At 56.8% G+C, this 243,793-nt stretch overlaps 15 protein-coding genes across 37 annotated transcripts; 9 read left to right on the forward strand and 6 right to left on the reverse strand.

The window, feature by feature from the left end:
• Positions 1 to 18,058: 18,058 nt before the first annotated feature.
• C2CD4C (C2 calcium dependent domain containing 4C) lies at positions 18,059 to 19,321 on the reverse strand. The gene has a single exon (XM_068981451.1). The coding sequence runs from the start codon at positions 19,319 to 19,321 to the stop codon at positions 18,059 to 18,061; it is 1,263 nt and encodes a 420-aa protein (XP_068837552.1).
• Positions 19,322 to 25,662: 6,341 nt separating this feature from the next.
• Positions 25,663 to 51,428, reverse strand: SHC2 (SHC adaptor protein 2). 2 transcript variants are annotated; one of them, XM_068980688.1, is made up of 12 exons: positions 50,964 to 51,428; positions 38,968 to 39,038; positions 37,527 to 37,587; positions 37,258 to 37,377; positions 35,382 to 35,435; positions 35,198 to 35,249; positions 34,988 to 35,114; positions 33,600 to 33,762; positions 32,952 to 33,015; positions 30,161 to 30,304; positions 28,346 to 28,656; positions 25,663 to 25,791 (listed from the first exon to the last, which is right to left on the reverse strand). In XM_068980688.1, exons 1-12 carry the CDS (start codon positions 51,426 to 51,428, stop codon positions 25,663 to 25,665), a joined length of 1,761 nt encoding a protein of 586 aa, XP_068836789.1. The 2 variants fall into 2 exon arrangements, with proteins under 2 accessions (XP_068836789.1, XP_068836790.1); XM_068980689.1 differs by lacking the exon at positions 30,161 to 30,304.
• Positions 51,429 to 54,162: 2,734 nt separating this feature from the next.
• CIMAP1D (CIMAP1 family member D) lies at positions 54,163 to 58,792 on the reverse strand. The gene is made up of 4 exons (XM_068981068.1): positions 58,666 to 58,792; positions 57,648 to 57,755; positions 55,794 to 55,907; positions 54,163 to 54,647 (listed from the first exon to the last, which is right to left on the reverse strand). Exons 1-4 carry the CDS (start codon positions 58,790 to 58,792, stop codon positions 54,163 to 54,165), a joined length of 834 nt encoding a protein of 277 aa, XP_068837169.1.
• A 13,587-nt stretch (positions 58,793 to 72,379) lies between these two features.
• Positions 72,380 to 76,887, forward strand: MADCAM1 (mucosal vascular addressin cell adhesion molecule 1). Its single transcript, XM_068981397.1, has 5 exons — positions 72,380 to 72,488; positions 72,603 to 72,875; positions 73,284 to 73,604; positions 75,150 to 75,641; positions 76,778 to 76,887. Exons 1-5 carry the CDS (start codon positions 72,428 to 72,430, stop codon positions 76,885 to 76,887), a joined length of 1,257 nt encoding a protein of 418 aa, XP_068837498.1. The 5' UTR covers positions 72,380 to 72,427.
• Positions 76,888 to 81,750: 4,863 nt separating this feature from the next.
• On the forward strand, positions 81,751 to 88,140 carry TPGS1 (tubulin polyglutamylase complex subunit 1). Its single transcript, XM_068981178.1, has 2 exons — positions 81,751 to 82,124; positions 87,418 to 88,140. Exons 1-2 carry the CDS (start codon positions 81,751 to 81,753, stop codon positions 87,950 to 87,952), a joined length of 909 nt encoding a protein of 302 aa, XP_068837279.1. The 3' UTR covers positions 87,953 to 88,140.
• Positions 88,141 to 93,104: 4,964 nt separating this feature from the next.
• CDC34 (cell division cycle 34, ubiqiutin conjugating enzyme) lies at positions 93,105 to 99,995 on the forward strand. Its single transcript, XM_068979978.1, has 5 exons — positions 93,105 to 93,286; positions 95,883 to 95,969; positions 96,062 to 96,159; positions 96,854 to 96,988; positions 98,590 to 99,995. The coding sequence occupies exons 1-5, from the start codon at positions 93,110 to 93,112 to the stop codon at positions 98,795 to 98,797; spliced, it is 705 nt and encodes a 234-aa protein (XP_068836079.1). The 5' UTR covers positions 93,105 to 93,109; the 3' UTR covers positions 98,798 to 99,995.
• Positions 99,996 to 101,900: 1,905 nt separating this feature from the next.
• On the forward strand, positions 101,901 to 107,505 carry GZMM (granzyme M). The gene is made up of 5 exons (XM_068981069.1): positions 101,901 to 101,943; positions 105,467 to 105,626; positions 106,364 to 106,499; positions 106,660 to 106,923; positions 107,332 to 107,505. The coding sequence occupies exons 1-5, from the start codon at positions 101,904 to 101,906 to the stop codon at positions 107,503 to 107,505; spliced, it is 774 nt and encodes a 257-aa protein (XP_068837170.1). The 5' UTR covers positions 101,901 to 101,903.
• A 14,292-nt stretch (positions 107,506 to 121,797) lies between these two features.
• On the forward strand, positions 121,798 to 128,595 carry BSG (basigin (Ok blood group)). The gene is made up of 7 exons (XM_068980225.1): positions 121,798 to 121,923; positions 126,320 to 126,476; positions 126,751 to 126,833; positions 126,928 to 127,341; positions 127,693 to 127,717; positions 127,840 to 127,906; positions 127,995 to 128,595. Exons 1-6 carry the CDS (start codon positions 121,857 to 121,859, stop codon positions 127,901 to 127,903), a joined length of 810 nt encoding a protein of 269 aa, XP_068836326.1. The 5' UTR covers positions 121,798 to 121,856; the 3' UTR covers positions 127,904 to 127,906; positions 127,995 to 128,595.
• A 5,380-nt stretch (positions 128,596 to 133,975) lies between these two features.
• HCN2 (hyperpolarization activated cyclic nucleotide gated potassium and sodium channel 2) lies at positions 133,976 to 153,732 on the forward strand. The gene is made up of 8 exons (XM_068980888.1): positions 133,976 to 134,628; positions 143,849 to 144,272; positions 145,240 to 145,401; positions 146,616 to 146,834; positions 147,934 to 148,080; positions 151,192 to 151,432; positions 151,595 to 151,759; positions 153,026 to 153,732. The coding sequence occupies exons 1-8, from the start codon at positions 133,976 to 133,978 to the stop codon at positions 153,730 to 153,732; spliced, it is 2,718 nt and encodes a 905-aa protein (XP_068836989.1).
• A 646-nt stretch (positions 153,733 to 154,378) lies between these two features.
• Positions 154,379 to 167,688, reverse strand: POLRMT (RNA polymerase mitochondrial). 16 transcript variants are annotated; one of them, XM_068980648.1, is made up of 21 exons: positions 167,589 to 167,688; positions 167,005 to 167,103; positions 164,145 to 164,740; positions 161,173 to 161,303; positions 160,897 to 161,089; positions 159,791 to 159,928; positions 159,433 to 159,597; positions 159,134 to 159,289; positions 158,666 to 158,890; positions 157,668 to 158,474; positions 157,189 to 157,311; positions 156,775 to 156,897; positions 156,394 to 156,573; positions 156,167 to 156,253; positions 155,968 to 156,090; positions 155,847 to 155,899; positions 155,641 to 155,739; positions 154,975 to 155,047; positions 154,746 to 154,837; positions 154,600 to 154,661; positions 154,379 to 154,515 (listed from the first exon to the last, which is right to left on the reverse strand). In XM_068980648.1, the coding sequence occupies exons 1-21, from the start codon at positions 167,674 to 167,676 to the stop codon at positions 154,466 to 154,468; spliced, it is 3,663 nt and encodes a 1,220-aa protein (XP_068836749.1). In that variant the 5' UTR covers positions 167,677 to 167,688; the 3' UTR covers positions 154,379 to 154,465. The 16 variants fall into 16 exon arrangements, with proteins under 16 accessions (XP_068836749.1, XP_068836748.1, XP_068836747.1 ...); XM_068980647.1 differs by having other exon boundaries at positions 154,975 to 155,066; positions 155,639 to 155,739; XM_068980646.1 differs by having other exon boundaries at positions 159,134 to 159,280; positions 159,779 to 159,928.
• FGF22 (fibroblast growth factor 22) lies at positions 167,165 to 180,552 on the forward strand. Of its 2 annotated transcripts, XM_068980659.1 has the most exons (8): positions 167,165 to 167,257; positions 168,439 to 168,620; positions 174,451 to 174,547; positions 175,024 to 175,168; positions 177,116 to 177,167; positions 177,265 to 177,893; positions 179,910 to 180,013; positions 180,130 to 180,552. In XM_068980659.1, the coding sequence occupies exons 6-8, from the start codon at positions 177,674 to 177,676 to the stop codon at positions 180,346 to 180,348; spliced, it is 543 nt and encodes a 180-aa protein (XP_068836760.1). In that variant the 5' UTR covers positions 167,165 to 167,257; positions 168,439 to 168,620; positions 174,451 to 174,547; positions 175,024 to 175,168; positions 177,116 to 177,167; positions 177,265 to 177,673; the 3' UTR covers positions 180,349 to 180,552. The 2 variants fall into 2 exon arrangements, with proteins under 2 accessions (XP_068836760.1, XP_068836761.1); XM_068980660.1 differs by having other exon boundaries at positions 177,116 to 177,893; positions 180,107 to 180,552.
• A 913-nt stretch (positions 180,553 to 181,465) lies between these two features.
• RNF126 (ring finger protein 126) lies at positions 181,466 to 189,496 on the reverse strand. 5 transcript variants are annotated; one of them, XM_068979864.1, is made up of 9 exons: positions 189,391 to 189,496; positions 184,397 to 184,455; positions 184,185 to 184,251; positions 183,848 to 184,059; positions 183,074 to 183,142; positions 182,933 to 183,002; positions 182,392 to 182,485; positions 182,144 to 182,259; positions 181,466 to 182,056 (listed from the first exon to the last, which is right to left on the reverse strand). In XM_068979864.1, the coding sequence occupies exons 1-9, from the start codon at positions 189,463 to 189,465 to the stop codon at positions 181,910 to 181,912; spliced, it is 909 nt and encodes a 302-aa protein (XP_068835965.1). In that variant the 5' UTR covers positions 189,466 to 189,496; the 3' UTR covers positions 181,466 to 181,909. The 5 variants fall into 5 exon arrangements, with proteins under 5 accessions (XP_068835965.1, XP_068835969.1, XP_068835964.1 ...); XM_068979868.1 differs by having other exon boundaries at positions 183,929 to 184,092; XM_068979863.1 differs by having other exon boundaries at positions 183,848 to 184,092.
• Positions 189,497 to 198,067: 8,571 nt separating this feature from the next.
• On the forward strand, positions 198,068 to 204,301 carry FSTL3 (follistatin like 3). 2 transcript variants are annotated; one of them, XM_068980662.1, is made up of 5 exons: positions 198,068 to 198,216; positions 199,562 to 199,747; positions 202,078 to 202,293; positions 202,850 to 203,077; positions 203,168 to 204,301. In XM_068980662.1, exons 1-5 carry the CDS (start codon positions 198,114 to 198,116, stop codon positions 203,221 to 203,223), a joined length of 789 nt encoding a protein of 262 aa, XP_068836763.1. In that variant the 5' UTR covers positions 198,068 to 198,113; the 3' UTR covers positions 203,224 to 204,301. The 2 variants fall into 2 exon arrangements, with proteins under 2 accessions (XP_068836763.1, XP_068836762.1); XM_068980661.1 differs by having other exon boundaries at positions 202,850 to 204,301.
• A 182-nt stretch (positions 204,302 to 204,483) lies between these two features.
• PRSS57 (serine protease 57) lies at positions 204,484 to 210,254 on the reverse strand. The gene is made up of 6 exons (XM_068981070.1): positions 210,176 to 210,254; positions 209,761 to 209,914; positions 208,761 to 208,905; positions 206,847 to 207,110; positions 205,293 to 205,508; positions 204,484 to 204,537 (listed from the first exon to the last, which is right to left on the reverse strand). The coding sequence occupies exons 1-6, from the start codon at positions 210,252 to 210,254 to the stop codon at positions 204,484 to 204,486; spliced, it is 912 nt and encodes a 303-aa protein (XP_068837171.1).
• A 15,933-nt stretch (positions 210,255 to 226,187) lies between these two features.
• On the forward strand, positions 226,188 to 242,118 carry PALM (paralemmin). The gene is made up of 9 exons (XM_068981071.1): positions 226,188 to 226,324; positions 228,091 to 228,142; positions 228,634 to 228,714; positions 228,920 to 229,050; positions 230,783 to 230,936; positions 232,425 to 232,446; positions 233,957 to 234,016; positions 236,394 to 236,525; positions 240,071 to 242,118. Exons 1-9 carry the CDS (start codon positions 226,188 to 226,190, stop codon positions 240,598 to 240,600), a joined length of 1,299 nt encoding a protein of 432 aa, XP_068837172.1. The 3' UTR covers positions 240,601 to 242,118.
• Positions 242,119 to 243,793: the final 1,675 nt, after the last annotated feature.

Here is a 243,793-nt window from a genome sequence, read left to right on the forward strand (position 1 = left end):
AGGCTTAAATCCAAAGCCTGAAAACATTAGAGAACTCTTGAATTCAGGGAACATTAAGCAATAGGAGCTCATCAAATGCCTCCATACCTACACTGAAACCAAGCTCCACCCAAGGGCCAACAAGTTCCAAAACAAGACATACCACTCAAATTCTCCAGCAACACAGGAACACTCCCCTGAGCTTCAATATACAGGCAGCTCAAAATTATTCCAAAACCTTTGATGTCTCATAACCCATTACTGGTCACTCCACTGCACTCCAGAGAGAAGAAACCCAGCTCCACCCACCAGAACTCCAACACAAGCCTCCCTAACCAGGAAACCTTGACAAGCCACTGATAGAACCCCACCCACAGTGAGGAAGCTCCATAATAAAGAGAACTCCACAAATTACCAGAATATAAAAAGGCCACCCCAAACGCAGAAATATAACCAAGATGAAGAGACAGAGGAATACTCAGCAGGTAAAGGAACAGGAGAGTTGCCCACCAAACCAAACAAAAGAGGAAGAAGTAGGGAATCTACCTGAGAAGGAATTCCGAATATTGATAGTGAAAATGATCCAAAATCTTGAAATCAAAATGGAATCACAGATAAATAGCCTAGAGACAAGGATTGAGAAGATGCAAGAAAGGTTTAACAAGGACCTAGAAGAAATAAAAAAGAGTCAAAATATAATGAATAACGCAATAAATGAGATCAGAAACACTCTGGAGGCAACAAATAGTAGAATAACGGGGGCAGAAGATAGGATTAGTGAAATAGAAGATAGAATGGTAGAAATAAATGAATCAGAGAGGAAACAAGAAAAACGAATTAAAAGAAATGAGGACAATCTCAGAGACCTCCAGGACAATATGAAATGCTCCAACATTCGAATTATAGGAGTCCCAGAAGAAGAAGACAGAAAGAAAGATCATGAGAAAATCCTTGAGGAGATAATAGTTGAAAACTTCCCTAAAATGGGGAAGGAAATAATCACCCAAGTCCAAGAAACACAGAGAGTTCCAAATAGGATAAACCCAAGGCGAAACACCCCAAGACACATATTAATTAAATTAACAAAGATCAAACACAAAGAACAAATATTAAAAGCAGCAAGGGAAAAACAACAAATAACACACAAGGGGATTCCCATAAGGATAACAGCTGATCTTTCGATAGAAACTCTTCAGGCCAGGTGGGAATGGCAAGACATACTTAAAGTGATGAAAGACAATAACCTACAGCCCAGATTACTGTACCCAGCAAGGATCTCATTCAAATATGAAGGAGAAATCAAAAGCTTTACAGACAAGCAAAAGCTGAGAGAATTCAGCACCACCAAACCAGCTCTCCAACAAATTCTAAAGCATCTTTTAATTTCATGGCTGCAGTCATCATCTGCGAAGGGGGGCGCAGATGGTGACCAGTATCTGAGAAAAGCCTGAGGAGGTGGCGTGGGGCCTTGCATCTGCTGTGTGTTTCATTTGTACATAACAGGGTCTCCTGGGCACCATGGACATTGGGTCACCCTCTGTGGGGCTGTCCTGGCTCTGTGGGTCTTGAACACATCCCTGGCCCCACCTCCTCCATGCCAGAAGCTCCCAGTTGTGACAACCACAAATGTCCCCAGACATGACCCTGCATCACCTGGGGCAGGACCGTCCCCAAGAGGAAATGACTGATGACAGTGAGGCCCGGTGAGGGGTGTCCACGTGGCAGGATCCTGCCATCTGCTCATGCCTCAAATAGCAAACGTCCTCCACTTGTGCTTAAGAAACTTAGTCCTTCCTGAAAAGGACTTGCTCTTGGCTTGACTTCTCAGCCCTGAGGAGGAGCATCTGACTTCTTCCCACGGTAAAAAACTCTGGTGGTGTGTGTGGCTGAGAGATCACAGCAGGCCCCCTGCACACCCGCTGGTGATGGGCGCCATGCATGCTTCCTGCCTGACTGGAAAGGGCACTGGTGTGAGCAGAAAGTTGGGCCTCAGCAGACAGCATGTGGAGTTTAGTTCCCAGGAGCAGCCAAGACCCAGAAGGTGCTGGCTTATTAAAATAGCAGCCTGCTTCTTCCCACAGATGTCTGGGAACGAGCAGCCCATGCCCAGCTCGAGCTGTGGCTGTGCCCCGCCCCCTTGGTACTTTTCTACTTTTTAGGATTGAAGATCATCTCTCCTAAGTGTGCAGCACAAAGAACTTTCACAGCAGACCACACCCAGCTCACAGGACCCCCTCAAGCCCTCTCCATCTCCTCCCTCTTTCCTACTTCCCTCCTTGCCCTCCACACACATCTCAATATTGGAACTTAGTCACATGGCCACACCTGGCACACCAAGGTGGTCTGAAGCAATGAGGTTTGGAAGCTCTCTCCTCCAAAAAGATGCTCCTGGACTCCTCCCAGCAGGACTCCCTCCTCAGAGCCTCCTGGCTCTGCTTCTTCCTTGACTCTGCCTCCTTTCACATTTAGTCATCCTCAGATGGTCATCAGGGCTGCAGCTGCTCCAGACATCTCATCATAAAGCTGCAGTGGCCACAGGCAGAAAGGGACTACTTTCCTGCCCCGCCCCCTTAGGAGCAAGGAGACGTTCTGTGGCCAGCAGAATTACAGCCTCCAAAATGTCTACGTCGGAATCCCCAGAGCCTGTGAATATGTCATATTGCTCCACCAAGGGGTGGAGATGGGGGAGGGGTGGATGGAAGGAGACTTCTAATCAACTGCTTTGAGATGGGGAGATTATCCTGGATCATCTGCATGGTTCAGTGTGGTCACAAGGACTCTTGTGAGTGGGCACAGAAAGCAGAGGAGAGAGACCCAGAAACTGCAGCTGGAAGGATCAGTCCATGTCTCAAGATGGTGGGGGTCAAGAACGGAGGAGCCGCCCCCCACTGCCCTCACATCTCGCTGGCCAGAAGGGGGCGCACATCCACCCACAAAACAGTCCCCCACAAAGGGGTAGGACGCCCACAGGGATTCATGCCAGCACCCAGGCAGGGTGGGGAGTGGGTGCCAGACAGTCGCCAGGCTCCTCCACAGGAAGAAAGGCCAGCAGGCACGTCTGCTCCGAGAGCACAAGGGCTGGCGCCAGGAGGGCAACATGGTGTGCAGGGGGCAATAGCGGGGGCTACCAGGCCAGGGACAGCTTGGAGATGCCCAGTGTGGATGCCCACCCATAGCCTTGCCCAGCCATGCCTAACCTCTAAAACCCATGCCCCAGGAACTTAGGCCCCACTTGTGCTATCTCCCCAGAAAGACATGCTCAGGTCCTAGCACCACCCTATAATCTGAGAAGACCAACAGGAGACTTGCTCTATAAAAGCTCAGTATTGGAACTTAGTCACGTGGCCACACCTGGCACACCAAGGTGGGCTGAAGCAATAAGGTTTGGAAGCTCTCTCCCCCCACCACAAAGCTCTATAAACTCTCTCCCAGGACCAGCACCATCTCCAGGCTTGGGGAGGGGTGCTTTCCCTTTCTCCCATCAAGGCTGGCTCCTCAGAGCTGCTGCCTGGTGACCTGGCTGCCAGTATCCACTGCCATAGCAACCTGCTCGGGTACCAAGCCCCCCTTCCCTGTGGAGCATCATTGGAGCAGCTGGTGGCATTTTGAATATGGACATGGGCTGGATATAAGTACTGTATCAATGTGAGATTTCCCCATCTTGAGAACTGCACCAGATTATAAAGGAGAATCCTGGTTTTTAGAAAATACAGAGTGATGTGGTTATGGGTGAAGGCACACCACAGTTCTAACACAGTCGTAAACAGTTCTGGAAACGTATATAAATATCTGTATATACATACAGAGCACAGATGTAGACACAGGTACAGGTAGCAATGGACACAGAATGTGGCAGAGATAACTGGGCAAAATGCAACCACTTGGTGAATCTGGGCAGACTCTATAGGAGTTTCTGGCACTAATCTTGAAATTTTCTCTAAGCTTGAAATTATACCAGAATTAAATGTTATGAAAACAGTATCCACAGTGCAGCATTCTAGACCCCCAGACACGTGACTCTGCAGGTCGAGGTGGGCTCAGAATACAACTTAACCAGCAACCAAGGACCAGGAGAGTTTATGGGTGAATTGTGTCCCCAAACAGACAGGTTCGAGTCCTAGCTCCCAGTTCCTGTGAATGGGACCTTATTTGAGAATAAGGAGTTTGACCATAAACAGAACAAAAAGACAACCTATGAACTGGGAAAAATATTTGCAAATGATATGACCAACAAGAGCTTAATATCTAAAACATACAACAGTCCATACAATTCAATAACAACAACAACAAAAAAAAACAGCCTAATCAAAAATTGGGCAGAAGACCTAAATGAATACTTCTCCAAAAAAGACAGACAGATGCTCAACATCACTAATTACTGGAGAGAGGCAAATCAAAACTACAATGAGGTATCACCTCATGCCCATCAGAATGGCCATCATGAGAAACTCTAAAATAATAAATCCTGGAGAAGATGTGGAGAAAACTTTCCTAAACTGTAGGTGGGAACACAAACTGGTGCAGCTACTATGGAAAATAGTATGGATGTTCCTTAAAAACTCAAAATAGGGACTTCCCTGTGGTCTAATAGTTAAGAAGCCACCTTGCAATGAAGGGGTCACGAGTTTGAGCTCTGGTCTGGGAACTAAGATCCCGTATGCGTGGGGCAACCGAGCCCAGGCACTGCAACTACTGAGCAGGCGTGCTCCTGAGCCTGCACACAACAGGAGAGTCCGTGTGCCAAAACGAAAGGTCCTGCATGCTGCAACTAAGGCCCAGTGCCCCACAATAAATTAACTTTTAAAAACTAAAAATAGAATTGCCATATGATCCAGCAATCCCATTCCTGGGCACATATTCCGACAAAACCATAATTCAAAAAGATACATGCATCCCAATGTTCATAGTAGCACTGTTCACAATAGCCAAGACATGGAAACAGCCTGAATGTCCATTAACAGAAGAAAGGATAAAGAAGAGTGGTGCATACACACAGTGGAACAATACTCGGCATAAAAAGAACGAAATAAAGTCATCCTAGCAACATAGATGTAACTAGATATTATCATACTACGTGAAGTAAGTCAGACAAAAACGAACACCATATGATATCACTTATAGGTGGAATCTAAAATATGACACAAGTGAACATATCTATGAAACAGAATCAGGGACATGGAGAATAGGACGATGGATGCCATGCAGGAGGGGTTGGGAGAGGGTTGGATTGGGAGTTTGGAATCAGCAGAGACAAACAATTGTACAGAGACAGATAAACAACAAAGTCCTACTGTAGAGCCCAGGGAATTACATTAAATATCCTGTGATAAATCATACTGGAAAAGAATATGAAAATATGTGCTTGGTTGCTCAGTCATGTCCGACTGTTTGTGATCCCATGGACTGTAGCCCACCGGGCTCCTCTGTCCATGGGAATTCTCCAGGCAAGAATACTGGAGTTGGTTGCCACGCCGTTCTCCAGGGGATCTTCCCAACCCGGGGATGCAAGCCAGGTCTCCCGCATTGCAGGCGAATTCTTTACCATCTGAGCCACCAGGGAAGCCCATATATGTGTAAAACTGTCACTTTGCCGTATAGCAGCAATGAACACAGCATTGCTATTCAACTATACTTCATTAAAAAATAAATTTTAGAAAGAGGTTTGGTACGCATATACAATGGAATATTACCCCGCCCCAGGCAGTCCGCCCCGCCACAAGCAGCCGCCCCCGCCCCAGGCTCCTGGAGCACGTGTCTGGGAAGGTTTCCCCTGCAGGCCGCGAGCGTGGACACGTGAAGGACCACGAGGGCCGGGCGGCCCCCGCACATGGGCTGCGCGTGCTGATGTAATTTTAGGTTTCCTCGCCCAAGGCCCGCCACTATTATTGTGCAATTATGGCACTGGAGGCAGCGGATCAGGCGGTAGAAAATAGCGCGTCCCCGTCAGCCAGAGCAGGGAGAGGTGGCGGGAGCCGCCTACAGCCGCCTCGCGGGGAGGAGGAGGCCTGCCCGGCCCCTGCTGGCGACTTCCCCACAAAGTCCGAGACCGGGGCCTCTCGGTGGTTGAGCTGGACGGACGGCGGGGGCCCGGCAGCCTGGCCCGCCTGGGGGATAAAATAAAGAGGGGAAAGGGGGGGTGCATCTTTCATGAATGGCTAGCGACGCCCTTTCTGCGGTGAGAGCCGTGAGGAGACCAGTGGGGAGTTGGGGGGGGGGAGGCGGGCTACTGGGACAGCCCTGCGCCCGGCGGGTGGGAGAGGCCGCGGGGAGGCCCGCCCGTGCGGGTCGCAGTGGAATCAGCAGGGGACAGGGGTAGGAGATGAGAGCGAAGAAAGGACGGGACCGAGTAGGGCGTGTAGAGCCCGGGGGCGCGGAGGGCTCGACTCCCACCGGAGAGACACGGAGGCCCCTGGGCCGGGGAAGGGGGCAGAGGAGGGACGCGACCCGCTCGCTGCTCACCGGCGCCCTCTGGCGGCTTCGGGGACTGCGGGGGGGCGAGGGGCAGGGGGGCGGGTGGTTCCGGACGGGTTGGGGTGGGGGGAGAGGGATGATGGAAACCGAGGATGGGAAGGTACGGTGCAGGAATGGTGGGGAATGGGGTGGGAGGTGGGGATAATGGAAGATGATGGGCGTTGGGGCGACGAGGTGGGTGGATGATGGAAAGGGCTGATGGGGTGGATGTGGGGGCAGCGGTTGGGAGTACATCCGCCGTCCGTCAGGGAGGTATAGGGGGTACGATGGTGGCGTGGTGGCTGGATGGTGGGGGGCCTTGGCAGGGAGGGTGGAGGTGGATAATGGGACTTGAGTAGGGGCCAAAGAGGGAGCAAGAAATGGGCAGGTTCTGGGCAATGATTTTTTTCATGTCTTACATATATAATGCAGAAATTGTTAAGTACATCAAGCTCCGTCAACTTCTTTTTATTCGATTTTATTAAAATTCATCTATTTTTGGCTGTGTTGGGTCTTCATTGTTGGGCAGGCTTTCCCTAGTTGCCTCTAGTGGGGGCTACTCTGAGTTGTAGTGCACAGGCTTCTCCCAGCAGTGGCCCCTCTTGTTGCAAAGCACCGGCTCCAGGCAGCCAAGGACTCCAGTAGTTGCAGCACAGCACGTGGGTTCAGTAGTTGTGGCTCACCGACTGTAGAGAACAGGCTCAGTAGTCCTGGCACACTGGACCTAGTTGCTCCACAGCACATGGGATCTTCCTGGACCAGGGACTGAAGTCATATTTCTTGCATTGGAAGATGGATTCTTCACCACTGAGCTGCCAAGAAAGTCCTCAATGAACTTCTTTAAAAATGAAAGTGTAAGTTACATAAAATACAATCATTTGGGGAATTTCCTGGTAGTCCAGTGGTTAAGACTCCATGCTCCCAATGCAAGGAGCCCGGGTTCAATCCCTGTTTGAGGAACTAGATCCCACATGCCGCAACTAAGGCCCAGCAAAGTCAAATAAATGAATATTTAAAAACACAATCATTTTAACATGAATAATTCAGTGTCGTTTAGTACAGACACAATTTGCAACCACCATCTCTAATTCCAGAACATTCCATCACTTCAAAAGAAAGCCTCATCCCCATCAGCAGTTATCCCATCCCCTCCCCAGCTCCTGACAACCAGGAACCACTCTCTGTGTCTGTGGATCTGCCTGTTCTGGACGTTTCCCATCAGTGGGATCACACCCTGTGTGTCCTTCTGTGTCTGCCTCTCTCACTGAGCATCAGGTTCTCAGGATCTGTCCACATGGCAATGAGTGTCAGAGCTTCTCTCTCTTTTATGACTGAAGAATATTCTAGTGTGTGGAGGGACACACTGCGTGTATCCACCATCTGTTGATGGACACACTGGCTGCTTCCACCTTTTGGCTGCTGTGAACAATGCTGTTATGAACATTAATGTCCAAGTTTGGGTTTGAGGAACAGTTCTCAAGTCTTCTGAATATATCTAGACATGGAATTGAGGGTCATATGGTAATTTCATGTGTACATTTTTGAGGAAATGGCAGTCTGTTTTCTGTAGCAGCTGTATAATCTCACATTCTCCAGGCAGCATGGAAGCGTCCAATTTCTCCACATCCTCACCACCCTGTTTTTAGCTTCCATTTTCCTGATTATAGCCATCGTATGAGTGTGAAGTAGTATCACCTGTGTTTTTGATGTTCGTTTCCCTGACGACTAATCATGTCGAGCATCATTGCATGGAGTGTTAGCCATTTGTGTGTTGTTCAGTCACGAAGTTGTGTCCGACTCTTTTCTACCCTATGGACGGCACCACGCCAGGCTTCCCTGTCCCTCACTATCTCCCAGAGTTTGCTCAAACTCATGTCCATTGAGTCGGTGATGCCATCCAACCATCTCATCCTCTGTTGTCCCCTTCTCCTCCTGTCTTCGATCTGTCCCAGCATCAGGGTCTTTTCCAGTGCATCAGCTCTTCGCATCAGGTGGCCAAAGTTTTGGAACTTCAGTTTCAGCTTCAGCATCAGTCCTTGCAATGAATATTCAGGACTGATTTCCTTTAGGATTGACTGGTTTGATCTCCCTGAATTCAGAGTCTTGTATAGCACCACAATTCGAAAGCATCAGTTCTTTGGTGCTCAGCCTTCTTTAGGAAAGCTCTGACAAACCTGCTGCTGCTAGGTCATGTCAGTAGTGTCCGACTCTGTGCAACCCCATAGACGGCTGCCCAATAGGCTCCTCTGTCCCTGGGATTCTCCAGGCAAGAATACTGGAGTGGGTTGCCATTTCCTTCTCCAATGCATGAAAGTGAAAAGTGAAAGTGAAGTCCCTCAGTCGTGTCCGACTCTTCGAGATCCCATGGACTACAGCCCACCAGGATCCTCCATCCATGGGATTTTCCAGGCAAAAGTACTGGAGTGAGTTGCCATTGCCTTCTCCGCTAACAAACCTAGACAGCGTATTAAAAAGCAGAGATATCACTTTGAAAAAAAAGTTCTGTACAGTCAAAGCTATGGTTTTTCCAGTAGTCATGGACCAATGTGAGTTGGACCATTCTCCTCTCTGGAGAAGTGTCTTTGTGGGTGCCCCACAAAGAAGCCTCAGTGGGCTCGCCCATTTTTAGCTGGGACATGTGTCCTTCTGTTGTTGTAAAAATTTTAAATGTCTTCTGGATAGTTGACACTTAAAAGCCCAGTGAATGTGTATAAACTCGCTGAGCAACCGTCACCCAGTGGGAATGTCAGTGGGAGTGACAGCTCCCCAGAAGCCATCATCACCCCTGCTGTTCACTACCCCCCAGGTGGCCATTACCTTGACTTCTGTCTCTGCAGACCCCTATGGCCTGTTCTTGACCTTCTTTCTTACTCACGGAATAGCACAGTGTCCTTCACCTGACGCCATTCCCACCTAGACACCCCTGGCTACCGCATGCAGCGGTCCCCTCTCTGCAGTGAGGTTTCCAGGTGTTAGGAAGGCAGAGCTGTGTTGGCTGGCGGCAGGACTGAGTGGAACTGAGAGAGAGAGATGTTCCAGCAGATCGCCCCCCCCAACACCCCTCACATCCAAGCCCAGCCGAGCCCAGACACTGTACATGTCACATGGGTCCCATCTACCTCTGCCCAGCCCAGTCCCAATGCACCCCCCTCCTCTGGACTCAGCGGCAGCCCCAGCCCAGTCTCCGTGCCCCCCACAGGGCCCCTTCCTCCCAGATGCTGGAGAGATTAAAACACGAACCAGAGCCCCTGTTCCCCGAGGCTCCCCACCCCATCCCAAGATAAAGTCCACCCTCCCTGCAGGGTCCACTTCAACAACCAGCCTCCTGAATGTTCCTGACCTTAGACCCACACAGCTCTTTTCCTCCCCATCCCTTTCCTGGGCCTCCTCCTCCAGGAAGCCCCCCAAGGGCAGAGGTTGCCGTGCCTTAGACCCTTCGGCTTGTGGATTCCACCAGGAACTGGGCAGCTACAGTGGAGCAGAGGTCAGGGGCTGGAGGCTGGCAAGCCAGGCGCTGACTTGAACACTCCACTGTGCCATCAGCCCAGCCTCTAGAGTTGAGCCCAAGTTCAGCACCCCTTCTTACACACAGGGAAACAGAGGCTCTGGAGGGGAAGGGCTTGCCCAAGGGTCTCTGTAAGGCGTGTGGGAGCCAGGGAGCCACCATGATCCCAGGGTGCCTCCCTGACTTCAAGGAGCAAGGAGAGAATTTCTGCTGCTTGGCTGTGGGAGCGGAGGACAGGGAGGGGGCAGAGTGGGCTATGGGGGGCTGGGCACCTCTGGATAGTCTTACTCAGGTCTTGGGGATTAGGGAGGTGAGAAGGAGTGATTGAGAATGACTCAGGTGAAGGGGAGGTGGGGGGGAGGAGGGTTCTGCATCACCATAGCAACCCAGGCAGTGAGCTCCTAGGAAGGGCATGGGGTGGGAGTGGGGAGGTAGCCAAGTTGGAAAGGTCAGAGGGCACAGTCTCCACTTCTGACACCAACAGGAAGTTTGGGGGCCCCCAACCACCTTGGGTTTGCTGATTCTATGGAGAGGATTCACAGAACCCACTGAAGACACCTGAGGGGCCACAGGTTACAGAAGGAGGAGCACATGTAGGGAGAGTGGGGTGAAGTCACAGCAGTGCCTCCATCCTAGCGGTCCACACGTGCCACCCTCTCCACACCCCCCCATCCCCCACCCCCCCCCACACACACACGCACACACACGCACACACATGCACACACACGCGCGCACACACGCGCACACACATGCACACACGCGCGCACACACGCGCGCGCACACACGCGCGCGCACACACACACACGCACACACACACACATGCACACACGCGCACACACACACACACACGCACACACACACGCACGCACATGCACACACGCGCACACACGCGCGCACACACGCGCACACACGCGCGCACACACACACGGCTGGCATCACGGGTCCCACCCGGGGCAGGGAGTGCGGGGTCCAGCGCAGGTGTGTGCAGGCATCCTCGGCCTCAGGTCCACTGACTCCACCCCCAGGCCACCCTAAACCGGGAGGCTGGTCTTCCTGGAGTGGCCGGTCCTGTCAGGCGGGACTGGGGCAAAGCTATATAAGGCAGACCTCACCCTCCCAGGAGCCTCCCAGGAGCCTCCCAGGGCCAGGTCGGGGCACCTTGTCTGGATCGGCACCTCCAGCCCCCACCACCTCGGGGCGGGAGACAGGGTGCTGGAGGGGATTCCGAGTCACAGAGAGGAGGATGACTTGTCAGGATTCAAACCCAGGCGCGCGGCCCAGGAGGAGCCTGGAGTGCTCCCACGGGGAGGAGGAGCCTTCCGGCCTGTGGGAAGGCAGACCAGGCGGGACGGAGGGCTTGGGATCTGCTCCCATCGCTGCTTCGTACTGCATCCTGTCCATCCCCCCTCGCCTCCCCCACCCCCGCCCCAGGGAACTGGGCAGCTTTGGGAAGCCCCCACCTCATTCCCGGGCCTCTGCTCCCCTCTGTGGGGGCGAGGGCGGCAGAGGATTCGGAGGATCCCCTCTCTCACCCAGCACGGGCTTCTTAAAAGGCCCCTCCACGGTGGTTTGTGCTTACCTTAGGGGCCCTGCGTCAAATGCCCCCATTGCACGGGGATGCGGAGTGTTAACTGAGGCCTCAGAGTCAGGCCGGCGGGTGCGCAGGGCAGCCAGGACCGGGGGCGAGGGGCGCGATGCGCGTCTCTTCCTCTCCCCACACCGTGGCTTTTTAATTGAAGACATTTTCCCCCCTCCCCCAACGTCAGAGGAGCCGGCTGCGGGCAGCCCCTCCCTCCGGAGGAGCCGGGAAGAAAACAAAAGCTTAATTGAATCCCTCACTGGGGGAGTGGGGGGCGGGAGAAGAGGGGGTGCGGCTGCAGAGAGAGGCCCGCGGCACCGAGAGGCCAGCGGAGCCCGCACCTCGGAGGGTCTGGCGGGCCTGGAATTACCACTCAGATGTGGTTAGACTCACACAGTCGCCGCGCTGCGCCTGCGGGTCGCGGACGCGCCTGTGCGCTCGGCTCTTTTCACATGCGACCCTGGGTCTCAGCACAGTCGCGCGTGGGGAGCCTGAGAACCAGACAAGCCGCGTGACTTGTAGACAAACACAGGGCGAGTGGAAAACCGGGCCTTGAATTTTGCCGTGGACGCTCCCCGCGAGGGTCAGGGTTCAGAATCCCAGCCCCTCCTCCAGACGTGCGCTGCTCGGAAGGTGCGGGGGTGGCCGGACGGGGCGCCCCGGGGAGGTCTCCAGTGCCAAGGTGTGGGGAACCATGAAAGGTTATTCAGAGCAGGAACAGCAGGTGAAGGCAGAGGGTAGACGAGATGGGCACTGCCCCGGGCTGTGGTGGGGTGGGATGGCAACCGTCAGGTGCTGCATTCCAGAGCCCCTTCCCCACCCCCACCCCCCGAATGCCTCTGCTCCCCGAGTGCTCTTTCCCTGGTTCAGATTCTGCTCCTTCTGCAAAGCCTTCCTTGACAAATGCCCTGATGGAAGCTCATCCCTCCCTCCAGGGCCGCCTTCTCTAGCTCCTTGGGATGTACAAATCCCAGGCCTTCCCATGATGCTTTCCTTCTCTGCTTCTCTTTCCTACATCAGACTGGGGCACCCCACGTCCCGGGGAGCCTCCTTCCTGAGGCTGGACACTATATCAGCATTCTTTGGTTGAAAATGACAAAGAAAAGTGCCTTAAGCAAAGAAGGGACGCTATTGGCCCTCTGACCTGAACTGGTGTGCAGTTATGGACTTCAGGCATGGCTGGATCCAGGGGCCCACCATGTTGCCAGGCATTTGATTCCTCCTCCTTTGCTCCATTCTGAGAAAGGGGCAAGGTTCTGTGATCTGCACCAGATCAGGTGCCTGGTGCCAGTGGTGGCCCTTGATGCCCACCACCCTCCTGAGAGTAGGGAAGTGTTGGACTTTCCAGGATGGAAGGAGAGAGTGTTGATGCCGCCTTCATTTGCATCCTGGTCTGAGTTGGTGATGGACAGGGAAGCCAGGTGTGCTGCAGTCCATGAGGTCACAAAGAGTCAGACATGACTGAGGGACTGAACTGAACTGAGCACTGAGATGCTCCAGGTGCAAACAACAGACCATTCTGATCAAATCGATGTCACAAAGTTGTGTATGACACTAACAAGGAATACTAAAAGGGGGGGGGGGTCTGACTCAAAGGAAGGGATAGCTCAAAATTTAGAAAGGAGTACATCAAGGCTGTATGTTGTCACCCTGCTTAAATTATATGCAGAGTACATCATGGGAAATACCGGGCTGGATGAAGCACAAGCTGGAATCAAGATTGCTGGGAAAAATATCAATAACCTCAGATACGCAGATGACACCACCCTTATGGCAGAAAGTGAAGAGGAACTAAAGAGCCTTTTGATGAAGGTAAAAGAGGAGAGTGAAAAAGCTGACTTAAAACTCAGATAATGGCATCTTATCACTGGTCCCATCATTTCATGGTGAGTAGATGGGGAAACAATGGAAAGAGTGACAGACTTTATTTTCTTGGGCTCCAAAATCACTGCAGATGGTGACTGCATCCATGAAATTAAAAGATGCTTGCTCCTTGGAAGAAAAACTATAACAAACCTAGACAGCATATTAAAAAGCAGAGACATTACTTTGCCTACAAAGTAGGCAATCTTACTTTGATTAGTCCATCTAATCTAAGTTATGGTTTTTCCAGTAGTCATGTATGAATGTGAGAGTTGGACCGTAAAGAAGGCTGAATGCTGAAGAATTGATGCTTTTGAACTATGATGATGAGAAAACTCTTGAGAGTCCCTTGGACTTCAAAGAAATCAAACCAGTCAATCCTAAAGGATATCAACCCTGAATATTTATTGGAAGGAATGATGCTGAAGCTCCAATACTTTAGCCAGCTGATGCGAAGACCAGACTCATTAGAAAAGACCCTGATGCTGAGAAAGATTGAAGGCAGGAGGAGAGGGGGACGACAGAGGATGAGATGGCTGGATGGCATCACTGACTCAATGGACATAAGTTCGAGCAAGCTCTGTGAGATGGTGAAGGACAGGGAAGCCTGGTGTGCTGCAGTCCATGGGGTTGCAAAGAGTTGGAGACGACTGAATGACTGAACGACAATGACCTCATTGTGGTAAAGGCTGCCCTGGGGAAGAGGCAATGGTTCGAGACCTCAAGGAAGATGGAAGGAACATGGCAGAGGGCATTTCCAGTGGGGAACCAGCATGGAGAGAGGTGGGGAAGGAGGGGGTCCTCTTGAATCTTGTTTTATCTTTAGGGGCAGCCTGAGGCACAGTGGCCACAGTGCACACTCATGAACACACATACACATGTGCACAGCCATGTTACACAACAACACTTGTACTCAGTTACACACATGCACAGGGTGTACACATGGAGACAAACACACACAGTTACACACTGATGTGCGAGTACATGCATGCTAACACACGCACTCACATGTTCATGCCCACACTGTGACACGTGTGCACACACAGCTACACTCTCATGTGCACATGGCTACACTAACATTCACACAGTATGCACAGAGGCAACAGCACACAGTTACACCTGTGCCCGGGGCGTCCATAGCTATGTGCATGGACGCATACATGACACACACACTCACACACCAGCTGCCCACCCATGAAGTGGCTGGTGGGGAAGAGGCAAGATGGTGCCCGGTTGCCCTGGCAACACATCCTGGAACGCGACCAGGCCTGGTTAGCGCAGCTCATCTGGTGGGCTGTCAGCAGGTGGGGGTGCTCAGGACCCCAGCCTGCACAAAGCCTCCTGGTGACTGTGAGGCCCTGAGGGTCTGGGCCCCACCAGGATAAGGCAGGAGGAAAGGGCTGGGATCAGAGCAGGAGGCAGCGCCCTGCACTGGAGATCTATGCCAGAGAGCAGTGTGGGGGGAGACATAACTCAGTCCTGGGGGCTGTTGTGTCCCCTCCTCCTGCCCTGTTCTGGTTTCTCCCCCTGTAATGGGGAGGGAGGCATCCTGGCAGGGCTTTTGCAAGGTTTGCATTGTTTGCAGTATAAAACAGGCGGTCAACATATCCCTCTCGGCCGAGGGATTGGAGGCTCCAAGGTGTCTGTTTTCCCTGTAACCCACTCTGCCTGGTAGGGTCACCCAGTCCCAACTGGGTGCCACGACCAGAGCTGGGGGCCAGGCTGGATGCTGGTACAGGCTCTGAAGAGGAAGGGGTGACAAAGACACAGAGCAGCACAGGGCCACCCCAGGGCTGGGCTGGGGCCCCATTCTGGAGCAGCCTCACTAACACTATGTATCCTCTGGTCTGTGGCTCAAATGCCCCGCCCTTCCCAACTCTGTCCCCAGCATGATGAAAGGACTCTGTCCTGGTTCCCTGAGCTCTGGGACCTCATCATAAAAACCCGCTGTGGTCCTTGCTTGGGCACAGCTGCCCACCCCTCACCCCCAGAGCAGTCGCTGCACAGGAAGCACCCAGCCCTGCAAAATGAATCAATGAAAGCACAGCTGGCCTGCTTCCAAGCCCTGGGCCTCAGTTTCCCCATCTGTCAAATGGAGCAAATGCAACCAATGCCAGTCGCAGCTCCAACACTCCTGAAGGCTGAGCAGTCCTGGGCTGCAGACCTGCTCTGGTCCTCAAGCACTGCCTGCTCCCCAGGGCAAGCAGTGGTGGGTCCTCAAACACTGCTGGGTCTCCCAGGTCAAGGACACCACTTCCCAAAGGGATGGGGGAAGGCAAGGTCAACCCAAGTGGGAAAAGCTGGCGGTTCTTCAAGGGCGAGCAGAGGGTAGGGCTGGGACACTCGGGCCTTCACTGTTAGCTCCCTGGTTCCCCAGCAACCTTGGAGGAGTCCAGAGACCAGGTCAGGCCACAGCTTTCCACGTGCTGTCAGTAGGTTCCCTGAGACTGGAGATGGCCTTTCAGGGAGATAAATCTGCGGGCCCCAGAGTTGGGGACAGACAGGACCTCAAATGGCCTGTGAGCTGAGATGGGAAGGGGAACACAGCAGAGAGAGTCAGGAAGGCTTCCTGGAAGAGGTACCATGTCAACTAGAGTCTGAAAGCAGGTGAGTGGGGGTGGGGGCGCAGGAGTAGGAAGCATTCTAGGCAGAGAGAACAAGATGTGGGAAGGCATTGACGTGAACAGCAGACAGAGTACAGAAGGGGCAGCCCTGGCATCTCTTGCCTGTGGTTGCAGGGAGGGTGCGGGTTCACGTCTAGGCTGAGGGTGTGACCAGGCTGTCTCGGATGGGCGACCAGATGGCTGGTCTCTGCACCTGTGAGGGGGACATTCACGGCCTCAGGGGGTGAAAGCGCTGCCTGCACGCAAGTGTCCTTATAACAGGGCATGAGGGTCCCTGGGGACATTGCCCTGCTGCAGTCCTGCTTCTGTGCCGCCCCCACAAGCAGGAGAGCCCCGTTGGGTCTGAAAAGGCAGGGAGGCCTTCATGGATCTTGACAGTTCCCGCCACCCTCTCTGGAATTCAAGGCAAAATTTCTCTCTTGTTATTAAACAGCAAAGCCAGTAGAGTTCCACCCCCACATCCCCAAAACACCTTTATTGCACTAAAAACAGCATTTATAAACAAACACTTGGGGGAGGATGTCTTCAAGATGTACCCACAGTCAACTTCAAACACAGAGATATCAAACAGTGTGGGGGCCAAGAAAATGAGGGTCCCCAGGGATAAAGCAGGGGGTGGGAGCAGTTGGGGTCAGAGAAGGGGGCGGCAAGTCTGAGCATCTAAGTCCATGCGGGGCTGTCTGTCCACCTTCTCTGCCCACAGGCCTGGCCTGGGTAGTCCCCAGGATCAGAAAGCCTGAGGGCAGGCAGAGGCCAGAGGCCAGAGGGTGTGCAGCTAGGGACCGCAGCGCCAGGGGCCTTCAGTCTCAGGTTCAAGGGCATGGGTATGTCTCACCAGGTGTGCAGAAGGGAATGTGTGCTTCCCCTCCAGCCCCGGCTCCTTCACCCCTCCCCCAGGGTAATTTGGAAACCCAGAGCTGTGGTGTTGGGGGGACAACTTCTGAACTGGGAGGGGCACCCCAGGATCCCCACAAACCAGCCTGGTCCATCCTCGCCCAGCAGGCAGCCCAGGAGGCCCTTCTTCAGACTGTGTCGTTTCTGTTTGGCTGAGCCACAAAAATCAGTTGAGGACACACACACTGACAGGACAGTTAAGCCCATGCAGCTGTGTTAGCAGCATGAAAAGCCACAAGCAGGATCTTGTCCCACCCACCCTAGCCAGAACCTATGTACATCTGTGGAGTAAAAGTGGAAGCTGTCTGTCCCTGAACAGCACTTCCTGGGTCCAGCTGCTGAGGACCATGCTCAGGAGGGGTCGAAGACAGGGAGGAGCAGGGACCACCAGCTGGTGCTACTCTCTGGGCATGATCTGAGCTAGCCTTTCAGAGGTTGAAGGCTCTGGATGCCCAGCAGGGCTGCAGCGCCTGACAAGAGAAGGTGATGGAGGGCTGTCACACTTGAGGGGCAGAGCCATCATTCTCCTTCTCTTCTGGGACTTCCTCCTCAGCTGCCTGTCTTTGCCGGGAAGTGGCTCTCAGACGGGGTGGCACCCTCCTCCCTCTGACCGGCTCTCACCTCCGGAGCCTGGGAGGACTGAGGGCTGCCCAGAGACCGCCTAAGGCAGGAGAGGGTCCTCCCACAGCCCCATGGGGCCCCGCACTGCCTGGCACCCCTCTCTAGGGGGCGTCCGTCGGGCCTGGGGCAGGAGGACACTCGTGCCGCAGAGAAGACCTGGCTGGTCCTCAGGACCCGCAGTCTCTGGGTCTGTGGTCAGCCTCTGCTACCTCCCGGCCCAGATTCCAGAATTCCAGAAGCAGTAACCAGCAGCGGTGGGAGCATGAAACCTGGGGTATCGAAGGACTCAGCCCAGCAAGCTGGCCCTTTCTTTTCCCCAGCAGCCCTCTCTCCTCCTGTATTAAAAGTAACCCTTGGAAAAGAGCATGACCCAGGACACCCCCAAAAGAGGCCGCAGCATCAGGGCTCACTTGCAGGGTCCGGGAGGGGGCGGGGCCCCCTGCAGGACCCAGGAGGGGGCGTGGCCGTGGCATCCCCTGCAGGACCCAGGAGGGGGCGGGGTCTCCGCGGCCCGAGGGAGGCGGGGGGTGGGGGGGGGCCCCTCTACAAGAAGGGCAGCAGAGAGGTCAGGGGCAGCTCCTTTTCCCCGAGCAGCGTGTCCCGCTTGAGGCTGCTGCCCTTGTTCACCACCTTGATCCTGAGAGCCAGCTTCCGCACGCTGGCCGGACCCAGGCCGTCGAAGAAGAAGTCCTCGTTGAACACTGGGTGGCGGCTGTTCTTGACGATGGTGCTGCGCTGCTTCTGCAGCTTGCCCGGCACGAGGCACAGGCCCACACAGCAGTTGATGCTGCGGGCGTCGCAGAGCCGGTCGTATAGGCCCTCGGCCGCCAGCAGGCGCACGCGCAGGCGGGCCTGGGCCGCCTCGTACTCGGCCAGCAGGCGCACGCTGCCCCGAGGGCCCATGCGCACGGCGTGCTCCGCGCGGGACGCCGGACCAGACTCCGGGCCGGGCTCCGGGGTGGCCCTGCGGGGCAGGCGGCGCCGGGCCCCGGGGCTAGTGTCCGGGGTGCTGTCGTCAGCCGACAGGGAGCCATGGCGGCCCACAGAGTGCTTGAGCTGGCTCACCTTGGCCTGGCTGTCCTGGGCGAAGCCTTTGAGCAGTGACACGGAGCGCGAGAGCAGGGGGGAGCCGAAGGGTGAGGACTCGGCCGAGGACCCCGTGTCGCTCTCCCCGCCGCTGACGCAGCGGCCGGGGCTCATGAGGGTGCCGCCGGCCTCCCTGGGTGCCCCGTCCCCCCCATTGGCCTTGACACCCCCCCGACGGCGCCGGGTGCCTGGGGAGCCCACCTGGGCCAGAGCCCCGTGTTCGCTGTGGAACAGGGACTCCTTGCGCCGCGTGTGGGGGCTCTCGGCCAGCGTGGCAAAGCCATAGGACGTCTGGGCCTTGGGCACCGAGGGCAGCGACATGGCCCCCTGGGCCTGGGGGTCGGCGTTGGTGGCAGTCTCCTCGGCAGGCCAGTCCTCCGCGCTCTCGATCTGAATCACGTGCCGGGTGGCCGCCTTCAGTAGGCTCTTGCTCTCGGCGGCCAACTTGGCGGACAGCCGGGGGCTCCGGGGGGTGCGGCGGGGCGCGGCGGAGGCCAGGTTCTGCTCCGAGGTCGAGGGCCCCAGCTCGGCCTGCGCTTCGGGCTCAGCGGGGCCGGCGGGCAGCTTGGGGGGTATGAAGAAGTCTGGGATCTTGTCCGGTGTGAGCACGTTGCTGTACAGGGGCCCCTTGGCGGCCTTGTCCCCGCCCTCGCCCCCCGCAGCTCCATTCTCCCCCGATCCCCGAAACCTCTCCAAGAACCACATGTTGGTTTTCTTCATTGGGGCGCAGGCAAGAGCCAGGAGGGATCTGCGAAGCCTGGGAAGAGAAGGAGGGGTCGGGAGCGGCAGGCCCCCCTGCACCCGGGGGCTGGAAGCCAGGCTTGTGGCACTTGCCTGGGGAGCCCTGTGGGGGCCACCGGGGTGAGGAGGCGCTGCGGCCCAGCACGGGGGCGGGATGGGCTCACCCCTCGTCCACCCTCCCCGAAGGAATCACGCTTAACTTCCAAGCACCGAAGCCAGGCCTGGGAGGTGGGGGCGGCGCTGACTCCAGGGAAGCCCCCAGGGGACAGCAGCTCCACTCTTGCCCTGACCCCTGTATTGAAGATCTCAAAAGCGCTTTCTAAAGGGGTCCGCTCTCAGTGCACAGAGAAGACACCCCTGGGCACCCGGCAGACCCCTGGGTGTCCCAGCTCCGCCCCCCTCAAGCTCCCACCCACCTGTGGCTTCTCCCGGGTTGAGGGTCCGGGCATCCGGGGTGGGGGAAGGGAGAGGAGGTGAGTCTGGGGGCTGAAGGCGCGGCAAGCCGACCCCTCCCCTCCTCACCACCCTCCCTCCCGCCCCCGCGGGACTCGGCCGGGGGCGGGGGTTGGGGTGCGGGTAGGGGGTCCTAGCAGCCCCCGTGGAGCGTAGAGACCCGAACTCACCTTCTCGGGGGCGGGGGCCGAAGCTGGCTGGCCGGCGGATACGCCGGGGTCTCGGCGCGAGGGCTGGGGGCGCGGGGACGCGGGGACGCGGGCGCAGCCTCTGTCGGGCGGCGGCGGCAGCGCAGTCGGACTCATTCACCGGCGGGAAACCGCCCAGCCGGCCGCCGCGCCGCCGTATTCCTCCTAGTACGGCGGCCTTCCGCCCCCGCCTCGCCCGCCCAGGGACCTTCTGTGCCGTCTGCGCAGCGCTCCCCGCCCCGCCGCGGCTCCCACACCGGGGAGCCTCGCCGCGACTCCCGGGACTGAGCGGGGAGAGAGGCAGGTGGTCGCTTGGCTGGCGCCCCTGAAAACCCCAGGCTCCTGCCGCAGGTCGTCTGCTGGCCTTTTCTCTAGTGAGCATCTTTCCAGACTTACGATGACGAGTAAAAGAATAGCAGTAATAATAACCGCAGTTGAATTTATTATTGGGCACTTTCTCGGTGCCAGGCTCTTAACATTCTCGCCCCAACTCACTGTCACAAGCACCAGTGGATATGTCCATGACCGTCTCCAGTTTGCAGACGAGGAAGGTGAAGGTTTCCTTCTAGAAATACGGAACTAGCCTCTGACGCTCGGTCCTCTCAGTGCAGCCATCCAAGGAGCCGGCCAGGGTGCTGCTCCTTTATTTCATGGAGAGAGGTTTGTTGAGCACCTACTGGACGCTGGGGACAGTGCTGTGGCTTGGATGCAGCTGTCAACTTTGTGATGTGTCCCAGGGGGAAGGAGGAGGACAGGAGGACACCAGTACAGAAATACACAGGTAAATAGTAACTGTAGGCTTGATGGTTCCCGTGACAAAATGTAACAGGGAAAATGTGATTTGGGATGAGAGGATAGTCCCCCATGCACTTTGCAGGTGGGGAAACTGTCAAGGGCAAGACCAGGAGACCCAGGCATGGCAGCCCCGAATCCACGGGCATCCCTCAGGATCCCACATGCCACCCTGTCATCTGCCAGCCCCAGCCCCCTACTTGCTCACAGCTTCCTCCCTCCCAGCCTCAGTTTCCCCTCTGCAACACAAGGCCAACTGACCAGTCCCCAGTCCAGCAAGATAACCTATTGCCAGGACTGACACACAGCAGGAAATGCCTGGACCTTATTAAATTAGGATATCCCAGGAGCCACCCATGTTCCAGACATGTCCCAATCATCATTGCTGGAGCTGGATAGGGGTTAGTCTGGAGTAGCCACTGGTTCAACAGCATGAGGGGGATAGGGGCAGGCTGAGCTTGAGTTGGATGGAGCCCCTCCAGCTCTTCCATCTGACCTTGGAGTGAGGTGGGGCTCAGAGTACCATTGTCCAGATGGGGTAAGTGAGGCTTCCTCAAGAGTCTTTTCTCAGCTTTACTCACCTAGCAAATATCCAGCCTGCTAACGTTTGTTCTAGGGGCAGTGCTGGTGTGGCAACATAGGCTGACAAAGAAGGCAGGTACCAATGAATGCATCACCTCACTGCCGCCTCCAGGAAGCCCGCCCTGCCTGACCCACATCGCAGCCAGACAGAGCTCACGGAACCCCAGCTTCAGCTTTCATGAGGAGCACGGTTACTCCGAGAAGTTATTCCATTAATGTACATCGCCCCTGCTGGGCCTGGAGCCCAGGAGGAAAGTGGTGGTGGTCTTACTCCTGCAGGCCCCCAGGATGAGTGAGCGCTACAGTAGGAAGAGCAATGCCGAGGACAGTGAGGCACCTTCCTCCACTGTCCGCACCAGCACAGGGGCCCAGGACAGCAAGCTGACTGGCTCAGGTGTCCCGCTGACAGGCTGACCTGGTACTGTGGTTTCACTCTCCACATGCCCTTGCCACGCTGGGATGGGGTCTGTCCTCCCAGCTGGGTTGGGGAGGAGGCAGTGAGTTTATTCAGTAGCCCCCACCCCCCACCCAGTGCCTTCTCCCAGCAGCCTCTTGGCTCCATCTTGTCCCCATAGCACAACTCCTACTTGGGACTCTTACCACCTCTGTGCTTAAAAGGCCCCAGGCAGCTCTCCCTGGCACCAGGCTGCGCCCAGCTGTGTCCCCGACTCCACTGCCATCTGACCTCCCTTCCAACCTCTGGCCATCCTTCTGTCCCTCAAATAAGCTGTATTCTACACACCTGGGGCCTTTGCACATGCCATCCCTTCAGCCCAGATCTCTCTCCTCCTCATTCAGGGCCTCCCTGCTCATCCTCCAGAAACCCCACAAAGAAACCCACTTGGATTTCTAAGGACCCGCAAGTTCCGAGGTGCATTCCTTCCCACAGCTGTCATCATACACTTAGTGGTGACCTGCTGATGAATGGGTTTTGGCAAACTCCACAAGAGTGAGTCTGTCTTGGTGATGTTGCATCTCCATTATCCACCAGGGGATATCCACCAGGGTCTTGGTCAATAAGAGGAGGTCATGAAGGAAGATTAAAGGATATGAGGATGGGGGTGTGGGTGGCACGGACCAATGAGTGAAATGAACGATGTATGGGCGGTTAGAGGGATGGATGTGATGGTTACGTGGATGGACTGATAAACAATGGCTGGAAAAGTGGGTGAGTGAACAGATGGATAGATGGATGAATGAGTACATGGATGGGCATAGAGGTAGGTGAGTGGATGGATGGATAGATGGATGATGGATAGGTGAATGGATGATGGATGGATGGATGAATGGGAAGGTGAATGGATGGATGGATAAATGGATGATGGATGGATGAATGAATGGGAGAGTGAATGATGGATTCTTGCTCTGCCTTATGATCGCTTCCACCCTACTTATAGGCAGATCAGAGTGGCTTTTACTTCCCCACACCCTTACTAGATCCCCCCAGGCCTGGAGCAGGGCCTGCTGACAGCAAAGAAAGCAAAGCCCCTCCCCAGAACCAGAACCTGGGCAGAGATGTGACACCAGCCAGTGGTGAGACTGGTACCCCCTTGGGAGGGAAGGTTCCATGTTTGTGGGAGGGTTGTGAGGAGGGTCCTGGGGAGAGATGGGGGTCTCCCTGGGCAGGAGACATCATGTTTGGAAAGGTCAAGGGCAGTGTCAAAAGTGAGCGCAGGTAGCTGGGCGTGTGGTAAAAGTAGGTGCTTTCAAGTCGATAAAGGGGCTAGAGTGAGAACCAGGTGCTTCTCAAGAAATGAGGATGAGAAACATTGGGAGACTGAGAAGCCAGGCCATCCTTCAGAACAAGTCAGGAACAATTTGGAGAAGAAAACAAGCCGTGTTTTGCCAGATATCTGGAGTATCTTGAGTCCATAGGTTTGTAGCATTTGGGAGATAAATTCAGGTGTTTCCAAAGAGAGGGGTGGATATTTAACAGAGAAGTTGGTGTGTGCTTTTTCTTGCGATAAAATTGAGGGTCTGGGAAACGTCAGGGGACTCTGCCCCCAACTCTCTCCCCATAGCAGGGGCACACCAGGGCCTGGCTCTCTCCTCCCCAGCCCTGGGGTGCCAAATCTGGTGCTACCCTGGCTTCCCTGGACCCCAGACCCCCACCTCTAGAGGACCCCCACCCCAAGAGGACCCCCACCTCAAGAGAGCCCCCACCATGAGATGACACCCACTCAGAGAGGGTCCCCACCCTGAGGAGACCCTGACCCCAAAATGGCCCCCACCCTGAAAGGACCCCAACCCTGAGATGACACTCACACAGAGAGGACCCCCACCCTGAGAGGACCCCAGCCCCAAAAGGACCCCTGCCCCAAGATGACATCTACCCAGAGAGGGTCCCCACCCCGAGAAGCCTCGTAGATCACAGGAGGGCTCACACACCACACGGTCATTCCCAGGTTTAATTACAAACAGATTCCAAGCGTCCAGTCCAGGCTGACAGCTGGGAGGGAGGGGCCTCACAACAACCCCCTCCTGGGTCAGTGGTCATGGAGTTGACAGATGACCCCATCACCCAAGGCTTTCACCCACTTCAACACCCTCATCTGCCCTGGTCTGAGGACCCACAGCGCTTCAATTCTACCCCCAAAAGACAACTATGCACCGATTTTTCAAGTGGAAGATCTGAGCCTGGCGGGTACGGGAGCCCGTCTGCATGCCAGGGAGCTGGGGGCCTTCATTCCCCAGGAGGCGAACTGATGACCCTCCAGGAAGGAAAATGGTGCCCCTCGGCCTCATCGGGGACCTGGGCCAGGCTCCAAGGCGGATGGCTGCTTGTCGATATATTTTCTTTAAAGGCGAGAAAAGGTTCTGTCTTTGGTACGTACATCTTCACTCCAGGTGAAGGTGGCAGCAGGTGGGGGTGAGAGAGAGGGGTCATGCACCCCGTGTCCTGACCAGGTTGACCCATCCCAGCCCCAGGACCAGCTAGAGAAGGAAGACGCCAGAGACCCAGGTGAAGAAGGAGAGACAGCGGCGATTCCGGCCTGACCAGGGTCCAGAGAAAGGCTGAAGGGCCCCTAAGGCCACAACAGGAGCATCTGGGGAGCAGGGACAGAAGCCACAGGCTGAGAACCATCACCTGGGGAAGAAAGTGAAGCAGAGATCAAGGGTCAGCAGAGACAGCAACAGGAGACCTGGGTTCAGTGTCATAGACCTCAGTTACAAGGTAGCAAAGTGACCCAGTGACAAGCCTCAGGTGGGGCCAGGGTTCAAGTCCCAGCTCCTCCATGGTCTTGCCCTGTAACCTCTCTGTGACACTGCTTCTTCCACAAAATGAGAAGATTGTTAACAGTGCCTGTTTGGGAGTTGCGTGGGAGTCAGTACAGATGTGGGGAGGGTCTGAGCATGGGGCCAGGACACAGCAACTTCTGCACTGGCAGCGATTATTACTCCCATTGGTGTTATTTCTCGGGTCACAAACAATTCAGGGTGTAGAAAGCAAACAGGTCGGACCCTGGCACGTGCACATACACAGTCCGTGGCACTGCACATCATTTCAGATGATCCACAGGACTGCCTCCATCCCTGGAGCCCTTCCCCAGGCTGGGAACCCTGTCTCTGCCGACCGCTGGGCCTGGCTGAGGGCAGGGAGCAGGCCAGCGCTGATGGGGGGAGGAAGCAGGAAGAGACTGTTGTCATGGGGACGGGAGAGCAGCCCAACCTGGCCCAGAAGGCCTCTCAGCCTTTGGGGAAATTCCACGGCCGGTTTCCCTCCATGAACTGAGCCCCCAGCTCCCAGCTTCCTGCCCCCTACCCTTGCTCCAGAGCCTGCCTCTGCCTCCTCCCACAGACTGCCCTGGTACCTCGACCGCTCTGCACCCCAGTTCAGCTGCCTCTTCCCAGCTTAGACAGGCCCCCATCTCACCCCAGGCCCCCCACCAGAGGCTCTAGAACCACGGGACCTGTCTGTCCTCCCCCACTCAAGACATCTGAGGCTCCAGAACTGATGACCCAGGTGGACCTTCTGACCCACCTGCCTTGCCTCGAATGCCAGCCCTGCTGGACCCAGCCCTACTGGGCCCACCTCCCAGGGGGCCAAATGCTGCCTCTCTGAGGGATTTTTACCACCAGTTAAGCACAGAGTTACCATAACAACTCAGGGAGTGAGTGCTGATGGGGACAGGGTTTCCTTTGGGGGTGATGGAGTGTTATAGAATTAGATAGGGAAGGGGGCACAGTTCTGTGAAGACACCCACTGAGTTGTGCCCTGTAAATGGGTGAAGTGTGCAGCATGTGCACCCGTGTCAATTTTTAAGAGGCGAAAAATCTGGCACATTGGGGCCAGACGCACCTGGCTCAGGGTTCCCGCTTGACGACGCCTCGCAAGTGCAGCTCACTCTCAGCAGCTACGATGGGCTGCCCGTTCTGCAGGTGGTAGTCAATCAGGTGGCTGATGCTCTCAAAGAGCACGTCCTTCGTCCGCACCTACAGGGCCAGAGGCCATAGCATCAGCACCACTGGGAGAGCCAGTCGGAGAGGCAAACTCTTGGGCCACCCTAGACCTGCTGACGGGGCACTGAGTTTTCACAATGCCTCCTGTAACTCATGTACAAATCTGAAAACCACTGGGTCAAAGACTTCAACCACAGAATACATGTGGACACAGGCTCCAAAGCTCCAGCACCAGGGGGCGTGGCTTTCTATAGTGGATTGCATGGTGCCCCCACCAAAAAAACATTTGTCCACATCTTAATCCCCGAAACCTGTGAAAGGGCCCTTATTTGGGAAAAGCCTCTATGCAGATATGATTAAGGCGAGTTCTTGAAGGTTAAAGAAAATGTGGTACATATATACAAATGGAATACTACTCAATCATGATAAAGAATGAAATAGTGCCAATTGTGGAAACATGGATGGACCCACAGATGATCACACTAAGTGGAGTGAGACAAATACCACATGATATCATTTATATGTGAAATCTAAAATATGACGCAAATGAACTTATTTTCAAAGCAGAAACAGAGTTACAGATGTATAGCACAGACTTGTGGTTGCCAAGGGGGATCAGGCTGGGGGAGGGACAGATTGGGAGTCTGGCATTAGCAGATGCAAACTATCATATACAGGATGGACAAAGTTCTACTGTAGATAGAGCACAGGCAACTGTACTCAATGTCCTAGGGTAAACCATAATGGAAAAGAATATTTTTTTTAATGTATATATGGAAACTTCCCTGGCTAAGAACCTGCCTGCCAATATGCAGGAGACATGAGTTCAATCCCTGGTCCAAGAACTAAGATCCCATATGCCGCAGAACATCTAAGGCTATGTCCCACAACTCTTGAAGCCCAGACACCCTACACTCCATGCTCCACAACAAGAGAAGCCACCACAATGAGAAGCCTACTCGCCACAACTAGAGAGAGAAAGCCTGCACGCCTACAGTGAAGGCCCAGCGCAGTGCAAAAGAAAGAAAAGAAATTCCTTAAAGAAAAAAATGTATATATGTGTATACTGAGTCACTTTTCTGGTCAGCAGAAATTAACAGAACATTGTAAATCCACTATACTTCAGTTAAAATTAATTTTAGAAAAAGAGTAAAAAAAGGATGAGTTCATCTTGAATTACTCAGGTGACCTCAAATCCAGTGACCTGTGTCCTTATAAGAAAAGAAGGACTGGGACAACACAGAGACACAGAGAGAAGCCAAGAGAAGCCCTGAGAAGCCAAAGGCACTGGGGTGATGGGTCCACAAGCCAGAGAACAAGCATTTCCAGCAACAAGGAGAAGCTGATGGGGGACCCTGAACCAGATCCTTCCTCAGAGCCACAGAAGGAACCAGCCCAGCCAGCACCTAGATGTCAGAAGTCCAGCCTCCAGAACTGGGACAGAACACATCTCTGTGGTTTGAAGCTGCCCAGCTGGTGATGGTCACTGGGAGGGCAGCCCTAGGAAACACACACACCTCAGGAATCTTGTGGACACAGATCCAAAACTCAGAACCACCAAATCTAAACACCGCCTGCATCTTAGAATGCTGAGAAAATTTCAGCAGACCCAGATGCAACACAGAGCACCCCCATCCCCACCCCTGGGAGGCTAACACCACTTCAGACAGAGGACACAGCAGTGAGCAGTGTGATTAGGTATGGAGGAGGAGATGGAGAAGGGAAGTGATAGAACAGGGGCCTGGAGCCGTGGTCCCACCTGGGCCAGGCTGCACAGTAGCCACTGGAGTGTGCCCTATTCAGGGCACGGAGCACACACAGCCCCCAGGGTGGTGTGGAGGATTCAGCTAGATGACATAAATTGTTGTTGTTTAGTCTCTAAGTAGTATCAGACTCTTTGTGACCCCATGGACTGCAGCACTCCAGGGTTCCCTGTCCTTCACTATCTCCCAAAGCTTGCTCAAATGTATGTCCATTGAGTCGGTGATGCCATCCAACCATCTCATCCTCTATCGTCCCCTTCTCCTCTTGTCCTCAATCTTTCCCATCATCAGGATCTTTTCCAGTGAGTCAGCTTTGTATTTATCACTCAAAGACATCACTGTTTGTAAGATGCATTAGTGATGATAGAATGTGGGGGGAAAGTACATCTTACAGTTGATGAAATACAGTACTTTGTAAGCCCTGAAAGGCCCTGAGATTGGAAAAGGTTCTCTAACCCCTCCAAATGCTTTATAGACTGGGAAATCCTTTGTGAAAGCTAAAATTCCTCTAAAACTGGAAAATGCTTTGTAATTTTGAAGTATGTGGTAAAGCGAAACAGGATCTGTAAATATAAAGGGCTCTGTAATCTGAAAGATGCTCTATTAAACCTAAAGGGTGCTTAGAATGTGGGTGCCCTGATCTCGGACAGAGGAGAGAGGCCTGGGCCGTTCCCGCAGACCCGACATCCCCGTTAAGTCCCCTCCCCACCCCCACTCGCAGCCTCCGGCCCTGCCCCACACCAGCCCCCTGCGGGTCTATCTCTGCACTCTCTCCACTGCATCCTCAGCACCTGCCCCCGCCCCTCCCCCCACGACCACCTTACCACGCCCTCAGGGTCCACCAGCAGCAGGTGCTTGGGCTGCCCTGCGTGCATGCCGGTGAGCACGTACTGCCCAGGGTTGGTGACGCTGTCCCGCACGAGGAAGTCCCCGTCCGCCCGAAGCAGTTTCTCCGCCGCCCGACGGCTCATCTGGCCATGGTACCAGGGCTCCTGACGCAGCTGCTCCTCCGTAGGGGCGATGGGGGCCCGGCGAGTCGGGGGGCTGGGCCACTGATCCTCCACGGGAAGGGGGGCTGCCACCGTGCCAGCCGCCACAGAGCACTCATGCAGCCTCAGGGCATCCTCGAAGGGTCCTGCGGGCGGGGACAGTGTGGGCGGGAGAGGCCTGGGCTGCGGGGACCTGCTCCTTCACCCCTTACTGGTCCTATTAGTAACTCAATATATTCTCTTGGATTTTCTAAGCATATGCAAAGAATGAGCATTTCTTTTTTTACAATGTGCACACCTATTTCTTTTTTCTTGCTTCCTTCCTAATGTTTATTATGCCTCTTGTTTCATCATCTTGTTCTGACTGCACTGGCCAGGACCTCCACTACACGTGCCACCTCTTTGGTAGGCAACAGGTGTCCCTTTCTTTTCCAAACTCTAATGGAAAAGCTCCTGATGGTTTGTACAAGTTCCCTAGGCTCCCAGCAGGCACCAGTGTCACCCTCCCTGAGACGGTACCGCATAGCTCAGACGCCCTGGAGTGTGCAGTGACAGCCCTGATCCCTGCCCTGGTGTCTCTGCGCTTGCTTTGCAACCCGCCTTTCTTCACTTCTGGTCCCTTGGGAATCCCTGCTCCCTGATTTCTCAAGTGATCCTAGAGAGATTGACCCAGCCTCCAGCTCCTAAGACATGTGACCAGTCCTGGCCAATCAGCATATGCCTCTCACGCTCCTGGCCTAGTGATTGGCTGGGAGAGGTGAGACCGTGACCCAAGGAGGGCAAATCTGAAGCAGGCCCAAGACTTCTAATGGGAGCCTGGCAACAAGCATCCCTTTTCGTACTAGGGTTGCTGGACCACCCGGCTGGGCGCCCAAGCGGACAGCCTGCCTCAGGAGCTCACACCTGGGGCACCTCCTTTCCCATCTGAGGCTTCTCTGAGGAGCCAGTGGGGCCACGGCAGGGGTTCATGTCACTGCCTAGCATGTCATCAGCCGGCGGGGGAGTGGAGCTTTGCAAACTTTGTGGAAGAAAGGATTTCCAGCTGGCTTGGGAGCTCCTCAAAGACCTCACCTGGGAAGGTGTGCTAGGAGTGGGAGACGACCCTGCCTGGGCCAGCGCGGAGCCAACACGCCCAAAGTGCTCATGCAGAAGGATGGAGTTTGATGTTGTGGGAAAGAAGGAGGGTTCTGGACACAAACCTCCTCCATCCGATCGAGCCCTCTCTCAGGCTGGGGGAGGGACTCCACCATCTGCTAGGCCTCCCTTCTCAGGCAGGGGATTTCTGGCAACAAGCCAGAAGGGGCTTGAGCCTCCTCTCTCAGATCACGGATCACATGAAGAGGGAGCTTAAACTCACTCATCAGACTGAGGAGACCCAGAAACAGGGAGCTAGGCACGTCCACCCTGCAGACTGAGTCCCATAGAGAAGAGCCCACTGCATCCCCATCACATTCTTCCAGGACACGAACTAGCCCCTCCTACCAAACTGGGGACCCCCATGGAGAGGAATCTGGGTTACCCTCAGGAGACCGTAGGGTCCCACGGAGGAGGGAGTCCTAAGGGAAGCATACAGCATACAGCCCATCCCCCACCAGACCACAGGTTGCTCGGGCGTGGCCCCACCCCACAGGCCGGCCTGCCCCCACTTACGCATGTCGAACAGATCCTTCTTGGGGCTATCCTCGGGCCGCAGGGGCTCAGGGCCGTCCAGACCCTGCGTGTTGACGTACAGATGGTCCTCGTAGTCTCGGGGGCCCCGGGCATCTGCCTGCACGTAGCCATCCCCGGGCTGGGCTGGGACTGGGAAGTCAGAGGAGCGTGAGTTCAGAGGAGCACAGGGTCACACGGGGAAGCCCTGGGGAGGGGTCCAAGAGGGGCGCCCTGCCCACACCTGTGTCCCTCCAGGAAGCCTGCCCTTTAGCGCAGCAAGGTCGGGAGTGAAAAACCCCATGAGAGCCCAGCTTTGGGGCTGTGAGAGGCACGGAGGTCTACAGGAGCCCCCTACACACACACACCCAGGCCCACTAGTCTATCAGGCAGGAAGGTGGCCCAGGGACCAGAGCTTCCCAGTTTCAAGAGAAGGCAGAAACCCTGATGTTTATGTTAAATCTCCACATTTAAAAAGTAACAACAATAAGACTCTGCTCTCCCTATAATTATGTTATCAAGTGAGGCACAGTCAGGTCATTCATTTGCTTGTGTTCTATTTTAGAGTTTCCTTTCTGTTCTTTTCTAATTTTGTTTTGAATGTGTGAAGCATTTAAATGGTTCAAAAGCTGCAATTTCGTGAAACTGGTATCATTGGGTGAGTCTCTTTAGGGGTCCCTCAGTGTCCTGTGTGGATTCTACTGGGTCCTCCCCAGTTGGCCTCTGCCCAGCTTCAAGGCCTCACCCACCGTATCAGACTGTTGGACTTGTGCTGACCAGATAGGTGAAAAATGGCATCCAGGGGGACTTTAATTTCCATTTCTCTTATTTTGAGCAAGGTTGAGCATCTTTGTTTCAAGGACATTTGTGTATTTTCCCCTAGATCTATCCATCCATTTCTAAACATCTCCATTTTTAATCCTTGGCAGGGAAATGATGATCTTTTAGTACACTGTGGCCAAATCCAACCCAAGGGCCTGAAGCTACAATCTCTGCTTTATATCAGTTAAATCCTTAACCCTCATAGGCAGCTGGGCTCACACACAGCTCTACCCTCTGTGGGCATGACAGGTGAGTAAAATCTCAGTGCTTCAGTCTCCTCCTCTGCTGAATGGGGAGAACAGGAGTAGCTTCTTCACAAGTAGGGGTGAAGACCAAAACCTCTGGCAGAAGTTATGATTTGATAAAATTGCTAACATCATTACAGCCCTGGGTGGTTGATGGGGGCAAAGGGCCCAGTCTGCACAGAGAAGGTGCAGATTCTCCCAGCTTTGTACAGTCACGGTGGGATGAGAAAGAAGAAATCTCAGTTGCAGGGGTCCAGAGAGTGAAAATTCCTGGACATTGGAGTTGGGGCACTGATGTACTGGTAGGAGTTCTTGGTCAGAGACTTGGGGAAACCATGGTATGAAGCAATAACTTCGTGTGCAAAAGCTCAGGGGGTAGGAAATGCTAATGACCTTGGGGGTCAGGTGTGAGCAGCCCGTGTCCCAGAGACATAGCTGACCAGGGCCAGATGATGGCTGGGCATCTACTTGGCACCCAGTGCCACATGTGTTCTTTAGTCACAGGTGCTGGGAGCAGTAGGGTTCTGATGCTCGTCAGTGAAATGCCCAGATTGTTTGGGAAAATCTTTAAAAAAAAAAAAAAAGCCCAACACAGATGTCAGCACTGCTGTAAGGAAACAGGCAGCCACGGCAGGGCTGGTGGGCAAACAAACTGCCAAACCACGTCAGGGAGCCATCTGGCAGCTTCCCCTACTGTGACAGAGGTACGCATGCTGTCTACAGCTCAGCATCTGTGGGAGGGATACATGAGGGGAGCCAAGGGGGCATCTGCCACCAATCAAGAGGGGGCCACGTGGACAAGCAACTGCAGGGACAGGGGACTGGCATTCAGAAGATCCCACTGAAGCAGCCAGAGCCCCTGAGAGACTGTGGGTACTCACAGCCTGTCCTCATTTCTTTGGGGGGTCCATTCACATAGGGCTGAAAGGAGACACACAGGTGCCAGGGGGTAAGCTCAAGACCTCAGAGCTGGGGGCTAAGGGGATTTTAGCCTCCTCTGTCTTTTTTAATGTTGTATAACAGGACAAAATGCTCATGGGCTGAAAACTCAACCATTTTGTTAAAACCTCATAGTACCTGGTGGGCAGCTCTGTGATTTCCATCACATGGATCAGCGGCTGCTGTCCTGGGCACAGACTCTACTGAGACCCTGAACACAGTGAGTGGTGGACAACTGGGGGCACTGCTGTCCTGGCAGAGCCCTAGAAAGTGCCCGGATGTCTGTGAGCGAGGGGAGTCCTTCATGTGGTGGGGACTACACTGTGGTGAAAAAGGAGGGGGGTGGCTGCCTAGCACTGGTGCAGGGGTGAGTCCAAGATGGGCTTTTACCTGGGAAAGCCAGGTGGAGGGATGGAGAGCACACTACTGTCCAAAACTAAGAAAGCGACGTATGTCTGAACTGACTTGAACGTGCATGAAAATTCTAGAAAAACCAGGGAAACTACTACCAGTGGTTACCTGATCAGGGAGGTGGATAAAGCTAATGTGGGCAGGAGACTGACTTTTCGGTGGATGCCTTTTTATATGCTGGTGCTTTGAACCACTACCTGCAGTGTCTCTGTCCAACATGCAAGGAAACTGGTCACACAGACAAAAAGCAGATGCTGTCAAATCTCTAAGAGCCCAGGGAGTGACACAATCTCACTGGCCAGATGGAATGACCCAAAGAGGGGAAGCGATGTGAGGGATGGTGGGGACTCAGGGACACCGGAGCAGAGTGTGCTGGCTGGTACCTGAGGGGCCTACGTCCCACTGCAGGCCGCGGGCATCTCTTCTAGCAGGAGAGGCTCCCTGAAAAAGAGAGCAAGGGTTCCCCTGCAATGTGCAGCCCCAGACCCCCAATCGCCCACCCCAACCCTCCTGTAAGTCAGATTCCAAGCTCAGCTCTGTACCCATCCCTCCCTCTTGGGCCTCAATCTACCCACAAGCCCCCACCTGCCTCTGATGTAGCTGCATCCCCCAGCCCAACTTGGAAGGCCTGCCCCCAGCATATGCTGTTCCTTACACCTGCAGGCCCTTCCCTACACTGCTCTTCGGGGCAACTCCTATTGACCCGTTAGGGCCCAGCCCAAGTTCTGCCCTGGGACATCCTCCTGACAGAGACAGTCAGTCCCCCATGGACATTCTGGTCACCCTCCTTAGAAGCCCTGATTCAGTCACAGCTGTGGTCATTGTGTCAGTGTCTGAGATGGGAACCTTGTCTGGTGTGTCCAGAGAGGGCTCAGCAGACCTGGACAGTTTAGGGAGGAAGGAGCAGGGGGCAGGAGAGACCCTCCTCTAGGATCACGGAGGTGGGGAGCAGAAAGAAGAGCTAGGGGTTGAGCTCCAGGACTTGGCCCTTGGGCCCCCCTCCCCACAGGTGTGCTGAGGCTGACCTGGCCAAGGGCGCCGAGGACCCCCAGGGCACAGGGCTGTGTGAGGGCGAGCCTGGAGTCCACCAGCCCGCCCGGGGGCGGCTCCTTCCCAGGGAGGCTGTTGTAGTAGTTGTGTTCCGCCTCCTCTTCATCCCCCCAGGCCGAGTCCTCCATCCCGGTCAGCCTGCAGACACATAGCCAGCAGGAGCGCGGGCCACAGCACAAGTTGTGGGGCACAGACGGCGCCGAGGTCCCCAGACTGAGTTGTGCACCATGGGGGACAAGCCTGACCCAGGGATCCTGACCTCTCCTCTATCTGCTGGGCAGGTGGTGGCGCCAGGAGCCGTTGCTGATAGAGGAACTGGGCGTCCCTTTCTGTCCACCAACAGGGGCTCTACACACATCCCAACGGTATGGCTAAACTGAGAGGGGCCTCCACCCATCCCAGCCACCTCAGCCCCACAGCGGCCAGGGCATGACACCAGGCTTGCATCCTGAACCCAGAAGCCTTAGGGTGGTGACACCATCAGCGTTTACAATGCCCTCACCCACTGGCCATGGATGGCATCTTCGAAATGTGTGCTACAGATGCTTATCCAGGCAAGTTGGCTCCTAAGAGCAAAACGGGGGAAGCCACAGCCTGCCCCTCAGTCAGGGGCAGACAGCAGGTCTCAGCGGGGCTCCCAGAGGAGGGCTTTGCAGCCAGGAGAGGGGAGGGGGTTGAGGTAGCCCCAGGTAAAAACCAGCGCTCATTCATGTACTAGGGGCACATGATCCTGTGTGAAGGCCAAGGGGCAAGCTCAGCTATACACTGCTGGCTCTCATCTGTGCATATGGGACTCAACATGTCCATTCATTCACTCGCTACTCTAACCAGTTCCCATCTGTTCAGATATTTAAATAGCCGATCACAGGCCACTGCCTTAATTTGCCAGCCAGGAACTCAGGATGGCTTCTACCCTGTTAAGCCACAGAACTGTCAGATGGTTAAGAGAACATCAGAAGAACTGCATCTGACACGTGAAAGTCAGATGGAATTCAGATGTTTGTGTCCATAAATAAAGATTGGCTGGCAGGCGGCCCACCGACTGCTCACACGTCCTTCTTGGCTGCCTTCCCGCTACCACGGCAGAGGCAGGCAGGCAGTCTGGCCCTTTGCAGAAGTGCCGGCCGCCCCCATGCAGACTAAGGATGATAGCATGACGGTCACTGCCTGGTGATCAGCTCCCTGAGTCCTCTACTCTGCTAGGGCTGGAGATGTTGTTATCCTGGCATCCTCATGGTTGAGCAGTGGGCCATGGAGGTGGGGGGCACAGAGCAGGGAGGGGGCAAGGATCCAGCCCCAGGGAAGGGGAGGGGCAGGGCCAGCATGGGTACTGGGGATTGGGGATAGAGGGGCAGGCCAGTACCTTTCCGGGGGGACGACGACCCTGGGGGGGCTGTGCAGGTACTGTTTGAAGCGCAGCTCGAAGGCTTGGCCCACGGTGCTGATGACGCTCTGGGCAAGGCCCTCGCAGCACTCCAGGATGTGACAGGCTGGGGGTCGTCAGGCAGCATCAGCGGGGTCTCGACTGGCTGTGGATCCAGCCCGCGGCCCCACCCGCCCCCACTGGCCTCACCTCTCTGGTTGATGGGGTCCTTGGCCACGTAGGCCACATAATCCGCCATGTCCTGGGGAGAGAGGGCAGCAGACCCAAGAGTCCCAGCAACGTGGGGGTGGGACTGATGGGCACGGACAGGGCATCTCAGGGCTTTTGGGGACAGAGGGGCTGGAAGTCCACTCCCACCTGTCTGGGGCCTTACCGTGTCACCACCGGACGCGAAGGAGATGGACTGCATGTGATGATTGGCGATGATCTGGCCAGAGAGAGACCACCAGTCATGGGGCTGCCGTTTCAGTTGGGGGAGGAGAGAGGGGCTTGGGCCAGTCACTAGAACAGGGCCACAGTGGGGACCAGAAGGACAAGGGCATGGAAGTGGAGACGTCCCCTCGACAGAATGCCAGGATGACCGAAAGCCCTGCTGGATGGGGAGCCCTGAAGCCAGGGCAGGATGCAGAGAACCACAGTCACATGCCCACATACACAGGAAGACAAACCTGCCCCAACTGGTGGACATGTGCACACACGGGCACAGACATCCAATACAGATACACACAAAGGTACATGGGCTAAAAGCCTCACACAAACCACACCCTGCACGCACACACACACAAATTCCCCACTCCAGCTGTTCAGAGACACAACCACTCACACATTCAAACACTCCAGTCCACCTTCACACCTTGATGCATCACACACTGGCCCTCACACCCTCCCACACAGACACCTAGGCACAGCACATGCACACCCAGACACTCACCACTCTCACATTCAGACACATGCCCCATGCCACTGTGGAGGCACTGAGGAAACAAAAGCAGGACCCACTGGAGGCTCCTGACTGCAGTCAACCCAGGCAGCCTCACCTGTGTGCTCACTTGCCTCCATTTGCTCATTTGCAACTTCATCTGCAACATCTGCTAATCAGTGTGCTCATTTGCATGAGTATGCTGATTTGCTTATTTGCATGTTTGTTTGTGTAGATGTGCTCACTTGCGTGCTCAATAGCATCTATTCGCCACCACCCACTGCTGCCCTAAGTGGTCATGTCCCTCCAAGACCCAGTAAGCAGCACAGACGCCCAAGCAGGGCTCTCTCAGGGTCCCCAATGGTTCACTCAGCCTGTCACCCCTCAGGGATACTCAGGGCTCCCCCTAATCAACTCCTGCCCAGGGAGGCCCCCACTGGCGAACTGCTCACGGTTAGCCCAGTGTGCTCCAGATAGAGTCCATGCAGGGGTGGACAGGGAGGTGAACGTGCTGGCAGCTCCCCATCCCACAGCTTCCTCCCTAGGGGCAGTCTGAGCCCCCTCCCTGGGGCCCTGGCTTCAGCTCATCTCCTCCATGCTTCCCATGCTCACACCAGACCACAAATCACAGCACTTCCTGCCCCAAACCTCTGAGGAGGATAGCAGTGCTGTCTGGAAAAATCCCAGGTCCTCACCAGGATCCTTGCTAACCTCTCAGGCTCTATCTTATCAGGTGACCTCTGCTCAATGTCCTCTTACCTCTCCACTCAGCGCCAGCATCACCACCTCCAAGGAGCCCTTCGTGATGCCCCTGCTAGGTCACAGTGCCCTGTGCATGCTCACAACCCATGCCTGGCCTCACAGTCCTCCTCAGAATTCATAGTTATTCCCTCCTTTCTGCACTTTTATTTTGGTTGTTTGTTTCCACCAGAAGATTCCAAGCCTCGGTCTCGCCTCCTCAGCAATGCAGACAATGGGGCCGAGACCTTCTTTGGGAGGCCGTCCTAGGAGCTGTGGAGTGAGGAGCAGCTCCCCTGGCCCCGCCCACTCGTCGCCCCGTGTGACAACCGTGAGGACGTGAGGGCAGCGGCCCCTGGCCCAGGGCGGGGCCTCAGCATGTGTCCAGGTGAGCAGTTTACCCGCACTTGCAAGTGGAGTGGGCCGTTCCCACCTTCCCTCCGGGCTTCACCTGGGTGAATCCACAGACCCTCAGCCAGGCCCTAGTTAGCTGGCTGGGCCTGAGTGCTGGGCTGCAGGAGGCTAAGGGCGGGGCTAGAGAAGACCGAGGGCGGGGCTAGAGAAGGCCGAGGGCGGGGCGGGCAGCGCTCACCTGGCGCGTGGCCGGCACCGAGAGGTTGAGGCCGTCGATGGAGATGCTGACCGCAATGCTCATGCCCGCGAAGCGCAGGTTGCTCTTGCCCAAGATTGAGGCCAGGGCCTTGTTGGGGGCCTAGGGGGGCAGAGGGCACGGGGGTTGAAGGGGGCAGCCTGGGCTTCAAGAAGGTGGGACCACAGTGGAACTCCAGCTCGGGCAAGTCCTGGGATGGCCAGGCGTCTCCCCCCTCACTTCCACCCGGGGATCACAGGCCCCTCACCCACCTTCTTCTTCCAGGAGCCCCGGACGCCAGGCACCGCCTCATGGAGCCGGTTGATGGCTTCCCTGTGTGGGCGGAGAGGGAGGGGGCTTAGAGAGCTTGGAGGAGAAGGGGCAGGAGCCCAGAGGAGGCTAAAGGCTCAGAGAAGGCAATGGGCTAAGGAAGGAGTGCCTTGCATCCTGAGGGGGGAGGGGCCCAGAGGACAGAGGGATGCTGGGGCAACTGGTGGCCTAGACGGGGACTCTCAGGCTCCCAGACGCTCACACCATGTGCCTGGCAGGTGCCCTTGCCCTCAGCTCTCCCCATCCTGCCCTTTCTTTCTCAGACACCAGCAGACCCCTGAGCCACAGCCCACTTGAAGGCACTGAGGTCAGATTTGGTGATGCTGGCACAAACCTTGAGCCTGGACCCCAAGTTCTGTGTGACCACAGGCTGGCCAAGATTCCCACCTGAGGCATGAGAGGATGCCCTCTGTTCTGGGGCCCCCAAGACAAGGGCCGAAACTGACCCCCCAGACCAAATGGGAGAGACTTCGTGAAAGGGCTCATCCCTGGGGAGGGACTGGAACTTTTACAGAATCCTGAAGGTCGGGCAGACACACAAGTTCTTAACAACGTCGGTGCTGCAAGGGGAAACCAAGCCCTCAGCCTGACAGGTGGGAAGGTCAAATGGAGCAGTAGCTCCTCAAAATGGGTAAGGCAGTCACATCCCCAGGTGCACACCCCGGAGAACTGAAAACACAGGTACACACAAAACCTCCACACATGGCCACAGAGCACAGCTCACAAGAGCCCCAAAGGTAGAAACCACCCAAATGCCCATCAGTTGAAGATGGATAAACAGCCCATGGTCCCTCCTATGCATGGGAGCATCATGAAGCCCTGAAAAGGAGAGAAGCCCTAACACTGCCTACCACGTGGATGGATCCTGAAAACAAGATGCTCAGTGAGAGAAGCAGACACAGAAGGACATACAGCATGTGATACCATCAATGGGAAAGATCCAGAACAGGCAAATCCACACACAGAGAGGGTGGTTTCCTGGTTGTCAGGGGTTGGGGGAGGGGGTTGGAGATGGCTGCTCATAGGGGCAGGGTTTCCTTTCGGGGTGATGGAATGTTCTGGAATTAGACCGTGGTCATGGTTGCACAGGGCTCCCAGGGTGGTACCAGTGGTAAAGCAATGGCACTAGTGGCACTACCAATGCAGGAGATGCAAGAGACCTGAGTTCAGTCCTTGGGTCGGGAAGATCCCCTGGAGGAGGGCATGACAACCCATTCCAGTATCCTTTCCTGGAGGATCAGGTAGACAGAGGAGCCTGGCAGTCTACAGTCCATGGGGTCTCAAAGAGTCAGACCTGACTGAACGACTGAGCACATCGTACACAGCACCACCGCCTCCACTCCGGCACTGAGTGGTGCCAGAGCCTGCCCCAGCCAGCCTCACCTGGTGACCTGGGTGCGTGTGCTGAAGTCCAGGGAGCGCATGGAACGGAGCACCTCGATGCAGCCCATGTACTGAGGGGAGAGAGCACAGGTCAGCACCAGCCCGGCAGAGCCCAGCTTGGGGCCACCATGGACCCAAGCCCCCTCCAGCGAGCATCCCCATCGGCCTCCCCTCCTGCCACCTGGGGCTGGGGGCCCACTGTGGACCCAAGACCCCCTCCAGTGAGCCCACAGCCCTCCCCTCCCGCCACTGGCGCTATAGCCCCCACCCCCATCCTTAGGACGATGTCCAACCTGGCCGCCCCCACACCATCCTGTCATTTTTTTTTGTTTTTCCTGTCTGTCATTTGCAGCCTGGCTCCTTCCCCAGCTCCAGGCTCCCGGTTGCCTCCTCAGAGCCACCCTCTTGACTGTGAGTTGTTCTCTGGAAGCTGGTAGATTCCTTCAACTCAGTCTCTCCTGCTCATTCTCTTTCTGCTCCACTAGAATGCCAGCCCAGGAGGACCGTGTCGGGGTAACCCTGCTCACTTCTATATCCCAGGGCCCAGGGCAGGGCCTGAGAGCAGATGGTGGGTGGAAGCCGTCTGGCCCTTTGCAGGAGGGAATGCTGACTCCTGCCTGGACCACCCTTTCCAGGGAAGGGAACTCAGAATCTCCAAAAGATGTTGCTCAGGGGCAGCTGGGGAAGGGGTACCAGAGATGAGGGCCACCAGTGCCCCCAACATGGTGTCTGCGCTGCAGGAGGGACCTGGGCCGGCCACATGCAGCGACCGTCATGTGATCACTGTCATGGATGGGAAACGTCCAGGACAGGCAGGCCCACAGGGACAAAGAGTGGGTTCCTGGTTGTCAGGGGTTGGGGAGGGAAGGAGTAGGATCACTGATAATGGGGACAGACTTCCTGTGGGGTGATGGAATGTTCCAGAACAGATAGAGGTGGTGATTGTACAACGTTGTGAAGGTACAAAGTAGCACTGAACTGTGCTCCAAAATGACTCATGGTTAATTTAGTTACGTGACTGTACCTCAACTTTTAAAAAATGATTCACACACACACATTTTGACCTTGAAACTCCATTTCTAGGACTTTATCTCACAGAAGCACCAGTCCCTAGGCACCAGATGTGGGTACAAGTGGCTGTTTCGGGGCACACACTCCACCCATCTCCGCAGGGCTCCAGTGGGCTGGTATTTACCCCCAGTCACTCTTGACTCTGCAGCCCAGTGCAGGGTGGCTGGAGTGCCCACCGACTCGCTTTGCCCTCCTGGGCTGGTCCGCGGGTGCCAGCCACCTGTCTGGTCCCAACACCTGATGCTGCTCTGAAGTCTCGCCAGCCCCAGCCTGCCCCTCCCTTCCCATGAGAGCTACAGCACTGAAGGAGTGAGTAAGGAGTTGCAGACACCCCAAAACTTGACACATTTAGGGTTGCGAGGTCCAACCCAGGAGGCCAGGTTGGTATTTCCAATAAACGACGAGTATTTTCTTAGTGTAATATGTCCTAAATAATGCATGAGATGTGCTTAGGCCATTATCTGTGCTTATGATAACTTTACATTTAACCGGGCAGCTTGCATTTTTGCTAAACTAAATAAACCATGGTGCTGGGAAGGGAAGAGCTTGCTGTTATAAAAGGAAACAAAATTTTAATAAATTTATATGCAAATATCTCTACAATATGGCATCAAGCGACAGGAGCAATTAGAGCTCAGTGAGTGCCTTTTGTGTGGACAAGGGGGCCAGGAAAGAGCGCACAAGTGTAAAAACAGCCACCAGCTCCTGCCCTCCCCCATCCAGGTCCTGGGCTGGCCTAGACGGAAGCAGAGGCTGGAAAGGCACCTGTCGCTTGCTCCCCGACTGCTTCTGGGGCCTCGTAACCCTGCCAGGCTGGCCTGCCTGATGACAAGACAAGGTGGCCTACCCCATCTCCCCAGCTGACATGGAGCCCGTCACCACGTGAACGAGGAAACCCTCTAACAGAGCACACATCTGAGGGGATGTCAAGGCAGCAGGGCCCCAGGGTGAGGGGTCTAAGCACCACCCCTCAACTAGTGTGCAGCCCACCCTGGCTCTGCAGCTAAAATGTGGCTGAAATCCTCCTGTGCCCCAGTCCCTCCCTGGATGAAGTGGGGGCACAACTCAGCTGTGCAGGAGAGGAGATGGGCTAGGGGGGGTCCCATCCTGGGGGACAGAGAGCAGACCACAAGGGCACAGAAGGTGAGGAGGAGGCCAACGGAGCGCCAGGCAGTGATGACATTGGTAAGTCACTTGTCACATGCAGGCCTGATCCAAGCTCACTTCACCTGAACCCCCGTGATACAGTGACAAACCACCCCCAGGAGACAGAGCCCCAAGGACATGAGGCAACTGCTCAGAGCCACTACTTGTAGGCTGCAAGGGCACAATATGAGCCGACATTCTGGGCTCCAGGATCACCTGCAGTGTCACCCAGAGTGTCACGCACAGTGTCACCAGCCACGCAGGCAGTGTTGTTGTTCAGTCAATAAGTTGTGTCTGACTTCGCAACCCCATGGACTGCAGCATGCCAGGCTTCCTTATCTTTCACCATCTCCCAGAGTTTGCTCAAACTCGTGTCCATCCAGTCAGTGATGCCATCCAACCATCTCATCCTCTGTCATCCCCTTCTCTTCCTGCCTTCAATCTTTCCCAGCATCAGGGTCTTTTGCCATGAGCTGGCTCTTCGCATCAGGAGGCCAAAGTATTGGAGCTTCAGCATCAGTCCTTCCAATGAATACTGAGGGTTGATTTCCTTTAGGATGGACTGGTTTGATCTCTTGCAGTCCAAAGACACAACTGATGCTTTTGAATTACGGTGCTGGGAGGAAGTGGTGAGGCTGCAGCAAACTACACACTTGGGGCCAGACCCCCCTGGAATCCAGGGCTTTTGCCTGAAATGCCCCAATTTGTAAATGATGACAAGAAATTTTTATTCTTAGGACTTCCCCGGTGGTCCAGTGGGTAAGAATCCGCCTGCCAGTGCAGAAGATGCAGGTTCCATCCCTGGTGCAGGAAGATCCCACATGACAGGGAGTAACTAAGCCAGAGAGCCACAACTACTGAGACTGCACTCTAGAGCCCACATTCTGCAACAAGAGAAGCCACTGCAGTGAGAAGCCTGCGGACCAGAACCAGAAAGTAGCCTCCTCTCACCGCAACTAGAGAAAGCCCACGTGCAGCAACAAAGAATCAGCACAGCCATAAATAATTATTTAAGTTTTAAAGAACTTTTTTTTCTTCTTTATCTCTTTTTAAAGACATCCTTATTTTTAAATAGAAGAGAGAAAAAGAAAGCAGAGGTCAAATTCAGCCTTGAGGCTGCCAGGTGGCATGACTTCTCATCCAGAATACCACACTCACAGGAGGCCAGCTATGAAATATGGACAGTGACCCACAGGAGGGCTTGTTCATGTGCCCACCCCCAGAACCTGTGAGCAGAGCGTTAGTGGAACAGGGTCTCTGCAGATACAGCCAGGCTCAGGATGTCAAAATGAGAGTCCTGGATTCAGGACTGGTCCTTAACCCAGTGACCGACGTCCTTACAGGAGGATGGCAGAGGGAGGGGAGCCTGAGACACAGATGCAGGGGATAGGGCTGGGGCCTGCAGCCCCCAGAAACTTGGAGAGAGGTTCTGCTCAGAGCCCCAGAAGGAACCAGCCCGCCAGCACCTTGACTTTGGACCTCCAGAACCAGGAGAGAAAACATTCCTGTGGTTTTCATTGCCTAGTTTGCAGTCATTTGTTACAGTCACCCCAGGACGCCGACAGAGAAACTCTGGAGGGCGACCAACCTTCCCCTCTGCAAATGTAGAAATGGAGGGAACCCAGAGCCCACCCAAGGATGTAAGGGGAGAAATCAAGTTAATGTGGGGAAACTGGGGCCCAGAGAGGGGAAGGGACCTAGGCAAGCTCACACAACAAAGTAGGACAGACACAGTACAAGCACCCAGCTTGCCACTCTGCCCAAAAGACCCCCCATGGCTCACGGTGCCATAGGCCCCACACCATTATTACTCAGTGTCTTCCTTCTAAACTCCATTTGTAAACAGAACTGAGGTTATTTCTAAAGGCCACTGTAGGAAACCACCCCAAAGTCTTTACACCAGTGAAGGGATAAGTAAAATGTCACCTCTCAACATATTGGAATATTACTCAGCCCTGAAAAGGAGAGAAGCCCTTACACTTGTTACCACGTGGATGGACCCTGAGAGCATGTGCTGAGTGAGAGAAGCACACACAGGGTGTGATCCCACTGATGGGAAACGTCCAGAACAGGCAGATCCACAGACACAGAGAGTGGTTCCTGGTTGTCAGGGGAAGGGGTGAGGGTGACTGTTGATGGGGCTTCCTTTGGGGTGCTGGAATGTTCTGGAACTAGATTATAATGAGTGCTTCACAAATCTATGAGTGTACCAAGAACCTCTGAATTGTACAGCTTAAATGAGTGAGTTTTATGATACTAAAATATATCTGCTTTTTTAATATGCATGAGGAAACAGGAGAAAGAAGAAAGAAAAGGAGATGTGCATGAGGTAAAAAGGAAACTGCATATTGTTACCATAAACCTCGGGTTTGATGCCTAGCAGTGCTTCCTAATAACCATTAAAATAAACATATAATTATCAAAATGAAAAGACCCGTTCAGGATGAATTGCTCATTTTTGCTAAGCAAGTTAGTGGAAGTTCGTTGGGCTCCAGGCCATTTGCAGAGTCTCAGAGTCTCCCCGCTCCTAGAGGAGGTTGAAGAACAGAAAACCTGGACTCTGGTGAGAGGGGCTGGAGGGATGCCAGCAAGGGAGCCCCAGGACTGTGCACAGGACCACCTTGCAAACTTGAGCACATCTACGTTATTCTTCCATTTGAAGTCTGTCCCCAGGAAAGTACATCCCTGTGTGTGTGTGTGCGTGCTCAGTAGGTCAGTCATGTCCGACTCTCTGTGACCCCACGGACTGTAGCCCGCCAGGCTCCTCTGTCCATGAAATTTCCCTGGGGAGAATATTGGAGTGGGTTGCCATGCCCTCCTCCGGGGGAATCTTCCCCTCCCAGGGATTAAATGCAAGTCTCCTGCATTTCCTGCATCGGCAAGTGGGTTATTTACCACTTGCACCACCTGGGAAGCCCACAGGTATGTGTTAATTTTAACAGAAACAAATGAGGCCTTTACCAGAGAGAAACGTCCCCTTAACTGAGTGTGCTAGTCTCCGGGGGCAGCCGAGTGAAGCACCGCACCCTGGGTGGCTCAGAACAAGAGGTCTGGCATCTCCCAGTCGGGGGGATCTGGTATCCAATGTCCAGGGGAGGGTCCCTCCTGCCTTCTCTAGCTTCTGGCAGCAGCTAGCCTGGTCTCACAGACACCATCTCTCTGGTCTCATCCTCTGTGGTCACACAGCCCCTCTCTATGTGTCTGTGTCCAGTTGTCCCTCCTCTTATAAGGACCCCTGTCACAGAAGGTCCTGGGCCCCTCCTGACCTAGGATGACCTCATCTTGACCTGATTACATCTGCAAAGACCCCATTTCCCAATGAAGTCACATTCTGGGACCCAGCGGACATGAACCTGGGGACGCCATCCTCGCCCACACACCAAGCGATCCAGCTCCCAGCAACTGCATCAGTGACAAGAGTGCACCTCCAAGTCCCCTGCTGAAAACGCACAAGCTGAGCTGGCCCACAAGCATCGTGAGCCCCATTGAGGGCTGACACAAACTGAGGGGTGGCCTGCAACATAGCTGGGGTGTGCTCCAAAAGCTGGGGAGCCCCTGGCGTTGAGCACTGGGACACCCTGCATTCCCACTCCTTGTGGGTCCCCACAGAGCATCCTCCTGGGTGCTCATGTCTTCTAAAAGCCCTTTCCAGTCACTGCTTCAACCGAATCCTTTTTACACAGAACTCAAAATATTTAGGGTGTTTGTTTACTTTTCTACTGTGGACAAAACATAAGTAACATTAAATTTATCATTTTAATCATTTTTGAGTGCACAGCTTGATGGCATTAAGCACATTCACATTGTCGTGCAACCATCCCATCATCTCTAGAACTTTCTCATCTTCCCAAACTGAAACTCTGACCCCAGGAAACACTGACTACCTGTCCCCTTCCCCAGTCCTTGGCCCCACCATCTACTTGCTGTCTCTGTGGATCTGATGCCTCTAGAACTTCCTGTGAGTGGAACCAGACAGTGTGTGTCCTTCTGTGTGTGGCTTCTCTCACTGAGCATCACGTCCTCAAGGTTCCCCCAGGTTGCAGATGTCAGAACCTCCTTCCTCTTTAAGGCTGAGTAATATTCCACTGTGTGCATGGACCATGTGTATCTATTCATCCATCAATGAACACTTGGGTTGTTTCCATCTTTTGGCTGTTGTGAATCGTGTTGCTATAACTATGGGTGTGCAAATATCTGTTTGAGTTCTTGCTCAAGTCTCATAAGAGGAAAATACTTATTTTCTATCCTAGATGTACACACATACACACACTCAACCTTACTCATATATCCAGCCATATATGTTTAGGCCTCCTGCTTTTTGGGGTATTTACCAACGAATAGAATTTCTAGATCATGTAGTAACTCTCTGCTTAACTTTTTCATATAGTGCTTTGGTTTTTATTTTTTGGCTTCACTGCATGGGTTGTGGGATCTTAGTTCCCTGACCAGAGAGTGAACTTGGGCTCTGCGCAGAGTCCTAACCACTGGACCACCAGGAAATTCCCTTGGTATGGTTTTAATACATGCTGAATTTAATGAAACTATCTCATATGCTGATAGAAGGCTTCACTTTCTGATATTCAGGCTCTACTGGGGTTGTCCACTATTGTGGAAGCTCACATCACCCGCAGTGGCACTGGAGCTGCCGCAGTAATGCCTGGGATCAGTCTGTAGCTGTTGCGTGAGGGCAGCTCTGTGCCCTGTGTGTCAAGGGGAGAGAAGCCCACACCCTATACCCTGAAATATACTCTAAGTTATTGTGAATTGCTGTCCCTGTGTTTCTCCTTTTTATTGTTTTATTACATCGTGGCGGTTTGGGGGGAAATAAATGTGCAGGTAGATGTTACATTTGATGTTCATTTTGGTGTGTTTAATCATTCATTTGTGTCCAACTCTTTGCAACCCCATGGACTATAGCCCACCAGACTCCTCTGTCCATGGGACTTTTCAGGCAAGGATACTGGAGTGGGTTGCCATTTCCTTCTCCAGGGGAATCTTCCCCATCCAGCGATCAAACCCGCATCTCCTGCATTGCAGGCAGGTTCTTTTACCACTTGAGCCATCGGGGAGGACGGAGGGTTAAAACACTGGTAATAAATGAGCTGTGGCTAATGTGACAGGATTGCAAACAGTTGGCGTAAGCTGGTGGTTCTCAAACATGAATGGGTGTCGGAATCACCTGGAAGGCTTGTAAACACTGATCACCAGGCCCACCCCCAGAGTTTCTGACTCTGCCTGAGAATGTGCATTTATAATAATTTCTCAGATGTCTGGGCACCCCACTCTGCTCAGCATTGGTTCAAGCCAGTTTGGTGGCCTGTCTCCCTTGCCATGAATGGAGTTTAACACTCCGGGAGGTAAGGTGTAGAAAGAATGGAAGGAATGCTTTCTCTTCTCCCAGTAGACATGGTTGGATCTGCATATGACACCTGGTGCTGTGGCTGCTCTTTTGTGACCATGAGGACAGCTACACCAGCAAGCTGAAGATGGCAGTGTGAAAAGACAAAAGACCTGGGTCTGCAGGGATATGGTCAAGTCACTGAATTAATCCACCCTGGAGCCATCCTACTCCTTGCCTGCAAGGAATCAGCTGTATTTGCAGCTAAAATACCTGAGACAAGTTAACCTCCCACATTCTCCGTACACACCCACTTACAAAAACCTGCCTTCAGGAAACACTGGGTGGCCCAGAGGCAGCCAGGCCTGGGACCCTGAGGCAGCCCTCTGTCTCTCTGGGCCCCACTGAAAAGTTTCTTTGAAAAGAACTCTGGAGAGGGCATGATGACAGCACCCCGAAGAGCAGAAAGGGCTTGTTGTTGGAATTTTCATGAACGTGTGAGAGTGCCACGTGCCAGGCAACCACATGACCTCAGCTTAAAATGGAGCAAAATTCAAGGTGAGTTCTTCAGCCGCACCTGCCCATTCAAGTGTGCATGGCCACATGTGGCCACCAATGGGACAACATGGAGCCAGAACATTCCATGCCATGGAGACCCTCCAGGCAGCACTGGTCGGGGCCAGTCGCACAGGCAGTTTAGGGAACATCACAAGACATAGTCTGGGGCTTTCCAGGAGAGGCGTCCTACTCACAGAAGGACCCAGCAGTCAGGAGGGGCCTCTCTTCTGCAGGGTGAGGGGGCAGAGGGTCTAATCTGGGACAGAAAAGGCGCAGCAAGGCCAGATGCCTCTTGCCCAGGTGAGACGGGTGGGTCCTCCCTGCCTCCTCCAGCATCTGGTGGAGCTGCCCTCCTGCCTGCCCTGCCCCAGGGCTGCACGGCCAGTGCCTACCGCTCCCTCCTCCACGCGTCTCCACGGGGCCTTCTCTCACGGCCACCAGTCTCTGGATCCAGCGTGACCTCATCCTACCTAACGACACCTGTGAAGACCCAGTTCCCAAACGAGGTCGGGAATGAGAACAACTAGAGTCCATGATGAGGTCACCGAGCTGGGAAACTAATCAGCCCCAGGCCCCCAACCACCGGGGCCTCTGCTCCCACAAGAGGATCCACGTTCTCCTGGTTCTAAGCCTCTCTGAGTCGTGCCTGTGGTGAGGCTGCCGATGGTGCCACAGCGGCCACGACCCTTGCCAGGTTCTTTGACGTGACTGCACCTCGGGTCCTCACCTAGAAACTGAGTAGAAAACCTCGGGATGGAGGAGAATTCAACCGGGGCTTGACTCCACGCTCATGTCTAGACCAGATGCCCTGAGGACATCACTGCTCGCCAAGCCTTCCTATTCTTGTTTTGAAACAGGGACCATTAACAGGGTTTCTTGAGGGTTCTGATATCAGCTAGGTGAGTCAGCTGCTGTTTTAGCTTCCTTTTGCTGCTGTAACAAATTAACACAAATTTAACATAAATGTATCCCCTTATAGTCCTGAAGGTCTGGAGTCCAGCTTGGATCTCAGGAGGCTAAATCCCAACGTGGGCAAGGCTGGGCCCTCCAGAGGCTCCCTGCTTTTCCAGCTGTTCACAGCCCCTCCCTCCATCCTCACAGCCAGCAGAGCAGCATCTCCTGTCTCTCTGCCTCTGACCCTCTCCCCTCCCTCTTCTAGGGACCCTTTGATGACACTGGGCCCCTTGGGAATGCAGGGTCATCCCCACCACAAGGCCTTAACTTAATCCCTCCTGCAAAGTCCCCTCTGCCCTGTGAGGTGACATGTCCACAGGTCCTGGGACCAGGACAGGGGTGTCTCCGAGGCTGCTGGTCTGGTAGTTACTCTGCCACTCAGGTGGCAGCAGGTTCGGGCTGGAGAGCGGCTTCCGTTCTGGGTCTGGTGCTGGATTCTCACCAGGTGACAAATCAGCCTCTCTGGGCCTTGGTGTCCCCACCTTACATAAGTGGGGACAGCACATTCTCTCCGGAGGACCCGGGTCGCCCCTTTCAGCCCCTGAATGATTTGGGACACAGCTGCTCCCGCCTTGATCTCACACGTCTCTGTGAAGCAACCTGGAAGGGACTCATATCTCTCAGAACACCTGGGGGCTGTGGGTGCAGAGACTGAGGCTCCCAGGGGAACAGAGCCGGACACGGGCTGATTCAGACTCCCCACCTGTCCCCCTTTCAGGGCAGCCACACCAGGGCTCATCTCCAGCACAGACGCTGTAGCCCCTCCTCCCCACCCCCACACTGCCCTGCTCCAGGTCATCTCCCAACAGTGCCCCCAACAGTGCCCCAGCACCCCCTGGCTCTCTCTGCTGCCCTGCCAGCCCCACCCCAGCCCACTTCCACAGGAAAGCTCCTTTCAGCACCAACGCTGCTCTGTGACCCTGCCTAGAACCATCCAAAGCCAAGCTTGCCCACACAGCCCCCAGATCTTACTCCTGTGCTCCTCTCTCTGCACCGGCCCCACCACATGGGTCTCCGGCCAGTCCCCAAACCTGCCAGCTGAGCCCCTGCCTCGGATTCCCTTTCCCCAGTTGTTTCATGCCTAGGGCCTCCGTGGCTTTAGCGCTCAGTCTAAATGTCATCTCTGAGGGGCACTCCACCCACCAACCCTGCTAAGAGCAGCCAGCAGTCTCTGACATCACTTGATTGGAATTTCTGCACAGCACCTGCCAATATCTGCCACTTCCCTGTTGTTTGTCTATCTCTTGTTTATTTACCATCAGTCTCTCCCTCTAGAAACCTGAGCCCCATAAGAGCAGGGATCAGATGGGTGGGCCCCATTTCCTAGCATGCCATCAGCACCTGGCAGGCTCTGGCACGCATTATTAATAAATGTCTGCAGCGTCGATGGCAACGTCCAGACCACTGGAACAGTCCAAAAGCCTGCACCCCAACAACATGAGCATCTGAATTCTGAGCACTTCTAATCCCCACAGCCACGGCCTCCGAGGGGATGTAGTGGGAAGCCCAAGGCATTACCTGGGAAACATCTCGCGACAAAATCAGTTTGAATCCAGCGAAGCTGAGATTCAGCAAAAGAAGGGGCCATGACCAAGTCAGAAGACTCCAGGAGAGAAGAGCAGGCTAGAAGGTGAGGCAGCCTGAGGCCTGCTGGCCAGTCCAAAGCTCTTCCTTTCTAACCCACTCCCAGGGAAGCAGCGGGCCTGCCTGGACCACACCTGGACGTGCAGAAAGTCAAGGCCACTGCGACCGGCCACAACACAGCACCACAAACTGGGGACTTAAAACAACAGAAATGTAAGCCTGGCCCTACAGTTCTGGAGGCTGGAAGCCAGGGATCCAGGCGTGGTGGGGGCCCTGCTCCCTGAGGGGAGGGTACTTCCAGCCTCTTCCAGCGTCTGGCGGTGGCGTGCGGCCACCCTGGACGCCCCTTGATTTGTGGGTGCGTCACTCCATTTCTCCCTTTGTTGTCACGGGGCCCCTCCCTGAGCGTTTGTGTCCGAATCTCCCTTTTCTTAGGAGGATAGCAGAGATCGCAGTGGGGCCGCGGTACTCCAGTGTGACGTCATCTTAACTCGATTATATCGACAAAGACTCCATTTCCACATAAAACCATATTCTCAGGCTCAGAAGGTCAGGAATCTGAGGAATACTAGTCAACCTAGTATGGGGTGGGTGGAGGGAGGCTGTAAAGAAGCGAAGACAAAACACCACACGCAAAGACACAGAACTCCAGGATCCTGGTCCCCAGCCCAGACTGAAACGCTGTCAATATACATCGGACTCTGATGTGACAACGAACTGTGGGTGGGCGGAGTGGCCGGTAGCCTGGGGCGTGAGGAAGCATTTCACGGCGAGGCATCCCACGGGCCGCTTCCTGATGGTTCATCAAAACTTCCCACAGAGGCAGAGGTTCATATAAACCCAGGACAAATAAAGACCTGCTTCTCTGCAGCGCCTTCCGAGGCCCCGCGATCTCTCACTTGGAATCAGGGACCTAGCGGGGCTCGGCCCTTCTGCACCCCACGTCGCCCACAGTCTCCGACCCTTCTTGTCTAGAGGGAGTTTTCAGTGGGGATCTGGGTACCCGGCCGCCCCCACCCGCGTCTTCCGTCCCCAGTCTCACCCAAGAAATGGGGGGCTACGCCTAACCTGCGCATGCGTGCCCCCCTCCCACCAGCCGCCCTCTCCCCGCCCCTCCCCACGTGACGCCGTGGGAACCTGGACCCCAGCGCCTCCTGGGTGGGGGTGGCCAGCAGAGCACGGCGTGGCAGTTGGGGTCTAGGGTGAAAGCGAGAGGAGAGATGGACAGACACCTGGCTTCCCGGGTCCAGAGTGTCCAAGAGTGAGAAGTGGGGGATGGGAACCCCCGTGTGCAGACGGAGGCTCGGGGGAGGACGCGGTCCCAGGGTCCCGCCGACGCACTCACCCTAACGACGTAGGAGACCCCGGGCCCCAGAACCCTGGCGTCCGGGTGTAGCCAACCGTGCGCTGGCTTGTGGATGAAGCTGCCTTTGCGGATCCACTCGTCGGCGGAGGCATCCGGGGGCCCGGTCGCCCCCCGCGCGCCCCGCGGTCCCCGCACCCCGGCGGCCCGGCAGCGGCTGAGCGCAGGCAGCGGGCAGGGCGCGGCGCAGCGCGGCTCGCAGGCGCCCAGGACCGCGGCCGCCAGCGCCGGGACGCCGGCCGGGCTGGCCGGCTCGGGGTCCGGGTCGGCGGCCCCCGCGCCCCCCGCCGCCCGCGCCGCCGCGGGGCCGCGGCTCAGGAAACCAGCGGGGGCCGCAAACTTCCACTGCGGCATGCGAGGGAGCAGCGCGCAGAAGGTGGTGGGCGCCTCCGGTTCCGGGGCTGCGGGGGGCGCGGGGGCCGCGCGCCCGCCGGGACCCTGCGTCATGGCCGCGGCCGCCGGACCGAGCCCGACCGGGCGCTGCGCCTGGTGCGGAGGAGGCCCTCCCGCTCCCGCGCGTTCGCTCCCCGCCCCCGGCCCGGTGATGTCATCCGTCCGGCCCAGCGCGCAGCCGCGGGGGGCTGCGCCCCTGGGACCACCGGCCCTCGGCGCCCCGGTGCCCGGCGGGGAGACGAGAAACTGAAGCCCGCCGGAGGCACGGGGCTAATTCGGGGTCTGCAGCCTGGGAGGGAGAGAGGTTTCGAACCCAGAACCCGGGCGGTGACCCCTTACTTAGCCCCCCACACGTCCCCCAAGTTCCTAGAAGGACGGAGGTGGGAGAAACAGAAATCTCCTTTCTTCTCTTTTCGAAAGGAGGAAATTGAGGTCTGGAGAGGAATGGAGGCTCAGTCAAGGCAGGAGAGCGCCCCAGACCCCCAGGTCGTCCCCCTCCCTTCCCACTGCAGCTGACGGAGGAGGTACTTGAAAATCAGGCCCTGCTAGATTTTGTAACTGGGAACCTGAGATCAGCGAGGGGAAGGGGTGTGCTCTGGGGCACACAGCGCACACTTGGACCCAGTCCGGCTGGCTGCGTCCGAGCGAGCCGAGTCCCCGCTACGCGGCCTCGCCCTGGGCCTCAGTTTCCCCGGCTGTAAGCCGGGGGAGCGGACCAGAGGGTCACGGGCTCCTCCTGCTGCGTTTCTGCGGAGCCGCTTCCAGCGTCCACCCAACAGAATCCCAGGACCCAGCCTCCCGGACGAGGGCTGGCCGGTCCCCCCCGGCCTCTCCAGCCCCGCCCCGTGCAGGGCCGGCTGCCGGGAAACAAAGGGAGGGGGCCGGAGCCGGACCCGGTGGGGATGGAAGCAAAGGAGTGGTGAGGCCGCGCGAGACCGGATCGATAAATTAGAGTGGTGAGATCACCGCTCGGCAGCCGCCCGCGGGCCGGGGGAGGAGGCTGGGGATGCGGGCCCGAGGCTCGCGCGCGCGCGGCCGTGATTGGCCGGCGGGCGGGGCGGGGCGGGGGCGGGGGTGCGGCGGGAGGCCTGAGCCTCCAGCCGGGAGAACTATTGTGCTCCTGCGGCCCGGGAGGGGCGTGGCCCTGGGTCAGTGAGGGGGTCGGAGGACGTTTGTTGGGGTCTGCAGCCCCCACCTGGGCTCTGTGCTGTGTCTCTGTTGCGGACTACAGACTTACAGACTTGTGGACTGTGTGAGAGTTGGATTGTGTGTATATTCTGTGCGGATGTGACTGTGTGTGTGAGTGTGTCTGTGTGTGTGAGAGAGGAGGGAGTCTGGGTCCCCGTCCAGGTGTGTGTTGGGAGATCCTGGTATGTTTACCGTTGTGTGTGTAGGGGTCCCGGTGTGTACACAGGTGTGTGTGTCAGGAGTCTTGGGTCCTGATGTGTACACAGGTGTGTGTAGAGGGGTTCCTGTTTTGTATACAGGTGTGTGTAGGGGGTCCTGGTGTGTACACAGGTGTGTGTAGAGGGGCTCCTGGCATGTGTCCACCTAGTCTGGTGAAGGGTGTGTGTTGAGGTTTGGCACCCAGGCTGGGGAAGAGGGGCCAAGTAGGAGAGAGCTGACCCCGAACTCCAAGGTCTAGGCTCTTCCTGCTGCGCTGCCCTGGTGGTCGTCTCCTCCACGAAGTCAAAGTGTGGTCTGTCCCTCCCAAGATCCTGGGTTAGGGTCTTTCTGGGCTGCAGTTAATAAGGTGGCGTGGTCCCAAGGGCTTGGTTACATGCTTCATCCACGTATTTCTTTTCCATCCGTGGAAAAGAGTGGCAGGAACAGAGCCCATGGGGCAGGATTCATATCCAGGCCTCGGAAGGACACCAGCACCCATTATGCCCTCTGACAAATGTCTGTAAACGTGACTTGCCTCCGGAGTTGCTGCAAAACAACCTTATCAATGCCTGGAACACGGTAGGCGCCTACTGTGGCAAATGTTCAACTTCATCAAGTTCCTATACATCCTTCAAAGCCCAGCTTTGGTGTCCCTTCTTTCAAGAAGCCTACCAGGCTGGCTCCCTCCACTCAAAGCCCCTGCCCCACGGCTCATCTCCTCCAGTCCTGGACCCCTTCTTCAGTCCCATCCAGGTGCCCAGGGGGCTGCAGAGTTAGGGGCTGGGCTCTGAGAGCAGTGTTCAGGTTTCCTTCCTGTGGCGTGAACAGATGCAACCATGATGCTGACAGCTGCCGGTGCCCCAGAATTTTATTGGCAGGCAGCTAGAGGGTGGGGCAGGTAGGAGGGCGGCAGGGCTGCCTCCAGCAGGATCTGGGCCCAAACAACCCTTCCATGAGTAGCAGGGATGAGCCCAAGTGAGGCAGAAACCCGAGCCATGATGGGGACCCAGGCCCTTGAGGGCGGACACTGAGTTCTAGGACACAGGAAGCCGTGTGTCTGGCCAGTGGCTGGGGAAGGCCAGAGTGTCCCTTTTTCCACCTGGCCTGGCCTGGCCTGGCCCGGCCCGCTGTGACCTGGACAGAAGAAACTGGGACACTGGAAGGAGACTCACCCTGTGGAGACCACGGGATCACAGCCCCCGGGACTGGAGAAAGCAGTGGCCTAGAAGGACCTTGGACCTTTCAGAAGACAGGAAGGAAGGAGGTGTCTTCCCCTCACCCTGGCTTCTCCTAGGCTCCCCCCTCCAACTGCCTGCCTACCCCCCTCCACTTCACAGCACAGGAGACTGAGACTCAACCCAGGAGTGGGCCAGGCATCCTGTCACCTCCTGTCATGAGGGCATCAGGGTGCAGTGTCTGTGGCCATGGTGGTAGCCCGCTTGGAGTGGCGGATGCCCATGGTGAATGCCGGGGCCCTGGCCTTGGTCACAGTGACCTGCTCAGGGCTGTGGCTGCCAGGGCCGGGTGTCTCATCTGGGGGCCGTGGGGCTCGGGGCCGCCCCAGCATGGTGAAGGCTGGCCGGCGCTGACGGTAGGCATTGGGGTCCGGGCTGTCATACTGGCCAGGGCCGGGTATCTCTGCGGGGTCCTGCGGGGGGCGGGCGCCGGGTGTGCGGCCGGCCACGGTGTAGCTGGGGCTGCTGGGCTTGGTAAAGACCTGCGAGCCCCAGAGGGAGGGCAGGGTGTAGGTGTTGGGGGCAGGGGCTGAGGTGTTCAGGGGCCGTGGGCGGAGGCGGGAGCCCAGGGTGAAAGCTGGAGGCGTCCGCTGGCGCGTGGGGGCCACCTTCTCCGGGCTGTAAGCCCCAGGGCCGGGCGTCACCTCCGGACCTGTAAGAATGGACAGTGGACAGAGTCCTCACCTCCTCCAAGACCCGGCATGGCTCCCCTGCCATATGCATTGTGGAGTTCACAGCAGCCTGGCTGCCCTCTTTCTCTTTCAAGCCTCCAGCCTTTGTCCAAGCTCAGCCCTCTGCTGGGCATACCTCCTGTTTCCCATTCCAACCTCCCAGGAGCTCCTTCTCCATCTCAAGACAGCCCCCAAATCCCCTTCTCCCCATGCCTTGTCCACACGCTCCTACAGAGAGCCCTCACAGCCCTTCCAGGTTCCCCCTGATGTGGGTCTCTCCGCCTCTCCAGACATGGCCACACTGAGGTGAGAGGTCCCCACCTGGATCTAAGCACCAAGGGCTGGGGTCTTACAAAAGTAAGAATGAGGCATATCTACTTCAATGCTCAGCAGCTGGCTTAGTGCATGTTTGAGTGGATGGGTCAACGGAAGGATGGGTAGTGAGTGAAGAGGTGACGAGTGAATGAGCAGATGATGGATTCAGGGAGTTGTAGATGAGTAGACTGTGGATGGATGGGTGAGTGGGTGGACAGATGGATGGATGGATGGATGGGTGGATGGATGGGTGAATGGATGGGTGAATGGATGGATGGATGGATGGGTGGATGGATGGATGGATGGGTGGATGGATGGATGGATGGATGGGTGGATGGATGGATGGATGGATGGGTGGATGGATGGATGGATGGATGGTTAGAGGGATGGATGGGTAGATGGAAGGATGGTTGGATGGGTGAGTAGGTACATGGATGGATGGGTAGGTGAGTGGGTGGGTGGGTGGATGGAAGGGTGGATGAAAGTGTGGATGAATGGATGAACAGATGGATGGGTGAGTGGATGGATGGGTGGGTGAGTGGATGGTTGATGGGTGAGTAGATGGATGGATGGCTGAGTAGTTTGTGCCCACACATGTACTGGGTCACATTAGCCTGGCCCCCTTTACCCGTTCAGGTTCTCTTAGGGTCCCTGACCCCTCTTCTAAGTCTACTGGATTTCATCATTCCAAAGACACTGAGGATCTAAGAAATTGGTGGGGGTAGGGCAGAAAGGAAGGGTGGCACAAGATTCGCTGAGACCCTGAAGGGGCAGGGTCCTGTGGGAGGGATCAGCTCAAATTAGATACTCACTGGGAGACTTGCCCCGGCCCTGCATGGAGTAGGCAGGGGTGCAGCTGCGGCCGAAGCGGGTGACTTTCGAGTCCAGGAAGTAGACTGGCCCAGGGCTGGTCTCCTGCGGAGATGCTTCCGGGGAGAGCCCAGGGTCTCAAGGGCAGCTCCAGTGACCTCGCCCCCAGTCGATGCCCTCATTAACCCTGAGGCCCCTGCCACGTCCTGAAGGGCAGGAAACTCAGCCTATGGAGGAGTGACTGCCCGGACCTGGGGCATGGGATCGTGTTGACCGTCTATGTGCTTGAAATCAGAGCTGTGCCCCACCCCCAACCTCCAGCCTGTCAGCGGCTTGGGGGACCTGCTATGGGACACTTAGAGTTGTGTGTAGAGTTAAAGTAACCAGGCCCTGAGTAAGCATCAGTCAGAGGAGAGCCCTGCAGAGCTGGGGTATGCTAGCATGCGACCAGCCTGGGGCCAGGGCTTGAGTTACGCCTCTGACAGCTGGGCCTGAGGAAGCTCTCCCAACCGGCCAGTCTCCTCCTCACACCAGCAGGATGCGAAGATGGAAGGGGAGATGATCCTTGGGATAGGGTGGTCTGGTGCCTGCACTTAATACTCGTGACCCTTACTGTGATGGCCACTGCCACTGTTTATAAGCCCACTCTGGTACCAAAGCAAGTGCATCTGAGAGTGGTAAGTCTGACACGGATTCATGGGATTAAGTACCGTGTGTACATGTGCATATGTGACATGGTGCACACACGTGAAGCATGGTCTTGACAAACAGGCACAGCCCCGCTCGTGTCATTTCCCACCTCAAGGCCGTTGCCTGTGCTGCAAGATCTGCCTGGAGTCCCTTCTTCTCAAGGGGGACGAAATTCCTATTCATCCTACAAAGCCCAGCTCCCTGCCCCCACCTCCAAGAGTCTGCTCTGGACACTCAACAAAGTCTATACTAACCACCAGTAACCCAACTCCCCATTCCGTCTGTCCCTCTGTCCCGGGATAGGCTCCTATGACTGGGAAGAGAGCCTGGAAGTCCAGGTTGCTCTGGGCCACAGACCCAGGTCTCAGTCCTTCCTAGTGACAGATGCAGCACTGACTCCCTTACGTGCCTCTGGGGCCCCTCAGAGGCTCCTGGGTTTGGGGTGGATGCTGATTCTGAAGGCTGGGAAGAGGTTGTGAGCCCCACCCCTCCAAAGGAGCCTCTGTCCACACGAATCAAAGTCCCCGCAGAGTAAAAACCCTTCCAGCCCCCAGCCCAGCACATTCAGGACCCCGAGTACTCTAGAATGCGGGGTGAAGTCACCTGCAGGCATCGCTGTGAAGGCGCAGGCAGCAGTGACACGGCCTGCGGTCTCGCCAGCCTCTCCTGCCCAAACACGAAAGGCCGCCTCCCACCTCCCTGTGTCCTGTGGGACCACATGGCCCAGGAGCCCCCATCCCACTGACGGAGGCCTGGAGGCCACCCCACACGGGGCCCTTCTTTACTGATAGAGGCCAGGCGCTGCGGTAGCCACTTTGAAACCACCTAATTCTCACTCCATGAACCTCTCCAGGCTTCCGAGGTGTATTTGGTCTTGACTACAACTTGGTAAGGACTGTGCCCTCATTGTTTACAGCATGGGAAACTGAGACACAGCTTTCCCGAGTCAGGCAGCAAGGAGAACACCACCCATGACTCCCCTTCCATACAGAAATGGACCAGAGAGGCACAGCAGCTTCCCTGAGGTCACACAGTAGGGGTGATACCATGCCCCATCCCAGCTTCCTGCCTGATGAGTGAGGGCCTGGATCTAAGGGGGTAGGAAGTGCTCCACTGGGAGATTGGAGGTCCACCCCCCACTCCCCTCCCACCCTCACCGGCCTTACCCTCACTGGGCCTCCGGAAGAGTGAGTAGGCAGGACCGGCTACCCTGGTGCAGTCGTGGTTGATGTAGCCCACGGTGGAAGGCAGGGCATACAAGCCTGGCCCAGAGCCTGTGACCAGAATCCTTGGGTCACGGCCTCGGGTTGCTCACCCTGATTGATGGAGAGGGAACCCAGGGACCAGCCCCAGAGCCCCCACCCACCTCCTAGCCAACCTCCATGACAGGGGTAGGGGAGGAGGGGCTGCCTTCCCCTGCCGGTGGGAGTGGGGAGTGACAGGGGCTTTGTGAGTCATAGGAGGGAGGGGCTTCAGGGCCAGGGCACCTTGGAACGTCTGACCCCAGACTCAGAGACACATGGTCACTGGTTGCGGAGCTGACCCCCAGACACAGAGACACACTGTCACCAGTGGGGAAATTGACCCCAGACTCAGAGACACATGGTCACCTGTAGGGAAACTGACCCCAGGCATGGAGACACACTGTCACAGCTGCAGTGTTTGGTGGCCTCCACAAGAATGTCAGTCCCACAGTCTGACTCCAGCTGCCTTGTTAGGGATGGAGAACTGTGGCTTGAACAGGCCCTAAGATCCCGGAGTCCATGGCAGAGTCAGGAGACTCAGCTGCCCCACAGATCTCTTCGTTTCCTGCCCCTGCACAGGCTCCCAGCCTCTTTGCTGCCTTTTGTCCAAGGTCGCTATCAGCAGCGAACACACTGCGAAGGCTTCTCGGCTGTCATTGCTAACGTCCATCCCCACCACAGGACCTTTGCTGCTCTGTTGCCCACTGTATACTCAGCACTGGGAAAGGTGTCTGACTTTACGATACTGGATTCAGGGGCCCACAAGAATGCCAGGCTCACACCCATCCTGCAGGAAGGAAAATTGAGTTCCTGGAAAATGCAGGGGCTTGCCAGAAGCTCCTGCCTCCAGCTGGGCTCCCACACGTTCCAAACCCCATCTGGGTGGGGCGGATGAGAGCAGGGAAGTGTCCCACCTCCACAGGGCCCCTCACCCACCTACCGTGCTCCAAGGTAGCCACCCCGCAGGTCCTCCTCAGGCTGGTCTCTGGGATCTGATAGTCAGTGGCCCGCCGGCCCAGAGGCGCTGGGGTCAGCCATGGAGCCGGGTCGCAGGTGAGAGTCCCCATGGTGGGCGAATGCCCCTGGCTCCTGGTGTCTGCTCCTTGGCCACACAGCAGCTCTGGGCCACAGGTGCCGGCACTGTCCCTGATGCTGGCAGCTCCTGCGGGGTTGGCAGAGCCCTGGCCAACCACACGGTCCCGAATGGCACAGACGGCCCCTTGTCCCATGGCAGGGAGTCTGGGGCCCTGGCCTGATCAGGCTGGCCGGCGGTCGCTGGCCTGGAAGTGGGGCCAGGATCGAATGTCGGCCAGGCGGCCGGACAGTCCAGGAAAGAGTCCAGTGTCAGCAGAGCCAGTCCCCAGGGAGCCAGCCGAGCTGGGCAGCCCAGGCCAGAGCAGGCTCCCGGGAGCTGGAGCCACAAACAGGACACCCACAGCCTGGTGGCAGGAGGGACGGGCGAGGTCATGGGCAGCGTGGCCCTGTTTCTACAGCTGGGGAGGCCGAGGCATGGTCCAAGACTGCCACTCTGGGCCAAGAAGCATTCCTTCCTCCCCTCCTTCGCTCATCTAGGAAGTTCTCACTGAACACCAACTCTGTACTAGTTTCTGCTTGGGCTGGGGTCCATGACAGGAAGAGACAGACCGGAGCTGATGTCAGGAGGCAAGAGGAAATAAGCAGTAAATGTATGAAGGAGCACGTCATACCATAAAAGGTATTACATGTTCTGCAACAGAGAGCAGGGCAGGACAAGTGGTCACTGCGGTGAGATGATGAGAAGGCAGCATTTCAGGATAGGAGGGGGCCGAGCTGAGTCCGGGACAGGAGTCACATGGGCCAAGCGGTGGCTGTGGTTGTCCAGGAAGCCCCCTCCTCCCAGAAGCCAGCGATACAGAGTGTCTCTATCCCTGACACAGGAAGGCTCCCCAACCCCAACCCCTGTTGGGCTCTGAGACCAGGCTCAGGTAAGCCTGGCCAAGCAGAATTCACATTCCTTGTCTTCAGAGCGTCCTTCTTTGCTGCTGTGTGGTCACGCCCTTTTGCAGTGCAACGTGTTAACAGGTGTTCTGAGTGACCATTCCCATACCATACAATTCATTCCACAAGGTAATTTTTATGCATTCTATAATTTTTGCAACTTTTTATTCGAAATGTTATAGTCTGTGTCAAAGGTCATAAAACAAGTCTTAAATGCTATGTTAGAAAGATCTTGGGGCTTCCTGGTGGTCCAGTGGCTCAGCCTCCCCACTCCTAATGCAGGGGCCCTGGTTTGACCCCGGTCGGGAAACTAGGTTCCACATGCCGCAACTAAGACCCGGCACAGACAAGCAAATAAATAAAAATATAGATAAGAAGATCTTAAAATCAATGACCTAAGATTTCACCTTTAAAAACTAGAAAAATGTAAGAGTACAAGTGGGTAGATGAAGGGAGATTTTAAAAACGAAGTAGAAATGCATGAAACAGAAAACTGCAGAAAGAATTAACAAAGCCCCACCACCACCACCAAACAGCTGACTCTTTAAAAGGATCAACAAGAAACCAGCACGGTGAATCAATGACATTGGGACAGGAGGCCGGCAGCACTGCAGACTTGGAGTCTGTGTGAAGCCAGAGGCATTTACCGTGTTCCAGTCGCTAGGTTACTAGCTTGGGACTCAGGCATCCTGGGCCAGCATCGCAGTGTTTAATTATCCTAGCATCGCATGAGAGGTGTGGATTCTGACCTCCTCTGGTCACAGGATGGGAGACAGAGTGGGGAAGGAGGGAGGGTGAGTCAGGGGAAGGGGGCGGTGGCGGTGTAGGGATTACATGGAACTCTGACTCAGGTTTTAGACCAAAGCTTGGCATCAAGGGCTTCTCCGAGGTTCTAATCCTGCTCAGTTTTCCGGGTATGCTGGAATCTCTGGATTTCCCACATTCTAAGGATAAAACCCAAGTCCTCCCTGTCTCATCCCTGCTCCCCTCTGCCCTGGACTCCTAGCCCTCAGCCCTTGTCCACGACCCTGTGGCCACACCAGCCGGCTTCCTGCCCCTTGGATGGGAACCTCGGGGCCTTCACCTGCTCCCCTCCCCAGAGATGGTCGCTTCTGCCCATCAGCCCACAGCCAGCTCCATCCTCAAGCATCGGCCGCCCCGACACTCAGTGAGCCATGTGCTCCTTAGCAGAGTCATGGACAGAAGTGGGAGATGGGGGATGAATACCCACCTCCTTCTCCTCCTGCCCATGGGCGCCTCTCAGGGACCCACACTGGCTAGATGTGCAAGAGCCCAGAAACTGGTGAGCCTTGGGGCCCAGGACAGGGGGTGGAAGGACCCAGCCCTCCCCGTTTCTGGGCCCCCAGCCCAGGCTCCCTCGGTCAGCCCTGGAGTGAAGAAGGCTCGAGACCCAGGACTTGGCCCTCACCACTTCCACTTCCTCTCCATGACCAGCCCCTCTGGGATGAGACCCTACATTCAGAATCCAGGCAGGGCTCCATTCCCCTTTCTGACTGTGAGATGCCAAGAGCTAACACAGAATTGGGCGGCGGGGGCAGTGAATAGGAAGGACAGGCAGCCTGAGCCTGCGCAGGGTGTTCGGGGGACCCTCAGGCCCAGGCCCCTCCCCACTCGAGTTCATCCCCCTCTAGCCTGCCTGGCCACCACTGCTGGCCAGCTTCTCTCTCTTTAGCCCAGAAATCTTCACTCCAGCAGGCAGGCTGAGATGTGAACAACTCAAAGTCTACATGGGAACCAGCAGCATTTTAATCCAAACTGACATGGGCAGCAGAGGGCAAGTCAGAGAACTTGAAAACGGAAGCCCAGCTGGGCATGAGAGGGGCTCAGGCCCAGCCGCGAGGCCCCGGTGCAGGCAGAATCCAGTGAGGCTGCCCGGCTAAGCCGAGGCCTAAATACGGCCAGGGCCCTCATCACAGCTACTAATTTTACCAGGACAGCGCTGGGCGCCAGGCAGTTTCTGGCGCCGGGAAAACGGGTGAACAGAACACACAACCTCCCCGCCTCTCCTTTCCACTTAGACAGGCAGGCAAGTAGTGCCCTGGAGAAGAACGGGGTGGGAAGGGGGTGGTCAGAAGGGGCCAGAGCCGTGGGTGTGCAGCCTAGGAGGCCTCAGTGGGGAGGAATCACTGGAGCCAAGACCAGAGGGAGGTGGGGAGAGAGCAGCGAGACCTGGTGAGAGGGAGCCCTGTGCAAAGGCCCTGGGAGAGCCCTGCACCTGGCGGGTGTGAGGGGCCGCGGGGAGGATGAGCGAGGGACTAGGGCAGAAGGTGAGGGCCCGGGGACGCGGAACGCTCGATTGCCAAGACAGGGGAAGGTGTAGGGGGCGGGGTGGAGTAGGCAGAGCAGGGACGCGCCTCGCTCTCTGCTCACAGGCGCCCTCTGGCGGTTTTGGAGAGAACAGGCCATGGGCAGCAGGGGAACCCTGGGCCTGGGAGAGGGGAATGAGGGGTGGAGATGGGGGTGTCTTGGAGGGGTGATGGATGATAGGGAGATGATAGAGCGATGGTGGCGGGGAAGGTGGGGAGTGAAGATGGGAGGGGGAATTGGGGGTCGGGGGATGGTGGGGCCAGCTGAGCAGGGATGGAATAGTGGGCGAGAAGCAGGGATTCTGGGTCTACTTTAAAACTGGAAACAAGGTCTGCAAGCAGATTTGAGGGAGGGAGGGAGCTACAGAGCCCCAGGGCTTTGGTTGGCTCATCTCAAAGGATAGAGCTGCGGTTACCTGGGAAGGAGCAGAGTTGGGAGGGGCAGGCTTTACTTATTTTATTCCATTTTGTATAAATATTTATGGGGCATTCCTTTTTTTTGGTCAGTTCCCCAACTAGGGATTGAACCCACTGCCCCCTGCAGTGGAAGCAGCGAGTCTTAACCACTGGACCACTGGGGAGTCCCAGGGCAGCCTTTAAATGATCATGAGTTCAGTCTTGGGGTTGGGGGCTTGGGGCTCCAGCGGGAGATGCACATGGACACACAGTGGACCAGCTATACAGGGTGGGCTGCTGGTCATCCACGGGCTCTGTGGGTGCAGGTACATCTTGCCTGTGAACTTGAGGAGGTGGTAGCCCTGGAGACTTTGGAGCAGAGGAGAGGAGCGGTCAGCATTAGGAGAGAGGCGTCAAGAGTGGAATCTCTGAAGGACCTGAGCTCAGACCAGCTGCTTTCTTCAGCAGTTTGCTGTCCTTTCTCCCCAGTCGTTCCCATCTCTCTCACACACACACACACACAGAAGAGGCGAAGCTGTGGTTTTCCTGTCCTGGGGTCAGCACATTGCTGGCCCAGACCCGGTGCACAGACAGCCACAGAAGAAAGGGGTGGGGGCTGTTGACACAGCTGAGCTGAGGTCCCCCACCGTCTCTAAAGCTGTCTGGGGGCTGAAAGTGAGAAGCTGGATTATAGGCCAGCCTGCTGTTCTGTTCCTGGCATGGTGGGTGGGGCAGGCCAGGGGCAGGTATTCTCAGGATGCTGCCCCACAGAGTGTCAACTCTCCCTCTGCCCTCTGGCCTGTGATCTCTCACCTCCCACCTCCCCGGGGTGCTCACAATTGTCCCTCGGCAGGGCCTGACTCAGGCTCACGCGCCTTGGTGGCTGCCTGCCCCTTTGTTCCAGGGAGGCGGGGATGCTAACAAGGAAGCCTTGTTCTTCTCAGACAGACAAGGATCCAGCAAACCTGCTAGTTCCCCTCCTGCCTCCATTCCGGAAGCACCCAGCAAACCTGCCAGCTCCCTTTCACTCAGACCACCAGGGACCCTGCCAGGTGGGGAGGGAGTGGCTCTCCTCTTCCCTTCCGGGTCCCCGGCTGCATGCCTGCCTAGTCCCCATTATGAAGACAAAGACAAAAGGTTCAGGGGAAAGAAGGGCTCAAACTGGGGGGCTGAGAGGGTCTAGCAGGCTTTCCTGAGGCCCACCAAGTCTGACCTGACCACAACCAAGTCCTATCTCCCCTCGATGGCCTTCCCCGTCCCTAGGGGTGCCCCTCTGGCCTCCTTGCTTTCCGGGAGCTTGCCAGGCAGCTCCCACTGCAAGGCCTTTGCATATACTCTATCTTCCACCTGGTACACCCCTTCCCACACAGATGCTTCCTAATTCTCATCCCTTCCCCCAAGTCTTTCCTCAAACCTCCCCATGTGGCCACCCAATGTCACCCTACATATGCCCGACCTCCACACTGCCAATTCCCCTTTTCTCACTGCCTTTGTGTGTGTGCTCAGTCACTCAGATGTGTCCCAGTCTCCATGGACATAGCCCGTCAGGCTCCTCTGTCCATGCGATTATCCCAGCAAGAATACTGGAGTGGATTGCCATTTCCTCCTCCAGGCTTCCCCACCCAAGGATCGAACCCAGGTCTCCTGCGGCTCCTGCACTGGCAGGTGCATTCTTTTCTGCTGAGCCACCTGGGAAGCCCTTCCCACTGCATTTATCACCCACTAATACAGTAGAGCATTGACCCCCAGCACAGTGCTGGGCTGGGGCTTGTGAGAGCTGGCTTAAATTTGCAGAAGTGTTATGTGCAAGCTGATGTGATGATGGCAGCTTGAAAGCACCCAAGAAGGGAGTATCTACACCCCAGGAATTAGTATGTGCCACGGAGCAGGGCTTTTTGCCTTGAAAGTGCTAGCTGTTCAACATTTATAAGCACACTCTAGTGCTCCCGAGCTAAGTCGCTTCAGTCATGTCTGACTCTTTGTGACCCCATGGACTGTAGCCCCCAAGGCTCCTCTGTCCATGGGATTCTCCAGGCAAGAATACTGGAGTGGGTTGCCATGCCCTTCTCCAAGGGATCTTCCAGACCCAGGGGTCGAACCCGAGTCTCTTACCTGTATTGGCAAGCAGGTTCTTTACCACCAGAGCCCCCTGGGAAGTCTCATGGGCACACTGCTGCCTGTTTATTATACTTAATGTTTACACCTCCTGGTCCCTCCCCACCCCAATTAGAATGGAAGACCCTGCGGGCAGTATCTGCCCACTTTGCTCTCTGCTGTCTCTCAGGCACTTAGAACAATGCTTGGTACTAGTGGCTTCCCAGGTGTTGCAATGGTGAAGAATCCACCTGTCAGTGCAGGTGACACAAGAGACGCCGGTAGCATCCTCGGGTCCAGAAGATACTGGGAGTAGGAGATGGCTACCGACTCCAGTATTCTTGCCTGGAGAATCCTATAGACAGAGGTGTCCCAAAGACGTGGCCACGACTGAGCATGACCACACGGGCGCTCAATAACTACTCGGTGACTTAATGAATGATCTTTATCCGGACCCATGCGACAAATCCAGCCTCAGCATGAACCTGGTCATCCTCCAGCGCTAAAGAACACTCAGGGCCCCAGCACCGTGACCCTGGGCCGGGCGACCGGACCCTGGCCACCTGGCAACAAGGACCCTGACCGCCTAACCCGGACCCCGTCCGATTACACGACCCTTGTCACGACCCTACCCCAGCCCCTGAGACGCCCCCGAAGCCTCGAGGCCGCGGTCCAGACCTAGTGGTGCAGTTTCTCGCGACCCGGACCTTTCGCTTCGGGATACAAGACCCTCGGCCTCGCCGCATATCCCCTGCCTCAAGAGCTCCCGCCGGAGTCCCAAGCGGTGCCACTGCAGCAGAAACCCCGGGGGCGTGGCCTCAAAGACGCACAACGCCGCCGTCATTGGTGCTAAATTACGTGCAGACAGGAGGCCCCTTCGCTCAGAACCGAGGGCTGTGCTACCTCGCTGGCCAGTGCGGGGCTAGAGAGGCGCTGCGCCCCTTTTGGCCTTGTGGGAAACGCGCCCCCGGCCGCCACCCCGGCGCCTGCGGCATTTCGGGAGTTGTAGTCCGGGCAGGGGGACCGTGGTTCTCCGGGGAGACCCGCACGCGCGCCCGGGCGTACCTGAGTTCCTCGCTGTAGGTTGCGGGCGCCTTTTGGTGCGGAACGGCGCTGGACCAACGCGTCCTGCTGGTTGAGAAGCTCGTCACCAAGGACGCGGCGCGGCGAGTACGCGCGACTGGCCCGACCCTGACCCTCAACCCCGCCCGAACCTGACCTTCTGACCACCGACCCTCGGCTCCAGCAGGACCCTGACCTCAGTTGCCCATCCTGACCTTCCCCTGCTGGTCTGCCTTGACGCTAGACGTTGGCCCCATTCCTTACCTAGCACCCCCAAGCCCAACCTGGTCCGTCCCGACGCCCTGACCCAGGTGTCCGGGCACAGCCCTGCGAGCCCAGTTTCCCATCCTCCCTGCAGAACGAACGACCCCAATCGCACCTTGACTGGGCTCTGAAGTTGCAGCCCCCTCCCCCATCACCCAGACCTTGCTGCCAGACTCGCATCCTCCTGGTCCATTCATGTCAGGGGTAGAGAGCCTGGGCTTCAAACAGTCTCCTGGAACAGAGAACTTCCCCGAGGGGTCGGCTCTGGGTGACCCCCAACCCAACCCCTCCTTGTCTATAGGCAAGGCGCCCAGAGGCTCCCAAGTCCTCCACCAACCGCCTCCCACCCAGGATTTCCCAACTTCTGATGTTCCCAGCACTGATTGGCACCCGGCCCCATCCTCTCCATTCCAAGAGTCACCTAGTGCCCCTACCTGGTGAGAGTGAAAGTCACTCAGTCGCGTCCTACTCTGTGACCCCTTGGATTATACAGTCCATGGACTTCTCCAAGCCAGAATACTGGAGTGGGTAGTTGTTTCCTTCTCCAGGGGATCTTCCCAACCCAGGGATCAAACCTAGGTCTCCCACATTGCAGGTGGATTCTTTATCAGCTGAACCACCAGAAAAGTCCACCTGGTGAAAACCACCATCCTAAACCCTTAGCACAGTGGGCATCCCAGGGCTCAGGCAAGGGTCCGATGGAGGACATTTCCATTCTGTGCTCAGGGATCCAGATCCATTGCAAGGCCAGGGAGCCAGTTCACCCACCAGCCCCCAGTGAGGCCAAAAAATAAATAAATAAGGGACTTCCCTGTCGATCCAGTGGTTAATATTCCACACTTCTACCACAAGGGGCACATGTTCAATATCTCATCAGGGAACTAAGATCCTGCATGCTGCATGGAGTGGCCAAAAATAACTAACTAAATAACATTTTTAAATGAGATTGTAGATGAGAAAGTAGATTCATAAACCCAAGTTGCTTCAAGCACACTTAAAAGTTTTCTCATAAGCAGGTCAAACATCTGTTTTTAGGGTAATATTAAAATTAAAAATCACATTTTAAGTGGTGAGTACGGAGGTTTGTGACATTGTACAGTAGACAGGGAACAAGACCGTCCCCAAGAAAAAGAAATGCAAAAAAGCAAAATGGCTGTCCGAGGAGGCCTCACAAATAGCTGTGAAAAAAAGAGAAGCGAAAAGCAAAGGAGAAAAGGAAAGATATACCCATTTGAATGCAGAGAGCCAAAGAATCGCAAGGAGAGCTAAGAAAGCCTTCCTCAGCGATCAATGCAAAGAAATACAGGAAAACAATAGAATGGGAAAGACTAGAGATCTCTTCAAGAAAATTAGAGATACCAAGGGAACATTTCATGCAAAGATGGACTCAATAAAGGACAGAAATGGTAGGGACCTAACAGAAGCAGAAGATATTCAGAAGAGGTGGCAAGAATACACAGAACAACTGTACAAAAAAGATCTTCATCACCCAGATAATCATGAAGGTGTGATCACTCACCCTCACCTAGAGTCAGACATCCTGGAATGTGAAGTCAGATGGGCCTTAAGAAGCATCACTACGAACAAAGCTAGTGGAGGTGATGGAATTCCAGTTGAGCTATTTCAAATCCTAAAAGATGATGCTGTGAAAGTGCTGCACTCAATATACCCGCACATTTGGAAAATTCAGCAGTGGCCACAGGATTGGAAAACGTCAGTTTTCATTCCAATCCCAAAGAAAGGCAATGTCAAAGAATGGGCAAACTACCGCACAATTGCACTCATCTCACACGCTAGCAAAGTAATGCTCAAAATTCTCCAAGCCAGGCTTCAGCAATATGTGAACCGTGAACTTTCAGATGTTCAAGCTGGTTTTAGAAAAGCCAAAGGAATCAGAGATCAAATTGCCAACATCTGCTGGATCATGGAAGAAGCAAGAGAGTTCCAGAAAAACCTCTATTTCTGCTTTATTGACTATGCCAAAGCCTTTGACTGTGTGGATCACAATAAACTGTGGAAAATTCTTCAAGAGATGGAAATACCAGACCACCTGATCTACCTCTTGAGAAAGCTACATGCAGGTCAGGAAGCAACAGTTGGAACTGGACATGGAACAACAGACTGGTTCCAAATAGGAAAAGGAGTACGTCAAGTCTGTGTATTGTCACCCTGCTTATTTAACTTATATGCAGAGTACATCATGAGAAACACTGGGCTGGAAGAAGCACAAGCTGGAATCTAGATTGCAGGGAGAAATATCAATAACCTCAGATATGCAGATGACACCACCCTTATGGCAGAAAGTGAAGAACTAAAGAGCCTCTTGATGAAAGTGAAAGAGGAGAGTGAAAAAGTTGGCTTAAGGCTCAACATTCAGAAAACTAGGATCATGGCATCTGGTCCCATCACTTCATGGCAAACAGTGGAAACAGTGGCTGACTTTATTTTTCTGGGTTCCAAAATCATTGCAGATGGTGACTGCAGCCATGAAATTAAAACACACTTGCTCCTTTGAAGGAAAGTTATTACCAACCTAGACAGCATATTAAAAAGCAGAGACATTACTTTGCCAACAAAGGTCTGTCTAGTCAAGGCTATGGTTTTTCCAGTGGTCATGTATGGATGTGAGAGTTGGACCATAAAGAAAGCTGAGCGCTGAAGAATTGATGCTTTTGAACTGTGGTGTTGGAGAAGACTCTTGAGAGTCCCTTGGACTGCAAGGAGATCCAACCAGTCCATCCTAAAGGAGATCAGTCCTGGGTGTTCATTGGAGGGACTGATATTAAAACTGAAACTCCAATACTTTGGCCACCAGATGCGGAAAGCTGACTCATTTGAAAAGACCCTGATGCTGGGAAAGACTGAGGGCCAGAGGAGAAGGGGACGACAGAGGATGAGATGGTTGGATGGCATCACCAACACAATGGACATGGGTTTGGGTGAACTCTGGGAGTTGGTGATGGACAGGGAGGCCCAGCGTGCTGCAGTTCATGGGGTCACAAAGAGTTGGACACGACTGAGCAACTGAACTGAATTAAGTGACACCTGGCTGGCAGCCCTGCCCACTACAAACTCAGTATTGATCTGAATTTGCCCTGTGCTGCAACCTTGTAACCTCCCCCCTCATCACAGCCTGGAGCAGCAGAGCAGCGCTTCCGCCCTCAAACACAGCCAGTCACCACACCACACTGAGGCTGCCAACGTGGACATGTGGGTTGGTAGATGGGGGAGGATGTTCAGTTGGGGGCAGATGGATGCATGGGTGGATGGACAGCTGGATGCCAAGTGGACAGAAGGCTGGGTAGATAGATGGATAGTGGTGGTTGGAGCCTGGTGGCCTAAGGGACAGAGTGGGTGCATAATTGTGGATGGCTGGATGGGCAGATGCTGAGTGGGCAGACCTGAGTTGATCTCTGCCTGAGTCTGCCCACAACTGCTAAGGTCAGCTGGGGCCTGTCCTTCCCCTGTGCCCTCCTTGCCCTCTCAGCCCAGCTTGGCCAGGGAACTTCAGGGACCAGCAGGGACATTGAAGAACTGATAGAACAGCCCTGTCAGGCTCTAGAACCTTCTGTGGGGCTATGTAACAGGCGATCTTTGACCCTCACAGCCTCCATCTCCCCCCCTAGCCTCCCTGAGACCACCAGGCAGGAAGCCACCCAGGGAGGGGGCTGCAGGTGACATCCAGGGTCCTCCAGCACCAGAGTTGAGTGGGGCATCTGAAGTGGGGGAGGGCCTCCAATGACTCAGCCCTGCCCCAGGGCTCTAGCTCACGCCAAAGAAAATTCATGAGGCCCCCAACTGACCAGTGATGCTAGCAAGGGGAGCTGGCCAGGCAGGGTACAGGGGTCCTGGGGGAATAGGTGTCTCCCGGGGCCAGGGCACTGGCCTCTGGACACGCTGCTTATCCAGGTCCCCTGCAGAGCCGAGGTCATCCTGGGGAGCAAGGAGGGGGCTACAGTGTCTGACCTCCGGTGGTGACAGGACCCTTCATGGAAAGGAGGCTTCCAGCAGAGGCCACTGAGGACTTCCTCTGTGCAGGGGGCAATGCTGGGAAGTGGGGACCAAGAAGAGGAAGCCCAGGGTAGGGGGTACAGCCAGACCATCAGCCCCCCTGGCAGCGGCTCCCATGGGCTCAGTCACCCAGGGGCAGAAGCAGATGTCCCTGGAGCAGCCTAGGAGTAGGGTTCAGTCTTCCATCCCCTCCCCCTGGTGCTGGCTCTGCTCCTCCAGGCACCTGCCCATCCCTTTCCTCCCCAACCCCTACTCTGTCTCAGTGTCTCCACCCTTTCCTGTCCCCCATCTCTGCCCAGAACCTTCTTCCTCTGTTGAGCCCACCTGTCCCTTCCTCATAGTTCCCTCCAATGATGCCCTGGTCATTGTGTCCCCTTTAGCACTGCCCTCTGATCACTGCAGGCATCTTTAACCCAAGGGTTCTTCGTTCACGCAGGCAGAGACTTGGAGCTGGAGGGGCCAAGCTGTGGGGGGGTGGGGGCAGCAGGCCCACGCCTTGCAAGGACCTTGGCTGCCAGGGCAGCAGGAAGCCAGGTCAGGAGCTGGGAAGAGACCCATTTACCAGGCTGGCTGCCCCCCACCCGGGTTAAGTGCCCAGCTTCCCGAGAAGGGCCCAAACCTCCGGCCTGGGGAGGGACCGCACCTCGGAGCCTCCTTCCTGTGAGGCCTTTCCCGGCACCAGGGGTAGGGGGATGGGGCCAAAGAGCCAGACTCTGGGTTCACACACCTGGGCCCTCCAAATCTCAGCTTCCATCCCCTGATGCCAGGCCCCCCCAGCCTGACCCCCAGCCCCAGCCCCCCAGCCTCACCCTCCAACCCTTGGACCACCAAGCCTCAGCCTCCTTCTTCTGTCCCCAGCCCTCTACAGCCACCTCATCAGCTCATCCCAGCAGCCAGTCCCCCCAGCTTCAGCTCCTCCTCTGCCCCTAATCCCCCAGCCTCAGCTCTCCGTAGCCCACAGCCCCTCAGCCCCAGCCCCTCAGCCTCAGCTCCCCCTCTCTGCCTCCAGTCCCTGAACTTGGGCCCCACATTCTGCCTCTGACAATTAAGATGTTGAGAAGAGGGCATTCCCTGGTGGTCCAGTGGCTAAGACTCTGTGCTCCCAATGTAGGGGGCCTGGGTTCATCCCTGGTCAGGGAACTAGATCCATTTGCTGCAACTAAACATCCAGCAGCTGCAAAGAAGACGGAAGATGCTGAGAGCCACAACAAAGACTCCCGCACAGTCAAATAAGTTAACTAAAAAAAAAAAAAAAAAAAGATGCTGAGAACACAGATGGGCAGAGCTGATAGTGCTTAGAAACTGGCATCTCCCAGCAGGTCCTCTCACTCTGAAGTCAGGGAAACTGAGGCATAAGTCACACCTAAAGTCAGGCGGGGTTGGGTGGCAGCCAGGACACTCCACCCTTTTCCTCCTCTGTGCCTGCTGTGCTCAGAGTCTGGGGTCACAGCACAGGCCACAGTAGACAACTGCCCCCCCCCCCGGCCCCCGGCCATTCCCAGTACAGGGGGGATATGACATCAGCCATTTGACCTCTCTAAGGACTTGGAGGAAGTGGGGGAGGAGAAGCTGACTGGGGCGCTTCCCACTCAGGAGGCTGCGCCTGGACACAGCCCAGCAGAGAAGGCACGTGCTAGGTCCGGAGGCTGCCAAGTGCCCAGGCTCCAGCCGCGGCCTGAAGTTGGGGTTTTTCCCTCTGCCGCGGGGCAGCCGTGGAGGGTCTGCATGCTCAGAGGGTGTTTCTAAATCCACTCTGGTGCCCGGTGGTGAATGGCCTTGAGGGAACCCAGGACCAGGCTGAGGGTGGTCTACACAACGGAAAGGGCAGACGGATTCAGGCGTTGGGGACACGAGGCTCTCGGGCCTGGCTGATGATTGCTGTGGGTCCCCTCCCAGGCGTCTCTTCGGAAGACGCTCCGTGGCCCCGGGCTCCCATCCCGCCTGCCCGTTAGGCGCACGGGAGACAAGCTCAGAGGTGGGTAGTGCGGTGTCTTATGCATCGTGGGCCGCAACCCCATCACCCCCAAGAGACCCCACCACCCCCACAACATCCTCACCCCTGGGGACCTCCCCCCGCCCCGCTCCGCCAGGACCCCTCTCCCGGAGGTCCACCGCAGGAGAACCCCAGCACGGCCGCCCCAGCTCCCAGGAGACTGCTCCCCACCGCCCCCGCGCGGCCGTTCCGGGTAGTGAAGACCGAGAGTCGCGCGACGGCGCGAACCTGGCGCCAACCCCAGGCCTGGCTCTTATACCGTCAGCCCTCTCCTGCCTCCATCTTCCGAGGTTGCGTTTCTAAAAGCGAGGCCTGGAACCGGTCCAGGCCTTCTACCCTCCTGTTCCTACTTCGGCCGCTCCCCTACCCCGCCCCCGCACCTCTTGCCCCCAGCCCCTGCCCCTCTGTCGCCTCCAGGGTCGTCTGGGGTCAGAGTGGGAAACCCCCTCGGGAAACCCCCGGGGAGCAGCTGGAGGAGGGGAAGCGGGGTCGCGGGGTCGCGGGGCGGCGGGAAGGAGCCCAGGACGCCACTATTTAAGCCACCGCCCCCACGAGCAAGGGACAGAGCCTGGCCGAGCATGGAGCGGGGCCGCGCCCTCCTGCTTCCCCTACTTCTGGGGCTGCTCCAGCCCGGCCGCGGTGAGCGGGGAGGGGCCGCAAACGCGCGTGCAGAGGTTGGGGAGGTGATGGGGGACCCCACGTAGGGGCCAGGGAGGAGGAGGAGGGCGGGGCTGAGACCTCGGTCGCCCGCAGGTGGGCCGCTGGAAGTGGATCCACCTGAGAGCCAGGTGGCGATGGCCGTGGGAGAGTCGCGAAACTTCACCTGCCGCATGACCTGTGCGGACGGCAGGGCGGCCTCGGTGCTGTGGCGGGGCCTGGACACCAGTCTGGGCGCCGTGCAGTCCAGCGCGGGCCTCAGCGTCCTGTACGTGATCAACGCCTCGCTGTCTGCGGCGGGGACCCGCGTGTGCGTGGGCTCCTGTGGGGACGTGGTCCTCCAGCACCGGGTGCGGCTCCTGGTATTTGGTGAGCCCCCGCCCCTCCCCCCGCCTCTGCGCACTCGAGGCCCCGGCCGGCAGCCCTGCTCTCCCTCCGTCCCTTGGCCACCTCCACCTGGAACGTTTCCCGGATTGCCCACCACGTCCCCGCTCATAGCCCCCTCGCAGGTCCTCCAGAGTCGCTCTGCAGTCCCCGTTCTCCGCGCATCCCTCTCCCCCATCCACCCTCGATCCTCCAGGACCTCACCCCCTGCCGTTTCTGCTCTGGACTCGCTCTGACACCTAATATTCTACCCACACAGGCTGTGGTAGTGGATCTCCCCTGTCCCTGTGGCCCAGCAGTCTCCAGGAACCCCAGGCCCCCTCCACACCCCCTCCTCCGGGCGCAGCCCTAAACCTCCCGGCTCAGCTCACCGTCTCCTCCCCTTCCCCACAGCCTTCCCTGACCAGCTGAGTGTATCCCCTGAGGCCGTAGTGCCAGGGAGGGACCAGGAGGTGGCCTGCACGGCCCACAACGTCACACCTGCTGGCCCTGACACCCTCTCCATGTCCCTGCTCCTGGGGGGTCGGGAACTGGAGGGAGTGGAAGCCCTCCCGGATATGACTGAGGAGCCCCAGGAAGGCGAGGACCCGCTGTTCCAAGTGACCCAGCGCTGGCTGCTGCCGGCCTCAGAGACCTCCAGCCTGCACACCCTCCACTGCCAGGTGACCATGAGGCTGCCCGGCCTGGAGCTGACCCGCCACCGGAGCATTCCAGGTGAGCCTGCGCCCGCGGGGAAGTGAACAAGGTCACACTGCCCGGCACCTGAGTCCCTGGTGAGCCCTGGGTGGCTGCCCAGCCACTCGTTGGGAGTCCTGGCTCCTCCCTGTGCCCGCTGGGTCTGCACCTGGACAGGTCCCGCACCACCAGCTGGAGGGAAAGTCACCTTGCATCCTTCACCTGGGCCCCAGTGGCAGCCAGGGGGCTACTTCTCACTGGTTCATTCATTCAACAGATTTGCAGTGCACCTACCCTGAGCCAAGCCCACCAAGGTGCTGCCCCTCCTCTGCCCACAGCCCTCCGGGGCTCAGGGCTCCCACCTCCCTCTAGGTGAAAGTCCAAGCTGGCTGCACCCACCCACAGGGCCCTGCACACCTGCCCTATCCCCCTCCCTTCTTCCCCTTCACTCACACTGCAGTTCCTCCCACACTTCAGGGGCAGTGCTGCCCCAGGGCCTTTGCATCGCTGTGCCCTCCATGGAAATGCTCTTCCCTATAGCTCCCCAACCCCCCTCAGATCTCCTTCCCATTGAGGTCTCCTGCCCAGTGAGGCTTGCCCTGATCTTCCTGTCCAAGAGGTCCCTCCACCCACACACACACAGGCTTCTTCTCTTCCCCTGTTGAATGTTTCTTGACACCTTTTATCAACATCCGACTCGTGTGCTCGCTTTTTCTATCATCTGTCTCCCGTGCTGTTGGTTTCACTAAGATAGGAATGTGTTCATGGCTGTGTCCCCAGAGGCTAAACCAGTGCCCAGTGCATGTAGGTGCTCAGTAGATACATCCTGAATGAATGAATGACTGAATAACTGTTATCCTGGGGGACTGGCCCATAGTAGGTGCACAATAAATGCTTGCTGAATGCAAAAATGAAAACATTTAATGTGGGTCCTGGCACACAGTAGGTGGTCAGTTCACGTCAGAGGTTACTGTTTAATTTGCTCTCATCTGGGACAACCCCGCCCATATCACCAAGCCTGTGGCAGCCTCTCACCAAGCAAGCACAGACTGGTTCTCTGACAGGGTACCCCAAAACTCACATTAATGACTGGAGTCCTGGGGGCCTGGAAGGTTTGGCTCAGGTGAACTGAGGTAAGGGAAGTGGGGTGGGGTGGGAAGACCCTCAGTCTCTCATCTGCACCACGAGGTGGGGCAGAAAGAAACTGCAGAAAGAAAACTCAGGCATGTCCTTGTTCCTTAGGCGGGCCCTCCCTCCCCTCCTTCCTTCCTCCCCTCCTCCCCCCTTAGCCCCATAATAATAAAATCCAATGCCTGAATCACTCTGCAGCCCAGCCCCTAGATGAGAGTCCCTAGGGGCTCTCATGTCTCTTAACAGATTTAGACACTCACTGGTGTGTGTGGAGGCAGGGGGCATATCAGACCCCGATCCTGCCCCTACCCACTGGGATACCCTGCAATTCATCCAAGTGAAGGACAGGGCTTGGAGCAGATCAGGTCCAACCATGTGTTCCAGGAGGAGAGAGGGAGGTAGGAGAGGGGCCTGGGCAGCAGGTAGAAAACAAACGGCTGCTGCCTTTTCCAGTCCTGCAGGGCCTGACCTCCCCGGAGCCCCCCACCATCACCTTCTCAGAGCCCCCCGCCATGACCCCACCAAAGCACAGCATCACAGCATCTCCAGAGCCCACTGATACAACCACCCCAGAGCCCTTTGTCATGAAGCCCCCGAAGCCCCCCATCAACACCTCCCCTGAGCTGGCCTCCACCTGCAGCCCCACAAGTCCTGGCCCCGCGCCCAGGAACAGCTCCACCAGGCCGTGCCTCCCGGAGATCCACCAGTTGTCAGCATCAGGGGCTTTGGAGCTGCTGTGCGAGGTGCCCTGTGGTCCCAGCATGGCCGTGCACTGGACCCAGGCCCCTGGCGGGCTGGAGGCCTACGAGACGCGGGAGGTGGGGGCCCAAGCTTGGCTGAGCAGCAGGAGCATGCTGTGGTCCGGGTGCCATCCTGAGGGCTGGTTCCAGTGTCGTCTGGACCCTGGGGGCCACACAGCCAACCTGTATGTGGTCCCGGAAATCTGTGAGTTTTGGGGCTGCAGGGGCCTGGGAGGGAGGGGAGCCTTGTGTCCAGGCCTTAGACAAGGAGTGCCCTGCTAGTCAGCCTGTGTCATCAGCTGGCTAGTGGGCTTCCCTGACCCTTTAAGGGTCACAAGTCACAGCTGCCTGCATGGCGATAACTAAGTTTCAGGGACCCTGCAGCTGTCACAGCATTTTGTAAACCCTATAAACTCAATGGACTGAGACAGCCTGTGGAATAGAAACAAGACACATCAGTAACTTCAGTTTTTCTGGAAGCCACATTCAGGACGGAAAAAAAGTAAAAATAAGTTTGATGCTATATCATCAAACCCAATATATCTCAAATCTTATCATTTCAACATGCAGTCTATTAAAAAGCATGACTGAAGTTTGTTTTCCGACTAAGTCTTCAAAATGCAATGTGTGTTTTACATGGACAATGCTGTCCATCCAGACTGGTCACACTTCAAATGCAGCTGCGGTGAGGGGCCCTTCACTGGACTGCCCACTTAAAAAAATATATTTATATGGTGCTTTATTTACTTGGCTGCGTCTGGTTTTAGTTGCAGCTTGCAATATCTTTAGTTGTGGCATGTGGGATCTAGTTCCCTGACCAGGTATGGAACCTGGGTCCCCTACACTGGGAGTGCAGAGGCTTAGCCACTGGACCATCAGGAAGTTCCTGGACTGCTCACTTCTAACTACAAGGTCCTATGTACCTTTCCAAAGAGTTGCTCTAAAGGCCTTTGGGGGCTTTCCTGTTGGCTCAGATGGTAAAGAATCGGCCTGCAATGCAGGAGACCCAGGTTCGATCTCTGGGTCAGAAGATCCCCTGGAGAAGGGAATGGCAACCCACTCCAGCATCCTTGCCCACTCCAGCATTCCATGGACAGAGGAGCCTGGTGGGCTACAGTCCATGGAGTCAGACACAGAGTCAGACACAACTGAGTGACTAAACACACAAAGGCCTTTGGCTAGTCCAGGGATTTTTGTACATTTCACAAAGGTGTTTTAAACTGTTAAGTCCTTTGTACAGTGTCAGGGAACCTGGTCAGTCTGTGAGCCCTTAGCAGGCTTTGCCGGGCTGCTCCCCAAGCCTGAAGAGGGCTGCAGGATTCCAGATGCCTCTCTCTCCAGGCTCCCCGACAATGTCAGCTGCCCTGTGGACCAGCAGCTTGGCGCTGGGGCTCCTTCTCCTGGTGTTCCTCACCTACCGCCTGTGGAAACGCTGCCAGCCCACAAGCTGATGACCTGGGCCTCACACCCCCACCCCACGTAGACCACACGAAGGGAGACTTTCCTTCTACTTGGTTGTGACTAGAAGACGTGGGCAGCATTCTGGACAGCAAGCAGTGACCGAGGGCTCCCTACCCTGATGGCCGGCACGTCCAGACTCCCCAGCTGGCTGGGTGTCCCTTCCGTGGGCCCCTGGGGAGCCGACCCTCCACGGTGCAGAGTTGGAGAATAAAGAGCATCTAGTCTGACCTTAGTGGTTTCTGTCCTGGTCCCACGACATGGGAATCCTCCACACAGCTCCAACCATCCTCTGCTCTAGGTGACTCCCCCAGAGAGGCAAGGAAGGACAGACACCACTGCAGCCCCACGTGGCCAGGGCTGGGAGAAGGAGGCGTGTATTCTGCCTGGGGCCCCTCCCTGCATGTGGGAACGCTGAAGCTTAAAGAGTAACTGCTGCTGCTAAGTCGCTTCAGACGTGTCCCACTCTGTGCGACCCCATAGACGGCAGCCCACCAGGCTCCCCCGTCCCCGGGATTCTCCAGGCAAGAACACTGGAGTGGGTTGCCATTTCCCTTTCCAATGCATGAAAGTGAAAAGTGAAAGTGAAGTCTCTCAGTCCTGTCCAACTCTTCGAGACCCCATGGACTGCAGCCTTCCAGGCTCCTCCGTCCATGGGATTTTCCAGGCAAGAGTAACTAGGAGTCCTCAAAAGAAGCGGAGAAATGTACTTGTTGGAGGACCGCACAGGCAAAGAAACAGAAGGGTGCTTGATCAGGGAAACCGTATACACTCTTTTATGGTGGCTGGGGGTGGCGGCGGGGGTTGAGACAGAGACTGGACATGATGCCGGCAGGTGAAGGGCTGTAGATGCCACGGGTTTCGACCTTCTGGAACTGGGGACCTTTGTAAGAGTTTAGAGGTAAAGGGCTTAGGGCTTCCCTGGTGGCTCAGCCCGTAAAGAATCTGCCTGTAATGCAGGAGACCTGGGTTCAATCCCTGGGTCGGTAAGATCCCCTGGAGAAGGGAATGGCAACCCACTCTAGTATTCTTGCCTGGATAATCATATGGACAGAGGAGCCCGGCGGACTACAAAACAATTCATGGGGTCGCAGAGTCGAACACTGAGTGACTTAACACTTTCAGAGGTACAGAAGATGCGGCATGAGAAAGCGCCCTCTGGTGGTAACGAAAGGTAGCAGGCTGGGACAGGGAACTAGGCACCATAATCTTTCACTCTATGGACGCGTACAGGTGACTCAGTTCAGTTCAGTTCAGTTCAGTCGCTCAGTCGTGTCCGACTCTTTGCGACCCCATGAATCGCAGCACGCCAGGCCTCCCTGTTCATCACCAACTCCCGGAGTTCACTCAGACTCATGTCCATCGAGTCCGTGATGCCATCCAGCCATCTCATCCTCGGTCGTCCCTTTCTCCTCCTGCCCCCCAATCCCTCCCAGCATCAGAGTCTTTTCCAATGAGTCAACTCTTCGCATGAGGTGGCCAAAGTACGGGAGTTTCAGCTTCAGCATCATTCCTTACAAAGAAATCCCAGGGTTGATCTCCTTCAGAATGGACTGGTTGGATCTCCTTGCAGTCCAAGGGACTCTCAAGAGTCTTCTCCAACACCACGGTTCAAAAGCATCAATTCTTCGGCGCTCAGCCTTCTTCACAGTCCAACTCTCACATCCATACATGACCACAGGAAAAACCATAGCCTTGACTAGACGGACCTTAGTCGGCAAAGTAATGTCTCTGCTTTTGAATATGCTATCTAGGTTGGTCATAACTTTTCTTCCAAGGAGTAAGCGTCTTTTAATTTCATGGCTGCAGTCACCATCTGCGGTGATTTTGGAGCCCCCAAAAATAAAGTCTGACACTGTTTCCACTGTTTCCCCGTCTATTTCCCATGAAGTGATGGGACCAGATGCCATGATCTTCATTTTCTGAATGTTGAGTTTAAGCCAACTTTTTCACTCTCCTCTTTCACTTTCATCAAGAGGCTTTTTAGTTCCTCTTCTGCCGGGGTCCAGCCCCGGTGGATCCAGGGTGATTCAAAGGTGGGGACGGAGTCGGTGTCCTGGAAAAAACTTATTTAATTACAGATATAGAGGGAGATTAGAAACAGATAGTGTAGTAGGAGAATTAGTGGAGAAAAGAGGCTGAACAACTGGTTTACATGGAATACCAATCACCACCTACGTAGGCCACAGGCATCTTTCCATTCTCCCAAAGGAGAGGAGGCACTGAGGCCTCCCCAGTCCGATCTCAGAAGCCCAGGCAGAATTAGCAGGCTTGGTGAGTACCCACATTTCAGATGGGAATTCAGCCAGGAAAACGGGGAGCGAGAAAGAAACGACACGGGGGAATCAGTCTTTCCAGAAACTGATCCGATTTCTTTATTTTTCAGGTTTGTTTATATACCTTTTTCTTATACGTAGGGATGAATACAGAGTCACGCAGGGATCAGCAGACCTGACCCTTGTCACAATCAGGTGCTTCATATAAAATTATACAAAGGTCTTATGAGTTTCATCATCTTTTAGCCATGAGGTCTGCTGACATTTTATGGCCCTTCTGATACTGGTCAGTTAACCAGAAAACTTATTTTTCAAGGGTTATTTTTTCTTAAATCAGGCACCAGCCTCCAAATAAAGTTGCATTCCTATAGGGTGAGGGTGTAGTGAGTTACAATCAAGAAAGGAATTTATTTAACCTAAGGTTTAACATGATTAATCTTAAAGGTTAATACTTATTTCTCCTATACGCTAGTTATATTCATTATAAGGACAGGAATATGGAGATTTAGCAGCAAGTATTGGCTCAACAAATGTAAACCCTTCACCAAAGTTCCCCTTAAGATCTATAGTGATAAAGTTACATTTTTGCATAGCAAGGTCACAGTGATTTATAGTGATTTATAACAAAGTACAGTGATCTATAACAAAAGAGAAGATTCATTAACTCAAAAAGTCTAGTATTGCTAACATCAAAAAACTACTGTATTTCCTTTCTATATTCCAAATACATTGATTAATATATTCCCAGGTGCCTAAGGATATGGAGGCCTGATGGCAATCATTGACTCATCAATGAAAAAAGCCTTATGCTAATACTCCAAACTCTCTGTGCTGTTTATGGCTGAGAGGCTGTCACACAAGCTAGTCTGTCAGCAGAGAGGTTTGACCTGAGACATCCTTGTCACACCCAGGGCAGGGAATTAGCAGTAATCATTGGCAGGACAAATGAAAAAACCCTTCACCAATATAATTCCTACTAATGCTATACTAATAATCTTCTAACTTCTCAAAAGAGTCTGTATTTAGAAAGTTTTAAAACATCCCGTGCCTCTCACAGTTGGGAGGCTGTAAACAATCACATGCGGCCGGACGAGCCTGATCAGGCAGGCCAGAGAACCTTCAGAGTTCGTAAGTTGAAACACTCTTATCACGCCCAGGAATTTTTATTAACTGGAGCTGCAAGTTAACTCCTTCTCTGAGAGAAATGGTTATGGGGGAGAGCTCCCCGTAAAGTACTCTGGTTTTGGGGTAGATGCTCGGGAACAGGGGGTTTCCTGAGGCTTGATCACACCTTTGCGTATGCCAAGCTTCCTTCCTCATGGCCTTTGCCATGGGCAGAGGTCCTCACACTGGCTCCCAACACTCTTCACTTTCTGCCATAAGGGTGGTGTCATCTGCATATCTGAGGTTATTGATATTTCTCCCGGCAACCTTGATTCCAGCTTGTGTTTCTTCCAGTCCAGCGTTTCTCATGATGTACTCTGCATATAAGTTAAATAAGCAGGGTGACAATATACAGCCTTGACGTACACCTTTTCCTATTTGGAACCAGTCTGTTGTTCCATGTCCAGTTCTAACTGTTGCTTCCTGACCTGCATACAGATTTCTCAAGAGGCAGGTTAGGTGGTCTGGTATTCCCATCTCTTTCAGAATTTTCCACAGTTTATTGTGATCCCACAGCGAAAGCGCAGAGGAGACCCCTAACCCAGCCTGGTGGGGAGAGGGAGCCTTTCCGCACGAGGTGAGCTACAAACTCACACAGACATTGGGTTAGGCTGAAGGCCAGGCTGAGCACAAAGCCTCCGAGCTTGCCCTCAAAAAAGTGGGCGAGAGCGGCGCTTGGTCCCGGCATAGGGGTGGAGCCACCCGCCCAAGCTTGGCAGGGCTTCCTGGTAACCAAGACCTGTTGCTAGCGGAAAAGGCTAAGAAAGGACCCTCCCATTACCAAGATGGCAAGCAATCGGCTTCATACCTGAAACCAAGCCCTTCCTGGGGTCCATTTTGGAGTCTGGCAAAATTTAAGCTCCGCGTCTAAACCAGGAAAGCCAATCAGCACCTAATCAGAACCTAAGCCACCCCATTTTGTTAAAGAAGACTCCATTTTGTAAAAATTTCCGAGAAAGAGCTTCTCGGAAATCCCTTAACCTCACCCACCACCCGCGGACCAATCAGAAGCCGTGGTCAGCCCTTCCACAGAAGGTAACCAATTAGACGTCTCCCAACCCGGAAACCCCCGTTTTTCAAATTTTTTGCGCGAGAATACCCTATATAAGCAATGTAACCCAGAGCTCGGGGCTCCTCCGTATAGCCGCTGTGTTGGTGATGGTGGGAGCCCCCAGCTCAAGCCTGGTAATAAAAACTCTCTTGCTTTTGCATCGGATATCGGCTCCCCGGTGGTCATTGGGAGATTTCGCGACTTGGGCACAACACACACATAAAGAGGAAACCTGGAGACAGTGCCTATTAGAACCTAGGGAAAAGGGTGGCCTGTCCTGGTCATTTTGTAAGTCTCAGCAAAATTCTGGTGCCCTCTGCCCTTAACCAAGATGGCCGCTCTGAAGCGGCAGCGCACTGTGAGATATGGCAGCGCTTCCGGTCCCTCTGCCCTCAGCGAAGATGGCGGCAGTGGAGAAGCGGCGGCAGGCGGTGGCACAGGCAACCAGTTTCACAGACAGCGGCCGGCCGGGGGTGCCCCGAGCGGCGGCGACGGCCGAGAGTGAAGAGGACTTCCTGCGACAGGTCGGCGTGACGGAGATGCTACGCGCGGCCCTGCTAAAGGTGCTGGAGGCGCGACCGGAGGAGCCCATCGCCTTTCTGGCTCACTACTTCGAGAACATGGGCCTGCGGTCTCCTGCAAACGGCGGCGCCGGGGAGCCTCCGGGCCAGCTCCTGCTGCAGCAGCAGCGCCTGGGCCGCGCACTGTGGCATCTTCGCCTGGCTCACCACTCCCAGAGGTGCGGGGCTGGGCCGGGCCTGGACGGGTAGGGGCCGCAGCCGCACTTCAACTCCCAGCGGGCTCTGCGCGGCTCCCCACCCTCGGCGCCGGTGCACGAGCGCGGGGCGTACTGGGAAATGTAGACGGCTGCGTCTGGCGCAGGAGGGGCGCGGACCGCGCGGGGCGCCAAGGTCCTGGCGAGGGCAGCTGAGTGCTGGCGCTGGTACTTCTGGTCGACTTGGTATTCGGTGATGCATCTTTGCAGATGCCGAGTTTCCCCGTGCACCCCACCCCACTTTTGAAAATCATGGAGCCCACACAGGACTTGGTGCCTCCTAGCTGCAGAGTTCCCGGCTTGGAGAACCCTGCCCATTCAATCAGAAAATGAGTATTTACAGGTCTGGGTCGTGGAGACGGGGAGCAAACCAGTCACTCGAGGCCCCTACTCTACGGGGAGGTCCCCTGCGGGCAGGAGGGGCGTCCAGGAAGGGGCCCGCGTGACACACAGGGAAGGGTATTGCGGGCACGAGGTACCAGGTGCACTGGTTTGGAGGCTGCGGGGCTGAAGTGTGGGACCCTTGGGGAAGGGGAAGAGCTAAAGCATGGGGCGGTGGAGGGAATGGCGCCTTCCCCCACCCCATCCCCCCACAGCTCTGAGCTGGGGGAAGGGTGAGTGAATGGACCTGGTCAGGTGAATGGGGAGAAGCCGTCTGACTCGCAGCATCAACCAGACAAGGTGGCCGCTGGACGTGGGTGGGCTTAGACTCAGATGTTGAGGCGGTCCCCAGAGAACCCAGGAAAGGGAAGGAAGCCAAGCAAGGGAGCGTTTCAGCCTGAGCCCAGCACCCACCTGCCTGGGAGCACCCTCCTGAGTCAACGTGTTAGACCCCAATCGGGGGAGCAGAGAGGCCAGGACGAGCCGGGTGTGGAGGGGTGGCGGGGTGTCCGAAGTGACAGCCAGAAAAGGGAGCACCTGGAGATGGGGGCCTGGGGGGATGGGGGGTAGGGGGCAGACTGGCAAGCATGCATGGGTTCTGCTGGGGCCCAGGTGGATGGGGGTTGTTCAGGAGCAGCCCCAGGTGGTCAGTGAGAGGGGAGGTCACTGGTCAATCGGGTGCTGGGAAAACCTTGCTGCTGGAAGGTGGATACTCACGTCTGCAGCTGACACATGTAACAGGGGCAGGAGGTTGTCATGGGGAGAGGGGCATTATGGAGGCCTCAGGGGAGCTGAGAAGAGCCCAGGACCCGACTCTGAGGAGCCCCAGGCTCAGCGCACCCACAGGAAAGTGTCAGAAGGCAGAATAGACGTAAAGGAGGGAAGCAGAAGACAGGGGCATCCAGGACACATTCCAAGGAGGAGAAAAGTCAGCAGCAGGGCCGTCAGGTCCTTGTCCAGGTCAAGCACTGCACAAGCCACTCAGCCCCTAGACGTCACTAGGTGAAGGCTTTTTGCAGCACTTTTCCTAATCCACACAAGTACCTGTGAGCTGCCGGCCACCCCATGTCCAGTGGCCCTCAAGGTGAGAGCATGTGAGACGTGTAGGATTTAGAACCTAGGGGCTGCCTGAGTGTCCTGGGGCTGCTGTAAGCAATTACCACAAGCTCGTGACTCAAAGCAGCAGAAATGTATTCTCCCACAGTCTTGCGGCCAAAGCCAGAAATCCAGGGGCTACAGGGCTGTGCTCCCCCATCCGCTGAGGCTGCTGGGGGAGGTCCTTCCAACTTCTTTCCCTTCAGGGCATTGTGAACATCCTTGGCCAGCCAAGTCCCTCATCCTTGGTGTCTGTCTTTAAAGGATAGTTGGCATTGGGTTTAAGGCTCATCTCATCTCCAGATCCTGACTAATGACACAAAGACCCTACTTCCAGACAAGGCTACACCCACAGGTCCTGGGCAGACCTGCACTGCACGCGTGGGGCTGAGGGGATGACACTGTCCACCACGCTGCAGGGCTGCTGGAGCTGTTGGTGGGAGGCTCCAAGAGAAAGGAGCGGGCCAGGCGAACGACCAGGGCTAGTGCTGCACCTGGCCTCCCTGATCTCACAGGTGGCTTCCCAGGCAGAAGCCCGGTCACCTCAGCTGCCAGGTCAGAAGCAGAAGCCAGACCAGGTGGGTCCCGGGCGTGGGTCCACCTGAGGCCAGGCAGCCCCGATGCTGTGCAGTGGCGGGGGTTTCCTGGGGCCGCTCTTGAGAATGACCTCAGCACGAAAGATTTGGGGCAAACTCAACCTAAATCCCCTGTGCTGGGGTGGAGGAATGACACGTGTTGGTAGACAGTGGAGCCAACAGCCCACCAGCCCCCAGAGCACAAACAGCTGATGCTGTAGGGCAGCCAGGCCACATGTGGAGAGTAGCAGCAAGTAGCCAACCCCTGCAGGCGCTGTCACCCCAGAAAGCACGCAGAAGCACCACAGTGTCCAGGCTAGTGTCCTCGGCTCACAGCATCCTCTGTGGGGGTGTCCTCGGTACTGTGAGGATGTGAGGCAGCCTCCCTGCTCCCCACCCACTCAATGCCAGGAGCCCTCCCCCATGACAAGCACAGATGCCCCAGACATCACCCCATGTTCCCTGGGGGCAGAATCTTCCCAGATGAGACACGCCGAGATAAAGGAGTCCACGACCCCCCCTCCCCCCGCCCCAGGAGACCCTGCATTCCATGACCATGTGACCTCTGAAGTCCTGAGATGTACACATTTCACACACACCTGAGTCAGTTGGGGAGAGGGGACTTACAGATGCTGGGGGGGCCACCCTGGTTTACACCACGTGACTCAGAGGGGCAAGTATGAAGGTAAAGGCCGTGAGCAAAGAGAGGACCCCATCTCTTCAAACACTGAACCAGAGCCCCTCCCCCTTGGCTCTCTGACATTGTGTGGGTGGGGGAGGTCACTGTAGGGGGTCCTGCAGGTGTTGAGCAACCTCCTGTGCACCCACCCAATGGTGACAAAACTGCCCCCAGACATCATCACTAGTGTCCCCTAGGGGCAGAGTCACCCCATCAAGAGCCCCCTGTCTACAGCAGAAAAGTCTCCCTGTCTCTGTGACATGACCCATAAATTGGTTTTTAACAAATGCCCAACGTGCTCTGTAAACTCCGTGTGGGAGCTGACACGGGGAGCCTGAGGACCAGAGCCCAGGATGGCAGACCACGTGGGTGCCCCCTCTCAACTGGAGCCCCCAGAACGGCCTCGAGGTGGGGTGGGCCTTCCTCTGTCTTCTCCCCTGATGATCTCGTCTCCCTGGGCCATCACTGCCTGCTATGCATCGTCCTGCCCACAAGGCTGGGAGCCCATGGTAAACAGCACCTGGACAGGGCTGCATGGCAGCAAGTGACAAGCACACGTGAGACCCCAGCCTCACACAAGACACAAAAACTAATCTCTGTCCTCCCAAGAATCCTGAGACACGGGCTAGAACCCTTATTTTCCAGATGAGGAAAACGGCACAGTGGATAGAACCGGCACAGGTCTAGGCCGGCCAGGAACAGCACTGACCAACTCCAGGGCGATTGAGTCACTCAGATCAATTGGCTGGTTGACCAGGTTCCTGGGGGAGACTTCAGGCAGAGCTGAGTGGTTGATGGATGAGCTATCAGGCCACAGGGACAGGCACCTGAAACCTCAGTGGCCTCACGGCTGCTGCAGAATCAACAGGGCACTGCTCACTCAGGGTTGCAGGTGTGGACCCTCCATGGGAAGTGGGCCACGCCCTCGGGGGTGGGATAGCCTGCTGCCAAGATGCCGTCAAAAGCCCCCTGTATTCACAACCTCAGGCAGCTGCCTCGCACATCAAACCAGACCAGCCCCCATCACTACCTTGCCTGTCACCCACTTGGGGCCAGCACCATAACCTGAGCGTGCTCACCCTGCCCCTGGGGAGGGGCTTCCACAGGGAGCCTTCAGGGGAGGGGGCCCCGCCAGGGTCCTGGCTGCAGACTGAGCTGGGACTACCCAGCCAAGCCGCTCCCAGTTCCTGACTCAGTCTGGGACATGAACTAGGTGTGGGCTTAACTTCTACACGGCCACCAAGCTGGCCCCGGCATCATCACCACCAGGCTTGCTCCCACCAGAGACCCTTGTCCTGGGGAAAGTAGCTGACAACAGAAGTTCCTACAAGGGGTTGTTTCGAGGCAGCAGCAGTTAACGCAGTGCCAGTTGTGCAAAGGGAGGGTCTGGCACCCCCACACTTCACAGGGTGCTCTCACTAACCCTAAAGCCCCAGCACATTGTCCTAGAACTGAGAAGTGAATCCCAGCTGGGCAAGACCCCAGGTCCTGCCCTCTCCCCTCTGCACCTCAGCTTCTCCTCTGTAAGGGGCCTTGACCCCTGGAGCTCACTGGGTGAGCATGGCTGTCCCTGGACCCCACCCTGCTCCGGCCCAGTGTGGACCAGGCTCCTACCCACACTGTCCAGTACAGGCGGGTGGCATGCCGTGTCTCACAGATAAGAGTGGAGCCGGGCTCTCAGAAACGGTGAGTGTGAGCCATGGGGTTCCCCTATCTGTGGGACCCCTGGCCCGGCCATCAGCTGCCCCAAGCCTCACTTCTCCTTTGCTTTAGAGCTGCGGCAGGGTGCTGACTGTCAAGGAGGGGATTGGATTGGGCACCCAGGTTGACCCAAGCCCGCACACGACCACCTGGGAGGCTCCTGGCATGGCCAGGGCGCAGCAGGGGGGGACCTCATGGCTTCGTGGGGCAAGCAGTAAGTAGTGTCAGCACTAGGGCCATTCCTGATGTGACCTGTGGAGGCAGGAAGCAGCGTGTCCAGGTTGATGTGGCCACTTGCGGATAAACTTACAAAGCAGCAGCAGCAGGCTTGAGCCACACCCTGGGTTACAGGCGCAGGGCCTGCACAGGTGAAATGAGTTAACTCAGTTAAGAGGTAGGGACAGTCCTGCCCAGTGACATCTCTAAAGTGGAAAGTCCGTGGGCAGGAGCCCGTTGGCAGAGTTGGCAGCCGTTTCTCTAGCTCCTAGGTGGTGGTGTGGGCCCTGGGACTGTAGTGAGTGACCGGACAGATGAACTCTCAGACAGGCTCCTGATCTGATGTGATGGGAGGGAGGGAACTCAGGAGGACTCCATGAAGATAAGTATAGGAAGGGGTTAGGGGGTCGGGGAGGATACTGCCCTAGACATGATGCTGAACACAGACGGCTGAGCACAGACTCCGCGGAGCTGTGGGGAAATCTGCGGGAGGGCACTCCAGGTCAGGGCACAGCTGGTGGAACAGACCTGAGGCAGGAGGGGCCGGTGTGTTGAGGTTGGGGGGCCGGAGCAGGCCTCTAGAGCGAGCCGACGCCCCCTCCGCCCTCAGGACGGCCTTCAACAACAACGTCGGCGTGGCCTACGAGTGCCTGAGCGCCAGCGGGCGCAAGAAGAAGCCGGGGCTGGACGGGCGCACGTATAGCGAGCTGCTGAAGCGCATCTGCCGCGACGGAGAGGCCCCCGAGGAGGTGGTGGCGCCACTGCTGCGCAAGATCCAGTGCCGGGACCACGAGGCAGTGCCGCTGGCCGTGTTCCGCGCGGGGATGCTCACCTGCTTCGTGCTGCTGGAGTTCGTGGCGCGCGCCGGCGCCCTCTATCGGCTGCTGGAGGACCCGGGCCTGGCCGTGGCTGACCGCCGCTTGGGCCAGGTCGTGCTGGACACGCTGGAGGGGGCCCTGCAGGCCAGCGACGACACTGCGCCCGCGCGCTACCTGGAGGCGGGTTCGCGCCTGGGGCCCGACAGCCTGGCGCTGGCTATGGACCGCGCGCTGGTGGCCCGACGACCCAGCGCCCCCATGACCCGGGAGGAGTTCCTGGAGAAGGCCGCGGCCCTCTTCATCGCTAAGGTCAAGCCCGTGGGATGAGCCCCGCCCTCCTCCACCGCCTCCTCCTCCGCCTGGACATACAGGGCCCTCAGGGCCTGCTTACCTGCTTCTGGGCGGAGCACTTCCGGGGGCCAGGACTGGGGTGTCCCTGCATGCCAGCTTCCCACCTGGAATGGTGCTTCAGCCCCCTTCAACAGGAGAGGGGGCAAGGGTCCCTCCCCGCACATTCACCAAGTTTCGCCGCTCCTGAGCAGAAATAAAGTCTGTTCCCCAGGCTGACCTGATGTGTGTGTGAGCGCCAGTGTCCACTCCCAGCACACATCCCCGGAAACGCTCTCCACTCTGGGAAACCCCAGCCAGCCCCAGCGAGTCCCACCGCTGCCCAGATACCAGGGTGCCCCTGCACTCGGCTTCATGGGAGCGGAGGGCACTGGGACATCCAGTGAGATGCCTTGGACCCACAGCCCCAGGATCTGGGAGGCACGGGTGGCCCCCAGCCGTCCCTCCCCGAGCGCCGGGCCAGAACAGGTCCTCTCTGGTCCTCGGTTTACCCCAGCCACCAAGGGAAGAGGTCAGCTGGGCCAGTAGTCATGATGGTGATGACGGAAATAGCCTACAAGTCCAAGGCCTGCAGTGTCTTGCCTCACCACTCTCTTATGCAGAAGGTAAACCACTGCCCACATCTGGCAGATGGTGAAACCCAAGCCCAGAGGAGCAGAGGTCACACCACCAGTAAGGGGCTAATGGCCCAAGCCCCAGTCACCCACACCCACACCACCTCCATCACCACGGGGTGGGAGGGGAGGGGTGGGAAACCCATCCAGGATCCAGGCACACCAGACAGTCACCAAGCACCTGGGTGTCCCCCTCCCACCAGTGGGATCACTTCCTGGAACCAGGACTCTGCAGGAAACACACTGCTAGCCCAGACCAGGTGCAGGCGGGTCCAGCCTCAGCTTCCTCCTCTGTTAATGGGACCCAGGCCACCCCCGTTCCGACTGAGGGAGACCACACACAAGGACGGAATCTAAAGCCTTTCTCCAGCTACCTTTGGCAGGAGCCAGCTTGCCTCCTCCAGTTTCCCAGCACCTGCCCTTGGCTGGTAACTGATAAAACAGTAACAGCCCCACCTTCCTTTCTTTTCCCACTGGCTCTTCCAAAATCTCCCAACCCCCTCCAGGGGCAGGAAAGAGATGGAAACTGAGTCCCACCCCTCCACTCCTTGCGCTTGGTGGCTTTTGTGACAGTACTTGGCTCTATGTACCTGTCATCATAAAAGGTGACAGGTACCCCTGTGGGTGCTGGCATGGTATGCAGCGGCCATGCTGTGAGGAGGCACAAGCTACCTGGAGGTACCTGACTGGCAGCTCCTGCTTTGGGGTAAATGAATGAGTGTTATTGTCTCAAGTCTTGAAGTTGTGGGGTCATTTGTTTCATAACCAGAAGGTTCAGGCAGGTGCTCCAGTCAGTAAGCATTAGCTGTTACGTTGTACGGCCTACTCTTGGGCCCCAGCAGCCGCCAGTAACCTGTGGTTCCCCCGGGGCGACAGAAACTGTCGCCAGCCATCAGAAACAGGGCTGGACAGTATGCAGAAGCTGTCACTGGTGCCACCAGATTCTCTTCCCAGCTAAGGAGGCTCACAGCTGCCCCACTGCAGAGAAGGAGCCACATGCCCAGGAGACCCCATTACGCCCTCTGGGACAGCAGTGGCCAGTGACCACCAGGGGATGACCAATGGGGGACTTCCAGGGGCGTGGCCAGCAAGGAATCACTCGGGTATGGCCAGTGAAGGACTGGCCATAGGTCTAAGCTGGCCTCCTTGCCTCAGGGGAAGCTACCTCTGGAGCAGGTCACACTTCAGGGCCAACTGACTCCCCCCAACTCCCCCCGCCCCGCCTGGGTTGGGCCGAGGCTGACGCCAGCTGGGGTCATGTCCCCTGTTCCGTCCACCTTCCCTCACTGCCTCCCCTGAGTCACCATCACCCCTGGTCTTGGGTCCAGAAGTCCTGGCTTGACCTTTACAGGCATGACCTGGGGAAGCTGAGCCACTCTGCTTACCTGGCCTCGCAGCAGCGTGGGCACTGGCCTCCCTGCCTTCCACACTCCACAGGCCCCAGAAGTCTCCTCCTCTCCCCCAGCTTCCCAGGGAAAGGCAGGTGTCTTTGAGCTCTGTTAAGGGCCTCTCCTCTACTCGTGCTTCCTCCTCACTTGGCATCTCACCGGGGCCACAGCTTCAATTATTGCCTGGTCACCAAGGAGTCTCAAATTCACGTCTCAAGCCCAGCTCTGCTCTGCTCCAGCCCTGGAGAGCCAATCACCTGCTGGGCATCTCCTCAGGGACATCCCAAGATCATCCCAGGCCTGTCACATTCAGGATGGAGCCTCCGGACAGCCTCTCTGGTCCTGGGGCTCCTCTAGAGTTTGTGGTCTCTGAGGAAGCCTCCACGCCCAGGAATGGGGCTTGGCCTGGGTGCCTCCCCTGTCCTGTCAGCCGGCCCTTCTCTGCATCCTGTTGCTTGCACATTATAGCTTCATCCTGCCTGCTCCTACCTACCCGGGTCCAGCCCACATCCCCACCAGTCCAGCAGTGCTTCAGGCACCCTGGCCTCAGTGAGTGGTTCAGGAACAGCATGTTACTCCCAGCTGGCCAATGAGACACACAGCCCTGGGACTTTACCTGGAGCTGCTGTGCTGAGAAGACCTGGTCCTGGATCCTGGAGCCATCTGGTCACCACATGGCCTGTGAACAAAGTGAGCACTCAGGAAGGCTGGGCAGGGAGACTCCTCAGCATCTGTTCTTGCCTCTGTCCCCTCACTGGGCCAGGCACACTGGTCTCCAGCTGGTCTGGCTTGTCCCTGCTTCGGGCCTTTGCACACACTGTTCCTTTTTCTGTGACACTATTCCTCCAGACCCACGTGGCTCATTCCTTTCTGGTCTCTGCAAAAATGGCACTTCCGGAGAGGCGCCTCCCCCAACGATCCCCATCCAAAATAACCTGTCTGCTCCACTCCTATTGCTAATGCCTCACTCTGCTCTATATTTCTTCATAACAATTACTGCTACCAGAAGTTGCTTAACAACTCGCTTCTGTCCTTTCTTCTTGTCTCCCCAAAAGCAGGGGCTTTTATAAATTTTATTCACTGCTGTACCTGAATATGTCTATGGAAGGCCATGAATTAATTAATCACTTTTCCAGAGGAAGAATCTACACTCACAGAAGCCAGGGTATTCATTCGCTGTGGCTGCAGTAACAAAGCGCTTGAAAAACAAAACACCAGAAAAACCCCACAACAACACAAGTTCATTATCTCACAGTTCTGGAAGGTTTAACATTTGAGGATCATTTCCAAGTTTATGGCAGAAACTAGATTTGAATTCAGGGCTCTTCTATGGCATGTGATGGAAGGCTCAACTCAAACTGGCTTAACAAAAAAAGAAATAATTTAATTACTAGCATTACTGCAAAGGGAGGTCAGGCATGGCTGGATCCAGAGCACAAACAGGATCATCAGCACGTTCCCATCAGGCAGCTCAGCTTTCCTGAGGGCCAACTTTTTTCACAGGCCTTGTGGTGATGAGATGGTCCTTTAGCTGCAGGCCCAAGTTCTCCCAGCTCAGCCACCCCAGCATCATGTCCCCAGATGAACCACTGCAGCCAGGGGCCCTAGGACGTTGGTTGGATGACCCAGCTCTGCAGCCAGGGCTAGGAGTCAGTCCAATTCAAACCTTGCAGGCTAAAAATGGGTACCTCCACAGGAAAATGGAGGTGCTACGGCTGGAAAACAGGCAAGCAGAAACCCCAGGTGGCCACCACCCCAGGATGTTTCAGAGTCCAAGGTGTGGGCTTTCCTGGAGGGACACAGCCTCATGTGTGGGGGACTGGCTGGAGGGTCCATAAACCTGGCACCTCCCTTTACCCTTTACATTTTCCAGTTGAGCCCCCACCCACCCCAAAACTCCTGTGATGTGGGGTGTATGTTGGCAAACTTCTCTGGAAGAATCATAATTCATTCTAATTACTACTGATCAACAAACTGGCGCATGCCAATGCTATGATGTTGATGCTATGGGCAGAGGAGGAACAGAGAACACTTAGAACACTAGACAAAGCAGGATGTGCAGCCCACTTTATAGTCGAGGGTCCCCTCCAGGTCCCACAGGGTGCAGGGCCCAGCCCCCTGTACTGATGAAGCTGCTACTCTACCCAGGGTTCTCAGAGTCCTCCATTCGTCCCCACAGATGACATTTTGTTTTCCTCCCCCAGACAGGTCTACCTGCCTGTCCTCAGTGGTAACCAGCCCAGGGCCAGATGTCAGGGCACCTGGGAGAAGGAAGAGGCTCAGCCCTGCCCCAGGTGTTGGTGCAGCTGTTGGCAGCCCGGGTCCCCCGCCACGAGGCCACCACGGGCCACGGGTGCCAAGGCCACCCTCATGGTGAGCTGTCACCTGCGGACGTGCAGGGATGGAGGCCACGCCCTATCCCTACTCTCCCATCCAGATCTGAGTGGGCGTCCGGGCCCAGGGAGCAGCCTCAGTCAGGACTCTGGTCGGGGGTTCCGGTGGGACGGGTGCCGAGTCAAGGCTGCAGAAGGCGCGCCGAGCTGGGAGAGGGCTACGAGCGACAGAACCCTCCCCGCTCGAGCGTCTGGGGCGGCCAGACCGGGTCCCGGGTGGGGAAACTGAGGCTCGCGCCGGCACCGCCCCAGCCCCGCCCCGCGCCGGAACGTCACAAAAAGGCCCCAAAAGCGCGGCGGGCCGGGCAGAGCGGCGCAGCGCTGCCCTGCCCGCGGCCCCAAGCACAGGTGTCCACGGAGCTAGTCCGAGCCGCAGCGGCGGCGGCCTTCCAGGGGGTCGGAAGCGCCAAAGCGCCTGCGCGCGCGGCCCCCGGCTCCCGGCGGCGCGCTCGGAGGCCGGGGGAGGGGTCCCTTCCCGGCGTGCCCCGCGGGCGGGCGCGCAGGCGCGATCGGGGCAGGCGGCGCGCAGGCCCACTCGGTGGGGGCGGGGCGCGGCAGCGGAGGCGAGCGCCAGGCGGCGGCGCAGAGCGAGTGGAGCGCCCGGGGTCTCCGGGAGGCGGCGGCGGCGGCGGCGGCGGCGGCGGCGGCGGCGCAGAGGAGGAAGCCGGCCCCGGCCCGTCCCGCGGCCCCGCGGCCCCACGGCCCCACGCGCCCCCGGCCCCGGGCCCTTCCGCCGCCGCCATGGCCCGGCCGCTGGTGCCCAGCTCGCAGAAGGCGTTGTTGCTGGAGCTCAAGGGGCTGCAAGAGGAGCCGGTGGAGGGCTTTCGGGTGACCCTGGTGGATGAGGGCGACCTGTACAACTGGGAGGTGGCCATCTTCGGACCCCCCAACACTTACTACGAGGGCGGCTACTTCAAGGTGAGCGGCGGGGTGGGAGGGGCGGTGACCCCTTCTCCATCTTCTCGGGGCCCCTCCCCCACCTCTGTCCCCTCCCCACTCGCTTGGCAGAGCCCACTCCCACTGTCCCTGCTCCTCGTGGGGTTGCTTTCTTCCCCCTCCTTCTCGCGGGGCCCCCCTGCCCTTGCTCCTCTGCCTGGTCGCCTCTGGCGTGCTGAGGGCCCTCGTTCACCCCCTCTTCCCCTCCGGCCCCAAGAGTCCCTGAGAAGCGCCAGGACCCCTAAGGCTAATTCAGGCCTCCAGTGGGAAGACCCGGGACCTTCTTGTCTCTTTAGGTGCATGGCCTTTGCTTTCCCCAAGCCTTGGTGCCCACCCCCTCCTCCCGCCTGTACTTGCTGCCCAGAGCAGACAAAGAGGCCTCCCCAGGACTGGCCAACACTGTTGTGAAGAGCCCTGGCCTTGGCTCGGCCACTTGCTCGGATTCCAACAAAGGCCTGGATGGACTTGGCAGCCAGGATTGGCTTGGAAAGCGGCCACCCTGGCCACTAGCAGGTCCTCTGGGCTTCACCATGATCTTTACATAACCTGTTCCGCCCGACCCTCGCTCCCACATTTTGCCCTGTTCCTGGGAGCCACACTGTAGAACCCACACAGGTGGGGCCTCAGAAGCTTTGGCTCCTTTGCAGCCTAGCTGGCGTTTCTCCTGTCCTGCTGATCAAGCAGCTTCTTGGGCCTGAATTGCCTGCTCTGGGCTGCTCCTAGGCCCTCTGTGGTGATTGAGTTCTGAGCAGCTCGCTCTTAATAGCTATTGTCGGGAGCAGTGAGGCATGGGCTGTCCCTGGGATTGGCTGTGTCTCAGGCCAATGTGGACTAGAACTCAGGCCAAAACCTGGACAGGCTGTGAATCCAGATGTGGCCTTGGGAGGATATCTCCCGATCAAAGGACTTCGCTCCTTAAGCAAGAGGAATAAAGCAGGGGGTTGCCTTGCGAGAGAGATGGATCCTGGACTCACAGCTGGAACACCCAGTCACTACCTGCCAAGGTCCCAGCGGGCCTGGCTGGGAGGCCTGGGCGGGAGCGGGGCAGGCTGGTGCTGCCCTGGCAGGTGTCTGTGTTTGCACTTTTGGCTAGCGTTTTAGCCAAGCCTGCTGTTGGCCTTAAGGGAGCAGGCTGAACTACTGGGGTGATGCTTGGTTGAGGTTCTCTGGTTGGATGGGGGATTGCAGGTTGACAGCCCTAGGCTGAGATCTGATCTGGAGTCCATCTTCTCCACACAGGGCCTGCGTTTGGGGCTGATCACCAAATGGTTTGACCAGCCCCCCTCCCACAACCCCCTTTTGTCTGCTTCTGGGAGCAGCCGACTATGAGGATAAGAGCTCCGCTCAGAGCAGGAATAGGGAGTCCTACCTAAGGCCAGGCCAGGACTCTGGCCTGAAAAGAACGAACCTGGGTTCCTGGCTGTTGCCTACTGTTTGCAGGGGATTGTGGGTAGGGCCTCCCAGGCTGGTTTTGGTATAAGCCTGGTTTTCTAGAGAAGGATGGCCTGGAGAGGGGGCTTACCTGACCCCGTCTCCTGTAGGCTGGCCTTAAGGAAGGCAGGAAGGAACCCACAGTGGTTCTGCCACCTTGGATCCTTCTGTCACAGTGTGGTTGGGTGGGCAGTGGAGAGAGGACATGGGTGCTAGAAGTGCCTGGGGGCCACCATGGTTTCCCAGTGCCTCCCTCTCAGCCACCCAGCCTCACCCGTCCCCCCTTATGAGCTGCAGGGGCCCCAGGAATCGTGTGCTGTGCTGAGGGGTGCCCCAGAGACCGGGTCGGGGAGCCCCTCCACAGCTGCATGCTGTGCGCCCCTGGGCATGTTACTTTGCACCAAGCCTCAGTTGACACAGTGGTGAAGGCACCTCTGGGACCTGGTGGGTGCCTGGGGCAAAAGAGGCCTCAGCTGGCCTCGGGCTATCACTTAGAAACCCAGCCCTGGGCTTGCTGGAGACGATGGGGCAGGGTCTGAGACCTGAGTTCAAGGTTAGGTCACTCCAGAATAGAGAGCCTCCCCTTGACCCCAGCGTCCCCTATCCTAGAGGGTGATTCTCCAACAATAGGTGGAGAGGGGAACATAGCAGAGGTGCCCCATGGGGCCCCGAGAGCCTGAAGCACCGCCAGGGTCCCTGGACTGGGGCATAAACAGGCTGAGCCGGGGGCACAAGTCTCCCCCAGGGGCCCTCCCCTGTCTTCCCGTGACCTTCCAGGCTACCTTCTGACACCCTAGGGCTGACACCTGCAGGCCGAGGGCCCGGCGCTGACTCATCTCCACCCCCAGCGCCCGCCTAGTGAACAGCATCTATTTTAATCCTCCACTCGAGCTGGAGACTGAGGCTGGGCGCCCAGCATGGTGCTCAGGTAGCCAGCCCTGGGCTCTGGTCCCACCACAGGCCTTGGAGCTGCTCCCCAGGGGTGCCCACACCTGGCAACAAGGCAGGAACCAGGGGCAGCTTGGCTCAGGTGACTCCATGAACACCCCAGGCCCGTGAGGGGTGCCAGAGGCAGGCAGGTCCCAGGCCAACCGCTGTGTGTGGCCGTGGGTGGCCTGACTCACTGAGCCCCTTGCTCTCCCACCAGGCGCGCCTCAAGTTCCCCATCGACTACCCTTACTCCCCTCCTGCCTTTCGGTTCCTGACCAAGATGTGGCACCCCAACATCTACGAGGTGAGCACGCCCTTGGGTCCTGTAGGGGTAGGAGGCGTGGGGACAGGAGCCATTTGGGTGCTGATCCTTCCCTGCCCCCCCATATCTCACAGACTGGGGACGTTTGCATCTCGATTCTCCACCCTCCAGTGGATGACCCCCAGAGCGGGGAGCTGCCCTCAGAACGGTGGAACCCCACGCAGAATGTCAGGTGAGGGCATCAGACCGCCGCCCTGGGGGCGTGGATGCAGGGGGCGGGCGCAACTTCCTGTCCTTGTGCACACAGGCCCTGTCTCTGCCAGCCTTTCCCCCATCTTCTGCCACCCACTACCCCACCCATCTTCGGTAACATCCTCAGGGAATCTTAGGCTTCCCTTGTGGCTCAGCTGGTAAAGAATCTGCCTGCAATGTGGGAGACCTGGGTCTGATTCCTGGGTTGGGAAGATCCCCTGGAGACCAGAAAGGCTACCTCCTCCAGTATTCTGGCCTGGAGAGTTCCATGAACTGTATAGTCCATGGATTCCAAAGAGTCGGACACGACGACTTCCACTTTTCGGGGAATCCTGTCTGTCTACCCCAGGGGTCCCCCCTCCTTCCCTGAGCCCCAGAGAACACAGTCCCTTTTGTCCTGGGGGTTATGCTCACCCTGCCTCATGCCCAGCGCCCTTCATCCACCCCAGGTCTGAGCGTGAGTGGCCTGGGAAAACCACCCTGCAGGGGAAACACCCTGGGGAGGGGACAGGCCTGCTTCACCTGAGCAAAGGTGGTCCTGGCCTTGGCTGCCCACCCCACGTCCTATCCCAGGAGCTAGGCATGCGGCAGAGGATGAGGGTCAGGGTGGGAGACTCCCAGGTGGGCAGTGCCCTGGGCCGTGGATTCCCCCACGCCGACTCCTGCTCCTCCAGGACCATCCTCCTGAGTGTCATCTCCCTCCTCAACGAACCCAACACCTTCTCGCCAGCCAACGTGGACGCCTCTGTGATGTACAGGAAGTGGAAAGAGAGCAAAGGCAAGGACCGAGAGTACACGGACATCATCCGGTGAGCGGCCCAGGGGCCTGGGCCCTCCTCCTCCTGCCAGAAAGGCCAGGATTTTTCTCTCATGAAGCGTGTGGTCCACGTATGTACTGTGACACTGTGGACATGCTGTGTTGTGTTGTGGGGCGTGTGTGTGTGTCTGTGTGTGTGGTGTGAGGGCATGTACCTCACACGGAGTTAACACACTCTGCTTTCTGCCAGGATTCAGCAGGGTCTTGCCACCTTCCCTTGTTTTGTAACTAGAAGGGTAGCGATTCCCAACCCCTACCCTGCCCTGTGTGAAGACCCTGCACACCGGGGTGTGATCATGCGTGCTTGGCCCTTGGCTTTTCCCCACGGGTCTCCTCAGGGAGTGGGTTCTCTGTGTGTGACCAGGCCCATGCTGTGCAAGGTGGTCTGTTTTCTCACCTCACGAAAGTGAGTGTCGCTGGCACTGCAGTTCTGACAGTTGGAATCGTTTTCTAAAGGCAGCAGAGCCGGGTGGGATCAGCGTGTTTAGGAAAGGTCTTCATTTAAGGAAAGTCTTTTTTTCCTGGCTATGAAAGCAGTGCCTCTGTCAGGAGTTGGCCAGGGGAGCGCTCTCATTACCCTGGCCTCCTGTTCTCTCCCCTGTGAGCAGGGTACATGACCTGGCGGGAGAGTATACAGAACTCCCCTGAGTGCTGACTGGTGCCAGCAACACCCCTGGGCCTGTGCACTCCATCCGGCTGTGTCTGCTCTGTCCTGTGAGCTTGTCAGTGGTCACTGCTCTTTCTCACTTGTTCTCCTGGGACTTGTGACTTATGTCACGACAAACTTAACTCTTCCATAAGTCTCTTCTGAGGAGGTTTTTGGTCTGTTCTTTGTCTCTTAGAAAAGCAAGTAGGTCAGACACGTGTTTCCATGACGACCTAGTCTCTTCCCCTACCCCCAGCATTTACCCTGAGAAATGAGTCCTCGTTCTCACCAGCACCCACACTCACCTGCTGTGTTGCTGTGCCTGCGGAGCTGTAGGGACCCGTCCCTGTGGGCCAGCCTCGTGACCTCACAGCGAGAGCTCGGGAAAGCCCAGCGGCACTGTTGGAAGGTGGGACCCCAGGGGCAGCAGGTGCAGTCAGAGTCCCAGCGGGGAAGCACATGCAGAAGACGTGATGCCAGTGATGCAAAATACTCAAGTGCAGAGAGGGGAGGACTCGGGACCCGGCCTGGCGGCAATGTGCTGAGCTTCTGCCGGGGGCACCGCCCTGTGGCCGGCCCTCCCCTGCCTACAGAGCCGGCCCAGCACCCTGGCTGCTCCCACTTCACCCAGCCTTTTCCTTGGCGGCTGGGAATCTATGTCCCTCTTCCTGATGAGCCGACACCTTCCTGGTTCAGAGCCCATGCTCCGCCTCATCCTCAGCCCATGGTCGCCCCATTCTGTGCACACGTGTGTGCGTGTGCACCTGTGTGTGAGCAGAAACCCCTGGGGCACACATGGGCTGTCCCCTGAGGGATCAGGCTCCGCCTGCTCTGGGGCACCCCCTGGTGCTCGTGCCACCCCTGGGTGCCCTGCACTGTTCCATGGGCGCGCCTGCACGGGTCTGGGGCCACCGGCCGCAGCAAGGCTGACCTGTGTCTCTCCGCAGGAAGCAGGTCCTGGGGACCAAGGTGGACGCAGAGCGGGATGGCGTGAAGGTACCCACCACACTGGCTGAGTACTGCGTGAAGACCAAGGCCCCAGTGCCGGACGAGGGTTCCGACCTCTTCTATGACGACTACTATGAGGATGGCGAGGCTGAGGCCGACAGCTGCTTCGGGGACGATGAGGATGACTCAGGCACCGAAGAGTCCTGACACTACATCCCTGCGAATAAACTTACAAATTTTACCTCAGCCGCCCGACTGTCTGCCGCCGCCACTACCTCCGGGCGCCGCGTGGCCCGGCGCCGTCCACCCCATCTCCGCCTCCAAGGAGGCCACTGGGCTCGCGTCCCTGGGCCCCGCATGGGCCAGACGCTGCTCAGGGACCCTAGCCTGCCTGCCCCACCTGCCGGCCAGAGACTCAGGGTCCCGGCTTGGGAGTGGACGGACTGACTCGGAGTCGCCTCTTCTCTCTGCTTTGGTTTGTTTGGAATTTAAATAAAGCAACTTTATGAGAAGCCCGAGGACCCACCTCTCCTTGGCCCCGAGGTCGGTGGGACCCAGGCAAGGGCACAGGCTCTGGTGACGGGCATGTGATCCACAACGGGAGCCTTCAGCCGCCCCTCTGAGCCCGGAAGCTCCCGGGGCCTCCTGTTGGGTCATCTGGTTGGGGGGAGGGGCCACAGGGACCTGGGCTCTGGGCAGGAAGGGCCTCGGGGCACACTTGGGGCTGAGAGGCCCTGGGGGTACTGAGCCCCAGCTCCCCAGCAATGTCACCCATGCTGGTGGTGTCCAGGGCTGTGTGTCCTTTGAACCCAGTAGGTGCCGGCGCCCAGGCTGTAGGAGCCACGAGCCAGTGTGGAGACCCCAGAGCCCTCAGCCAAGGCCTCCAGCCAGGCTTTGTCACTGCCCATTTTGTAAATAAAAGTTTTATTGGAACAAAGACACACTCATTTCTTCACCCACATTTAGCTGCTTTTGAGCTGCAGCTTTAAAGCTTGAGTGATGGTAATACGGCCTCTGTGTCAAAAGTCAGAAACACTTCCTGATCGTTCATAGGAGTGTCTGCAACCTCTCGTAACCCTCAGGCCTGTGGGTCCAGCCCTTCTGCGCCTGGGACCCATTCCCCCTGCCCCCAGGCTTTTCCTGCCATGTAACCACGGCCCCAGACTCAGCGTTCACCCTGCTTCACACTTGGCTTGTGTGGCTTGGGAATTACCCTCCACCACTGAGGTGACCAGAGCCTTGGGGCCTGGAGAATGAGAGCCCAGCGTCAGGACAGGTTCCACCACCTGAGTGACCCAGCACAGCCACCTCTGCACAGGACAAGCAAGAGCAGGTATGAGCTCGGAAGCTATGGGAAGGGACATGGGCTGCCCTCCAGAGAGTGAGGCTTGTGGCCAGGGTCCACATGACTAACCAAGGCCTGGGAGTCCTATCCTAACCAGAGTCTCATCTCAGGGTTGGGTCTGCCTTGTGGACTTAAGGTAAACATGTAATGGGATACATGGAATAAAGGTTATCCCAAGTAATGTCTGTGACTTAATTGTACCAAAAAGTTACTTGTGTATCTGAAACTCAAATATAAGCTGTTACCCTGTTTTTTTAACCTGGTAAATCTGATGAACAATCCCCTCCCAGCCCCAAACACTTAACGAAACCTGCTTCCTGGGGTCATTGGGAGGGTTAAACAGGGTTGGACATAAGAACACACTATAAATACCCATTTCTCTTAAACCTAACTCTGGCCTCACACCCTCCTCGTGAAAATGGCTCCAGAGCCTTGTGTGCCAGACGCCACTGAAGGAGAGATGGACAGTAGGCCCCTGCTGCAGAGCCAGTACCAGGATGAGCCTGTCTACCTCTGTGACCCATTTTTCAGGCAAGTCATATTTATTTATCACAACCCTTTCAGTATCACAGGAGAGGAAAACCCAATTCACACTGACTCAAGTGTGACTTCATGACTGGCGGCCAGGGGTTTCAGGCACAGCACTGGCTCCAGCCCAGACTCTTGTCTCCCCACAACCTGTGGTCAGCAGAAGAGCAGCTCCAAAAATGTCCATTCCCCGACCCCCGGCATCTGTGTCTCTAGACTGGAAGGGCAGGAAATGATTCTCCTCTGGAACTCCAGAGGAACTGGCCTGGCCCACATGTGGATGTTTGCCCCACGAGAGAGTAAATGCATGTGGTTTCAGGCACTGAGCACGTATGTGGTCAGCTTCCTCGTTTTCAGGCAGAAGCCTCTCACCCTGGTCCCACCCCTAGGCTGTTATCTTTCCAAGTCCAGCAGCGTGAAGGCTGTTTCTGGAAAGTTCCAGAAGAAACATGGGCCCTCCTCTTCACTGAGCTGGTGCAGGGTTTAGATTGGTCCTCTGCCCAGAACCAATCTCTATGGCCAGAGGGTACAGGGAGTGCTCTGATTGGCTGGTCTGGGTCCCATGGTGTTGAGGGCTGCAAGGAGAAGGGTGAACTGAAGGAGGGAGGACCCAGATGAGCCTGGCTAGGACACTTAGACTTGCAGGATCCCCAGGGTGCTTATAACAAATGAGTGTTCATACCATCTTTATTCATGACAGCCAAAATCTAAAAGACCCCAGATATCCATGGACAGATGGAGGGATAAACACACACATGATGGATAAATACAATGTGGTCCCTCCACATGCTGGAATATTATTCTGCCTTTAAAAAGAAAGATTCTGACATCTGCTACACCATGTATGAGCCTTGAGAAGACGATACTCAGAGAAACCAGATCCAGAAGGACACACACTGATTCCACTCACAGGAGGTCCCTAGAGGAGTCAGGTCCAGAGACAGGAAGTATTTGGTGGGGCCACCAGCTGGGGGTGGGGCTGGGGAGTCAGTGTTTCATGAGGATAGAGCTTCAGTTTGGGAAGATGAGGACGTTCTGGAGATGATTGTGAGGGTGATCCCACGACAACGTGAATGTACCTAATGCTATGAGCTGTGCATTTAAATACACTTCGGATGCTGCATTTATGGTGTGTGTATTTTGCCACAATGAGACAACAGGGCAAGGAAATGATCGAGCTAAAACCACACAACACCACGAGTGAGCTGGGAGGTGGAACATGATGGGGTAATAGATGCTCAATAGGGATTCCTGTAAATTTTTCAGGTGTGATCATGGTGACGGGGTTTTGTCTCCAAAGAGTGCATATCTTTCAGAAACACTTGAGGGTGATGTGGAATCAGCCGGAGCTGTGAACGTCACCTCCCTCCCCCACAGGAAGGGTGGGTGTGAACTGTGCTGGGGCTTGGGGCCAGAACCGTGGAGGCCCCCCGATCCGAGATGCTGCTGCTGCTGGTGGTCCTGGAAGCCCTGTGGGCAGGTGAGCGAGGTGGGGACACTGAGGCTGGAGCTGCGGCACCCGGGGCCCATGGCAAAGGGCAGGGCAGGGGGGTTAAGAAACAGAGATGATACAATTTCCCTGTCCCCAGACAGGACTCACTGAAAACATGTCAGCGGCCCCCAGAGCACGAGATGGCTGTCCATGAAACAGCCTCAAAAAGAGATTGTGGGGAAAGCAAAGAGCAAAGGGCCGAGGACACCCGCTGTCCTGAGGGTTTCTATTCTGAGCCTGTTCCCCTTCCCCAGATGAAATATTTCTGGAAGGAGGCTCCAGAGCAGGAAGCGGGGCGGCAGGGAGGGAGCTTCACTTTCCTCCAACAATACTTTTTTAAAAATTTTAAATGGAGTGGGGGACTTCTCTGGTGTTCCCCCGGTTGGGACTCTAGAAAGTCCCATTCCATTGCATTGGAAAGTCCCCTGTTCCATTGCAGGGAACATGGGTTTGATCCCTGGTCAGGGAAATAAGATCCTGCAAGCCATCATTCAGGATGGCCAAAAATTTTTAAATTAAAAAAAAAAAAGGAATAAATTAGAAGTTTGGAATTAACAGATACATAAAGGGCTTCCCAGGTGGCTCAGCGGTAAAGAATTTGAATCCCAATGCAGGAGACACAGTTTGATCCTTGGGTCAGGAAGATCCCCCAGAGAAAAACTGGCAATCCACTCCAGTATTCTTGCCTGAGAAATCCCATGGACAGGGGAACCGGGGGAGCTATATACTTCCTGGGGTCACAAAGAGTCAGACGTGACTTAGTGACTAAATAACCACAACTATATATAAAACATACAGCAAGGTTCTACTGTTTGGCACAGGGAACTATACCCAATATCCTATAATAACCTAAAATTTGAAAAAGAACCTGAAAAAGAATATAAATGTGAGTGTTAGTTGATCAGTCATGTCCAGCTCTTCACAACCCCATAGACTGTAGCCCGCCAGGCTCTTCTGTCCATGAGAATCCTGGAGTGGATTGCCATGCCTTCCTTCAGGGGATCTTCCCGACCCAGGGATGAATATATATATATAATATACATGTATATAAACTGAATAATGTATATAAAATATATATATATATATTTGCTATACACCTGAAACTAACACATGGTAAATCAACTATACATCAGTTTTCTAAAAAGTGAAAAAAAGGGACTTCCCTGGTGGTCCAGTGGCTGAGACTCTGTGCTCCCAATGCAGGAGGTCTGGATTTGATTCCTGGTCAGGGAACTGGATCCCACATGCTGCCACTAAAGATCCCACATGTCACTACTAAGACCAGCGCAGCCAAATAAATAAATAAAAATAAATGTTACCAAAAAAATAAAAGAAAAAGTGAAAAAAAGAAAAAGTAACCATTAAAAAAAAAAAAAAGGTGTGAAATGGGTTGCTAACAGTTCAGGGCTTCTTCCTGGGGTGATAGGACTGTTCCTGCTGTTGGGGACGGTCTGGTTTCACAGCTCGGGTGCCCGAGGGTCTGTCAGTTTCATCTCCACAAGGCTGTCATGACTTCTGAGTGAGGCCTGAGGGCGAGAGCAAGGCTTAGCAGATGTGAGGTTCTTTTCCTTTCTTGAATTAAAAAGAAAAATGCGTTTATTTTGGCTGCACCGAATCTTTGGTGGCACGCAAGATTGTCAATCTTTGTTGCAGCAAACAGGATCTTTAGTTTTGACATGTGAATTCTTAGTTGCTGCATGTGGGATCTAGTTCCCTCACCAGGGACCAAACATATGCCCCTGCATTGGAAGTACAGAGTCCTAGCCTCGGGACCACCAGGGAAGTCACCCCATTTTTTTCCTTCTGACTTCCTTCCACTTTTACAGAGAAGTCAGGAGAGTCCTGCAGACAACTTTCCTTTTCTCCTAATCCCTCCGTGGTAAACATTTTGCCTCCATTGCTTTATCTCCCCACAACCTACCCCACCCCTTGGTGTGTATACAAAATACAAATGTGTGTCTATTATTATTTTCCTGAACCAATTGAGAGTGAGATGTAGATGCATGCCCTCACCCCTAAACGCTCTGGCAGGTATGTGTGTGTGTGCATGTGCATCTGTGTGCGTGTGCGGATGTGTGTGCGTGTGCTTATGTGTGTGTGTGGGGGAGGTTGTGTGTGTGTGCTGGGAACAGGCCATCCTTTCATAGGATGGATTCTCAGCATCCTTCCCCTCAGCTCACCTACAGACCTCATTCCAGCTGTCCGCACGGTGTCCTCAGTGAGCAAGATCTAGTCGTCTTGCTGTCCTCCGTCCCCTGAGCTCTGGTAGCATCTCCACCTCCCCCAAGTCCTCCGACCGCGGCCCTGGGCTGCGTCCCCAGGCTGGGCTCGGATGATGCATTTTCCGGAGGAACCACGGAGGGGCGCTGTATTCCCCCCTTCATGGTGGATCACACCAGGCCTCTCCAGGGTGAGGTCGCACACATGCGCCTGGTTGTTGTCTTGAGGGGCGGCCGTGGGGCTCTGGTGGAGCTGGATTCACAGCATGGGGGACAGGTGCAGGCTGTTTGCTCCCCAGCAGCACCCAGGAAATGCAGAGAAGGAAACCACAGCCCCACGAGCGAGGCAACCTTCACACGATCGCCCCGCTGGGAGGGACGGAGCTGGAATTTCAGTCCCAGCTGGCTACCTCCCCAGACTGTATACACTTGTTCATAAATGGCACCTGGGAGCGTGAGAAGCAGGCTGGGTGGGATGGTGGGCATCCCACCATGCTGGCCTGGCTGGATTGTTATCCAGCCAGGTTCACTGTGATCCACTGGTGACCCAGCAGGATAGGGGTTCCCACCACCCACCCATTGTCCTTTCTCCCTTCCTTCTTTTCTTCCTCCCATTCTATGCATCCATCCGTCAACAGCAGGGAGACCGGAGTGCTGGAGGCGGTGGAGGCAAGTGTGAAGGAAGCAGGGTCAGCTGAGGTGTCTCTTGTGGGTCATGAGGAGTTTGGATGTTTAAAGCATGAAGGAGGGACTTCCCTGGTGCCCCAGGGGTTAGGAGTCTGTGTTTCCACTGCAGGGGACATGGGTTTGACCCCTAGCCAGGGAGCTAAGATCCCACATGCCATACAGCACGGCCAAAATTTTTAAAAATAGATTTTAAAAATTAAAGCATGATGGGGAATCACAGGTAGATTTTTATAAAGCTAACTTACATTAAAATGCTTTTTATCAATCATTTTTAATTCACAATTTTTCAAAAAATTTCTGGCCACATCCCAGGGCATGTGGGATCAAATCCTTGTCCCCTGCATTGGAAAGTGGAGTCTTTACCACTGGTAAGTCCCCATCATTGGTTTTAGAACAATTCTTATGGCAGCTTTATTGAGATGTCATTCACATACTATGCAATTTACCCAGTTAAAGGGTACAAGTCAGAGAATTTTAGTGCATTTGGAGTTTTGCAACTATCTCCATAGTCTAATTCCAGAACATTCCATCCAGGGCCTTGGAGCTGGAGTCAGTCAGGGCAGGGATGGGGGACCCAGTCCTAACCTTTCTCTCCCTCTCCCCAGGAGGCAACACCTTCGAGACCCACATCATTGGGGGTCGAGAGGCTGTCCCCCACTCACGCCCATACATGGTCTCGCTGCAGAAGTCTGGCCACCACCTATGTGGTGGGGTGCTCCTGTGCCAGAATTGGGTGTTGACAGCTGCCCACTGCCTGGCCCAGCCGTGAGTGACCCAGCCCCACCCCATCACGCCAGATGTCCCCAGACCTATCCTGGTTTCCCCATTCCCACCAGGAGGTGGGTCTGGAGAGATTTAAGTCAACTGTAGTCTTGTGAGGGGGTCCCTTTCTCTCTGCAGTGGTTGCTAAGGCAACAGTACATCAGAGCAACCTTATGTGTGTGTGTGTGTGACATCAGGCTGCAAAGATTCCTGGGGGCAGCTTATTTGCTATAAAAAAGAACCTTCCAAATGGACAGAGGTGACACCCAGGAGTGTGTCTCCCACCTGTGGCCACAGGGACAGAGCTGGCCTATGAGGCTGGCAGGGCCAACACAGAGAGGAGCCTGGGTGCATGATGCCGTTGTGAAACCACCAGGTAAACCCATCCCAGAGCTGTCCTACCTCTGGACTGGCCAGTAACAAAGACCGCAGATCAAACCCGGAGAAGTAATCAAAGGGGGTCTGTTTATTCAAGAAACTGAAAACATGGAAAGGAGACAGCATTCAGGCACGGCTGTACAGGAGTCTGGGGTGAGGCGGGAGCAGGGAAGGCTTCCTGGAGGAGGCAGGGAAAAGACCAGACTGGGCAGGGGAAGGACTGCAGAAAGAAGCTGGGTGAGGGTGTGCAGGACAGTGAGTGCCCCTGAGCCAGAGCCTGGGAGGGCTGGGGCTCACACCCAGGCCCTGCTGCTCCCCACACACCCTGCAGCACTCCCACAATCCGACCCTGCCACCCCCAGGACGCAGCAGCTGAGGCTTGTGCTGGGGCTTCATGTGCTGGGAGACCCCAGCCTTACCTGCCGCATCAGGAAGGTGGTCCTGCATCCTGAATACAAGCCAGCCCCTCATCTGGAGAATGACCTCGCACTGCTAAAGGTCCTGCCAGTGGGAGGAATGGTAGTTCCAGGTCCACCCCTCCCCGGTTCCCCTCCCCTATTGCCCCTCCCCCAGACTCACCTTCCCACTGCCCCTCCCACTGTGTTCTCCTCCCTCAGCATCCCCTCACCCTCTCACCTGCCTCTTCCTGTCCCTATAGCTGGACGGGAAGGTGAAGCCCACCAAGAAAATCCGGCCCCTGGCCTTGCCCCGAGGGCGCCAGGCGGTGGCCACAGGCACCCGGTGCAGCTTGGCCGGCTGGGGCCAGACCCACCAGCCTGGGAACCTGGCCAGGGCACTGCAGGAGCTGGACTTGCGTGTGCTGGACACCAGGATGTGCAACAACAGTCGGTTCTGGCACGGCAACATCAGCTCCCACATGATCTGCCTGGCAGCTGACTCCAAGAGCCAGGCCCCCTGCAAGGTGCGGGTGCTGGGGTTGGGGGCGCTCAGGCCAGCCTGTGCCTGGCTCCCTCCCTTCCCTAGACGTCCTGAAGCTGGGAAGGAGCAGGTGCCCACTTCTCAAGTGCAGAAACTGAGGCACAGAGAGACTAAGCAGCGTGCCCATGGTCACACAGTGGGTGGCAGAGCTAGGCTTTGAACTCCAGCACCTAGAAACATCAGGGCATAGACAGAGCATGTGCAAAGGTCCTGGGGTGGGAAGAGGGCACAGAAAGAGTTACCAGGCAAGAAAGGAACTGAGAAGGGACTAAAGGAGATGGAGGAAGTGGGGAGATGGGGGTCTCTGCCCTGGAATCAGCCTTCCGTCCCCTCCCACTGGGTAACCGGCCCCCTTCATCAGGAGGTGACTGGTGCTCCATTGCCTCCACAGGGGGACTCAGGTGGGCCGGTGGTGTGCAGAAGAGGCCAAGTGGCCGGAATCCTGTCCTTCAGCTCTAAGAATTGCACCAACATCTTCAAACCCCCCGTGGCTGTCGCCGTGGCCCCCTACATGTCCTGGATCAAGAACACCCTCCGCCACAACAGCTCACCTCCCTCTCCTTGACCCTCCAGAGGTGGCCCTGATTCTGTGTTCCAAGGAGCATCGTGCAGGGGGGCAGCCAGGGGCCCGGATGTATCAGGGGACCAATAAACCATAATAATAAAACTGCTTGAGCCTCCTGCAGGCTGAGGGCCTCGGGTTTGCCCCCTACAAAATGGATTGCACTTTTCAGGCTGCATGGGAGGGCCAGCCGCGGCCAAGGCCCAGGGGCACCAGGGGCCAGAGGGAAACACGGAGAAAAGGGCCCCGAATCTCCTTCCTTCTCTTTTTGACTTTGGTTCTGTGTTTAGTGGGCTTCTCTGGTGACTCAGAATTCGCCAGCAATGTAGGAGACCTAGGTTCCATTCCTGGCCTGGGAAGGTCCCCTGGAGGAGGGCATGATAACCCACTCCAGTATTCTTGCCTGGAGAATCCCATGGACAGAAGAGCCTGGTGGGCTACAATCAACGGGATCACAAGAATCAGTCATGACTTAGCAGCTAGACCATCAACCACCAACACTGTCTTTCAGTTCAGTTCAGTCACTCAGTTGTGTCCAACTCTTTGCAACCCCGTGGACTGCAGCACACCAGGCTTCCCTGTCCATCACCAACTCCCAGAGCTTGCTCAAACTCACGTCCATCGAGTCAGTGATACCATCCAACCATCTCACCCTCTGTCATCCCCATCTCCTCCTGCCTTCAATCTTTCACAGCATCAGGGTCTTTTCTAGTGAGTCAGTTCTTTGCATCAGGTGGCCAAAGTATTGGAGCTTTAGCTCTGGCATCAGTCCTTTCAATGAATATTCAGGACTGATTTCCTTTAGGATTGACTGCTTTGATCTCCTTACAGTCCAAGGGACTCTCAAGAGTCTTCTCCAACACCACAGTTTAAAAGCCTCAATACTTCAGTACTCAGCTTCCTTTATGGTCCAACTCTCACATCCATACATGACTACTAGAAAAACCACAGCTTTGACTATAGGGACCTTTGTTAGCAAAGTAATGTCTCTGCTTTTGAATAGGCTGTCTAGGTTGGTCATAGCTTTTCTTCCAAGGAGCGTCTTTTAATTTCATGACTGCGGTCACCATCTGCAGTGATTTTGGAGCCCAAGAAAATAAAGTCTGTCACGGTTTCCATTGTTTCCCCATCTATTTGCCAGCAGTGATGGGACCAGATGCCATGATCTTAGTTTGTCTTTATTGAGAGATAATTCATGTGCCATGCAATTCACCCTTTTAAATAAGTGTGTGATTCAGGGGTTTTCAGTGCATTCCCAGGGTTGTGCAACCAGCACCTCTATCTAGTTCCAGAACTTTCCAGCACCCCTAAAGCAACACCACCTCCTGCCCAGCCCCTGACCACCAGGAACCCACTCTCTGTATCTGTGCATTGGCCTGTTCTGGACGATTCCCATCAGCGGAATCACACACTGCGTGTCCTTCTGTGTCTGCTTCTCTCACTGAGCTCGTGTTCTCAGGGTCACTCCACGTGGTAGCGAGTGTGAGGGCTTCTCTCCTCTTCAGAGCTAAGGGATGCCCCATGTGTGGAGGGACACGTGTGTGTATGTCTGCTCACCTGTCCATGAACACCTAGCTTGTTTCCACCATGGCTGCTGTGGCCACGGGTGCAAAGGCACATGTGCATGTTTTTAGTTCTCCTGAGTGTGCTCTGATGAGGCAGAGAGAAGGTGCCGGACCGTGCGGTGACGGACTCTGTGTGGAACAGTGTGAGAAAACTGCTTTTTTCTGGCAGAATCTGCTTTTATTATGAAAATGCTCAAACAGCCTCCCTGAAATAACCGCACACCAAACACCTAGGTGCCTGCCCCCCCAGCCTCCCACCCCTACCCCTACCCCACTCCCGCCACGTGGGTTCCCCAGGAGCAGCTGAAGTGCTTGCTTCTTCCTCCACAGTCTGTCTGTCCATCTGTCCATTTGGCTTTGTTGCTGGTGCATCTCATGTAGGTGGCAGCCTCCCCGAGGAGCCCCCAGACTGCCCTGGGGGGCCAAGGCTGGGTCGCAGGACTTACTCAGGCCCATCTCTCCCTCCCTCCCTCCCACACAGGGAAAGGCACAAATCTCGGTCAAGGGTTTGCTGCTCTGACAGCAAGGCATGCACATGAGCAACCCAAGCCCTGTGGAATCCACACCACCAACCCCAGAAGATCCCTCACTTCTTACAGGCTTGTCTCACATCGGGATTTTGTGTAGCTTTTACTGCACATGGACAGGAAGTTAAAGGGACAAAAGGCTGTTCAAGAGAGAAAATCATCTCTCCTCCTGCACCGAATCATTTTTCCCAGGAAGCAACTGTCTCTGGCAGTGCCTTCCGGGCTCATCCAAGGGTGTTCTGAGCAGGAAAGGCTGCTGGTCAGGCAGCCCAGAAGGTGAGTTTGCCCATCAGAAGGCAATGGCTTTTCTCTTCTGGTGATGCAGCAGAATTTCCTGTCTTCAAAGCACTGCGAGTTCCAGGCCTCCTGCAAGGTGGTAAGACGCTTTGGGAAACACTTATGTCTTTATTTCAGAGCCAGAGAAAAGGAAGGACAGAAAGGAGTCTACTCAACTCTTTTTTCTTTTTTAAATTGCTAAAGGTTCTTTTATCTGTCTTTTTTTTTTGGGGGGGGGGGGGGGCGGGGGGACCCGCCATGCAGCATGTAGGATTTCAGTTCTCCCATCAGGGATCAAACCTGCGTCCCCTGCACTGGGAGCGCGGAGTCTAGCCACTGGACAACCAGAGAAGCCCCTAGAACAGTTTTATATTTACAGAAAACAATGAAGAGAGTACCAAGCCTCCAAGTGTTCCTTCCCCTTCAGTTGATGAGATTCTTATGATGTGCCTGGTGCTCTGTCGTGCCTGACTCTTTGCGACCCCATGGACTGTAGCCCACCAGGTTCCTCCATCCATGGAGTTTCCCAGGCAAGAATACTGGAGTGGGTTACCATTTTCTCCTCCAGGGGATCTTCCCGATCCAGGTGTTAGGGGAAGCACACTGATTGAAACTGCCCAGCCTGGCCAGGCACTATAGTAACCATTCGCATCTGAGTTGTTTTACAACAGGAGGTCCTGGTAAGGAACATGGAACTAATAAGGTCAAAACGAGACACCACATGTCCGGCCACATCCCAGAATCCTTCTCTCTGGCATCCATCTCAGCTGAACAAGGCGTGCACCAGCAGGAAGGGCTCTGAGTCAGAATGACTGGCTAAAGACAACCCAGAAAATAATCCCATCACCATAAAACCCGAGACTGCAAGCCACATGGCAGAGCTGTTCTCCTGGATTCCCTTACCCTACTGCTCTCCATTCGGGTGCCCTTTCCCAGTAAAATCTCTTGCTTTGTCAGCACATGTGTCTCCTCAGACAATTTATTTCCAAGTGTTAGACAAGAGTCCAGTTTCGGGCCCTGTAAGGGGTCCCCCTTCCTGCAACACAGGGATCAGATCAAACTCATGTCTCCTGCATTGGCAGGCAGATTCTTTACAATCTGAGCCACCGGGGAAGCTGTCACAATTAATGAACTAATCTTGATATGTTATTATCAACCGAAGCCCATAGTATTCACCTCTCCTTGGGTTCCCTGACATCCTCTCGGCCCCAGGACTTTTCAGGGTCCCCTGTGATGTTCAGGCCTCTCTGGGATCCCCCTGGGCTGTGCCTCTTTCAATGGCCTGGGCAGTCAGGGGTGGAGGCACAAGTCAGGGGTTTTGGAGAGCATCCCTCCATGGAGCTGTTTTTTCTCTGATGTTTCTCTCAGGACTGGATAACCCAACCCAAGATTGATGGGTCTGCAGGGGCAAGTGCCTTGTTAACCTTTAACTGTTTATGGAGGTGTCACCTATGTACAGAACACACCCAGGTCACAACAGCTGGTGATTTTCCACAAACCAAACTGCTGAATCCTGTCCTGGCACAGGGCTCCTAAAACCCTCCTAATGAGCCTCTTTCAACCACCTGAGTTCAACATCCAGGCCAAGAGGGACCAGGCTAGAAGCCCTTTGTACCTAAAACTCTGGGACAAAGGGTTCCCTTTTCTCCACACCGTCTCCAGCATTTGTAATTCGTAGACGTTTTAACAATGGTCATTCTGACTGGTGTGAGGTGATATTTCACTGTAGTTTTGATTTACATTTCTCTGATAATTAGTAACGTTGAGCATCTTTTCATGTACCTATTGGCCATCTGTCTGTCTTCTTTGGAGAAATGTCTGTTTAGGTCTTTGTGTTTTATTGATTGGGTTTGTTTATTTGTTTTATTTTTGTTATACTGAGCTGCATGAGCTGTTTGTATATTTTGGAGATTAACCCCTGTGGGTCACTTCATCTGCAAATATTTTCTCCCATCCTGTGGGCTCTTTTCGTTTTGTTGATAGTTTCCTTTGCTGTGCAAAAGCTTTTAAGTTTAATTAGGTCCATTTGTTTGCTGTAACAAGTTGGTCAGACCCAGGGAGAAGGGTGGCAGGAACCATGACACACAGCTAGTTGGTCAGTAAGACAGATGCTCCGGGGTCACAGAGGACTCGGGACTGGTATGAGGAGGGGACAGGGCTGTGGGCTAAGCCCTTACGCTGTGGGTTCTGCACTGACTCCAGGCAGAGAGGGTTGTGTCACGGGAGTGTATGTTCCTCGATTCTTTGTCTCGTCACAACAAAGATTTGGAGTGATGGACATTAAAGCCCCCTCAGCGAGTCACAGCTCTCAGGTCTTGGATAGACCGTGTTATAGCTCTCAGGTCTCAAATGGACCGTGTTATAGCTCCTAGACAAATCAGTGTTACAGCTCAGTGTTACAGCTCTATTTTATTTAGAAGATAGCAGGAAAATCCCAGAAGAGCGCCCCAGCACGCGGGAGAGAGCAAGCTGGCTCTGGCTCCTGTATTTATGTTTTCTCTCCCTGGGCCTGTCCTATGTAAATTGGGCCAGCCAGGGGTGTTGTTTGTTTTACCTGAGGTCCTCACTCCGGTCCTCGGACCTTCTTTTGATTCATTTTCGCGGGCTTTCCCTTCCTTGTCTGTACCACCGCCGTTTTGGACTCCTTTTCCCTGTTCTACCTACCTAATAGTTGGAACTGAATTAAAACTGCATGATGGTGTCCTCTGGGCATTGCAGGATCGCTGGGTGCTTGACAAATACCCCAGGCAAACAAAACACCACTGTACTTGGCACCCAGGTTGACACAATAGGATTCCCCAAGCCCCCATCCCAGCAAGGTTCCTACCTCCGGGTTCCCATCCCTGAGGGGTCCTGTCTGCTGTACCCCCCAAGGTTTCCAGTCCTCCCCTCAAAACTGAGTGTGGCAGTGCTCCCACCTGGCCAAGTGTGGGGCAGAGGGAGAAGTGGGCCATCCATGCCATTCCATGGGGGTTCCATCAGGTACCCCCCCTCACATCTATTCTCTCCCATAGACCAGGGGGTCTCACTGGGGGTGATTCTGCCCCAGAGACATCTGTGGTCCCCAGGACTTGGAAATCTGGCACTGAGCAAGTGGTGTGGCTCCACACCCTGTAATACCCAAGACACCCCACAGAGGGTGACCCCCCATATCAGCAGTACAGGGTGGGGGAGCCCCAATATGGATGGATGGACGTCGACTGTCTTCAAAGATTTGGGACTTTGCAAGATGAATGCCGCACTTGCCCACCTGCAGAGGGAGAGGACCAAGAGCCTGAGCCCATAGGACGTACCAGCCTCCCCCGTGTGCATTCTCTAGCCTGCAGAAGAGCTGAAGCCCCTCCCACCTCCTGGGCCGACACAAATGGCCCTGTGCATGGTCCCTGCCTGTTCTGGATGTTTCCCATCAGTGGAATCACACCCTGCATGTCCTTCTGTGTCCGCTTCTCTCACTGAGCATCATGTTCTCAGGGTCCGTCCACGTGGTAGCAAGTGTCAGGGCTTCTCTTTCAGGGCCGAGGGATGCTCCGGGGTGTGGAGGGACCACGTGGTATTTGTCCCATTTATCCATCGATGGACACATGGGCTGTCCCTGTACCCTTGGCTGCTGTGGGTCCGTGGCTGCTCCGTCTGGCCACCACTATCCTGCAGTTGGCCTGCGGCATCAACAACCAAGGATGTAATATCCCTCAGCGATTTCAGACCTCCAGATGTGAGTGAGGTTCCCAAAAGGGAAACAAGGCCTGCGACTCAGATCCAGGAGATGCCACCAGCCCCTTTGGTGACTGCTCAGGAGCTGCAGCAGGGGGCATGTGAGAAATCAAAAGGACAGGATGCTGCCCCCAGGTAGCTGAGATGCATAAAAGGAATGACGTCAATAATCCCAGACTCTTGCATCTTCTCATATGGAGAAGAGTGTTAAATTCCTTGAGGTATCTGATTTTCCTTAATTAGCAGTAATCCTTTGAAGTTCTGCCTGCCTGACTCCATTGTGGCAAACTCCTATAATCCTGACTCCTTCCCTGGCCTCCTCCATGCTACCTGAGACGCTGCCTCCCCAGCTTGAGGTCCTAACATTTCCACCAAATAAAATAACACAACTCTGTATTTTCAGGTGGTGACTACATTTTGTAGTTGACAGAGGAATCTCAGCACCACACTCCCACCAGGGCCAGGGGGAGCTGTGGTTTTAGGGATCTCCGCAGTCCTGGGCAGGGACCTGGAGTGACTCCAGCAGGATGGAGATCAGTGGGGGCGGGTAGTGTTTGGAAGCCCAGCACCCTAGTGGGAGGAAGCTTATCTGTCTCCACAGAGGTTCCTTCCCGCCCAGCTGGGCCCCACCCCACCCCCGGTGATGGGAGCCCAGGGGTTTCAAGGGCTGGGAGCGGGGATGAGGCAGCTGCAGCAGGAGGCGCTGCCAGGTGGTCAGAGGGCTAGACCAGGGGCTCTGTTCTCAGCTGGACAGCTGGGGTAGGGGGAGGGACCCTGCAGAGAAAGTTTCCTGAAACAAGCCCCACAACTGACCCTTGGAGCAGCAGCTGTATCTGTCCCAGAACCTGGGCCCAGATGGCAACAGGGCAGCTCGACACAGTCAGGCCCCGACTGGCCCTGGACCTGGGAACAACTGCCATGAAGGAAGGTTGAGGTCAGTCTTTGGGGGACTAGACTGCAGGGAGGATCCCACACGGACCTCAGAGGGGCCTGTGGACCCCAGCCCCCTGCTTTGTTCCTAGGGTGAATCTGGTGCCTGTCCTTACTCCGAAATGGTTCTGCAGGGAAAATGTGAGAGACACAGAGACAGAGAGATGGGGCACAGACAAAAAAAAGAGACTAAAGAGACAGGAGACAGGGAGGGAGAGACAGAGAAATAGAGACACAGAGATGGAGAGATAGAGATAAAAAGAGAGAGAGACAGGGAGAGATGGAGAGACAGATAGAGAGACGGGGGGGGGGGCGGGGGGGGGAGACAGGGAGGGAGAGACAGAAGCAGGGGTGGGGAGGCAAATGTGGCCAAAGTATTGACTGGGAATCCAGGTAGCTGGGGGGCGGGGGGCGGGGTGTTGCTGTCCCCAGACTCCTCTGCCGTTTGAGGACGTTGCATAACAAACCTGAGAAACAGACTCCTCTCCGTATTTCAGAATGACTTATGAGCAAACAGGCCGAGGAAACCTGGAAACACCAGCACACCTTGAAGCTCGGCCCCCTTGCGGCCCGGGGAGGTCTTTGGTTAAGAACAGCCTCCCAGGTGGTCAGGACAGGGCAAGTCAGGACTGTGTAGGACAAGAGTCTGAATTACCTGCAATCTCAGCTGGGGAAGCTGGACCCAGTCTCACTCTCAGAGGCTTTCATTTCTGTTTTGTCCTGCTTCACCCATGGGACATGCCCCCTAGGAAAGATCACCAGCCCCGGGCCACCCCATCACAACCCCGGGTTCATTTGGGGTCATCCTCTGTCACTTTTCCAGGGAGGACAGAGGTAAGAGGGCGGCGGTGTCTGTAAACCTCTCCCTCGCGTGTCCCCCTCCTCCCACACAAACCGACCTTAAAGCCAGAGCCAGGCTGGCTTGTGGGACGTGTCCAGGGCCAGGACTCACTCCTGCAGGGAGCCTCCCAGGCTCCCAGCCTGGTGTTCCCCCAAACTGGGCAGCCCACGGCACACTTTAGTCAACCCCAGCGCTAAAAGGATCAACCACCAGACCCCCTGTACCAGCTCCTGGAGCTGCTCAGACAAAGCATGACCAATTAGGCCATTCACACAGCAGAAACCATGCCCTTGGGAGGGTCTTTTCTGCCTCTTCTACCTCCTGGGGGCTCCAGGCATCCTGGGCTTGTAGCCACATCACCCCAGCCTGTCCCTCCATCTTCACATGGCCTTTCCTTTTTTTTTTTTTAAGATTTATTTATTTACTTTTACTTTTGGCCTCACTGGGTCTTCGCTGCTTTACACAGCCTTTCTCTAGTTGCATCGAGTAGGGGCTACTCTGGTTGCGGCGGCTTCTCTTGCTGCAGAGCACAGGCTCGGGGCACATGGGCTTAGTTGAGGCATGTGGAATCTTCCCAGACCAGGGATTGAACCTGTGTCTCCTCACTGGCAGGCGGACTCTTATCCACTGGACCCCCAGAGAAGCCCTTCTTCTCTGTCTCCTCAAGGACACTGGTCATTGGATGCAGGGCCACTCTAATCCAGAATGACCTTATGTTAAGACCTTTAACAGTTACATCCGCAAAGATGTTTTTCAAATAAGGCCCCATTCTCAGGTCTGGAGGCAACCACTGAACCCACTGCACCATCCTGTCCTCCCTAAATTCCACTCCTAACGTGCCCATACCCCACCCCCCTACCTGAGCCCCAGATCAGTCTAACAGCAGGAGCCCTCCCTCCCTCACTCAGATCCCTCCCAGAGCTCCTGAGTGCCCTGAGGATAAAATCCACACCCAAGCCAGTCACTGCAGGGGGAGGGTTGGATTTCAAACTCCACCCTCACAGAAATATGCACATAAATCCTTAAGCTGGACCATCCTAGCCACAAAGAGATGGGTGTGATAAATCTCCCTGCTTTCTCTCCCCTTATCTGTGAGTTTGAAAGGTTTTGTAGGGAAAAGTAGAAGGCAAACAAAGCAAACTGCAAACAAAGTAAACTGGACAGAAGCTGGGGTCCCAAGTGGGAGGCCCAGGGCCAGAATTCTGGGAGCGGCCAGGGCGACGTGGGAAGGAGCCAGGCAGTGACCTGGGAAGGCATGCCTGGTGGCAGCAGACACTGCCCAGGCAGAGCTCAGGGCGGGAGCGGGGCCAGGGAAGCTGGAGCCAAACCGTGGGGGAGGTGAGGGCTACAAGGCCCAAGGGTCAGTAGGGCCAGGCCCCAGGGCGGGGTTTGGCGCTGGCTTCTCTCTGTCTAGCTGAAGGCAGTAGAGGCCTGTCTGTGCACACTGCAGAGGTTGGGGGCTGCTCCCCTTCCTTCTGTCTGTGGGTCTCTGGGCCCCTCCCAGGGCGCCCTCAGGCCTCCAGAGGCCAGGGAAGGATGGGGATCCAGGGAGGATCTAACCCTCCCATGGCCAGTTAGGGGTACCGGCTGAGTGCCGACCAGAGCGTGGCAGCAAGCCCAGGTCGGGCCGCCTGGCCCTGCCTGCACGCACCTCCAGCGAGGAGCACAGGGCGCCCACGAGGGCAGAGAGTGACCAGGAGGCCAGGGGAGTTAGTTACAGAGGGTGACCAGACCGGCTGCTTTGACAGATGGGGTCAGAGTGAGGCAGGAGACAGACGGGCCCCAAGCTAGGTATTTACAGCTGGCCTCCTGTTCACACATCCCGGGGTGAGGAGATGAGCTCCAGGAGTCCATGCATCATCAGCCCCGATTACATTTCCTGAAGCAGGAGACAAACGGGCTCCAGGACAACATATTCATGACCGACTCCTTTTCATAAAAACCAACTAATTGAGGGCTTCCCTGGTGACTCAGTGGTAAAGAATCTGTCTGCCAATGCAGGAGACAGGGGTTCAATCCCTGGTCTGGGAAGATCCCACATACCTCAGAGTGTCTAAGCCCATGCACTGTAACTATTGAAGCCCATGTGCTCTGGAGCTCATGCTCCTCAATAAAGGCAACTTCGATGAGAAGCTCATGCACCACAACTAGAGAGTAGCCCCCACTCCACACAACTAGAGAAAGCCCAACCAGCGATGATGATCCAGTGAAACCAAAAGTAATAAATAAAAATAAAAAAAACACACAGCAACAGGAATAGGGTAAATAACCAGACATCGGGCATTTTTATGGCAGGAACAGATTGGGACTAGGGTCTGTTATTAATAAAAGGTCAGAAGGTCACACACTTCCCATCCTTGGGGCAAAGAAGACACTAGACATGGGCAAAACCTCATGGGGTCAGAAAGGTAGGGGATGCTAGCCCATAATAAGTAGTTTGTTGTTCAGTCGCTAAGTCGTGTCCAGCTCTTTGCAACCCCATGCAGCACACCAGGCTTCCCTGTCCTTTACTATCTTCTGGAGTTTGCTCAAGTTCATGTCCATTGAGTCAGTGATGCTATCTAACCATCTCATCCTGTGCTGTCCTGTACTCCTTTTACCCTCAATCCTCCCCAGCTTCAGGGTCTTTTACAATGAGTCATCTCTTCGCATCAGGTGGCCAAAGTATTGGAGTACTGCTACCCCCTCCCATAAGCCTCTGCTATGAGATCCATCTTAATTGAGGGGTGCCTGTTGCACCAAGGGGAGGGTCCAGAGGCAAATTAGCCAGGGGGTCAAAACAATACAATTGGCCAAAAAGAAGACAAAGACCTGGAAAACTTCACCCTTCCCTGACTCAGTCAGTAAAGAATCTGCCTGCAATGCAGGAAACCCAGGTTCAATCCCTGGGTCACGAAGATCCCATGGAGGAGGAAATAGCAACCCACTCCAGTATTCTTCCCCAGGAAATGCCACGGATAGAGCCTGGTGGGCTACATTCCATGGGGTCGAAAAGAGTTGGACACGACAGAGATTAACACTACTCATAAAGGAATTAGGAGAAAGCAATGGCACCCCACTCCAGTCCTCTTGCCTGGAAAATCCCATGGACGTAGGAACCTGGTAGGCTGCAGTCTATGGGGTCGCTAACAGTCGGACAGGACTGAGCGACTTCACTTTGACTTTTCACTTTCATGCATTGGAGAAGGAAATGGCAATCCATTACAGGTTTCTTGCCTGGAGAATCCCAGGGACGGAGGAGCCTGGTGGGCTGCAGTCCATGGGGTCACAGAGAGTCGACACAACTGAAGCGACTTAGCAGTAGCAGCAACAGCATAAAGGAATTAAATACTTCCCAGAGGAGTGACTCTCTCTCTGAATTTGCCCCTGGATCTTTCAGCAAGGACTTTTATTTTCAATAAACTTTGGACTTTATTCTTTGTCTTCTGCGTCCTGGCCAGGCAGGCAAGGACTCAGAACCCAGCCCCTCACTGCTGGTCCCTGTGGTCCAGCGGTTAGGTCTCCTGCTACTGCTCTCTGCCCTTATAGCTTCCGAGGTCCAGCATCTCGAAGGGCCTATGGAATACAGGGCTGCAGTGAAATCTGAATTTCTGTCAGAGAACAGATCTTTTTTTTTTTTTTTTAGTTCTACCAGTTTATTGCTAATAACCTGTCACCCTCCACCCTCATGCACACATGCTCAGTCATGTGACACCATGGACTGCAGCCCGCCAGGTTCCTCTGTCCATGGGATTCTGCAGGCAAGAATACTGGAGTGGGTTGCCATTTCTTTCTCCATAGATCATTTTTAATATAAGTATAAACCAGACAGTGCATGCGATATATTTATACTGAATAATTAGTGATTTTTGGAAGATCTGAAATTCCAGTGTAACTCAGAGTCCTCTGTTTTTATTTGCTAAATCTGGCCACCTTTGCCCGGGTAATCCTGAAAAAACTCTTATTGGAAGCAGAAGGGGACAGGGACCACCATCTTGAACTGGCAAAGAGGGGGTCCGGTGGGTGCAGGACAGCCAGGTCTGCAGGGAGCCGCTGCTTTGTTCTATTGACACAAACAGAGCCTTCCTGGCAGCCTAGAGATCTCCTCAGCCCTGCTCCGGGTGGGCAGGGGGCCCAGAGTTCCGTCAGGGCCCGGAGGTGCTTTGAGGCCAGCTGGCAGCCTGCCTCCCTCATCCAGCACGTCCGTCTCCATACCACTCCCTGCGGGCTTGCTGAACCTGCCAGCCCCAGGCCCCGACCCTGCTGGATGCAGGAAGGGTCCTTGCCTCCCCTCCCTCACCACCTCCATATCAGCAAGTCCAGGCTCCTCTACCATGCCTTTCCAGCCCAGGCTCTATCAGCCGACCCCCTACCTCCTTCGGCCCCAGCCAGCTGCCTTCCATCACCCCTCCAACAAGGCTGCTGGGAGACTTACAGCTCAGCCCTTCCCTGGCTGCTGCCCCCTTGTCATTCATGGGTAACCTCCAATGTCATCACCTCCAAGAGGCCTCCTGATCCACATCACCCCATTTTTTAATTGAGATGATTCACTTACCATACAGTTCACCCATTTGAGCGTAAAGGGTTTTGGTACATTCGGAGTTGAGCACACTTTACTGCAATTAATTCCAGAACAATCTATCACTCCACAAGGAAGCCTGGTCCCCACCAGCAGTCACTTCCCATGTCCTCCCTCAGCCCCGGACAACCAGGAACCTGCTCGCTGTCTGTGGATCGGCCTGTTCTGGATGTTTCCCATCAGTGGAATCACACCCTGTGTGTCCTTCTGTATCTGCTTCCCTCACTGAGCATCGTGTTCTCAGGGTCCCTCCACGTGGTAGCAAGTGTGAGGGCTTCTCTCCCTTTCAGAGCTGAGTGATATTCTGGTGTGTGAAGGGATCACATTTTTTAATTCATTCACCCACTGATGAGCATCTGGGCTCTGGGCTGTCGCACTTTTTGCTATTGTGCTGTGAACACTGCAGCGGAAGTTTCTTTGTGAACCTGAGTTTTCAGTTCTCCTGGGCACACACCTAGGACTGGCATTGCTGGCTTAAGTTATCACTTCATTTAACCTTTTGAGGAATGGAAGCATGGTTCGTTCCACCTCCTTATCAGCCCTGCACAGGGCTCCACTTTCCCCATCTCATTATTTCATGACATCACAGTGGCTGTGAAGTGGTGTCTCACTGTGGTTTCCACTTGCCCACCCCTGAGCACCTTCTCATGTGCTTATGCTGTCTATTTAGGTGTCTTTTTCTGAAAGATGTGTTTTCAGATCCTCTACTTTGTAACTGGGTTATTTGTTTTCTTTTATACTTTTTATAAAGTTGAGTTAAAAAAAAAGTTGAGTTGTAAGTATTCTTTATATATTCTAGGTACAAATCCCTTATCACATACATGCTTTACCAGTATTTCCTTCCATCAGGTGGATTGTCTTTTCACTTTCTTCTTTGAAACAGAAAAGTGTTTAAGGGCTTTCCTGATCTGGCTCAGTGGTAAAGAATCTACCTGCCAGTGCAGGAGAAACAGGTTTGATCCCTGATCCCTTATCCAGGAAAATCCCACATGCCTCGGGGCAACAAAACCCACACACCACAACTGCTTAGCCTACGCTCTAGCGCCCAAGAGCTGCAACTACTGAAGCCAGCGTGACCTAGAGCCCATGCACAGAGTCTTAACCACTGGACCACCAGGAAAGTCCCCCAGATTTTAATTTCTATGAACTCCAAAATATCTGATTTTTTGTTGTTTTTGCTCGTGGTTTGGTGGCATTCATAAGAAAACATTACCTAATCCAAGGTCACAAAGACTATATACAATATACCCTGGGTTTTTTTGTGTGTGTGTCATTTTTCAAAGTATTTGTCGTAAAACACGGGCACCTCAGGGTATGCAGTCCAGCCAAATACAGGACGACCAGTTACGTTCTATTCGAACAAATGATGATACTTTCCTTGCAAAGCAGTGTGCATACACTGCAGTGAACACTTACACTACGAAATTACTCATCCTTTACCTGGAATTCAAATGTAACTGCTGTCGGGCTATTTGTATTTGCTAAATCTGGCAATCTCAGCCCAGGAGACATATCCTACCTGTTCACAGTGATCCCCATCGCCTCCGTCGCTGCTTTTTTAAGTTTTTTGCACTGGGGTAAAGTACCCAGAAATTGAGCATTTTAACTACTTGGAGCGTAAATCAAGCCAGAAAGAGGCGAGGCTCCCGGCCCAGGCTCCCAGACCCCGCCCCGTTTCTTAGCAACGTAACCACGCCCCTAGAGACAGGGCGTAGCTCATCCGGGTGATCACACGGCTCCACCCAGTCGGCTTCCGTAGAACGAGTCGGCCCGGGCAGGAATGTGTGTACAGGCGTCAGTGCGCGTGCGCAGGTCGTGGGCGACGCGCCATGCACACGCCCCGCCCCGCAACGCTCTCTGCGTGCGCGCGCCCGGCGACTGCCGGGTTCTTATAATACCAAGGGCTGCGGTTGCCCGGGGACGGCGGGACGGCGGGACGGCGGGATATGGCGGCCGGTCAGATCGCGGTGTTGGGGCTCGTGCTGCTGAGCGCCCAGGGTGGCTTCGGGGCAGGTCAGGACCTTGGGGTGGGGGCGCGAAGCGTCTCGGTGGTCCGAGCTGGCAGGGAGCAGCTCGCCTTCAGCTTAATGGGAGACCCTGGCCTCTGCGAGAGGGGGACTCACGGCCTGGCAACGGAGATCCCGGCCCGGGCGGGAGAGGAACCTCGGACCCGGGAGGGAGACCCCAGGGGAATAAAACCCGGCTTGTGGAGGGAGACCCAGGCCCGGGGGGGTGGGGAGGGAGACTCTGGGCTGAAGCAGATCTGCGCGAGGCAGCTTATGAGGAGCCTTCCCAGCTCGGAGAGCTGGAGCGTGGGGCTCAGGGGAACCCCTGGCGCCGAGACACTGGCTGTCATCCGGGAGGTGGGTGGACTTTTGTCCCCAAGGGGACCCGGGGCTCCCCGGCACGTGACGGCCCCTGAGGCGGGCCGGCTTTTCGGCCGGAGGGATTGTCGCATTCTTGCCAGGATTTAGGTCCCGTGTCTCACTCTGATCGTGCACTCACCCCTGGGGTCGCCGAAACACTTAAACCTTTGTGAGGAGGCCGACACTCCACCTCCTCCAGTTCTGTCTGATTTCAGGGCCCAGGAGGAGGTGGCGGTGTTTCACCCTCCTGCTTTTACCGGGATAGGAGTTGGAGGCACCGGCCGGGAGGGGAGGTGTTCCAAGGTCACCCGTGAGCCACCCGACTCAGAGCAGGAAGTGTGGGGAGACCGTCTGTTTTTACAGACTCTCCATCGAGGCTCTGTTTGCCAAGCTTCCTTAAGGTTGAGGCAGCGTGTTTGGTGGGCAGGTCGGATTTAGAGAATGCTTGCCTGAAAATGCATTAAGGCGTGCCTTTACTGGATAAAGCCCCACAGAATCTTTGCCTGAAAGACAGATTTTTTTTTTCTTGTGTGGATCGAGGCTTTCAGTTGTTTCTAGGTTAACGATTTATACTGACCGGCACACGGAGAACAAAGTGCAAACCAACAGGGTCTGGGTCTCTTCCCCAGGGGAGGCGGGAACAGGTGGGCTCTGAGTAGGGTGCCAGCTGCCCTAGGGTGGGGAAGGGCCTGCATGTTGGGGAAGCTTCCCCTGGTTGCTCCTGACCCACTTTAAGATCCAAGATTTCAGTCCACCTCTTTTCTCTTCCTTATAATCAAAGTGGCCCTTTATTAACCACCTCTGGGTGAGGCCCTGGCAGCTTGAGCCCTCCAGGTGCAGGCCTCGCTGGCCAGTGGGGCAGGAGGCCCTTTGTGGCCCTCTGTAGAGGGCCGTTCCTCCGGCAGTCCATCACCCTTCGCTGAGGACTGCTCGCGTGCTCATGCCTACGCACACACACACACGTGTACTGGGTTTCGACGGGGAGGGGTGGTCAGTCCTGGTTTATTCCCCTGCGGCAGTGTCTGCCTCAACCTCCATTTTCACTTTCCACCTTTTCCAGGGACCCTGGCAGAGACCAAAAAGTCTGGGTCCCATGTCCTTTTTCTGCCTGGGGTGAGGGCGTTCGTGGAAGTGTTTGCCTCTCCTGGCCAGGTCAGGAGAAATTTGCCTCAGGGGCCTCTTCAGCCCTTCTGTCACCTGAGGCCCCGGGACAGTGTTCCTCCTGGGAGGGACCTGCCGTCCAGATGTGCAGGGTCCCCTGGTCCTGGCACAGCTGGTGGGCGGGCAGGGGCTTGCTTCCTGGTGAAGGACTGGGCCCCCGCCGGCACAGTGGAGAGGTGAGCAGCCCGGGCTGGCCTTCCAGAGGTGGTCTCCTGTCTGCCTCATCCCAGGAGCTCCCTCTAGGCTGTGTACCGAGGCCTGCCTGGCCCTGCGCCCGGCCTGGCTGCTGAGTGGGCACGGAAGAGGGGTGGCTGTTTTTAGATGAAGGTGACTTTACTTGAGAACGTGGGTTGCAGTCACAGGGCCAGGAAAGGAGGAGGGTCAGGCGCCCTCCCTTCCTGGGCTCTGCTGCCTCTGGCCGGAGCCCCTGTGAGTCCTGAGGGTGCTGCCCGGGGCCTCCTGGGTGCTGGGCTGGCTGGAGGTCAGGTGTGCTTTTCCCATCAGCGCTTCCTGAGGGGCACTGGGAGGCGTCTTTCGTTGTGTCCCTGTCCTGATGACTGTCAGTGTCAGAGGTGTCACAGCCTCCTTGGTGGCCTTGGGTGGCTGCAGCCCCTGCCCACCCCCCACACACACACACAGGAGGGACCCAGCCCTGCTGATGGGCATCCAGGATGGGGCAGATCACTCGAGGGGGTAGGATGACTCCCTTGCTGTGTGCAGGCCTCTGACCAAGCCTAGGGTGTTGGCCTGCAGGGCCTCAGCTGGAGAGGCCCTCCTGGTTGATTCTGGCCCCCCACTGGCCTCTGTAGACGCCCTGGGTGGGGTTGGGGCCCTGCCTCTGCCCCTCTCTGAGAGCTGAGGCCTCACCTTGCTGCCACCTGGAGGTGGCCTGGGGCACTTCTTTTCTCTCTCTGGAGGCAGGGTGGGGCCTGTATAAGACCTGCTTGAGCTCCTTCCTAGCACCCTTGAGTCCGAGGGCCTGTCTGGGAGAATGGGGGCTGCCAGCCTCACTTTCTGCCCTGACTCACCTCCCAGCTGTGCACAGAGCTGCTGGTTTTGCAATCTTGGGAAATCTTGACAGAGAAACGGGTGACTGGAGGCAAGCCTTCGAAAGTGGTGCAAAGGTGGTATCAAGCCTCACACCCCTGTGTCTGTCACCACCTAGCCTGGGGGCTGGGTTGCCTGTGGGCTTCCCTGGGTGGTTAGACTTGAAGGTGGGCCTGTCCCTGGGCCTTGTAGCCGGCCAGGCACATTCTCCTACACAACCTGTGTGCACACATGTGCAGGTACTGCTGTGGGAGAGTCCCGGGGCAGGGCACCCAGAGGTGCCGAGGGGCCTCCTTTGCTTCAGGCCCTACTGGCCTGACTTCTGAGACATCCTGTCCTCCTTTAAAGAAAGCCAGCAGGTGGCTGGAGGTGGGGCAGTGAGGACTGGTGCTCAGGAAGAGACCCCACCGGGCCATCCCCGTATCCTGTCCACAGGCTCCCTTGGGTCTCCCTCCTCCACCGGAAGGAAGCTGGTGTCTCCCGAACCAGAACTAGAGCTGGGGTCTAGATCAGCCTGCGGCCAGCCCACCCAGGACCTAAAGCTGAAGGCAGCCCAGCTGTGAAATCTGTCCTGGGATTCAAGCTTCAGTCTCCTGGGTGGCTGGGAGTCAGTGTTGACAGGGGTTGGGGGTGGGGGGCTGAGCAGGCTGTGCTCTTAGGACGGCGTCTGGTTGGGGTATTGGGCATCAGCTGGAGTTTTCACTGTCTCCAATCGCTCCACCAGCTTCTAATGCTTTGTCTGTGCTGTCAAATGGCACCGTGACCCCATTGAGGAAGCGGGAGTCCGGATGGCGGCCTGGGCTGCTTTCCGGCTGGCTGAGCTGTCCCAGTGCAGCCCTGGGCTCTGCTTTATGCCAGAGGCCTCTGGGCTGGCTTATTCTGCGCATCCATCCTGGGAGTATGGCCTTCTCCAAGGGACACCTTGGGGTGTGTGTGTGTGGGTGACAGTTCCAGAGAAACAGACACCTCCTGGTGGATCACCTGGCAGCCAGCTATATTACAAAGTGCACTGTCCCCAGGCATAGTGAGAGCCCTGTGCAGCCACGGATCCCAGGGGCCTGACGGGAGAGTCCCCAGGAAGCCTGCTCCCAGTGCTGGGAAAGGGCTGTGGTGTGGACATGACTGAAGGTCAGCACCTGGAGGCGCAGCCCAACCCCCAAAACGGCTCCTTCTCTGGGCTGCCTCCTGGCTCCTCCCTGAATGCTTGGAAGCCTGGAGTGTCCTGCCCTGGTTCCTGCGGAGGGACCTTCCCTAGCTCAAGCCCAGTCCCCCTCTCCAGAACCATCCACCTGCTTCTGACCATCTGGTTCTAAGGGGCTTCGCATTTTGGTTCCTAAAGAGAAGGTCGTAAGAAATGGAGAGGTTTGCCTGGCTGGAAACAAAGTGGTACAGCTGCTGGGCATCGCCCCAGTATCCAGGCAGGACACTCTGCATGGAGGCTTGGTGGCAGGTGTGGCCTCCTGGGAGGCAGGCGCATCCAGCTGGGCTGCTGCAGCCCCATGGCCTGAGCAGACCTGTCCCACATGGTGCCCTTGCCTTGGTTGGGGGAGGGGGGAACATACCAGGCCGCCCAGAGGGGGCAGACCCAGCACTCACCGCCTGGTCCTTGTTCTGGCATGAGGTGGTTGCTGCTGCTCCCCTGACACCTGCGGACCCAGAGTCCCGCCCCAGATCCCAGGGGAGGACCTTCCAGAGCCCTTGTGCTTCTGGACTCTGGGGACTAGCCCTGGCCTCCCCTCCCCTGTGGTGGGGGCTGGGGCCCATGGCAGACTGACACCATGGGTTCTCCTGACGGATTTTCCTGATGCTTTCTGCATTTCTCTTTGGCTCCCCAGGGAGCAGGATCTGGACTAACATAGACAATGACGGCTCCAAAACGCGGCTCACCTGTGCCTTGAATCACAGTGCCACTGAGATTGTGGGTCACCGCTGGGTGAAGGGTGGTAAGGTGCTGAAAGAGGACGCCCTGCCTGACCTGAAGACGGAGTATGAGTAAGTGGGGCCACCATACAGACGGGTGTGGAGATGGCTGAGGTCCAGGATCCAGGGAAGTTCCCAGGCTGCCAGACTCCACCACCTTTAAGACCCTTCCTGCTTCCTGTGGATTGGGGTCCCCCACTTCTGGCTCTCTGGGCCCTGGGCCCCGCAGGGAGCAGCTCCAGAAGCTCCCATGGGCTTGGACGGCGGCCAGGCCAGGGCTCCTGGGTGTGGTCCCTCCTGCCCAGGAACCTGTCCTCTTCAGCCTGCTCCCTGCATCTGCTTGCAGGGTGGACTCGGAAGACCGCTCAGGCCAGTACTCCTGCATCTTCCTTCCGGAGCACGCGGGCCGCACCGATCTGGAAGTGAGGGGTAGGCGCAGATCCCACCTTGGGGGCTGGGGCAGGGCAGCTCCACCTCCATCTCTGGCTGGGGGTCAGGCTCCAGACTGCCCTCTTCCCCTCAGGACCCCCCAGCATCAAGGCTGTGAAGAAGTCAGAGCACGCCACAGAGGGGGAGACTGTGATCCTGGTCTGCAAATCGGACTCCTTCCCGCCGGTCATCAACTGGCTGTGGTACAAGGAGAGCGAGTCTGGGGACCAGGTCATCACCAACAGCACCCAGAGCAAGTTCTTCGTGGTCTCCTCGGAGAGCCGCACAGAGCTGCACATCCCCAACGTGGACCTGAAGGAGGACCCCGGCAAGTACGTGTGCAACGGCACCAGCTTGGAGGGCACCAGCCAGGCGGCCATCACGTTGCGCGTGCGCAACCGCTTCGCTGCCCTTTGGCCCTTCCTGGGCATCGTGGCCGAGGTGCTTGTGCTGGTCACCATCATCTTCATCTATGAGAAGAGGCGGAAGCCAGACGAGGTCCTGGATGGTGAGCTGGTGCCACAGTCCCTCCACTCCCCCCTGGGTGGGGGACCCTGGGCCTCTCCGGGGGGATGTGCTCCCTTCCCTGGCAGCGAGTCTTCTGGCCCATGAGACCTCCCCTCCCCTCTCCTCCTCACTGGGCTACCTGGTGGGGCATTCGGGGCCAGGTGCCTGCCTGCGGGGGTGCTCCAGGGTACCAGACCCACCAAGACCCCAGACAGCCCATGCGAGGGTGCCTGTCCCAGGGGCAGCTGAGGGCAGAGTGCTGTGTGTCAGGGCCACCCAGTGAGGGGTCTGGTGTGGGGAACCCCTGACGCCTGCCCCTTCTCTTGCATGTGGCCGCCTCTGCTCTGCTCAGATGAAGACATAGGCTCTGCGCCACTGTAAGTCCCCTGCTGGGGAGTGGGTGGGCAGGGGAGGGGCTGGGACCCTGATCCAAGGAGAGGGGGTGGAAGGAGCAGGGAGTCCCAGCAGTCCCTCTTCCTGAGGTCTCCTTTGCCCCCAGGAAGAGCAGTGGGAACCCCTTGAATGACAAAGACAAGAATGTTCGCCTGAGGAACTCCAGCTGAGAGGTGAAGGGAAGGGGAGGGCATGCCATCTGGGGCTGGGGCGGGGGTGGGGCCCTGCTCCTGGGCTGGTCTGAGTCCCCACTTCCCACAGGACCAGGATGAGTCTACAGGCAGCGCAGAGAACAGCCCCACGCTCTTCCCTCTCTGGAAACCCCCCAGCGAAAGTAGACCGTGTTGTACATTCAGACTACACATTTTCTCTCCTTTTTTAAAAACTGAAGTAGGGTTTTCTATGTGTAGAATTCTGCTCCTTAGGGGCTTTGCTTTTCTTGTTTAAACATCTCATGAGCACCCCAGGCCTCATGAGGTTTGTGTAAGGCTCCTGCTGCACCACCCCATCCCACTCGCCCCCTGGGGTATTGGTGTCCTGATCTATTCACAGGGCAGGGGTGAAGGCTCCTGCCCCAGGTCCACCTCTGAGGCTGCTGGGCTGGGCTGGGCTGGGCTGGAGCCAGGCCCCTGCCCTTTGTGGAAGGTCACAGGAAGGTCCCAGGCTGTGTGCTGTGCCAAGCGTCCTGCCGTGTGGAGCCAGTGTTGTCAGGTCACTGCAGGTCTGACCACGTGGCGGCCTTAAGGGCATCTGCCTCACCAACCCCGTCTGCACACACGGAGGGAGGTAGTCTGGCCGAGAGTCTCAGAGCCGCTGTGCTGGGCCTTAGCCCCACTCCCTACCATCCTGCTCACAATAAAGTCTGACCCTTATCCTCCGTCCTCTGTTGTGTGTCTGTGCGGGGCCTGGGGCTCACTAGGAGAGCTCGGGAGATGGGGAGGTTTAGATGGTGAGGCTGAGCACTAAAACATGCGGAGACTAGAGCATGATGGCTGGAGTGCTGGGGCCTAGGTGAGGGGAAAAGGTGGGAAGGGATGGGAGGAGCCCTGCAGCAGAACTGGAGTCACCCGCTGGCTCTTCAGGCAGCAGCCCTTCTAATAAGCCTGTTTATGTCCTTCGAAGGGAACCTGGGCAAAACCAAGGCGTCCTTCCCACAGGGCCCCCAGGTCAGGCAGCCCTCACCCCAGCTGCCAGGCACGCCCTTCCTGGGCAGACCACTCCCTGTGTCTTGGGTGGGCCTCATTCGAGCTGGAAGTCTGTCCAGAAGGCATAGTGGGTGAGGTGGGGGACTCAAGGAGGGGCAGGGCCAATGCCCTGAGACCCTCCAGGGGGAGAAGAGGGTTTTCTGCTTGCCCGTCCTGTACCCCAATAGCTGGGCCAAATGGGGAAGCATGAGTGGGGCCAAACCCTGGGCATGGGCAACCTGAGCCGCAGGGTTGTATGGTCCCCCAGGTGCCCTCTGGAGGCCTGCAGACCTTCAGGTCTGGATGAGGGGCTCGGACCCCTGCTTTTCGGGAGAGGCAGGGGTCTCAGTGTTGGGCTGGCTTTTCCCATATTTCCAGAGAAGCCGGAGATCTGGTGGTAGTGGTTTAGTCGCTAAGTCGTGTCCACCTCTTGCGACCCCACAGACTAGCCTGCCAGGCTCTTCTGTCAATGGGATTCTCCCAGCAAGAATACTGGAGTGGGTTGCCATTTCCTGAAGGGGATCTTCCTGACCCAGGGATTGAACCCGGGTCTCCTGCATTGCAGGTATACTGTTTACCAACTGAGCTACAAGGGAAGCATTTTTCAACACTGGCAAAAATCTCCTACATACCATGTGGATAAACTAGGCCCGCTGGCCGCCAGTTTGAGGCCTGGTAGGTTCTGAGGTAGAATAGACATGCCTCTCCCCAGCAGATCCCACTGTACCAGGCTGCCGACCAGGTGTGTCACAAAGTCACCTGCCGCTCTGGTTCCTCTGAGCGCCGGTGGAGTGAGTAGGGGCCCTTTGCAGGTACTTTGCACCCCACAGCCTGGAGGAGATGCCCTCATTCACAGGAACTGAGGCCACTGGTCCCAGAAAACCCAGGGGCTGGGGCAGAAGGGCTGCTGCTGGCCAGCCATTCCCTCCAGCCACCACCAGAGGGCACCTCGTGCACACCCCTGAGAGTACTGGTTCCCACGAAGTCAGAGAATTGTGTCAAGAGGCTTTGGGTTGCCCTGCCTGGTCCCATACAGAGGAGCCTGGGAGGCTGCAGTCCATGGGATTGCTCTGAGTCGGACACTGAGCGACTTCACTTTCACTTTTCACTTTCATGCATTGAAGAAGGAAATGGCAACCCACTCCAGTGTTCTTGCCTGGAGAATCCTAGGGACGGGGGAGCCTGGTGGGCTGCTGTCCATTGGGTCGCACAGAGTCAGACACGACTGAAGCAACTTAGCAGCAGCAGCAGCCTGGTCCCAAGTACCCCTTGCTGGACACACTGGGCCCTGGGCCCCAGGCACCCAACACTTTAGCTTCTCTGGACATCCCTACTGGGCAGCGTGGTCAGCACTGATGCACCTGGGGCTGGGTGTTCTGCCAGCACAGAGGTGATGACGAGGCCGGACCTTCTGGGGGTGCTGCTGAGGCTGGGGCTCAATATCAGTATGGAGGGGGCGCGGGTAGAGGTTCCATAGCTTGGGGCCTGTAACTCCAGACCCCTGGGGCTCCACCCATTCTGCCCAACCCCTTTCTGTTGTGCCCCCAGCACCCACACAGCAGCTTGGGGTTCCGGAGGCACTGCTGGTTTTTTCATCCAAAATGTGCAGCTTTCCCCAGGCAGCACCTTGAGGGACAGGGTGGGTGGTCCATGTGATGTGGGGAGGGAATTAGCTCCGAGATAGGCCACTGCTCACAGGGCCAGGCCGTGGGGCACAGATACATGGCTCCGCCTGTCTCCTTCACCAAGTGTTCCTGGCCGTTTCTGGAGCAAGTGTTCGGTGATCGTGGTGGTCTGCGGCCCCTGTGCCACAGGGGCTGCCTCACTTCCCCCCGGGGGGATGTCACAGCCGTGTCCCAAGATCCAGGGAGACTGTCTGTGGCAAACGCCTGGAGGCTCTTGACCTGGGTCTGCATTGAGGTCCAGTGGCTGAGGCAGGGGCAGGACTGGGTGTGCCTTCCCTGTGGGCCACAGCCCCAGCTGCCCACCCCGTCCCTGGGCCCACCGCCCCTGAAGGCACCCCAAGGTACCACGGCAGTGGGCAGTAAAAGACGGACTGAGGGGTCTCGCCCAGCAGCAAAGGGCAGAGCTGAGAAGGAACAGCCCAAGGTGTCAGGGTCCTCAGACCCTGGTCCCCCCGTGCCCTTGTGCCCCCACCAGGTAGTTCTGGGGCTCTATAGGGAAAGGAAATTCCAGGCCAACAGAGGACCCACCCTCACTGTGCAGGTGCCAGGACTCAGACCTGGGCAAGGGGCACTCTGCTTAACTAAGGCCACTGGCCAGGCAGGGTCTGACAATGGCACTCGTGCGGGCACCCCCGACCAAGAGACTTCCTCCTCCTCCAAGTTAGCAGTGCATGTGGGCGCCAGGCCACCATGCAAGGCTGAGGAGTTGTTCGGTGTTTCCCTTGAATTTATACTCTGGGCCCCTCTCTCGCTGGTCCCAGGCCTGCCAAGACCCTGGCCTAGTCTCATTTCCTTGGCCTAAGCTGTTTTTCCCCAGACTGGGCTCCATGACATCAGACCTGGCTCTGCCCTGGCTGAGCAGGGAATGTGGGTGGTGTGCTGAGGAGGTGCTGAGAGTCTGTGGCAGGGGGCTGGACAGCCAGATTGCAGGACAAACCCTCCAGGCCCCACCTGCTGGAGGCCCCCGGGCCCAGAACGCAATGCCAGTGAGGAAGAGGCAGAGACACAGGGTGGCAAGAACTGGGCTTTCCTTCCACAGACAATGGGGGTCCAGCAGTTAGGACAACAGACTATTAAGGACTGACTTAGAGCTTTAGTCCATCTGCACAGTCTGGTCCCCACCCCCTCCATCTCTGTATGCTCATCTCCTACACCTCCCACCCCCTGGGGCCTCAGTATTCCTTCTGCTCCACCAGCCAGGCACCAAGTTGCCCAAGGACCTTTGCACAGGCCGTGCTGCCTGCTGGACCCTCTTCCCACAGAAATTCACAGGGCCCCATCCCTTCTGTCGGGTCCTGGCTTGGCTTCAGACACCACCCCTAGCATCTCCTCATCCCCTGTCCTGGCTCAGGCTGAGCTCACCACCCTCTGAAGGATACAACTATGTCTGCTAACATCACACCTGCCATGCTGACTGTAGCCTCTGCTCAACTGTCACCTACCAGGGTAGGGATGGCCTGTTAGGTTCACTTCTGAATCCCAGCCCCTGATCAAGTGCCTAATAAGTATTCATTGAATGAAGGAATGAATGATGCTAAGAACACTCTGGCTTGGGCAAGTGGTGAGAGTGGGAGGGAGGGACAGAGAGCCTGATGGCGGCCTGGCTCAGGGTGGAGCCCGTGGGTTGGGGAGGGGTCTGTAGGAGAGGGGTTGGGACCCCGTTCCTCTGTGACTCACAGGTCCCTAGTGGCAGCGTGCCGTTGTGCCCTTCCAAGGTCTGGTGGGTCCTTGGGCTGAGCTGTGGGCCTGCCTCCTCCCTACTCTCAACCCAGAGCCCCGGGGCTCTGGCGGTCTGCCCAGACTGACATCTTCCCAGGGTGAGCATGAAAGATCCCCCTTCAGCCAGAACACACATCTGCCCAGGGCGGGCGACAGCCTGGCACTGCAACTCCATGGCTGTCCAGCCTCTCTCTCACAGACTCAGGACAGACGGTGGCCCAGCCTGTCCGCCCATCTGGCTTCAGGTCTGGCTGAGGGCACAGCAGAGATGGCCCCCTGGGAGGCCCCTTGGGGCTCAGAACAGTCTAGAGGGGGCATGAGATGGCCCAGTTCAGCCCACCCACGCTCCACATGGGCCCATCCATCAATCAATGTTGAGTACCACCTACTGTGTGCAGCGTCAGAGCCCTCTCCAACCTCACCATCCTGGTCCTGACATCCAGGTGGATGGAGGCTCCCAATATACCAGGTCTGAAACCATTCAGAGGGCCCGATGGTCCTTGGAGGCCAGGGTCCCCCCACCCTCCCCCACTTCTCCAGGCCCTTCCTAATCTCTGCTCTTTGTCCATCAGAGAGCTCTGGTTGAGCTGGGGTGGGGACTGGAGGCTAGGAGGAGTCCCAGGCTTGTGGCCTATGTTACCTAACGCCAGGAGTCACCACTACCCTCAGCCTGGCTACAGCCCCAAAAGCAGAGCCTCAGGTGTTTTCCCAGATGCGGGGACCCAGGGATGAGGGGCCGGCTGGGGCCTGAGCCCAAGAGGCAGAGAGAGGAGGCAGCCCAGTGGGGATCACATGCGACCATCTGGTGAGAAAGGGTGACAGACCCTGAGTTCCCCTGTGACTCTGGGTAACTCCCCACTTTAAAGTCCACCTGCCTTTTGGGAGATCCCACTTCTCACTGTTTGAAAGTGGGATCCACAGCATCCTTGGGTGGCTCTTCCTCTTGGCCTCATCCTGCCCAGTTTGGCCTCAGTTTCCTCATATGCAGGAGGTGGTGGGGAGGCAGGGAGGCCACCGTGGAACCCGGAGACTCCTGGCCTGACCGTTCTTTGCCCCTCCCCCTCCACAGATTCCTAAGGGTCCTTATGGAGGGGCTCAAGTAACAAGGCAAGGAAGGACTCTTGTGGCCTTTTATTGTGGAAAGTCTCAAACCTACAGAAAGGAGGGAGGCTGTTGCGGGGGCGGGTGGGGGGGCGGCCCCACTTCGAGCCCCAGCGTCAGTGGTTCCCGCCCCGCTCTGCCCTCTGGAGAGAGGAGAACCGAAGTGCCAGGAGAAGGCCCCTCGCCAAGGTCGCGCGTGGAGGCCCCAGCTCCGAGGCTGGGCTCGGTGACCTTGGGCGCGTCCTTCCGTTTCGCGGGCCTCAGTTTCCCCTTCTGGGACTCAGCTTGATCGGGTCTCCGAGATCTTGAGCCGCGTGACCTTGGGCTGTCCCCCACCCAGCGGCCTCAGTTTCCCAGGCGCAGGACCGGGGCGGGGCGCGCCGGGAGTGGGCGCGGGCAGAGGAGGGGCTCCCACCCCCGCCCCTCCCCCTCGACCGCGGCTCCGCCCCCCGCGGCTCCGCCCCGCCCTACCCCCGCCTTCCCCCCCTCCCTCGGGCTCCGGCCGGCGGCGGCGGCGGCGGCTCCGCTCCGCACTGCCCGGCGCCGCCTCGCCATGGACGCGCGCGGGGGCGGCGGGCGGCCCGGGGAGAGCCCGGGCGCGACCCCCGCGCCGGGGCCGTCGCCGCCGCCGCCGCCGCCGCCGCCCGCGGGCCCCCAGCAGCAGCAACCGCCGCCGCCGCCACCCGCGCCCCCTCCGGGCCCCGGACCGGCGCCCCCTCAGCAGGCGCCCCAGACCGAGGCGGCGCCCCCGGAGGCAGCAGACGAGGGCGGCCCGCGGGCCCGGCTCCGCAGCCGAGACAGCTCTTGCGGCCGCCCCGGCACCCCGGGCGCCGCGAGCACGGCCAAGGGCAGCCCGAACGGCGAGTGCGGGCGCGGCGAGCCGCAGTGCAGCCCCGCGGGGTCCGAGGGCCCGGCGCGGGGTCCCAAGGTGTCGTTCTCATGCCGCGGGGCAGCCCCGGGGCCCGGGCCGGGCTCTGGAGCCGGGCCCGGGCCGGCGGACGAGGCGGGGAGCGAGGAGGCGGGCCCGGCGGGGGAGTCGCGCGGCAGCCAGGCCAGCTTCATGCAGCGCCAGTTCGGCGCGCTCCTGCAGCCGGGAGTCAACAAGTTCTCGTTGCGGATGTTCGGCAGTCAGAAGGCCGTGGAGCGCGAGCAGGAGCGCGTCAAGTCAGCGGGGGCCTGGATCATCCACCCTTACAGCGACTTCAGGTACTGTCGCTCGGAGGGCCAGCCGGCCCGCGCGGAGGGGCACGGCGAGCGGACGCGCGCGGAGGCCGTCCTGGGAGCGCTTTGGAAAGGGCGGGGCGGTGCGCCCCACGGGTGACCTCGGGGCCCCCCTCAGTGACCTCGGGCGAGTCCGGGACCCGCCCCAGAAGGACCTGGGCGCCCAAGGCGCCGCCCTTGGAGGGGCGCTGGGAGATGCACGCAGGCTCGTGCCGTGACCCTGGCGCGCCCCCTCCCACGCAACCTGACATTCCCCGCCCTTCGAGTGGGCGCACGTCACGGGCCGCAGGACCAGGGTCTAAGCGCAGAGGGGCGGAGAGGACGAATAGAGGGGAACGTGGGTGCCGGGGAGGCGGAGGAGCGGAAGGAAGGAGGAAGGAAGGGCGCCCGGGAAGGACGCGCCCGGTAGAGGCTGGCGGAGAAAGGGTTAAGCGGACACGCCGGATCCCACGGTCTCCACCTGCGCCCCACGCCGCAGAGAGGCGCGTCCCGGGTCCCTGGGCCTGGGTGTTCCGCGAGGAGTGGGTGCTGAGCGTGCTGATATCCCGCGGCTGTGTCCTCAGCCTCATCAGCTCAGGCGGCCGGGTGGCGTGCCCAGGTGTCGGTGGTTGGTTTGTCATTGTGGATTCAGCCGGCTGGTGCGTGGAAAGACTCAGAGCGAGGCCGGAGCAGGGTCATGCCGCGTTTGTTTGCAGTTCCGTTCCTGGGCGTGCGCTGTGTGGCCTGCGAGTGAGAACGATGCCTGTCACTGCAGTCTGTGTGTGTGATCAAGAGCATGTGACTGCGGGGGACGGGGGTCCTGGGGGCGCGGGCTGAGCGCTCTGGGGGGGTGTGTCTGCGCGGCAGATCGCGGCTGTATGTTGGGGAGAGATGGTGTTATATGTGTGTGTGTGGGTGAGTGTGTGTGAGTGTGCGAGGTGATGTGTCCATGACGAGTGTGTGAGCTAGGGTGCACACGGTCTGTGTGCCCCCCTCCGCTCGCCTACTGGCTGTAGCTCCCAGGGCGGACGCGGTTTCAGCACCACGGACAGCAGTCCGGAGGCCTGCGGATCCTCTCCCTCCGCGGGTCCTCTCCCTCCGCGGGTCTCGGGTCTCCCCCTCCTCTGAAGTCAGAGGTCTTTTGCTCCTGGACCCCCAGAGCTGGGAAAGGGGGCTGCGGGACTCTCCCTTTCTCTGGACGGCTGGGGAAACGGAGGCCCAGGGACACAAGTCAGGGGCAGAGGCTGGAGGAAAGTCCATGATTCCAGCTCCTCACCCTTCAGACCCTCCTGGGACGTGAGTGCAGCCTTGACTAGAGGTTTGGGTTCGGGAAGAGGCCGGGGCAGAGGTCCCAGGGTCACGTCCTGATGGGGTAGTAGGGGTCGGGTGGGGGGGCTCTGGATGGTCCCGACCTACCTGGGGCCTTTGCATCCTTCTGTAGATGGTTCTGGTCTGTGAAATGGGGATGAACTTGACTTCCAGGGCTCTCTGGCCCACCTGGTCCCCCTGTGAACTGGGGGCTAACACCAGCTGGCTGGAAAGGGATATGGGGGACATGTGGGCAGCGGGAGGTAGCTGCAGAAAGTAGTCATTCCCCTGTCCCCTCCAGCACGTCTGTTTGCAGCTTCCCCAGGGCAGTGGGTGGCCTGAGCTTCCTCTCAGCTGCAGAAGCGGTGGTGGTGCTGGGAGAAGGAGCTGGATGTCCCCATCCTTCTGCCTGTCCCGCTCAGTCATTCGTGTGTCCCTGGGCAGATACCTTGTAAACTGGGGGTGATCAATGGGGTGAGGGAGAGGGAGGGGGCATGTGTGGCCTGTAGCTGGGACAAGGTAAGCCAGTCAAGGTAAAAACCCTAAGATCCTGCCAAGTTGGAGTGCAGCTACCCCAAGTTTACACACCAGGAGAGGGGCACAAAGAGGTAAATTCACTTGCCCAAAGCCACACAGCTAGTCCCAAGCCAGGCAGAGTGGGGATTCGTGCCTGGGGAGGCTGGCCTCTGAATCCACACTTTGAATTGTCAGGCAAGCTGGTCTCTGGCCATGTCCTGTCCAGGCCAAGAAGAAACAAGAGGAAAAAAGGCATCCTGTGTTCATGGGTGTGTGTTAGTTTTAAGAACCATTCGTGGAGCAGCAGGGAGGGTCCTTGGGTCTGCTTGTCCACATTTGGCTCTGTCTGTGCTGATGACCTGATGGTGCAGACACTGTCCCCCCTGGCACCCAGGTGAGCCCTGGACACGACTGAGAAGGGAAATGAGCCCAAGAGGCCAAGGCTCCCATACCAGCCCCAGGACCACTTCCTTGAGCAACAACTTTGTTCAGGTTGACCAGGCACCTGTCTGGTATGGACAACAGGACAATTCATGTTTGATGAGCTGGAACAGCTGCAGCCATGCCTCACTCCAAGGACCACGAGGGCTTTCAGGGGGAGGGAGTGTCTGCAGAGGCCTCAGGGAGGAGGGCTCTTGAGGAAGGTGACCAGACCGAGGCTGGGAGAGAATACAAAGTCTGGAACAGGCTGCAGAGGGGCTGGGGAAGTCTGCAGTGAGGCCCGCAGCCCCTGTGTATAGCCTGGAGCCCTTCCCAGGCTTCCTTGCCTCAGTTTTCCCAAATTCAAGGTGTACCCCACTTCTCTTGATCCGACTTGTGTCTGCACCACCTGTGCACTTGGAAGCAGCCTTTCCGCCCTTGATACGCTTACCTGCCTCTCTCACACACTCCCGCACCATGGTTTCCTGGGGCCTGGCATGCAGGGGGGCCCAGGATGATTTGGGGAGCCCGCTGAGGGGCCCATGTGGGTGCCAGGTGAGGCCGTGAGTCAGGTCATGAGCCCCATTTCCTGGCAGCTTAGGACCAGCCCCAACCCTTTCTGGGCGTGTCTTCACTTTTTCATGGGGTTGTGGGTAACACTAGAGCTGGAGCCTGGATACAGATGTTCTATGAGCGCCCGTGGGGTGGAGGAGAGGAGAAGCATGTTCCAGGGACAACAGGAAGCTCTCCCATTCTGGACCATCCACTCCTTCTGCCACTTTCTTCACCTCCTCGGATGGTGGTCACTTGGGGATCAAGGCAGCTGTGGTTGAGTGGGGGCCTGGGCATGTCTGGGATGGGGGGCCGGTGGCCTTATCTCCCCACAAAGAGTATGGGCGGTGGCTTCCCAGGGCCTTTCATCCTGTTTCCAAGTCTGTAAGCTCCTCTGAGTTCTGACCTGAGTCTCTCCTGCTGCTCAATGTTCCCAAATTTTGTGCCAGCAGAAGGCCTGGTTTTGCAGGGAAAAGAGAAGTGGGTCCCTTTCCTGGCCCTCAGCAGAGTTCAGACAAAGCCAGGTCCTGTGGATGCTGGCCTGTATCTGTGTGACACCCTAGGGGACCCCAAGAGCCTGGGGTGGTAGAGGGCTGGCCTGAAAATTCAACAGGACTAGAGGGCTTCTCCTGCCCCAGATGGCCCTATGGATCAGCGGGAGATGAGGATGCGTCAGCTCATGAGAATAAGCCTTGAATTATCCCGGGGTGGTGGGGGTGGGGTGGGGAGGGGAGGCAAGACAGGAACGGGGCCCAGAGCTTCCCTGGTTGTGAATCCAGTGCTCAGAGTTGGGGGCAGTGGACATACCCATTTCCCAGGTGGAAGAGTTGTGGCCCAGGCCCACCCAGCAGGGAGGAAGGGAGCTCCATTGTCCCTGTGAGGGGTCAGGGGCCCCTCGTCACTCTACGGCGTTCCTGCCTGAAGTTGGAGCTTCTGGTCCTTGAATTCCCTGCTTTAGATTGTCACACACCTATGCTCTGTGTCCACATCCAGGGCCTGGGCATGACCTGGGGGCTCAGGGGGAATGCTGGGAGAGTTTGCTTTAAATAAGGTAGCTTCCTCAGCTACTCACTTGCTCAGAAAAGACCCTGCTTCACCTGGGCATGACCTGGGGGCTCAGGGGGAATGTTGGGAGAGTTCACTTTATATAAGGTAGCTTCCTCAGCTACTCACTTGCTCAGGAAAGACCCTGCTTCACTTCCCCCAAACACAGCGAGCACAGGCCACCCCACCTCCTGCCTGAACACCACCCTCCACCCCTTCCTGGCAGGGATGTTTGTCTTTCTCACTTTAAACTCACTCAGCCATGGCTATGGCTGACCCACAGCCCCACAGAGCCTGGCTCCCACACCTCTCATCCCTTTTCACCTCCCTTTATGCCCCTGCTCCAGCCCCAGGCCTTCCAGCTGCCCAAAAGGCAAACTCCATGCTGGCTGTTCCCTGGGCCCAGGGTGCAGTGCCCTGTACTTTGCCTAGCGGCCCTCCTCCATCTTCTGCCCACATGCCACTTCCTCCAAGAAGCCCTCCTGATTCATCCTAGCTAAAGCAGCCCCTCTGAAGCATCTCAGTCATTTTTCTGTGTGGAACGTCCAGCTCCCCACCCGGGCTGGGGCCCTGAGGGAGTGCCAGGTTTGTCTGGTCACCACGTGTCCCCCTGGCCTGGCACCCAGTTGACCCCAGAGTATGCCCTGTCTTGGGATCAACCAGGAATCCTCCCTGGGGGAGTCTCCCTTTCCAGATCACTGACACCCGCCTGGGATCTGTAACTCATGTCCAAGGGCTCAGGCTCTAATCCTCCACCCCCCACCCCCACCCCCAGGCTCATCCTTAGTTGCAGACCTCCAGCCCCTAATCCCCTGGGATTTGCCTGATCTGATCCATAATTCCTAGACTGCCTCCTGGCCAGTTCTTGGTTCTCCAACCTGGAATGGAGGGAGCTGCTACCCTTGTTCACCGTGTCCCTGGCCAGTAGCTTCAGGCTCCTGGGACACCCCTGCCGGCCCCTCGCCTGGTCCTGCCTGCCTGGTACTGGAAGCACAGGCTGCTTGTCCAGTTTCCGGAGTTGAAGGGAGGGGCCTGGAGCACTGGAGATAGGGTGACCACGTGGTCCCCAGCTCTGGTTCTGAGGTCTGACTGCCTGGCTTCTGTCACTTAACCGTTTCCAGCCTCGGTTTCTCCATCTGCACAGAGAAAGGCCGGGCAGCTGCTGGAGCATGTGCTGGGCTCCCAGTGGGCCCCACTGACATCAGAACCATGTAGCTGTGGCACCTGGGAGAGGGTTCTGAATGTTTCTGTTCACAGAGTGCTGGGGTCATTGTGCTGAGCCCCCCACTTCCTGCCCGGGAGCCCTGGCCTCACTGTCTTTCAGGGCCCAGTTCCTATGTGGGCACAGGTGGGGAACCAGGGTCTGAGTGTTTTCTCATGGGGTCTGTTTGTTCAGGAGGACTTCTCAATACAGGGTTTAATTACCGTCCCCAAAGACCCTGGGTAATTGAGGTAGCTGTGACCCCGGACCCTGAAGCCCTGACTTTGTCCTGGGAGTTCTTGGGGTCCTGGGGGGGGGGTGATTCCCTGGGTCCTGGTGAGAGGGGTCTCTGGGTCCCAAGGGTCCCTGGATCCCAGGGAATCTCTGGGTCCTGGGGGATGTCTCTGAGTCTCAGGGGTCTCTGAGTCCTGGGGATACTGGGAGGTATCTGGGTCCTAGGGGAGGTCTCTGAGTCTTGGGGAGTCTCTGGGTCCCAGGGGGTCCATGAGTTCTAGGGGGGACATCTCTGGGTCTTTGGAGGTCTCTGAGATGGCCTACTGTTGGAGGGGCTGCCAGGATTGGGCAGATAAGGCATGGAGGCTTGGAGGAGAGTGATCAGCTCTGGGGCTGCACAGCCCAAGGGGGCAGGCAGGCCCAGGAGAGGTGGGGGTGCAGGGGAGGGGGCCTGGAACCTTTACCCCAGGCCTCAGTCCTCTCCTCCTGCCCACCTCCAGGAGGACCACATTGGCTGGAGGGGATGAGGCTGAGACCCTGGGGAGCCAGGGATAGTTCCCAGGGACCAAGGGGCATTGGCCAGGGCTCGGGCCTGCAGGTGGAGTTCCTGGCAGTGCGGGCAGTGGACAGGACAGGCCCAGGGGTGGCAGGCTGGCTCTCAGGTCTCTGGCCCCGCATCCCAAGGCTGGGCCACCTCTCTGGTCTGTCAGTGGGAAGTGTGGTGTCTGCCCACACCTGCCCCCCTACCCACACCCTGACCACAGAACAAAAGGAGAGAATGTCTGTGATGTGTCACCTAGGAAGGGGAAGCACTTCTGCTTCTGGCCATTTAGACTTTCTGCCCCACCCTGGTGATTTCCAGGCCCCCCAATTTAGACTGTTTCTAACCCCCTCTCATGGGTTTCTGGGCTCTCTGGAGGTTTCTTCTCCACTGGCCTTCAGTTACTCTTTCCTGCTTGCTCTGTCCTCAGGCATAAGCCCTTCAACCCCAAAACTGAGGCTCGGGGAGAAGGTCTCTATCCAAAAAGTGGGGTTTTAGGAGCTTTGCTGTGGATACGCTGGGGGTGGAGGTGGGGAGCAGGCAGGTGAGGCCCCTCAGTCAGGTTGGGGCTGGGGTCCTGGGGATCTCAAGGCTGAGTAGATGATGCAGATCAGAGGTCTGAGCCCTACATATGGTCTAGATTCATGTAAAGAATGCCTTGAACTGGGAGCAGTCCTTTGTTCTGCCCTTATCACTCACCCCAGATCATGTCGACACTTTCATCTCTAAAGGTCTCCATCCATCTCCACCCCAAGGTGGGTTTCCCAGCTGGAGTCCCCATGGCCACTGGGAGAAGCCCTCAGCACGTGTGGGTGGACAGGGCCAGGTGACCCTCAAAGCCTGCCTTTCCCTGGGCTCCTCCCAGACAGATAGAAGAAGAGACTGAGGTTCCCAGGGGCTGGAGGGACTTGCCAAGGTCACACTTGCCAGTGGGCAGGAGCCCAGACCTGGCTGTTGTCACCACCGTCTTGGACTCTGGGTCCTTTCCAGGCCTGGCTCTTGCAGACCAGGCTGCTGTGAACATCTTGTTACAAATCACTTTTTAATTTTTTTCTCTTCCTCTTGGATGACTTCCTTGGGATCAGTTCCCCGAAGTGGAAGGCCTGGGTTACTGGGCAGGTGAGGTGCTATAGCTCTTCCCTAACAGGGCTGCTCCCAAGAGAGCTGACCCACAGCATCTCCCAAATCAGGGTGCTCACTGTAGTCAGGTCAGCACTGCTGTTTCCAGCTTTCTGTTAGTTTGTGCTAATTTGGGAGAGTCCCTCCAGCCCCTAGGAACCTCAGTCTCTTCTTCTGTCCATCTGGGAGAGGCCCAGGAAGTGGCAGGCTTTGAGGGTCCCCCAGCCCTGTCCTGCCTGCATACGCTAGAACCTTCTCCAAGAGGACTTGGGGACTCTGGCCATGAAGAGGAGGGCACCTGGCCTACCAGATGGCCCAGGATACCTACCTCAGTGTGGGTGTCTCTTCCTGCACTGTGAGAGGCAAAATCAAACAAAGGACTCGTTCTGAATTTTAGACCATCCTTTGTCTGAATCTTAACAGGGAGTGTGGCCTCAGACCCCGATCTGGGGCATCCTTTCATCGCTAAGACCCTGGTCCTCGGTGTTCTCTTTGTATACATGTGCTAACATAAATACAACGTAGCATTTGGCTTTTAACCATTTAAAAGCGTACAGTCAAGTGACATTATGTACATTCACAATGTTGTGCAAGCACCACCTTTCATCCTTGCCAGAACGTTTTCATCTTCCCAAACAGAAACTCCCCAGCCTCTGACAACCAGGAACCCACTCTCTGTGTCTGTGTATCTGCCTGTTCTGGACTTTTCCCATCAGTGGAGTCACACCCGACGTGTCCTCCTGTGTCTGCTTCTCTCACTGAGCATTGTGTTCTCAGGGTCCATCCATGTGGTAGCGAGTATCAGGGCTTCCTCCCTTTTTGTGGCTGAGTGATGCTCCATGTGTGGAGGGAACACATTATGTTTATATGTTCATCCACTGATGGATGCGTGGATTGTTTCCAATTCTGGCCAATGTAAGTTGTGCCATGGTGGACAGTGGTGTACAAGAGTCTGTTTGAATACCTGTTTTCCATCCTTGGGTGTAGGTCCAGGACCCATGTGGAATTGCCAGGTCACATGGTAACTTTAACTTTCTGCAGCACCAGACAGTTTTGCCTCGTGTAGTTTTAATTCCTGTTTGTTGCAGGGCTGGGCATCTTTCCATGTGGCCTTTGCTGTGTCCATCTGTCCTCACAGGTAAATGTTGAACTCAGGACACGGTGCCCGGCTGTTGATAGATTTATTCCTCAAATGACAGGCTGTTTCACGAGAGCATAGCATTTCCAGGTGGAATTCTGGAATTGTGGAATTCTCAGGCACACGTTATCAGTCCTGGGTGTGTGTGTCTGGCAGTGGAAGCAACTAGTCATCCCATTTTCAGGCATATTTATCACATGAAACATCCAAGCCTGGCCAAGTCGGTTCACTCAGGTTCCTCTGTCGCCTATCCCTATGCTCTGCCTGCCAGGCCTTCCTCTTCCTTTCTCCCTGCCCCTGGGGCACCCCAGCCTCTTCCCTGTCTCCAGCTCCCCCCTACCCCCTGCACCCTGAGTGCTTTCAGAAATGGAGGGATAGCCAGTGACCCCTGCTCAACCTTCTAGTGCCCTATAGGAAAACTCAGCGGGGGTGGGGGGCCCGCACTCTGGCACCCATCCCATACCTGCAGCCATGGCCCAACCACCCAACACTCCTGGAGCCAATCCCCACCCCACCCCTCCAGTTTCTTCCTTGTCTCCTCTCTCCCTGCTCAGCCTTACTTCCTTTGGCATGCCAACCTTATGCCAGGCACATTGGACCTTTTTGGTCCCGGGAAACATTTAGTCAATTTTTGAGTGGCTATCCTAGGTCTCTGACTTCTTCAAAGAAAGACGGTCAGGCTGGGCCTGTGAGAGGAACCGGGCTGGAGGAGTCCAGGCAGCAGTAGAGTGCAATCTGGGACGTGGGAGGGCTTCCTGGAGGCAAGGTCCACACTAGCCCTGCGTGCTAAGTCACTCCAGTCGTTTTTCCGACTCTTTGCGACCCCATGGACTATAACCCTCCAGGCTCCTCGATCCATGGGATTCTCCAGGCAAGAATACTGCCCTCCTCCAGGGGATCTTCCCAATCCAGGGATCTAACCTGTGTCTCTTACATCCCCTGCATTGGCAGGAAGGTTCTTTACCACTAGCGCCATCTGGGAAACCCTCACCAACTATGACCCGGGGTGGGGGCAAATTGTCAGCTTTGCCCGAGTACGCGAGTTATGGGCTGGTCCTCAATGGTACCTGCATGCACAGTGGGCCAGGCAGAAGCACTCAGAGGAGGGCCCCACACAAAGGTGGAGTCGTGACCCACTGCGCCTCGCCCCCAGGTTCTACTGGGACTTTACCATGCTGCTCTTCATGGTGGGAAACCTCATCATCATCCCTGTGGGCATCACCTTCTTCAAGGACGAGACCACGGCCCCGTGGATTGTGTTCAACGTTGTCTCGGACACATTCTTCCTCATGGACCTGGTGCTGAACTTCCGCACGGGCATCGTGATCGAGGACAACACGGAGATCATCCTGGACCCCGAGAAGATCAAGAAGAAGTACCTGCGGACGTGGTTCGTGGTGGACTTCGTATCCTCCATCCCCGTGGACTACATCTTCCTCATCGTGGAGAAAGGCATCGACTCTGAGGTCTACAAGACGGCCCGCGCCCTGCGCATCGTGCGCTTCACCAAGATCCTCAGCCTGTTGCGCCTGCTCCGCTTGTCGCGCCTCATCCGCTACATCCATCAGTGGGAGGAGGTGAGCGGCTGCGCATGGGCGCAGGGGCGCGGCCATGGGCGTGAGCGGGGGTTGTGGGGTTGGGGTACAGAGGCAAGGGTGGGGTCAGTGGGGTCGTAATGGGCTGGAACTGGGCTGGGATGTAGGGGCAGGGTCGTGATGGGCGAGGGTGTGCTGATGGGTGAGGATGCTGTTATGGTGATGGGACCAGGCGATGGCTACAGGTGGCACCGGGAACAAAAAGGCCGGGCCATGATGGGAGACCCTTGGCAGGGGGTGCTGCAGGGTCCAGGGGCGTACTACAATGAGAAGACAGGCGGGATTAGACACACACGAGTAGCGGTGTCACTGAGTACACTGTGCGGAGTTACAGGAGCTGCATAGAGGGTCCTTGGAAACTTAGGGGTGGAACCTGGGTGAGCTAGGGGCGTGGTCACAGGAGCCCCTACCTGCTGGGAAGTGGGGTCACAGAAAGCACTGCATGAATCCTTGACACATCTGCAGCCCTTCCTTCGTTCTGCCCTGTGAGAGGCAGACTCCACAGCCCTGTTGGCAATGGGGAAACTGAGGCCCCAAGGAGTGAAATCATGACCCTCTCCCGCAAGTTCAGACCCACTTCTGGACTCAGTGTGACCTGACTTCTGCAGCCCATGGCCACCACACAGGCTCAGTCACCAGCACTTTCCAGGATGCTGACAGGCTGCCATCAGGGGAGTGGGTGGGGACTGGGTCACTGGAAGAGGCAGTGGTCCTCAGAGAGGACAGTGGATGGCCGGCCAGGCAGAGATTTGGTGCCTGGGCGGCAGGCTGGTAAGGGGCCATGTTCTCTAGTCTAGGGCACTTCACTACCTTGAAAAGCCTACGGGGAGTGGGGGCTACGAGGAAGTAAGGGCTGCCCCTCACGGGGGACTGCGTCTTCCCACTGCTGGGGCACGAGTAACCATGGGTCTGCCGGACGCTCACGTGAGCTGCCCTGCCCTGCCCACAGATCTTCCACATGACCTACGACCTGGCGAGTGCGGTCATGCGCATCTGCAACCTCATCAGCATGATGCTGCTCCTCTGCCACTGGGATGGCTGCCTGCAGTTCCTGGTGCCCATGCTTCAGGACTTCCCACGCAACTGCTGGGTCTCCATCAACGGCATGGTGGTGAGCCCCGCGCCCGTGTCCCTCTTGCGTGCCTGGAGCACAGGGCGCCTGAAAACCCCTCTGGTGCTGAGCGCTCCTCTGGGCTGCTGTCCCAGTTGGAGCCTTGCAGATCCAGAACTATGGAGATCCGTTGCCGTTTGAGGGCAGTAGAGCTGCTTTTGTCCCCCTCTCCCCTTTAGAAATCACGTCATCTGCTTACTATTCTGTAATCCATTCCACTCTTTTATTTGCACGCATGTATGTGCATGCTATTGCTTAGTCATGTCTCTTTTCGACCCCCTGGAGTGCAGCCCACCAGGCTCCTCTGTCCATGGGATTCTCCAGGCAAGAATACTGGAATGGGTTGCCATTTCCTCAAGGGCATTTTCCAAACCCAAGCATCGAACCCACATCTCCTGCATTGGCAGGCGGACTCTTTCCCACTGAACCACCTGGGAAGCCCATTTTATTTGCACCCATGTGTTTAAATGACAATTTTATCATAGTCCTCAGATGGGATAGTAGTATCAACGGTCTTGAGAAGTAATAAATTGGGAGATTCAGGAGCACCTATTGCTTTCTGGCTGAGACTGTTAAGCCTTTCTCTTGCTGGGGTGCATTTGGGGCACAGGGCAGGTGGGCATTGATGGGCGGGAGCACTGGAGGGAAAACCCTTGGGCGCCCGGCCCAGCGCCTGGCACAGCTGCCTGGCTGAGGCAGCTCATTGTCTGGCCGGACACCCAGGCATGTGGTCCTGTTTCCTGAACAGGGCCCACTGCCCCTCCCCTAGCTGGTTCAACTGAGGACTGGTCGGGGGTGGTGGGTTTCTTCCTGGTCCTGTCTGATGCTTCTTCCACCCCGCCCCTCTGATCAGGATTTCAGTGTCCCCAGCTCGCTGTCCCCAGGACTTCCCCATTCTTTGGCCTCAAAGACACTCATCAGAGGTTGTGAAGTAGTGAGGGCTCTTGAACACCCAGGGCTGGACTCTAGCTGCTTGGAGCCTACTTCCCCAGGAATGAAGTGGGGAGGTGGCTTCACGCCAGCCCTCTGCTGAGTTGCTGTAACATGTGTGCACATCACGTCGGCTGCCTAAATCTAGTTTCTCTTGGTTGACTCTGGACACAGGGAGCCGGATGCCTGGGGAAGGGTGGGCAGGCAGGGCCCTGGGGCGGGGCGGTCAAGGGGCTTCCTGGGGACGGCGAGCCCCTGCCCACCATCCACCCTTGGACTTGCAGAACCACTCATGGAGCGAGCTGTACTCCTTCGCGCTGTTCAAGGCCATGAGCCACATGCTGTGCATCGGGTACGGGCGGCAGGCGCCAGAGAGCATGACGGACATCTGGCTGACCATGCTGAGCATGATCGTGGGTGCCACCTGCTACGCCATGTTCATTGGCCACGCCACCGCCCTCATCCAGTCGCTGGACTCCTCGAGGCGCCAGTACCAGGAGAAGGTCTGAGGGGGGGAGGAACCCCCGAGGGTCTGGGGTCCACCCCACATCCCTCCAGCTCCATGTGTTGTGCTCAGGATGGAGGCCAAAGGGGTAGAGGGGATGGGGACCTCAGAAGGGCCTGTGACTGTGATCAGGACTGGACCCCACCCCCTCAGTGGGGGGAGCAGCTCACAGAAGGACAGTGAGAAAGCTCAGAACTCTGAGGAAGAAGTCTAGAGGGGACATAGGGGCTGATGAAGGGAAAAGGTGGGAGAAGAGGTCTAAAAAGGATAGGGCCAGGAGACCCCTTGGTGAGGGGTGTCTCTGGGCTGTCCCAGGAAGGGTGGGGGTGCTGGGGTTGCTCAAGGACACAAGGGAGGCCTCTGGGAAGCAAGGATGTCCTGGGACTTGGCCTCCCTGGGGCCAGTCCAATGTGGCCCCATAGGCCAGCCCTTCCTGGAGGTCAGCTTCAGTCTTCTGCCTCAGTTTCCCCTCCCTCAGGCCAAGGGTGGCCCAGTTCCCCAAACCCTGCCCCACTGTCCCTGTACTACTACCCCAGGGCTAGCCTTGGCCCAGTAGCTGCCTCACCCCCAGCAATGCCCAGCAGTCAGGTCGGCCGGGTCAGCTGGGCCTGGTGCCAGGCGCCCCGGCTGTCCGGAAGCCACCAGCCTCCCACCCAAACACGAGCTGGTGCCGCCATCCGCCTGCCGTCACGGGTTCCGCTGAGCTCAGGACAGCTGTGGCTGGGCGGGGCTAGGGCGGAAGCGGGGCCAGAGCTCCCCTAGGGGTGCCACCCTGGGGACAGTAGGGCCTGGCACCCCTAACTGGTGCCCTTGCCCCCATCCCTGTTCAGGAGGGGCTGGGCTGGCAATTTCTAAAAAGATCATCAAGGAGGGGGCCACCAAAGGGTCGGGGGCGGTGGCAGGGGTTGCCAGAAGATATTCAGGACACAGGAGTTAACTTTTACTGCCAGGGTTAAACTTACCAGGGGCATTTTAGTTGTTCACCTGAAATTCAGATTCCCTGAGTGTCCCATATTGTCGTGGTCATAAGCCGAGGCCCGCTCAGGCTGGGGCTCTGGAGCGGCCACTGCTGACCCGGGCCCCCTGTCCCGTTACAGTACAAGCAGGTGGAGCAGTACATGTCCTTCCACAAGCTGCCAGCCGACTTCCGCCAGAAGATCCACGACTACTACGAGCACCGCTACCAGGGCAAGATGTTCGATGAGGACAGCATCCTGGGCGAGCTCAACGGGCCCCTGAGGGAGGTAGGGCTTCTGAGAGAAGTGAGCTCCTGGCGATCTGTATTTGATCTTTACTTAGTCATTTACATTAAGTTAAACTGGCAAAACTGGATATAGGCAGAAAATACCCATCTTCTGTCCTGTCCCTCCACCGGGTTCCTCTGGCTCTCCATCCGTTTTCTTACAAAACCATGGACATCTGTGGGCCCCCAGGTGTCCGCAGCCCCAGCGCCCCCTCTCTGAGCCCCTCCTCCGCATTGAGGGAGGAGCTCGCAGTGCCCAGAAAGGCGAGGGAGGGGCACACCCTTCGATCCCTCTGAGGTGTCATGAGGGACGCCCTGGGAGATGGTTCCCAAATGCTCAGTGAGAGGTGTGCCCCAAGGAACTACACTCAGGTGCATTCTTTTCTTTTGGGAGAGTGTCCCTGTGATCAAAGGCTTGTTTATTTGTGTTTCTCTTTCTGTGAATTATCCATAACTTTTGTTTGCTTTCCTTCGGAACTTTTGGCCTTTTTTAGAAAATTTTATTTTTAATTGAAGTATAGTTGATCCTCTGGGAAGATCCCATGGAGGAGGCCACAGCAACTGACTCCAGTATACTTGCCTAGAGAATCCCATGGACAGAGGAGCCTGGTGGGCTACAGTCCATGGGGCCGCAAAGAGTCAGACACAACTGAAGCAACTTAGCACAGCACGTAGTTGATTTATAATGCTGTGTCAGTTTCTGGTGTACAGCAAAGTGACTCATCTATCTATATACACTTTTATAGACTGTTTTCCATTATGGTTTATTACAGGTTGTTAAGAGCTTTCTGTGCTACATAGCAGGACCTTATCTATTTCACATATAGTATCTGCTAATCCCCAACTCTTCAATTACCTACACCTTTCCCCTCTGGTAACTATTTTGTTTTTGGCCAAACCACGAGGCTGCCAGATGGTTCCTCAACTAAGGAACAACCCAAATCTGGGCCCTTGGCAGTGACAGCATCGAGTCCTAGCCACTGGACCTGCAAGGGAATTCCCTAAAAACCTGAAGGACTTTACCTCTTGGTGATGTAAATTTCCACCCCGTAACCATTTGTCTTTTTAAAGATTTTTTTCTGATGTGGACCATTTTTAGTCATCCTTGAATTTATTACACTATTGCTTCTGTTTTACGTTTTGGTTTTCTGGCCACGAGGTGTGTGGGATCTTGGCTCCCTGACCAGGGATTGAATCTGCTGCACTCCCTGCATCAGAAGGTGAAATCTTAACCACTGGACTGCCAGGGAAGTCCCACCCATTTGTCTTTAAACCTTGCTGATTGTGGTTTCTCCCCCATGTGGAATTTTTATGCTGTATACATCAGGTGCTCTGTGTATGCTTGCTGTGTACAGCAGGTATTCCATGTATGCTTGCTGTATACAGCAGGTACTCAAACCTGACTGCTGCACACAAGTTTTCAGTATCTCCTCTCTGCGTATAGCAGGCATGCAGTACATGCTCGCTCTACAAAGCAGGTACCTACACCTGCCTGCTACACACCTAGGTTTTAGAGAAATTCTGTGTCTTCTTCCGGTATGTGTAGTCTCCTGTTTTGCACGTGGACCCCTGATGCCTTTGGAATCTGTCCTGGAACCTGGTGTGAGGAAGGGTCCAGTCTCTCCTGCTGTGGGGCTGCACCCTCAGGCTCTGGGTGAACCACCCTTGTGCTTGGTCTGTTTCTGGACTTTTCTTTTTTTTTTTTAATGTTTCTGGACTTTTCATCTGGCCCACAGGCCTGTCTACTTTGTGTGCACCAAACCCACACTGTTTGCGTCGCAAGTTTTCAGTGTGTTTTGGTGCTTTGGAGGCTGAGTCCTCTGCTCTTTTTTATTTGGGGCTAAGCTGGGTCTTTGTTGCTACACAGGCTTTTCTCTAGTTGAGGTATGCAGACTTCTCTTGTTTCGGAGCACAGGCTCTAGGGTGTGTAGGCTTATCATTGCAGTGGCTTGTTTCCTGGACACAGGCTCTAGAGTGTGCGGGCTTCAGAAGTTGCGGCACACAGGCTCAGTAGCTGGTTCCTGGGCTCTAGAGCACAGGCTCAGCAGCTGTGGTGCACTGGCTTAGCTGCCCTGTGGCATGTGGGATCTTCCCCGACCAGGGATCCAAGCTATGGCTCCTGCATTGGCAGGCAGATTCTTTACCAACCGAGTCACCAGGGAACCCCCCTGCTCTTCTTTGTCATGGGTTTCCTTATGTTTCTGCTCGTGTATTCTGAGTGAACAGCCCTGGTTAAGAAGCGAGCCAGGCAGCATTTTCACAGGCTGTGCACTGTGGCCCTACCCAGGGAGAATGGGTGTCTCCTGTGTCAAAGATGGTGAGCAGCGCATGTTCATGGCTCTTCTGTGCCTTTGGGGGGGTTACAGTGCGTCTTCATGTAGGATTGGATGTGTCTTGTTAAACTCATGCTGCGCCACCTCATGTAGCTCTTTATCTGGGTGGATACGGGGTCTTCTCACGCATTGCATCTTCTTTGGAGTGGCTTTGTTTGTACAAAAAGCTGGGTTTTCTCTTTATGGTAAGCATTCCTTCTTATTGAAATGTACCTTAGAGAAAAGTGCCTCTCCTGTCATCAGGGCTCACCTGATGGACATTATATCAAGTAAAATCCACACGTAACCCCTACCCAGATCAAACATGGAATCTTCCCATCCCCTGAAGCTTCTCCACCAAAGATAAATGGTACCCTGTCTTCTACACCATGCATTCACTTTAAGGCTCTTGGTTTTCATGTTGTTTTTTAAAAATCACTTGCTATTCTGACTAACTTCCCTTGTTATAGTTTTCCATGGACTCTCTTGGTTTTTTCAGGCAGTCCTATTAATAGAAAGAGTAAAGAGATAATTTTACTTTTTCCTTTCCAGTTCTTATAATGCTGGAATGCTTTCCCATGTCTAACAGCATCAACCAGTGTTGCCAACCCAGAGTTAAACAGTAGGGAATCTTTCCTTGATCCTGTCCTTGGCAAAACCTCCAGTGACTGCCTATTAAGATGCTGGTCTTTGGGCTAAAGTGTTCAACTGCTTTCACAGACGGAGAGTTTGAGAGGTACAACCTCCAAAGGGAGGGTAAGATGGGGAAGCCTGACACTGTCCCCCTCCCGCCCCCACAGGAGATCGTCAACTTCAACTGCCGGAAGCTGGTGGCCTCCATGCCACTGTTCGCCAATGCTGACCCTAACTTCGTCACGGCCATGCTGACCAAGCTCAAGTTTGAGGTCTTCCAGCCAGGCGACTACATCATCCGTGAGGGCACCATCGGCAAGAAGATGTACTTCATCCAACACGGTGTGGTCAGTGTGCTTACCAAGGGCAACAAGGAGATGAAGTTGTCTGATGGCTCCTACTTTGGGGGTGAGTGTTGGTGGGGAGCCGGAGGCCAGGGTGGCGAGCTTAGGGGCACAGGTGCAGCAGGAAGGACCCCAGATTGGGTGAGGGGAGCTGGGGCGCTGTGCTGGCTGGAAGGGCCCTGGGGGATGGCCCAGCAGTGAGGCTGCCGCCCCTGGCCACACGCAGAGATCTGCCTGCTGACGCGGGGCCGGCGCACGGCGAGTGTGCGGGCCGACACCTACTGCCGCCTCTACTCGCTGAGTGTGGACAACTTCAATGAGGTGCTGGAGGAGTACCCCATGATGAGGCGGGCCTTTGAGACAGTCGCCATTGACCGCCTGGATCGTATTGGTGAGTGGACACAGTGGTCAGCCTCCATGGCTGCCCAGCAGGGACAGTCTGGGGGGTGGTGGTGCTGTGGCCTAGCTGACCCTCAGGGCCCCTTCTCCGGTCCTGGGACCAGATTCCCCAACCCACTTTCTCCCTTGACCAAACACAGGCTGAGTTTCCCAAGGAAGAGGAAATTTCTGCTCAGCAGGCAAGTATTTGAGAACCTGCTGTGTGCTAGGAGGTGACAATATGGCCCCTGAGAAGGATGGGGCAGCCACCCTCAAGCTTGTCATGGAGGAGAGGTGTGGGGGCAGGGAGCTTCCTTGTGATTCCAAGCAGAGACCCAGATATGTAGGTGTTACCAGTAGAAAGACAGAGAGCATGACCTGGGAGTGGACACAGCATGTGCCAAGGCCCTGAGGTGGGAAAGGGGCCTGGATTACCGGGAGTCAGGGAAGCTGGGAGGAGGGAGGCTTGAGAGGGGTGGGCAGGCACAAGAGCCCTAGCGGGTGGTAGAGGAAGGCATTTGGACTGTAGATCAGAAGCAGTAGGGAGCTATGGATGATTCTAGGCAGGGGAGGACCTGATCAGATGTGTATCCTATGAGGCTGTGTGTATACAGGAGGACTCTTGGAGCCTGGCCTGTCTATGTGTTGGGGGGTGTCCTGGGGAACTGGGGAGAGGCAGGGCAGGGGGTAATCTCGGAAATGGCTGAGCACTAGCTGAAGACTAGATGCAGAAGTCAGGGAGGCCCTTGGTACCATGTGTGGGAACAGATACAATGAATGGCTGCAGGACTGAGAGAGGGTGGAAGGGGGAGGGGAGCCAATAGAAAGAGGACTTCCCAGGATACAGAAAAAACACTCAGTATGTTTATAGACAACAAGCACATACAATGTAGCTCTATACAATAGGTGCTTAACATATGTACTATATACAGTAAGTGCTCAACAGCAGCTTGCTACATATACCATAGACCTTCAGCATGCTGAAGGCAGTGCACAATGCGCGCCACGGGAATTCCTGACTCTGTACAGGCAGGAATTCCACATGCTAGCTACACAGAAAGGTGCCTGCTTCCTGTATACAGTAGGTGCACAATTTCAGCTTCTTATACGCAGCAGATACTAGACATCTGTTCACTCTGGCTGTACAGTCAGGGTCCAATACGTGCTTGCTGTGCACACCAGGCACTGGGACACTGGCCTGCTGGTTGGAGGAGGCGCCCAGGCATGCCTGCTGTGCAGAGGCTGGCACCTCTGATACCAACCCCCACCCCGCCCCCAGGCAAGAAGAACTCGATCCTGCTACACAAGGTGCAGCACGACCTCAACTCTGGCGTGTTTAACAACCAGGAGAACGCCATCATCCAGGAGATTGTCAAGTATGACCGCGAGATGGTGCAGCAGGCTGAGCTGGGCCAGCGTGTCGGCCTCTTCCCGCCACCACCGCCACCTCCACAGGGCACCTCAGCCATCGCCACGCTGCAGCAGGCCGTGGCCATGAGCTTCTGCCCACAAGTCGCACGCCCGCTTGTCGGGCCCCTGGCACTTGGCTCGCCGCGCCTCGTGCGTCGCCTGCCCCCGGGGCCCGCGCCCACTGTCGCCACTGCTGCCGCCTCGCCCGGACCCGCCCCTGCAGCCAGTCCCCCTGGCGCGCCTGCCAGCCCCAGGGCACCGCGGACCTCGCCTTTCGGTGGCACACCCGGCTCCCCTGCCGCGCCTCGCGCTGGGCCTGCGCTACCTGCGCGCCGCCTAAGCCGCGCCTCGCGCCCGCTGTCTGCCTCACAGCCCTCGCTGCCCCATGGCGCACCCGGCCCCGCGGCCACGGCGCGACCGGCCAGCAGCTCCACGCCGCGCCTGGGGCCCGCGCCCGCCGCCCGGGTCGCGGCACCCAGCCCGGACCGTAGGGACTCAGCCTCGCCCTCACCGGGCACCGCCGGTGGACCCGACCCGCTGGACTCCGCGCGCTCACGCCTTTCGTCCAACTTGTGACCCTCGCGCGCCGCCCCGAAATGGGGCGGGGCCGTCACCCAGACCAAAGCCATGCCATTGCGCAGCCCGGGCCGCCTGCCCCAGAAGCCATAGAGGAGATGTAGGTAGTTGTAGTCGGACGGGCGGCCCGGGTAGGTGGGAACAGCCCCTCGCCGTGCCCCACCCCCCCATCGCCCTGCGCCCACCCACATCGCCCCTGCCCCCGGCAGCCGCGCACGGGCGAGGGGGCTCCCTTCACCTCGGTGCCTCAGTTCCCCCAACTGTGAAGAGGGGACAGGCTGGCCGCGGCCGAGGGGAGAGGGCCAGGGAGGCTGCCCGCGCCCGCCCTCTGACGAGGATCGGTTTTTAAGTGCAATACTTGGCCTGCCGGCTTCCCGCTGCCTCCGTTGCGCTCATGCAATAACCAGACCAGTCCCTGTCCAGGCGCATCCGCGGTGACCTCCCCGGAGCGGGCATACCCTTCTCCCTCCAGCGCCCTGGCGTGGGGGTGAGGCCGGGGGTCCCGCCGTCGTGATGAATGTACTGATGAGCTGAGGCAGCAGCGCCCACCGCACCCCCCACGCCCCACTAACCCCCACACCCCCATTCCGCGCAATAAACGACAGCATTGGCGCCCAGCCTGCCGAGTCTGATTGCTCCATGAGGACACAGCATGTAGCCACCCCTCCCCAGGCAGCAACCCCCATGTGGCGACAGACCTTTATTCACACTAGAGTACAGGGTGGCTGGGCAGTCAGCTGAAGAAGAACGTGGAACGCTTCACCTGCTCCAGGTCAAAGGTCCCTGCAGAGCGGAGGGAAACTGTGGACGCGATCTGGAGGCCCCACCCCCAGCCCACAGGGGTGGCCACCCCGCCGGGGGTCCCACCTGTCGGAGGCACAGACAGCAGTGTGTCCTTTAGCCTGGAGACCCACATGCTCTTGGAGGTTCTGAAGGCAAAGACAGGGTGGGGGTGAGGCCAGGGCAGCCTGGGGAGAGGACAGTAGCAGCGCTGGTGGGAGGGGGGCCCTTACCTAGAATCGGGGCAGAACCGCTTGAGGAGGAACCTGGACAGGTCATGGAGGATGGGCTGGCTGTGCAGTCGGACGAACTGCTCCCGGCAGACCTGGGGACCAGAAGCAGGGGTGGAGGGCATCAGCAGCCAGAAACCAGGCCCAAGCGGCATGGAGAGTGGGCTCCCTGGTCAGGCAGGGTGGGGAGGAGGCTGGGGATGCGAAGCCACTAGTGGGAGCAGGGCCACACCTGGTTCATGACCCCGACGTCAGCCGCATGCGTCCAGAAGCAGTCGTGCACCGAGACGAAGGTCAGGCCCTTCCTGCAGCCAGAATGAGGGGCTCCTGTGGAGGCGCTGCACCTCAAGGTCCCCTCCCCACAATCCTCACCTCCCCCAACCCCCTCCGTTGACCCAGTTCTCACCTCAAGCCCCTCCCCACCACTCAGTGATGCCCACCCTCCTCCTGCCCATACCCCTGCGCACTCCAGCGGCTGTCTGTATGCACGCCCCATTCAGTGGGTAGGTGACAAGTTCTCCTCTCAGAAAATGCCTCTTTGCCACCCAACCCCAGCTGCTGCCTGATTCTCAGCTCCCTGTAGGGGGCTGCTGATGCTGGGCCCTGGTCCACCACAGGGCTCCATCCCAGGGTAGCCACCCAAGGGGAGGAGGGGTCAGGAACACAAAACTCCAGCGGACACCAGGCTCACAACAGCCACACACACCACCCCCCACCATGTGAGCAGCTGTTCCTAACAACCGTCAACACTTCCCACCAGGTCAGAGGAGCTCAGGATAAACCAGACACCTCTGCCCACCCCTAGAATGTCCATGCATGTTGGGGGACCCTCAGAGGGCCAGCTTCACACTCAGAGCCCCTCCCCTACACCCCCACACGAGGACCCTGACCGGCACACCTGTAACAGTGCAGGGCCGTGAGCATCATGTGCGTGGAGTCCAGTGAGTGGATGAAGTTGGGTGGGAAGCCGTTCTTCTGCTTCAACGTGTTGGGCTTCCTGGCGGCAAGCGGGGTACACAGTCAGGACTCAGCCTGGCCACAGCCTGGCCCCCGCCCATCCCTACCCAGATGGCCTCCTGCATGTCTGCCTGTGCCCACACTCACTGGTTGGTGTCCACAGTGCTGCTGAAAGTGAGGCTCTGGAGCCCGCCTTTTATCTGCAGGGTGGATATGGGGGACACAGAGGTGAGTCCTGCCCTGCTCAGTGGGGGTGGGGGTCGGGGACGGCACGTACCATGACCTTGGAGTCTCGGTGGTAGGGCTGGATGATGGGGACGCCCAGGGGCGTGATCCACTCCACAGCCGAGCCCGTGAGTGAGATGAGCCGGGCACTCTCAGTCAGCCAGCGCTGCAGGGATGGCCACCGGGTCAGAAGGGCTGGGTCTGGGGCCACAGCCCAGGGCAGGGGGAGGATGAGGCCTCACCTGGATGGACCGGGTGCCAGAGAACATCTCCTGGAGGCTGTTGAACACCTGGCGCACGAGGTAGTGAGATGCCTCCCATACGAACTCCTGGAGAAGAGTAGGGTGGATAGGGTTTGGGGTCCCTCACAGGAAGTCCCCCCACACTCAGGGGGTGGGCTTGCTCTGGGGACCCCACAGGGGGTAGAGCCAAGCCCCTCCATCAGAACTACCTACTGCCGGATGCGCACCTGGGGGAAGTCCTCGAGCTCCCGGAGGCGCCTCTCGATCTGCAGGCGGCCGCCATAGCGGGTGACACCATACACCACGGTCATCACTGTCTGCTTGACCACCTTGCGGCTAATGAAGCCCTCCAGCACCTGGGCCACCCGCACGCCCCGGTTGGCATCCTGCTTGCGGAATACCTCCACCTGCAGAGGCAGTGGGCGAGGCCACCCACCCAGAGGTGGAAGTTTCCTCTCCTCTTGTGGGTCACCCCCTCTGACACTTCCAGGAACCCTGCTCACGGCCTGGTATGGTGAAAGCTGGTGGGCCATGGGGTCCAGCATCCAGGCCCTGGTGGGTTTGGGGGATCAGGGCACACAGGGGTAGGGGGAGGTCATGGTGCCTACCTGTGCAGCCACCTCACTGTACACGTCCTGTGGCAGGTCAGAGGGTGACAGGTTGACAGAGGCGGCCCCCGTGCTGTCCCGGCCCAGGGCGGCATAGTGCTGGAGGCCATTACAGGAGCCGTCCTGGGAAGGGGGTGGACAGTGATGGGCTGAGGGAGGTGGGCCAGTCTCCACGGTAGGGGGCTGGGGCTCCTGTTTCCCCAGCTCTGCTTAGGCAAGACCACCCTGGACCCGCACACTGACAGGCAGCCAGGAACCTCTGCAACGGGGAACTGAGGCACAGAGAAGCCCTACCCAGGAACACCAGCCAGTGCAGAGTGGACACCATGCCATCCCTCAGCTTCGTAGCCTGAGGAAACTTTGGCCAAGCCCACGAGGGATGGGTATGCTCCACAGCAAGGTCCCCCAGCTCACCTGGTGAACCGGAAAGTGGGAGATGTAGGTGGTAGGGTCGGGGGAGTGCACCACCCGGGCAATCTCCATGCAGCAGGCCAGGGTTTGCCACGGCTCATCCGCCTCCATCCACCACTTCCGGCCCTGCGGGAGGTAGCGGGCAGGGTGAGGCCAGGCCTGGAGTCTCCAGGCCCCACCCAGTGGGGTCAGAGCCAGCCTGCGAGTACTTCCTGGGCACAGGCAGCAGCTGGTTGGGCCCAGGTGGTAAGAAGACATAAGGAGGCCCTGGAGGCACAGAAAGTGATGGACCAGGGAGGGGACGGGCCTGGAGAGAGGGCCACTGTGGTATGAGAGGTGGCAGTGCTGTCCACGACCCAAGACAGAGCAAGAAGCCAGCAGGAGAGTGCCAGGAAAGAAGCAGGGGGCCGGGTTGCCTGCAGGGTTCCAAGGTGGGTGCCGGGGCAGCTGGGCGCACCCAATGGTGAGGGGTCAGAGCCCACCGTCATGGGTCGTTCAGCTGAGTCCAGGATGTCCTCCATCACTGCGTCTGCGTAGTCCCGGCGCGTCTGTAGTGACTCGCGCTTCTTGAGCCCTGTGAGGTTGACCAGGTGGATCTTGAGCCAGTCGAGGCCATGGGGGCCAAGTGGGCGACCCTGGGCAAATTCCAGCAGCGCACGGGCCAGGTCACTGCCAAGGTGGTTGAAGTGTGGTGAACAGGGGTAGGTACGGCCTCGGAAGTCCATGTTGTGCGGCAGCCAGAAGACGTGGTTCCGCAGATGCTGGGCCAGCGACAGGCGGTAGAGTGCGTCTGCGCGCAGGCTCTGCATCTCCCGTGCCACCTTCAGTCGCCGTGCCAGCTCCCGCCGCATCTCTGCCTTGTCGGCAGGTGAGGCCTCGGGCAGCAGGCAGCCCTTGGGGGCCTGGCGGCCCTCGGGGGGCCGGGGGGCCTCAGTGGGCGGGGCGGGCACGCCCAGGCGAGGGCAGCCCTTGTCCCTGAAGAGGTCAAGCACCAGGTCGAGCACACGCCCATTGACGCGCCAAGCGCAATTGCCCAGCTGAGTGAGGGCATCCAGAGCGCCGTGCAGCTCGGCGGGCGGGCAGCGCTCCAGCAGGAGCTGGTGCTGCTGGGTGCCCTCCAGGGACCGCATCATCTTGGTGGGGCTCAGCAGGAAGGCGCCTGAGTGTGGTGATGTCCAGGGCAGGGGTGGGCACAGCATGGGCACCTCCGTGGACTCGAAGATCAGTGTGCGCTCCGCCGCCGTCTCCTGCAGCTGAGTGAAGGCTGGGTGTGGCTTCAGGATCCCGATCTGGGGGCAGGACAGGCCAAGAAGTCAGGGTGTACTGGAGGCAGCGGAGGAAAACCCCAGGGTCCCCTTAGATGCCATGACCCTGAGTCCAGGTCCTCAGGGTCTGGAGCCACAGCAGGATCCCAGTGCCCCACAGCCCCTGGGGCGCCCCCTCCCCCTTCCAGCGCGGAAAAGCACCACTGGAGAAGCACCTGGCGGAAGCTACGGAAGGAATACACGTGGTAGAGCACAGGAATGAGTGTGCTGGGGCCCCGGGGCACTGCCAGGCTGCTGGGCATCTGCACGGCTCGTACCAGCACCTCTGCCAGCTGCTTGCCCAGCTGCACCAGCACAGACACGGGCCAGGGCTGCTCCGGGGGCGCCTCAGGCATGCCCAGCGCTTCCCAGTGCTGGCGAGGCAGACAGGGCTCTGCTACCTGTGGGTGGGAGGGTGATTCAGAGAGCTGAGAGTCCAGGTGCAGAGCTGAAGACCCTGGCTCACCCCCTGGCAACGAGCAAGGTTAGGTGAGGAAACTGAGGTGGAGTTTGGGGGCCAATCTGGCCACCCCAGGCAAGGAGGGAGAAGGGGAGGGGACCTCTGCTTGAGGCCTGGGGCACCCGGCCTGGGCTCCCCAGAGCTCCTCGCCCAGGCTCCCCCTGCTCAGGCTCCCCAGCCTTACCTGGGTGTCCGAGGCCAGCAGGTGCAGGTACTCGGAGTAGCGCTGCTCCAGCTCTTCCACCTGGTTCCTGAGCCGCTTCCTCTTCAACACACGCACGCCCAGCTCGTGCGCCAGGAAGAGGAGCGACTCTCCATGCGGGGGCAGCGCCTGCAGGGTCTGAGGGGCAGCCCGGGAGGACAGCACCATAAGCCCCATGCTCCATCGGGATCACCTGACCTACCCCCCACCCCCCGCAGGAGCACTCCTCCCACAGCCCCCCAACCTATAGCAGTGGCCCTGTCCCCTCCTGGTGTGCACACCTGCAGCAGCAGCCCCACTAATTCCTTCTCACTGAGCAGGCACAGGTAGGGGAAGAGGGATGGGCGGCCTTCTGCGGCAGCGCGGGCCTCACTCTCCTTCATCTCCTGCAGCTCCAGGGACAGCACCGACTCCCATTCCGCGCGCAAGGCCGCCAGGGTCTTCCGCTGGCAAGTGGGGGGGACAGGGCGGGGTTGCGCAAGGAGTCACCACTGTGCCCAGGCAACCTGGCCCAGCCCAGTGGTAGAGGTCCTGGCTCAGAGAGAGGACCTGGTGGGACAGGTGCTGGGATGAACCCTGCCCAGCGGATACCCAACTCAGCAGGCAGAAGCACCCCCAGCCCCTTACCGCCTGTAGGACCTCCTCGGTCAGGAGCGGGGCCTTCTCCACGGACTCCACGGTGACAGTGGTGGCCATCTCCACGCCAAGCTGCTGTCGGAAGAGGCCCTGCAGCTCCTTCAGGGACAAGTGCAGCTTCGGGTAGGACACAGAGGGGTCCTGCTGGGGCAACAGGCTGCCAGTGAGGCCCTGCTGCTGACCTCTCCACCCACCAGAGTAGCGCGTCTCCCTGGCCAGGGGTGCGGGGGCAGGGGGAGGTGTTGGATACAGCGCGAGGCCCGGATGCTGCTGTTTTCTCTTCCAACTTGCAACTGTGTGACCCTTCTAAAGATAGGTACACTAAAGATAGCAAACCCAAAATATACATCCACACAAAGACTGGTCCACAGCCAGCCACAGGAGCCTGGTTTATGGTGGTCAAGTGTCCACCAAGGGATGATGGATAAACACCACGTGATCCCTCCACACATGGGCACCCCTCAGCTGTGAAAAAAGCTCAGATACTCGCTACCACCTGACCCTGAGAACATGATGCTCAGTGAGAGAAACAGACATAGGACACACAGGGTGTGAGTCCACTGATGGGAAACATTCAGAACAGGCCGATCCACACAGAGAGTGGGTTCCATGTTGTCAGGGGCTGGGGAGAGGGTAGGGGTGACCACTGATGGGGATGGGCTTCCTTTCAGGGTTATGGAATGTTCTGGAAATAGAGATCAATGTACTAAAAACAACCCACTGGATTACACTTTAAAAGGTGAACTGCAGGTTAGGGGAAGTCTGTCCCAGTCAAAAAAGAAAACTCCTTGCGTCGCCCCAGGGATCTGGGTGTTATGCTCTCCTCCACCCTGGGAGGTGGCTTCACCTCATGCGCCCTGTGCCGCCTGCAGCATTAGCTGTGCAGTTTCAGGTGGGTACACTGGCCCTGCAATACCCCCATGCTGTGCCTAGGGTGCATCTCCATGCGGAAACCAAATATGGCAGGGTGTGGGTCCCCCTCGAAAGGGCAGCCTCCCATCCACCAGCATGGGGTGGGGGGCCAGTGCTGCCAAGAGAGACAAGGGGAGGGGCCGAGGCATCCAGTGACCACTCGCCCCCTTCAGGTTCCCAGATGCAGGCCCGCTCACCTTGGCATAGATCTCCTGGAGCAGTGGCGAGGTGTTGACCTGGGGTGGGGGCGGGGGTGGCGGCTGGGGTCTGAACGCTGGTCTGGCCTTGCGCACAGCACGCAGGAGCTCCTCCCGCTCCTCGGCGCTCAGGAGCACAGCTGAGAAGAGCCCCTGCAGCGACAGCCTGTCCTGCTCCATCTGCTTCAGGCACCTGAGGGCACACGAATCCAGCTGTTAGCACCAGCGGGGAGCCCCTGGGGTCCCATCCCAGCTCCACCACCACCCCCCATCCACCTTTGGATGGTGCCGGCATCCTGGTCTAGGCGCCCCATGCACTGCAGGGCGGCTGCATAGGACAGCAGGTCTGGGGCCAGGCCGGCATCTTTCAGCATGAAGAACACGTACATCAGCTCTTTGAAGGAGCCCTGGGGGGACCAAGCCAGGTGAGAGCTTGCAAGGAGGGTACAGGGGCGGGGGGGGCGCCTGCTCCTTCCCCCAGTTACCCCACCACAGGCCTCCCAGCCAACTCAGTCAGCACCTTCCCCTTGGCCCTGAGGATCAAGGGGAAGTGCCACAGAGATGAGCATTGTCTGTGTCCTGCCCTGGGGCCCGCTCCCTGTCCTGTCTGAGAGGCGAGTCTGCACGCGGGCCAGATGGGCTGGGGGCTGCCCAGTGCGGTAGTCACCGGGCACGCCGACCAGAGCTGTTTCATACCCAGTTTGGCAGCAGCAGGAGGCTGGTGCAGCTGAAGGAGATCGGCAAGGTCACAGAGAGCTCCATTGGACATGGCTAGTCTAGAACCAGATCATCTTTCCTGCCTTTCTAAACTCATAGGACTGTCACCACCACCAGGAAAACACGCACAGACCCTGCACAGCATCCCCTCTTTACGGCTCCCAAAACCAAGCAGGGCTCCCCGTTCTGCAGATAGGGAAGCCAAGGCCCAGAGGGGATGGGAAGGGTGTGGCTCGAGGGGACCACGTGGCAGAAACAGGAGGGCTGCCTGACACATGCACCTGGAGCCTGAGCAGAGGACCTTGTCTGGAAGTAGGGTCTCTTACAGGTGCTGTATACACGCTGGACGCTGTATGGCACTCAAGGCAGAGGTCAGGAAGGAAGGATGGGATGCAGGGAGGGGGCCTGCCTCGCCCTGACCTTGGACGTCAGGCCTCTGGGACTAACAGAAAACGCTCGTCTACTGCTGGAAGCCTGCCGGATGGTTCAGCTGTTCTGGGGCCCCAGGAAGCTCGTCTAATCAGAAACCCGCCGCCCTGACAGAACTCTGCGCCGGCGGATGCCAGAGGGCCAGCACCGCAGGAAAGGAGACTGACGCCTGGAACTGAGCAGGCCTCCCACAAAGACAACGCAGGAAACCCCCTGTGACTGTTGCCGTGGAGACCCTGGCGCCTCCCAGGGCTGCCAGGCTGCTCTGGGCCCCATTCTGTGCGTGAGTCAGCACAGCTGAGGCCCTGTTGATAACCTGCCTCCCGGAGCTGCACCCACACTCGCATCCCTCCTTCACCGGCGCTAACTTTCTCCGATGCTCCTCAGATGAGGGTGAAGACGCACAGCAGGGAGGGTGCTGGGGAAGTCGTCTCCACAAGGGTGCTTAGGCAACTCTCCTCAGCAGTCACAGGTCAGAGGAGAAGTCACAAGTGAAAAGAGCACTTCCCTTGAGGGAAGTAGCTAAAGCTGCACCCAGAGGGAAATTCACAGCTGCGGATGGCTGCACCATAAGGTTCTCGTCCCAGACAGGAGCATCGAGGAGGCTGCCCTGAGAAGGGCCTACAGTGCCCCATGTACCAGAGCCCTGGCTGGGTAACCACACAGGAATGCTGTCTTCTGGCCCTTTCGTCATTTTCACATTTTCCATTGAGGGCCACGTGTGACTTATAATTAACAAGTCTAAAGAATTGTTAAATAGCCACACAAGAAAAGATGCTCAACATCACCATTAAAGAACGCAAATCAAAACTACAATGAGGCATCACCACACACCAGTCAGAATGCCATCATCAAAAACTCTCTACAAATAATAAATGCTGGAGAGGATGTGGAGAAAAGGGAACCCTCTCAACCTGTTGGTGAAAATGAAAATTGATACAGCCACTACGGAGAATGGTACGGAGATGCCTTTAAAAACTAGGAATAAATCTACCATATGACCCAACAATCCCACTATGGGCCATATACCCCGAGAGAGCCACAATTCTAAAAGACACATGTAACTCAATGTTTGTTGCATTCTAAGTCACTTCAGTCGTGTCAGACACTTTGAGACCCTACGGACTGTAGCCCGCCATGGGAGGAAAGAATACTGGAGTGGGTTACCATTTCCTTCTCCAGGGAATCTTCCTGACCCAGTGATCGAACCCACGTCTCTTATGTCTCCTGCACTGGCAGGCGGGTTCTTTACCACTAGTGCCACCTGGGAAGCCCCCAAGAGGTGGTACATATATACAATGGAATTTTACTCAGTCGTAAGAAAAGAACAAATTTAAGTCCAAATGAGGTGGATGGACCTAGAGCCTGTTATACAGAGTGAAGTGAGTCAGACAGTGAAAAACAAATATTGGATATTAATGCATATATATGGAATCTAGAAAAATAGTGCTCATGAACCTAACTGTGGGGAACGAATGAAGACGCAGGTACAGAGAACAGAGTTGCGGACACGGGGTAAGGGGAAGGTGAGGGCTGGACGAAGGGAGAAAGCAGCAGTGACATATATACACGATCGTGTGTGAAACAGACACTGGTAATAAGTTGCTATGTGACACAAGGAGCCCAACCAAGCGCTCTGTAATGACCGAGAGGGGTGGGGGGAGGGGGAGGTTCACAAGCGAAGGGTATTTGTATAATTATGGCTGATTTGCGTTATTGTACAAAAGAAACCAAGACAGCATTATAAAGCAATTTTCCTCCAATTAAAAAATAAATCAATAGAGAAGGAAATGACAACCCACTTCAATATTCTTGCCTGGAAAATCTCATGGACAGAGGAGTCCGATGGGCTACAGTCCACGAGGTCACAAAGAATCGGACAGGACTTAGCGACTAAACAACAACAAAAAGAGTAGATATAACTGATTTGCTGTGCTTCCTAACAACACTGGTGGTACATCAACTATACTCCAATAAAAAATCTAAAAAAAAAAAAGCTGTCAGCATAATAAAAACTGAAGGCCTGACTCCTGCAGCTGAGAGACCAGAGTTGGGATCTAGCTGTCCCAGGTTGGCTCCTGCCTCCGACCCCAGCCCCTCACCTGGCGAGCCCAGCCAAGCATGACGGTGTTGTACATGGCGAGTGTGAGCAGCTGCTGCTGTGGGGCCCGGCTGTGCTGTGCAACCAGCACGTGGTGGGCCAGGGGCAGGTGGCCCGTGAGCAGGCAGCATTCCAGGAAGGCCAGGAGCTTCTGGCGCTGGCCCTCCAGCCGGGATTCAGAGCCCTCATCTGCCTCCCGGCTCAGCCTCTGTGGGGCCTCCTGCAGCAGCCGGGCCAGCTGCTCCTCCCAGGGGCTCTGCGGCCTCTTGCGCTCCCACTGCTGCAGCTGGCCCGCCAGCTTCCTGCTCAGCAGCCGCGGCTCCATGCGCAGACGCTTCTCCCAGGCCGGCTTCTCCACCATCTTCGGCAGCTTCCCATCCAGCTGCTGCCAGCGCTTCTCTATCAGCTGCTGATCCTTGTCCAGCTTCTGTGCCCAGCGGCTGCTGAGCATGGGGAGAGCCCCTTCAGCCCCAAGTGGGGCCTGCCTGGGGGGCCAGATGCCACCAGCCTCTGGCGCCTGAGCCACGGCCACCCTCTTCACCGTCACCTCCTCTGCTGTGCCCTCCGCCTGCAGTTGCCGCACCCGTGCCTCGAGCACTGTGGGGAGAGAGATGTCAGGGGACCCTGCTGTCAGGAGGGGGGATCAGTCCTGGGTGTGTGTCTGCTCACCACCAAACGCACAGGTCTGCCTGGGCTGCTCAAACCCAGCCCCGAAGGAGCTCCTGGAGTTGCCCACCACCTGCTCCTCAACATCCTCCCGCCCCAGCAGCTCTGTCCTTCCCAGGGCTCTCTCCCTCCAGGTCCAGCCAGTCAGTGCCTCCTTGGGGCTCTGCCTTCAAAATCTACCCACAGCCCCTGGCTCCTTGAATCCCTCCTCCCTTCGCTGTCTCCACTCCAGCCGTAATGGCCTCAGGGCCTTTGCACATGCACAAGCGTTCACAGCCACAGCCCACCCCTGCTCTGTGCTGCTTCACAGACAGCCAGCTCTCATGACTATATGGAGTCTGGGGCCACTGAGTTGGTGAACAGGGATCGACCACACCCAGGGAACACAGGGTTCCTGAGTGCCCAAGGCCACACTTCCACTAGCAGATCCATGCATCACTCTGTTGTGAGTTTTCCCATCTCATACACCTTATTTTGTACACATATCCGTGATATATACATATACAATGGCCAATACTGCTAGAACTCACTCCTGAACAAACTTCGCCGATGAGACAAACTTTCTCCAAAAGGCACATTACAGTCCCCTGGAGCTGAGGGGCTCAAGACGGTCCTGCAGCACCATGCCTGGGTCCATTTTAAACTGCTAAACCACCAACACACAGCACAAAATGCAAACACAGGGCACTAGATATACCCTGAAAAGGACTCCTATTGACAGAGTGTCACCCAGCTCCACCTCAGCTGAGAAGGTGTACATTGACTGGGGTTTCAAGTAAAGTTCAGCTGGTAGGAGATTGTGCAAACACAGAATCCGCGAATGTGAGGACCTACCTGTGCCTCACTCACATAACATCAGCCCAGAGACAGGAGGGCCAGTCTGGAGCAGAAACACAGCAACAAGAAAGGCACAGCCCCCACCTCAGTGGATGGAAAGTCAGCAGACACTTTCTGAACGTGCAGGAGATGATCAGTGGCAAAGTGCCAGAAAGGGCACGAGGTGGCCACATCTGAATCCCCTGGGGGGTGACCGGGGAAAAGTAGGTACACTGATCACGCTAGTGGAAGCCAAGGACGCTGGCAGAGGCCACAGGGCTCTGAGGCCCTCAACAGGGGTGGAAAGGGAATTCTGCCAGAAAGGATACAGCCAGCTGGAGGGTCGAGACTGGGGAGTGACATGAAGTGATCACATTTTCAGACCCTGGACTTTGCCTTAAAATAAAGTGGGTGAGAAATCAAAGAACGTTGCTTCTAAAGCTGGTAGGACCTGTGGTTTCACTTCTGCACGTTTGCGATTTTCTGAAATCAGGCTTTTCTTTTTAAAGGCTCCCACATCCCACTCCTGGCTGCTGGCCACTCACCGGATATGGGGCAGGAGTGAAGCAGGAGGCACTGGACACCTGAGAAGGAGGGGACAGTGATGCCCCCAGCTCGCTCTGGAGATGCCAGGACCTGGCTGTCCATCCCCAGTGACAAAGACCACCAGCAGACCCTATCAGGCGCCAAGTCCGGGAAGTTGAGCCAGGACCACTGAAGTCCGGCATGTCACAGGGCAAAGCCCAGCTCTGCACACAGCAGGCCAGTCTCTCCAGCCACAATTTAGGCTTCAAGTCTCTCATCTATCAGGGCTTGCTTGAGAGTTCAGTTGGTAAAGAATCTGCCTTTAATGCAGGAGACCCGGGCTTGATTCCTGGGTCAGGAAGATCCCTCAGAGAAGAGATAGGTTACCCACTCCAGTATTCCTGGGCTTCCCTTGTGGCTCAGCTGGTAAAGAATCCGCCTGCAATGTGGGAGACCTGGGTTCGATCCCTGGGTTAGGAAGATGCCCTGGGGAAGGAAAAGGCTACCCACTCCAGTATTCTGGCCTGGAGAATTCCATGGACTGTATAGTCTATGGGGTCTCAAAGAGTCCAACCCGACTGAGTGACTTTCACTTCATTCTCTCATTTGGAAAGTGGGAGCCCCTGGTGGGTTTGGGAAGACAAGGGAACTATAAGAGCTCACTGCACCCAGCATTCACTTCACAGTGGCACCAAGGGGGACCTTGGACCACTAGAGAGCAGACTGACAACCCTTCTCAATGGGGTGGAACCAAGGAACCTTGGAGGAACGAAGGAGGTAGCTCCCAGCAGTATGGTCAGCGGGGTGACAGTGAGAAAGGAGCATCAGGCCCAGTGCCCTGGGATCAGGCTCACCCTCCAGCAGTTCCGCGTGACCGCAGCCCTTCCGGCGGTCCTGCTCACAAGCGCTGGCAGACAAGCTCCTCTTCCGGCCCCAGACGCCACCGAGGGTCCCTGCGGGAGAGACCAGGGAGGCTGAGGCGGGCGTGTGTCAGGGCTGGGGCAGGGAGGGCCGTCGCAGGGTCAGGAATCGCAGGATCCGGGGCAAAGGAACCCTGAAGACCGTGCAACTGTCAGTGGTCACCCGTCTCAAAGTAAACACCACAGGGTAAGGGAAAAAGGAAACTGGGGCCTGAGTTCGAAGATAAATGGTTCCGCGAACTAAGGCACGGACAGTTCAAAGGTTAAAAACTCTAATTCGTAAATAGTGGGTCATGGGACTCCAAAAGAACCCAGGAATCAAAGGTCAAAGTGCACCGACGACCCCGGTCCGTAGAGTGGCCCAAGGGTGATTGAAAGCGGAATACAGTCACTCGGTTCGGCAGAATCACCAAAGCAAGTTAGCTGGATCCCTGGGGTCGAGAAGCCAAAGGTCACGGCGGCGGGTGAGGGGGCAGAGCAGCGGTCCTGGAGTCATCCCCGGGCCTCCCCTGCGTTACCTTCTTCGGCCAGGAGGCAGGGGTGGCCCTTCGGCCACAGGGCCCTCCGAAGCCCCGCCGCCCCGCGGCCACAGCGTAGCGCCGACATGCCTCCTGCACGCAGGACCACCGCGCCACCGCAACGCGCCTGCGCCGCCTGCGCCCGCCGGGAGTTGTAGTTCCGCGGCCTACGGCGGCCGCGAAGAGATCACGAACCCGGAAGGCACCAGGAGAACCACAACTCCCAGGAGGCAGCAGGCCTTGGAGCGGAGCGGGGGCGGGGCATGAGCCGGTAGTGCCCGCCGATTGGCTGTTCCCAGTCCAGGAGGGGCGGGACAGAGCCGTTGCTTGGGCAACACTGTAAGCCATCTTTGGGAGGACCCGGAACCTGAGTTTTGTTGTTATTTCTGTTTAAAGCGGTGGTTTCCAACGTTTTTGGCACAAGGGACCGGTTTCGAAGACATTTTTTCCATTGGGGCGGGGGAGGAGGAAGATGGGTTGGGTTTTCCTCACCACTTACTGCCTTCTGTGCAGCTGGGTTCCTAACAGACCACAAAGGGCTTGAGTAGTGGCCCAGGGGGTTGGGGATCCCTGATTTAAGGACTAGTCCTCGAATAATTGGGCTTCTTAGGTGGCTCAGTGGTAAAGACTCCAACTGCCAATGCAGGAGACACAGGAGACACGGGTTACATCCCCGGGTGGGGACGTTCCCCTGGAGGAGGAAATGGCCACCCACTCCAGTATTGTTACCTGGAAAATTCCATGGACAGAGGAGTCTGGGGGCCTTACAGTCCACGGAGTCGCAAAGAGTCAGGCACGACTGAGCACTCACGCATGCCAAATAATTTTGACACCATTCTGCAAATTACAGATTGCTGTCCATCTTCATTGATCCAATGATAGCTTTGGGGACGTAACTATTACTATCTCCAGTTTATCGGGAGGAGACTGAGGTTCAGAAGGTAAATAAAGTTGCCCAAAGACACATCACGAATATCAGAGACAGTGGAATGAAGGCCCAGGTTCATCTGACTCCAAGCCCCGAAGCCAAGGGTAAGTCACATCACGGTGTTTCCTAAACTTTACCATTATACACTCTTTCTGGCCTCTGTTTACCCACTAGTTTCCAGGGCCAGAAGTGGAGTGGGGTGGGGAGAGCAATGATAATTGGAATGAAATATTCCCTGGAGCCTGAAACGTCTCCACCCTAGTCTCCAGGCAGATCCCACTCAGGGGTGAGCAGGCCAGAGCTTTGGAATCAGACCTGAAAGGTATGCCCCACCTTATCATTCAGGTGGAGAAACTGAGGTCAGGGGAGGGAGTGTCTGTTCTGGGATCAGCCGGTATGTGAAGGATGATAATAGGAATAAGTGGTGTAACTTTCCTTCAAGCTGCAATCCTATCTAATGCAAAAGCCTTGAGGTGAGAAAAATTGTGGATAAACTGTTGGAGCAGTGTTTGGGAGAGAAGTGGTTGTTGTTCAGTTGCTATGTTGTGTCCCATGCTATGTTGCTATGTTCTTTCTGACATGGACTGCATCACACCAGCCTCCCCTGTGATGCTATCTAACCATCTCATTCTCTGTCACTCCCTCCTGCCTCCAATCTTTCCCGGCATCAGGGTCTTTTCCAACGTTACCTCTTTGCATCAGGCACCTGAAGTGGCGGAGCTTCAGTTTCAGCATCAGTCCTTCCAATGAATATTCAGGGCTGATTCCCTTTAGGATTGACTGGTATGATCTCCTTGCAGTCCCAGAGACTCGGTAGAGTCTCCTACAGCACCACAGTTCAAAAGCATCAGTTCTTCAGCACTCAGCCTTCTTTATGGTCCCACTCTCGTATCCATACGTGACTACTGGAAAAACCAAAGGTTTGACTAGACAGACCTTTGTTGGCAAAATTATTTCTCTGCTTTTTTAATAATCTAGGCTTGTCATAGCTTTCCTTCCAAGGAGCAAGTGTCTTTTAATTTCATGGCTGCAGTCAGTCACTGTCTGCAGTGATTTAGGAGCCCAAGAAAAGAAAATGTGTCACTGCTTCTAGTTTTTCCCCTGTTTGTCATGAAGAGATGCAACCAGATGTCATGATCTTAGTTTTTTGAATGTTGAATTTTAAGCCAGCTTTTTCACTCTGCTCTTTCACCCTCATCAAGAGGCTCTTTAGTTCCTCTTCACTTTCTGCCATTAGAGGGGTATCATCTGCATGCCTGAGGTTATTTATATTTCTCCTGACAATCTTGATTCCAGCTTGTGATTCATCCAGCCTGGCATTTTGCATGATGTACTCTGCATAGAAGTTAAATAAGTAGGGTGACAATATATAACCTTGACGTACTCCTTTCCCAGTCTGTTGTTCCATGTCTGGTTCTAACTGTTGCTTCTTGATCCACCTATAGGTTTCTCAGGAGACAGGTAAGATGGTCTGGTATTCCTGTCTCTTTAAGAATTTTCCACAGTTTTTGTAATCCACACAGTCAAAGCTTCCCTCATAGCTCAGTCAGTGAAGAGTCTGCCTGCAATGCAGGAGACCCGGTTCCATCCCTGGGTCAGGAAGATTCCCCTGGAGGAGGAAATGGCAACTCACTCCAGTATTCTTGCTTGGAGAATCCCATGGACAGAGGAGCCTGGCAGGCTATAGTCTATGGGGTCGCAAGAAATGGACACGATTGAGTGACTAAGCACACACACAGTCAAAGGCTTTAGTATAGTCAATGAAGCAGAAGTAGATGTTTTTTCTGGAATTTCCTTGCTTTCTCTATGAGCCATACATGTTGACAATTTGATTTCTGGTTTCTCTGCCTTTTCTAAACCTAGCTTGTACAGCAACTTGTATATCTGGAAGTTCTTGGTTCACATACTGCTGAAGCCTAGCTTGAAGGATTTTGAGCATTACCTTACTAGCATGTGAAATGTGTGCAATTGTACAGCACTTTGAACATTCTTCAGCATTGCTCTTCTTTGGGATTAGAATGAAAACTGACCTTTTCCAGTCCTGTGGCCACTGCTGAGTTTTCCAAATGTGCTGATGTATTGAGTGCAGCACTTTAACAGCATCATCTTTTAGGATTTTAAATAGCTTAGCTGAATTCCATCACCTCCACTAGTTGGTTCATAGTAATGCTTCCTAAGGTCCACTTGACCTCACACTCCAGGATGTCTGTCTCTAGGTGAGTGACTATCATGGCTATCCAGATCATTAAGACCTTTTTTGTATAGTTCTTCTGCGGCATAAGTAGCTGGGTCATAGACTTGGATTACCATGATGTTGAATGGTTTGCCTTGGAAACAAACTGAAATCATTCTGTCATTTTTGAGATTGCACTCAAGTACTGCATTTCAAACTGTTTTGTTGACTATGAGGACTACTCCATTTCTTCTAAGGGATTGTTGCCCACAATAGTAGATTTCATGGTCATCCGAGTTAAATGCACCCATTCCCATCCATTTTAGTTCACTGATTGCTGAAACATCGATGTTCACTCTTGCCATCTCTGGCTTGACCATTTACCTTGATTCAGGGAACTAACATTCCAGGTTCCTGTGCAATATTGTTCCTTACAGCATTGGACTTTACTTTCATCACCAGACACATCCACAGTTAAGCATCGTTTCCAGTTTGGCCCAGCTGCTTCATTCTTTCTGGAGCTTAGTAATTGCCCTCCCCTCTTCCCCAGTAGCATATTGGACACCTTCCAACCTGGGGGGGGGGGTGGGACTCATCTTCTGGTGTCATATCTTTTTGACTTTTTTGTTGATGGGGTTCTCAAGAATACTCAAGTGAGCTGCCATTTCCTCCTCCAGTAGACTGCATTTTGTCAGAACTCTCCATCCTGACCCATCCATCTTGAGTGGCACGGCACAGCACGGCTCACAGCTTCACTGAGTTGCGCAAGCCCCTTCGCCATGACAAAGCTGTGATCCATGAAGCGGTGGGAGAGAGGAAGCAGAGACAAAGCTGGAAGGGTGTTCAGGGGTCACACCACAGCCGGCCTTGGGGCCTCAGCTCAAGCCGACACCTATCCCCAGATGCTCAGACCTCAGTCTCCCCAGTGTCAGTGTCAAGAGTGGAGACTGAACCTGAACTCTGACGGGCCTGACTCCCAGGTCTGGGAGCTCTTGACAGCATATTCCAGACGCAGCTGCCCACGCGGGCCTGTGCGCCGTGATGCCACCGGCTGGGAATGTTTTCAACAGATGGCAGCGTCCTCTGGAACCCACCCATTCCACCCCAATATGCCCTGGGGGGCCATGACCTCAGAAGTGACTCACACCTGGGGTTGCCTTCCTGGCCTTGAGCGGGGTATGCTGAGTCAGCTGGGCCCCCCCACTCCCTGAGACCTAAAGACAGCCGCTTACATCCCCACAGGCTGGCAGTGCAAGGAGCCTGGGCTGGAAGCCAAGACTTCTGAATTCTTTTGCCTCAGTTTTCTCTTCTGTTCACTGGGACATCACATGTCCTAAAGCAGTGTCTCCTCACAAGCCAGCTCTTCTCCTCTCAGTTTCTGCTCAGTTTCTGCCTCTCAGTCTCACTCAGGTTCTGAGTGGGGGTGGGCTCTCTTGGTGCCACCTGTGTGTCACCACATCACAGCTCCCAGGCTGGGGTCCTGCTGCTCTGAGACCTTTTCACATGGTCTCTTCTCTTTGTATTTCTTCTTCAGCTGTCAGTGAGTCAGTATGTAGCTCTGGTTTTCCACTCCTGATGGGGATATCACGTTTCCTTGTAAAACTGAAGCAAGAAAATATGAATAACCCATGAGACAGGTGGAGACAGATGCCCTTAAGAGAGGGATGTGGTGTCAAGATGTTGGGGCTTAGGCAAGACTACATTTCAGAAGCTGTTCATATATGCCAGCAAACATACTAAAGAGATGCCAAAACATCTCACCCAGATCAAACAAAGAGACGCTCAGATGAGTTTAGGCTGTCGGACTCTCTATGAGACTTCAGAAGTGTTGAAAGGAAGGAGAGGGATAACTTGGGAGATTAGGATTGACATATACACACTGCTGTATATAAAATAGATAACTGAGAGGTCCCTGCTGGTCCCAGAAATCTTCCTGCCAGTGTAGGGGACATGGATTTGATTCCTGGTTGGGGAAGATGCCTTGGAGCAACGAAGCCCATGTGCCACTTTGGGCTATTGAGCCTCTGCTCTGTAGCCTGTGCTCTGCAACAAGAGAAGCTACCATGATGAGAAGCCTGCATGCCACCACAGAGTAGCCCCACTTCCAGCAACAAAAAGCCAGCAGAGTTAGAAAAAAAAAATGGGGGGGATAACTAATGGGACTTCTCTGGAGGTTTAGAGGTTAACATTCCAAGTTTCCACTGCAGGAGGCATGTATTTGATCTCTAATAGGGGAATAAGATCCCACATGCTGCACAGCGTGGCCAAAAAAGTAAAAATAATTTTAAAATAAGTAATGAATAACTAAAATAGATAACTAATAAGGACCTACTGCATAGCTCAGGGAACTCTACTCAATACTCTGTAATGACCTATATGGGAAAAGAATGTAAAAAAGAGTGGATGTGTGTATACGTATAACCAATTCACTTTGCTGTACAGCAGAAACTAACACAATATTGTAAATCAACTACACTTCAGTAAACAATTAATTAAAAATGAAGACATGTTGAGAAAGGCAAGGGCAACTCTCTAGATGGAAAGGCATGGCATCAGATTCTCTGGGCCACTGTAACAAATGACCACAAACTTGGTATCTCAAACAACAGATATGTCTTTTCTCATATTTCTGGAGACAAGACATTCAGAACTAGCATCACTGAGATGAATTGAGGGTGTGGGCAAAGCCGTGACTTGTTCGGAGGTACCCTGGGAAGGTCCTTCCTGCTTCTTCCAGCTTCTGGGGCCCCAGGCATCCTGAGCTGGTGGCAGCCCCCCTCCAGCCTCTGCCTTCATTGTCACGTGGCCTCTGCTCTGAGTCTGTGTCTCTCATAAGGATACCTGCAGCTGCATTTAGGGCCCCTGAGGATGATCTCCTTGTCTGAAAACCTTAATTTAATGGCAGCTGCCAAGACTCTTTCCAAATAAGGTCAAATCCACAGGTTCCGGGGGTTAGAATGTAGATGGGGTCTTTGTGGATCTTTATTCATTCAGTCACAGAGACAAAGGGGAAGGGAGGGCCCTACATGTGCCCCACCTGGATTTGGGATGAGAAAAAAGGGTGTTGGAGGATGTCACAGTGACAAGAGGGGACACTGGAGCGTGGATGAGGGATGACGTTGCAGCCTGGCTTCTGTGGAGGACCTCAGGGTTCAAGGCTCATTTAGGAATTCCCTGGTGGTCTAGTGGTTAGGACTTGGCTCTTTCATTGCAGAGGGCCCAGAGAACTAAAATCTCACAAGCTGTGCAGCCTGACCAAAAGGAAAAAAAAAAGCAAAACAATTGAACCAACAGACTTAAGGGTGAAGCAGCTGAATGTCAGAGGCTGCCTCTCAAATAGCCATGTACATAAACAGACCACAGGTGTGTATTTGGTAGAACATGGAACACTGCACACATCAAAAATACAGTTCAATTAATCTTCCAGAACACAGAGTGTTCCAGAGAAGACCCAACCTGTGAAACCTTCTCACGCTCCCCATCACTGCCCTCAAGGATGACACCCTTTGGACAGTTCTCACGGTGGATGGGTTGGTTTTCCAGACTGTCCCATAGATCTCTGCTGTGTCCAACTGCTTCTTGTTCTGAAAGTCATCCATGTTGTTGTGTGTTCAGGGCATTACTCTTTTTTCATGGCTGCATAGTGTGATTTTGCTGCAGTGTATATACCCATCCTCCAGCTGATGGAAATAAATAATATGAAGAATTGAGAACTCCCAGAATAGAGCATTCATTGTGCTGCTCTCGTAACTTGTTCATAGGCTTGACATCTTCCAGAAAACCACAGCAACACACCGCTGTACCCTGCTGGGATGGCTGCAGTCAAAACCATGGCCCATAACAGCTGCCAGTGAAGAGGTGGGGACACTGGAGCCCTTGTGCACAGCTGGTGGGAATGTAAGATGGGGCAGCTGCTGTGGAATAAGGCCCTCAGAAAGCCAACCAGGGACTTTCTTGGTGGTCCAGTGGTTGAGAATCTGCCTTCCAATGCAGGGGATATGGGTTTGATCCCTGCTTAGGGAACTAAGACCCCACATGCTGCAGGGCAACTAAGGCCTGTGTGCCGCCACTAGAGAAGCCTGCCTGCCACAACTAAGACCCTAGGCAGGCAAATAAATTAATTATTTAATTTTATAAAAAGAAGCCAACCACAGAATCACCATATGACCCAGCAGCTCCACTCTTGGGTACCTGCACGAGAGAAATGGAGACTTATGTTCACACATAAAGCTGTATATGAACGTCCACAGCAGCACAATTCACAACAGCCAAAATGTGGAAACAACCTCAAATCCATCCATAGATGATTGATAGAATGATGCTCCTTCACACAGGGAGCATCACTTGGTCATGAAAAGAAGAGAAGCCCTGACACTCACTACCACATGGATGGACTTTGAGAACACGATGCCCAGTGAGAGAAGCAGACACAGAAGGACACAAAAGGTGTGCACCACTGATGGGAAACGTCTGGAACAGGTATATCCACAGACAAAGAAATTGGGTTGTCAGGGGCTGCGGGAGGGGGTGGCAGTGCTGCTGATGAGGACAGGGCTTCTCTTTGGGAGATGGAATGTTCTGGAATTAGAGCTAAGCATCGACAACTCTGTGCTAAAAGCACTAATTGCAGTTTCCTGGGTGAACTGTGTGATGTGTGAACTCTATCTCAGTGATGCTGTTGTTAGAAACACCTGGAGCACAGGTATCTTTCGAGGCATGCTCCCCCCAACCCTGGTCACACAGAGTCCTGGATCTTGTCCTTCTGGCAGCTGGGGTTGGGACAGTCTAGGAAGGGAAGACCAAGCTCCTGGTGGGTGGGGACTGAAGGTGTCATTCTGAGGACCAGCAAGGTCATGGACTATCTCATCCATCCTTCTGGCCTGCCTCTCCTGCCCTATCTTCCAGAGGAGGAGCCAAGACTTGGGAGGGTGATGCCTATGGGCAAATCCCTCTGAGTGTGAGGAGACAGGCTGGGCAGGACCCCCATCTCAGTCCTGGGTGTCTGTCACACCCCCGCATGACCCTACTAGGCAGGAAGAAGAGTGGGGGAGCCCCAGAGCCACCAGGGAGGCATGTTGGCCATGCATCTGGCTGGACTGGTTACCCCCCCCCGCCGCAGAAGTCCATTAGAGCAGGCTTGTCACTGTTTCCTCAGCCCAGTGCTACTTAAATGTGCCTTCTGTAGCCGTGGCCGTAGGACTGAGGCACCGGAAGCTGAAAGGCAGGGCTCTGAGACCAGGCATGTGTCCTGTGTGGGGCTTGGGGGAAGGCTCTGCCCTGCTTGGGCCTCAGTTTCCCTGCTTAGCAATGTTGCTGCTTGGCTGAGTCTGTGAAGCTTTACTGCACTCACCTCGTGGGGCCCAGGGCTCCAGGTGTGTCTGTACATGACAAGCAGGTGTGGGTGTAATTGAGGTAGCCCCATTCCTACCCCCTTGGACGGGCAAAGCCAGATGCTAGGGATGGGTGCTGGCCTTGGTCAGCATCCTTGTTCCCATTGGCTGGCCTCGGACATGCCTACCTCTCCATCCTCCCGTCAGCCACCTTCCCGCCCAAACACCTCTGCTCACAGTATCCTTCAAATAGTTCACCTGCTCCTCTACCACATTTCCCTGGGCCAACCCTTCAGTGGAACCACAGCCACCAGCCTGGCTCTCAGAAAGCTCCAGTTGGAAGGGTAGACTGACCCCCCTGTACTCCTGGGCATGCCCACCCAGTCCAGGGGTCTGGGTAACATGGACAGACATTTGGGCCAGAACTTCCATCCCAACCTCCAGCCCCCAGGCAGCTCTCTGTCTCCTGTTTTTCTGTCCAATTTTTCCATATCTCTGTCTCTCTCATACTGTCTGTTTCTGTTTTACCCATCTTTATCCCAACTGACTCTGTCTCTCCTTGTAGCTTTATCTCGTCTGTCTCTCCCTTTCAGTCTCTTGTCTCTGACTGTCTCTCTCTCTGTCTCTCTCTGTTTCTGGCTCGCTCTCTCTCTTTTTTAACCTTTTTTTTTAAACAAATTGAAGTGTAGTTAATTTACAATGTTGTGGACTTCCCTAGTTAAGAGAGGATACCGGTTCAATCCCTGGTAGGGGAAGAATCCACATGCCATGGGGCAACTAAGCCCATACACCTCACCGCAGCTCCAGAGTAGCCCTCACTCGCTTGCAGCTAGAGAAAGTCTGTGTGCAGCAACAAAGACCCAGCACAGCCAAAAAGAAATATATAATTTTTTTTACAACGTTGTGTTAGTTTCACATGTTTTCCTTTATGCTGCTCCTGCTTAGTCGCTGTCTGTGTTCGACTCTTTGCGACCCCATGGACACATGGCGCCCTCCAGGCTCCTCTGTTCATAGGGATTCTTCAGGCAAGAATACTAGATGGGTTGCCATGCCCTCCTCCAGGGCATCTTCCGAACCCAAGTCTCCCTCATTGCAGGCGGATTCTTCACCGTCTGAGCCACCAGGGAAGTCCAAGAATACTGGAGTGGGTAGGTTATTATTAGTACCAGATAATGAACGTAGTTCCCTACACCTTGGCTCTGTCTTTATGTCTCTCTGTCTCTGACTCTCTGTGGGTCTCTGCAGTCCACCTCTTTAACACTCACACGCCCGCAGTCCGTTCAGACCAATCTGGTGACTCAAGGAGAAGCACCGCTTTCCCCGCCCCCAAGACAAACACGCGCAGTGACCGCAGAGTTCTCAATCTGCTGGGGCCGCCCACCCTCCCGGCTCCAGAGGCGTAATTGTTTCGCTGTCTGCGGCTCTGGCCCCGCCCCTGAGGAGCCGCATTGGCCGGCCCCCGGACCACAGCCCCGCCCCGCATCCTGACCCGCCCCATCTGGCGCTGGCCCCGCCCCTTTGGCACTGGCCCCGCCCCAGAGGCTTCCAATTGGCCTGCGTGGGGCGGCCGGGTCGGTTGCTGTGCTCGCTGATCTCGCAATGGCAGAGCCGCGGATGCTCGCGGGGAGGCGAGAACCGGCGGCAAGTTGGGCGCATGGCCATGCGCGGCCGCCTATGGCTGGGCCTGGTGTGGCTATTGCTGGCACGGGCGCCCGGCGCCGCGGGGACACCAAACACTCCGCGGAGACCACGCAGCTACCCGCACCTGGAGGGCGACGTGCGTTGGCGGCGTCTCTTCTCTTCCACCCACTTCTTCCTGCTCGTGGGCCCCAGCGGCCGCGTGCAAGGCACCCGCTGGCGCGACAACCCTGACAGTGAGTGGCCGGGGCCGCTGCCCGGGGGCGGGGGACAGGTAAGATAGGCGGACAAAGGCAAATAGCAAAGGCAGAGCAGGGCAGCAGGGATGTTGCACCAACTCAGGTTCTGTGCACTGTTCTCGTTCCTTCTCTCACTTGAGGGAGGTTCTGGAGGCTCCCCCTGCTGCGGAGTGGCGGCCAAGTCATTTCCCATCTGGGGCCTCAGTTTCCTCAACTATAACATGGGCCCAACCCACTTGGAAGGAGGGTTGAACAGTTGAGGTCAAGGTCATGGGGGAAGCTCCCACCTCCAGGCCTGGCTCAGCAGCAAAAGGGTCTCAGAGAGATAGTTGAGGTTGGGACCACGGGGGCTCCAGAGGGGAAGGGGAGGGGAAGCTGGGACTGCGGGAAGAGCCTCCATGGGCCCAGCACATAATGAGGTGAGGGCAGAGTTGAGTCTGAACTCTGAACTCCCCACCCTGCAAAACCAAACTCAGGACCCATCTGAGTTGGGGTCCCCTGTATGTCTTCCTGGACACCCACTTGGCAGATGAGGAAACTAAGGCACAGAGAGGGCAAATGACCTACCTGGGGTGGGAGGTGGGGGCATGGAGCTGGGGCTCTACAGTGCCCAGAACCTCAATGAGTTGGTGTCACATCCCTGCTGCCCTGACCAGGAAACAGTAGGCACTCAATAAGTGTTTGTGGAATATATAAGGTAAGAGAAGATGAAGGGGCAAAGAAAGAAGGAGGAGATTGGCAATAAAAGGGAGGCTAGGGCGGTCAATGACCCCAGGCCTGTCTCAGTCTCCCTGCAGAGTGGGGGGGGGGGAGCCGAGGCAGTGCTGGCCACTGCCTGAATCACCACCATTAGGGCAGATAATCACCTTGCCCTTCCCAGTTGCTTTCATCTGGGGCTCTCAAGGCCCTCATTAGTCTCACCAGACGAGGGCAAGGACAGGGGCACTGGCTGGGCCGGTCGCTCAGTGGTGGGCATGGCCAGGCAGGGTGGCCCTGGGCTGGGGGTGAAGTCTGGCTCTGCTGGATGGCTTAGGACAGTCACTGCTTCTCTCTGAGCCTTGGTTTCCCCACCTGGAACTGGATGTCTCACCAAAAAACAGTAGGTGCAAATGTCCTGTGGGACATAGGGTGAGTGCCCCATCAACAAAGACATCCAAGTCCAGGTTGAACACCAGAGGGCAGGGCTTTGACTCCAGATTAGGCCCCCGTCACTGGGTGGGGCTCAGAGTGTGAGCTGGGGCTTGTCCCCCAACCCTGCTCCACTGGACAGGAAACATCAGCTCAGATGGGGCAGGGCTGCCCTAGGGTCACCCATCCAGCAACAGGGCCTGAGAAACTGGCTCTGCCACTTCTCAGGCCTCAGTTTCCCCACCTGAGAAGTGGGCACAGTTAGCACCTCTCTCCTGGAGCTGTGTGTGGGTTTGGTGGGATACAATGCCTGGCATACAGTTGGCACTCAAGCAATGTTAGCAGGTAGTGTTGATCTGAACACCTTGTGCCCCACGCCCAGGCCGTTGGCTGGGTGGTGTCTCCTGTGTAAAGCTCGGCCCTGGCTAGCCGAGCTGTCAGCGTCAGATATGGTAACAGCACTGTGGGGCCTGTGCTCACTGCCAGGGATCTCTATCTATCACAGAGGCACTCACCTCCTCTGACTTGGTTTTCTCACCCCTGACTAACAGGCTCCCCACTACTGCAAAGCTTGGGGATGATCTCCACTGGCCTCCAGAGAAAGGCCTTACTCCTTCCCCACTGATTCCCACTCCTACCACCCCCCCCTGCCCCGCCCCCCGGCCTGGAGTACTCTTTCCCCCACCGGTCAGTCCCACAGCTTCAGGACCTGCATGGCTCCTGGTGCGTCCCCACACCCAGCACAGGGCCAGGCACACAGGAGGTACGTGGGAAATGTTTCCAATGGGGAATGTTTCCCGCGTGAATGAATGAACAGAGAGAACGGGTGGGGGGGCAGTAGGGGAGTGGGGAGTGGGCGGGCCCTGACAGAGCCCCTCTCTGCAGGCGTCCTGGAGATCCGATCCATCCGTGTGGGCGTCGTGGCACTCAAGGCGGTGCACAGTGGCTTCTACGTGGCCATGAACCGCCTTGGCAGACTCTATGGGTCGGTGAGTGGAAATGCACAGGGTGGTCGGGGGTGCGTGAAGTGTGCGGGGGCGTGTCCGGGGCGTGTCCAGGGCCGCTCACCGTCCACCCCGCAGCGGTTCTGCGCTGCGCACTGCAGGTTCCGGGAGCGCATCGAGGAGAATGGCTACAACACCTACGCGTCAGTCCGCTGGCGCCACCAAGGCCGGCCTATGTTCCTGGCTCTGGACGGTCGGGGCGCCCCGAGGCTCGGGGGCCGCACACAGCGACACCACCCGTCCACACTCTTTCTGCCCGTCCTGGTCTCCTGAGTCCCAGGGTCAGTGACACCTGGTCCGAGATTCCGGGAGACACTTAAAGCTGGGGAAGGCGGGGTTTGGGGCGAGCCCGTGTCCAGTTACTCACTGGTTTCACCTGCATTGAGCACCTGCTCTGCTGGGCACGGGGGACACCACCAGACCCCACAGATGTGGCCCCAAGCTCAGAGAGACTGAGTTGGAGGGGTGGTAGACAGTGAGCTGAGCAGGGGCGTAAGGAATTCAGCCACAAGCTGGGGGCCAGGGAGGCTTCAACAAAGGCACCGGCCAGGCTGGAGATGGGGAGGCAAACATGCCGGGGTGGGAACCTACTGGGGTGTTTGAGGCAGCAAGGAGGTGGGGAAGCTGGGGGCTGGGGTACACTGATGCCATGGACTGGCAGCGACTGGTCCCAGGGCCCATGGACATTTCACCTTATGGGCATAGGGGACTTTACAGGTGGGATTAAGGCCCCTGAGATGCGGACAACCCTGGATCCTTTGGGGGGCTGAGTGTCATCACAGGGTCCTTGTAAGAGGGAAGTGGGAGGGTCAGAGGCAGAGAGACAGGAGATGCTGCGCTGCTGGCTGTGAGGATGGAGGGAGGGGCTGTGAGCCAGTGATGTGGCACCTCTAGAAACTGGAAAAGTGGGGAGTCGGTACTCCCCTGGAGCCTCAGGAGGGACTAGCCCTGCCCACGCCTGGATTTAGCCTTCTAAGACCCAGACTGTGACCCCAAGACTGAAGTTGATAAACATGTTGTTTGAAGCCATCAAGTTTGGTGATTTGTCACAGCCATCCTTGCAAACCCACACACACTGGCCTCAGAGCCCCTTATAAGGTGTGCAGCCCCTCGGGGTGTGCAGGCCAAGGGGGATCCCAGGTCAGCTTCCTGGGGGCTGAGCTCCCCTGGGGGGGGCAGGGGTGGAGCCAGGAGGTGGGGGGAGGCTCCCACCCCTCCCAGTGGCCATTTCCACTTAAAAGACCAATTTGGGGGGCACTCCCATGGGGCACAGACTGGACACTCACCCACAGAGGGAGCAGAGTGATCCTGCTGTGGACAGACTGGGCCCCAGGCTGTACCGACGCACACAAGGAATAAACCGACCACCGGCTTCTTTCTAAGTAGGTGTATTTTTAAATAGCTTTCAAGATACACATATTTTCTCCTTTAAAAAACATCTGTCAGAGCAGTCTTGTCCTTGTTTCGCTGGTTATCCTGGTGTCCCAGGCCCCATTGCTCAGGGTGGGGAGCAGGGCCTGTCCACGCAGCCAGGACCCCAGCCGAGTGGCTCCACCCAGTCTCTCCACAGATCATGCAGGGCCGCAAGTGAGCTCAAACGTCCATTTATTTCAAAGCAGTAATAATTTAAAATTATAAAAACCTTTCCGCCGTTGAACATGTAGAGGGTGAGGTCACAGACAAAGGGGAGGGAAGGTGGGACGCCCGGGCAGTGTGTGCGGGCGCCCGGCCCAGCCGGGTTGTCCCTGGGGAGGCCGAGCTCCCTCCGCAGCCTGGAAGGGTGGGTCCTCCGAGCCTCCTCCGCGGCGGGCCCGGTGGCGCTGCAGTCCGTGGGCGCGTGGGCTGTCTGCTATTGCCCTGGGGGCTGGCCGGCAGGTGTGCTCAGGAGCTGCTGGCCGGGTTCTCATTGCCAGGTGAGCTGGAGGATGACGACGATGAGGAGGAGAAGCTCACCCCAGCGAGGCCCGGGGGGTCGGTGGCTGTGTTCTGTCCTGTGAGGCTTTTTCGGCAGACGGGGCAACTGTCGTGCTTTGCAGGACAGAGAGGAGAGCGAACAGTTCAGAGGCAGTGGGGGCGAAGGGTTAGGGGGAGTGTCCCAGCCGGCCCACTGCTCACCTGCTCCAGCCAGGGCACGATGCAGCCGTCGTGGAAGAGGTGGTTGCAGGGCAGCTGCCTCACATGCTCACCCAACCCATAGTCATCCTTGCACACGGGGCACTCCAGCCCCGAGCCTGCAGGGCAGGAGTGCATCTCTCAGGGTAGCTCCCCTGCAGCCCTGCCCAAGGTGTCCCAGGGAGGAGGGGTCACTGGCCCAAGCCCACCCCCTGCCCCCCCACTCCCCCACTGGCCCCTGGGGCTCGTACCAACGTGCTCCTCAGTCACAGGCACGGTGGGGAGGGCCTGGATTTTCTCTTTGTCTGCGGGTGGGGGACCCGTGTTTTCAAACTGATTGAGGAGCTGAAAGATAAAGAGGCCAGAGAACAGGTGGGCTGGTGGGGCCCCTCACCCCACGGGGCTATGAAATGCAAGGTGGGGTTACCTGCAAAAGCACCGAGGCCCCGTTTGTCCTGGCCTGACCCTGAGAGGTCAGAGGTCAGCTGCCCCAGGAGGCCCAGCCCTGGGCTTCTGCCCACTCTTCTGATCATCACCACCTTGTAGCCAGGGCTGGTAGCCACCCCAGGGACACCACGGCTCCCTCCTATGGCCAGGGTGGCTCCCAAATCCTCACGTTGCTACAACCAGGGGGCAGGCACCGGTGACAGAATATGCAGCAGAAAGCCCCAAGGTGGTTACAGCCCCGCCTCATAAGTGCCACCCAAGACACAGACACGGGAGACACTCTGTCCTCCTGGGCCCAGCCTGTAGGGTTGTGGTCCCCACACCAGCTGAGCAAGGCCCTTGTACCTGCGTGATGATGGCGTCCAGGCCGTTGGCCCCCCAGGCGTAGTCCATCGGGTTTGAATGCAGGACGCCCCTGGGCAGAGAAGGCTGGGGTTCAAGTGGCAGAGGGGTGGGCCGGGCTCAGGGGGCCCCTCCCCTACTCACCAGGGGCCCAGGCCCAGGTTGGGGATGGTGGCTGGGGTGATGATGCCGTTGACCAGCTGCTGGATGATCCTGGAACAGAGTGGCCAGGCCCGTGGTTAGTGCCTTTATGAGGAGGGGCCAGCATAGGGGGCCTGGACTCTCAACTGGTGAGAAAAAGCCCAAACACAAGGGTGCTGGGATAGAGGTCTCCTCGAGGCCTGGACAGTGCTGGTTGACACAGTTGCGTCCACCCCCATTTTGCAACCCAGAGGAAGTACCGTGGGGGGCCTAGGGGGGTCCCAGGAGTCCTGCAGTCAGCCCTGTTCCTGACAGTGGCCCTGAAACATGCCAGCCGAGGTCACAGTGAGCCAGGCCATGTCCTGAGCTGGACCAGCCTCGGCCTGCCTGCAATCAAGCTCCATCTACAAAGACCCACAGGGCGCTCAGCCCCGTGTCCCGTGGGGCTGGGATGGGCCTTCTAGGTCTTCCCATTCTGTCCTCAGGACCCTGCACGCAGGAGGGGCGAGGACACCGGATACTGCCGTTCCTGGACCTGTGCCCCGGGGCGGAGGCCTCTCTCTGAAGGATGCTGAGGGGCACACCGTGGGCACACGGCCCCTCAGCCAACCTGGACCCACAGGGGACCTGCCCTGCCTGGAGGACGGCCCGAGCCAGCACCCACGCCTTGTGCCCACAGCACCTCCTGAAAGGACAGCTGGTTGCTCTGCCTGAGTGGGAGGGGTGGGCTGGATGCCCCCAGCCCCCCCGCCCGCGGCCGCCCCCAGGCCCCCTCACCCTTCCAGCGTGGGGACGCCTTCATGCCGGCCGGTGGCCCGCCGCGCGGTGAGGCGGGCGCGGGGCTGCCGGGCGCCGTACCGGTGCCGGGAGTGCTGCTCTCGCTCCCGCCGGCTCTCGGGGTCCCTGCTGTCATCAGCCTGCGCCCCAGGGGGGAACGTGGGGATCTCGAAGCTGTCATCAAAGATGCCGAAAGCAAAGTGCCCATAGCCCTGCGGCAGCGTGAACAGGGGCTGGTCCACATTCTGCAGAGAGGAGGGCCATCATCATGGGAGAGGGGCCAGGGCTGGGCGGGAGGTGGGCAGCCCTCACAGGGAGCGGGGAGGCTGCCTCTCACCTCGAACGGTTGCTGCCGGCTCTGGTCCGCAGAGGCTGTGGAGGGGGCTGAACCATTCTCTGCACTCCTGAGGACAGGCACCATTAGCAGCAGGAGCACCCCAACCCAGACAGATGGCCAGAGGGTCAGACGAAGGCGGACCCCCTCCACCCCTGACCCAGATCCAGGCAGTGCACCCTTGGGCTGAGGGTCCATGAGGGGGGCAGCCTTACCTGGTCTCTTCCGGAAGCTCCTCGATAAACCCGGACTCGCATCTTGGGCAGATGTAATCCTGGGGAGGAGAGGGCAGGCAAGCATGATCTCAGGGCAAGGCGGTGTGTGTGTGTGTGAGACTCATCTCAAGGACCCAGGTGGGAACCTGCCAGCTCCAACCAGGTGGCCCCAGGCAGGGCTGGTGCACTGACTTCCTTGCCCACATGGTGGGCCGTGACCTTGGCAGTTACATCCCCAACCTCCCACGTCCCTGAGTCCATCAGCTTGTGCTCCCCAGTGACAGTAGTCACAGTTTCGGGGCCTCCACTCAGCCACGTGGCCTGATGAAGGCTCTGACAAAGCCGGCAGCAAAGGGCCAGCTGACGCGGGTCCAGGGAAGTTTCCCCACTCGGGGGACCTGAGAATGTTCCCTAACAACCGCACACCCACACAAATATAAAGGAGGGCTAGGAGAGTGACTAGTGGGGCTCCAGGACCATCTGGGCCTCAGAGACCAACTCCCAGGAAGGCAGCCACAGAGGGTGGGAGGCACACCCAGGCAGAGCAACCGGCCTGCAGAACATTCTGGACTGCCCGAGGTATGGCCTGTGACCCTAGGCTGGACAGCCAGCGGGCAGACTGTGATGTCTCCAGTCAGCAGAGAGGTGGCCCTGCCCCTCAGGGACAGGGAGCCCGAGCACCAAATCCACTAGTTGGGCCTGGAACTGGCCCAGGTCCACATGTGTTCTAAAGCTGCAAGCGTGAGGTGCTTCCACTGAGGCCGCCCATGGTCCCAGTTCCCAGGAGCCTGGGGCACTGATGGCTGGGCCACCCTCTGTAGGGAACAATATAGAGGTGTGTGGGGTGTGGCCTGCCCTGCAGATGCTGGGGGCCAGGCACCTGTCTGGAAGGTGGGACCCCCACCTGCTCCACTTCAAAGAGCAAAGGGGCCAGGGAATCAAAGGACACACCTCCTGAGCCAGGCGGGAGGGTAGGCCAGAGCTGCACATGTCCCGGGAACCTGTGTCCAGATGTGTAATGAACTCTTACGATTCAACAACAAAAGACAAACGCCCCAGTTAGAAGACGGCCAGAGGATCAGAACAGCATTTCTCCACAGACAGATAGGTGGCAACAAGCCAAGAAGGGATGCACACATGGTCTGCCAACAGGGAAACGCAAACCAAAACCAGTAGGATACACTCCACATCCACCCAGATGGCTGGACCCACAGAGCTGACAGGGACCACTGTGGGAGGCGGCGCAGAAACTGGAACCCCCACACGGCAGGTGGACTGTGAAATGGGGCAGTGTCCTCAGAAAACAGTCATGGTCACCCCATGACCCTGCAATCGCCCCACCAGGCACCCACCAGAGGTGACGGAGACATAGGTCCACACAGAAACCCACACATGCACAGCAGCCAAACACAACCACATGTCCCTCCACTCCCGGGAGCATTACTCAGACATGGAAAGGGGAGCCCTGACACTTGCTATCATGTAGATGGACCCTGAGAACACGATGCTCATTGAGAGAAGCAGACACAGGACACACAGAGTGTGATTCCATTGATGGGAAACATCCAGAACAGGCAGATCCACAGACACAGAGTGGGATCCTGGTTGTCAGGGACCATGAAGGTGACTGCTGATGGGGACGGGGCTTCTTTTTGAGTGACCAAATGTCCTGGACGAGGACACTGGTGATGGCCGGCTGCAAGACCTGAGCTTTAAGTGGACGGGACATGTGGCACTGAAACTGTGAACCAGGAACAGCAGGACAGCAGCCCTCTGCCCTCCTGAGCAGGGGCGTGGCACCCAGGGAGGCTCCCCCAGGGAGTGCCCACCATAGCTGTCACTGGTATGGGGTTTCCAGGGCTGTCACTCAGCCTGTCATTTACTTCAACATTTCATAGGCCAAGAAACGCAGTCACTGGAGGCTCTGTGCTTGGTAGCCAAGGTTCTTGCCCCCTCCAGGAGCCTGCAGTGGGGAGGCGATAGACAGGGACAAACATGGCTGCAGTTGAGTCTGAGCTGACTGAGGTTAGGAAGCTGGGAACCTTCTGGCCTGGGTCAACAGGAAGGCCCAGAACCTTCCTGAAGCCTGGCGGAACCCCCATGAGAAAACTCTCTCTCCCGGGCACCCTTCCCCAGGCCTACACCCTGCCCCAGGCAGGCCTGGGAGAGCCAGGGCGGGGTGAGCAACACACCCACTGGAGATAGGGTGCCTATCCTCCACCCCGAGGCTCACTGCTGCTCCTGGGGCCTGGGAGCCGATCGCCATGCCATCCTCAGGGGTCCCTGTGTTCCCCGAGCCCCAGCACAACCCAGACCAGCCATCTCAGGGCCTGGGCCTCTCCCCATCCTGGGTCCCCGCAGCCTGAGCTGGTATCTACCTGGCTTGCCCCCTCTTGGAAGCTGGGTCCCGGCTGCAAGCCTCCATCTCCCCACCTGCAAATGGAGGGTGGCCTCAACCCCAGGATCTGGAATTGGCCCCTGAGCCACAGTGACCTGGTTTCAGGGAGGCCCCAGACTCTGCTGCACATGCAGAAGGTCCAGACCTGGGTCTTCAATGCTCCCTCCTCCAGAGGCCGCACGTCCCAGAAATTTAATTACCTCACCGTGACAGAAATGGGGGACACCCTGGGATGAAATAATCACCCCCACAGGGCAGAGTCTATATACCGTGGCAGGGCCCTAGCTTGTGAGCACCTATCCCCAGCTGACAGCATCTCTCCTAAGGAGACCAGGGTGAACACTCTTTCATTATTACCATGGCAACAGCAGCCCATAGGACAGACCATGCACTCCATTCATTCAGCACTTGCTCCCTGCAGCAGGCCCTTGGAGACAGGCTTCACCCTTCATACCAGATGCAGACCCCAGGTTCCTGGTCAGGTGAGTATGAGGGAATGGAGGACATTGAGGTGGGAGCTAGAGAGATGCTGGCCTTAACACTGAGCAGGCAGGGGGACCAGCCTACGCCCCAGGGGCTCCGTGCAGAGGACGGACCTCTCTTCACCCTGACGGCTCTCAGAGGTGGCCTGTTCAATGGAACAGAGCTTGTCCCCATCCCCCCGACCCTGCTCAGGGACACTTCTGAGAGGAATCAGGGGTGTCCATAGGACAGCAGACAGAACCACGACCGCTACCAGTCAGGCCACCAGGAGCCTGGCCCGTGGATGTCCCAGATCCACCTCATCCCTGGCGCTCCCCGTTTCCTGGGGGATCGAGTCTGGGCCTGTGCGCCCAAGCAGAGGCCTCTGAGCTGGCCGGCCTGCCCGGTTCCTGCTCCCACACGCCCATTCCAGGCAGGCACCCGCCCTTCCGGGGTATCCTGGCCCCCCCTGTGCCGGCACTCTCGAGACCAGGGGTGCCCTCGCCAACTCATCTGATGGGCGAGGAGAATGAGGCAGAGTCTCATGGCTGCAGGGAGAAACCCCGGGAGCAGAGGGCCTGCAGCCACCCGAGTCTAACTGCCCCACTGGGACAGGGGGAGGTGGGAAGGGTGCTGCTGGCGGGAGCCTCCCACTGTCACCAGGTTAAGAGCCCACCTCCCTACCCTCACCAACACCAAGTGCACCCCTATTCATAGACAGACACCTGTCTACAGGACCCTGTCAAACCCCTCCCAAACCCACAAATCAGTCCCCTTGCCTCCAATATTTGCTCCTAACAGAATTTACCAACATTCCAACAAATCAAATATTTGCCAATCATTTGCTCAGCATTGGCTCCCTGTAAACTCTGAGAGCAAAGGTCATGGCTACCTTGTCACCACTGGATCCTGTGACTAGAAAGGCCCTCGCCAGCTCAGTGTCCACAGACTGTCCACAGAGATCAGGATCCTTCTGGTCCGAGACTACATGGCCAGGATCCGGCCGCGTGCTGGCCCTGGGAAGGGAGGCCAGAACAGCTAACTACACAGACTACTTGGCCCCGGGCTGCCAATGGCTGTGGACAGGTCACTCTGGGGTAAGCCCAAGGCCCAGGGCCTGTCCGGGGCTCACACCAGCTGCAAGGGGCTCCCTGCAGCTCACCTAGGCTAGAGGGCTGTCCCGCCAACCCGACCGTTCCTGCCAGTGAAGAAAACCAGACCCAGAGCTGAGGCGCACAGGAAGCCGGAAGAGGCAGAAGCAGAACGTCTTCCGGGAGGCTGGAGGGGGGGGGGAGTCGGACAAGTCTCGGCCCCTCAAGTCCGCTCGCACACCGAGGTTTCCATTTATCTGCCGGTCCCCATCCCCTTGCCTCTGGAAGCCACACCACCCTTCTCTTATCTTACACTCTCCTCCTGGGTCCAGGCACCCGTCTCCATTCCAAACCCTGACTCTAGCTCACTCTCCTCTGTGGCTGGGTTAATGCCCACGACTCCTGCTGGCTCCCCCAGTGAAGTCCACAGCAAGAAAGGCGGGGATGGGAATCTGGTTCTTAAATCAGCCAGATGACCAAGGAGAGCTGGTGCTCAATCAATCGTCGCCACCCACAGCCCCCTTCCCTGGCCCCCCACATCGCCCTCTTCCTGCTCCTCGTGAGCTGGCCGAGCGGCAAATGCCACGAGCGGGGCCGGCCAGGGGCGCCGTGCCTTCTAGCCTTCCTCCCAGTCAGCGGGGGAGGGTCGGCCAGGCGGGGGACACCGACCCCATCCCGGACCTACCCACTCGGAACTTCCGGGCTGAGGGGCCTGGAAGCCGAGCCTTTCACCAGCAGCTGTCCCGCGGCCTCCACCCGGACGAGAGCACAGGGCCCACCTGGGTCCAGACCCCGGGCCCCGGAAGGCGCAAGAACGCCGGCTCGGGCCGCCGTCGGGCCCGGGAGAGCTACGGCTCTCTCCCACGAGGCGTCCTTAGCGCTGACCGCGCTCGGGGCCGACTCCGCTCCCTCCCGGTCATCGGCCTCGCTGCGCCACCAGGGCCGCCGCTTCCGGGCCCTCCGCGGGGACCTCAGTTTCCCCGTCCGTGCCAACTCGCCTCGGGCCAAGGCAGTGGCCCCCGCCCGCCCGGCCTGGGCCTCACCGGCAGGCGCGGCACGATCTCGACTGAGCAGCAGTGGCAGAAGTACCGTCCGGGCTGCGGCGACGCTTCGGCCATGGCCACCGCCGCCTCCTCCGCGCCGCCCGCCCCCCGCGCGGCGCCCGCCGCCCGCCGCCCGCCGCCCGCCGCCCGCCGCCCGCCGCCCGCCGCCGGCCGTTTGCTGCTCCCTCGCCGGCCGACGAGCCCGCGCACGCTCACGCACGGCACGCACACCACGCACGGCGTGAGGAGGGGAAGGGCAGCGGAAACTGGACAGGCAGCGCGCGAGGCGGGCGGTGGCTCGGGTGACGGTGGCCGCCGAGGAGCAAACTAGGGGCGGAGCTGGGCGGGGACGGGGCCATGGGCGGGGCCTTGCTGGGCGGTTGCCTGCCTTGGCAACCTGGATCAGGGCCTGAGGTGGGTTTGGAGGCGGGCCCGGCTCGAAGGCTAAGGGGCAGGCCGAGGGCGGGGCTGGGGCGGGGCTGGGCCAAGCCCCTCCTCTTCTACAAATCTGCTACCAGCTCCCACCCGACCCCCCTAGTTCTCCCATTATTTCTCTTATTGCCAAGACCCACCTGTTTGGAAATCAGTCCTGAATATTCATTGGAAGGATTGATGCTGAAGCTGAAGCTCCAATACTTTGGCCACCTGATACGAAGAGCTGACTCATTGGAAAAGACCTTGATGCTGGGAAAGATTGAAGGCTGGAGGAGAAGGGGATGACAGAGGATGAGATGGTTGGATGGCATCAACGACGCAATGGACATGAGTTTGAGCAGGCTTCGGGAGTTGGTGATGGACAGGGAAGCCTGGTGTGCTGCAGTCCGTGGGGTCGCAAAGAGTCGGACACGACTGAGGGACGATTGAGTGCCTAAACCGAATGACTGACTGACCTGTTACTCACTTCTCTGTCCTCACTGCTCCTGGGATGCTCTGGTGCGCTCTCACCTCCCGGCCTTTGCACGGGCTGTAACCTTGCCCTGGTGCACCGTTGCCTAGACACCCGCATGGCTTTCTTCCCCCACACCTTTCAAGTCTGCTCAAATGTCCAACATGCGGAGGCAACATGGCTTAGGTCCATATGATAAACTGTAGGGTCAGTTCCACAACAAAAGGGATTTTTGTATCTTGTTCCCAGCTGGACTCAGAACAGGGCCTGGCACACAAGCTTTACATAAACAGTCTTTGAATGCATGCAGACAGGAGACCCATTCCTGGATCAAGGAGGCCTGCTCTCCCATGCTTCAGTGTGACTCGTGGCATAAGAGACTCTGAGTGAGGTGTGGCCTTGTTTCCATGATGCCTCAGGGTGAGGAGAGGGCAAAAAACCTACCCCTCCTCTCAAAATTAATCAGGCCAGGATCATTTCTGAAGTTAGTTCCAGGACAATTATGTACTTATTTCCTTACCCACTAGACAAACATTCATGAAGCTCCTGTTGCATGCCAGACTCTGCTGGGGTGCAAGGACACAGCAGAGGAAACCACGGACAGGAAATGAAAGTGGTTTTCTGAAATACTCCATGACTGGAGGACACAGAACAGGCTGCAGACGCCTCCAGCCCCACAAGACTGAGCCAGGGGATGAGCCCCTAGGGTATCCTTGGCTCTGCCTGGAGAGATGGACAGAACTTCCCAGGGGAGAGGACCTTAGAGCCAGGACTTCCAGTAATGAATAGGAGTTAGATGGAGGTGGGATTCCTGCTGAGAGTTGGAAGTATTGGAGACAGAGTGTCAAAGAATTACAAATTGGAGCCTGTGCATAAAGGATCTTGAATGTCAAGAGGCAAGGAATAGGGACTTGTCTGCCAGCCACCATCTTGCACCCCTCAAATCTCAGAGGTGATTCCAAGGCATTCCTGCTCTGACCACTAGAGAGCGCCCCAGCCCTGTTGCTGGGAAACAAGCCCTGTCGCTGGGGCAAAAGACACCCTTGCCTCCCCTCTGCAATCTGCCTCCACCCCACCCTCCCCTGAGGGGTACAGGGAGGGGCCCTTAGCTTCAGATCTTTACTGCCTAGCTCCTGACTTGTTTCACACCAGACATACATTCATTGATTCATTCATTGTACAGAAGTTTCTTTTTTTTTGTTTGTTTGGTTGGTTTTTCTTTTCCTTTTGACTTAGGGGATCTTAGTTCCCCAACCAGGGATTGAATCTGGGCCCAGAGCAGTGAGACCACCTAGTCCTAACTACTGAACTGCCAGGGAATTCCCCATCCTGCAAAAGTTTATGAAGTACCACTCAAGAGGCCTTGGAGTCAGTGGGCTCACAGCATTCAAATCCTACCAAGTCACACTGGATGTGTGGCCCTGGGCAACTCACTTAACCCTTCTGGGCAGCTGGCAGAAACTTCCTCTTGGGTGTTTGAGACTGGATTATGCTTGAGGTACCTGTGGGCCATGCGGCCTCCCTGAGTTCATCTACCCTTCTGGCACCTATCCCAAGCCCAGCGCAGTCTCATTGGCCCCCACGGATGGGCCGAACTGCAACCCTCCTCAGGGCCTTTGCCTGGTCATGCCCTCTGCTGGGAGTCCCATTCCCATCATCCTTTCTCTTTTGCTGCTTCTCAGAAGGCTGCTCTGATCCTGTCCTGGGGGAGCCCAGTGCCCTCTTCCCTCTCTCCCCAACTCAGCCACCCCCAGATCCAGGAGTTATCAGTGGTATCTCCTAATATGTGAAGCCAATACCCAGAATATAGTAGGTGCTCAATAGATTCTTGAGTAAAAGAACAATTAGTGAGTGCCTGCTGTGTACCAGGCCCGAGTAGGGTGCTGGGAATGCAATGGGAACAAGAATATGGAGTTTTGTATCATAAAACTAAGCTCTTAGGATGTGCCAGCCAGATGTTTAATCCTCACACAAGCCCCAGGATGTGGGAGCAATGAAGACTCCTGTTTTACAGAAGAGAAAGTAAAAGCGAAAGTCAGTCAGTCCTGTTTGACTTTTGGCAAGCCCATTAACTATATGGTCCATGGAATTCTCCAGGCCAGAATACTGGAGTGGTTAGCCTTTCCCTTCTCCAGGGGATCTTCCCAACCCCGGATCGAACCCAAGTCTCAGACTGAGGCTCAAACACGGTCACACAGCAGACACAACCATTGGACCTCTGGGTCTGGGCTCCTTGCCTTGCTGGTTACCCTGGGACTGGGACAACCAAATTCAAGTAATCAGGCCGGTATCTGCATGTGATCCAGAGGTCCTGAGGTTCTGGGGCCTCATGCATCCATTTATGACCAGTGGCCACCTTGCTGCTTCCACTGATGGGACAGATGTGTGATGGGAGGCCTGGCCACTCCAGGGCTCTCTGATTGTGGGGTGCCTCCTGATGGGTTCTCAGCATTTTCTTGAATAGTCTTTGAAAGTGGATTAGGAAGTAATCCCTCAGGACAGGACCATTTCACGCCCTAGTCACTGACTTGGGTTCAAATCCAGCCTCTGGGAGGGAGCTTTGGGAATGCTAGAGCTGGAAAAAGCAGTTCTGTCACCCACTTCCTAGGGAGGCCACCGCCCTACTGGGCATTATTTCAACAGGCATGAATACACTGCTATCTGCTTAAGCATTTTTTTGCTTGCTTTTCAACCTTTTACTTACATATTTCGACTTATGTCCCTTTTATTTGTATTTGTTGGTTTTTGTGTTGCATTTTTTATTTTAGACCCCTGAGTCACCCATACCCAGGACCTGGCAGCCCCAGAACCTCAAATGTCCTTCAATCTATTCTCCTGGGGTCAAGTCACCATCCTTTTAGGTCAAACTTCCTTCATTTCCACCTGCTCAAGGAATCTTTCAGGACTAAGTCCTCAGGACCAGGACCTGTGAAACCAGTGGGGGAGATGGATGCCTCCATCCTCTCTCTCTCTTGAGCAACCTCTCTTGAATGCTGCTCAAAAGTTGTTATTTTAAACAATTTCTAACTTCAGAAGTGTTTCAAGAATAGTGCAAAGGATCCCACGTGTCCTTGACTCGGGTACACCAGTGGCGAACTTTTTTTGCTCTATGTGTCTGTGTGGCATTTTGGGCAAACTTGCTGCCCCCAGCCCCTTTATCCCAAGCACGACCAGGTGTACTTCTAAAGCTAGGCCACTCTCTTATCTGAAGCAGCAGCACATTTACCAAATTGGGTAATTAAGCTTTCATAGCTTTATCAAGGCTGCTCTGCCTCCCTCAAAGGAGGTGCGGTCCCACCACCTCTCAACCTGGCAGGGATCGAGATCACCGCGCAATCCCTCAATCACAGATGCTGGTATCGACCGTGTGCCAGGTGCAAGAACACAGCCGGGATACGGCAACAAATGTCTGCAAAGTCCGCCCTTCTGGGTCAAACGTGGCCGCCAGATTCCTGCGTAAAATCCTATTATTCTTTACAGGGAAGAGGATGGCATGGGGACATTTGGGGGCAACGTGGGAAAGTAGCTAAAGGAAGGGGCAAGAATTGAGTAGTCTCTGAAGGAAGGGCTTCAAACCTAGGCCGGCAAGCCTGGACTCCATCCAGGGGCTATGGGGAGCCCTGGGTGGCATTTGGAGCAGAGACCACACGCATGTTTTGGACGTTACAATACCCAGCTCTATTCAGAGTTCTCCCATGCTATCTGCCATGGCCGAGTCTTCAGTGTTGTCTTGTGTGAAGTATTAGTCGCTCAGTTGTGTCCAACTCTTTGTGACCCCATGGACTATAACCTGACAGGGTCCTCTGTCCATGGGGTTCTCCAGGCAAGAATACTGGAGTGGGTTGCTATTTCCTTCTTCAGGGGATCTTTCCTACCCAGGGATCAATGCTGGGGCTCCTGCATTGCAGGCAGATTCTTTACTGTCTGAGTCACCAGGAAAGCCCTTGGTTATCATCATATGTCCCACTAGAGAACCAGCAAGACCTTACTTCCCACAGCCTGCAGAGTTTCAGGTCTAGTCCAAGGGTTGCACAGGTTAAGCTGATGTGGGGTATATCACAAGCATTCTTCTGGCTTGAGTAATATGGGATCCAATGACCCTGAGTGTTCTTTATCAGGCCATCCTGGAGGCAGTGGTTGGTACAGCAGCGTGATGTGATTCCCACAGCCCCTACAGAATCTGCTGCTCTGGGTTCTAAAGCCTTTGCCTGAATAAAATATAAGCAGGATTATTGAAAGCTGGTTTTGTTCCCTGCAAGGGACAGAAATGCTGCTTAGATCAGCTTTATCTTACGGGGAAGAGGAGTTCAGGCACAGCTGGATCAAGGACCTCCAATAACACCAGAGGGCATTACTGCTGCCTCTCTTGGTTCAGTGTCCCACTGAGCTGGCCTCTCCCTGGACATTGGCAGAAGCCATCTGCAGCCCCAGGCTCACACCCCTCTAGCTCAGGCAAGAAGTGGGTGGTTCTTTTCAAGCTAATGTCTCAGAGCTGACTCTTCCTGTTGCTAAATGTCAGATGATTCTAAGTGGTCAGGCCTGGGTTGGGGCCACTCTTGGGGGCTTTTGAGTTGGGAGTTCAGGAGGTGATTCCCCAAAGGAAAACCCGGCTCTGGGACCTGAGGAGTCCCACAACCTGGGGATGCACCCCGATTGCTCGGGTCCTGGAATCTTGTTTGCCTGGTACTGACTCCATTCCTGACCCTGCGGGGCTTTGAGACTCCCAGAAATTCACTTTCCTTTCTCCAACCTCAGTTGACCCCTCTGTAAAGTGGATGCCTGCCTCGTTCTGAATGGTAAAATACTTATCTATTCCTTAATGGTAAAGCCTCTGTCTACAATGCGGGAGATCCGGGTTCAAGCCCTGGGTTGGGAAGATTCCCTGGAGAAGGAAATCGCAATCCACTCCGGTACTATTGCCTGGAAAATCCCATGGACAGAGGAGCCTGGCAGGCTGCAGTCTATGGGGTTGCAAAGAGTCGGACACGACTGAGGGACTTCACTTCACTTCATTCCTTAAGTAATAATCTCTGCACCCACGTCACGCCCCTCCCGTGCACCAAGCACTGTTCCTGGAGTCCTGACTGGAATCTGCGGTACTGGGATCTGTGGCCATTTTACAGCTGAGAGCATAGAGGCACAGAGTGGTCACATGTAGCCTGGCCAGGGTGGTACAGACTGGACTGTGCTTCCACGAGATGCCTCCTCCTCCCTCCGGGCCTCAGAGTCACCTCCTCGGAGACCCCACGACCTCCCTGCTCCCGGAGTCTCTGTCCTCCACTGTCTTTACATGTATGTGTTCACCCCCTTGTTTTTCTCCAGCCAGGTAGGGATCATATCATTGCGACACTGAACCCCTTTGTATTAGCAGCTGTCACAAATCGACGCAAACTTAGTGGCTTAAAACAACACAGATTTTTTTTTTTCTTTTCCAGTTCCGGAGCTCAGAAGTCCAACACAGGTCCCTCTTGAGCTGAAATCAAGGTATTGGCAGAGCCGTGTTCCTTTCCAGAGGCTCCAGGGGAGAATCTGTTCCTTGCCCTTTCCAGCTTCTGGAGGCTGCCCACATTCCTTGGCTGGAGGCCCCTTCCTCCATCTTCAAAGCTGAAAACGGCAGGTCTAGTCCTCCTCATGTTGCATCTCTCTGACCACAGTGGGGAAGGTCTCCACTTTAAAGGATGCTGTCATTACACTGGGCCCACTTGATTAACCCAGGATCATCATCTCCCATCTGAAGGGCCTCAACTTACTCCTATGTGCAAAGTCCTTTTGCCATGGAAGGTGACATATTCACAGGGTCTGCAAACCCACATGTCTCAGAGGGCTGTATTCAGGCTTTCTCTTACTTGTAGCACAAACATCCCATGACTTCAGTTTCCATCCCCCCTTCCCTCACGCAACATAAACATTTTTTCCTTCTGAGAAGTCTGCCCTGTCTCCCTGGGCTGGGTCAGGTTGGCATCTTCCATCACAGATCTGACTAGTAGATTGTTTCTGTCAGTTTCCCTGGGGGTGGTAAGTTGGGACCAAGGGAGTTAGGATGGGTGTGGGCCAGGAAACCTTAGGGCAAGCGGCTAGGGTAGGAAGCTGCTGCAGGCTGGGTCAGGGTAAAGAAGAGGGCACAACGGGAGATACTGGAAGGAGGGGCTCCGCGAAGAGGGCCATGACCTCTTTAAGGTCATGCAGTACAGAGCTTCTGGGTTCAGGAGACATGCCAGCCTGGGAAGCAGAAGGCCACAGGCTGCTGGCCTCGGTTTCGAACCCACGCCAGGCCAACAATAGCCCTTTTATTTGCACAGCTCAGGAATGGGTGGCTGAGCCATGTACCGAAGGGTCAGGTCTCAGCCAAGGTCACCCTGTGTAGCCCCCGCACACCCTTGGTGAGAACACGGGGTCTCATTCGTGCCCCATTTCCCAACCAGGAGAGAACCCCCTTGGACGATCAGAGGCCAAGGGCAGATCAAGACGGCTGGTGCCCTCCCTCGGTGCTGCTCTGAAGTAATGTGTCCCCTGGCATTGGCTGGGAGACATGGGTCAGGCCAGGAAGCTAAGGTGAAGGACAGGGTCTGGGGGGTGGTGTTGGCCACAGAAGATCTCGTGCATGCAGAAGAAGGATGTGGCTTTAGGGGTCCTGCTTCTACACCTGGGGAGGGGGCAGATGCAGGAATGGGGAGCATTGAGGCATAGGTGGCCCTGGGAGATAACCAACAGCTCTCAATCATTTGTTTTTCCTAAAAGCATTTTCCACTCCTCAAAGTTACACATTAATTTGTCTGTCTATGTATTTTGTTGTCTATTGCCACACAAGCTCACTGAGGATGGGAGTAGGTCTGCCTTAGTCAACGTGTTGCCCCAGTAGACCCAAAGGTCCTTGCCTCCAGGAGACTGTCACTAATTATTCCCCAGAAACACAAACACAAACTGTGTAGAGGGACTGCACAAACACAGGGTCCATGAGATGTGGAGGTGCCCTGACAATTTTCTGGGGCCCCAAGGACTGAAGGGATCAGCCCAGAGTAGGAAAAGCATCTTCTGCACCAAGGCCCCAGGGGCCTGCATGCTTCCCAGCCCATCATGCATTTTGGGAAACCAGGATTCCAGGTGGCAAAGGACAGAGAGCACTGACCCTTGGAGGGGAGGAGCAGTCAGGTTATTCAAGCCACGTGAGGGGTTGTTGCAAGGGTAGGAGGGGGCAAAGGCGAGGCACACAGTAGGCACTCTGGAAGATTTGCGGTATGATTATTGTTGTTGGCATGTTGCTGGGACCACTGGTATGTCTGCATCTCTGTCTCCTCTCCTCAGCCCCTCCCCCCACGTGCTCACACCCAGCTGTGCCCACCAGCTCCAGGGACCAGGTGGCCAGGCGGGTGGCCTGGAGGGTTGGATTAGGGAGCGGCTGGGGCTGAGGTCCCCGGGTGTGTGGGAGGGGACGGGGAGGTCAGGCTAGGAGCCCAGAGCACACTGGGGCCAAGCCAGCCATCTCATGCAGACCACGATGAGCAAGGCTCCGCAGACGCACTCTTCTTGGGTCACTGGCCAAATCCCCCCGCCCCAAACGCACGGTGACACCTCGAACTCGAAGCCACGGGCCCGGCTCCCGGGTGGGGCCCCCGCCCCCCACCAGCTGCCGCCCACATCGCGCGCGACACTGCCCCGAGCCCCGCCGTCCCCGCGCCCCGCCCCGGCCGGCCCGCCCCGCCCCGCCCGCAGCCCGCGGGACCTTTATAGGGCGCGCCGGCCGCGCGCTGGAAGTGGTGCCGCCGCCGCCCTCCCTGCCGCCCGCTCGCCAGCCGCCCGCGCGTCCGACGCGGGGGTCGCCGCCGTGTCTGCGTTCGCCATGCGTCCCCGGGCGCCGGGGCCACTCTGGCCACTGCCCTGGGGGGCCCTGGCGTGGGCCGTGGGCTTCGTGGGCTCCATGGGTTCGGGGGACCCCGCGCCGGGTGAGTGGGGCGGCCGGAAGGGGCGGGCGGGGCGGGCCACCCACGTGGGCCTGCCGGGAATGCGGGCCGGGGGATAGGTCGGGGGGCGCGGCGGCGGTGGCAGCTGGGGGCAGAGAGCAGTGACCCGTGATGACCCATGGCCGCTGCAGGTTGAATGTGGGAATGCTTGGGGCTCCCCTCCCCCAGCCCTAAAAGACCTAAAGGAGGGTCACCAGGAGGTCAGGCGAGCAGATGTGACTCCTCACAATTTATTATCAAGAACTAGTCCCCAGGGCTGCTGACAGTTACTGAGTGCTCAGGGTCTGCCGCCTCCCTCCTGGAATCCAGGCAGCAGCCCTAGTGTGAGCACTCTTATGCCCGGTTTCCAGATGGGGAAACTGAGGCACAGGGTCAGACGGCTTGTACGGGGCAAAGCGGATATGAACCTGGACTTTCTGGGTCCCAGTGTCCCGGAGAGGCAGGGCTGGGTGGTTGGACTCAAGATCTCCAGCCAGGGTCTCAGATCTTTCCTGGGTCTGGCGCAGGCAGACTTGTTAGAATCTCATACCTGCCAGTTGTGAAGACGCCGGGGAAGTCACACGCCCCACTCTGGGCCTCAGTTTCCCCTTTTATAAGGAGAGCAAAGATGCCGAGCTCCTCGAACTGAGCTGGTCCCTCAGAGCTCAGCACAGTGCCTGGGAGCTCCTGGGATGGGGGCCCTGGCCACTCCTGCCCCCACTTAACGGTGCAGAAACTGAGGGCCATCTGTCCCCCCCACCCCACCCTGCAGCCCCACCCCAACCCTGCACTGAGGGGGAGCCAAGCCCCCTCCCCGAAGGCCGCGTCCCCGGGGAGACAGTGAGCTCATGCAAGGGGAATGTTCCCAAGTTGGAGTGAGTAAGAGGCGGGCCAGGCGAGGGGGGGCTGCCGGGCGAGGGGGCTCCGCGTGCCCTCGGGCGCTGTCTAGACAGAGGGCAGAGGCGGGAGAGGCGGCTCTAGGGCCCACTGACCCTGACACGTCCAGCTCCGGGTGTTTGACTGGTCGGGCAGAATGCCAGGCCTGGGCTGGGGGCCTGGAGCCATGGGGAGAGCTTGCCGGGAGGGGAAGGGGTTAGCAGTAGAGCTGTGTGGGGGCCGGAGCCCAAAGGAAGGATCCCAGAAGAATCTGCAGCCAGAGCCGGGACACCTGTGTGGTTCTCTATCCCTCCCTCCCAGGTGGGAGGTGGGTCATCCCCTTTGCAGTTACTGAGCACCAACTGTATGCATCCCCATGGGCCAGCAGCTGGCTGGCAGGCCAAGGCTTGAGTGTGGGCAGGAGCACCTGGGGGCACCTCTGGCCCTGTAGGACCTGCCCCTCTGTCCGCAGGTGGTGTCTGCTGGCTCCAGCAGGGCCGAGAGGCCACCTGCAGCCTGGTGCTGAAGACGGATGTGAGCCAGGCTGAGTGCTGTGCCTCTGGCAACATCGACACCGCCTGGTCCAATTTCACCCACCCAGGGAACAAGATCAGCCTCCTGGGCTTCCTAGGCCTCGTCCACTGCCTCCCCTGCAAAGGTGAGACCCTGTATGTCAGCAGAAGGCCATGGTCTCTTGGTCAGAGGTGGCACAGGCAAGAGTGAGCTTCCTGTCTTGGGGGCATGCGGGAGGTTGAGGCTGCTGGCAAGGGGATCCCAGACTCAGAGAGGGTTTGGGGGCCTTAGGGCTCCCAGGACTCAGCCTCCTGCAGAGAGGATTCCCCAGGTTGGTTTCCAGCCTCTAGGGTCTCACTCAAGAGGAGCCCTCTGCCCTGACAGCCTTGCTCACCTTCACTCCACATGGTGGATAGACAGGCACACCTAGCTCCTAGAAAGGTGGATTCTCCCTGACTGGCCATTAGGGTTTGTGACCCCACACTCAGTGTTCCCAAACACATCTGCCCTTAATCTCGCAGGTTCCAGGGTCTGTGGTTAGGGCCACAGCTGTATGTTTAACAAGCATTTGCCTTCTGGACTGTGTTCTGTGAAATGCCGCCTCCTCCATGAGACTAGGAGCTCTTTTAAGGCACAATGAATGAATAAATAAGTCAAGACATAGTCTCGTTGGAGACCCTCTCAGCCCCCTGTGCAAGACTGAATCTGCAAGGACCCAGAGAGCGCATGGGGACATGACTTGAAGGAGGTGGGCTCTAGAAACCAGGGTGGTGTTGGATGATTAGGAGTTTGCCAGATGGAGAGACCATGGTGGGGCGGGTGGGGAGTGGGACCATGGCCTGGGATCAGACCCAGGTGGGTGGAGTCAGGACAGGGGTGCCGGATGGAAGCTGGAGCTGAGGGCTGCAGACCTGCAGGCCAAGCCGAGGAGCCTGGCTGGCCGGCTGGGATGTGATTAATACCAGATCAGCCTGGCTGGGTGGTCCTGAACTCAACTGCCATGTGCCCTGGCTCCCTCCAGAAGCCCCTCTGGGTTTTGGGAGGAGGACAGACTTCAAAAAGTGCCTGGCCCGGGCCTGACATGGTCTAGGATGCCCTCCCCCCACCTCATCTGGCCCTGGCAACAGGAACTCAGCCCTGCCACTTCTGTTCTAGCGTGTGTGAAGCCACCCGGGGGGAGCGTTTCCAGATGTGCGTGTGGGCGGGCAGCACAGGAGGCACCCAGGTGCAGTCCACATGCCCTGGCAGGGAGACATGAGGGACTCTGGCTGGCCTCTAAAGGAGCTTCCATCACTGTATGCTCACCCTGTAGGGTGGAGTTACGGATCAGCCCCACTGTTAAACTCAGGGCAACTGAGGCTGAAACTTCAACTTGAGCTCAGAGATAGGCCCAGACCCACAAATCATGGAGCTGGGGGTCCATCTGGTCTGGCCTGGAGTTCTCACACCTAGGTGCCCTGGCTCTCCTCAACTCACAGCTGTGAGTTTCCCGCTTTGGTGTATATGTATATATTTGCTCAGTTGCTCAATTATGTCGGACTCTGGGGCCCTGTGGTCTGTAGCCCGCCAAGCTTCTCTGTCCATGGGATTCTCCAGGCAAGAATACTGGAGTGGATGACCATTTCCTACTCCAAGGGATCTTCCCGACCCAGGGATCAAACCTGCATCTCCTGTTCCAGCGCTGGCAGGCAGTCTCTTTACCACTATCGCCACCTGGGAGGCCCCTTTGGTAAAATGATGACAAAAGGGCACCACCTTGTGGGGGCATGTGGGAGGCAATACTGGGCCTGGGAGGCGAAAAGCATGCTTTTCGTGGGGCCGGAGTGGGGGCGAGGACGCCAGAGATTTATTTCCCTATCTGAGAAATGGGGCTGCGGGGGGCGATAACCCCTGTTTCGAGGGCTCGAGCTGTGCGAGGCCCCCTCCTCAGGAAATGAACCGCAGACCAGGCCAACGCCCCGCCCTCCCCGACGCCTCTTCAGGGGAGGTCCTGGCAGGCGGGAGGAACAGACGCTGCCCATCCTCCCCAGCCCCGCGCCTGGATGGGGTGGAGCCCCCCGGGCTGACGCAGCCGGTCCCCCGCCGGCCTTCCCAGAAACGCGCGTAAATCAGGGAACAGACGTCAGCCTGAGCGGGTGGCCCAGCTGCGGAGCGAGAGCAGGACTGGGGGTGAAGCCTGTTCCTCCCAGACCCCCAGATTCCCGGCAGAGACCCCTCGCTTCCGCCCACACGAAGCCCTGCACCCTGACAGAGGCCCGTCCCACGAAAAGCGTCGAGTACTAGTCCACCTCGGAGTGGCTGAAATTCCCCCAGACCCCAAATCAGTTTCCCCCCACGTGGGCCCCTTCTTCGGACTGCGCCTCACTCCGGTCCGGCCTTTATCCGTCGGAACAGGGAGCGAGGGCGCTGGGCCTCGGAAGACCTCCGGCCTCGGCCACGCGCCGCAGCCCACGCGTGCGTGTCCTCTATCCACAGATTCGTGCGAGGGCGTGGAGTGCGGCCCCGGCAAGGCCTGCCGCATGCTGGGGGGCCGTCCGCGCTGCGAGTGCGCGCCCGATTGCACCGGGCTCCCGGCGCGCCTGCAGGTCTGCGGCTCTGACGGCGCCACCTACCGCGACGAGTGCGAGCTGCGCGCCGCGCGCTGTCGCGGCCACCCGGACCTGCGCGTGATGTACCGGGGTCGCTGCCGCAGTACGTTGGGGCGGAGCCTTGGGGTTGGGCGTGGCCACTGGACCTGAGCATCCTGTTAGAGGCCGCTGCCGCAGCTCGTGGGGGTGGGTCACTGGCAGGAAGGGGCGGGGTCTACAATCCAGGGTGCTTATTGTAGGTCTCGTGGATTTGGGTGCGGCCCATGGTAGGCGGGGCCTAGGCGTGAGCTCGTGGGCGGGGCTTATAGTCCCAAGAGAATCACAAGATCAGGTCTTTTGTGGGATCGGGAATGGGGACGAGTAGGGTACAGGTTTGGAAAGGTGGCTTCTGGGGCTCCTATGGGATGAGAAGTACGAGTATGAGAGTCAGAAACTTATTGGCGCAAAGTGGGGAGAGATTGAGGGTAGATCTGGGGCGTGGCGTGGTTCGTGGAAGGGGTGTGACTGCGGTGCAACAAGGGGCGGGTCTAAAGGTGGGACCAGTGAGTGGGCGGGACATTGGAAGAGGTGTGGCTTCTGGCGCAGCAAGGGGGAGAGGCCTGAATACCCCGCCCTGTCTGGAGTAGCGCTCTTTACTGGTCCCCACGCCCCACCTGCAGAATCTTGCGCCCACGTGGTTTGCCTGCGGCCACAGTCGTGTGTGGTGGACCAGACTGGCAGCGCGCACTGCGTGGTGTGTCGCTCGGCGCCCTGCCCCGCACCATCCAGCCCCGGCCAGGAACTCTGTGGCAACAACAACGTCACCTACCTATCCTCCTGCCATCTCCGCCAGGCCACCTGCTTCCTGGGCCGCTCCATCGGCGTGCGCCACCCGGGCAGCTGTGCAGGTGCGGCACGCGGCGGGGAGCAGCGGCGGGGTCTAGCCCCCAGCCCCTCTCCGCGCCCGCATTTCTCTTTTGGTCCCTCCCACTCTGCAGGCACCCCCGAGCCGTTAGATCCTGAGTCCGAGGAGGAGGAGGAGAACTTTGTGTGAGCCTGCGGGACCGGCCTGGGCCTGGCGTTCAAGGCTTCCCCATTTTATTTATTGCCACAGCAGAGTCTATTTATGTCCAACGGACACTCCCCAGAACCTGGACAGGGACCACTGTGGGAGCCCTGGTGCCCCTCGACGATATCTTGGAAGGACTGGGGAAAAGAAGCCTGGGAGCAGGGCTGGTGGGTGGGGGCCCAGCCCCCACCCCAGGTACCCTATTGCCCAGGAGGACCTCAAACTTATGCTCCCTTGGGGATCACTCTGATGATTGTCGCTGCCACCAAGAGGTCTAGGGATTTCCTGCCAGCAATTAATGAGGAGGTACCCTGGCCTTCTAGAACAGGGACCAGGGGGTGAGAGGGGGTTCACAGCCTGGGTGTGAATAGATGAGCTTCAGAACGTGCCCAGACCGCAGACAGATCAAGGAAGCAACCACTGTCCGCCACCAGTCCCAGGGTGACCAAGGGACTTACCTTCCCCCTGCTTCACCCATTTCCCAGCATGTCCCTGGAGGATAGGGGTGCCATCTCTGCCTCCTGACACAGGCCTTGGGTATGGAGAGGCATCTGCTAGAACAAAGCAGGCACCATGTTGGGTGGGAGGGACCCGGTGGGGCCTGTGAGGCCCTGCTCAACCACTGGCCCAGGGTGGGGTGTATATGCCAAGACCTGCTGCACACCTGGCATCCTGGAGCTGTGTGTCTGAGGGGCACCCCGGTACCTGCTACCCCATCCACAGGTGGCGTTCCCTGTATCTTGCCCTGGCCTCTAGGCCCAGTTCCTAGCTGAACCCTCCTTGCCTGCCAGCTGGGTTTCCTCCTGCCAGCTGGGTTTCCTCCTGCCACCTGGACTGTTGCTCTGTGTCACCTCCCCATGCCCATCTGTAGACCAGAGGTGCAGACCCAGAGTGGGAGGGGCGTCCAGTGGGGCAGGAGCACAGCTCCCCAAGGCAGTGGTGCTCATCCATGTCCTTCCCTGCCTCCAGGAAGTGCCTTACCTGTGACACCCAGAAAAGTGCCCTTTAGTAATGGGTTCGCCCAAGCCTGCCAACAGGGCAATCTCCCCCGCCCTGGGGTCCTGCCTCACCTGCCAAAGAAATAAACACTGAAAAACACTGTGGGTGTTCAGACCTTGTTCTGCTCCCCTCTCTGATCCTCTGTGTCCCCCCACTTTCGGAGGGGGTTACCAGCCTGGGGTGCTGTGGGGGTTTCTGGAAGCATCCAGAAGAGACACAAGCGCATGTTCTTGGGGCAGGTGCTGCCTACTTCTGGGCCTCAGCATCCAGCTTCAGTTGTGGGCAGTAGCAGGCATAGAACTGAGGCAGGTGGCATGGGGTTGGGTGGGAGAGTCTTGGCCTTTATGGGATAGGGGAGGAAAGGAATGAGGTCTGGGTGGCTTAGGGAAGCCCCAAGAGTCCACTTGGTTTAGGGTCCAGAGATGGCGGTCTGGCCCGGAAGGGTTGGAGGTGCCCAAATGACACTGACATGATTAGTAAAAGCACTGGGCTGGGGCTCACCCAGCCTTGCTGCCAGCCAGGCACCATTTGCCTGAAGTTCCTTTCGAGGATCAGGCTTCACACAGAGGTGGGCCAACCTGAGACCCCACTCTCTCCCAGCCTTGGTTTCCCCATCTGTGAATGGGTCTAGCCAGAGGACAGAGGAATGGTGTTCTAGGCAGGGGCTGAGGAGGTCAGGAGGCTGTCCCCAGCCTGGGCTGTGAGGCGGGGATGGGAAACTCCAGGGGGGTCAGCGTGGGGAGGGGGAGGGAGGATGGTGAGTCCAGGTCCTGTGACTCAGGGTCCCTCAGGGAGGGGGTGGTGGAGCTGGACCCTTGACCACTCGGAGGCCAAGGAGAAGCTGAAGGGCATGTAGGTGGGCCTTGGGGGTAGACCATCATATCTGTAGTCAGTTAACACTTTATTGTTATTTTGCCCTTTTGTTGGGAACTGATGCCCCCTACCCGCCCTGACACCAGGCTTCCTGGGGTTTAGGGGCTCATGGACCCTCTGCTCCAGCCTCAGAGTTTTCCAGGCCAGAGCTATTTGTATCGTTTGCCATCTCAGTGGTGTACCCGGTGCTGCTGTGGTTCAGACAACGCCTGCCGGCCCCCAGTGGTCCTGGGCTGGGAGCCACGCTGGCCATGCCAAATCACGTCCCAGATCCAAGTCACGAAGGCGGACACCTGTGTGTACACATCGGGTGTCTTGGGATCCCCACACCAGAGGCCAGAGAAGGAGACGAGGCCATAGGCCCGATTTCTGCATACCAGGGGTCCTCCAGAGTCCGCCTGGGGGTGGAGGCAAAGGTGAGGTCAGGGGTCCCTTACTGGGCCTCACTTTCCTTAAAAGAGCTAATATATGTAGATCTGATCTGGACCTTCTCTACCTCAAAACCCTTTTATGTCCCATGGACACTCCCCAGAGCCTGGGCCAGGACCATGCTCTTAGAGCAAAGACTAAACACGTCATCTCAGCCTTCAGAGCCTGGAGGAGCCAGCCCCCATTGCTTATCTGCCCTCCTCTCCCCCAACTCACTTGGTTCCAGCCAGACATGCCAGCTGTTTCTGCAGCAAACCCAGCTCCAACCTGTGTGTGCTAAGTTGCTTCAGCTGTGTCCAACTCTTTGAGACCCTATGGACTATAGCTGTCCAGTCTCCTCTGTCCATGAGATTCTCCAGGCAAGAATACTGAAGTGGGTGGCTGTGCCCTCCTCCAGGGGATCTTGCTGACCCAGGGAGGATCGAAGCCACTTCTCTTACATCTCCTGAATTGGCCAGGGGGTTCTTTACCGCAAGTGTCACCTGGGAAGCCCAAGCTCCAACCTCTAGGCTTTTGCCTATCCTCGAGACCCATTACTTCCCCCTGCTGGACACTCCTTGTATACCACACAAGTCTACAGCTCCTTGTGAAATGTACAACCTGCGGGACTGTACACAGCAGCCCTGTGACTGGTCTGTCTGCCTAACTTGTCTCCCTTCAGATATTCTCAAGGCTCCTCCAGTCTCAAAAGTACTGTCCTCAGAGAGGCCTTCCTGAATACTCACCCTAAAATCCCTGCTTCCTCCTGTCCCCAAACCTATTACCCTAATTTTCACCAGGAATCAGCTCTGACCCAAAGAAATATGTCCTATTGGTGTGACCATTTTACAGATGGAGAAAGTGAAGTCCTGAGAAGTGAGATGACTTTTCCAAGACCATATGTGTAAGAAGTGGCTCAGTCTGAATGTGGACCTGGGCAGCTGGGCTCTAGAATCTGAACCACACACTCTCTTGGCTAGAACAAAAGACACTCCCCTGCTCCCAGTCCAGGCTGTGTTTCTCCCTGAGCATCAGGGCCAGGTTTGCCATTAATCCATACAAAGGCTTAGGAGCAGAAGCATCTTCCTTGAGATCTGGACACTGCTTTTAAAGACACAAGTCTGTAGTCCTTTGTGCAGTGCACAACCTGTGCAGCCATACATGGCAGCCCTGTGACCCTGGAGGCTCCCTCCCCTTCCCAGGCCTCACCAACTGGTCAAAGGTAAGCTGGGACTTAGTTGCCAAGGCTCTCTGACCAGCTCTGACCTCTCTGAGGGCCTCAGTTTCCCTACACGGCAAGCAGGCAGGACTGAGAATGAACATCTCACCGAGCAGAAGCCACGTCGCCGGCGGTCCCCACTGTGGGTGCAGAGCATGGCAGGGCTCAGCTGCCCCTTCCAGGAGCTGTTGCAGGCGTCCAGCTCCAGCACGCGGACCTCGGCTTCCATCAGTCCGGGGGGCAGTTCCTCGAAGTCGGACACGGAGCCCCAGCCAGCCACCTTGCAGCGCGTCCCGGCCCGGGGAGGCCTGGCACCCCTCCGCGGCAGCCCCAGGAGTCCCACTGCAGGACCCAGGGTGGCAGAGCTGTTCAGCTGCAGGGGCGGAAGGTGCCGGGAGGTTAGGCCTGCCTGCAGCCGCCCTCTGCCACCCCTTCCTGTCTACCTTTCCTTGTCTCTTCCTGTCCTTGAGGAAAGAAGTCAGTTGTAGCTGTTGTTAGTGTGTCAGAGGGCCTGGCTGCTTCTGTCACCTTGGGGCCCTGCTCATGAGACCTCACCAGCCTCCATGCTTCCAGTCTCGCCCCCGCAGCTGCCCAGGGGTCCTGCTAACCAACATCTCCTTCCCTGCTCTGAGCTCTCCTCCAGTGCCCACTGCCCTTAGGACACAGGGATAAAAAACCCCTTGGCCCATCAGTTGGCCCTTCCCTCCGCCCACCTGCACAGTTGCTCACACTGTAACACAGCACCCCTTGCTGGGGGCACCTTTCCTATCCAGCTTTTAGGACTCAGCTTAGACACCACTTCCAGGAAGTCCTCCCAGATTGCCAGTCTAGGACAGATGCCTCCTCTGGGCTCCCATGTGCTCCTGTCAAGGCTCATTTACTCAGCTGCCACCTAGTTAGACCGGGAGTTCAGAGGGAGCCAGGCCAGGGCTGTGTGTTCATGGGTGTGTATTCATGGTTTCCTGGCACACAGATGGCATTCAATCAGCAGTTATGGAATGAACAAGTTGGACCCCTAGTTTGAGTGTTTGCTCCCTGACCTTGGGTGCATCCCTGATCACCCCTGGCCTTAGTTTCCTCATCTGCACAGTGGGCTAGGTGAACCATAGCAGGGGTTCCAGGCTACAGGGTTTCACAGAGGAGCAGAATTCATACACCAGCTTTGGCTGCCAACACTGGCTTCCCACATTATATTTTGCCAAGAAAACCCCACACCCTAGACCCTCCTGTTCCCAGGGTTTCATTTTTGTTGTGTTGATGTCCCCTCTGTTTGATTTTCACCACATTTCAAGGGCAGTTTGGGGATATTCTCCCTTTAAATGGCAGCCCCGGAGTGCCTGGGGTTGAATTTGGGGCCCCCCAGGTGGGGGCTGTGGAAAGGGTTGTCGCCCAAGCAGGAAGGGCCATGTGAGGTCCAAATAGAGGCGCATGTGCGGGGAGGGAGGAAACGCCCTGGAGGGCCTGAGGGGGCAGGGATCAGGGTATTTGATGGCCCCACAGCCTCACTATCTCCCTCTTTCAGCGTGAATGTTGAGCATCTGCTGTGTACAATAACTCACCACAAATGAGATAAAAATCCCCGCCCTCGAGGGCAGAGGTGGAACCAGTGGTACAGGTGCTTCCAGAAGGTGTGGGTGGTGCTGGACACAGAAGAGGGGATGGAGTGAGAAGGGGGGAGCCAGGGGCAGCTGAGAACTGGAGGTCGTCAAGGGAGGCTGCCCGAGAAGGGGACAACTGAGCAAAGACCTGAAAGCCACACGGAGTCTGGGGAACATGGGCTGGGCAGGGCCACAGGCAGTGCAAAGGCCTGGGGGTCAGAGCCTGTTAGGGTGCTGACCGCTCAGCGAGCAGCAGGCCAAGCGGGCGGTGTGGGTGTTCCAGAGGGCAGCAAAGGGAGTGACTTGACTCACGGGTGCTCACAGGCGCCTAACAGCTGTTTTTAAACAAGTCAGGCCATGGTAAGGGGAGGGGTAGGGACAGGTCAGACCTGCACCGAGGGCCCGATCCCCACGCAGTGGGTCACCTGCAGCAGACAGATGTCACTGGTGTGCGTGGTGGGCTGGTAGTCTGGGTGCGTGATGACAGCGGAGATGCTGAACACCTGTTGTGTGGCCTCCACGGTGCGCAAGGCATGGGCTCCCAGCACTACCAGGCCTGTCCCGGGGTCTCTGTGGGGGGAATGGGTGGGGAATGTGAGCAAGGCTGAGGTGAGGGCCGCCTCACACAGGCTCAGTCTCTCGCCTCCTGGGAAGGAAGCCCATGCCATCCTCCTGCCAGCTTGTGATGATAAATGTTGAGTTGATCACCCTCCCATCTCAATTAAGGTATTAACTTCAATCGCTGCAATATATATATATTTTTTGACCACTCCACATGAGATGTGGCATCTTAGTTCCCCGACCAGGGATTAAACCCATGGCCCCTGCAGTGAATGTGTGGAGTCCTAACCACCAGGTCACCAGGGGAGTCCTGCTGCACTATTAATTTGAATACTTATTATAACAGTATACTTCAAATGAATATAACACTCATTATATTTATTCTAATTCCCATCTGGATTATAGCATTGCCTCCAATAATTTCAATAGTAATGTTAGTAATTATTGTATCCATATACTCAGAACGAGGGCTTCCCAGGTGGCGCTAGTGGTAAAGAACCTGCCTGCCAATGCAGGAGACTGCGATTCGATCCCTGGGTTGGGATGATCCCCTGGAGAAGGGCATGGCAACCCGCTCCAGTATTCCTGCCTGGAGAATCCCATGAACAGAGGAGCCTGGTGGGCTACAATCCATGGAGTCTCAGTCTCGAAGAGTCAGACATGACTGAAGCAACTTAGTATGCATGCAAGCACACACTCAGGATGAATACAATGGTTGTAACTATGCTTATGGTCACGGCTGCCGGTCCGTCCCTCCTTCTCCTGTCCCTTTTTCTCTGTTAACTCCCCCTGCCCAGCTGAGAGGCCCATCTGCACAAGCCTCCTCCACCCCCTAGCCCACACATGCCCTCATCCCAGACTCACCGGCCGCTGAAGCAGTGGGCAGCCGACACGACCCAGCGGGCCCTCAGCAGGAAGCCTCCGCAGTTGTGCTGGCCCTGGAACTTCACGGATGCCATATAGGGCCGGGAGTGGGGGGTCACCTCGTGGCCCCCAATGATCTGTGCCCCCCAGGAGCCTGCAGGCAGGGTGGGTGTCCTGTCAGGGGTGGGGCAGGATGGGATGGGGGCCAGGCTGGGGGGAGGCAGGAGAGACAGAGACGGAAAGAGAAGACCCTGGAGTTTGCGGAGTGGGGGGCCAGACTCCCTAAAACCTGAGGCTGGGGCTGGGCCTCCTGCCCCCCCCCCCAAAAGAAGCAGCCATGGAGGGGGCTGGGGCTTCCTGGGTGGGTCCCTGTGGGCCTCTGGCAGGCTTGGGTGGAGTACTTGGGGGTCCTCACCTGGGGGCCTCATGGGCAGTGTCAGGACAGCGGTCACAGTCAGCAGCAGGCGGCCCCAGTCCCCCACCCCAGGCCCCATGGCTGTCACAGGCAGGTGTGTCCTTGGAGAGCTCAGTGTGCCGCACCCCACCCAACGTCCAGGAAAAGGGGAATGGGGCTGTGGCCTGTGGTCGGAGGCCCCGCCAGCAACGGCCGGTTCTGAGCCAGCATTTTAGAAAACCCGATGATTCTCCTGCATTGGGGTTGTTGATGACAATCATAATTGCCCGGGAGACCAGCAGTGGAGGGGGTGTGAGGGCTCCAGGGCCATGTTGTTCACCCAGAAACCGAGTAACCAGTAACTGGTTCACCAGAAACTGCTAAGCAGCCAGCAGCACTGCAGCCTTGGCCACCTCTCCAGGTTGGGGGCCAGCTCACCAGATGGAGGCAGTCCCGCCCCAGCCCTGCCGGTCACTGCCTCCGGCCTCAGTCTCCCCATGTGCAATCCCAGCCCCGGAAAGCCCTGTGATTCCTGCTGCCTTTGTTGCATGTATTGAGCACCTATTGTATACCAGCCTCTAGTAGGTGCTAGAGGTGGAGCGTAATGTGACAAAGGCCCCCACACCCTTGGTGCTGACGTTTCTCCCGGTTAAGGGTGTAGATCCACTGATCGGGGCTCACAACGGAAGCACAGGGCCTGGTGGTCAGATAATATCGAGCTCATCGGGTCAGTTCAGGCCCTCGAATGTGGGCCCAAGGGGCAGGGGCTCCTCCTGTGAGCACTGGGGAGCCAAGGAGGCCTCAGACCAAGGAGGGGGCAGGGAGACAGGGCCTTCGTAAGCCTATGGACACACAGGTCAGAGACCCTGTGCTGCCCTGGGGAGGCTTTGCTGAGGCCCCGCTAATGTGGAGATGCAATGAGAGGTCTGGGAGGCAGGTTAGAATTCCAACATGGGCTCATAGGGCTGAATCCAGGGGTGGGCAGGGTTGGTCCCTTTGGAGGCTCCTGGGGAGTACTGGCTGCCCCTTTTCCAGCTTCTAGAGGAGCTGCGTCCCTGACTTGCAGCTCCTCCCTCTATCCTCACAGCCAGTAGCACAGCATCTCCCGTCTCTCTGCCTCTGATCCTCCCCTCTCCCTTTTATAAGGACCCTGTGATGACACTGGGCCCCCTGGGGAATCCAGGGTAGTCCCCATCTCAGGTTGTTGTTGTTCAGTCGCTCAGTCATGCCTGACTGTTTGCGACCCCACAGACTGCAGCAGGCCAGCCTCCTCTGTCCTTCACTATCTCCTGGAGTTTGCATAGATTCATGTCCATTGAGTCAGTGATGCTATCTAACCATCTCATCCTCTGTCACCCCCTTCTCCTCCTGCCCTCAATCTTTCCCAGCATCAGGGACTTTTCCAGTGAGTCAGCTATTCGAATCATGTGGCCAAAGTATTGGAGCTTCAGCTTCAGCATCAGCCCTTCTAATGGATATTCAGGGTTGATTTCCTTTAGGATTGACTGGTTTGGTCTCCTTGCTGTCCAAGGGACTCTCAAGAGTCTTCTCCAACTCCACAGTTCAAAAGCATCAATTCTTCGGCACTCAGCTTTCTTTATGGTTCAACTCTCACTTCCATACATGACTACTGGAGAAACCATAGCTTTGACTAGACAGACCTTTGTCGGCAAAGTGATGTCTCTGGTTTTTAATATGCTGTCTAGGTTTGTCATAACTTTTTCCCATCTCAGGGGCCTTAACTTAATCTCACCTGCAAAGTCCCTTCTGCCCCATGAAGTGACACGTCCACAGCCCTCAAAATGAGGACAGGGATGTTGTGGGGCTATATTTAGCCAGCCTCAGTCCCCTGTGTTAATTACTATGTTGTATTGTTATCGCCCATGGTATTGACAAGGAAACTGAGGCACAGCCTTGAAAGTGGCAGGGTGAGGGTAGAACCAGCTGGTTTGGAAAGAAATATGGCATGCAGGTACCTGGATCTCATCTCAAAGAGGCTCACCAACCAGGCAAGCAGATGTGATTTTTTTTTAATTAATTAATTTTTGGCTGTTCTGTGTCTTCATTGCTGCGTGGGCTTTCTCCTGTGGTGGTGAGTGGGGGCTACTCTTCAGTTGCAGTGTGGGGGCTTCTTATCATGGTGGCTTCTCTTGTTGCTGAGCAGGCTCAGAGCACAAGCTCAGTAGTTGTGCATGGGCTTAGTTGCTCCATGGCTTGTGGGATCTTCCCAGAGCAAGGATCAAACCAGTGTCTCATGCGTTGCAAGGTGAATTCTTAACCAGTGGACCACTGGGGAAGCCTGGACACGTGATTCTAGGCCACTAAGTTTGTGGTGATGTGATAGCAGCTGCAGGAACCATCAGGCCTTGAACACGGAGCAAAGTGGGAAACAGGGTGCACGTGGAAGTTGTTTCCAGGGTCTAAGCCAGGCTGGACCCTGTGCTTCCTTGGAGGTCAAAGCAGCTGGTAGGGGATTATTCCTTAGGTGACTTCAGTGGCTCCGGTCCACTGTGGGGCCCTGGGATTGGCCTGTCACAGCTGTGCTCCCGTGTCGGTCACTTCCCCCAGCCACATGCCACAGGGTGTGTAGGACTCATGCAGTCCTAGAGAAACCTAAGGCTGTTGGAATTGTTGCTGTCCCCACGTTACTAATGGGGGAAACAGAGGCACAGAAAGGTCAAGTGCTTTGACCAAGGTTGCACAGCGAGGGAGTGATGTGCCAGAGTTGCAGCCTCAGACCAGCTCTTGCTATCTCTGCCAGGGGCCACCTCTGCCCACAACCTGGCACATTTCCTTCTTTTCTGGTGAGAGTTGTGAAACCAGCAACCGTCCTTCAAGGATCTGAATAACCAAGCTCATTGAAGTCCTAAGGAACCTCCTGTGTGGGGCTCAGTGTTTCCATTTCCTAAACCAAGGCCCAGGGAGAGGAGCCTGGCTGGTCTGGGGCTGTACAGCAGAGGGTCTTGAAACCAAAACTCTGAGACTTGAAGGGTCTTTGCATGGAGGATTTGGTGGCTTTCTAAGTCACAGCGCGATGGTGATGATGATGATAATGATGAGAAAACTCCCTTTACTCCCCTTAACTTAATCTCACTTGCAAAGTCCCCTCTGCACCATGAGGTGACATGTCCACAGGCCCCCAAATGAGGACAGGGACGTTGTGGGGCTATATTTAGCCAGCCTCAGTCCCCTGTGTTAATTACTTTGCTGTATTGTTATCACCCTTACTTTTGTTGTTGATTTGTTGGAGCGTTTTATATATTGAGGAGGTTAGCTCAAAGTCAGTTGCTGAGCACCTGAGTAGGGCACACATGCAGTCGGTGTCTATCACCTTGCCCTGAGTGGGTCATGCAGTCAGCACTCAATAAGTGAACAGGCCCTTCCTTAGCCTAAATTAGCAGCAGAGGTTCAAGCAGTCAGGAGAGGAATGAAGTTTGGTCAGGAGCCCCTGAGAACTTGAGAAAAACTCAAAATCTTCCCAGTGAACCCCTAGACACAGTGTTGAAGCCCAGGGACCCCACCCACCCCGACTTGGACTCCATGTGCCTCAGTTTCTTCATCTGTGGATGGGGTTGGTGCTTGGCCCGGGGCACAGGCCACGCAGGTGTCAGCTAGTGACACTTACCCTTTACTTTTTTAACCCCTTTAACTCACACTCCAAGGAGACTGCTTCTTATTACTTGAAATGGGCGATAGTGCCTTAAGAATAAACAGCCCAGGGATATCCCTGGAGGTCCAGTGGCTAAGGCTCTGTGCTCCCAATGCAGGGTTGCCTGGGTTCAATACCTGGTCAGGGAACTAGATCCCCCATGCTACAATAAGACCCAGTGCAGCCAAATAAACAAATTTTTTTTTTAAAAAAAAAAAGAATAAACAGCCCAATCCACCAGCATCTTGTATGGCAGTCACTCCCCTGCGGGTGTCAGCCCCAGCCAGTGAGGGATCGTGCCGGACACCATTGCACTTCCCAGACTTTCTCTTGGACCTGCATCCGAGGACCTGGCAGAGAACAGAGAAAGGGATGTGTGGGTCTCAGTGGGTGGCATGTGGGGGCGCTGAGCAAACCCGTTCAACGAATGGGTCTCTGAAGCAGCAGGCAGAGCCTCACCACTTCTCTCCACCTTGTCTGCCTTTTCAGCCTCCAGGATTTCTGCAGGGGGAGGATGGGTCACTGCTGGGGTCCCTAGAGCTGCCCCCACAGCTGTCTGGGCCTCAGTCTCCTCCTTTGGGAAACAGATGACCTGAGAGGGTCTCTAAGGGTGTTGGCGAGAATTCAGCAGGGGGCTGGGTGTCCTGTGCACCCCTCATCTGTAAACCACAGGCTAGTGCCACCACTCCTGCTGAGAAGATCAAAGGAGACAGCAGGAGGCATGCAGTCCTTCACTCCATGAGTGTTTATTGAGTGCCTGTTGTGAGCAGGCACTGGATGTGGGGGGAAGGGGACACAGAAGGAGGACCCCTGCTCTGGCAGAGAGCTGGGCGCGAGACACCACAGTGAGTGACATCATCAGAGGTGGAATTCAGGGGAAAAAGTGACTGAAGTCGGCAGGAAGCAGAGGGAAGAGAGTAGGATTTTAGGGCAAGAAGAAGACCCAGGAACATGGGGAAGGTGGGGAGGGGGCTCCTGGAGAAGGGCCCAGTGGGTGAGCGGCAGGGCAAGCAGCAGGGGCAGGGGAAGGAAGGGCGCTTCCAGGGCTCAGCTGGGACTTGAGAGCCAGGCTGCAGGGCACTGGGAAGCTATAGAAGGTGCGTGAGTAGGGCAGGTGGGGGAAGACCCTCTAGTGAGAGTGGAAAGGAGAGAGGAGGCAGGGAGACAGGGAGAGGGCAGTGAAAGGAGGCAGGGGTAGGAGACACAGGGCCTGGGCTAGAGTCAGGGCTGGGAGACAGGGGGCAGGGTCTCTGACCAGGGAACAGGAAAGGGGTGGTGAGAGGGGCCCATGCAGAGCCCAGTGTCAGACCCGCTGAGGTCCAGATGCCCAGAGGATGTCCAGCAATGGCGAGAGCTGTGAGGTGGGTATGCCTGTTTCGTAAATAAAGTTTTATTGGCACAGGGCCACTTGATGCTGCAATCTACTGCCTCTGGCTGCAATGGCAGAGGTGAGTCCTTGCAACAGATCGGCCAGCCCGCAATGCTGGGAATATTTACTATCTGGCCCTTTACAGAAAAAGTGCCAACCCCTACATGAGTGTGAGCTGGGCCCTATTCCAAGTCCTTCAGCAGCCCTAGGAGGTAGGGAAGTGAGGCTCAGAGAGGTTAAGGAGCAGACCTGGCATCACAGCACCTGAGGAGCTGAGCTGGGACTGGAACCCAGGCCCCCTGATGTTTCTGAGTCTTTTCCTTTGTTCTGTTTGGTAGTTTATTTCATTCTTTCCCTGCTAAATGGCGCATGTTCACTGTAGAAAGGGGGTGCAAAAGCCTTTGGGGGTAAAGGCCGACAGCCCCGCATCTGGGGCACATCCTGTCCCATCTTTCTCCAGACCTCATCCAAGCCTGTTTCATTTGTTTTTGTCATTCAGTTGCTCAGTTGTGTCTGATTTTTTGTGACCCCATGGACTGCAGCACGCCAGGCTGTCCACCATCTCCCAGAGCTTGCTCAAGCTCACGTCTATTGAGTTGGTGATGTCATCCAACCATCTTATCCTCTGTTGCCCTCTTCTCCTCCTGCTCTCAGTCTTTTCCAGTGAGTCAGCTGTTTGCATCAGGTGGCCAAAGTATTGGAGCTTCAGCTTCAGCATCAGACTTCAAATGAATATTCAGGGTTGATTTCCTTTAGGATTGACTGGGTTGATCTCCTTGCTGTCCAAGGGACTCTTAAGAGTCTTCTCCAGCACCACAGTTCCTTTACACACCCATTTACTGAGCACCATTGAGCAGAATCGTTTTACAAAAGCCCTAAGTACTTCTAAAGAACCTCCCTCTCTGCTCCGCGTCAATTGTCCTCTGGAGTAAATGTGTTCAGAGCCTGAGGGCTAGTGTCCTAAGACAAGTCTGCCTCCCTCCTGATCCGTGGGGTCCACATGAATGGAGGACCCAAGATAGACCACAGGGAACAGAGGGGAAGGCAGGGGACTGAGTTGGCTCTTCCAGTTGCCCTCACCTGCTCCCCCTGAGGTGCTCCCCTCCAGCGCAGGCCAGGCCTACCCCTTGGGGATCCAGCTGTCTGGCCAGTGTTTCCTTCTTGTCCCCCAAGCCCCGTTCATGTCACATGTCCTTCCAGTAGCTCAGGCCGCAGAAGGGACCAATGATGCCTTGTCATCCCACATCCCATCCTGTGGCCATCTGCAGCACCACCTTTCAAGATCCATCCAGAATCTACCTGGTTCTCAGCCTGGCCCAGCCTCCACCAGGTCCCTGTTCAGCCACTTCTGGACTCCAAGCCCCCTTCCCTTAGCGCCCCTTCATCCGCTCCCCACCTTGCAGGCCAAGTGGCTTTTGCAAACATAAATCGGGGTGACCCTCTCTTCCTCTAAACTCTGCTGTGGCTCCCCAGTGCCCTCAAGACAGTCTGAATTCTCCCTGCTCCTCACTCACTCTGACCACACAGGCCTGTTTGCCCCGAGAGAGTTATGGGTCAGATTAAGTTCCTTAACCCTCGTCCAAACGTAGGGCCAGGCCCAAAGCCCCGCCAGTGCTCAGAAGACCAGCAATCGCTTCCTCCTGGAACGGGCCCGGCTCGGTCCTATCGCCGGCCTTACGCGCTCGCCGCGCCCGCCACCCGAACGCTCTTCTCCAGACTCTCCGCGGCCCGTCGGCAGGACCTTCCGTCCGCAGCGGGACCGTGAACTCTTGGAGCCGCCTGCTGGGCCTCCCCGAGCAATTTGTCCCCATTCGCGCCCCTCTGGCTGGGGAGCCGGGGAGGGGCGGCATGGATGGCGGCCAGACTGGGTCCCCGGCCGGCGCCCGGATCGGCTCGGCACGAGAATCAGACCCGCGCCGAGATGGAATGAATGGGTCAGGGCTGCAAGAGCTTCGGGCGGACAGGGCGGGAGGGCGCGCGGTGGCCGGGGCGCAGCGGCGGCCGGCAGGAGGCGCAGGCGGGCGGCGGCGGGAGGCGAGGAGCCGGCGGGAGGGGGCGCGAGCGAAACGCGGCGGCGGCGGCGCGCGCGCCCAGCCCACCCCCCGCGCCCGCCACCGCGCGGACAATAAACAGCCGCGCGCGGGGCGATGCCCGCGCCGGTGCCGCCGCCCCCGCGCCGCGCAGCCCCGGCCGCCTGGCCTTAGCCCGCCGGCCCTCCCCCGCGCGCCCCCGCCGCCGGCCTCGCGGACCCACTGATCTCGGCGGGGAGATGGAGTGAGTAGCGCGCTCGCGCCAGGGGCGCCCCGGAGGCTGAGGCCCCGATTCTCGCCCCCACAGCGCTGACGGGGAGGTGGCGAGGGACTCCCGAGACCCCCGCTCAGCCAGGGAGGGACTCGGGCTGGGCCGTGCCCGCCCCAGGCCTCCCCCTCGACCCGGCCCCGGCGGCCCACAGGCTCACGAGGACTCGGGCGGCGGCGGCGGCTGGGGGCGGCCCGGGACGCGTGAGCGTGTGGGGAGGGGACGCACTGTGCCTCCGCCCTCGTGCCCCGGGCGGGCTGCGGTCCTCCTGCTTCTGGGGCGGCGGGACGACCCCTCCTCACTGCACCGCCGGGCCTGGAGCTCGCTTCCCAGCCCCGGCCTGCGCTCGCTGCGCCCTGTGCCCTGGACGCGCACCGGCCGGTCCTCCCTCGCCTGGCTGCCCTCCCCAAGGGCCTCAAGTGCTGTCTGGAGCCCTTGTTAAGACGGGGGTCCAGCCGCCCGATTTCCCGGCTTCTAGTGGGCTTTGCTCCAGGCTTCCGGGTCTGTCATGTGTGTGAGCCTAGGGGTCCCTGTGCTTTCCAACAGCGGAGCTTGGGTCCCCTCCCTTCCTGGGGAAAGTGCCTCTGAGGTGGGGCCCCTAATGATGTAGCCAAGAGTCTGCTAGCCTGGGGCTGGGTGTAGGAGTGGATGAGTGGGCTGTGTGCCGGGGCTTGGATGAAGGACTGTGGGGCAGCGGCGGTCTCTGCACTAGCGGGTGCCCAGTGTGTTTGCCTGGTCATTTACGGGGCGGGTCCTCTGTTCCTGGCGTCAGGGCATCCCCCACGCCCCTACTCCCACAGGTGGGTGCAGGGAGGCTGTGGGGTATGTTTACATGGGCAGGGGCTGGGAAGGCGGTGTCTGGTGTCCTGCAGCCCCCCTGTCCTATGCGGGGGGCCAGCTACTGCCCCACTCTGGGCCAGATCGCCACCCTGCCCCGGGGCCCAGACATGGAGGTCCACCAGCCCACCCGGCTGGCTCCTGGGCCCTTCCCACTGGGTATATTTTCCAAGCCTGCAACTTTCCTCCGGGGATTCACCCATGACCCACCACACCCTCAGCTGGGTGGGAGCCACTGCCTCCTTCCCCCACCTCCCGGCAAGGCAACACCCTGTGTCCTCTGCTTTTGAAAACCCAGACAAAGGCCCAGCCTGGCCCGGGAGCCCAGCCAGGGGCTCAGGGGAGCAGGGGACCAGACCTGTCTGTTACGGTCCCCTCACTTGTTTATCTGCTGTGCTCCCAGGGGCCCAAGGGAGCCTCTGGGCCTCCAGACAGCAGGCCCTGGGCAGGGTGTGGCCTTGAGAAGGGGGCTGCCTGGGGGAGGAGGCGAGTAGACAGGAAACGCCCACCCAGAGCAGAGGAATGAGATGAGATATTCAGGATGAACCCCATTGTTTCCTTTCCCGCCACCCCCTTCATTCTGCACGGGTTTATAGAGGCCCAGGGACGGGCAGCCGCTGCCCCAGGGCCACAGAGCACACAGAGGGCTCCTGGGTGCTTGCCGCCCTGACCCTAGGCCTTCTTGGTCACAGTCAGATCTGGTGTCGGAGTCCCCCCATTAGGCGGATCCCTGGTTTTTCTAGGTGCAGGTGTAGGACGGGACTTGGTATTAACTGCCTGAATAGCCGTGCAAGGAAGCCAGTCCCCAGCACTGGAGTTGACGATGGGTGGGGAGGGGCTACATCTGCTCCCTGCATGAACACCTGCCCGGCCCTCCGTCCTTCTTCATGGGAGCACAGCCCCCGCCAGGGCACAATCATTTACCTCCCTCCGTTTCCATGGATTCTGCCATCACTGGAGATGGTGATGCTGGAAACTTTCTTCTAAAAAGACGTTTAGCATTTGACAGATTTTTTAAGGATTAAACAAATTTTCACTAATTTGAGAAAGTAAGAATTCTTACCAGCCAGTGGAGGCGATAGGTGGTGCTCTAAAGGTGGAACAAGGGTGGGGCCGGGAACTGGGGGACAGGGAGCTGGGGGCATCCTGCCATGGGGAGGGTCTGCTGGTGGCCCCAGGGGAGGGGCTGCTCCTCTGGCCCCTTAGCTGGAAGCAGCCGTCTCAGATGTCCACATCTTCTCTGGTGAGCATGAGGATCGGGCCCCGCAGGAGGCAGGAAAGCAGAGTTGGGTCAGGACTCATCAGGTCCCTTCTCATCCTGAGGCCTGAACAGTTTCAGAGAGATCATCAGCTCACCTGGGTGCTAACTGCATCCTTAATGCTCCTTCTGCAAGTGCTGGTCTCCCTCTCTAATGAGAAGCAGAACCGGTATCTAGTGATAATAGAACTTAATAACAAGTTTTTATTTTCACGTTATCTTTTTTTTAAGTGTTTTTACTCTGATGGTTTTGGCACTGGCTTCTGGTTTACTCAGCCTTGGTAACATTTCCTTTGAAAACAAAGGGGTTGGATTTAAACAGTGAGTGGATTTGAAGGGAAGAACATGACGATAATCCTAGAGGTGGTGGCAGGAAGACAGGAAAGAGGCCTAAGAAGTGCAGATGTGACATTTACTTGACGATTATTGAGTGCTTGCTGTATACTGGGCCCCTTTCTGAATGCTTTGTTCCCGTGGACACACTTGGTCCTGTGAGGTGGGAAAACTGAGGCACGGAGAGGTGACTGAACACGCTCGAGGCCACACAACCAGAAGAGGGTGATGCTGGCATTTGCTCTTGGGCATTCTGGTGCTGGGGAGGGGAGCTGAGGAAGGGCCTTTGCACCTTCTTGTCCAGGGGCTGTGGACTGGTGGTTCTAGGTATCCAGACATCAGTTTTTCAGCCTGGTTGGCCGATTGGATGGCACAGAGGTGGACTTTGTTGTGGTCTGGTCTCCCAGGGGCCATCTACCCTTGACCCACTGCCAGGGAACCCTCTGTGGCTGCTGACTTGGGAGTGGAGCATGGAGAGGGTTTCCTCACCCACCATGGGGTCTTGGTCAGGCTGCCCCCTTCTCTGAACCTCACTTTTCTCATCTGGTGAATGGAGCATCCTGGGCGGTCCCAGCCCCATCTTCAAAGGGTTCAGGTTTTGATGCAGGAAAACGAATTGACTTTCTTAAAAAAAATCCCGTCACCTTTCCCCCAGTCTGAGACCCTACTGCCTCCATCCTTTCTCTACCCAGGAAGCCTGGCATCTGCTTTTTTGGGGGTTGTTTGTTGGTTTGTTTTTGGCCACACCATGTGGCCTGCAAGATCATAGTTTCCCTACCAAGCATAGAACCTGGGTCCTAGCAGTGAACGCACCAAGTTCTAACCACCAAACCGCCAGGGAAGTCTCTTATCTGGTCATTTAGGAAACACTTCCTACTGACCACCATAGCCCTGTGCAGGATCAGAGGGCTCTGGGGGAGCCTGTGGAGGGTCTTCTTTGAGGTGTGGGAAAGGTATCCTGCTCCGTTGTATTATGGACCTTTTTTGTAAAAGATACTTAAAAGTTTTCCTAGGTAGGCAGAAGGGTGCAGCAGGTGGAAAGACTGGTTCATGCAAAGGACCAGAGGTGGGAAAGTGTAGGGAGAAGAGAGCGTTCTTCAGTTTGTGCTCCTGGGGCCAGGTCCTCCTGGGCCTACACTGCTCATCTGGGGAGCCATCGGGAGCCATGGGTGGCGTCTAAGCAGAAGAGGAGAGAGGTGCTGACCCAGGCACCAGAAAGAGGCTCTGCTGGCTAAGGGGCCAGAGCAGGGAGCAGGGAGAAGCAGCTCAGGACTCAGCCTGGACAGGCGGCCACTGGGGACAGCCGGCGGAGAAATGCCGGAGCTGGGGGAGGAGTGGCAGGACCCCATGTCTGGATGGGCATGGACCCGACTTCAGAACTCTGTGATAGTCAGAGCTGCCTACAGAGATGGGGGCTTAGTCAGGGTGAGACAGCCCAGTCCCTGGGCGTGCTGGGAGGCTAGGGGGCATCAAGACCATGCTTCATAGGGTTTCTGTGGAGCACGAGGTGGCTGAGCAGAGGTTGTGGTGTTGAGGAGTGGAGATCTGGGCTGCTGTTTCTGTCTCCTGCCTGTGGGTTTCAACTAGGAACTCAGGGCAAGTCAGAACCATCCCTGGGACAGCCTGGATGGGGCCAGGTATTGGGAGGAGAAGCCTGACCCAGACCCCGAGGTGGGAAGACAGGTAAGAACAAGAGTGAGTGCAGGCCTGGGAGCCCAGCCTGGGTGAGTGGGGGCACGGGTGGGGGGCCAGCAAGGCTTGGCAGGGGCTTCTAGTAACAGCTGTCAGGGAGTGGGCAGGCGATGACCAGGTCAGGTTGTGTTCAGATCCTGCTAATCCTGAAGAGCCTCAGAGCAGGGCTGGAAGGACCTTATGATGTCCCTGGGGTGGCTGCCTCGCCCCCTAGTATGGCCCTTGGTGAGACAGTCAGCATCTCTGCTGTATCTGTGTGTATATTTATTCTTACCAGGTTGTTTGAGATCATTCACACACCACACAATGCACCTGTTTAAAGTGGCTCAGTGGTTTTCAGTACATGCATAGAGTCCAGTGGTTTTTAGTACATGCACAGTACAGCCATCGCTTCTAATTGCAGAACATTCCATCAACCCCCCCAAAACCCCATTCCCACCAGGACTCACTCCCCACCCCATCCCCCAAACCTGCTGCTGCTGCTAAGTCGCTTCAGTCGTGTCCGACTCTGTGCGACCCCATAGATGGCAGCCCACCAGGCTCCCCCGTCCCTGGGATTCTCCAGGCAAGAACACTGGAGTGGGTTGCCATTTCCTTCTCCAACACATGAAAGTGAAAAGTGAAAGTGATGTCGTTCAGTCGTGTCCGACTCTTAGCTACCCCATGGACTACAGCCTACCAGGCTCCTCCATCCATGGGATTTTCCAGGCAAGAGTACTGGAGTGGGTTGCCATTGCCTTCTCCGCCCCCAAACCTGGACAACCACTAATCCCCTGTCTGTGGATTGGCCTGTTCTGGATGTTTCCCATTAGTGGAATCACACCCTATGTGTCCTGTGTCTGCTTCTCTCACTGAGCAACGTGTTCTCAGGGTCCGTCCACCTGGCAGTGAGCATCAGGGCTCCACCCCTTTTCAAGGCTGAGTGACCCGCCTGTGTATGGAAGGACCACCTTGTATTTATCCATCATCTGCTGGTGGGCACTTAGGTTGTTCCTGTATTAATTTGTAAGTCACTTCTCAGGCAGCTGGGGCTTGTTCTTTGTCCTCTCTTGAATGTGGGGAGCCCAGGTACTATTTTAGATGAATTTAAGATGTGACAGTGAATTTCTTTAAAAAAATAAAAATAAAAAGTGATCACAGGACAGATGGTCCAGGGTGGGGTCGGGGGCATGGCAGGAGTGCGACAAAGGTGGGGAGCCCTTAGGTGGGGCCCTCTTTTGGAAATGGAAGGACCCTAGCACACATGTTCACCCAGTGGACATTTATTGAGTGCCTGCTGTATACTGGGGACATGGCAGGGACAAAAAGAGACAGTTATTGTCCTTGTGGAGAAATCAATAAAATAAGTAAAATCATTAGGTTTTCTGGATGATAAGGGCTAGGGGGTGGGGGTTGGAGGTGCTGGGGTTAATTAGGGTCAGAGAAGGCCAGAGTAAGGATGTGACATCTAAAGACAGGCCCCAGGAGTCGTGAGCCCCTTGGAGACCTGGCAGGGGTGGCCCAGGTCTGGACACAGTCCATGCAAAGGCCCTGAGGTGGGATCGCACCTGGAATGTTTGAGGCGCTGGAAGTGGAGGGGTGGGGAGGGATGCAGGTCTGCGAGGCTGGTCCCTGCAGAGGCATTTGCTGGAAGCCAGAGGAGGCGTGGCGCTGAGGGTGGGCGGGCTTTCATGCCCTGCTGCCCTGTTCTGTTGTGAGGGCCCTGGCCAGGGTCCAGCTCCCCTGCCCCCTATCCTAGGTTAATAGGCAACAGTTTTTCTTTCCTGGGTCTGTGGCCTGCTGCAACTGCCGTCTCCACCTTGGTGGTGATGTCTCTCTGCCTGGAAACTTTTGGAAAGCCCATGCCTCAAGGCCTGTCCACCTCACCAGTGACATCAGTGGTTCTAGGGGCTCACCTGTGCTGAGGGCTGAGGGGCTTCGAGAAGAATTCCTTCCTGATGAGGGGAAGAGACCCAGGAAGGCTCCCTGAAAGAGGCAGCTATGTCTGAGTTGAGATTGGAGGTGAAGGAGAGAAAGGGGAAAAGTGAGGGGCAAACACAGGGGCTTGAGTGGCTGCTGAGAGGCTGAGGTTCATTCAGGGTGATGGAACTGTGGGCGGATCTGTAGAGAGGAAAGGGGTTGGTGCTTAGGAGGGGCCAGGGATGGGGCTGGGAACCAGACTCCCCAACTCCATCCTCCACTCAATGTGGGGAGAGGCCATCAGGCTCCCCTCACCTCCCCACCCCTGGCCCCGCGTGACTCTGCCTCCCCCCATCACCACCCGTGGCCAAGGTCGTTGTCAGCTGTTTTCTTTCAGTTAGCACAGGAATGTTCCAGCGCTGGGCTCCACGCCTGCCTGGACAGGGACCCCTTCATTCTGGCTGTAGCTGCCGGGCGTGGGCTCTGGAAGGACAAGTGTGACCCCCACCCCCCACACCCACCTCCCACACTGGACCCTCCTGCCCCCTAGGTGACCTTGGGCCGGTTGCGTAACTTCTCTGGACCTTTGAAAAATAAGCGCCTGCAAAGCTGAGGCCTCTGCCGGGCTTGCTGGGTTCGGGTCTCATTAGCTCATCTCCTGGACCACGATTATCTCACGCGCTCGCAGCCTACGCCCTCCCCGAGTCCTGAGCCGCCCACAAGGCCGCTGGAGCCCAGAATCTGCTCCAAGCTCCGTAAATATAATCGCGCGGGGACCAGACGCCTGCGCGCGTTGACGGTGGGCGTCCTGGCCTAGGGCTTGTCCCTCCTCAGCAGCTGCAAGCTGTCGCCCGTAGCCCAGCGCAGCCAGTGGAGGCTCAGAGACACAAGTGACTTGCCCCGGGTCAACACAGCCAGAGGGGGGCAGCTGCCCTAAAGCCTCAGCCCAAACTCAGCTTCTCCGCCCAGTGTGTAAATCACACATTTTGTGATCTGGCCTCTGCTTTACTCACTGAGCCCGAATGAGCTTCTCAGGTGTCCCACTGACCACCCCCACCGCAGCCAGGCCAGGGAGACCCTGCGCTCCCTGCGCCCCGGAGCCTGCCCGCCTGTCTGGGTGCAGATCTCACTTCACCATTTAGATACTTCATTGATAAAACGGCCATAATTATCCCACATCTCTCACAAGATCTTCGGGAGATCGGACTCTTGGCTCCCACCAGACTCAGTTTCCTCTCCGTAAAGTGCGGCTGAGTCCCGCCTGCGGAACATGGTTCCTATTCTATTCCTGATTTGTTAGGGAGTTCCAGCCTCTTGTTTTGTTTTGTTTTTCGGATTTATGATGCCGAGCCTTATCTTGGCTTGACCTTGGCTGCCTCACGCCAAGGGCGGGTTCAGACCCTTCCCGGATAGAAGCCCTTCCCTGGGTGGACGCCCCTATCACCAGACCCCGGAAGCCCTCCTCCTGCCCGCGGGGGTGGGACAGACCTAGTTACCCATTCGGGTCCCACCCGGTGCAGGCAACCCCTGAAGCCCTGGGCAGGCAGCCCCTCAGCCCCTTAGGGCTGGGCTGGGGGTGGGAGATGCTCGGCGCCGGCCCCACCCCTGAGCGCCAGCGGGCCTCTGCGTTGCCATGGGGATGGCGCGGTTGCCAGGGCGACCGCCTCCCGAGGGCCCAGCCATCCATCACCCACAGTGGCTGAGCCCAGGGGCTGGGTAGGGTGGGGCGGCCCAGGCGACCCCAGGCCTGGGGAGGGACACCTGAGCGGGGGCACATAGACTGTGCTCCTGGGGCTGAGACAGGAGATGGGTGGGGAGAGATGGAAATTCTCTGCCTGGGCCGGAGCCTCTCCTCACTGTGCTCGTCTAAACTTCCCCTGTCCTGGCTTGGCCCTGCAGGGACTGGCTGCCCCAGTAAGGACACTGCCGGCCTTGTCTCCAGCTTGGCGAGCTGGCCTCACAGCCATCTCTGTGTCCCTGTATCCAGCCTCAATGGCCACCTACCCGCCCCCCCAGGGTGGGGACCCAGTATTAGGCAGATTGGTCCCCCTGCCCTCTGTGGCCCTGTTTGCACTGGGGTCTCAGCTGCTATGCCTCCCTCTTGCAACTCTGCCTCCTGCCTGGGTGGCCTCCTGGAGGCTGAACTAGAGCTGTGCAGAAAAGGGAAGGCCTGTGGTACAGCCTGGGGCTGAGCAGCTGTGGTTCGAATCCCAGCTCTGCCACTTTGTAGCTATGTGACTTTGGACAAGTGACTCACCCTCTCTGGGCCTCAGTTTCCAGCTATAGGAAGAGCATAGCAGGCAGAGGGAACATCAAGTGTAAAGGCCCTGAGCTAAGAATGAACTTGGTTCAGTGCAGGCGCCACAGGAGGTCCTGGTGGCTGGAACAGAGTGAGCACAAGCGGGAGGGAGAGCAGAGGTCAGGCACCAGGGCAGGGGAGAGGGTGGGGGCTGGGCTATGCCAGGGGGTGGGTTTTCAAGGGGTGATGGGAGCCAGGGGACTTGAGAGCAGGAGAATGATGGGTTTGGATTCTCATTTTGAGAAGCAGCTTCTAGTTGTGGGCTGTCAGGGTTCAGGGAGGTGGCAGGTGATGGTAGGGGCTTGGGCTGGGCTGGAGAGTGTGGGGTTTGCAAGAACTGAGGGGATGGGCCCATGTTGGGGAGCATGGCATGTCACCCTGTCTATATCACACGAGGTGATGGGGCAGACCCAGAAATCCTACTGGTCTGGCGCTTCAGGAAGGGCATCTAAGCCGGTCAGCTGGACCAAACCTTTCTTGAACTCCGCCCAGCTGAATGCAGCCTCCCTGAGGAAGGAGAAGGGGAAGCTGCAGGGGTGCGGCTGGTGTGCTGGGCCCCTGGGAGGCACAGGGGGGCAGGTGCTGCCTCACAGGAAGGGAGAAGCTGGGTGGAGTCACCTGGCCGGGGCATGGGAGCCAGATGACTTCACAGGTCTCAGCATGGCCAGGAAACTAGACCCAAGTAAGGCGGGTGACCGGGTCACTGCTGCCCCGGGATAGGTGTCCGCCGAGCAGCTACAGGGGGTGTGGGTGTGTGTGTGTGTGTTTGTGTGCACGCGCACAGGGGCTTGGGCTGGGGTGGACCTTGCACAGTGTTCCCCTTCTAAACCACGGTTTGGGGGGTGACATAGCAGGAGGGCCCAGAGCTGTGTGCAAATGGGGAAATGAAGGCCAGATGGGCAGAGAGTGTGGAGGCCTCAGGGTGGCTCTGGGCCCTGAGTCAAGGCTGAGGGTGGGCGGGGTCCAAAGCACCGTCTGTAATTTTAGTGCCTGTGAAGATAAGGGGGTCGGGGCAGATGGGGGGGCAGGGGGAGGTGGGGAGTGGAACAGGTCGGAGTGGTCTGGCTCCCACTGCCAGGCCCTCCCATATGAAATGAGGCCTCCCGTCAGTCAGTCCCTCCCAGAATGGCCCTGTGGTTTATCAGAGGTTTGAGGCAGATGGTCTGGAAGCCCCCACTCAGGCTGAGGACCCTCCACCCCCTGGAAGCTCAAGGTTACCCTGAGGAGGAGGAGATGTTCAGGGCATCATTCGTCTGACCATTTCACTCTGCACCTATTGCGTGCAGCTTCCAGAGACGGGAGACCTGGAAGGGAGGGGGCGGGTTCTGAAAGCTCCTCCCCCCTCCACCCCAGGTAGGGAGGGGGATGCAGGGGATCAAGGGGAGGGGCAAGGATGACCTATCTTCCAGGTCCTGTGCCCTCTCTGAAGTCCCCAGATCCTCAACAGCATGATGTCCTGTCCCTTTAAGAGCATCTGGCAACACTGGCATTTATCTAACTCCTACTGCATACCAGCTTAAGGCTAATACTGCACTGGGTGGGCTCTCAGAAAACATGGATGGGGGACTTCCCTGGCAGCTCAGTGGTTAGGACTCTGCTGTCACTGCTGGGGCCGGCTTCAATCCTTGGCTGGGGAACTAAGATCCTGCAAACCTCATGGTGCAGCAAAAATAAAAAATGAAAGAAACAAGCAAAACATGGGTGAGATGAGGAAAGAATCTGGGGTTGGATTTAAGCTTTGCTACTTTTTTGCTGTGTATTCTTGGGAGGCTCACAGCTCTCTCTGAGCTGTTGGGGTCCTGGAAGACTCCGGAGGCAGCCAGTGAGGGAGACATCAGAAGTACCAGAACAGCATCAAGGACTTGGCAGCCAAGGGGTAGGGGGTGGAGCTGGAGGGTCCCTCTTCCTCCAAGTGTTTCTCCCAGAGCTGGAGAAGGATGAGGAAGGGGCTGTCTTGGTCAGTCTCTCAGTCTGGAAGAGACCCTCTAGTCCAGGCTTCTATTCCCAGGGAACTCCTATGCATCCTTCAGAGCCCAGCTTCAATGCTCTCCCCTTCCCAAGCCCTCCCTAGGTGTCTGGACCAGGCCTCACCAGTCCTGTCCCTTGTCCCTGCCCTGAGGAGTGGCAGGAGGGTTTGTGGGAGAATTAATGCAGGGATAATCTTGCATGGGGACAAGGAGGGTGTGGAACGATCTCATCTCAGGCTCATCCAGCAGGAAGACATAGGGTGGGAATTTGAACTGGATCTGCTGAAAGCAGTGTTGGGTGTCAACCCCCGACTTGATCTTTTCTTTCCTCCCAGGGTCCTGGTGGCAGAGACCCCATCCCAGCAGGAGCGGCTGCAGGCCATTGCAGTGAGTTGTTCCGGGTCCCAAGGATGGGGTGGGCATGGGGAGGAGACTGGGGGGGACGCAGGGTCTCCAGTGCTCCCCACACCCAGCTTGGGGCTCAGGGACTCAGATCGCAGGTGCAGTGTGGGACACTTCAGTGCCTGCTAGCATCTCCCCACAAAATTAAAACGTTGAGCGCCCCTTAGTCTTCAGCATGTGGACTCTGGCTGAGAAGCTTCTCAGAGCCCCTGGGCAGCCCCCCTGCAGTGGAGGGGGTGGCGGGCAAGGAACTTGCCCTTGTGGCAAGGCTGGGGGAAGTTTGGGGGAAGCTGGTAGTCCTTCCTGGTGAAGGGACAAGGTGGGGGAGGGTGGGGGAACAAGCTGGATGCAGGTGGAGGTGCAGTGGGCCAAGTGGGTGCTGTTCACAGAACAAGTGGGACCTGCGTGGGTGAAGTCTGGGTAGCTGTGGGGTCTCCGCGGCCCCAGCCTGCCCTTACCATGTGCGGGGTCTGCAGGAGAAGCGGCGGAGGCAGGCAGAGATCGAGAACAGGCGCCGGCAGCTGGAGGATGACCGGAGGCAGCTGCAGCACCTGAAGGTCCGCGCGGAGCCTCCGCTGGGGGTGGGGGGGCGGAAGGGGGGCAGCATCCAGGGACCCCTGCCTCAGCCGGATCCGGGACTTAGGGGCGGGGAGCAGGAGGGCTGAGACGACCCCCACCTTGATTCCAGTGCCAACTCAGACCCTCACCTGACCCCGACCCCAGCCCTGACCCTGACTTTGACCTTGGTGCCCACTGCCCCAGTCCAAGGCGCTGCGGGAACGCTGGCTGCTGGAGGGGACACCGTCTTCGGCCTCAGAGGGGGATGAGGACATGAGGAGACAGATGCAGGAGGACGAGCAGAAGGCGCGGCACCTGGAGGAGTCCATCTCCAGGTGGGGGGCCATGAGCCTCAGAGCTGGGGAGTGACTGGGGGTGGGTGCTGACCCCTCCTCCTCCCAACCCCGCAGCCACTCAGGGGTGAGGGGTGAGCGGTCTGGGCCATAGAGGTCTCTGAAGACAGGTCTTTGAGGATGGAGATGCAGTCTCCCCCGGGGCTTCCTGGCGCCAGCCCAGCTGGTCTTCCCAGTGCTCCTGGAGCCACAGAGACAGGAGGCACTGCAGCTGGCCTGCAGGAAGCTGGGGGAGGGGCAGGCCGGGGAAAGTGACCAACCCCCTGGCCTGGGACAAAAGCACCGAAGAGTTTCCGAGCAGGCGGGCAGCCGGGCAGGAGGCCCGGGCTCAGTTCCCGGGGCAGCGGGGTCAGGCAGAGGGAAGTGACAGCCAAAATTCCAATGTCCACTGGCCAGGGGAGGCCTGAAAGGCATGTGCTGGCTGTGGCAACCTGGCCTGCCGCCCCATGGGGACCTCAGGATCCTGTCTGGGTGCATTTGGTTTGGAAGAAAGTGGGGGCAGCTTGTCTGGGGTCTCCTCCCCAGGCCTCAGTTCCTCAACCTGGGAGCATGTGCCCAGAGGAGGCAGGGCTGAGACGTGGCCTGGAGGGCCACTCAGGACTAAGCGGGTTGAGGGGCACTTGCAGGTGGGAAGGATGGTCAGTGGGAATTACCAGTCCCTGGGGGTTGGATGAGGTGGGCTTCTGCTCAATCCATCCTGCTGGGTGCAGCCCTGAGTAGGGGGTGGCAAGGAGGGCATCCCTTGAGCCCCACTGTGTGGTTGGCTTTTGGGGGGCCTTGGCTTTCTTCCCCTCAGGGCTACACGCTCCTCAGGTGGTTCCATCACCTGCATTTTGCCGGATCAGTGTCTTCACCTGGACACCTCCTCCGGGAAGCCCTCCAGGCTGACCCCAGCTGTGTCCAGTCTGCTGAGCTGGGCTCAGTTTGTTAGGGGGCTGCTGAGAAGGCAGTGGCACCCCACTCCAGTACTCTTGCCTGGAAAATCCCATGGACGGAGGAGCCTGGTAGGCTGCAGTCCATGGGGTTGCTGAGAGTTGGACATGATTCAGTGACTTCACTTTCACTTTTCACTTTCATGCATTGGAGAAGGAAATGGCAACCCACTCCAGTGTTCTTGCCTGGAGAATCCCAGGGACGGGGGAGCATGGTGGGCTGCCGTCTATGGGGTCGCACAGAGTCAGACACAACTGAAGCGACTTAGCAGCAGCAGCAGCAGACTACCCACCTCCCTAGTCTGTACTGAGTCTTCAAGGAAAACATCTCCTATCTCCCGGGTCCTGAGTGCCTGCACCCCAAAGGCGTAGGCAGTTGATGCCTGGGGCAGGATTGAATATGCCAGCTTTGTTTTTACTGCATTTATGAGCACCATTATCTCCTAAAACTTGGAAAGTGACATGGTTTTTCCAGTTTCCCTGGAGAGATAAAGTTTCTTGTAAACATAAATGTATTTGAGTGGAAAAAGAAGAGTATGTTGGAAGCGAACAGAGGAGTAAACAGTGACTCGGGCAGCACAAGGGTCCGGGACCGGCCGGCCTGGGTTTGGGTCTCGGCTCTGCAGCTTACTTACCTCCATTTCCCCGCCGGGAGCGCGAAGGAGACCACCTCGCAGGGTCGTTAGGAGACACGCGAGTCAAGAAAGCCCTCCTGGACGCGCCTGGCAGTGCCAGGCTCCAGAAGTGTCCGGCAGGGTGGTCACCTCGTGCACACTCCCCAGGCTGGAGCAGGAGATCGAGGAGCTGGAGAACACGGATGCGCTGCCCACTGCCGCCGCCAGGGGGAGCGTGGCTGCCCCGAGCCCCGCCCCCGGCCCCGCCCCGAGCCCCTCCCCAGAAGACCAGAGAGCCGAGGTGGTGCCGAACTCTCAGCAGGTAAGAGGTTCCGGGGCGCCACCCTGCTGGCCCAGGTCCCGAAGCACCCACCGCCTCCGGGGCTGTGGCTGTGGGCGCCCTACATCCCAAATGCGTGCACATCCACATCCCAGCCCGGCCACATCCCAGCTGCGTCGTCTGCACACCTTGCTTGGCCTCCCGGGGCCTCAGTTTCCCCACCAGACAGGGGCGTCACGGGTATTTAAAGAATCAGTGAAAAACGAGCGCTTCATGGGTAGAGGGTCTTCCCCGAAGACCACCGGCTTGTCATCCTTCCTAGGTTCACCAACACAATGGGCATCACCTGTCAATCTGCATGCAGCCCTTTCAGGTGGAGCTGCATCCGCATTTGATGAAAAAGACTTAGGCCCAAAGAGGTTGAGAGACTGGCTCAAGGCCACACAGTGGAGTAGTCTTTACTAGGCTTAGCTGTTAATTCTAGGCTGTGACGTGTATGCCAGGCTCAGGTGAAACCAGACCCTGAGCTCGTGGTTACCGCAGCATGTTAAGGCAAATTCGGAAGTCTCCCCACCACCCTTGTTGTCTTTAGGACTCAAGGGGCCTGTGGGGCAAGCCTTCTCTCCCCCAACCTATCCTTGTTTCCCCCACCCCGGTGAGCTGCAGCCCAGGGAACATCCCTGCTGTGTGCCCTGCTGCTCCTATGATAGTTTCAGTCTGGAGCCGACACACCCACCCTCACTGCCAAGGCTTGGTTGGGGCAGAACCAGAGGATGTAGTCCCAGACCTTGGCCTCCTTGAGCTGTTTTTAAGTGGGCAGATGTGCATGTATCAATCAGCTGCAAACACAGGAAGGTGTAAGGACCTATCCTGGGGAAGCTTAGGGCACTGTGGAGTCCCCAGTGAGGTGTTTGTTTCATGGGAGAGCTGGGCAGGCTGCCTAGAGGAGGTGGGTTTTAAAGACTGAATAAGAGTTCTCAAGGCACAGACTCAAGTTGAGAGGGGGCTTTCAGTGAGGTTGACTGAGCACAGACTGAGTGCTGGTATGGCCTCTCCCCTCACTATACCTGCCTCCTGGGCCATCTCCTGGCCGGGTAAATGACATGGTAACCTGAGGGACAACCCGGGATGGGGGCGCGGAGACACCTTTAGGTCGGGTGGTCATGGGGGCTGAGCAAGCAGCCAGCCAAGCGGAAATCCGGGAAGGGCCTTCCAAGTGGAGGGACGCGGCTCACGGAAGAGCCAGGAGGCCGGCCAGGGGTGGGAAGAGGCGGAAGAGGCCCCCGGGGTCATCAGGAAGGGTTGGACTTTGTTCTGGGAGCATTGCGAGCCCCTGGAAGCTGAGCAGGCAGGAGCGTTTCTGGCTGTCACAGGCTAGGGCGGGGTGGGGGATGGGTCCAGAAGGAGACGGCCCCTCCAATGGGGTCAGCGCTGAACCACGCCCCGCTCAGGCTTGGGCCTCGGCCGGTGGGACCTTGGGCGGCGGAAGGGGGCGCCAACACCCTGACCCCTCCCCTTTCTTTCTTGCAGACCCCGGTGGGCACGCCCAAAGGTACGTCTTAGGGAAGGGGTGGGCAGGGCCCCGGCGCCCTCTGGTGGCCAGACAGGAGATGGCAGACAGGGGAAGGGTGCCTTTAAGTCGTGTGCGACTCTTACGGCCTCATGGACTGGAGCCTGCCAGGCTCCTCTGACCATGGGATTTTCCAGGCAAGAATACCAAGGCATCTTCCCGAATCAGAGATCGAATCCACGTCTCCTGCATTGGCAGACGGGTTCTTTCCAGGGAAGCCCCTTTAAGGTGTTATTGTTGCTAAAAAGTGATAATAAAAAAGCTTAATGGCTCGCACTGTCATTGCACTCAGCAAACCCAGACTCTGAGCTGGGCCCAGGGCCCCTCAACATCATTTCATCGAATTTTCACAAGCTCCCTGGGTGGACTGATGCAGCACCTGCATTACAGATGAGGAAGCAGGCTTCACAGAGGCATATCTGCCTGAGGTCTTAGCACCATCGTGGGTTCATACTGTCCACCTGGAGTGCCTGGCCTTGGCGGGCCCAGCCCTGGTTCCATGCCCACTTGCTCTGGGCTCCAGGGCAAGTGGGGGCCTCAGTTTTCCCATCTGTGAAATGGGATCAGTGAGGATGAGAAATCAAGATCCTGGCTGTCCTGGAGATTGTGCACCACTTAAAAGGACAAAGAGGAGTTCCCCTAGTGGCCCAGTGGTTAGAACTTGGTGCTTCTGTTGCTGGAGCCTGGGTTCAGTCCGTGATGAGGGAACTAAGATCCTCCAAACCGTGTGGCATGGCCATTAAAAAAAAAAAAAAAAAAAGGATCCTCCACACACAGAGATGTGGAAGACTGACATCCAGGAAACAAAAAAGCCCAGAGTTTGAATTCTGGGAGAGATTTTAGCCCATGTACAAATTTATTATAGGTATGTGATGTACACATTTACAAATACTTCACGTGTACACATGACACTTCAATATGTACAGTTAGCTATAATGGTTTATTAGCTATATTAAAATTTCCTTAATACAAAGTTATATTTTAAAATATATATTCAGCATGTCTATTTCTGTGTGTAGAGCCTGGAAAGAGCGCCACCAGCCAGGACTGGAGGTATGGTCAGAAGTGTCTCTGGCCTGATTTTTCAGGAGTTAATTATTTATGAGGAGAGTCTGTCTCCTCATCTTACTGTGGAATTAATAATTTAAAAAAAATCCATGCAGGCTGCTCAGGGATTTTGTGAAAATCATTTGGACCAAGAGATGGGTCATGGACTATGGGACTGAAGCATGTTTTCTTTTTGCGGGGAGTGATTCCATGTGTGTCTGGGTGTTCAGGGCATGCACATGTGTGTGGATGGGTCCAGGTGCAGGCATGTGTTAGGGAGAGGGTCCAGGTATCTGTGTGAGTGTGTGGGAAGGTGGTCTAAGTGTCTGGAGGTGTCCATGTGTCTGGGTGAAGTCCCACATCTTGGGGGAGGGGGCTATGTGATCTCCCCTCTGAATCCATCTCTCTTCACTCTTCCCCCCCCCCCCACCACCATCGTGAGCAGAGAAGCAAATCTCCAACAGCCCTCTGAGGACAGTCGACGGCTCCACCATGATGAAGGCAGGTGGGTTGGCCCCAGGTTGGGGTCCACGTCCAGCTGCTGTCCTGAGCTGAGTGTTGGCCCTGTGGGGGCCGGGTTGGGGGGCCAGGCCTGGTACAGATACAACCATCAGCATCACCGGGTGGGGTCTGTGGTTTTAGTGGGGAGTGGCTGGACCAAGGCCGCAGATCTGAGCCTGGGTGGGCCCGGGTGCCCCCTCTGCTTTGGCACGCCCATCACAAGCTGGCCCAGCTTCCCCGAGAAGACGGGCCCCCTCGCATGGCGGCTCTAACCTGATGCCCCTTCCTGGCTTCTATCTCCCTAACATCGCCACTTGCTCTGGGTCCTGGCAGGGCTGGGCACAGGCTCACATGCTCGCTTCAAACTTTCCCTCCTTCACTGTCTTTGGGCTGCCTCAGGAGAGGAAGTGAGCACCCCATTCCTGGAGGTAACCAAGCAGGACAGAATTGGGATTAGTGCTCAATAAGGTTGGGTTCAAATCCCTGCTTGATCACTTGACAGCTGGAACCTGGTGGTGGTGGGGATTGTAGTGACCTTGTGCCCAGAGTCTGGCACAAATCTAATCCTGAAAGTGACTGAAGTCATGACAAATAGCAGAACCTTGTAACTGCTGATATCACAGTAAGTTTGGAGGCACAAAACCAGAGAGGGGAGTGAAGACCAGGATGTAATGACAGTCAGGAGAAGGAGAGGGTGGCAGGGGAAGCCTAGAGAAGGAGGGGGCACCCTCAGGGTCTCAGTGTCAGAGAAGTGGGCAGAAAATTACAAAGCTACATGCCCCCAGCTGGTGATCTTGAGCAATGCACAACCTGCCCAACTATGTCTGATGGTGGGGTGTTAGGCTGTGTAGGGACGTGGTGATACCTAGCATTCTTCATTCATTCATTCAGTCTCCAAGTGCTTGCTGAGCACCTGCTATGAGCCTGGCAAGAGGGTTGCAGCCCAGACAGCAGGTGCTCTGATGCGGGTCAAGGCGGAACGCAGGGAGCTGGAGTGGGGCACAATTTGAATCACAGGGCTCAGGGGAGGTCTAACTTAGGAGGTGACATCTGAGCAAGGATAAAGGAAGTGAGGTAGCCAGGCATGCAGACAGAGGGGCACTGCCAGTGCAAAGGTCAAGTCTGGACCACGTCTGGACTGTGGGCACCGGTGGATGGCAGGGACCGCGTGCTGGTCGGAGTGGAATGAGTGAGGGGGAGGGGCAGGAGGTGAGGGCGAGGAAGAGACAGGGGCGGCCCATGCCGGGTGTGGAGCTGCAGAGAGCTGGGAGTGGGTAAAGCAGGGGCGTGCCTGCTCGCAGCTCACAGGCGCCCACTGGCGGCCTTAGGGAGAACAGGTTGTGGGCGGGGCGGATTGCGGGGGTCCCGGAGGGTTGATGTTGGGGGTATAGTGGGTGGGGGGAAGGTGAGGAAACGGTGGAGGATAGGGGTATTGTGAGGGGGGGAATGATGAGTGGGATGGTGAGAGATGAAGGAAAGGATGAAGGGGGACATGGTGGGACAAGGTAGGGGATGCTGGGGGGGCTCAGGAGATGAGGGTCGGGCTGAGGGATGGTGTGGGGATGCGGTGAAGGGGGTTGAGGGATAGTGGGGGTGGGTGCAGCTTCTTCCAAGCAGGGGCTGTGGAGGACGAGCAGTGGGTGGATTCTGGGAGTCTTGAAAGCAGCTCCCTGGAATTTGCAGATGGAAAGGTTGGGGTGTGGGGGAGGTAGTGGGGTCGGTAAGAGACGGAGGAGGGAGAACAGAGGTGTCCGTGAGGGAAATGGGAAGACCCAGGAGGGGCAGGTCGGGGAGGGGTCTTAGGTGTGGTCATGGGGGGCCCTCCCTGACGGGAGGAGGGGTGGGGGCCTGGTGGCCTCACTGCCAGGAGGCGTCTCTGTGTGGTGTTTGTGGCGACCTGTCTGCAGAACAGGGGCAGATGCTGGCCGTTGGATGTAATCTTCAGGGGTTGTAGCTCCATACACTTCCGGGGGACCATCCCCTCTCCACGGTGAAGGGATGAGAATGTTGACACGTCAGTAGTGGCCTTACAAGAGCAGTGCAGACGACGAGTGTCCAGGATGCTGAGGGGTACAGGCTTGCTCACTTGCGTTTGAATCCTTTCTGGATTGGGCTAGGCACGCCCCCACCTCCCTGGAACTGATCGAGGCTTTGCAGTCAGGGCGGGGCGGCCGGAGTGGCCCAGGAATTCACACCCCACGCCCGTGGGCGCTAGGGAGCCAAGGAGGGATACTGAGCTGGGAGGAGGGCCGCGTCGAGGGCACACGAGGGCACCCGCTGCTTGGCTCTGCGCTGCCGACTCCCCTCCCTGGCTTGGCTGCAGCCCGGCGGGGGGCACGTGGGCAGGTGGGCGGCAGCTTGACCCGTGCCTCTCGTGCCAGCCATGTACTCGGTGGAGATCACGGTGGAGAAGGACAAGGTGACGGGGGAGACCCGGGTGCTGTCCAGCACCACCGTGCTCCCCCGGGAGCTCCTCCCTCAGGGCATCAAGGTCTACGAGGACGAGACCAAAGGTACGCGCCCCTCCCCTGCCCCGCCAGCGCCCCGTGGCCGGTCCTCCCTCCATCCCGGAACCTGTCCGGAGGCGTGGCCAGCGCCAGGATGGGCTGGGGAGCCGAACTCTGGGCGAGGTCCGCTCCATCTTGGGTGCCCCACGCCAGCAGGCTGAGCCCTCCAACCCCTGCCTCACAGATGTTGTTCAGTCGCTTAGTTGTGTCGGACTCTTTACGAACCCATGGACTGCAGCACGCCAGGCTTCCCTGTCCTTCACTATCTCCTGGAGTTTGCTCAAATTCTGCTCAGATATCCTCGCAGATAATTCATTTAAATAATTACTGTTGTGGTAAAGGCTACAGAGGGCCCCCCGTTAGAGATTCAGAGGGGGCCGAGGGAAGGGCCAGCAGAGTGGGGAGGGACAGAGAAGGGAAGCAGCTGCACAGGGGGCACCTAGTATGCACACAGCCGGTGCAAAGGCCCTGGGGTGGGATTTGGTTCACAGGCTGGGGGTTGTGGAGTAGCCTGTGGAGCTGATGCAGAGTGAGAGGGTGGGGGATGGGGAGCCTTGGCAGGGGCGGGGGTGGGGGGAGTGGGGGGGTGTTGGAAGGGCCATGGAGCTGAGACCTGGTTTGGTTTCTAGGGTTCTCTCTGGCAGCTGGAAATAGGAGGGGAGGGCAGCCTTGGGCGAAAGCTCCAAAGTCCCTCCCCCCACCCCCATATAATTCACAGAATGTAAAATTCACTTTCTTTTTTAAAAATCTAAGGAAAACTTTCCTTTAAGCTGTGAGATCCATCAGTATTTAGACAACCATCTCATAATGGTCTTGGCATTTAAACTTTTGTTCATTTTTGGCATGTCCTGCTTAGGGAGAGGAAGTTTGGGGCAACATTTGCTGTGATACCAGAAAAAGAAGAAAACATACTTTCCTAAAGACAGCATTTCAAGAAACCTTTAAGAGACTTCCCTGGTGGCTCAGTGGTTAGGACTGTGTGCTTTTACTGTGGAGGGCCTGCATTCAATCCCTAGTTGGGGAACTAAGATCCCCAGGTACTGAGGGTGGGGTGAGTCAGGTCAGATATCCCCAGGTACCCAGGTGCTCCACACAAGCCATGGGCAGCAAAAGAAAAAAAAATTAACGGTACATTTGGAGTCAAGGTAAGCATTTGCTTTCTTCAGGACCTGAGGTTCCCAGAGCTGATTGCTTGAGTTAGGTATAAAATTAGCACAGCTCAGCCCCAGGCTCCATTAGCGAGTCTGGTAAATGCTGCCCTCAGGAGAAGATGGAATTTGGAGACAGAGATGCAGGACACACGTACAATTCCATGCACAACCCAGTGAAAACTCTCCATGTTGTATGCCCTCAGTACCTGGTTCTAGAACATTCTTTTCCTCAAATAGAAACCCCATCCCTCCCCATCCCCACCATGGCAACCATGAACCCACTCTCTCAGTGGACTGGCCTGTTCTGGACATTTCCCATCAATGGAATGATATACTATGTGACCTTTTGTGTCTGGCTTCTCTCACTGAGCATCATGTTTTCAAGGTTCATCCATGTTTATATTTTATGGCTGAGTGATAGTTCAGTGTGTGGATGGACCACATTTTGTTTATCTAGGCATCAGTTCATGGACGTTTAGGATGTTTCCACCCTTTGGTTTTATGCTATACAAGGTTTTGTGTGGGCGTATGTTTTCATTTCTCTTGGGTAATACCTAGGCGTGGAATTGCTGGATCATGTGGGAATTCTGTTTAACTCTTTGAAGAACTGCTGGGGTGTTTTCCACAGTGGCATTACCATTTTATTTTTCCACCAGCAGTGCATTAGGGTTCCAGTTTTTCCACATCCTCAACAACCCTTATTATCAACCATTTTAAATTATAATTGCCATCCTAAGTGGGTGTGAAGTGGTATCTCACTGTGGTTTTGATTCCCAGAGCCTCGTGTTCTTAGAGGTTCAGGCCTCTGGGACATCCAGGATGTTATTAAAGGAGTCCTGTCACAACCCAGCTCTGCTGTACTTGGGGATCTTTGACCCAAGTGGAATCCTGGCTCCAGTTCTCACCAGCTATGTGGTTCTGGGCATGTCCCAGCTGCTCTATTTCCTGGACACAGGATGGCCACACAAGGCCAAGGGGCAGAGATGTCTGTGCTCATGGAAGGTCCTTACCTTGGTCACTGAGCCCAGCCTGGCCCAGCCCCTGGGGACTCAAGACCCACCAGACTGGACTCTGGTTGCTTAGCAATGGGAAGGTGATCTGTTTCCATGGCAGCCAAGGGCTCGGGTTCCTACCTTGGAGCAGTGGCCAGTGGGAAATACCTAGCTTGGTTCTGCTCGGCCTGGACATCCTCCACCTTCTGGGCCTCCAGCCCAGAGTCACTGCAAAGCCTTGAATCATGGATGCCCCTCCCCAGGAGTTAGGAAACCGAGAGTGGAAAGCACTTTCCTTTTGGCCGGAACCCAGATACTGCCAACCCTGACCCTTGGCCCCAGAGGAGGAGAGTTTCTAGGGCACTCAGTGTGTCCCTCCCTCCACCCTAAGCAGCTGGGTAGCTGTGTTTCTAGAAGGACTGTGATCCAGGGCTGGCGTCAGACCACAGTGGGGACTCCTCCCAGGTGCTGACATCCGGTCTTAGAGACTGTAACACAGGTTAGAAAATGACACATCAGAAAGACATGAATGATGAAAGCTGGAGAGATCTGGAAAATATGCTTAACAAGCTTGATTGTCCTTATAAAACTCTGCCCAATGGAGGATGCACAGTCTTGTCAAACACAGGTCGAGCATTTTAGAAAGTGACTATGTCTTGTCACCATGTTATATCTTACATGCTGTGTTCCTGGACCACAGTTCCCCTCTTTCCCAGGTTTAAACACTCTTCTAAATAAATCTTGGCTTAAAGAGACAGTCAATCAAAATGGAAATGATAAGACATTTACACTTCAAACAGAATGACCTAACGTAATCCATGAGCTGCAGCCAAAACGTAACTCAGAGGAAAATGTATAGCCTTCGAGGGCATTGATGAGAAAACAAGAAAGATGGGTGAATGGACTAAATTTTTGTTTAAGATCATTCACATGAAATCAGACTCCCTGCAAATCCTCATGAAGGGAAATACACCTAGACTGGGGAGAAAGATCAGCGTCAGCCCCAGCCAGCTGTGTGACCTTGGACCAGTTACTTGTTACTTACCTTCTTTGAACTCCATTTTCACCATTTTTGCAATGGAAAAAATAATAGACCTACTTTGAAAAGTGATGGCCTGGGAGCAAGTTGGCTGGGGAATATGGAAGTACTTCACGCTGCGGGGCAATAAAATCCGAGTTCATTTATTCTTTCTTGTTTTCTAACACATGCTCTTGTGTCTACACATTTTCCTCTGTGTGCCAACTTGGCCGTGCGCACTGATCCCAATCGGGGCTTTGCTTGTCAGTCAGTTCTAAAGGTGTAATTTAGTTTATGATTCCCCTTTAGCCTAGAGGTGGCTCTCAGCCTTGCCAGGCCCTCCCTCCAGTCTGGGAACCAGCTCACACTCTCTCTCTCCCCCCATACCAGTGGTCCACGCCATGGACGGCACGGCAGAGAATGGGATTCACCCGCTGAGTTCCTCAGAGGTGGACGAACTCATCCACAAGGCGGACGAGGTCACGCTGAACAAGGCGGGGTCAGTGGTTGGGGCAGTAGAAACCCGGGGGCCATCAGAAGAGGCTGTCCGGACCACGCCCTCCAGGCGGGAGATCACTGGCGTTCAGGCCCAGCCTGGGGAGGCCACCTCGGGCCCGCCTGGCATCCAGCCTGGCCAGGAGCCCCCAGTCACCATGATCTTCATGGGCTACCAGAATGTGGAGGATGAGGCCGAGACCCAGAAGGTTCTGGGTTTGCAGGACACCATCACAGCAGAGCTGGTGGTCATTGAGGATGCAGCCGAGCCCAAGGAGCCTGCCCCGCCCAATGGCAGTGCGGCTGAGCCCCCCGCCACTGAGGGCTCCAGGGAAGAGAACCAGGTGGGGCCTGAGGCCCCCGCCACCGAGCCCCAGGACCTTGACATGAAGAAGCAGCGCTGTAAATGCTGCTCCATCATGTGACCTGCCCGGCTCCCCCAGACCCTGGCCCTGCCCTCTGTACCAGACACCCACAGCCCGGCCCTCCCGGCGCCTGCCCACCCTCCACCCACAGTCACAGGCCCAGGACCTGCCGTGTTGTCACGTGTTCCTTCCGAGTTTTCTTTCACTGGAAAGAGAGGGACAGGGGTCCCCCATCCCGTCACCACCCCCCACACACCCTAAACCACTGAGCCGTGCACCCACGCCTGGTAGGAGAGACACGGACACACCCGCTTCTCCCCAAACGAGGGCCTCCCATGTCACGGCAGCTCCTGGCCGGTGTGACCCAGGGCCTCAACGTGGCCCCATGCCAGCCCACCTCCCTCTGGGCCTCCTGCCTGTGCCTTCCTGCCCCCTCCAATGACGTCCCTGAGGGGACAACCCCCCAGGAGAGGGACCCCGGGAGCCAGGGGTCCTGGGAGCCTGCACTGTCCCCGCTCAGCCTCTGTGGCAGGGTTCCCAGGCCAAGGCGCCTGGTCAGGATCTCGGGCAACTGAGGTGAGGCTGTGCCTCTCCAGGGAGCCCCGGCTCAAGGTCTTGGGATGAACATGAGACCCTCTGGACACCCCCAGCCAATGCGCCCCTCCCCTCAGTGCTCTCTTTGGGCACAGCCAGTGGGCGATGAAACATGGGAAGGGGGCACCCTGGGGCCACGCCCCCCACTTAGGCAGGGTGTGACCCCTGTGCTGTCTTCTGGCCGGGCTGGGCCAGGGGTCTTCGAGATGCATCCTGCACAAGGCAGGGCCATGCAAGCCCCATCCTGAGCTCCCACTCCCACTGGGCCCCCCTATCCTCCTGGTGCTAATTTGGGGACCCTAGGGGACTGCCCCTGGCCCCTTTTCCAGCCTGCTTGGACCAGGGTCCTGGGTATCCCCTACCATACCACAGAGATTGGGCCCACCGCCAGCTCTGCTGGGCTTGGCGCATTCCGGGCAGTGGAGGAGGGCACCCTGCTCGCCTGGGACAGGGAGCTTCCCCTGGATTGCAGCTGGAGACCTCCATTTGCTGCCCAGCCTGATGTGCACCTGCCTCCCCCACACTGAAAGGGGTGAGAGGCGGGGGGCTCCCCTCCTGGGGGTAGCTGACACCAAGATGTACAGACACATCTCCTTGGTTGCAGCCACACTTGTCCCCAGAGGCACATTTGTGCACATGCTCACAGGCCCTCTCATGTGTGGGCTGCGGATGACCAGGCCCCATCTTGGCCCCTCCCCTAGGGGCCTGCAGTCTGGTGCCCACGGCCCAGGCTCCTCCCCACCTCAGAAGGGTGGGTGCAGGGCCCGCTCTGGATGGCAGCCTGGGTCCCCGTCTCAGCTCCGCCCCTGGGTGGCTGGGATGAGAGGTCCTCTCTGAGGTGACCTGAGTAGTGGCCGTGGGACCCCCCTTTCTCCTCGAGTTCACCCGAGTCCTCGAGCCGTGAGCCTCCGCTAAAGTGCCCTTGCTGCCCCCCTCTGCTTTCAATGTGTGATGAGGCCCCATGTTCTTGACTTTCCCAGAGAAGCAAATAAACAGTGTGAACAGCCCCAGGGCTGGAATTCTTGAGTTTCACCTGGGCGGGGAGGGTGCGGCCAGGCCAGAGGTTGGGGCCCTGCCCAGGCAAGGCGGTCCAGCCTTAAAAGGAGCCTTGTAGAGCCCAGGGGAACTGGTGTCTCCTGTCTGCGGCTCTGCACCCATCAGACTCACGCCAGTGCGGTGGGTAGGGGTGTTGGTGGAGTCCCCGCCTGCACCTTTGTGGCACCTGGGCCGGTAAGGCCTGGAGGTAAGGGGGCTGCTTCCCATGGTGCGACTTGGCTTCTGTTTTCTTGGGGCCCTCAGGTTCCACACCTGCCCACCCCACCTTGGTTGTGAGGCTGCTGCTTGCTGGGCCCACAGTCCCCTGGGGACAGACACCCTCAAGCTTGGCAGAGAAGCTGGTTCCTGGCAAACGGACGGGGACATGGGGCAGAAGCTGCTGGCCCTGCTTCTCTCACTACATAATCTGGGTAGGAGTGTCCACCCCTTCTGGGCCTTGGCTTGCCCACCTGTACAGCGGCTGTGTGAGTCCTGTGGAGGAGGTCGCCCCAGTCTGGGATCAGGAGTGCCCCGGCATGTGGGGTGATCCAGTCTCCACCCTTCCCTTGCACTGCGAGCAGCCCTGCCAGACTCGCAGCTGGAGGCACATCGGATGGAAGAAGAGACTGAGGTTCAGAGGGGGCCCACAGCTGGCCAAGGGGCAGGTCAGGACAGAGATTCCCATCCCCCACCGCCCGCCACCCCAGCCAGGAACAGAAGCCCAGCCCACTATGTACCCTTCCCTGTGGACCAACCACAGCACCCGGTGGGCTGATTCTCCCGCAGACTCAGGGGCCCTGTGGTGCAAGCAAGTCCTCTGCACCTCAGCCAAGGATCAGACACCACAGCCGTGTGCTGGGAACACCTGCCTCCACCTTGAGCCTCAGTGTGCCTGGGCCCCAACCATCCCAAAGCTTTCTGACACCTTTATGTCCTCATTTGGCCATTTATTGAAAGTGGGCTGGGGGGCGTCCCCCCATCCTGTGATGTCCCCCGCTTCCTGGAGGAAGATGGGCTCAGAGTGGTTAAGTGGGATTTGAATTTAAACCCAGCTAAATCCCCAGAGACTAGGACGCTGGGCTGGTCCCAGTAAGGATCTCTCAGGAGAAATGGCCCCAGAGTGTGGGCTGAGCCAGGTGGCCTGGGTGGGGGTTTGGACTTGGATCTGCCTCTGAGGAACAGCAGCTGGCTCATGGACCAGCCCTGTGACCTCGGGAGACAGATGGCCCCTCTCTGAGCGATGCTGGGAGGCGGTGGGGAGGCCCAGACGGTTTAGGGGTGAGTTCTGGCTCGGGCTTTGTGGGCTGGGGCCTTGGGTGCCAGGGGGCAGTGCAGTGTGGCGCAGCAGCCACCCTCCCTCTGCAGTGGTGTCGTCTTTCTCTTCCTCCTCTGAACTTTGTTTCTTGAGCCCAGGTGGGGCCTAGGAGGAGGGGGCTGCACCTGCTTCCCGGGGTGGGGCCCTGTTCCCTAGCAACCTGGGCCAGGGCGAGGCTGGGAGGCCTCTGTGCCAGCCAGGAAGCCAGAGCCAGGCTTGGAGTCTGTGGGGCTGAGAGCGCGGGTGAGGCTGGGGCAAAGGAGGGTGGGATGGACACTAAGGTGGGGGGTGGGGAGTGGGAGTCTTGCT

Source organism: Capricornis sumatraensis, chromosome 9 (genome assembly GCF_032405125.1).
Source record: "Capricornis sumatraensis isolate serow.1 chromosome 9, serow.2, whole genome shotgun sequence".
Lineage (NCBI taxonomy): Eukaryota > Metazoa > Chordata > Mammalia > Artiodactyla > Bovidae > Capricornis > Capricornis sumatraensis.

Coding starts and splice junctions, on each gene's coding strand:
- BSG (XM_068980225.1), top strand. CDS start 121,857: ATGGCGGCCGGTCAGATCGCGGTGTTGGGGCTCGTGCTGCTGAGCGCC. Junction 126,477..126,750: donor GACCTGAAGACGGAGTATGA/GTAAGTGGGGCC, acceptor ATCTGCTTGCAG/GGTGGACTCGGAAGACCGCT. Junction 127,718..127,839: donor GACATAGGCTCTGCGCCACT/GTAAGTCCCCTG, acceptor CTTTGCCCCCAG/GAAGAGCAGTGGGAACCCCT.
- CIMAP1D (XM_068981068.1), bottom strand. CDS start 58,792: ATGGGGACTCTCACCTGCGACCCGGCTCCATGGCTGACCCCAGCGCCT. Junction 57,756..58,665: donor GGTGGCTACCTTGGAGCACG/GTAGGTGGGTGA, acceptor TTCTGGTCACAG/GCTCTGGGCCAGGCTTGTAT. Junction 55,908..57,647: donor CTTCCGGAGGCCCAGTGAGG/GTAAGGCCGGTG, acceptor TCTCCCCGGAAG/CATCTCCGCAGGAGACCAGC.
- FSTL3 (XM_068980661.1), top strand. CDS start 198,114: ATGCGTCCCCGGGCGCCGGGGCCACTCTGGCCACTGCCCTGGGGGGCC. Junction 198,217..199,561: donor TTCGGGGGACCCCGCGCCGG/GTGAGTGGGGCG, acceptor CTCTGTCCGCAG/GTGGTGTCTGCTGGCTCCAG. Junction 199,748..202,077: donor CCACTGCCTCCCCTGCAAAG/GTGAGACCCTGT, acceptor CTCTATCCACAG/ATTCGTGCGAGGGCGTGGAG.
- POLRMT (XM_068980641.1), bottom strand. CDS start 167,676: ATGTCGGCGCTACGCTGTGGCCGCGGGGCGGCGGGGCTTCGGAGGGCC. Junction 161,090..161,172: donor GATGCCGGCACCATCCAAAG/GTGGATGGGGGG, acceptor GTGTGCCCTCAG/GTGCCTGAAGCAGATGGAGC. Junction 155,067..155,638: donor GGCCCTGCACTGTTACAGGT/GTGCCGGTCAGG, acceptor CCTCCACAGGAG/CCCCTCATTCTGGCTGCAGG.
- PRSS57 (XM_068981070.1), bottom strand. CDS start 210,254: ATGGGGCCTGGGGTGGGGGACTGGGGCCGCCTGCTGCTGACTGTGACC. Junction 209,915..210,175: donor ACTGCCCATGAGGCCCCCAG/GTGAGGACCCCC, acceptor CCCTGCCTGCAG/GCTCCTGGGGGGCACAGATC. Junction 204,538..205,292: donor CTGAACCACAGCAGCACCGG/GTACACCACTGA, acceptor CACCTGCCTCAG/TTCTATGCCTGCTACTGCCC.
- TPGS1 (XM_068981178.1), top strand. CDS start 81,751: ATGGCAGCGCTTCCGGTCCCTCTGCCCTCAGCGAAGATGGCGGCAGTG. Junction 82,125..87,417: donor CTGGCTCACCACTCCCAGAG/GTGCGGGGCTGG, acceptor CTCCGCCCTCAG/GACGGCCTTCAACAACAACG.
- RNF126 (XM_068979863.1), bottom strand. CDS start 189,465: ATGGCCGAAGCGTCGCCGCAGCCCGGACGGTACTTCTGCCACTGCTGC. Junction 183,003..183,073: donor AACCTGGGCCTGGGCCCCTG/GTGAGTAGGGGA, acceptor TTCTCTGCCCAG/GGGCGTCCTGCATTCAAACC. Junction 182,057..182,143: donor TCGTGCCCTGGCTGGAGCAG/GTGAGCAGTGGG, acceptor TGTCCTGCAAAG/CACGACAGTTGCCCCGTCTG.
- C2CD4C (XM_068981451.1), bottom strand. CDS start 19,321: ATGAAGAAAACCAACATGTGGTTCTTGGAGAGGTTTCGGGGATCGGGG.
- PALM (XM_068981071.1), top strand. CDS start 226,188: ATGGGGCAGACCCAGAAATCCTACTGGTCTGGCGCTTCAGGAAGGGCA. Junction 228,143..228,633: donor AGCGGCTGCAGGCCATTGCA/GTGAGTTGTTCC, acceptor CGGGGTCTGCAG/GAGAAGCGGCGGAGGCAGGC. Junction 234,017..236,393: donor CTCCACCATGATGAAGGCAG/GTGGGTTGGCCC, acceptor CTCTCGTGCCAG/CCATGTACTCGGTGGAGATC.
- GZMM (XM_068981069.1), top strand. CDS start 101,904: ATGCTGCTGCTGCTGGTGGTCCTGGAAGCCCTGTGGGCAG. Junction 101,944..105,466: donor CCTGGAAGCCCTGTGGGCAG/GTGAGCGAGGTG, acceptor CCCTCTCCCCAG/GAGGCAACACCTTCGAGACC. Junction 105,627..106,363: donor GCCCACTGCCTGGCCCAGCC/GTGAGTGACCCA, acceptor TGCCACCCCCAG/GACGCAGCAGCTGAGGCTTG.
- MADCAM1 (XM_068981397.1), top strand. CDS start 72,428: ATGGAGCGGGGCCGCGCCCTCCTGCTTCCCCTACTTCTGGGGCTGCTC. Junction 73,605..75,149: donor CCGCCACCGGAGCATTCCAG/GTGAGCCTGCGC, acceptor TGCCTTTTCCAG/TCCTGCAGGGCCTGACCTCC. Junction 75,642..76,777: donor GTATGTGGTCCCGGAAATCT/GTGAGTTTTGGG, acceptor CTCTCTCTCCAG/GCTCCCCGACAATGTCAGCT.
- CDC34 (XM_068979978.1), top strand. CDS start 93,110: ATGGCCCGGCCGCTGGTGCCCAGCTCGCAGAAGGCGTTGTTGCTGGAG. Junction 93,287..95,882: donor ACGAGGGCGGCTACTTCAAG/GTGAGCGGCGGG, acceptor CTCTCCCACCAG/GCGCGCCTCAAGTTCCCCAT. Junction 96,989..98,589: donor GAGTACACGGACATCATCCG/GTGAGCGGCCCA, acceptor GTCTCTCCGCAG/GAAGCAGGTCCTGGGGACCA.
- FGF22 (XM_068980659.1), top strand. CDS start 177,674: ATGGCCATGCGCGGCCGCCTATGGCTGGGCCTGGTGTGGCTATTGCTG. Junction 177,894..179,909: donor CTGGCGCGACAACCCTGACA/GTGAGTGGCCGG, acceptor CCCTCTCTGCAG/GCGTCCTGGAGATCCGATCC. Junction 180,014..180,129: donor TTGGCAGACTCTATGGGTCG/GTGAGTGGAAAT, acceptor TGCGCACTGCAG/GTTCCGGGAGCGCATCGAGG.
- HCN2 (XM_068980888.1), top strand. CDS start 133,976: ATGGACGCGCGCGGGGGCGGCGGGCGGCCCGGGGAGAGCCCGGGCGCG. Junction 144,273..145,239: donor ACATCCATCAGTGGGAGGAG/GTGAGCGGCTGC, acceptor CCCTGCCCACAG/ATCTTCCACATGACCTACGA. Junction 151,760..153,025: donor TGACCGCCTGGATCGTATTG/GTGAGTGGACAC, acceptor CCCCGCCCCCAG/GCAAGAAGAACTCGATCCTG.
- SHC2 (XM_068980688.1), bottom strand. CDS start 51,428: ATGACGCAGGGTCCCGGCGGGCGCGCGGCCCCCGCGCCCCCCGCAGCC. Junction 35,250..35,381: donor TCGCGTCCGGTGGTGACACG/GTAAGGCCCCAG, acceptor CTCTCTCCCCAG/GACATGGCGGATTATGTGGC. Junction 25,792..28,345: donor TGGTGGACCCTGAGGGCGTG/GTAAGGTGGTCG, acceptor CTGGCCCTGTAG/GTGCGGACGAAGGACGTGCT.